Source organism: Tinamus guttatus, unplaced genomic scaffold (genome assembly GCF_059628265.1).
Source record: "Tinamus guttatus ecotype Peru unplaced genomic scaffold, ASM5962826v1 Tinamus_guttatus_pri_ptg000314l, whole genome shotgun sequence".
NCBI lineage: Eukaryota > Metazoa > Chordata > Aves > Tinamiformes > Tinamidae > Tinamus > Tinamus guttatus.
Genome location: NW_028288848.1, coordinates 5,896,580 through 6,171,886, shown reverse-complemented (window position 1 = coordinate 6,171,886; position 275,307 = coordinate 5,896,580). Strand labels below are relative to the sequence as shown.

General features: G+C 53.2%; 12 protein-coding genes across 16 annotated transcripts in view; 5 read left to right on the top strand and 7 right to left on the bottom strand.

Annotated features, from left to right (window-relative positions):
* The window catches only part of SFXN3 (sideroflexin 3), a 3,299-nt gene extending 665 nt beyond the window's left edge, over nucleotides 1-2,634 (bottom strand). The window contains exons 1-7 of the mRNA XM_088528879.1: nucleotides 2,574-2,634; nucleotides 1,543-1,709; nucleotides 1,118-1,288; nucleotides 884-982; nucleotides 629-704; nucleotides 353-438; nucleotides 1-59 (exon numbers count right to left, since the gene is read on the bottom strand). The exon at nucleotides 1-59 is cut by the window's left edge and continues 69 nt beyond it. Coding sequence (XP_088385005.1) covers nucleotides 1-59; nucleotides 353-438; nucleotides 629-704; nucleotides 884-982; nucleotides 1,118-1,288; nucleotides 1,543-1,706 — 655 coding nt within the window. The 5' untranslated portion in view covers nucleotides 1,707-1,709; nucleotides 2,574-2,634. The remainder of the gene's footprint in view (nucleotides 60-352; nucleotides 439-628; nucleotides 705-883; nucleotides 983-1,117; nucleotides 1,289-1,542; nucleotides 1,710-2,573) is intronic.
* A 1,306-nt stretch (nucleotides 2,635-3,940) lies between these two features.
* PDZD7 (PDZ domain containing 7) lies at nucleotides 3,941-10,072 on the top strand. The gene is made up of 16 exons (XM_088528850.1): nucleotides 3,941-4,191; nucleotides 4,363-4,503; nucleotides 4,882-5,056; nucleotides 5,341-5,517; nucleotides 5,614-5,761; nucleotides 5,977-6,037; nucleotides 6,351-6,773; nucleotides 7,091-7,294; nucleotides 7,481-7,522; nucleotides 7,738-7,895; nucleotides 7,977-8,068; nucleotides 8,171-8,262; nucleotides 8,357-8,428; nucleotides 9,019-9,435; nucleotides 9,698-9,798; nucleotides 9,923-10,072. Exons 1-16 carry the CDS (start codon nucleotides 3,987-3,989, stop codon nucleotides 10,070-10,072), a joined length of 2,658 nt encoding a protein of 885 aa, XP_088384976.1. The 5' UTR covers nucleotides 3,941-3,986.
* A 1,006-nt stretch (nucleotides 10,073-11,078) lies between these two features.
* On the bottom strand, nucleotides 11,079-13,559 carry LZTS2 (leucine zipper tumor suppressor 2). Its single transcript, XM_088528849.1, has 4 exons — nucleotides 13,233-13,559; nucleotides 12,513-13,040; nucleotides 11,796-12,065; nucleotides 11,079-11,720 (listed from the first exon to the last, which is right to left on the bottom strand). The coding sequence occupies exons 1-4, from the start codon at nucleotides 13,557-13,559 to the stop codon at nucleotides 11,079-11,081; spliced, it is 1,767 nt and encodes a 588-aa protein (XP_088384975.1).
* A 4,288-nt stretch (nucleotides 13,560-17,847) lies between these two features.
* TWNK (twinkle mtDNA helicase) lies at nucleotides 17,848-20,506 on the bottom strand. The gene is made up of 5 exons (XM_088528672.1): nucleotides 19,270-20,506; nucleotides 18,824-19,064; nucleotides 18,573-18,680; nucleotides 18,340-18,481; nucleotides 17,848-18,147 (listed from the first exon to the last, which is right to left on the bottom strand). The coding sequence occupies exons 1-5, from the start codon at nucleotides 20,489-20,491 to the stop codon at nucleotides 17,890-17,892; spliced, it is 1,971 nt and encodes a 656-aa protein (XP_088384798.1). The 5' UTR covers nucleotides 20,492-20,506; the 3' UTR covers nucleotides 17,848-17,889.
* Nucleotides 20,507-20,659: 153 nt separating this feature from the next.
* MRPL43 (mitochondrial ribosomal protein L43) lies at nucleotides 20,660-22,524 on the top strand. Its single transcript, XM_088528673.1, has 3 exons — nucleotides 20,660-20,790; nucleotides 22,036-22,142; nucleotides 22,302-22,524. Exons 1-3 carry the CDS (start codon nucleotides 20,660-20,662, stop codon nucleotides 22,517-22,519), a joined length of 456 nt encoding a protein of 151 aa, XP_088384799.1. The 3' UTR covers nucleotides 22,520-22,524.
* Nucleotides 22,525-23,602: 1,078 nt separating this feature from the next.
* Nucleotides 23,603-30,385, bottom strand: SEMA4G (semaphorin 4G). The gene is made up of 14 exons (XM_088528671.1): nucleotides 30,265-30,385; nucleotides 28,068-28,216; nucleotides 27,796-27,858; nucleotides 27,618-27,716; nucleotides 26,904-26,997; nucleotides 26,609-26,722; nucleotides 26,320-26,486; nucleotides 25,899-26,068; nucleotides 25,650-25,794; nucleotides 25,339-25,561; nucleotides 25,149-25,264; nucleotides 24,864-25,015; nucleotides 24,724-24,785; nucleotides 23,603-24,646 (listed from the first exon to the last, which is right to left on the bottom strand). Exons 1-14 carry the CDS (start codon nucleotides 30,383-30,385, stop codon nucleotides 23,808-23,810), a joined length of 2,514 nt encoding a protein of 837 aa, XP_088384797.1. The 3' UTR covers nucleotides 23,603-23,807.
* A 21,712-nt stretch (nucleotides 30,386-52,097) lies between these two features.
* SLF2 (SMC5/6 complex localization factor 2) lies at nucleotides 52,098-78,322 on the bottom strand. The gene is made up of 20 exons (XM_088528668.1): nucleotides 78,192-78,322; nucleotides 73,468-73,511; nucleotides 72,289-73,001; nucleotides 70,631-70,688; nucleotides 68,860-70,025; nucleotides 66,303-66,385; nucleotides 65,271-65,387; nucleotides 64,817-64,984; nucleotides 63,397-63,499; nucleotides 61,929-62,004; nucleotides 60,082-60,223; nucleotides 59,531-59,639; nucleotides 58,373-58,549; nucleotides 57,655-57,752; nucleotides 56,907-56,994; nucleotides 56,198-56,323; nucleotides 55,313-55,390; nucleotides 54,316-54,402; nucleotides 52,941-53,009; nucleotides 52,098-52,420 (listed from the first exon to the last, which is right to left on the bottom strand). The coding sequence occupies exons 1-20, from the start codon at nucleotides 78,299-78,301 to the stop codon at nucleotides 52,385-52,387; spliced, it is 3,648 nt and encodes a 1,215-aa protein (XP_088384794.1). The 5' UTR covers nucleotides 78,302-78,322; the 3' UTR covers nucleotides 52,098-52,384.
* Nucleotides 78,323-103,172: 24,850 nt separating this feature from the next.
* On the bottom strand, nucleotides 103,173-103,900 carry CUNH10orf95 (chromosome unknown C10orf95 homolog). The gene has a single exon (XM_010228304.2). The coding sequence runs from the start codon at nucleotides 103,898-103,900 to the stop codon at nucleotides 103,232-103,234; it is 669 nt and encodes a 222-aa protein (XP_010226606.2). The 3' UTR covers nucleotides 103,173-103,231.
* Nucleotides 103,901-120,669: 16,769 nt separating this feature from the next.
* SLC68A1 (solute carrier family 68 member 1) lies at nucleotides 120,670-126,941 on the top strand. Its single transcript, XM_010228303.2, has 8 exons — nucleotides 120,670-120,843; nucleotides 121,301-121,380; nucleotides 122,179-122,628; nucleotides 123,513-123,630; nucleotides 124,264-124,360; nucleotides 125,091-125,262; nucleotides 125,987-126,180; nucleotides 126,667-126,941. The coding sequence occupies exons 1-8, from the start codon at nucleotides 120,685-120,687 to the stop codon at nucleotides 126,918-126,920; spliced, it is 1,524 nt and encodes a 507-aa protein (XP_010226605.2). The 5' UTR covers nucleotides 120,670-120,684; the 3' UTR covers nucleotides 126,921-126,941.
* Nucleotides 126,942-131,528: 4,587 nt separating this feature from the next.
* Nucleotides 131,529-145,050, bottom strand: ACTR1A (actin related protein 1A). Its single transcript, XM_088528666.1, has 11 exons — nucleotides 144,941-145,050; nucleotides 140,070-140,134; nucleotides 139,207-139,282; nucleotides 138,319-138,444; nucleotides 137,365-137,489; nucleotides 136,848-137,064; nucleotides 134,782-134,874; nucleotides 133,881-134,055; nucleotides 133,291-133,352; nucleotides 132,909-132,949; nucleotides 131,529-132,378 (listed from the first exon to the last, which is right to left on the bottom strand). The coding sequence occupies exons 1-11, from the start codon at nucleotides 144,986-144,988 to the stop codon at nucleotides 132,276-132,278; spliced, it is 1,131 nt and encodes a 376-aa protein (XP_088384792.1). The 5' UTR covers nucleotides 144,989-145,050; the 3' UTR covers nucleotides 131,529-132,275.
* A 2,694-nt stretch (nucleotides 145,051-147,744) lies between these two features.
* On the top strand, nucleotides 147,745-232,974 carry SUFU (SUFU negative regulator of hedgehog signaling). 5 transcript variants are annotated; one of them, XM_088528664.1, is made up of 12 exons: nucleotides 147,745-147,929; nucleotides 154,890-155,024; nucleotides 173,097-173,233; nucleotides 193,421-193,563; nucleotides 195,737-195,822; nucleotides 197,951-198,023; nucleotides 202,651-202,804; nucleotides 204,279-204,390; nucleotides 215,287-215,421; nucleotides 216,651-216,789; nucleotides 229,327-229,395; nucleotides 232,481-232,974. In XM_088528664.1, exons 1-12 carry the CDS (start codon nucleotides 147,745-147,747, stop codon nucleotides 232,568-232,570), a joined length of 1,458 nt encoding a protein of 485 aa, XP_088384790.1. In that variant the 3' UTR covers nucleotides 232,571-232,974. The 5 variants fall into 5 exon arrangements, with proteins under 5 accessions (XP_088384790.1, XP_088384789.1, XP_088384791.1 ...); XM_088528663.1 differs by having other exon boundaries at nucleotides 202,648-202,804; XM_088528665.1 differs by having other exon boundaries at nucleotides 195,713-195,822; nucleotides 202,648-202,804.
* An 8,920-nt stretch (nucleotides 232,975-241,894) lies between these two features.
* On the top strand, nucleotides 241,895-268,197 carry TRIM8 (tripartite motif containing 8). The gene is made up of 6 exons (XM_088528660.1): nucleotides 241,895-242,502; nucleotides 265,265-265,360; nucleotides 265,764-265,997; nucleotides 266,719-266,750; nucleotides 267,198-267,313; nucleotides 267,587-268,197. The coding sequence occupies exons 1-6, from the start codon at nucleotides 241,933-241,935 to the stop codon at nucleotides 268,192-268,194; spliced, it is 1,656 nt and encodes a 551-aa protein (XP_088384786.1). The 5' UTR covers nucleotides 241,895-241,932; the 3' UTR covers nucleotides 268,195-268,197.
* The last annotated feature ends 7,110 nt before the right edge of the window (nucleotides 268,198-275,307 follow it).

Genomic DNA, 275,307 nt, shown 5'->3' with positions numbered 1-275,307 from the left:
TGGACTCGCCCAAGCGGTTGCCGTTCTCGTCCGTGACGGGGATGCCCAGCTTCAGCTCCCTGCATGGACGGAGAGGAGCCCGGAGCGACCACTTGGATGGTGACACCAAGGGATGGGGCAGGGCCCCAGCGCCCCTCACCAAGGAAGGGTAATAGACTGGAGATCACGTCCACCCTTTGCGGGGGATCTCAGGGCTGGATGATGACGGGAGGTATCAGCCAGGTATTTGGAACCTCTAAACCAAACCACCCCCAGGCTTTGTGGAGGGGGAAGCCGATGCATGAGGAAGGAGCCCCCCTGCAAAGCCCAGCACACCAAGGAGCCCCGAGTACCCCACGCCTCTGGGACTCACCTTTGCCTCATCAGCGGGATGTTGATGCAGTTGGCGGCAGCCACGGCTGCGAAGGGCACATAGCGGCTGATGATGGCCGGCAAGTGCTGGGCGAGAAGAGGGGCACGTCACGGAGATCCTTTGGGGTCAGGGCTGGCTGTTCCCAGCTTTGCCACCGGCTCCTGTAGGAGCCCGGGGTGTTCTTCCCCTCAGCTCCCAGCCCGGAGGGAGTTGGACCCCAGCAATGGTCTTAGCAGGGCCATGAGCCAACGATGGCCAAAGGTGCAGCGGCCTTACCTTGGTGAGAGACTTGAGCCCCAAGGCCGTGACAACTGCGCCCGTGGTTGCGCTCACATAGGCTGTTCCCAGCTGGCTGCAAGGGCAGGAGATGACAGCGGTGAGCTCGGTCCCCACGCGCCAGCCCTGCTCCCGTGCCTGCCAGCACGGCTCATGGCCGGCCACCACCCAAGAAGCTCCTTGTGAGGCATGAAGGGCTCCACCAAGTCCCCCAGCATTTTGGGGGTGCTGGGGCCAACGCAGAGGGGTGCTCACCTGGGGGTGATGGGTGCGTCCCCACTGCGGTTGGTGTAGTTGACGATGGCGTTGAAGGACTGGTTCACCCACTGCCAGAACAGCACAGCCGGTGTGGTCCTGCCAGGGACACGGCATCACCGAGGTCTCCCACCACCATGGGGCACATACGATACGGGCTGCCCCCCAGGTGTGGGGCACGTCCACCCTTCTGCACCCCAGGGGCACTGAGGGGGCCGGGTGGGAAGGAGGTACCTGTAGAAGGTCAGCATGCAGCCGGTGATGGTCATGTTCATGGGCACCTGGGCTGACATGCGCCCAATGAGGAGCATCTTCTCGCCCGTGTCGGGGTGGAAGGCCGAGTCGTAGACGTACTTTGCCCGCCAGAGCTGGTCCTCCGTGAGCCCGGGGGGCACCGTGCCCGCCCTGTGGGGCACAGAAACAGTCAGACCCCCAGCTGCCCACCCCATGGGGGGCAACTCCGCACCCCAATGCCATGGGGCACACCAGCAGCTAGCTTTAGCCCAGAGGGGCAAAGGGCTGGTGCTGGGTCCATGGGCATGGGGTGCAGGTCCTGGTACCCATGAAGACAGGGACAGATCCAGGCCCCCACTCCGTGCCATCGCTGCCCCCCTTCCCTGCTTGGGGCCAGTGCCTTGGCCCCCCATTTCCCTGCACACCGGTAGCTCTCCACCACACGTCGGGCCTCCTCCAGCGTGGCCCCGGAGAGCAGCAGGTTCCGCGGGTCTGTCACCATGAAGAAGTGCTTGGCCCGGCCCTGGAAGGTGCTCTGGTCCCAGCGGGGCTCCCGGATGTTGATGGTGGCAGGCAGGGATGGCGCCATCCTCTGGGGACACAGCGAGAAAGCAGTGGGTGGCCCCTAGTCGTCGTGTGTGTGTGCCCCCCCCCTCCTGCTTTCTGGGGGGTCAGATTTAGCCCAGCCCACCCCCAGGGGGTCCAGAGGAGCTGAGGAGATCCTGCTTTGCAGTTATGCTGAGTAGGGACCCCAAGGATCAGGAAGACCACAGAGTTTAACATTAAACACCCCACACATATCAGCTAGGAGCCCCAAACCTGTCTGGCACCAGAGGACATCCCAGCAGCCCAGCCCAGACGGCTGGGCTCCCAGTGAGGACGGGGAGGAGGATAACAAGGGAATCCGGGTGTGGGGGGACCCCAAGAGGGACTGCAGGTGGGTGGGAAGGGCACCCAAAAGAAGGATCTGGCCTCGGGGCACCAATATCACAGCCCCTTCCGCAGCCGCCGCCGCTTCCCGCAGCCGCCGCTTCCTCCCCGGCGCTTCCCGCGCTGCCCTCAGCCCCAGCCGTGGCCAGGGGGGTTAATCCGCCCGGGCCTGACCCCCCCGCCAGCAGTGATCCTGCCCCCCACCAGCCCTGCGCTGCCAGTGCCCTCACTGGGGTGTCAGGCGGGTGGTGGGGGGCAATCCCCCTTCTTGACCCCCTGGGGGGGTGAAACCTGTGCCAGGGGGTCAGTGCCCCCCCCCCCCCCATGCCCCCAACACGTTCGACCCCCCCCGCCTTTCCCCGAAAACGCCCCGGGCGCGCGAACACGGGCGTCCCCACCCGTCGCTCCGTGACATTCCCGCGGGGTGAGTCACCCGCCGTGACGCCCCCCACACCGCCCGCCCCACGGCGCGAGGCCGAGCCGGGGGCCGCGAGCGGGGCCCCCCCGCCGCCCCACGGGCACTCACGGCTTCCCGGGGCGCTGCGCGGCGGCTCGGGGCGCTCGCACCGACAGCGCCCGCCCTGCCCGCCCCGGCCCGTGACGTCCCGGCCTCGTCACGGGCCCGCGGGCGGCCCGGGCGGACGCAGCGGCCGGGCCGGGCCGGGCCGAGCGGAGCGGAGGGCTTAGCGGGAACCGGGCCGGCCGTGGGGGGGTGACGGCTACGTGCCGGGCGGCACGGCGCGCGTGGGAGCAGGAGCAGCCCCTGCGCGCGCGGTCGTGCCCACGGGCGGCTCCGCGCGGGCCGTGCACGCGCGCAAGCTCACGAGCAACGCGGGGGCGGAGTGGGGACACGGGGAGGTTGCATCAAGGCGCGTGCACTGAGTGCCCGCTCGCTCGTGCACACGCGTGTGCCCGCGCCGCCCGCCCCGTGCCTCAGTTTCCCCCCTGTTCGGCGCCGGTGCCGCTGCGAGTGTCAGAGCGAGGCGGGCGGGGGGGGCCGGCTGCCGCCCCCCCTCCCCCGTGCGGGTACCCGATACGGCCGGTCCCGCATCACCTGAAACCGCCGCCGCGCGCGGGTGTCGGGTTCGCGCTGCCGGCGCCGCTGCGAGGTCACGGCGAGCGCGCGGCCGGGGGGCAGCGGCGCCCCGGGCGGGGGGACAACCCTCGAGTCACCCCACGGGGCGTGGGGGGGGACCCCCCTCGCTGCCCCCCCCCCGTGCCTCAGTTTCCCCGGTGCGATGGGGCCCTTCGGCAGCCCCCGCGCTGGGGGTGGCGGTGGGGGGGGCAGCGTTTACACCCCTGAGGGGGGGAATCCCCCCCTGCCCGCCCCCCCGCAGCCGCGCGGGCGGGGGGGACACGCACGGGACAGTGCCACCCCCGCCGCGGGGCAAGGCCAGCCCCGGCCGGCCCTGACTGACACCTGCAGCGCCCTATGGCAGCGCCGGCCGCGCGGGGGCGGCCAATGGCGGCGGGGGGGCGGGAGCGTCCCCCCCTCGCGGGCACCGTCCCCCCCGCGCCGCGGCGGCGGCTCCGCGGGCGGCACCGCGCGCGCAGGTGAGGAGGGCGCGGGGGGGACGCGGCGCCCCGGGGGGCGGCCGGGCCGGGCCGGGGCTGCCGCGCCCGGCGGGTTTTCCCTGCGCCCGGGAACCCCCGTGGGAACCCCCATGGGAACCACCCCCCCCGCCGCCCCGTCCGCCGCGCAGTGGGGCCGGACCCCCAACTCCTGCAATGGGCCCGACCCCCCCGCGGCGGCGCCGTGTGGCGGGCAGGGGGTTCACGGCGCCGCTGTCGCTTGTCGCCACCGCAGGTCGGCTGCGTGGGAGCGGGGCCCCGGCCCGGGCATGTGCTGCTGGGTCCCTCCATGTCCCCCCCCGGCCGGCGGGCACCCCCGGCCCCGTGAGGACCCTGCTGCCCGGACGCCGGGGCCCCCGGCGCCGCCATGGCGCAGGGCTCGCCCCCGGGGCCGTGGGAGATGCCCGTGGCGGGCAGCCGGTCGCGGAGCTCCAGCAGCGAGGCCAGCCTGGCCGCCCACTGCCTCCTGAGCAAGCAGAGCCGGCTGCTCAACGGGGCCGCGCGCGTCGGGGCCGGTGCCCGCGCCGCCTCGCCCATGGGCCGTGTCATCCTCATCAACTCGCCCATCGAAGGTGCGTGCGGCACGGGGCACCTCGTGGGGGCTGCGCGCACGGCCTCGCTGTCCCCGTGCGGAGCTGCTGTGGGACGGGTGTCCCCGTCACCTGCGAGCAGCCGTGCGTCCCGCTCCTCATCCCCTGCCCGGGGCCAGGCCGGGTGACATGTCCCGGCCCCCATGCCCGCAGCCAGCAGCAACGAGAGCGACAGCATCAGCGCCATCACGGTGGAGAAGAGCGCCGACGGCAAGCTGGGCTTCAGCGTCCGCGGCGGCTCCGAGCACGGGCTCGGCATCTTTGTGAGCAAAGTGCAGGAGGGCAGCGCCGCCGGTAAGGGCCATGGGGCACCCGTGGGGACAGATGTGCTGCATGGGGAGCTCTTCGAGACGTGAGCACCATGTGGGGCATCGTCCTGCTGCCTGTTCCGTCCTCTTCATCCTCTGGCTGCAGCTGGTTCAGGCTGCCCTCGCAAAGGGCCCCGTGTGTTGGCCCTGAGCTCCAGTCAGGCCATCCCCAGGTCACATGAGGTGACAGCTCTCCCATTCCTGCTATGGCCTCAATAGTGACCTACATCCCCATGGGGATCACTCCCCTAGCCTGGGTGCTCTGCGGACTGGGGCTTCCCTGATGTTCCCAGCATCCCCACCGCGGTGGGATGGACGTGCCCATGTGCATGGGATGCCACGCTGAGCCACATGTGCCCCGCAGAGCAGGCCGGGCTGTGCGTGGGTGACAAGATCACGGAGGTGAACAGCGTGAGCCTGGAGAACATCACCATGAGCAGCGCCGTGAAGGTGCTCACCGGGAACAACCGCCTCCGCATGGTGGTCCGGCGGATGGGCCGCGTGCCAGGCATCAAGTTCTCCAAGGAGAAGACGGCCTGGTGAGCGGGACACCCGCCGCGTTGGGACCCCCGAGGCCCGGCCCCATGGAGGGGACACAGCGGGATGCTCTGAGGGAGCCGAGCGCACGGCTGGGCGGCAGGGAGGGCGCAGGATGGCTGCAGCAGTCTGTGGGCTGGGAAGGACTGGAGCGGGAAGGGTGGATGTGACTGGATACATCCCTGTCCCCAAAGCCCCCTGCCCGTCGCTGTGCTTGCCTGGGCGGTCCCAATGGCCTCGTCCCGCTGGAGGACGAGAGCCAGAGGCTGCAGCTCCCTGCACGCAGGGTGGACGTGGTGAACCGGCGCCTGGTGGTGGAGAAGAGCGGCTCGACGCCGTCCGAGAGCGGCTCCGAGGACGGCCTGCGCCGCATCGTCCACCTCTACACGACCTCCGACGACTACTGCCTGGGCTTCAACATCCGCGGCGGCCGCGAGTTTGGCCTCGGCATCTACGTCTCCAAGTACGGCCGTGCCGCGTGCCCAGAGCTGGGGACAGGGGGCTGCTGGGTGCACGTGTGGGGCGGGCTCGGCCCCATCCTGCCCCCCTGCCGCCCTAGGGTGGACCCGGGCGGGCTGGCGGAGCAGAACGGCATTCGGGTAGGAGACCAAGTCCTTGCAGCCAACGGAGTCAAGTTCGAAGACATAAGCCATAGCAAGGCAGTGGAGGTGCTCAAGGGGCAGACCCACATCATGCTGACCATCAAGGTACCCGCGCGGGGCGGCGCAGGGGGTCGGTGCCCCCCGTGCTGGGGCTGCCCCAGCTCGGCGCGGCGCCCGGCCCGGGGATGGCGCCGCCGCGCGGGGCCGCTTGGGTTTCAGGCCGGTGGGAGGGGGATGCATTATTCATGGCGCAGCGGGATCGGGTTCGCGCGGGGCGGCCGGCGCGCGCTGACCCCCGCGTCTTCTCCCTCTGTGCCTAGGAGACCGGCCGCTTCCCCGCCTACAAGGAGCTGGTGGCCGAGTACTGCTGGCTCAGCCACTGTAAGGGGGCAGCGCCGCGCGGGCACCAGCCCCCGCGCCAGGGCCGCCGGGTGCCCCCGCGCTGGGGCTGTCACAGGGGCGCCCGGGGGGAATGTGGAGGCAGAGGGTCCACGTGCCACATGCAGCTCCCCAGCCCAGCACCTGGGAGGTCCCCATAGAGCTGTGGGCTCCTGTGTGTCCCCTGGTCCTTTTAGGGGACACAGCGGTCCCCATGCCACGACCAGCAGGCTGGTGGTCCTCGTGTGTCTGTACCCTCGGAGGGGCTCCCTGTGCCCGTCGGGGTGTCACCCCAGTCCCTGCTGTGCCTCCGCAGTGACCAACGGGCAGCTGCAGCAGCTCTCACAGGCCTCGGAGACCAGCTCCTCCATCTCGTCGTACTCGTCGGCGCCGGGGGCGGTGAACGGGCTGGGCGCGATGGCGCCGGGCGCCCCGGCCCGCACCGTGGACGTGGCCATCTCCACGGAGGACGGGCCGCGGGGCGGCCGCGGCTGGGAGCGCGCCGAGCGCGCCATGCAGACGGAGCCGGCGGCCGAGGCGCTGCCGGAGACGCGGCGCACGGTGCGGCCCCCCGAGCTGCTGCGCGACACGGCCATCCGGGGCGGCCAGGGCGGCCGCGAGCCCCCCGGGCCCCTCGCGCGCCGCCCCTTCGCCCACTCGCCCAAGACGGCGCTGCTGCTGGCGCTGAGCCGGCCCCGGCAGCCCATCACGCGCTCCCAGAGCGACCTCACTGTCGCCGGTAGGCACCGACCCCCTGCCCCACACCTGCAGCCCCCCAAGGCCTTATACCCCGGCCCTGGGCTCCCCCGGGGTCCTGGGCACCGCATAGCCCCCCCCCAGGGACCCTGCACCCTCCTTGCCGCCACCTGGAGCTGCCCCAAGACCAACTCTGCCCCCATGGCTTGTCCTTCCCCCCCATAGCCCAGGCCCTCCAGCTGGGGTCCCCCCACATTGTGCCCCGTGCCCACGGCTGTGCCCCTTCCCCACAAGCCATGTGGGGTGAGTGCCCCGCTGTGCCCCATCCCTCCCGAGCCCGACACCCCCCTCTCTGCCCAGAGGAGAAGCGGAAGAAGGAGAAGCCAGAGGGGCAGAGGGTGCGGGGGGCGCCCCCCGGCCTGCACCGCTCCAAGACCCTCGTCAACCTCTTCTTCAAGGGCAGCCGTGCCACCAGCCAGAGCTGGGCCCCCCCCGGCCAGGAGCCCCCCGCGCCCGACCGCCAGGCGCGCGCCAAGTCCCCGGGGCGCCCCGACGGGGACAGAGGTACCAGCTGGGGGACGGGGCCAAGCGGGGCGCCCGTGTGGGGCAGGTTCCCCCCAACGCAGTCACCATTGTGGGCACTGCAGCCCCTCCAGCCCCTGGCTGGGGGTGCATGGGGCAGGCTTGTCCCCAGGGCTGGTGCTGCCTGTGCCCCCCGTGGGCTCTCACCCCTCTCCGTGTCCCTTGCAGTCGGTGCAGTGCAGAAGTGTGTCATCCGGAGCCTCAAGCGGGGTAACGGGGGTGCCCGTGTGGATGCACAGCCTGCATGGGGGGTGTCCTTGCACGCTGCGCCCCACGGCGAGGGGGCGGCCACCGTGGTGCCATGTGTGTGGCCTTGGCATGGACTGAGCCCGCGGGCACTGGGATCGTGCCCCGCTGTGTTGCATGGAGTGTGCAGGGGAGTCTTGTCCTGCTGGCCACCGCCTTGCCCTGTCCCCTCTCCGCAGAGAAGAGCCGCCGTGCCAGCATCCTGGGCCCCGCGGGCCTGGCCGCGCCGCAGCCCAACGGCAGCGAGCCCGAGGGCCGCCTGCCGCTCATCCAGGACACGGCCGCGCGGCTGCTCAGCGCCGACGAGGTGACGGCCGTGCTGCGCCACTGCACGCGGGTACGGCGCGGCGGCCCTGCCGGGGGGTAAACCGGGGCACGGGACAAGGGGACGACGCTGCTGACCTGTCCTGTGCTGCAGTACCTGCACGAGGGCAGCGTGGAGGACTTGGTGAGGCCGCTGTTGGCCATCCTGGACCGGCCCGAGAAGGTGCTGCTGCTGCGTGACGTGAGGTGGGTGCCGGCGCGTGGGGACCGCGGGTTCGCGGCCTGCAGGGCTCCGGCCTGGCCGGGCAGCAGCCAGGGCAGCTGCCAGCCGGCCCGCGCGCCCCGCAGGAGCGTGGTGGCACCCACGGACCTGGGCCGGTTCGACAGCATGGTGATGCCCCTGGAGCTGGAGGCCTACGACGCCCTCAAGAGCCGCTCGGGTAGAGCCCGGCCCTGGGGGGCACCGCGGGGCTGCAATGGGGCACGGGGGGGACTGCGGGGTATGGGCTGACCCGCTGCTCTCCCTGCCCGCAGTGCGATCGCCCGCCCTCCGCCCGGCCCATCACGATGTCCCCCCCAAGAGACACCTCATCACACCAGTGCCTGGTGGGTGCCCCACGGCAAACGGTGCCCTCTGCCCGAGGGTCAGGAAAGGGGTCTCTGGATGCTGGGGATGTTCCCGGGTGCCAAGGATGTTCCTGGGTGCCATGGGTCCCCAGGGATGAGAGGAAAGTGAAGTCTGGTGTTCCTGGGTGCTGGGGTGTTCCTGGGTGCCACGAGCCCTTAAGGATGGGTGGGAAGAGCGAGGGTTGATGAGCATGTTCCTGGATGCTGAGAATCTTCCTGGGTACCAGAGTTTTCCTGGGTGCCGTGGATCCTTAGGGGTGGAGGGAGCGTGTGTGTGGTGTTCCTGAGTGCTGGGATGTTCCTGGGTGCCATGGATCCTTAGGGATGGAGGGAACGTGTGTGTGGTGTTCCCGAGTGCTGGGATGTTCCTGGGTGCCATGGATCCTTAGGGATGGGGAGAGCGTGTGTGTGGTGTTCCCGAGTGCTGGGATGTTCCTGGGTGCCATGGATCCTTCGGGCCGGCTGGGAAGGAGGGGTCCTGGAGCTGCTGGGATCCCAGGGAAGGCAGCAGGCGGAGGCCTGGAGGAGCGCGGGCTCCCCGCGTGCCAGCCGAGCCTCCCTCCGTGCAGACTACCGGGGCGGATTCCTGCTGAAGCCGGCGGGAGCCCCGGAGCCGGAGGAAGCGGGGGCGCCGCGCGCCGCCGCCAGCCCCCGGCGCTCGCAGCCGCGCTCCTACACGCCGCTCCCCGACGTGCCCGTGGACGCGTTCGCCGGCGCCGGCGGCCCCCCGCCCGCCGCAGGCCCCGCGCCCCTCAACTGGCTGCTCACGGAGCCCCCGGGCGAGGGCAGCGGGCGCTCGCGCAGCCCCCGGCGCCCGGAGCCCCACGGCGCCGGCACGACGCCCCGGCGGGCACGGCGGCTCCGCGCGGCGCAGGGCGGCGGGGCGGCCGCCAACGGCCCCACGACCGACAAGGAGGATGAGGAGGAGGCGGCAGGGGAGTCCCGGCTGCTCACCGTGACACTCTCCAAGCTGAAGCACTCACTGGGTGCGTGGCACCAAGCGGGGTCGGGGGGCTTCCATTCCGGGGGAGGGAATGTGGCTTGGGGACCCCCGTCCCTGCGCCCCATGTTGGCAGGGGGTACGTGCGAGGGGGACGCGGGCTTGGGCACTGCCGGGTCGCGCTCCTCGGGGAGCCCAGAGCTCTGGGAGAGGAGCTGCCCTCCCGCCTTACCCGGGCAGGTCCTACCAGAACCGGCTGCAGCCCGGGGGGTCGGGACCAGGGCTGGGGCATCGCCGCTGTCTTGCAGGGATCAGCATCTCGGGCGGCATCGAGTCCCGGGCGCAGCCCATGGTGAAGATCGAGAAGATCTTCCCCGGGGGAGCCGCCTTCCTCAGCGGCGTCCTCAAGGTACGGGGAGGCCGCGGCCCCGCGCGCTGCCCCCGTGGCGCAGAGAGGGGGACAGTACGGACAGGAGCGGGGACCGGGCCCCCGGCTCCATGCCCCGGTGCCGCGCGGCGCCGCTCCGTTGCAGGCCGGGCACGAGCTGGTGTCGGTGGACGGCGAGAGCCTGGAGCACGTGACGCACCAGCGGGCCGTGGACACCATCCGCCAGGCCTACCGCAACAAGGCCAAGGAGCCCATGGAGCTCGTGGTGCGCGTGCCCGCGCCGCCGCCGCCGTGACGCGGGGCCGCCGGCCCCAGGAGCCCTCCCGGCGCCCGCAGAGCCGCCCTCGGCGCGGCACGAATGGGGAGCCCCAGCCGGGCCGGCCCCGCGGAGCCGGCGCAGCAGGAGGCACCGGGGACGCGACGGAGACGCGCAAAGGGGGCAGGCGGCACCGGCCCCGCTCTGGACACACAGCCGTGACGCCGCCCTGGAAAAATAACACAGCCAGGAGCTCGTTTTTAATCCACACGGCCGGGTGGTACAAGGGCAGGCCGGGCTCTGGCTCCGGGACACAACGGAAACAGTAATAAAGTACAAAAATCCCCCCCAGGAGCCGGGGGCGACCAAGCCAGCGCTGGGCAGTGCCGCAGGCTCCTCCTTTGGTTCAGGGCAGCCGCCTCGGGCCTGGCCGGGGGGCAGCCCCACAGCCCCCACGCGCCCCTCGGCCCACGGCTGGGGCATCACCGGGGCTGGCTGCCGGTGGAAGGGGGCCGGGGGGACGAGGACGTGGGGAAGGCACTGAGGACAACGCGCCCCACGGCAGGGGTGCCGCGGGCAGGGCGTGAGCCGGGGCGGGCAGTGCGGTTTGGTGGGTCCTATAAAAATAGAGTTATTTAAAATGGCACAGAAACGAATCCCCTGACAAACACACGGGCTGGGGGGAGGCAGGGACAGGGCACGCGGTGCCCTCGGCCGGGTGGCAGTGCCAGCAGGGAGGAGAGGGGGGAGGACGGCCCCGCGCAGCCGCTCCGCAAGGTGACCCCGGCTGCAGCCAGCGCGGATAATCCCTGCGGACGCTAAGAGGATCGGCGGGAAGCGGCTCCGGGCAGCCCCGGAGCGGGCGCAGCGCCCGCCGGGCACCCCGCGCCACCGCGGCCTCCCCGCGCAGAGCAGGGGGCACCACCTGAGGGCCCTCCCGTCCCCTGCCCGCGCCAATAGTCTCTGCGTAGCAGGGCCAGACAGCGATCCCCAAGCTCCCAAAGTCCAGGGCCCCGCGGCGCTCGGGCGCGGGGCCGGCGGCGTCTCAGATCTCGGTGGCCGTGATCTCCTCGAAGGGCGGCTCGGGGCTGGCGGCGCCGCCGGGCTCGGCCGGGGGCTCCTCGCCGCGCAGCCGCAGCCGCTGCAGCCGCTGCTCGAGGCGCCGGTTGCGGCGGTACATGTGGATGTAGTTGCACTGCAGCTGCTTCTGGTAGCGGATGACGCGCTCCTTCTCGCCCTGCCACGTGCCGCGCTCGCGCTCGAAGGCGTCGCGCTGCTCGCGGCCCCGCTGCCGCTCCTGCGCCACCTCGGCCCGCAGCCGCTCCAGCTGCCGCCGCAGCCCCGCGGCCTCGGCGCCCGCCTCGGCGCCCGGCTCGGCGCAGCGCCCGCGCGCCGCCTCCCGCAGCGCCGCCACCTCCTGCTCGAGCCGGCCCGCCTTGGCGCGGAACAGGTCGGCCTCGCTCTTGCGCCGCTGCAGTTCGTTGGCGCAGACCTCCAGCTCGAGCGCCTTGAGCCGCGCGGCCTCGCGCAGCCCCCGCGCCTGCTGCTCGCCCGCCTGCAGCTCGGCGCGCGCCTCCCGCAGCTGCGCCCGCAGCGCCAGCAGCTCCGCGCCGCGCTGCGCCAGCTCCGCCTGCGACTCCTTCAGCTGCTGCTTCAGCAGGGAGATCTCCCCCGACTTCTGGCACACCTGCGGCAGGGCGGCGCGTCAGGGAGACCCCGCGTGCGCCGGAGACGCGGCGCCGCAGCGACGAGGGCGGCTCACCTCCCACTTGGTCTCCTCGAGCCGGGGTCCCAGCTCCGTGTGCTCCCGCTGGAAGGACGCGCAGCGGCGCTCGAGCAGCTCCCGCTCCTGCAGCAGCTGCGCGAAGTCCTCCTGCAGCTGCTTCTTCTCCTGCTGCAGCTGCAGCACCTGGAGCTGCAGGAGCTGCTGCCCGCGCTGCGCCTGCTGGGCGGCCTGGCGCACGTGGGCGGCGCAGCGCTGCCGCAGCCCCTGCAGCTCCTGCTCGCAGCGCCGCTGCTTCTCCTCGTACACCTGCGCGGGGCGCACGCTGCCAAACGCCTCCGCGGCCGCCCCATGGGCCCCCTGCTCCGCCGTGGGGCTCCCCTCATCCCCAGGCCACCGCCGGCGGGGAGGGCGCCCCATTCCCAGGCCCGCGCAGGACGGGATGCCATGAGCTCCATGCCGATCCAAGCAGGATCCCCACAGACCATGTGAAGGTCCCCAAGGGACTGTATAGGCCTTTCCCGCCGCAAGCTCCACACCAATCCAAGGAGAATCCCCACAGATCACATGAAGGTTCCCAAGGGACTGCCCAGGGCTTCCTCAGCTCCATGATAGAGAGCCCCCATTCCCAAGCCCACGGAGAAGCGGGATCCCTCAGCCGCACACAGGGACGGCCCCTGCCTCCCCAGCCCCGCTGCAAGCGGAGAGACCCCCCGTCCCCGGCGCAGGGACCCCGCGCGCGCCCCCGGGGCCCACCTGGCAGATGGCCACCTCGCTCTCGTCCAGGCTGTCGCGCAGCTGCTGCAGCTCGGCCTCCCTCTCGCGCAGCTTGTCCTCCAGCTCGCGCACCAGCAGCGCCTCGTCGCCGGGCAGCGGCGAGCGCCCGCACGAGCCGCTCTCGGGCGAGCGGCGCCCGCGGCCGCCCAGCGAGCCCGAGCTCTTGCTGGAGGACGAGCGCCCGCTGTCCGAGGCGGAGGGGCCGGCGGGCGGCGCGCGGCAGCCGCCCTGCGCGTCGCCGTGGCCGTGCGGGGAGGCCGCGCGGGCGCCCGGCTCGGCGGGCTGGCTGCAGCCCGTGCTGCACGTGGGCAGGCTGGACAGCGAGTTGCGCCCCGAGTCCGAGAGGGTCCCCGCGCGGCTGCTGGCGCGGCAGCCCGCGGCCCCGGCCGTGAGGCTCAGCTGGCTCTCCGAGAGCGCCGGCCGCGGGCACGGCCCCACCGCGGCGCTCCTCGCCTTGGGCACCACCGGCTTGAAGGCCATGGGGCGGATCAGGGTCTTCTCCACGTTCTGCGGGGGACGGAGGTGACAGCGCGGGGCTCAGCGCAGGGATGCCCAGAGCAGAGCCCATCGTCTCCCCCCGGGGAAGCAGCGGGGGCGACACGTCCGTGCGGCCGCCACGCGCCGCGCCAGGACCGCACGGGCGCGGGGACGCGTCCCCGGGGACGCCAGCCCGGCCCGGCAGCCACTCGGTCCCCCTACCTCCTCCAGCTTCCCGGAGACGGGCACCAGCTTGGGCGGAGGCCCCCGGATGCTGCCGCCCGGCGCCCGCTCGTCGCGGGCCTCGTCCGAGTCGCTGCCGGCGCTGGCGGGAGAGGCGCCGTCCCGCCGCTCGAAGCCCTCGTGCGCCGCGGCCGCTGCCGGTGTCGCCCGCAGGGGCCCGTCCGCGGCGGCCGCCGCCTCGGGGGGCTTCCCGTGGCCGGGCCGGCCCGCGAGGAGGCTGCCCACGCTGCCCATGGCGGCGCGCGGCGGCGCGGCGCCCTCAGCGCCCGCCTCGATGCGCACGGGCAGCGGCTGCGCGATGGCCATGGCGGCAGCGCCGCGGGCGGGCGGGCGCGCGGGGGGAGCCTGCCGGGACACACACGGCCGTGAGGCCCCCCAGGCCCGTCCCAGCCCCACAGCTCCCGACAGGGATCCCGGCTGCCGCCCCACAGCCCCGACGGCGTCACCCATGGGGACGGCCCGGGAGAGCCCTGCAGCGACCCAGGATAACAGCGGGATCGGCCGGGGGCGGCACAGGACGGGCCGGGGCCTCTCCTGCGCCAACGGATGTGGCACTGGGAAGAGGACGGAGGGGCCCAGCTGTAGAGGGGCCCCCAGGGCAGCAAGGTGCCCCCAACCCCATAAGTTGTGGGGCCGGCAAGGTGCCCCCTACCCCACACATTGTGGGGCCAGAGCGACACTCGGAGGCCACGGGCACCCGGATCCCGCATCCCCATGGATGCAGCAGCTCTCGCAGCTGCCCCACAGAACGCCCCACAGCCCCGTCCCTCCTGCGCACGAGACCCCCAGGCCGGGCCGTGCCCCCCGCAGGGCAGCACCCGTGGGGCCCCGCGTGGCACCGTGGGGCAGCGGCGACACAGCCTGTGCCCTGGCGCGACCCCACGCCGGGAAACCCGCCAGGGCCACAGGCAAATCCCGGGAGGCCCCGGAGCGCCGGCTCCTGCGCACGTCTGCCCCCCAGCACCCGCCAGCGCCGCCCCACAGATCGCGGGGCAGCCCCACACACCGACACTGCCGCCTGCCCCATGGCGCCTCCACTCTGCCCACAAACCCTGTGCAGCTCCGTATCCCCACCACGCTGCTGCGGCCGGTCCACCGCCCCCCACACTGCCCCACGCCGCAATCCTGCCCCACAGCATCGGACACTGCCTGCTCCCTGCCCCACAGCACCCACAGCCCCACAGCCCTATGCCCCAACCTCTGCCCCACAACACTCAGAGCCCCACGCACCTGTGACCCCGCACTCGCTGCCCCACAGCACCCCAATACCCCGCACTCGCTGCCCCACAGCACCCCTGCCCCACAGCTCTGTACTCCCCAGCACTCGCTCCCCCCCAACCGTGCACCCCAATAGCACCCGCTACCCCCCACCGCTGCCCCACAGCACCCGGCACCGCCGGGGCCCCCGAGCCGGCAGGCGGGCCCGGGCCGAACCGGGCCGCGACCCACCTGGGCCGGGGCGCCCCATGATGCGCCCGGGCTCGCTCGTCCGCGCCGCTCGCTCCGCCCGCCGGGCCGGTACCGCCCCCGGTGCCGCCCCCACGGGGCAGGGAGCAGCGCGGCCGGGCCCGGCGCTGCCCCGCGCGCCCCGCGCCCCACGGCTGCCCCAGCGCGCGGAGCAGCCGCCCCACGGCGCCCCTCACCTCGGCCCATGCGCGGGTCCCGCCGGCGGCTCGGACACGGCCCTGCCACGGGAAGGGGCGGGCGTCAGGGGCCGTCCTGCCCCCCATGCCGAGCGCCCAGCTCCGGGCACGGCCCTGCGCCCGCTGCCCCACGTCCTGCGGGACGGGGCTGCCACACGCGGTGGTGGCGCCGGGGAAGCTCCCGGCCAGCGGGGCCTCGCCGGCAGCCCGGGCTGCGCTCCGGGGGGCAGGCCATGGGGAGCTGCCCCTGGGCACTGCCTCCCGCTCCCCGTCATCCCCCCTGGAGAATCCTTCCTTGCCCCCCTCTCCGGATCCACCTCCTGGAGGGTCACATCCCTGAGGATGGAAAACTTCCCACCAGGGAATCGTCACCCCACCAAGGGCAGCTGGACCCTCCCCTGGGCCACCAGAGACTTTGGGCCCTCAGCATCTCCCCACAGTTGGGGGGCTAGCAGGGGGGACCCTACAGACATAAGGTGGCCTCTTCATACCTGTCATGGGGTCCCCCACCTGGACCCACACAACTGGGTTCCTGGGTCTCTGGCGCCCCACAACAATCCCCAAATGCTCCCAAACAGCCCCAAAGTGCCCCCATGACACCCCAAAGTGCCCCAGGGAGCCGCTAGGCCTCTGCCACCCCGCAACACCCCCAAAGAGCCCACGCAGGACCCCTAGGCCTCTGCTGCTCGCCCCACACACCCCACAGCGCCCCATAGCCCCCTAAAGTGCCCCAGAGAGCTCTTGGGCCTCTGCTGCTCCCCAACAGCAACCGAGCACCCCCAAAGTGCCCCAGAGAGCTCCCAGGCCTCTGTCCCCCCCCATAAGTCCCCCTAACATGTCCCACAACATCCCCAAGTGCCCCAAGTTGTTTCTGGGCCTCTGCTGCCCCATAGCTCCCCCCCAAGTGCCCCACCAGGCGCTGGAAGTGCCCCCACAACACCCCGAAGTGCGTCAAGCCGTTCCCGGGCCTCTGCCACCCCACAACAACCCCGAAGTGCCCCAAAACAGCCCCAAAGTGCAGCACGGGGCTCCCGATTCGCTGCTGCCCCATAGCTCCCCCCAAGCGCCCCACAACACGCCCGAAGTGCCGCCACATCCCCTCCAAAGTGCCCCACGGAGCCCCGGGGCCTCTGCTGCCCCCAAAAACAACAACAACAACAACTCCCCCCCACCCCCGCACGCTCCCCCAAAAGTGCCCCGCGGGGCGCCGGGGCCTCTGCCGCCCCACGGCTCCCCCCAAGCGCCCCACGGAGCCCCCACGGCAGCCCAGAGCGCCCCACGGCGCGGCCCGGCCCCGCCGCCCGCCCGACACTCACGCGCCGCCGCCGCCGCCGCCGGCCCGGCCCGCGCCAGGCCCCGCCCGCCGCCCCCAGCCCGGCCCGGCCCGGCCCGGCCCGGCTCGGCCCGGGAGCCCGGCAGGGGGGCGCCCTACGGCCGGGCCGCGGGGCAGCGACGGGGCCGGGCCGGGGGGGCCATGGGGCTGCGCAATGGGGGCCGGGGGGCTCCGAAATGGGGGCGATGGGGCTGGGGCGTTGTGAAATGCGGCTGTGCAGGGGGCTGTGGGGCTGTGCAAGGGGGCACTGCGTGGGGGCTGTGAGTACTATTGCGCAGTGGGGAGGACAGCGCGGGGGCTGTGGGGCCGGGGTGCTGCAGCCGGGGCTGTGGGGCCGGGCTCCGAGGGCTGTGCAGTGTGGGGGGCGCGGCGTGAGGCCGTGGGGCTGGGCTCGGGGCGCGGGGGGCAGCGCTGCCCCCAGCCCCACAGCCCCGCTCGGCGCAGCCCCGGCGGGACGGGCCCTGCCCCACGGCGCCGCTGCCCCACGGCGCCGCCCCGGGGGTCTCGTCCTGCCCCTTCCCGGGAGCTGCCCCATGGCCTCAGCCCGGGCTCGGCCGCCGCCTCCCGTGGACGCTGCTGTCCCGCGTGGCGGCCCCACGCGGCGGGCGGATGGGCAGGGCAGGGCGGCCTCCCCCGCAGCCACGCGGGGCTCCCGGCGCCCACGCGGGAACGCGGCGCCGCAGGAAGCGGCTCCAGGCGGGTCCCAGCCCCGGGCGCCGCCCACGGCGCAGACCCACGGCCCGGCCCCCTCGGGACACGGGGTCCCCGCGGGGGTCCCACTGCGTGACACCGTCCCCAAAGCAAAGGGAAGAACACTCGATTTCTGCTTTAATAAAACTACAAAGGGAAAAAAAAAAGGATTGGACCAAAATCCAACCGCGGGCTCTTCCTGCCACAGCCAGGATCAGCCAGGTCACAGTGTTCACCATGGATCACCCTGGAGGAGGGTCCCCCGGGACGGGCAGGGAGGTCCCCGGAGGGGCAGCGCGGCCGGCGCCGCGGGTCGCTCCGGGCGGCTGCTCCACGCGTTGCTGCTGGTGCCACCCGCGCTGGGGCCGTGGGGACGGGGAGCGCAGGGCCCCGGGCACCCCGGTCCCTCCCAGGGCTCCCGCGGACCCGTCCCAGCCCCGGGCACCGCGCAGGGCCACGCGCAGCGTCCCCGCTGCCACGCGCTGCCCCGGAGCAAGCGGAGCGCGCCCGGATCCCCATCCACGGCGGGGGGATCCGCAGTCCGGCGCCCATGGAGGCAGCCCAGGGTTTTGGCTGCACCTGAACACCCCGTTCCGGGCGCAGAGCCGGAGCGGCAGGTTCTGCCCGCTGCCCACACGGCCCCCTCGCGCGGCGCCCACATCGAGTGACCCAAACGGGCACAGACAGCCCCTGCCTGCAGCAGCAGCAGCTCCGCGGGCACCGGCAGCCCCAGCTCTCTGTCCCGGCGCGGCTGGGGAGGCAGCGCAGGAACGAGGCCGCTCTGCTCCAGCGGGGGCCCCTTCCCTCTCCCAGCGCGGCCTCCACAGCTCTCCCGGAGGCCGCGAGGCCTCTCCGTGCCCGAGGAACGAGGACAAGGAGCAGCGCGTGACGGCTGTTCCCGGCGGACAGCCCCTGCTCCCAGCACCAGCCCCAGTTCCTCCCAGCAGAGCCCAGAAGGGCCCAGCTGGACTCAAGGCTTCTTGGAAGCCCCCGTGCCTCCCGCTGGAGGCTTCTTGGCTGGAGGCGCCTTCTCCTCTTTCATTTTCTTCAGCTTGACCTTGGTTTTGCCAGAGGGGGAGAAGGTGAGTGAGGCCTTGCTGAACTCCAGGGGGAAGACGCCTACGTCCCCGTCGAAACGGTTCTTGGATACCTGCAGGGACCGCTTCCCGGGCCCCGTCATGAGCTTCCGATCCTGCAGGATGAGGACGTTGTCTGCCTCCTGGCTGGCCTGCGGGAAGGAAAAGGGCTCCAGGAGGGTCCTTAGGGCCCAGGGACCCCCACGGGATGCTCCCCAGTGGAGCAGGGGGCTGGCGGGAGCTCCACATCACCGCCCGGTGCAAAGCTCCTGGAAACACATCCCAGCCCGTCCCGGGAACCGGCTGTGCCCGAGGGACGGACAGCGCCGCCCCGGCGCCCTCACCTTGGCGGAGCCGAAGATGGAGGCTGTTTGCAGCTCCTTCTCGTCATCCTCCTTGCGGGGGTGGATGACCAGCGTGATGTGGCAGTTGTTGTCCGTGGCGAACTTGCGGAAGGCCCCGACGATGTAGTCCTGCACGGCGAGCCTGCGGCGGCAGCGCGGGCACCGTGAGGCCCGGGCCCTGCCGGGAGGCCGCGGGACGTTCCCGGGCTCCCGCGGCAGCCGGACGCCGTTACCTGTCGGCAGAGAGCTGCTCGTGCCCCATCATGAACTGCAGGTTGTCGATGACCACGTGGGTGATGTCGTACACGTACACGGCGTGCTGCATCGTGTCCACCACCGTCCTGGCACGGGGGACACGCGGGTGAGACGCGCGCGGCCGCAGGGAGAGGGCAGGAGCCCCAGGGGCCCCGCAGCACCCGCCACAAGGGACAAACATCGCGCGGGCCAGTGCTGCAGCACCCGGGGGGCAGGTTCGGGACCCTACTTGATGTTCTGGTGCCCGTGGAAGGTCATGAAGTAGAGCGGGAGGTCCTCGAAGCGGTCGGCCCACTCGTCGTACTGCTCCAGCTGCTCCTCCAGGCGCTGCGTCGCGAACTGCGTCAGCATGATCTTGGCCAGGCGGATGTTGCTGATCTCGAAGCTGCCCCACAGCGTGCACACCCCCTGCATGCACAGGTCCAGCGCGTACTCGCTGATGAACGTCGTCTTCCCGCTGCCCGTCGGGCCTGGCGCCGAGGAGACGGCGGGAGAATCAGCCGCGGGAGACGACCCGACCCGACCCGCGCCGGGGGGCAGGACAGGGACCCCCCGCTCCGCATTCACCTGCCCAAACCCCCGCAACGGGCTCGGAAGGAGCCTCCCGCCCTCGGGAGCTGCCACATGGGGCGCCCGGGGAGGAGAGGCCCCCGCGAGCCCGGGGCAGCCGCTCACCTGTGAAGATGGTGAGCTCCCCGCGGCGGTGCCCTTTGAGCAGCCTGTTGAGCTCGGGGAAGCGGGCCCACTTGACGCCCGCCACCTGCTCCGCGTTGACCAGCTCCCCGAAAACCTCCTCGCGCAGCTGGCGGAAGGAGACGATGGATTTGTGGCCGGCGGGCAGGGCGCCGCGCAGGATCTTGGTGAGGTTGAGGCCGCGGTTCAGCGCGTCCAGGGGCCGGGGCAGCTGCTCGCCGGGCCGCACCAGGGAGCAGCGCTTGACGTTCAGCTTGCGGGCGAAGAGCTTGGCGGCCTCCCAGGCGCGCAGGTCGTCGCCCAGCCACAGCGTGATGCGCTTGAACTGCTCCAGGTAGGGCAGCAGCGGCGGCGGCAGGCACGCGGGCCCGCGCGGCAGCGACAGGCAGGGCACCCCCGTGGCCTGGTGCAGGGCCACGGCGTCCAGCTCCCGGCCCGTGAGCACCACCTCGGCGTCGCGGCGCCCGATGAGGGGCAGCCCGAACAGGTTGCGGTAGGAGCCCGGCCGCGGGAGCGTCTGCTCCGCGTAGACGGTCGCGTCGTCCCGGCGCTCCACGGCCACGAGCTTCACGCCGCGCACGGAGCCGTCGCGGGGGCTCAGCCAGGGGAACACCAGGGACTTGGCGGCGCGCAGGTACCGCACGCCGAAGCGCTTCAGGGTGGCGTCCGCCAGCAGCGAGATGCCGAACGCGGCCTTGGTGAGCTGCGTCTCCTCCGCGTCCAGGAGCTCCCCGAGCGGCAGCGCGCGCTCCCAGAGGCGGCGGGCGTCCTCGCGGGCCCGCGCCGCGTCCTCCTCGGGCTCCGCCGCGCCGGGCAGGGCGCCGCCATCGCGGTGCCGCAGCTCCACGCTGGCCTGCAAGTCCTGCCACGTGCCCTCGGCCAGCGTGGCCGTGCACAAGAAGCTGCCCGTGGTCTTGTCGATGAAGAGGGTGTACGGGGCGCCGGGCGCCGGCCGCTCGCCCGCGAAGGGGCTCGGCGTGTGCAGGCAGCTGTAGCCGTCGTGGAAGGGGATGCCCTGGGCGCGCAGGTACTGCCGGATCTCCGTGACGGACACGGCGGGCGCGGGCCCCTCCGGGCAGGGCAGCACGTCCTTCTTGTAGCGCCGCTGCGCCAGGCGCCCGGCGCCCGCGCGGCTCCGCGCCCCGCACAGCAGCGCCACGAGCCGCGCGCCGCCCCGCCACGGCCGCAGCGGCGCCAGCGCCATCCCCGGGGGGCCGCCCCCGCTACCGCCGCCCCCGCGCTCCCGCCATGGCCCCGCTCACGGCGCCCCCCCCACGTGCGGCTCCGCGGGCGCCGCCATCGCCGCGGCCCCGCCGCCCCGCGGCGCGTCACTTCCGGCGCGGCCGGAGGAGGAGGAGGAGGCGCGGCCGCCATGACGGGCCGCGGGACGCCCAGCCGCTTCCTGGCGGCCGTGCTGCACAACGGCGTGGGCCGCTACGTGCGGCAGCTGCAGCGCCTGCAGGTCGTGTTCAGCCCCAGCGCGCCCGACGCCCGCGGCGCCAGGTACCGCCGCGGCACCGCGCGGCGCGGCCGTTGGTGACCTCTGACCCGGGGGGGGGGGCGGCCGTTGGTGACCTCTGACCCGGGGGGGGGCGTTGGTGACCTCTGACTGCGGCCGGCGGGGGAGGGCGCTGCTGACCCCGACCTCCCCTATCCCGCTCCCTCACCCCCATCCCACCCGGATCCCCCATCCCATCCCCTATCCTGCTCCCTCACCGCTATCCCACGTGGATCTCCCATCTCGCCTGCATCCCCCATCCCACCCCCTGTCCTGCTGCCTCACTCCCATCCCACCCCTTATCCTGCTCCCACACTCCCATCCCACCTGGATCCCCCATCCTGCTCCCTCACCCCTATCCCATTGGGATCCCCTATCCCGCTTCCTGTCCTCCCTCACTCCCGTCCCATCCCATCCCATTCCACTGGGATCCCCCATCCCGTCCCTTATCCTGTTCCCTCACCCCTATCCCACTGGAATCCCCCATCCCGTCCCTTACCCTATTCCCTCACCCCTATCCCACTGGGATCCCCCATCCCGTCCCTTACCCTCTTCCCTCACCCCTGTCCCACTGGGATCCCCCATCCCGTCCCTTACCCTATTCCCTCACCCCTGTCCCACCGGGATCCCCCATCCCGTCCCTTACCCTCTTCCCTCACCCCTGTCCCACCGGGATCCCCCATCCCGTCCCTTACCCTATTCCCTCACCCCTATCCCACCGGGATCCCCCATCCCGTCCCTTACCCTATTCCCTCACCCCCCATCCCACCGGGATCCCCCATCCCGTCCCTTACCCTGTTCCCTCACCCCTATCCCACCGGGATCCCCCATCCCGTCCCTTACCCTGTTCCCTCACCCCTGTCCCACCGGGATCCCCCATCCCGTCCCTTACCCTATTCCCTCACCCCCCATCCCACCGGGATCCCCCATCCCGTCCCTTACCCTGTTCCCTCACCCCTATCCCACCGGGATCCCCCATCCCGTCCCTTACCCTGTTCCCTCACCCCTGTCCCACCGGGATCCCCCATCCCGTCCCTTACCCTATTCCCTCACCCCTGTCCCACCGGGATCCCCCATCCCGTCCCTTACCCTGTTCCCTCACCCCTATCCCACCGGGATCCCCCATCCCGTCCCTTACCCTATTCCCTCACCCCTATCCCACCGGGATCCCCCATCCCACCCCTTATCGCGCTCCCTCACCCCTCCATCCCACCCGGATCCCCCATCCCGCCCCCCATTCCACCCCGCAGGCAGTTCGTGGAGGAGGCGGCCGTGGACTTCGCCCGCCGCCACCCCGGGGTCGTGCTCTACGTGAGCCCCCGCTCCTGCCCGGCGCCGCTGCTGCTCGCCGAGTACCGTGAGTGCCCACAGGGATGGGAACGGGGACAGGGATGGGGACGAGGGTCACTCCCACCGCGGGGCAGGGGGGGCGTGAGGTCCCCACGGGGCCCTCCACGGCCCCGTACGGGGGCCGTGGAGGGCCCCGTGGGGACCTCACGCCCCCCCTGCCCCGCAGTGAACGGCACCGTGCGCGAGGAGCTCGTGAACAGCCGCAGCTGCGAGGAGATCGCCCGCATCGCCACCCGCCTGGCCAACCAGTCGGGGCTGGACATCGTGCGCATCCGCAAGCCCTTCTACACGGCCAACCCCAGCGTGCAGGGGCAGTGGCACCCGTTCACCAACAAGCCGCCCGCCCTCACGGCCCGCGGCCCCCGGCGCCCGCCGCCGCAATAAACGCGCGTGGATACCGCTCCGCGCGGCCTCACGGAGCCACGTTTTTATTGCCCGGGGTTGGGGGCTCTGCGCCCTGGTGCTGAGGAGCCAGCGAGGAACAAGGTGGGGGATGTGGGTATCCCGAGTCATCCGGCCTCTCCCTGGCACTGGGAGCAGCGCTGGGCAGGGGGAACTGGGGACAGTGGCTCCCCTGAGATGTGCCCCAGGGAGCCAGACGCCCACGGTGGGAGCCAGGCCCTTCCCAGGGCTCTCGGGGGACACATGGGGACTGCCCCTTCCAGCACATTGCACCCAGGCTGGGACAAGGCTCTGCTTGACGCTTCCCAAATCTTCCCGGCATGGGCAGGAGCGGGACAGTGTTGGGGGACACGCGTGCGCCGGCCCCTCTCTGCACGGGGACCCGCAGCCAGAGGTGCTCCCTGCCGTCACCGCGCGGGTGACGGTGACTTGCTGCCCGCGGCGCCGTCCCAGTCGCTCCCCTGCAGCCGGCAGCGTCCTGCAGAGACGGGGCAGAGCTGGCACAGGAGGCGCCCGGCCGGCGCCGCGCTCCCCAGCGGGGCTGCCCCACGTCTCACCTGCGGCCGCTGCGCCCTCCTCGTCGCGGCGCTCGCTGTGCGGGGCCCTGCTGAGCAAGCAGGGACACGGGCACCTCCTGCTGCCCCGGCTTCATCCCTCGCGGATCCGTCCTCTCTGGGCGAGGAGACCCTGGAGCGGGGCACGTGGGTGAGCGGGACACGTGGGTGAGCGGGACACATGAGTGAGCGGGCACACACAGGCCCGGCCCTTCCCTCCCGCCAGCCACCGGCGCTGGTGGCCCTGGCCTGCCCTGTGTCCCCGCTGCTCGCCCACCTCTCGGCATCCATCCAACTCGGGCGCTCGCGCTCCTGGGACGCCTGGAGGGACAGGCTGAGTCTGTGCGGGGCGACGGGGTCTCTCACCTGGACAGGCAGATGGACAGAAACCCTCCCTCCCTCCCTCCCGCCGTCAGCCAGGCTCTGGCTCCTGCCTCCAGCTCGTGGCCACCATCCGTGGGGTTTTATACATAAATAGAGCTCCCAAATTTAAATAAGATTCTTCTCTTTTTTTTTCCTGTCTTTTCAGTTCTTTTGTACAGAGTCTCAAAAGTGAGTGAAAAGCCAAAGGAAGCGCCGAGCCCAGCGCGGCGCCTCGCTTCGGGAGGTAGTTGTGCCTGAGTCTGTAACACTGCTGGCAAAGGGGCGGAGAAGGGAGCAGGGTGAGGGCTGGGGGCGCCCGGGGGGCCCGGGGATGCCAGGGCCCCCCCCGGCCCCTACACGGAGCTCTCGTCCAGCTTCTCCACGAGCTGCGTGTGCTTGCGCTTCTCCAGCATCCTGCTGAGCTCCTCGGCGAAGGAGGCGCTGCCGAGCGGCGAGGCGAGCGGCTCCTCGTGCTGCTGCAGCAGCATGTAGCTGTTGCCGTTCATCTTGCGCAGCACGTTGGGCAGGGCGCCCACGCCGTTCGTCAGCTCCGAGGGCAGCGGCGGTGGCGGCGGCGGCGACGCCGTGGCCGGCGGCTCCTTGCCTGGGGAGGCCGTGGCCGTGGGCGCCTCGCCGGGGATGATCTGCAAGCAGCCGTCGCCGTAGGCCAGCCCGTCCTCGTCCTTGCCGTGGCCCTTGCGCAGGCAGTTGGCCGAGACCGTCTGGAGCTCCACGCTGGAGGGCCGGGGCTCCCCCAGCACGTACTTGCCCCTGCGCTTCTGCAGGCAGGACACGTGGAGGAGCACGGCGCTGAGCACCACGCACAGCCCCACCAGCACCGTGATGGCCGCGACATAGGCCACGGTGGCGTCGCCGGCGGCCAGCGCGGCGGCGTGGGGCCGCGGCGGCAGCGTGGCGGCGCGCAGCAGCTCGGGCAGCACGGCCAGGCGGTAGGCGGCCAGCAGCGTGCGCAGCCCGTGCTCCTCGCCGTAGCAGCGGTACTCGCCGCTGTGCTCGGGCTGCGTGTCCGTGACGAGCAGCCCGTCGACGCCGACGCGCAGGTGCTGCCGCGCGCCGGGCGCCTCGGAGCCGTTGAGCAGCCACACGGCGCGCGCCAGGTTGGAGCGCTGCTCGCAGGGCAGCAGCACGTCGTCGCCGCGCAGCACCGTGCGGTTCCTCGGCGGCGGCAGCGCTGCGGGCAGAGCGCGGTGGTTGCAGCGCGCTGCCCGCCCCGCACGCCCCGGCCCCGCGCGCGGCCCCCCGACTCACCGCGTGCGCTGCCGCTCCGGCAGCCCTCCTGGCCGCGCTGCACGTCCTGCACGAGCACCGCGCTGCTGCTGCGGGGCGGTGCGGGTGTCAGCGGCCACCCAGCCTGCGCCCCGCACGCGGCCCTGCGCCCCGGCGCCTACCTGTGCCCCGCGGCCACAGCCTGGCACGCCTGGCCGTCCCAGGCGCAGTAGGGGTCACGGGCCAGCACGCAGTCGTAGCACGAGCCGTAGCGCGCGCAGGAGGCCAACGGCACCTGCAGGATCCCGCTGGCCGCCCCCACGTAGAGGCTCCGCTGTGGAAGGGGCGAAGGGGCTCTGGGCATTGCCCTCCATCCCGGTGCAAAGGGAGAGGACCCCCATGTGCCACCGCTGTGTAGGGCTCTTTGCCCCACGCACCCCCAGACGTGTCCCCAGGGCTGCCCTTACCTGTGCGCGCGAGATCACCAGGGTCTCCACGGGCTGGGGCTCCCGGAACACTTGGAGCTCCTCAATGATGTGGACGCCCGAGTCCAGCACCACGGCCTTGTGGATCCAGCCGTCGCCTGCGGAGCGGAGCAGCGTGAGGAGGGCGCACGGCCTCCCACCCCACGCCAGCCCCACGCACGCCCACGCTCACCCGTCCCCATGAAGAGCACGTCGTAGGAGCGCCCGTCCAGCGCCTGCACCCTGTCCACCGCCAGCTGGCTGTAGGCCACGTTCTTCTTGACCAGCAGCGGCCCCGCGCCCGCCGGCTTCACCTCGTCGAACATGAGCGGGTGCAGCTTCACGAAGTCCAGCACGCTGTTGGGCAGGTCCTGCGAGGAGTTGTAGCCCTTCCTGCGGGAATGGTCCGTGATGCACTGCCCGGTGGGGGGAGACACGCGTCAGGGCGGGAGGCCGGCGCTGCCGCGCGCCCTCGCCCTCCTGCCCCACGTGTCCGGCACTCACGGAGCCGGGCCGCGGCTCGGGCACGCTGCCCTCGTAGCGGGACCACTTGCGCGCCGAGTCCTGGTACTCCATGTAGGGCCCCTCGAAGGCGCGCTGCACCTCGGAGATGCTGTAGCGGCACACGGCCGAGGCCTCCATGGTCCTCCTGGGGGGCAGAGCGCGCCGTGGGGCACACGGCGGCACCTCCCTGCGGCGCGGGCCGCGTCCCGCGCGCCCGTGCCCAGCGTTGCCCGCCCCAGCCCTGCTCACCACTGCGCCGAGAGGGTGAAGGCGGCGTAGAAGACGGTGCTGGGCCAGGCGCCGCCGTCCAGGCTGCAGACGCTGCGCAGCACCTCGTAGTAGGGGATGTAGCAGACCAGGCGCGCTTTCATGAAGGATGTCCACTTGCGCTGCAGGATCTTCTTCCCGCCCAGGTCACTCTGCAAGGGCCAAGAGGGGATGCCGGCCCATGGCCGGAGCTGGTCCCCCTTCTCCTTCCCACCACCATGTCCCGTACACATGGCCCCAGAGAAGCTGAGGCAAGAGCTGGAGCCCGAGTTTAACCGGAGCAGGGGGGATGAAACGAGCCAAGCTCTGGTTTCCCCTTTGGGCACGTGTCCCTGCTCAGCCTCTGCCTCAATGACCCTCGAGGTGCAAACATGGAGCCCCTGGCACTTCACTGTGTCATTACCTTGCACACACGGGCCACGCGGGCCACGCGGGCCGCCTGGCTCTTGTCGAAGAAGGACGTGGTCTCCTCGCCAGCCCGCTCCGTGAAGAAATAGTAAATCTTGTCATCGTCACCCACGGGGCTGTCCTGGCTCTCGCGGACCAGCACAGAGGCCACAAACTCAGCATCTAGGGAGCCAAGATGGAGGTTGGAGAGCTGCGGTGGGGCCTGTGCCCTGGTCCCTCTCAAGGTGACAGAACGTGTCCCACCACCCAGGCAGGACTCACGACGCCAGGCCTGGTTCACCCACCGTTCAGCCAGTGCAGCGGGGACTCCTCCGTCTTCAGGGGCCGCTGGTGCAGGTTCCTCCTGATGTCGGGGAGGCTCCGAAACTCGTAGCGCGTGGCCGTGTACAGGCCGCCATCTGGGCAGGGCAGAGCCATGAGCACAGCCCTGGCCCATGGGGACGGCATGGACCACCCGAAAGCAGCAGCACCCACGTGCGCAGGAGGGGGAGAGAGCAGGCCCGGCTTTGCTACGGGGACGGGGACAGGGGCAGTCACATCCCAGGTGTCACCGGTGGCCCTGGGCAAGGCGCTGCTTACCCACGATGAGGCCGGTGTAGCCGCGGGAGGGGTCGTACGGGCACTTCTCCTTCCCTTCCTCAAAGTGGGATGGCAACGTGAACCTGTCGGCATCCTGGGGGGACAGGGGACCGCGTTAGCCAGGAGGGGGCGGCTTGGCCAGGAGGGGAGGAGGTAGCCAGGAGAGGGAGGGCTGTGCAGGAGGAGGCGGGTTAGCGGGATGGGTCCCACGGCCGCCCCACGCCCCGTGAGCTGGCAGCCCTGCGCCCGGCACCTGCCCGGCTTCGCGAGGGACGTGCGCCACAGGCGGCTGCGTCACCGCGCGGTGGAGGGAGCCGCCACACGGGGGTTAAAGTCTCCCCGCTGATGGGACACGGTGTCCCTGCCACCCTGGCAGGCCCAGGAAATTCCAGGGGAGGGCCGGCCACGGCGGGGCTACACGCGTCGCGGAGGACGCGGCTGCCGCTCCGCGTCCCAGCGCGGCCCCGTGCCCGGCCCAGCCGCCGCGGCGGGTCAGAGTCCGCGACACGCTCCCAGGGCCGCGCCGGGCCGCCCCCGCGTCCCTCTGCGTCACGGCGGCAGCGCCCGGACACCGCTGCGCCCTGCCTCATCCGGCGCCTGCCTCCCTGCTCCGTCCCTGCTCTCCTGCCTCTTCCCAGGGCGGAAACGATCTGGAGGGATGTGGTTTGGGGACAGCAGGAGCGCGCGAGGGGCTCGGTGGCCCAGGGGACTCACGATGGCGGCGCAGAGCGGGTGGAAGGCGTAGGTGCCGCACGCGTAGAGGTGCGTGCCGTTGAGCCGCTGCAGGAAGCGCACGTGGTTGAAGCACTCGGTCTGCGGAGCGGGAGGAGGGCGAGCGTGAGCGCCGGGCGCTGCCGCCAGCCCCTCCTCGGCCCCGTGCCCCGCGCTCCACCTGGTTGTTCTTGCCCTTCTGCAGGCAGTCCAGCCGCTTCTCCGGAGATGCTTCCCAGTGGATCTGCAAGGGGAACAGGGGCTGAGACCTGACCGAGGGCCAGGCTGCCAGCCCAGGGCAATGAACCCAAAGCCATCGGCCCCTTTCCTGCATTTACCAACCCTTTCCCTGGATTGCAACCGGCTTCCCAACCCGTCACGACCCACATGGCATCGCGGAGCCCCTCAACGCCCTGGGTCCCCTGGCCGTGGGGCTGGTGGGGACCCGCTCACCGTGCGGTGCGAGCCGTCCGCCACGTCGCTGGCGTTGAGGGCGAAGATGGCCCCGCGGGCGCCCACGTAGAGGAGGCCGCGCGCGTCCTCCAGCAGCAGCGTGGTGTAGTTGAGGTTGCGGGTGCTGAAGCGCCGCACGCCGGAGAGCTCTGCATGGGAAAGGGAGAGGACGGATCAGCACAGACGGGATGGGACGGGGCAGGAGGACGCTCAGCAAAGCCGGGCGCAAAATCCCACACGAAGCTCTTGGAAAAAGCCCAGCAGCGGCAGCAGGAACCGGGAGCCAGGGCTGGCAGCCTGCCCTGAGCCGCTCTGCCCAGCGCCCGTCTCTGCCTTCGCCGGCCCCGCGACGGCGCCGTGGGCCCGGGAACAGAGAGCTCTTCTGGGGGGAAAGGTTCAAAGCGGTTTTCTCTGCAAAGCCTCCAGCAGCAGACCCCATTTCCTTCCTGTTTTCTCTCCAAACACGTCTGTTCTCCTCCCCAAACCTCTACCAAGAGCCCTGGCTGAGGGTTAGCAAACACTTCACGCTCTGAGGTCTGCGCAAAAGGGAAACAGCAGTGCAGCAAAACTGAACCTGTAAAATACCCGAAGTCTGGACTTCCCCTTGTTCCCACCAGAAATAAGACCTCTTCCATTGGGGTCCAGGAGCTCTCACCCCAGGTCCCCACCTGAACCAGGAAGACCAAGACCTGCTCGCAGGGCACTGGGAGGTGCGTGCCAGGCGTTATCGGGCAGGCGGTGCTGGGTGCCGGCAACCGTGCCAGGAGCAAAGAAAGGTTTGGGAGCAGGTGAAAGGCACTAGCTGCTCTGGGGCTCATGGTGGGAAATTCACCCGGTTAATTAAAGCCACAGTGCAGACTTGGGAGCCGCGAGCATCCACGTCCAGCAAGGAGCTGCCACGCGGCTCAGCAAACTGCTGGAGGAAGCAAAAGGCACCTGCAGGGACCCTGTGGGCAGAGCGAGGTCCCAACGAGCCCAACAGGATGCAAAAACCTGAACCAAAACTGCCGTGAGACGGGGTGGCTCGTCGCAGAGGACCTGAAAGCTCTGCCCGAGCGGCACCCACACGTACTATGTCCCCTGCAGACACAGGGTCCTCCACCCCATCGTGCTCCCTGCCCTGGGGATCAACAGCAAAACTCACCAGCAACCAAACCTCTCCCTCTGCCTTCACCCACATCCAGCCACAGGGGCTGCCCAGGGCTGCCGTCACGCTTGCACCTTCTCTCTGAGCCAAAGTCACTCCAAATCTCCCTGTTGGAGCACACGAGCCTCCGGGCAGACCTCCTCTCTGCAACGGGGCAGCACGGAGGGGCACCGAGGGGCTGGACCCCCAGCTCTGCTGAGGCAGCGGCGTGGGGAAACGGGGCTGAAGGAGCCACTTGGCCACCTGGGGCACAGCCACGCCACGGGACTTGCTGCTGCAGGAGACGCTGGAGACCAACAACCCAGCCAGAGATCCTGGGAGAAACCTCACTGAGGACTCCCAAGGCCCTGATGGATGGATGCCCAAGTGCAACGCCCAGCTCAGGAAGTCCTTAGCCAGCTGGTGGAGATGTGCTGGGGGGAGCCCAGGCGCTCCCCGTGCAAGCCCTTGTCCTCGGGCCTTGCTCGTCCTCGCTGTGGGAGAGACGCCGCAGGGCGGCAGGGCCATTCCCCACCCGCGGGGCTCGGGGCACATCGACTCCAGGCCCTCGACACGGGGCAGCCTGACGGGCTCCAGCGGCTGCAGCTTGAGGGGCTGGAGGCCGCCCCGTAGCCTCTCCACCGTGCTCAGTCCCTCACCCCGTCCTGCAGGCAACACTGTGGCTGGCGAAGGCTAAACACAGCCAGGATGCACCAAAGACCTTGCAGGAAGACCCCATGTTTCACTTGCCACTGCCAGACTCATGCCACCCCGCCAAGCCTGTCACCTGGCCCCACGTACCCCAAGTGCAGCAGCAATCGGAGGCTTGGCCAGGAAAACTCGGAGATTGCCAGCACCTACCGTCCCTGGTGGAGCAACTCTGCCCCAGGGGAGAAGCTGAGGGTTTCCCCTGCAAGCAGGAGGCACCTCAGGAGATCTCATGTCCTGCTCGAAGCTGGGGCAGCACAGAGCCAGTGAGATGTTGGAAACCTTCAAGGATGGAGATGCCACCACGTCCCCCACGCCAGGCCTCACCGGGACACGGAGAGGCCGCCCCGGGCGCGTTCTTACCCTCAAAGGTGACCGTGGTCCTGGGGGTGGCGTCCAGATCAGTGGCCGAGCGCTGGGACGGGTAGCCCATGACGGCTGCGGCGAGGAGGGCGGCCAGCAGCGGGGCCGGGCCCCTGCTCATCCTGCCGGCCGCGCCGGCACCTCCCGGCCACGGGCTCCGCGGCTCCCCGGCACCGCAGCGGCCGCTGAGCGCTCCTGCAACGCAGAGCACCGCATGGTCAGAACCCTGGCACTGCCGAGCGCTCCTGCAACGCAGAGCATCGCGTTGGTCAGAGCCCCAGCACTGCCGAGCGCTCCTGCAACGCAGAGCACCGCGTGGTCAGAGCCCCAGCACTGCCGAGCGCTCCTGCAACGCAGAGCACCGCATGGTCAGAGCCCCGGCACTGCTGAGCGCTCCTGCAACGCAGAGCACCGCATGGTCAGAGCCCCGGCACCGCCGAGCGCTCCTGCAACGCAGAGCACGGCATGGTCAGAACCCCAGCACCGCCGAGCGCTCCTGCAACGCAGAGCACGGCATGGTCAGAGCCCCGGCACTGCTGAGCGCTCCTGCAATGCAGAGCACCGCGTGGTCAGAGCCCCAGCACTGCCGAGCGCTCCTGCAACGCAGAGCACGGCATGGTCAGAGCCCCGGCACCGCCAAGCGCTCCTGCAACGCAGAGCACCGCATGGTCAGAGCCCCGGCACCGCCAAGCGCTCCTGCAACGCAGAGCACGGCATGGTCAGAGCCCCAGCACCACTGAGCGCTCCTGCAACGCAGAGCACCGCGTGGTCAGAGCCCCGGCACCGCTGAGCGCTCCTGCAATGCAGAGCACCGCGTGGTCAGAGCCCCGGCACCGCCGGACCGCGCTCTCCGTCCGCCTACACAGCGTCCGTCACGCATGCGGCATCTGGGCAGGGGCATCTTCAGGAGGTGACATGAATAACACCCCAGGGCCAGCACTGAGGGGGAAGAGGCTCTGCGGTCTGCTCCAGCCTCCTCCTTGCCTTGCTCCGGGCCATCTATTTGCCTGGCTCATCCCGTCCGAAGGATTTGCGTAAGCAGACACAACAGAGCCCCGAAAGCACCACGGGTCAGGGGACGCAGAGGGAGAAGAAAGGAGCTGTTCTCCAGAGGCTGCCCAAGGCTTTTCCACTGCATCTCACCCGAAAAGGACGGGAAGGAAAGAGAGCTCGATTCTGCTGGGGAGCCGGCTCGGGAATCCCGCTGCCTCTCCGTGCCGGCTGCGGGAAGGGGCAGGAGTTCCTGGGAGCCAAGGGCTCCTTCCCCGAAAGCACCGGCCGGGATTTATGCACGTCCTCCTCCCAGCACGACGCGCGCCTCGCGCCCCGCTGCGAAGCCCTCGTCCCGGAGCGCCTGGGCTGCTGGGACACGACACGTTTCCCCCAACCCAAAATCAGGAGCCCCCTGAAGACAGAGTCCCAGGGGCAGGAATGAAGCCCAAGAGGAAAAGCAGGTGGCAGAAGGCAAAGGCAAACTGATATAGGAGCCATTTGGCATCTTTATCAAGCCCTCTCCAGAGACTGTGCTCCCCCCCACAGTGTTTTTCCACTCAATTTCAGTTTCTCTTTCATCAGAGCTGCCTGGAAGTTCAGCATCTACCTTGGCTCCAGTTCCAGCCAGGAAGAAACTCCATCCAAAACCACCGAGCAGCCTCCGATCCGCTCCGCTCCTGCAAACGCCACGAGCCCCAGCTTCAGCAGGAGCCCAAAACCTCCGCGCCCGGAGCCCACCAAGCACCACGGCCGCTCGGTGCGGGCGGCTATCGCTGCTCCCCATCACCCAACACGTAGACCTATTGTTTTTAGCAGCACCCCGGTTCCCCAAGCGACAGCGTCTCAGCGCTGCGGCCCTTGGCTCGTGGGCCCGGCCCGGCGCCTGCGCAGGCAGCGGCACGTCCCGGCGCGACCCGCGCTCGGCGCGGAGCCGACAGCGTCTCGCGGGCCGAGCACGCGAGGGCCCCGCCGCTCGGCACCGCACGGGCGGCCCGGCCACTCTGGGCCGCGTCCGAGGCCGGCACAGCGACACCAGCAAAAGGCAATGGTTAATCCTGAAAGCCTCAATGAGGGATGAGGCTGTTGGGAAACTGCCTATGAGACCAGTAAAGCAACCAGCACCGCAATGATTGCTTGGTGTTTTTATGCGTGTATATGTGAGCAGAATCCCCAACCCTTTGGAAAAGCTGTTCCAACACGCTCGCTGCAGACGCCTTCCCTAAAGCGAATACCTCCGCAGGCCTCCGCCGCGGAGGAGCTCGCGCCAGCACCACGAGCAGACTGCGAGGGCTCGCGCAGCGACGGCGCCAGGGCCTGCGCTGGCCGTGAAGCCTCCGCCGCCAGGAAGAGCAACGGTTCATCCCGTGGCATTCCTGCGGCACTCGTGCTCCTGGCTTTGCCCACGGGGAAGCCGAGGCGCGGAGAAGGAGCCGGCCCTGGGCTTCGCTTGCTGCCCATGGCCGGGACGACACGGCAGCCCTGGGCTAAGGTTTAACCAGCGCAAGGGAAAATAAAGAAATAAACAAAACTAAAGGCCTGCGAGGCCGGCGCAGGCCGGCGGGGAGGGCAGGGGCTGCGGAGCCGCCCTGTGCGCGGGTGCCCCCCGCCGGGATCGCGATCCTGGCCGGCAGGGCCGGCTCCCCTCCTCTCCCGGCCGCCGCAACACCCCTTCATGAGAGCTCCTTTCGCCCGAGATCAGATGCAACTTTGTCCTAGAGAACAGCTAATCAGTGAGCTGCCAGAGCGGGTTAATGTTTCACTCACAGAGAAGGGCTGCTCCCAGTTTTGTTTTTTTTTCTTCCTTCTTTCCTGTTTTTAACCCCGGGAGGCAGAGCGGGAGCAGGGGCGCTGCTTTCCCGGCCGGAGACGCGGGTCCCCGCGCTCCCGCGGGGCTGCTCCTCGCCCAGACCCGTCAGCAGGGACCTGGCCACATCGGCAGCCGTTTCCGCCCCCGGCAAACCCACGGACACAGGAGAAGGGGGAAGCGAAGCCGCCGGGACGGCGAGGGTTAATGGCAGCCTGCCCTGGGCACCAGGTGCTGCTGCGATGCTCCAGTTGCTGCGGGAGCCTTCACCTTTCCTCTGAGCAGAAAGATAAGAGATCAGGAAAAAAAATAATTAAATAAGTGAAACGGAGCTCGGTTCACGCTCTGGCGAGGCGCTGGCAGCAGTTCATGGCTCGCGGGGCCGTAAACCTGTGTGCAGGCTTGGAGCCGTTCCCGGCGGCGCCGCAGCCCCGCTCCGCGCTGCGGGCAGCCTCTCCTGCAAACCCAGAGGGAAACCGAGGCTCGGGACGGCCCTCGTGCTCCTGCTGCTCCCCTGCCTGCCCTTCTGGGAAGCAGCCTTAGCTCTCTCATTGCAAGGGAAGGCAGAACAGAGCGAGACGCTGGGCAACATCCTCCCTTTTCTGGGTTGCACTGAGCATCCGTCCCGGCTCATCCTTATCCACGGCACAAGCAGAACACTTCTAAAATAAAAATAAACCCAGGACGCCACAGGAACACCACTCTGGGGCTCCTGAGCAGAGCCCACGTGTGCTGGGAACGGCGAGGAAAACCAGAACCTTGAGGAATTGCTCAAAGGACCCCGGACCACTTGCCCACAGCAATCCCATTGCTGAGCTGAGCTTCCCCACACGGAGCCCCGGCCCCCGGCAAAGGCTCCCCCGGCCTCTGGGTGCTTCTGCCCCCACGTTGCAGACTGTGCATCATCCTCCCCTTCTGCTTTGTCACCCCCAAGCGAAACGCAGCCCCCAGCAGGCTTGGGAGCACACGTTTCCCCTCCTCTGCAGCTAAGGATTTCCTCCGGGCTGCCCTTGGACTGCACGCTGGCAGCAGGTTCCTCCACAAATGGCTCATTTACAGAGCAACCACGGTGGGAAAAAAATCTTTTTTTTTAAAAAAAAAAAAAAAAGAAAGCCAAGCCCAGAGACAGCCCGGGATGCCCAAAGCATCTGCTCCAGGATGGAGAAGATCCCCAGGTGCCCTTGGGGAATCCAGCACCACCAGCAGTCTGTAAAACACCCATCAACAGCCTGGGAAAGACGCGTTTCTCAGGTGCCGGCTGCATTTTCACCGCCCGGCTGCAGGTGTGAGGGAAGACGGGCCGGAACCGAGCGCCCCATCTGCACCTGGGCTTCGCTTTCCCCCACGGAGCAGCAGACCCAGGCTGGAGAACGGCTGCGAAAGCCGGTGAGATGCTGCAGGGGACCCAAATGGAGGCCACCGCGCAGCTTTGATCCAGGCTCTTCCCAACTTCCAAGACTTCTTTGCCCTGGAACCCAATGAGCAGATCACAAACCAGCTGCGGGTCTCTCTGCAGCACTCAGCAAAACCAGGGTGCAGCAGGGACAGGGGCTCTGCCCGCGGGGCCGGGATGAGCCCCCCTTCCCGGCACGGGGAACGCGCTGTGACCTTGGCCGGGAATTCGCCCCTGGCAGGGGGACCGTGGCGGGACCGGGCTGGCTCTGCTGCACTTCACCGGATGGAGGTTGCTCAACAAACCCGGATTTTGTCAACAACGGCAAGAAAACGCTAACTTGCCAGAACTCCTTCAGGGAAAGGGGGCTTGTGATCGGTTTGGGCGATGGCGAAAGCGGAGGGAAGGGCTGCAGAAGAACGGAGTGACCTCTTGGATGCACCGCTGGAGCCATCGCAGTTTATGTCTAGCAGCTTTTTTAAAACAACAAAAACCAGCTCAGCACTGGGGCACTTCAGCTCAGCCACACGGACGATTTGGCCACCTGCAGCGCCGATATTCCTACTTTGCCTGGATTTAGGATGCATGGCAGGGGGTGGCACAGAGGGGACAACCACCCTCTGGGGTCTCCGAAAGGGTCCCAAGACGAGACAGGCGCCTCCAGCCCAGCCCCTGCCGCAGGGCCCCTCTGCCACGGGCGCAGTAAAGAGGCGCGATGTGAAATTCGCCGTCTGTCTGCCCGGCAGCAAAAAAAAAAGCAGGGAAAGCTCCCCCGAGGCCGCTACCCACGGTGGGGAGCGGAGGAGACAACTTGCTTTTAAAGCATCCAAGAGAAACCCAGGGCTTTTCTCCCTCTCTAACTGCAGGATGGCTCCATGTGCCAAGGGGAAGCCCTGGGGACGGCAGGGAGGAGACAGTGGGCGCAGGCGAGTGGAAAACGCTGCATCTCCTGCAAAACCGCAGGGCGCCCCTCGGCAGCACCCCCTCCAGCCCTTCCCAGGGAAATCCCACACGACAGGCGGCCGGGACGCGGGACGCTCTCACCCGGCACGGCAGGAACAGCCGGGAGCCCGGCAGGGATCGGCGCCCGGGGCGCGAGCCGGCAGGTCCAGGGAGGCCGAGCCCGCGGGGCCGGCGCGGGAGGGCAGCGGGGCCGGGCGCACCGTGGGAACGGGCTCCGCGCTCCCCGGCCGGGCCCTCCTCGGCAGCGCCAGCGCGTCGGCACGCCGGGAGCATCGGGAGCGTGGGGAAGAGGCCGGGCGAGGAGGCGCCACGACACAGACAGGGAAACGCGATGGATGGGAGGGGAATGGGGATCATTCGGGACCCGGGTCTTTTCAGGATGCAGCTCCCGCAGAGCCCGGCATCTCGACACTCTCACACGGATGAGCTGTTCCATGAGCCAGAAAACCAAAAACCCCCTGGTTTCCTACAGATTTGTAACTCTGCCCCTCGCAAACCCCCAGGTCTCCATCTCCACCGTCCTGCAGCACCCTTGGCCCAGCCAAAGGGCAGGAATGGGAGCATCCTTGCTGCTCCCCAGCTCCCCGTCTTCAGAGAACCAGTAACCAGTAGGTTTTGAAGCCCACCTCCAGATTTTGGATTTTGAAGGCGATCGGGCAGGATTTCAGGCTAAATTACGGCACTCTGCTTCCCCCAGATGGGCCGGGGCTGCTCCTGTCCCACCCTGGGAAACATCCCGGGACGCCGGGGCGCGCAGCATCCCGGGACGCGCAGGAAGGGGGAAGGCAGCTCCGCCGCACGCGGAGGGACGCGCGCGCGGGCGGCCCTGCTCCCCTGCGAGGGGGCGTTCGCCGCGTCCCTCCCTCGCGCGCCGCAGCGCGGGATGCGCTCTGCAACGCAGCCTTAAAAGGATGTGTGGTGGCAGAGCGCTCCTCCTGCAGCAGCAGGGAGAATAATTTGGGAATTAAACTCCCCGGAACAGCTAAAAAGAAAACAAGAAGGGAAAAAAAAAAAAAAAAAGAAAAGAGAGAAAGTTTAAAGGGACATCTCCGAGCGAGCTACGGGAGGCAGCGCTTTCCACGCTGCCGGCACATCCACGCTCCGGTTTCAGGGTGCTCTGCATGGCTCTGCCTGCCCCGGCCCACGCGGGGCCTGCGCGTTGCGCGGCTCTTTGCCCGGAGCCGGTTTGTCTTCCCGCTTCTCTCCAAAGCCGGGTTTGAGTTTCAAAGAGGCTTCTTGGCAGCGCCCCACGGTTCCCACCGCGAGTGCATCGGAGTTCCGGCAAGCAGGAAGGGTTTCTCCTCCGCGGCCCCAGCCCCGCGGGGAAAACGCGTCCCGGAACGTCCAAGGGGCTGCGGGTCACGTCGGAAGCAGCAGCAGCAGCGCCTGGAGCCAACCCAAGCGCGCCCGCTCTCAGGTCAGGGCTCTGAACCACAAGCCTGTCCCTCTCCGCTTTATTTATTCCGAGGATAAACTGTTTGCTTTTCAAAAGTCCAGCAAAGCAGATGATAGGAACATTTTTATTGGTTCCAGCTTGCACGATCTTGTTTTCTTCCGTTTGCCTCCAACTAAACATCAACTCTGGGGTCACAACTAACTCGATGCTCCTTTTCACTGAGTGCTCAAAACCGCTTGCGCTGAATCCCGAGGCCTGGCACGGTGCTCTGCCTTTTCCAAAATTATTTGTATAAACAACGCTGCAGGGAAACCAGACCCTCACCTTATTTGCATGGGCTGGGCTCTGCAACAGGAAAACTGGAGCTCTCCTCAGCTCCATAAGGTTGGGAGAAACAGGGTGGTACCTGGTAGGGAGCTTTGAAATAGTAATAACAGAAAAAAGCACAAGCTGGGACAAAACCTGCATCACGGAGCTGCTTCCCAGCCTGCGCACGGCCCGGGAGCGAAGGAGCCCGAAGGCTCCGCTCCGCACAGCTCCCATCGGAGCCGCTCGGCCGGGGAGGCTCCTGCGCGGGCGGGTTGTGCAGCGCCCTCGTCACAGCCCGGGCCCTCGTAAAGCGCAGGGAGCGGTGCCGTCACCCACCTCGGCCAGCCCCGTTTCCCTTTCGCTCCCATGCACCTGGCCGGCTCTTCCCAGCCAGAGGCGCCAGCAGACTCTACCAGCTCCGGGAATGGCCTCATTCCTGCCGGGAACGTGGGGAACGGCACAAGCGGGTGCTGCAAGGGACGTGGGGAGCAAAGCAGACGGGTGCCACGCACGGCCCTCATTCGCCACAGCCGAAACGCTTGGGGATTTTTTCCTCCCCCCTCCGCCGCCGCTGCCGGTTGCAACACGCAAACAACTCCGGAGTCAGGACACGGATCATTGCGCGCCGCTGCCCCTTGTCCCGCGGGGCAGAGCGAGCCGGGAGCCCCGCGCGACGCGGGGACGCGCAGCCCCGGGCGCAGGCGCGAGGCCGGGCCCAGCACGTCCCGGCAGGAGCCGGGATATCAGCGGCGGTGGCGGCAGAGCAGCCACACGCGAGAGCCGGCACCGCTGCTGTTAATAATCTCCCTGCCTCTGGGGGAATCTGGGCTCTCCATCCATTTTGGGCAGCCTCTTTGTCTGCCCAGACCCTGTTTCCTGGCACTGGGACATCCTTCCCAGGCTTCCTCCTCTCACACGGGGCTCCTGGGTCTGGCCCAGGCCCAAGGTACCGGCAGGGAGGGCACGGGGAGCCCCAACCCTCGGTCCTGCCCGGCAGGTCCCTCACACCGCGGCTAGAGGCGGCTCTGCCCTAGGCAGCCCCGCGTGAACCGCGAGGGGACGAGTGCCCAGGCGGCGCCCGGCTGACCCGTCTCCCTGTCCGCACGGCCCCGTGTGCCCGGGAGAGGTGCGGGAGGAAGGGAATGGCCCAGCAGCAGGTCCGGATCTGCCGGAGCCGGCTGTGCCCCCGGCCGTCCTCCCCATGCGCCGCTCGCGCTGCCCTTCCCTCCGACCCCCGATCCGCCGCATCTGCTGCTGGCGGGGGGGAGTCTCCAGCCCCCAGCCCCGGAGCTGGTGCCCTCCTTGTCCCCTCTCCTCTTTGGCACGTCCCCCTCCCTCCCCTGCCCCTGCCCCCATCCAGGCTCACTCTGCACCCCAAACCTGTCCCCAGAGCAGGGAACTGCGTCACCACCAGCCCCTGCCCGCCCCTGCCTCTGCTCCAGCCCATATCCCCAGCCGCTCGCCCCATCCCAACCCCCGGCCCCCTCTCCAAAAGCTCTGCCTCCCCATTTCCCCCTGCCTCCGGCACCTCAGCCCCACTGCCCTGCTCCCTATGTCCTCTCCAGGTGCCACGACATGTGTTCATGGCCCCCCCAAAACCCCCTTCCCTGGCACACCAGCCCCCTGGGTGCAGTGCCCCCCATCATGACCTACCCCCCAAACCATGCACCCGTTTCAGACCCAGAGCCCCAGCCCCAGCTCTCCTGGACATGGAGCACAGGGCATCAGATCCCTGCTCCTCTTTCCCTGCACCTAGTACTCGGACCCAGCACCGAGACCTAGATTCTTCACACAGCACCAAGACCGGGATTCTGGACCCAGCACCAAGACCCAGATTCTGGACCCAGCCCCTGACCCTGGACCCAGCACCAAGACCTTGATCCTGAACTCAGCACCCAGACGCTGATCCTGGAGCCAGTAACCAAAGCCTGATCCTGGATCCAGCACTCAGACCCTGTCCCTGGACCTGCCCCCAGACCCTGCCCCAGCTCCCACACGCGGCCCCGGACCCGCACGCAGACCCCGCGCCACAAGCGCTGCCCGCAGACCCCGCGCCCGCGCCCCGCGCGCCCCGCTCGCCGCTCCGCACCACTTGCCTGCGGCGCGGCGCGGCGGCCCGGCAGGTGCGAGCGCTGCGGATACGGCTCGTCCCGGTTCGGTCCCGTTCGGCTCGGCGCGGCCCAGCGCGGTCCGGTCCGGCTCGGCGCGGCCCGGTTGCGCCCGGCGCGGTGCGGTGCGGTGCGGCCGTGCGCGGCGCGGGGCCGAGTGGCGGCGGCGCAGCCGGGCTGTGCGCAGCCCCGCGCCGCCCCGCAGCGCGGCGACCCCTGCCGGCCGCGCGGCGCCTTCCCCGCGGCGCCGCCGCCCTCCCGTTGCCGCTCGCGAGGCGGCAGCGCGGGCCGAGCCGAGCCGGGCCGGGCCGAGCCGAGCCGCGCGTTTGACCCGGGCCCGCACGCGGCGCTCTCGCTGCGCAGCCTCTGGCACCCAGGAAACCCGGGGCTTTCACACCGGGACAGTTTGGGATATAGTGCACGAGGACCTGCTAACAGGGGGCCTGTGTCCAGAGGGAGTGCTGGCAACCAGCTCACGGCTCCGAAAATGCTGGTGCTGATGAACGTGCCCCGGCTCTGGACGCGTGGCGGCGGCGGCGCCGAGCTGGTTCCGCGATGCTGCTCCGCGTCTGCCGTCGCCCCCGCCGCGCCACGGCCCTCGGCCGCCCGCGGTGCAAACCGGCCCAGCTCACCGGGCTTCCCCTTTACCCTCCTATTAGCACATGCCTTTCCCTTTAGTCTGCCGTCACCCGAGGTGGAAACTTGTTTGGGAACGCGGGGCCCTGCGCTGGGCCCTTTGGTCCTGCGGCGGCTCCTCCTCGTGGGGCAGGAGCTGCCAGGTCAGGGCCTGCATTGCCTTCCTCCTCGAGCGCTGCCTTCCTCTTCGAGCTCTCCAGCCGCCCCAGCCCGGCCCGGCCGCCGGGAGCGCGACCTGGCCCGAGCCCTCCCTGCGCTCCCGTCACGCGGCAGCAGGAGTCCCAAAAGCACCAACCCCAAGCGCTGCCTTTAATCAGCAGGTCGTATCTAGGGCAATTGGAAATCAGCCGGAGCGGGAGGCGGGGAGCTGCCGTACCTGCGGATCCTGGATTATCGCTCCCGCCTCGGCGGGCCGCGCAAAGCCAGCGGTGCCGCGGGGCCTCGCTCGGCCTCGGTGGGCCGCTCCAGCCCACGCACCTGGGGGCCGGCCACATCCTGCCCCCATAGATCTGGGCAGAGCGGAGCGAGACGCAACCCACCTCATCCAGCGCGCCCCGTCCTGCCTCCCCAGATCCCTGTGTGCTTCAGTGGCTAATTAACATTTCCTCTTGTCCCTGGGCAAAACTGGAGCGTCTCCTCCTCCTCCTCCTCGCCTCTCCGCCCCACTGCTGAGTGCTGGGAAGCCAGACGCCCATGCGCCAGGGTGCTCCTCCGTGGTGCGACCCCAGCCAGACCTGGAGTGCCCGGAGCAGGGAAGCGCCCGCTGCCCCGAGGAGTGCTCGGAGAGCCCATCCAGGCTGTCTTCCTGAGGGACACGGGATTCGGGTGCTGCGAGGCGGCACCCTCCATTCCCTGCCTTTCCCTTCGCTCTCTCCAGCTCCTTCCCAGGACCTGCAGGTCTCACAGGGGGCAGCGAGCGGTTCTGGTGGCACCGGGGGCTGCGCTCGGCGCGGCCATCGCAGACGGCAGCCGCTCCGGCTCCCGCGAGGCGCTGCCGGAGCCCGGCGCGTTCGGCACGGCACGTTTGCAGGCCTCAACTTGCGAGGCTTTAATTAGGGAACGCAAGTCAGCAGTGGATGAAAACGCGCCCATTTCCAGAGCCTCCACTTGCGCTGCTGCCCCATGGGATGATCCACAGGGATGGGACGGGAGTCCCCAACTCTCCTGCTGACCCTGCTCCTACTGTGGAGAAAGAGCTTCGCCTGGGAAGGGGCTTTAATTAGGGATCACAGCAGCATAAACGCAAACAAATCAGCAGCTTAGCGGGATCAAATCACCGCCAGCACTAAACTGGAAATAAGCTGGCTGTGTAATTAGCGAGGCCCTCGACCGGCACCACGCGCGGCTGCCGGCGAGGAGGGGGACGCGCCGCGCGCAGCAGCATGGCCTGAAGCTCCAGGGTCACAGCGCCAGCAAGGAGCAGGGTCTGACCGGGAAAGCAGCGATGAGCCGCAGCCCTTGCTGGATGCTGGATGGGATGTGTGCTCGCCCGCTCTAGGTGGGAAGAGGGAGATAAGAGCCTAATCCCCGGGATTTGCTTGGCCTGCATAAGGGTTTGGTGGGGAGGGAAAGCCCTCGAGCTCGAGCTGCTCGTGCCCTGGTTTGAAAGCGAGCTGAGAGTTACAAAATAGCCCCGCTCCAGGAGCTGGGGATTTTGGAAAGCCACAAAAAGCCTTGTGAAACACTGTCCAAAGCTGTGCGGGCAGCGCCACGGGGAGCGCTGCGCGTCCGTGTCCCAGACACCGAGGGAAGACCCGGGAAGGTGAGAAGGAGAAAAGCACCCACTTCTGCAGGTCACCGCTACCTCCTCTGCTCCCCGTGCAGCCCTTGGGGCTGCCCCAGGGCGGTCTCGGGGCAGAGCATCCTGCGGACGCCCCGCCGGTGACTCGGTGGTCCCTTTGCCGGTGGGGATGGGCACCCACGAGGACCAGCTCGGCTTATTTCCCAACAGTGCCGGGGACAAGGCAAGAGTGATGCTCCTCTAATTAGCCCCGGGAAAAATATTCCAGAGGGTGGAGAGCATTAAAAGGCTCAGGATCCTCTTCCCTCCAAACTGCTGTGCAAACTCTGCAACCCCCTGTTTCTGCGGACTGAGAGCCAGCAGGGAGCATCGCAATTGTGGAATTTGTCTGAGAAAGTTGCACCGAGCTGAGAAAAGCCAAAGCTGGTGGTGGAGCCAGGCTTGGCTGTTGTGGTTCCAGCATTTCTTTGGGAAATGGGACTTTCCGCTCCGTTCCACAGAGTTACTGCCTCCATTTCCTGCAAGAGCAGGTGCCCTACATCCCTCCTCAGCCTGGCAGAGTAAATGGAGAGGTTTCACCCAGGGGGATGTGTTGGCGGAGGCTGCCGGGCGATGAGCGCACATGGAGCGCGGTGCCAGCGCGGATTTTCCCAGGAAAGCAGCCGCGGGGTCCCGGCCACAGGCACTTTGCTCCCGGGCTCCGTGCGGGGAGCCGAGGACGACGGCGTTGCGGTCGCCAGCTGCAGGCTGACGTTGGCCAAGAGGGCGCTCGGGGGAGGCCGGGGTCCGTGTCCTTGGCCGGGAAGCGCGCCGAGGGACGGAGCGCGTGTGCCGGAGGCGAGGGCAGGGCCGCGCGGCCTGGCCGGGCTGCTCGGAGCATCCGCACGGATGGAGCGCGGCCCTGATCCAGGCTCCCCGGCGGCAGCGCGGACGGCACGAGCGACCGGTTGGGGAACATCAGGAGCTCGTGGGCCAGGAAGGGAGAGAGGCGGCGGAGCGGGAGGGATGGGGGGACGGGAGCGCTCCGGCAGGAGCTGCAAGGCACACGGGGAACTCGTTCCTCCATCCCAGCTCCCCCGGGGGCAGCGGGCGGCTGTGACGGAGCAGGAAATTCCTGCCGCCCGGGACGGCGACCTCGCTCCAGCCCTGCCAGCCGGAGCGCAGGACTCGGCCTGTGCGTTCCCAGGCTCCGGCACCAAAGCGCTGCCGCTGTTTCAGAAGGAACAACACGGGAGCACCGTAAACAACCCCGCGAGCCCGTCAGGCTGCTGGCAAGCGAAGCCGAGCGCGCGCGTCGCTTTTAGCAGCTCTGACACTGCGATACGGGCGAGCGGGTGGGGGAAGCTTCCAAAATTTATGAGCTAGGTTTTAAAAATACATCCGCATCCTTCAAAAGCCAGAGATGGCGAAGGAGAGCGGCTTAAAAGCTGCCTCCGAAATGCCGGCAACCCGGGCGCCTGCCTGCGCAGAGCGGGATGCGGGAGCCCGCGCGGTCGCTGCCCCCGGGACCATTTTGCAAGGCGCAGGTATCCAGGCCGCGCGTTAACAGCCTGCTGTGAAATAAAAGGTAGGGCTAGCAAATTAAGCATTAAAATTGCTGCAGCCCTATGGTAACGTCAGCCTTAATGGAGACAGAATTTGGACTGTCGTCTCAATCTCACTGCTTTTTTTTATATTATTATTTCCCCCTTAAATCTCTCACCTCCTCCTGCTGCATGCCTTGCTCTAGCCGCCTTTGGAAACAGGCTCCTTGATGCAAAGTGAAGAGCTGCTGTGGGCAATTTTGCTAAAACGTGTCTGCTGCAGGGAGTTACACATCAAATAATAAAGCCAAATGAACACCAGGAAGAGCTGCCACGATATCGGAGTCCTTGGTCTGTGCAGATGGACTGTCCCCAGCAGGGTGCGGTGGAAAGAAGCAGCTGAAAAATGCACCAATCGCTGAGAACATTTAAAAGCAATTTAGCCTGAGTGACAACGATGCTCAAAGCAAGTATTTGCCCACGGAGACAAAATGAGCAATTTCAATCTCAGCTTTTGTTTTAATTGCCTTTAAAGTTGTTCGGATTGAAGATGCTGAGGTGGCAGCGTTCGCAGCCCGGCCGTCGCGATGCCACCCGGGCCGAGGGGACGGGGAGCTGCTCCTGCGGGTCACGGACACCTCTCTGCCGTGGGGCTGGGCCATCGAGGAAGATGCTTTTGCCATGGAAACCTCTCTCCGAACAGCAGCTCGTGTCCCTGAGCAGCCCGGCCTTCATTAAATGGCCATTTCTGCTTTGCACGGCAGAGTCGGCCTTTGGATCCTTTTTCCTGAACACCTGGGTTAACTCACTGAAAACACCGCATGTGCCCAAGGCTCCTCTGTAAGGAGATTGGGTAGGATCTCAGGTACACGTTTCCAGGTGTCCCCAACCTTGCTCGGAAGTCGGAGGCCGCTGAAGTTTCTCTGTGGCCGTTAACCATTGCTTTGCCTCTTGTGGTACCTTCTCACCATGCTTTTCTAAGCAGTGAACGTATCCAACGCTCGACTTTCCTGCCACACAACGCAATCAGATTTGGGGAGGCTGCAGCAAGAGGCTTTGCAAGGCCCTTAAACGTCTGGGTGTTTTTACACCAGGCTGCATTCACACACTGGTATTTTAGCACCTCTCCTAGTAGCAGGCTTTATAAACGGTCCTTTTAAGACTCAGCCGACTTCCTTTGATTCATGTTCCTACACATCCACCGAGTTATTTTAGCTTTATTAAAGAAAGAAAGAAAAAAGGGAAAGGAGGGAGCTATTAGGGAGGAGCGTGCCAGGCCGGGGCTCATAGCGACGCGTCACCTCCCGGCGCTGACGCGGCCTCCGCGCGGCCCCGAGGCCGAAGGCTCCTGAGCGCCTGGGCCAAGGCCGCTGCCCGGCCGCGCTCACGCGCGTCAGGGAGACCCGTGCGAACACTGATAAACCGGCCTCACGCGGTGTCCCCCGCGCCCGCTGCGGCAATGACACCGGCTGCTGCTCCGCAAGGACGCGTCCAAGGCGAGGGAGCAGGCGCGAGCGGGACGCCCGTCACCATCGTTTATTCCTGTCGGTTCTGACCCCCAAGCTAAGAAGAACGATGCAGCACTGCGGGCACGAAACAACAAGCTTTGTAGGTCGTATCGGCGTGCGAAGCACCATTAGGAACCACAGCACGAAGCTGGAATAATACTCCCTTTATTCCACCGTATACTTCAATACCCTTCAAATAAACGTAAACAGTTATTTGTGGACAGGGCTTGCGTGACACACCAACTGAGGAACACGGGACTAAAAATGGAGCAAGAGCAGTAAGTTTGTTATCTACCCTATAAACAAGCCAGAATAACCACAGCGCTGAGAGGCTTAGTGACTTGCCCCAGGGATCCCAGGCAAAAGAACAGCGGGGAAATCGCTCTAAATCTCACACTCAGACTCATGCACTATCCATTAAGCTGCAGCTGCAGAACACAAGTCCTTTCCTGCCCTGCACCTCTCCGTGAAGGACAGTAGGGTGGGAAAACATCCCAGGACTCGCAGACTGGAAAGGGACCTTCAGGAACCGATTGGATCATCTCTGAAAAGCAGCAGTCAACCTTGATAGCGTTCCCTACGTCCCTTCAGCAAATAATGACATCGATTGCCAAAAATTATCTGATAATGCAAAGGCAGTGAGAGATAGAGTGTGATTCATCATCCTGCAAGTGAATTTTACTCCCTTTTGTCTTCACAATGACAAAAGCCACACGGGGAGCCGGAGCAGCATGCGGTTGCCCCCAAGAGGCAAAGCAGATACAGCTGCTACAGAGAGAAAACACCGAGTTTTGTTCTTAAGATACAATCTAAGAAGAATTTGAAAAAAAGCCAAAACACAGTCCTCACATATCCTATTTTCACTTCTGCAACATGGATGCATGGGGGAGGGAAGAAGAAGAAATTCCTTTTTCGGTGTTGCACTGGGTTTTATTAAGTTTTACTGCAAATCCTGAAGCATATGACTGATTCCCCTTTTTTTTTTTTTTTTTCTTCTCTCTTAGGGTGTCATTACAAAGATCAAAAACGTCCTGGGTTTTCCTCAGTGACACATAGCGTTGGATCCCGTACACCTCACTAGGTTCCTCTGACCAAGGGCTCGCATGCAGCACCTTCAAGGGTAATTTTACAAATGGAGAGAGGAACACTCATGAACTCAAGGGCGAGTTTGGGAACCGTGAGGGACTGCATGACACAAAGGGCCTCAACAGCCAATTTAAAATGCAAAGGCAGCCGGCCACATCAGACCCAAAGGCCGGCACCCTGGAGGGGTTCAGCAGCAGCACAAATACATTGGGACACCTCCCCAGAATATCTGATCATCCTCCAGGATCTCCTGTTTGAAACCTTCTGTTTATGACACTACTTTGTAAACCCTGACAGATTTTCCTGCCATCAAATACTTTCTAACTCTTCAAGCTTTGCGCATCCACAGCTTCCTGGGGCAATGTCCACAGCCCCACTGCCCGCTTTTGTTTGCTTGGAGCCTTTCTGCTAATAAAGAAGCAGAGAGCCTGAAGTCAAATTGCAGAGCAGCACTGAATAACTACTCTCCATTTACTCTTTTTTAGGCCATTTGATTTTACAGCTCTCCATTTACAGCACTCCCTCGCATTACACTTAGTAGCTATTTCCGGACTGAGGAGACCTGAACTACCTGAACTACAGCGGCAATTTGCTCAACTCACACCCTACACCCGCACACAGAGGTTCCCTCCTGAAGGGATAAAACTGCATCTGCAACAGCCTGTGCTCGAACCAGGCCTCAAACAACTGTCCAGCGGGATCCAGACCGGTGCACACCCTGCTGGGATGTGGCCGGGATACTCACAGGCACCTTGGAGAAGCTCCCGGCTCCAGAAGAGCCCCGGCACGAGGAGGTGCTGTCACTTCCACACGAGCAGCGTCATCTCCGAGCGCCCCGCGTGCTCCTGCCCAGCTCCTCGAGTTTCCCAGCGCTCACATACTGTGAGGGAAGACAGAATGAGGGCAGGGCGAAAAACGGGCTATAGGAGAAACCTCTCCAGAAGAAGAGAGCCGTGCAAACCTCAGCACAACAGCGCTCGGCAGCCCGGATCCTGAAGGGACAGGTTAGCACGCAGGGAGGCGGGAAGCGCTCGGCAGATCCTGAAGGGACAGGTGAGCACACAGGGAGGCGGGAAGCGCTCGGCAGATCCTGAAGGGACAGGTGAGCACGCAGGGAGGCGGGAAGCGCTCGGCAGCCAGATCCTGAAGGGACAGGTTAGCACGCAGGGAGGCGGGAAGCGCTCGGCAGATCCTGAAGGGACAGGTGAGCGCGCAGGGAGGAGGGAAGCGCTCGGCAGATCCTGAAGGGACAGGTGAGCACACAGGGAGGCGGGAAGCGCTCGGCAGATCCTGAAGGGACAGGTGAGCGCGCAGGGAGGCGGGAAGCGCTCGGCAGCCCGATCCTGAAGGGACAGGTTAGCACGCAGGGAGGCGGGAAGCGCTCGGCAGCCCGATCCTGAAGGGACAGGTGAGCACGCAGGGAGGCAGGAAGCGCTCGGCAGCCCGATCCTGAAGGGACAGGTGAGCACGCAGGGAGGTGGGAAGCGCTCGGCAGACGCGTGGGGGCAGCGAGAGGCAGCAGCCCAGCGGCTCCCAGCTGCCAGGCCGTTCCCCGCAGCGCGGGTTGGGGCAGGATCCACAGATCCACAGTTTCCAGGCGTGCAATGTATCTGCATTGGAGCCTGCACGAGGCTACCCGGGGAGCCCACAGCTGCCCTGTGCAATTTGCAGGCAGCCGCGAGGATAAAACGGGGCCGTGGTGCCCCGCGTCCCTCCTCACCACTCGGCCTGACGACTCCGCGCTGATATTTTTATTCTAAGCGGTGTCTGGCAGCCAGGCCGGGAGGGAACCAGCCCTCCTGCTACTGCCTGAGCTGAGAGCCAGGCCTTTAATCTCTAAGTAGGATTTAAAAGGAGCCAGAGCCCGGGCTGCAGTGCCCTGGAGCCTTTAAGCCAAGCTGCAGTTCGCAGCACTCGCTACCTTCTTGCCCAGGAACACAAAAGCAGCAAATATCCATTTGCCCTGCTTTTCTCCCAAGTGAAAAAGTGACATAAGCTGAGAAGTGACATTGCCCGCCCAGACTCCAGTGGATGCTGCAGTGAACAAAAATCCAAAGGAAAAAAACCACTGGGAAGATGCTCTCCTCACTCCATACCATAGGGGTCAAACCTGCTTTGGGGAGCTCTAGGCCTCCCCCCAAGCCGACAGCAGATTCAGCAGCTCTGAGGACCATGGAGAGAACCACCCCCTCCCCTATTACTTAACATTTACATGAACCTGGGGGCAGAGTAAAGCCAAAGAAGAGGCACCACTAGCAGTTTGCTGTGAGAGGGTAGGGGAGACTTTCAGAAAGGTAAAAATGCATCCAAATCCTGCTTAAACATCGCAGGAAAACAAATTCTGAAGGGCAGCTCCAGCACACAGATGGCAAACATAAAGCGTGGGGAATAGCTGGCAGCACTCAGACCCAAACACCCAAAATGAAGACAGGGGCTCTTCGCCTCTCCCTCCCACCCAGCATTGCCTTTGACACCAGACCAAGCATTCCCTCTCCCCTTCCTCAGGGCCAGGATGAGAAAACAGTGCCCAAAAGAAGCAGAACCTGGACAAAACTAAAGAGCACATCTGTGAGAAGCCCTTCTAGAAAGGTACCTCCTCTAGCAACCTTCCTGCCGGCAGCCTGCGTTACCTCACAGCACTGAAAGCCCTTCTTGATACCAAGATAAAATTGGGTCCCATCAGTTAAGCTAGCAAAGCATCCACAAGGCAAAACACCAAGATATTTCACACCCCAGGGGAAGGTGGCAGGAAAAATGGTATTTTGAGCCTCCCGAGGAGCATTCAAGATAACACAAACCACAACGAAGGTGCTAAACCCACCGGTGACGGCCTGACCTCGGGGCAGCCGCTCCGTCCCCGCCGCGCTCAGCGAGGGCCAGGCCTCTGCCAGCGCTGAGTCAGGAGCCCACAGAGCTCCCCAGCCCTGCAGACTGCCCAAGCTCATCCAACCTGTTCTCTGCTCTCCAGACTGGCTTCTCGGCCCCAAACTCTTCTCTTTCTGAGGATACTGAGACAAACACTAATATTCCAGTGCCAACAACTGCTCCTCAGGCACTGCGGGGTGTTTTCCACTGGGAATATTTGGGGAAAAATAAGAAGTTTCTCAACAGCTCCTGCGACCATGGAAACAGCTCCCAGACAAAACAGGAGGGCACTGCTGGAGATGATCCTTTCTCACCTGTGCCCTCCCATGGAAAAGAAAGTTACACAGATGCTAAAAGCCAGTTCAAAATTACCAAGCCAGGAATACTGTACTACATACACAGCTCCCCTCCCTGGGAAAGGGGCAGGAAAACAGAGCGACGCGACCAGCGCTCGTTTTGTGGTTGGTGCTCGGTGCCGCGGCCCAGCAAAGCGTCTCCTGTGGGGCACAGCCACCCGCTGGCGTGGGCCCAGGGGACAGCGTGGGCCCAGGGGACAGCGCGGGCTCCTCCGCGCCCTGCGCCCACCCCAGCTCCCCACAGCCGGAGGTGGCAGCGGGACAGGGCTCAGCACGGGCACCACTGAGAGGCCACAGCTGGCTTGTGCTGCCGTAGTTAACACGGCTCCATCCATCCTTGTTTTTTCCCCTCACTACTTATAAAATCCCATCCTGTGGCACTTTTACCAGCACGCTTTCAGTCCCCCGCACTTCCCAATGAGATTTTCAGCTCAGCTATCAGCTTTGGGGACTTCAAAGAGCCCCTGCAAGCACTACATCAAAGCAGCATTCGTGTCCTATTGACCTAGAGCCAGGCTTACCTGCAAGCTGTGAATCACTTCTGAAAACCCCATCCATTACTCACTTCCACAGTGGCAACAGGGAGAATATGAGATGTGCAAACAGTTTTACTGGCAGGTTTCTTCAACTTAAAAAGTCATACAGAAGCTTGTCGGGGGGAAAAAAAAACAAAAAAAAAGAAAATCACAAAGACCATAAATGTGTATTAGTTAGCCTTTAATTTCTGGACTGTGATTACTGCAATAAAGTGCACCTAATTGCACATGAAACGACATAACATGGCTCTTAATACAGCTAGGATAATATCAAAAGATAAACCTCAGTGCAAAATGCTTATCTGCAGACAACCGAAGTAGTTAAGACATTTACTGTGCAATCAGCCTTTTTCAATACATGTAACTTCTAGCTGGGAGCCAGTAAATGAACCAGCAAAATACAACAGCAACAAGTTTGCTCTTTAATTTCCAGGAGTCCTGAAGCAATAGCCAGCTCAGCAGTCCCTTGTAAGACTCCACAGCAACATCTTGGGGTCATTTCTGTAAAGGTATCCATGGACTCCAGCAACATCAGGATTCAAACCTCAGCAGCTGGGGAATTCTAGTCAGCTACAAAATGGATGGAAGACACTCCAGGGCAACTGGGAGCAGGAGAGAGGGGGAAAATGCCAGAATATATACAGAGGCATTAAGCAGGAAAACATAGAACTGGCTGAGCTGGGAATTACTTCAAGACTTTCTCCATTTATAGTAAGCTGATCAGCTGGGAACCTAAGAACTACAATGACCGCAGCATGACTGAAATAGGACCTGCAGCCATTTTGTGTGAAGTGGAAGTTGATGCAGGCCCATTTTGTTCTGAGACATTTAATTACAAAAGCATGTCTGTTTTTACTTTTCATTGCTGTATTAAATAAATTTAAAAGTGGTTATTTAGTCGGGAACAAAAAAACACAGCAGCTTGTGTGCCTTGAACTTCAATACAAAAGCTGTTCATCTAAACCCCACCCCTTCCCCAAAATGTACAGGACAGTAACTTCAGCTTTACATAGTAAGAAAATGTATACACATTAGATACACTAAACATTCTGACTTTAAACTTTATACAATGTTAGTGAGAAAAATATAAACATTAATAAAATTACATACAATCTATTCACACAGTAACCAACTGCTAGCAGGGAGGAGGCTGATACACTACCAAAGACAGAGCAGAGGATGGCATTGCCATCCCCGTTCAACACCACGTCGTTTGTAGCCTAAAGCAGTTCTACTGCCAAACAAAGACCCTTTGAGGTAGATTCTTCCAATTCTTCAATGACATGTTGAGATAAAAAGGGGGTTTTGTTCCTCTTGCTGAATATTGCTATCAGCATAAGTCATGTTCTAACAAAGATGAGCTGATTTTCCTGTGAAGGGTAAGGAAATGGTGGGGTTTTGGCTAGTTCACTAATGCCTTAAATGCAAAACAAAACATTCAATATGAATTTGCAAATATGGTACCTTCCCTAAAGTCATGTGTCTATTCTATAGCAGTTCCTTTACCTATAATGTACATATTTAAATTTTGATTTTTTTTTCTTAGTTTGAGACTTATTTTACCTTCTCATTTTGAAAAGTTGTAGCGAGTATCATACAAAACAAGGTAAGGTAATCTACAAAAATTAAAAGGGAACAGTATTATAAAATGCACATGTAGTATTATTAAAAATCTCTCTTTGTAAGCAAATTCCAGTTGGTGCTTCTACCCAATACCTTAACTTATTGTTCGTATATACATATCTCCTACAGATAAAACATTGTAAGATTTAAATGATGGCATTTGCTCAGAAAGCACAAAAGGAGACCACATTTTCCTTTGATTACTCCACCAACAGCTCTTGGAGCTCTGAGCACACACAGTATATGTGACAACGCTTGGCACAAAGGATTTCAGACTTCATATGGCTTTCGGTTATTTTACATAAACAGACCAAATGCTCATCATCTCAAATCTCCCTTGGGTTGATATCTTAGTATTTTTTCCACTTAAAGAAAGTCCTGAAGCCAGATAACAAATACAAGTGAACTTGTATCACAAAGAGCCACCTATGTAACGGGATTCCATTCACAATACGGTCTTATGGAATTGCCTCCCGCATGGGCACATTCACTGCATAAATCAACTAATGCCTGAAGACGAGGATGTTAATTCATGTCTCAATGTAATAAAAAAAATGCTGTTTTGCTATCTGATAATCCACAGCCATGCAGCAAAGCATCACCCAATTAACCACGTGTTGGGGCACAGCACTGTTCCGCTCTGCTTCCTCACTCAAGCACACATGGGGAGCCGCTTGCTCGCACATCCCTGCGGCATTCCGCATTACTGAGAGGCCCGGGATGGTCAGGCCAGCTCTGCTTTGCAGACAAACACACACAGGCAACTTTATTATGCTGCCCAGTTCTGAACTGTCCTCACCTGCTCGCAACAGGAGAGACCTAATACTGTTCCAGACCTCACGTTTAATGGGGCAGTTCTCCTTCCTAGTCACGCTGAACCAAAACTTACAGGTACCAGCAGGAAGAGACCTCTGAAGACTTTGTGTATTGGTGATTAACAAAGGGAACCAAATGAAAACATTTCCCTCAGTTTTCAATATGATAAAACAAAACAAAAACACACTGGTTAATTCAGTTTGGGCTATAGAAAAGGATGATCTTTTTCCCCACTATATCCTATTCACTTTTTCCTAAGTAGTATGTTGGTAATAAATCAATTCCAATAAAATATATAGCTATGTTTTTAGCATTTTCTTGAACCAAGCTCAAGTTTTGATTCCGGCATCTGATTTCCTCTATTCCAAACGAAGTGTAGCTCCATTCATTCTATATCTTCCTCGCCTTCAGGAAAGATCCTTGTTCACTTTTTTTCTGCTATTGTCCCTGAACTAGGCAAGCTTTCACAAATCTGGCTCCCAGAAATCATGCAGTTTTCCCTAAAGAACAAAAACAAAATAGAAAATGACTCAGAAAAGCAAAAGATACCTTGAGAATAAAGCAGGCAATGTTTAGCCAGAGATCACTCTCCAGAGGTAGACAAAACCTTGGACTACAGGTAGTCTCCAAACCACACACTGCTAGACAATAGCAGGAAATGCATTACTGGATTCCTGCCACTCTTTAAATCTCTTTCCAAAGCATCTGCTAATGGCTATAATCAGAGACAGATGCTTTGATTTGATTCAGTACTAGCATTTTTAAGGGCTTATGCAGTCATTTTAAAAAAACAGCACTTTTAAAGATAAAGATGAAATTTTGTTTTTCACTTAAGTCAAAAGAATTTTACAAAAGACTCTGCTAACGTATCTGGGTGTATTCCACAGCCACACTATTTATGAAGTCAAAAAAAGAAAAAAGAAAAAACACTGTGCTATTTTTACATGCTAAGGATAGAGTCAAATGCCCTTCTGCATTATCAAAAGATTAAAAAAAGTTTCATCAGCTCCATTACAGTACCTGAGTAGGCCGAGTGTTTTGTATCATATCTTGCCATTTGCCATATATCCTAGCAACCAAGCCCTTCACCTGCAAATGTAGATCGATTACTTTAGCCACTTAGAAAGAAGGAAAGAAAAACAAACCAACACAAAGCCCAGTTCCTCCCTACACAGCCAACAATGTTTACTGTGAGGAAAGAGCTTTATAACTGGTACATAGAATACCACCACCTCAACTCCTACCAGATCCAGGAAGTTTTGGACATTTAAAAGTCACACACTTCCACACAAACACATTCCAGCCAGATTATTTCCTATGCAAGTGTTCAGAATCAGCATGCAAGCCTCTGGTCTCCAAACACCCATCTCACTTCGCAACTGGAAGAGATGTCTGCACAGCAGCTAAGGCCAGCTATGTAGCACTGTCTGTCTCAAAGCAATTCCTGATACATAAAATCATGTTTTTCATAACCAATTACAAGTTGGTGTTTTAACAGGAGTCATTCAGATCCAAGATTTGTTTCATATGCTGCATAAAAAACAGCACAGTGGTGCCTTCTGAAAGCCATTGTACTATCATGCAAATACAGCAGCAGGGAGGGGAAAAGCAGAGAACAGATTTTTCCCTTCTTGCACAAGAGTCATAGAAAAAAGGCAAGGAACCATGATGCAAAAATTTAAGGCAAGATTCAACTTGTAAAGAGGACCTATGTTCTATAAATAAATAAACAAATAAAAACCCTCCACATTCCTTCTTGAAGGAAAATCAAACATCTGCCCTTCAGCTGAAAAAGACAAGGCTTTTCAAAGTTTAGGTCTGTCACTTTATCAATGATCTGATGCGGTTTGCTACAGCAGCATGTAAAGCATGAAAGTCAGATAATTAGGATTATTACTAGTAAGCCACACACCACAGAGCAAGTGAAAGGCAATTATTCAAGCTTGATGCTACAATACATAGCATTGGCTTAAATCCACAGGTTCAACTATTTTAAAAATAGACAGACTTGTAAGAGGAGCAGACTAGTTTGAGTCCTCTTTATTCTGCCTCACATGCAGCCTCTGCTCTTAAAAGCTGAAGACTGCTTCCTTCAATGATCATCAACTACCAGAAAAAGAAAAGGAGCAATTGTATGGGTTCTAAAAGTTAAGACACTGGGACTAAAAGGAAAAAAAGCAAGTTACATTTGCCAGCGTCTCATCAGCAATGAGTATTTTCAGTACATTAGAATGGGTGCATAGATATGCAGGTGTACAGGCAAAATATAGACAGAGGAACTAGGGAAAAATAATCTGTGAGGAATTCTTAGTACTTCCAAGACTGGGAGACGGGAATGACCCAAATGAAAAACAATAAAACAAACAAAAAAACCCACTAATGAACAAGAACTTACCTTAGATCGATAAAACAGCCTCACATCTTCCCTAATATCACATTTTATGTGCTTATCTAAGGCACCACAAAGCTTCAGTAAGTGTTCCTATATAAAGAGAAAAATGCACACCTTTTAAATCTTTCATGTGAAAGGTAAAAAAAAAAAATTCTCAAATGTTATTTCAATTTTAAAACTATATGCTTCTGTTCAAAATTTTCTCCAAAGTATACACTAAGGAACAGAGGGGGAAAAAAAAAAAAAAAAACCACCACGATCAAGATCTTTTGTCAGTTGCTGATACGCACCTGGCAAACCATGTCTAAGTTAAAAAAAAAATATATATATATATACATATATATATATTTCAGTCATATCAGAATTGTATCACTAATTATACAGTTCCTCCTTGCTAACTCAGCACAAGTTTAGCCTTGTGTCCCTGAAGTTGCAAGAACAATACCATCCAAATTATTTTTAATAAAAAGTTCTGAATTTACAACGGCTAAAATAACATTTTCACCAATAATACAGTTCATTTTCATTTGCAGTTTTGTTTCATATTATACTCCATAATAATCTTTTTTTCACTTGAGGAAGAGAGGACTAGGCCCCCAAACATAGGCAACACTACTACTTTGTCTCCAAGACAACAGACATTGTCTACAGACACACTTCTTAGTAGTCAATATCAGGTTCCATAGGGCAGAAGATGTAGACAAACACAAAAGCCCATAGGATCTTTGAGCTCTTAGAATTTCTGCGTTAATCTGTATTTGCGTTCGGAGAAAGATAGGAAACTACATCTTCTGATCCAAAGCCCTATGTTTTGACAAAAGTCCGTTTTACAAAAACACAAGAGAGGTTTCTGTATTCATTTTTGCCTCTGAACAAGTTTGCCCAGTGCAGGCATCCTCTGGTGATTCTTTATTACATGATAGTTCTTAGCAAACCAGACCGAACACACATCATAATTAGACCTTTTAAACCTAAAGATCTAGTTACAAAAGTTACTTACCCTTTGATTAGAATTTACAACGTCAAAGAAACTAGCTTCACTGACTAGATGAAGCAGGATGTAGACTAGGTAGTATGTCTAAAGAGAAACCAAGAGAACTTTAGCATTCAAAACACAAACATAACCGTTCACATTTAAATACAGCATGATCCCTGCTTTCTGGAAAAATTCAACATTACATCCCTACCAGGGAACTTCAATGGCCAAGTCAATGGAAATACACATTTGCCTAAAAAACATTTAAATGCTTATAACATTTTAAAACACTATTCCACTGTTTAAAATTACTTAAATTGCATAGAAAGTTTTCTGTAGTTTTAGTAATTGAAAATTAAATTTACCAATTGGCTTTGTTCCCCTGTCATCTACACCGAATTCAAAGTATTTGCTAAGAAAGTTTTTGGTAGACTCAAACTAACATCTGATTTTCAACTGGGTGGAAATACTAAATCTTTATCAGGTTACCTTTCTAGTATGGCTTTATAAGAAATGAATCATTAAAATATCTTATTCTAAAGCCTGCAGGGTGAAAGTTAGATCTTGCATCAATCACTTGTTACATTAGAAGGGAGGAAAGAGTTCCATGATTATAGCATGCTTGGAAGACAGGACCAAAAACATCCAGGTGACTTAGCCACATGAAACATTTGACTGTCTCTGACTAACACAGCCTGGCACAGCTGCCTTGGCCATATATTGGTTCTTTTACTCCTCCATTACTATCAGCAAAAGGAATATGAGCAATATTTTTAACCTATATACAAAATACTGTAAGCCATTATATGTACAGAACTGTCTTCAAGCAATTAACATAAATTAAATGTTCTCCAATTTTTGGAAAAGGCATAAAACTACAAATGCAGAAATTTACTATTAACTAAATACCTGCTGCTCTAGATCTGAATGGAGGTGCTCTCCGCTGACATCATTCTGCTGCTCTAATCTTTCTCTTGTCATCTTTAGCAGATTAGAAGGTTTCATGCACACCAGATACTGACGCAGAAGAGACATCTAGAGACGAAATAGACATCTCAAGACACTGGACTTATCTACTGACACAGGAAAATATGATACAGACTGCCACAGCAATATTATTCATTCACTAAGACAAGCACATATATCAAAGAGACTTCTAACTAAAAAGGAGATTTTCATGCCCCAGATTCATTTTGACTATTCACAGATTCAAGTGTTTGTGTGTTGCTTTATTAATGAATCAACCCTAAGGAAAGAGAGTTATTTATGGAAAAATGCAAAGGAAAGCAGGAAGCAGCACAGAATTATTTACAGTGTCCAAAATGAATGTTTAGGCACATCCATAACACTGTACTTAAAACTGCAGAACACGTAGCTTCTACATATGCATTAAAACACTTCTGATCCTAGTCAGAACTAAAAGTTATTAATCTGATATTTTTCAGTATTATTTTATGGGAATAGATTTACAGTATTAAGACGAAAAAACATTCAATCAATTATAAATATATATATATTCTAAAATTTCTAAATTTCTAAAATTCCAAGCAGCTTTCCTCTTCTGACACACTTCAAAGTTGGGGGCAAATTATGCACACATACACCCAACACGTCATACCTGCTCATCACTGGTATCAGGTATTCTTACATGGTTTTGATTTAGAAGCTTCGAAATTATCACCAGACTAAGACGTCTTCTTACTTGCCTGAAAAATAAATTTCTTTAAGATTTTTCTTCCCCTGTCCCCAGAGAATGTCTCAAATTCACATCATTTCTACACAGCACTGTGAGGCTATACGTGGTTTCCCTAGACATAAGCTTGCCTAGAAAAATTAGTTGTGTTTTCTGAATACAGGTACTATAGAACCAGTTAAAAGGCTATCACGATGCAGGTATCTATCTCACTGCAGCTTTTCTTGTGCACAAGCAAACACTGTTAAATGCTTGCCTCCGAGCCTAAAGCTGAGGATCCAGATCATTTTCCTCTCCAAGGCACAGAATTCATAACTGAGCAACACTTAACAACCGACATGAATCACCCAACATTTAATTTATGCATCATTCAGGCAAAAGTGTCAGTAAAACCCTTCACTATAAAATTCCAGGGAGCTCCAAGTCTAGATATTACTAGGCTAAAACATAAAGGTAGCTTTGTAGATAAAATGACCCAGTAGAACTGATTATGATGACATATATGTAATTAAAACAAACAAAACCCTCCGCACACACATCTTTAAGACACGAGAACATAAATACTTTTTTCAAAGCACCACACAATACCTATTGCCTTTAACAGATTTTGGGCTTACACAAATAAACTAACTCTTAACAATATTATGCATTTCTGATGTTACAGTGTCATTACCTGCCACGTATTATCCAGCTGGGGACCAGCTGAACCAGCCACAGGAGGTTATGGTGCTGACTAGAGAGTTCATTCACTGCCAGGCAGAGCTCAGGCATCTTTAAGAGAACAAAAGCAAGAAAACCCAAAGCTAATGAAAAAAGGGCATAGTGGGCAGTTTCTTGTTTTGGCAAAAAAGTACACAGCTACTCCCCAGAAACATACCCAACATAATTATTAAAAGGAATTGGGCTAATAAGGCATGATGCACATAAAGGTGTTTCTGCACTGCACCTATAGTTAAGGCTGCCCACTACTATTTTACAGTAAGACAGTTGAGAAAAGGCTTTTTTTTCCTGACATGCAGCAAGCACAATCACTTGTTTCACTCTTTCAAAGAGCCATTCCAAACATACAGTGATTTTGCTAAATATAAGATTATTGGTTAGTTCAATGCAACAGTTCCCTTGCAGAACAGGGGAAGCAAGCACGATGGTATGGGGCAAACCCATTTTCAGTATGCCCACCCACATGCTAAGGCACACACCTTCACAGCTCCCAATTTGTTCATATGACATTTTTCAGCAGCATTTGTGATTCATTAAAAAACCCTCTCAGACCACTCTTCACTTACCCAAAAAGGTTCACTGTTATGAATGAAAACTTCAAGACAGTAATTTCTCGAAATTTAAGTTGTGATTTTATAAATCTAGGACTACAAAATTAATTGTGAAATTACCTTTGCATCCCAGTCTTTTATACTTTTCAGAAGCTTTACGAAAAGGCACTGAAAATCTATCAAGGGAATTTGCTTTAATTGTTTCTCCAAGCTTATTTTAAACAGTGATAGAAGCAGAAGCACTATTTCTTGATCAGTATATCCACCTTGACAGACTGTTATACAAAAGCCTAGAAACTTCAAAAGAAATAAAAAAGCATTAAAATACAAAATTGGCTTAGTTCCTTTAAGATAGGAACAAAACTTAGGCTTTCCATCCTCACATTAAGATGCATTCCAAATGATAAATTGTTTTTATAATGTGCTTATGTAACAAATATCTCCCCATCTCTCAAGTAATAGTTTACACCTTCTCCCCTTTTCTTATAACTACCTCTTGGAGGCTCATCTTGCAACCATTTAGAGAAATATTTTTGAAGGATGGCAATATCCCCTGAGAATAATAGGAAAGATCTTTCTCTGGCGGGATGAAAGGCTGCCAACAGACTCGCTAATTACACATGTAATACTCAAAACAACCATCAAATTGTTTCTCCCCACTCAAGTATTATCATAAGGGCTGCCCACAACACAGTATATAGGATGTGTGTGTAAATGAGATGATAAATTAATCAAGATAGATTTGTACTGTCTCTAGCAGAGATGCTCAAAGTGTTTCCTCCTGAACCTAGAGACTTTATAGTTATAAACCTCTCCAAAGAAGTATTAGGAAGACTGAAATACTCCCACAAGGAAATTTGCAACTGGCTCTTCAGACAGTATTTTTCACAAGACCTTTAAACAAGGAGGATTGGCCTGTGAAGTGGGACCAGCACTGTGGTCTCATCAGTCAGGACACGGATCTAGCTCTGCTCCTCAAACGGGATCCCGCTGCCCTGCACGAGCTCCCACCTCACTCGCCTTGTGCTGCACAGGCCCAGCTCTCATCTCTGAGAGCTCCACTAACGCACTGAAGAAGCACAAAACACACTGGCCAAGAGCAATTCCCCTTCCCACTTCTGCTGGGACACACATATGATGTGTTTCTTCTACAACAGGGAGTAAAGTGACTCAGGGGAGTCTGACAGAGTGTCACGGCAGGAGAGAAACAGAACAGTGCAGCTGGGAGTGAGGGAAAAACAAAAGCTTGCACAGCAACTGGAGTCTGAGATTTCTCACCTTGATCACATTAATTAGATTGGTTTCTGGGACAGCAGTGAAGGCTGGTCTGGTAGTGAGGAGATCTCCTCTTAGCTCTTTTTTGCTCACTGTTTCTTGCACGTGACTTCTAGTAAAAGAGATGCTAATCCGATCAGTAAATTAGTAATTAGAAAGCCCACAACAGCCTAATTGCATTAAACTGGAAAAAAAAAAGTGTTTTAAAATGCCTGCAAATCTAAAACAGCCTCAGTTACAGAGCAGAGACATCTATGTGAAAACTGCTTTTAATTCTTCCCAGTCTTCTAGGCAACTCTTCCTGAAAATCTGCACTAGAAAGCTTTAGGACAAAACAAAACAAAACAAAAAACCCCCTTTGATTTGAATCCTTACCTGGCAGAAAACGTTTAGGTTTTGGCTTATTTTACTCTTATGAAAACTGAGTTTAGAACTTAAAGAGCAGCACTGCTTGATGGAAGGGTGAGGGAGAAAAGGAGACCTTTCTGATTCTACATTCTAAGCATGAGATTTCACTGGATCTAAGCAATAAATATCAAAAGGAAAACACTTACAAAATATCACACTCGTTAAAGTTGGGCTGAAGATGCTGCAATGGAAAGAGAGATCTAAACGCAACACCCATATTGACAAAAACAGCTGACACATCAGCTAGTGAAGGGATCCAGGGCTTAGACTGTTCATCACTGATGGAAGCTACAAGTAAAAGACATGGAATGGATTAGTTTTAGGTTTAGTTTTCAGCATCAGTTCTTTTTAAGGGAAACAAATCTGCTCAGTCTGCATAGATTCTGCTAGCACTAATCTCAGAAGACTTGTTGGAGCATTGGATGATACATTATTTTCAGAATAATAGTGGGGAAAATGGCTTAATACAGCACTTCAAACTAAAGGAACTTCTTGCTTATGTAATAGATGAGTTGTTTTAAGTTTCATCTACTTCCTTCTCATAGCTCTGTCTCATCACAGGACCATAAGCAAAAAGGCAAGTTTTACAGAACACAAATTACTATTCTGCACAGGTAAGAGGGCATTATCATAATAGAATTGGAAGTAGCACTAAGTAAGATTTAGAAACAGGCAGAGTTCACAAGACAGAAGAGCTAAATAGATGGAATTTACTCATTTGACAGAAATATGCAACAATGCTCATTGCAAAAAGCTTGTTTGTATCAATTCACATCTGAATGTGTCTGCAAACTATATGAAGGATCTTAGAGGACGCTAAACTAGCAAGGTGATGTGAAACTAAATGCAGTGTTCTCTAAATAATGACAGAAGTCAGACTTCTGGATTGGGTCAATTTTGGCATCTTAAGTCTGTAAGAAAAAAAAAGAAATGTAATGAAATGCAACACTCAGAACTCTACAGGTTCAGATCTCAACGTTCAATTCAGGAAAAAAAAAGAGGGGGGGGGAATCCTCAGGCATGGGAAAGGAGTGTCTAAGAATGATTTGGAGACTCCATAAATTTTAAAGTGGTTAGACAAACTTTTCAGGAGCAACTGTAGCCTATTTGATCCTGCTGTGAGGGAGATGGAAAGGTCCAAGAACCTGCTGAGATTTCTCCCAGCCTTAATTCTTAGAGTGCTCATTGATCAACTTGGGCTGTTCACTCAGAAACAAGCCTACTGCCAGCAAAGCATAAAATGAAAGAGGCTACGTTCCCTCTCACATCAGCTCATGGTCCCACTGCACAAGATGCAAATACATGGAAGAGTTTGGATAGACCTGATCAAGCATTAGTTTACAAAGTTAACCGCAGGCTTAAACAAAGTTGGGACTTTTTATGGATCTGGATGAAGGGAAGACGTGGAGAACATAGGAAGGAATTGGTACTGGAGCAGTCTCTGAGAATACAGATGAAGGAAGGCAAAACACAGGAACACACAGCAGTGCGGGCTGAAGTAGACTGCTGAAAGTGTTTCTGTGTAGGCATGTGGTTCTTTTCACTCTTGCTGTATACACAGAAAAACTAGACAAAACTACGTGCTGTGTAAGACTATGTGAAAACCATCCTGTGGCCCTTAAGCTTTGAAATTAATGTCTGCAACTTCCAAAGTAGAAGACAGGGAGAAAAGGAGAAAAAAAATACTTTTGAGCAACCATACTGGGCTGCTCTTAAGATTATTTCTATTTGTGTAAAAACAACAGTATGTTTAAAAGGCTCTGTACCTATATATGCTTTGCATATACGTGCCAAGATCACATCCCGAGGCACAGCTTGTATATCCTCAGTGAAGACCAACTCCTGCCATATGTGCACCAAGTAACATAAGAACCCAAAATCCTTCCGGATTCACAGAACAGAGCCAGTGCCTTTTCCCTTCCCCATCATCTGTCCATACTTAAGGAAAATGCTTTCGTTTAGTCAGTCAGTTTTCTATTCTCCAAACACTCACCATTTTTTAGTATTATTTCCATCAATTTGTCTAATATCTGTGTGGAAACACAATAGTCAGAGTGAACAGACATCATCTGTCGAGAGAAAAGAAGCCACATTTTAAGCACTGAGTTACATGATAGCATTTTTTTTTAATTTGTAAAATACACCTTTTAATACAACAAAATACAACTTTTTGGTAAAAGAGAAAAAGAAACATTAACAGAAAACAAATATCAAAGCAAGGTAAGTCACAGAGAAGGGAATATGGATTGCTTCAAGCAGTGCACAAATTGCAGGAATACTTAAGAAGTAATTATTTGCAAGATCTGAATATTGGAACCCCACACTGAATTTGTGAGAGGATGAGAGGATATAGAGGAATGAGAGAATGGAGACTATAATATACCCTCCTGGAACCCATTTTCAAATTGAACATAACTCTCCCTTAACCAGAAGTGGGGGCAATTGGGAGTTGACTTCCTACTCGTGGAGAAGATGAACATAGCAATTCTAAACTGAAATAATGAATTCTTATATACACACAGACCTACAAAAACATGACCACAAAGAGTGCTTCCAGAAGCACTTCACCAGTCCCACGGAAAATCTTATTTTCCTACCCAACAGAGTTTCCTGTTCTGTAAGCCAACTGAACTAGCTATTAGTTCTTCCTTATTTGAGCAGCATCAGGACCCACACAAGGTGGCAATCTGGTCCTAGCAGGAGGGAAGGACATGGAGGAACAAAAAACTTTTCCTTCGGCAAAATCAGAAAGTCAGGCAGCAGACCTAGGCTGCAAATTCACAGGCAGCCCCGTTCTACTTTTCATTTCAGACACAGTTAGAATTAAGAAATAACGGAATAGAGACAGGAGAGGGACATTCTCATAAAGAAATGATAGAGCAATCTAAATTTCCTAGAGATTTATACTGCCACAGACATTTAGAAAGCAGAGAGTCACAGCATTTCCTCCAAGAGTGACTAAGAACTTCTCCTGAGCCATGATGCAAAACGACCTTTTCTGGACAAAAATTATCTGGTACTGCAGATACCTTTGATGATTTAGAAGATGATGTATGTAGCAATGACACTTTTGTGCACTCCAGCACATAAATTTAATTTCCTTCCAACCTAAAATAAGTAATGTTCCTGTGATTTGGCCCATGCTACTAACGTCCTGAAAGCTCTTCTATCATGCACTGTGCCCTTTCCAGATGAAGTACTATGTATGGTGATGGACAGGGACATTTTCAAAGCAAACAGGGAAGAAGAAAAACCCTATTTCTAGTGTTTTTATCAAAAGACAATCCAAGCATTTCAGACTGGAGAACAAATAAGAACCAGAAAAATTTATTGAAAAAAATGTTATTAACGCAGAACAACAGAAATCACAAAAGTGCCCTGATTAGTTCTGCTACAATCGTCTTCCAAGGCAACTATCATTTCCAAATAGATTAGAACTGTAGGACTGGTACAAGTCTTACCTGGAAAAGCCACCTCAGAATTGGTATGGGGCACACGATACGACTGTAAGCAGAACTCAGAAAGCCATGAACAGCTAAAGAGAGCTGCTGTGCAGCACCAGAACTGTCAAAGACAGAAGGGACAGAGGCAGAATCCATTAGTGGTTCAATAAGCACTTTTACAAAGTTTATGAACTTCCCCAACCCCAGATCATCACCAGCAGCAAGAGATCTGAACATTCAGATGTTGTTCTTAAGCTCTTGACTACTATAAAATACTACCGTAATGATACCTTATTCATGGCAACATCTTTAATAGATTAAATTTAGTTTCTAGAAAGACTTAACACATCATTTGGAAATATTTGTTATTATTAGAGAATAAAAGCTTCGAAAATATTGATTTACACTACTGTAGTATGAATAATTTTGCCTCACTACACAAATGGCTTCTTACACTCAGACCAATAAGTAAGCTTATTTGCTATCCACTAACATTTATCAACTTATTCAGAAAAAGAAAATATCTTGTTGGAAAATTTTAAATACTGTCTTAAATAAGGAATCTGCAGACAAAACAAAGCAGTTACAAAGGTTCGGTCTAGTTTTGCTGTCTAAAACTGAAGAGAAAAAAGCAATAGTAGAGCAGAATATCTACATTTTTTGTACTGAATTCTTCTAGTGTCAATCTCTGAAAGGTATTTCATAAGCAGCTGAATTAATACAGCAAAATTTCCCACATACTGCACTTTAACCTTTTCTGCCCTAACTATCCATTGAAATTGACACCTCCCAACTTCTCCATACACTATCCATTTGACAGAGCAACTGGTTCAAGGGCTCCTACAATGAGTCAAAACTGAGCAGTCAGTAACCCAATCTAACCAAAGTTAGAAATTGTGACTTTTTGCAACCCTCGTTAGGTGAACTCCTAAGTCCCAGGACATAGGACAAATACACATATACAAGACACACATGCAGAAGTCTTTCAGCTTTCAGATCTAAAACAGTAGTCAAGTCACAAATCAATCCATCACAAAGGTTTGTCCTCCTCAGCTGGGATAGCTAAGCTTTTGTCCATTGCAATTAATGCAGTTCTCATCTGACCAGGATTTCAACGATATCTCACCATAGCAAAAATACTGAAGAGGTCAGAACACCTGTCTTCTTCCTCATGTCTCAAATATTTAAGACCAAAAGTAATTTTTCAAGAATTCTTGAGGAAGAAAGAAGGAAGCTTTAAGTAACAATTCACTGTTCTGTAAACCTAACCTGGATAAAATAATTCTTTCAAAATGATTCCGTTTAGTCTACATAGTAAGACAAAGCTCATTTTCACGCAAAGGCATGATTTCATCTTAAAAATTGCTTAACACTGATAGTAAATAAACACAATAATGACAGTTAATAAACACAATGGCAATGCAAAGGAGGATTTTACCTAAGGAGGAGTTTTTCTATAGGATTTTGAGGTATGAAATAAAAATTCCTCAAGTCAAGGTTGTGCTGATTGAAGATTTTTCCAGACATTGCCAAGTCAAATATATCTTCTCCAGGGTGGTAGTCAGGTATGGCATGAGCTGTTATTGAAAATCTCTTTATAAACGCCCTGTAATATTCAAAATTGGTTTTATGAGTTTAAATAGAGAGAGGCTTATTTGCTGTTTAAACAGTTATTTTAAACAATGAATGTCAGACATGGGAAAGTTGAATTCTGTTAAAATAAAATTAGTTGCCAAGAAAATATACTGGACCATGATAAAAATAATTATGATAAAAATGGTTCATATTAGATGTATTAACAGCAACAGACAGAACGAGGAAAAAAACAGGAAAAAGGCTAAAAAAAAGCAAATAATAAAACTACATTTAAGTGGTTTCAGAGAAGGAAAGACCTGTGTTCTTCTGAGAGATCTCCATCAGCAAAGGTATCCTCCTCCTCATCCCCATCTGAAGAATTTGTTTCTGTTCTCTGTATGTCTTCCTGTAACTGTTTTTCTAGTTCATCTACCCTGCAATAACAACAGAACATATCATTACCATTTGGTATCTACAATAGGAAAAAAAAAAAAAAAAACAGAATTCAAAGTTCTGAATGTGAATCCAGGAGTGCAGTAGCCAACTATAAACAGCAAAAACATGCAAGACATTGCAACCATTAAAAAAAGTAGTTTTCTATTCTAAGCTATTAAGTGGCTATTTGCCAATGCCTAAATAATGTCCAAAAGCACGTTCAATTTCTAGTTTGTCAATCAACTTCTGACATTGTGTGTTTTGTTTTGTAATTGCACCTAATTTTCAAACTTCTGGATGGACTTATTTACCAATAAAATATTGATTTTTTTTTTAAACTTCACATTAATTTTATGAATGGGCATTCATTGTTTCACAGTCAGTCAGCTCATAGTCACAAGAATCAGATTCAAAAGCAGTCAACAGTACACCTACTGGCAAATGACATTAGTACATATACCACATTATGTCTTCTACTAGGAAGATCTCTTGCAAGAAAACTAATCAGTTCTGTCCACTAAACTGTTTAACTATTCATACACTGACAGACTGTCTAAACTTTAGGAATTAAAACTGAGCTACAAAAGTCTTTGAAGAAACTATTGTAGTCTATATGCAAAAATTTTTATTCCATGCCTGACCAGCAGCTGTTAGCTGCCTTAGTGACCTACAAAGGCATCAGTAATTTCAGTCCAGTTCTTAAGGGGCAGACAGATGCATCATGAGTTACTCAGTTTTGCCTGCTGGGAGAATATCAATCAGCTTTTCACACTTAAGGAGTCCTTGCATGTCCAGTCAGATACACACTAGTGACATGGCCACGCAAAGCTTAGCTTGCTGCTATCCAAACTACAGTCAGTTTGGGGAAAGCAAGGTACACCAAAGATCCCATAAAGCATCTTTATAAAACTGACCTTTTAGATTCTTCTTTCTCCTTCAAAATGTGCTCTAAGCTGTTCACATATGACACTTGGCTAACAACAGGAGGCTTAGAAAGCTGTAAATGAAATAACAAATTTAAAAATAGCATACACAAAAAATTATCAACTGATTCACTACTAGACAGTAAGCATGGTTAATATATTAACCTCTTTTTATTTTAATGATATTTTGCCTGCAGGTGAAAACGAAAAGGAGATCCTGAAAAACAGGATGAATCACAGTTTAGGTTTCTCAGTCCCTTGAGAATTATAATCCTCTCTCAGCAACTACATTTAGAAATCAACTGCCTAAGTACTTTCAAAGCCTCACCAGAAGCTGGAAAACCGCTTTTGAAAGCCGTACTTGCATCTTTGGATATTATTTGCTATTTCTTGCTCTGTAACACTACAAACAACACTCGGAGATCAGGGCTCCACTGCACTTCAGACTGGATCTGAAGAGCAAAGCAAACCACAGCTCCTCCCCTTGCTGCAGGTCTCCAGCCAACCCTCAAAAAAAACTTCTCATGCTAATGCTCTTTACAGGACAGGTTTGCTATTTTTAACCCACCGAGATCCTTGAAACCCTTATTCTTGTGCATGAAAAAGAAACTCCCCAAGTAATTCAGTACATCTTTGGTATTTTCACCATTCCCTTGGGAGCAAAGCTTACAAATCACCTTAAGAATACAATAAAACAAAGCTCTTCATCAAAGTCCTATTACAGCACCAAGTTAGAAAGTCAGTAAATACATTAAAAAAAAGTTGCAACTGCTGGCACATTTAGCTTCATTTTCGGTAGTCAGTGTTTTATTTGCCAACAAATTTATTAGCAAACAAAAGACCTAAGATCTGTTGTAGTCAAGTTTCAGTTCTTTGAACAAACAGTGACCTTCCTATATCCACCACCTTCTTTAACTGGAAACTCTTACTAGGAATAAAGGCTCATTTTATGAGCTCCCTACTGAAGGGGAATACAATTAAACATAAGCATACACTCCTACTGGGGATTTTCTGTTATCCAGAAGAAAAACACATTAGTTTAGGAAGTTAGTATCCAACTACTTAAAAAAAAAAAAAAAAGTGTTGATAGAGCATTAAGTTTTGGTATAAGGAGACATTTTTCCAATGCCACAAAATTCCTCGAAGTGCTATCCTTGCACTTAACAGGAGACACTCACCAGATGCAAACATATCCTTCAGTCTTTTTGCAAGGAGACAAGCCCCATGCTCAACTTCACATGCTGAAAGATGAAAGACCAGGTATTTTTGGTGGAGAAACCCAAAATCTACTTTTTTTCCTTCTGATTAATGTGCCTAACATGACTTTTTAACAACTGAAGAGTCAGAATTTACTCCAATTTGCATATATGCCCCTTCTTACAAAAGAAGAGGTGAATGATAGTTCAGCAAAACCAAGGTTATGGAAATTTTGGGACAGCTTTTAAATACTTTGCCATAATTATACAGAAACAGGGTAAGTCAAATGTTTGTGGTCACATACATACCCCTAAGCTACATCTAGGCTGTGCCTGTTTATCGGCCTTAACCACTAATTATATTGGTCATGCCAGTTCAGATTGGGAAATATGCACATGACCACAAAATTCTCATCTACAATATGCTTGCAAAATTAATGGTGAGGACAGATAAAGTAATTATAACAGCTCAATATCTGCCTATGGAGACACTTTCAAAAGAAATCCAGGCAACATAATGAACTATTACTGTGATTTATACAGTTATTCTGCTAACTGCAGCTTTATTTTTCACTTTGAAAGACTTTATTCAAATCCATTCACTCCTAAACCGCATCAGCTTTGTTAGCAGTACTACATTACGTTCTGGTGTAGCACTTTCAAAATTAAACCATTAATTAAACCATTAATTTACAATAAAGCTTTAAAATTGCTATTTGTTCAATAACAGCACAGCAGATAGGTTGCTAACTTTTAAAAATGCAGATTAATTCATCACCACAATTAGTTTGTAGGATTCAAATACTTACTCCATCTGTCACTTGTGAGCAGGACAAAACATTTAATTTTGAAATACCATGAAACTCAAACTTTATTAGTTGGGCCTCAAAGAAAATGCCACATTTACAGATCAAGAACTCGAATTTCTGCTAAACACAAATCACTGACCAGGACAAATAACTTCAACTCAGAAATCTTGTCTGATCATAAGGATAAAATTAATTAAATCCTACATATCCCTCCTAAATATAATCTCTCCCCATTTTGTTTAGGGGGAATATACAAAAATGAAACTCCTGACAAACACCAAAAGGAATACAGCTGACATAACTGCATGAATCATCATTCCAAGCACGAGTATAAACACTTTTTTTCCCCCGATTATACTGTACTTACTATACACTATAGGACCATTAAGTAATCCGAGTAATCAGTTCTGAAGGCAAATACTTCTGAGTTTTCATGCATTTAAATACACACCCAAACAAAGTGAAAAAGGCAAAAGCAAGCTATCAAACCAAAACATAACAAAGCTTAATGTGATGCATTTGTGTTTTTTCTTTGCCACTTACAGGAAGCTTCAGTGATGGACTCATGGTGTTTTGTGAGAGATTTTCAAGACAGTCTCCTTCAAGGGTTCCCAACTCTGGCTGGCGACTTGAAGTCAAAATTTCTTGCAGCGGCAAGAGTATTTCTTCATCTTCATCATCATCATCATCAAGATCACATTCCAAACTCTCATCCTCACTATCAATGCTGCTCTTTGATTTGCTATTCAGTTTAGATACCTCTGTACAGGTCTTTTCAACTTGCAACTTTTCCAACAGCTGTGAAGACATTTGGCTACTTTCTACACACCTTTCTTCTTTAAAAGGTAACGAACGGGGAGCACTTTTATCAATCTCTTCTGAAAGCACAAGTTTCCCAGGATCTTCCACTGAATGCAAGTTGAATTTTTCTGATGTTTTTCCTTTAGATTTTGGTAAACTGTTTCCGAGTTCAGTACTAACAGCTTTAGGAAGTACAGGTTTTTCTGGTCCTTTTCCATCTTGCTGTTTTGCAGCATCCAAAACCTGAGATAAATCAGCATTTTGAAGGTGACAATTCATGTCTTTTGTGAATACAGTGTTAGTTGGAGTTAAGTGGTGGAGAGAATGCAACACAGTACTTTTTTCCTGAGAAAGCGACTTTTCCAAGAAAAAGCCTGAGTGGGGCACTTGCAATTGATTCTCTTTGGTATCCACAACAGAAACATGCTTATTTTTATTAGGACTGTGTGCAGAATACAAAGATGACAAACCTACAAGAGAGGAGTTACTTTTTTCACGTTCATGGCTTGAGTTAAGATATTCCTCTGAAAGAGCAGAATTATGTCGGGGTAGATCAGCAACCTCTGCTAGCTGCACAACACCATTAGACAAAGACTTTAAGAGGCTGGTTTTTACAAAGCCAGACTTCCTATTTGTGCATTGTTCAGATGATCTACTAAAAAGAGAGTCATTCAAACTTGCTACCACAGACTGATTTGAGCTGTTTGCATCCAAACTGATGGCAGCGCGCTTTCTTTTCCCAGGAGAGTCTTTTTGTTTGGATGGCCTAGAAGATATCTTAGAACTAACACAGAGCGACGGAAAAGACTGGCTTTTCCACATAACAGTGTCTTTTTCAGGTGACAGTCTCAGTAGATTTGGAGAAGATGCCTCAGGCTTTGAAACATATTTTGATTGAGATGGGTCATCTATGAAAAGTGTTGAAAAATAATCAACCACTTCAATTTTTATAAAGTCAGTCAAACCTATAACAGGTTTGAGACCAAAAAATAAAAATTAAGAGAGATAAAAATAAAGATCAGTTCTCATTAAGTTTTAACCCGTTTTTCATTATAATCCCAAATTACTTTTAGTTTTGCCGAAATAACAGAAATAACCCTAACTAGACAGCAATAGATTTTTTGAGAGAGTTTAACCAAATTTATTCTTTACAAGAAGCTTGCATCAAATTCTTTTTAGAAGTATATTAAAGTTTCCATATTTTTGCCAATTACTAACCACTTTTAACTGCTGTCGCTACAGTTTGAATCTCTCGAATCCCATGAAAACTGTTCTAATCACCTGCACCATATTGCCAAAATCATCCTCTCTAGGATGTCACTTTCAACTTTATTCTCCTTGCTCATGACTGTCATAATACTCATCAAAACTGAAGAGTTCAGCTCCACACATGTAACAGCAAAATGTAACTTTACGAAAAAACATCATTATTAATCAATTCATTAACATTAAAAAAGAGACATTAAGCAATGAACCCGATGGATCAATTAATTCCTATCAGCACTGTTTCTACCTGATGCAGTCTCCCATGAAGCAGAATGGGATCTTTTTCTCAAGGGATATCCATTTCCCTAAAAATAAAAATGGAGGAGATAAGAAGTTAGTGGCATATTTTAAACATTAAAACCAGGATGTTGTTCAGTGTCAAGCGCTGCATCTGGCGCAGACTGTTCCCACCACCCCATAAATATGATGGCTACAAAGAGCTCCCCAAAAGGACTGCCCCAAACCTGGATTTTATACCTTTTCTTCAGATCTGCCCTGGCTCTAAATCTCTTCACCTTCCGTGATAATTAATGCAATTAGTTTCTTGCCTCCCCGAGTTAATCTGAGTCATGACCCAGATGTTCTCAAAAGAGGCATGAGGAACTTGGATGTCAAAAACTGGTAGCCACAGACAAGGAAATAGTGGGATGGCATGGTGCTAAGGAAACACAAACTAACCAGTCTTATTTTCTACTCATAACACATTTCTAGAGACACACAATCACTTTCTTTGCAAGTAACCAACTACCCATTAAAGCCTTTGCTTGATTGGTAAAGAAAGTATAAACAATTCAAGGTAGAATGAAATACAGCCTATTTAAACAAGACCATCACCACCTCTAGTATTGTGGTTTAAGTGTAGAACTTGAACTGCTACTAACTGCAATTTCAACTAGTGGAAAATTGTCAGGCAGGAACACTGTACCACTGCTGTTCCCTAAAATGCACTGTGAGGGAGCATGATCATTTGTAATAAAACATTTTCTCCTCAACGGTCATGCTCTCCCACCCCAGTCTGCCTGAGACAGCTACACAAGGAGTTTCTACCACTTCACTGAAGAGGAAAAAAACAAAACAAAACCTTTATCTAAGACAAAGGGAAATTAATCATTTCTTTAAGTGGATTATTTTTTTCAAATGCTTTGAATTTGAAATACCAATCTATAAAGATCAGAGTCCATTAAAATTTGTAAAAACAGATTTAACAAAATTTTTATTTGGTAAAAAATAAAATAAATAAAAACAGACAAACCAGCACATTTGTTGCCAATCAGATGCTGCCTCACTCCTCAGCTGCATGAGCAGGTGGGATTAACCTGCTATGGGGCCCTATGCAGAGAATGGCGTCAAAAGTGGCAGCTCTTGAGAAAAGCTCACTAGTAAGTTTTACACAGCTGCTGCCTATATAAGGGCATTCTGTTATATTTTATTTTTAAAAAGCTTGTCTTTTCAACAGGAACATACAGGTATCAGATAAGCAATTTCTAGCTATTTAAGTCTATTATCCTTCCAGGTAATTTACAGATTAGGTAGTGTAGGCATTTAAGTGTTGTTAAAAGAGCCACATGGATGGATGGATAGATAGGTAAGTAGAAAAGAGGCTCCTAGAAAAAAAAGCTAGACACAAAGCAAACTGTGGTAAAACAGCTGACGCTTCATTTTAATGTAAACCTAACCCAGCTTAAGTACTTCCCCTTTTTAAATGGACTTCCTTTTAAATGGACTGCTTTCAAGCTGGGTTTTCTTATTTAAAGTGGGTAATCAGCTCATCTAAGCATGACTTAAAAGTTAGAGGGAAAAGAACATAAACTTCTGTGACATCTGAAAGGGGCAGCACCAAGAATCTCACCCTACCTTAAAAAAGCTGTCACAGATTTGAAGCTTTAATGACCTTTTTAAGCATACCTGATGCGATAAACTCATTCCTGAGAATGGCTTTACTGCATGTGGCTTGGATTGTTTCTTTCTATGCTTCTTCTGCTTGCTTTCTCTGCAGAGAGCTTCCAGCGATAGCCTAAGCTGAGAATCACCTGGAGCACACTGCAATTTCACAGAATGTCCTGGATTTTGGCACAGAGATGTGTTGCTCACATGGCCATTATTTCTAGAATGAGTATTTATAGCATCAGCTTCTAATGATGAAACCCATCTGTCAGAGTCTGAACTGGTTTCTTCTAAATCCATACAGTCAGTCTTCTGTTCCCAGCTATTTCCACAAGACAGTGGTGTCCTCATTACACCCAGACACTTCTCATTTCTTCCTTGTTCTTGCTTGACCATTTTATCCTTTTGGGCCAACAAACAACTGGATGAGCCTGCAGTTACGAAGAGTTTCTGAATCACAACTTTAGGATACACTGAGGTGAATGTCCTGCACGCTCTGCTGTTCTCCAAGGAGGTTACCATGTCCCTTTTCCCCTTAACTCCTCTTCGAAAGGCATCTAGCCCAGGACTTGTGTTTGGCGTTTGGACTGGCATCTTTTTCCTCCTAACCTGCTTTGGAGAGGATACTGTCTTTACAAAACGCTCAGCACATAAAGCTGACATCCCAATTCCTCCATCTTTTACATTTCCTCTGTCTGGTGAGCACAGCACAGTTCTGTCTTTGTGGCCAAGATCTAAGAGAGAAGAAAGAATGAAAAGATTATTCACAGTCACAATACTGCAGAGAATAATTTCCCTATTAGACTGTATTACTTGATATTTCACCCTCTCTTTCATACACACAAACCAGAAGTGGATTTACTGAGGCACACACGCTATTCATGAGAAGTACACAACTTATTTCTCATGGAATAAGACTTGCATGATCTATGCCACAGTTTCAGGTGTTATAAACAATCTGTCCCAAACATATGAGAGAACATTTTAAACATTTTTACCTAATAACCATCTCCCTGTAAGGAGGTAAAAAATTAAGTTACATTTTTATATATATATAAAACCTACTGTTTATTTTTAGGTACCTGGTGATCTACATTTGTTATATTGTTGTTCCAGACTGGAATGAGATCAGACTTAACTTCTGCATTCTTATATAATGAAAACTCATATATAAGCATTAATGAAAAGACAGATATTTACCTTGTTTTAAAACTGGTTTGAAGAAATCCGTAATTGACTGGTTTCTGAAGAGAAGCAGAAAAAGAAAAAAGAAAAAAAAACTCTTAAGACAGGTAAATGCCCAGGCAGAAAATAATCAATAAAATGACAATGCTCCAGTTTCACAATTCCTACAAAAATATTCTTATGCCAAAAACTCTGGCATCTGACTTCTTATTTTTCTGATAAGAGTGATGAGAGCATCACCACCGACTTCTGCACTTCATGTTGCGAGACCAAAGAAGCCAAAGTGTCAGTTTCCTTTTTTAACCAGTTTGTTTCATCATCTCAGTAAATCTTCACAACTCTTTTAGCTTAAAATCATCTTTCTTAAATGGGATTGACCTCAGCTGTACTCAGTATCCCAGGAGGGAACTTGCCAATACCTCCTTTATAATCTCTGCATTCCCACTGCCAACACTTTTAGCTTTTAGCCAGTGAATTACCTTTTTTTTTTTTTTTTTTTTTTTAATAGTTACAATCACACTCTCTGATCTGCTATTCTATAAGCAACAGGTTAACTGCTAGTTCAACACATTATCCCCGAAATTGTTTGTCTGCTAGATTAACAAATTGTATTTGTACATGGAAAGACTTGCTCCAGCACAACAGAGGGCAAGATGGAAGATGGTGGGAACTGGATTCTCCTCGCCCATAGCCTTTGTGATCTAGTAAATCAGCTCACCATAGCACCTGAATAAAGAAACACAGCTCTTCTTACACCTGGCATGTGCATGTTTAATGTTGATTGTCTTTAAAGAACTTCCCTGTCAATTTCTTGCGAGTCTATAAAGAGGCTGGTATCAGGTGAGAGGGTTTTCCTCCATAGCCTCTCTTTAAAAAGAGAACAGAGCTTAAATTCAAGCTCTCACTCCAACACTCAGAGAAAGTAAACCCTCTAAAAATGCTAATTATGCCACTTCTACCAAAGCTGCATTAAAATTTCACCCTGAGGTAGATTTGACAGGCAAAACAACACTTTAAAGTTACAAACTAAAAAGAAAGTGTTATAATGGAAAGAGATGGCCATAACAATATCCATCAACAACCAAACTCTCTTCAACACATTATTAGCTGCAATCGAATACAGTCACACAGCTAAGTTGTAAAGTTCAGCTAATCCTGTAACTTCCCACTCGATGCCTAAAACAACTTGTGAATCACTTTTCCATGCTTTTTTTTCATCCAGTTGGTGACACACTGGAATGCAAATTCCTACCTTATCAGATTTTCAGTAGAGAGGTCCTGTTGGTCCTGTCCTATCCGTAACAGAAGACACATACCAGGGCATCTCTTTGGGCATGTGTTGTATCTTCTGGCTTCTAACACATAAATGGCATTCTAGGACCTTCTTATTTTACATACACTCAGCAAGCTAAAGAACTTTAAACCTGAGGTGGTTTCCTATCACAAATATCTTGGATGAGAGAATATGAAGGCACTTCTGTGAACTTTATTTTTGAAAATGGACAGAATGTCTGAATGATGCACGAGTTGAGTGTTAAAATACTGGTCTGTGCTTCAGAACTACGAACACACTATCTTCACCTTCCTCCACACTCCAAGGAAGTTTAGCACTAATTTCAAGGCTATACTTTCATTTGTTCTGTAATTTACTCTCTTCAAGTTTCGAAGAAGGTATTGGTGTGAGAACAGCAGAATAATACATATTAAGGCCCTTCTACATATTTTGTAATCATTCTCTGCTTTCCAAAACACAGAGCTATATGGTTATTGTCTGCATAAGCATGATTACAAAGGCTGGAACCATTTATTGAAAATCCTAAACTAGTATTTTAAAACATCTATGTGACTGTGCTTTCACAGCTTCAAAAACTACCTTTGAAGTTTGAACCAGAAAGTCCCACAGCTCGCTTATTCAAATTCAACTTGCATTTTGAATCTTTTTGCAAGCATATTGCTTTAACTGTAACTTTGCATAGCACAATTTCTACATTTTTCACACACACAAATACAGAATACAGACAACTATCAAATACTATGCTTCTGTGTACTATAACTCAAGAAAACCACAATCAGTCAGAGTCTGACTGAGTAAAACAGTGTTTTTGGCTTTCTGAAGAGAGTGGAAAAAACGCTAGTCAAAGATTTACTCTCCAACCCACCACAAACTTAATTTGATAGAGACCAAAACATCTCCCCTTTTCCAGCCTGCTGAAGCAAAAGGGTTCACAAACTCCAGTTCAACTGAACAGTCAAGAGGTTCCAAACATTTATTTGCTGTCACTGCTGTTGCTGACTGATCTGCCCTCCCATTCTGCACTGTGCTCTGCTCCAGCGCTCCTGCCTTCCCTTCTCACGGCTGCGCTCCCTGCCCCTTGCCCTTCCCAGGACATTCCCAACACTTGCTTGTGGCTGCTCTCAGGGGCAGAAGTCATTCAGTGGCAATGACTGTCTGCACTACAAATCCTCCCAGAACTCCTGTTTTCCTACCTAAGCAATTGTGCTTCTCCTTCCGGACTTACACTTTCTCTTCAATTACCTCAATTATTTAATGACAAAAGCAAAAGCTTCTGATGCCCTCTTCTTTCCCCAGCCACTCATTTCAAATGACTGCTTACCGTTCTCTGATGACCATTATCTCACTGTTATACAATATTTTATTAAAAATGAAGCTTTGAAAGAAAATTTAATTTGTTTCATATTTATATAAAGCTTTTTATAACACAACCAAGAGCCCAGAGGCATCAACTTTAGAACAGGATTTTTCCCCTCTACACTACAAGTTTAACCTGAGTGCAAAGTGATCTGTCTTAGGCTGTTTCTTTCACTATGCTTAACCATCAACATTTTCTATTTTGGATTTCCCATTCTGCTTTTCGGAAGCACAAGGGATAGGAACTGGCCAACAAGAACAGGATGCTAATTTCTCATACCGCTGAACTGAACCTCAAACAAGAAAGTGCCCTAGAAGCCTCAAATAAAAGCAAGGATGGGAGGGAAAAAAAAAAACAAGAAAAAGGAAGCACATGAGTGCAAGTAGGAACATGAGGAAGTACTGCATTATGAAAAGAACACACATTTTCCATGTGGAAAGGACCATACCTGTTCACAAGAAAATTTCCGTTATTCCTATAATAAGAGGTAAAATCAGTCCTTAAAGACTGTAGAACTGACAAAGTGATACTCTCTATTTTTCCTTCCTTTACATGACACAAAAGAAGATGATTTGTGGTTATTTAATGTATCTTTCTCAACAAAAGAAAGCCTTGGTTTTTGGTTTATGCTTTTCACCAAAGTATAAAAATCTAACAATTATCAACATTGAAAATTATTCAATCACTTTTTTGTGTGGGTGAAATTTCATTTTAAGTGAGAAACTAGACTTACCACTAAAAACACCTCGGGAAGAGGGAAAAAAAAAGGGGGGGAGGAAACCATAAAACACACAATCTCACTCGACGCATGGAAAAAAACCAAAGACAGAAGACACAGGTAGCAAACTTTTCAAAGTTAATGACACAACATCTTTAAGGAAGGAATGATTTTTTTACCCTTGTTAAGCAGATGAAACCCCCAGAAGTCTTTCAAATAACTGTTCTTTATGGCTGCATTAATCTCAATCCCTCATTGTACAATAACAGTGCATATTTTTTAAAAAAATTGTGCTGGAAACATCAACAGCTCAGAAAAAAAAAACAAAGTCAAACAAAGTCAGAATGCACTACACAATATAACTATACATATCTTTGAAAAAACAAAGTCACATAGAAACTGCTGCAGAAACTATAAAGCAAATGAGAAAGTCATACCAAAAAAACTCATAATGGGCTTTTACATTACCACAATACAAAGTCTTTTTTTTCTCCCCCTCTTAAAGATGTTCTGAGTAACTCCTGGGCAGCAATAACAAAGCCCCCATGTGACTTCAGTTTCCCAAGCAAGACACAACACAGAAAAGAAACCAAAACTTTGGCTCCTCCCTTTCACCCTAAGGTTAGCACTATCAAAGATGGATACAGAACAAAATAAGGTGCTGCTTATGGGGCAAGAACCGAAGACTTTTTTCATACCACAAACAGCAAAACTTATTTAACTCAGCAACCTACAAAAAACCTTATAAAGTCTTCAGCAGGATTTCTGGGCAGATTTATCTCATCTAAAGACTGTTACCAACCACCACTGCCTTTATTAGAGAGTGTCCCTACAGCATCATTAACAGTCCACAGCCGAAAGAGGATCAAGAGCAGAATTAAGGACAGCTGAAGCTCTCTCTTTACACCCCAGCTGCAGAGGCTCGGGTTCAAAGACAGAGCTGGTAACAAACACTGATATTTAAGACTTCTACATAAACAGGGGGACTCTGGACTCCAGCAACCCACTGAAGCTGCGGGGCTGCCTCTGGCCGGGTACGGTTCTCTTGTAGCACCTATCATGTTCCCGGGTACCAACACTTTTTGCTGCCCTCTGGGCCAGCAGAACCCAGTAAAAAAGAGGGTAAAGGAGGCCCCTGCAGCCCTCTCCACAGCCCCGCACACCCCAACGGGACCCGCCATGGCGGCGGCGGGCGCAGTGCACGCCGGGACCTGCCGCCGCCGCGCGAGCGCCCCCCGGCGGCGGGGCGGGGCCGCGGGGCACGCCGGGAGCCGCCCCGGCGGAAGGAGGGCGCCCCCGGCGGCCGGGCGCCGCGCAGCCCCCCGCCGCCCGCAGCAGCCCCTGTCCGCCCGCCCCCGCCGCGCCGGTACCTGCAGTCCCGCGCGCTCTCTCTGCCCGCGGCCGCCGGCCTAAAATGGCGTCGGGACGTGGTGACGGGTGGGCACGGCGACGGCGAGCCCGCACCCAGCGGACGGGTCATGACTGGCAGCGCCCGGCAGGCCCCACGAGGCGGCAGGAAACGGCGCGGCCGCGCGGTCCCGGCGCCGCTCCCGCGCCCATGGCAGGGGCAGGGGCAGCGCGACCCTCGCCTCCGCGGGCAGCGGCACCTGGGGCGGGGGGAGCGTTCCACCGCCGCCGCCCATTGGCTGAGCAGGCGAAGAGGTAGCGCCTCCTATTGGCCCTCTGCCCTCGGGGGGCGGGACGGGGAGATGGCGCGCCGCCGCGATTGGCTGAAGCGCGGCGGAGGGGCCCTTCCCCGCCCAGCCCAGGAAGGGCGCTTTGGCGCCTTGGCCTCGCGCCCCCCTTCCCGCCCAGTTTCCCGCTCGCTGATTGGCCCGCGCCTCACGGGCGACCCCGCCCCTTCCCACCCAGGCGAGCGGCGGCCGCCATGAGGGAACCGCCCCGGGGCGGGCGGCGCCTCAAAGCGCTGCGAAAGGGGGAAGGTTTGGGTGAAAGCTGCCCCTACAGCCCAAAAACACGGGCCGGGCGCGGCCTCGCCACTCTGGGCTTGCGGCTCCTTCCCATGAAAGCCCCCTCCTGGGGCAAGTAGCAGGGGCTTTGCCCAGGCATGCTCCGGGGAAAGCTGGACTAGGAGAGCTGAAGGACGAGGGATACAGGGCAGGCCCTGCTGCCAGAGCTTAGGGAAAGCTGCTGCTTGGTGGTGCAGCCCCAGTGAACTTGCACTGTCAAGACACTGTCAATGTCATTTACTGCAAAATTAGTTCCTACTTATATGTATTTTTAGACAGTGTCCCCCCCCCTCTTGCTGTTAGCTGCAGTGGCTAGCAGCAGGCATCTCGGAGCTACCAGCCAGTTTGTAGCCATGCCAACATGGAAGAAGCTCCTTCCTCCAAGCAGTGGCACAGAAAGTTGAGGCAGTTTATTGCAACTGTGGTGGTTCTTTTTGTTTTCTTTAGTTTAAGCACAGCGTTTCACCTGTAGGTAGACATGACTGACCAAGTCACTCATTTTTCCTGTGCTCAGAAATGCAGAGACACAGTCCACCCCGCTGCAGAGCAGCCCCAGCCTCTGCCCCTCTCTGCACCCCACCTACACCATGCTGCTGGTTAAGGGGGAGTTTGCAGGACAGAAGCAACAGTCAAGCACAAGTCATAAAATAGAAGCTTCAGTCACAGACATTAATTTACCTCAGCCTTATACTCCACCCTCCTGTCCCCTCCTTCATCCTGCTACCTCCCTCAGCCTCCCGATTTTTCAGAAAGCCTTCACCCATGTAATTTATTTTGTCTTAAACCCAAGAGAGGAAGAACAGAAATAAAATCCACCGTCACAACATCTTGCTCTCCTCTTGCCTTACCACACATTTGTCTTCAGTTTAATTGCAAGCTCTTTGTCACAGGGACCATCTCTGCCCATTGATCCGTATAAAGCTACCACAGGAGCCACCATATCCAGCACCTTCAACCCATGTTACACCTGGAGCAATTTTCTTGAGCAGCATATGAGGAACAATTGGGCTTGCTCTCACATGATCTGCTAGAATATACAATATATGTGAATTACTGTCTGAAAGAATTAAGCAATTTCATCCTCAGTGCTACTAGCCAAGAATTCCAAAAATATTTTAATATCACAGTGAAGGAGTAGGCAAAATTAAAATAGTATAAACATTTGCTTTCAGTTTAGTATTTGAATCTGGCAAACTTATAACAGTCCTGGACACATTTTGAACAAACTGTTAGAAAAGCAGGCAGAAAAGGTTATGCAGAATACAGTAGTAACTTTATAGAAAATTCAGACACCAGTGGATTTTTCCAGAAAAGGACCAGCAGAAGTGATAGAATTCAGTGGCATTGAGGATAGAAAAAGATAAAAAGTGCAGCAACTATAACTGGATCAGCTTTATTTTCCATCAGGAAGGCTGTACAACATAACATTCACCCCACTGATGCATATTGTTATAAATATATATTTATACAGTTTAAATACATGTCCTACAATAGGCCTTAATTTCAAATTGACAGGCAATAGCACTAGACTCACAAGTACAGATAACAGGAAAGAATCATAACATTCAAACTGCTTTTTTAAAACTGGAGTAAATTTTATCTTAAATATTCCCCCCCCCAAAAAAAAAAAAAAACAACCCTCATTTTCCCTACTACCTTCAGGCACTTCATTTCTTGTACTTTCCTTTCTCCAAAGGAAGAATCAGCTTAGCTGTGTCTTGCTTTAAAGTTGGAAAAAATTCATTTACTGCTTGTCCCATCCCTTTCTACTGCTACTCATTTCTATTACTTCTTCCCATAATAGAGACAATATCTCAGTTTCTGCACTTTAACCACAATAGTCAGAAACTCTGAAAAAGCATAAATCTGAAAAATAATCTGCAGTTTTACAAGTAGGCCTAGAACTACACTAGGAGTATTATGCAAGTCATTCTTTGCTGTTTGATTACAACTGTTTAATTGTCTTCCAGAATGACTCACATCTTCCCCCCAACAAACAAAACCAGGAACTATCCCAGAACACCAGTTTTCCAAGCAGTATCCATAGCAAAATGGGCTGCCTACAGTACAACTACATTGTTATGAAAAACTGAGATGGTCTCCAGCATCTGAAATGCATTAACTGCAATCATGAAATCTTTATTGGAATATTTTAATGGAAGCTTTCTAAGTGGAGCTATTAAAATCCTTCACTATGAAAGGAGAAATATGCTTTTGTCAGAGACAAAGAGAAATATTTAACTTCTAGTCTGGGAAGAAATAGTCATTAGGCTTTAGAAAACATAGTTGAACTTTGAGTTATTCAATTTTCATTTAAATACATCAATATTTTCACCAAACCATTTAGGAAAACATCCATCACTGAAATGACAACACTTTATAACCTTGGAAGTCCCAAATAATTATAAAAGCCTTAAAATAATAGCTGAATCATACAGTAAGAAAAAAGATTGTTTACTTTCAATTTCCAAAGTCACCAAGGAAAGTCTTCAATTGCATATGTAGACAAGGAAAGACCTTTTCTCCTTACAGGAAGGTCACCCAAGGGATACTGCTGAGACACCTACTCCTTTCCCATAAAGGACTTTTTTAAAAATCTAATAAGCCTTCCAACAGCAGCCTGCGCTACCTGTATTACACTGTTCTGCACCATTTCCAAGGAGCAGTCACCAAACTGGTCACACACAGCTATGAAAGAGCCTGCAGATCACTCAGGTGTTTACGTACATGGGCCTCCACGCATTCATAGTCATGGAACCACCTTCAGCCATCAGATGCTAGAACTGATACTCAGCCATTAACTCAAGCTTCCTCCTGGATGTAGCTTGCATTAGAGGATGCTGTTTTCCAATAGGCCTTTTGCAGCCCTTACCCAAAGGAAGCAAGATGTCCCGCAGGCTGCCAAGTCACAGCAGTAGCATGGGACAGGCCCTACGATGGCAACCCACATGCAGTGGCCCCCATCATCCTGCACCCACTTCACAATTTCAAATTCAAGGCTCAACAGGGAGTGTTCTACTTAATTCTGTTCTTGGAAGGTCTAGGGACCTTCCTTCTCCTCCTTTCCATCTTGTTTTAAGTCACCCAGCTTCAGCAGTGGCCCTGCAAAGGGGGAGTCATTCAGCATCACTGACCACGTGCTGCCTTAAGGGACTCAAAAGCTAGAATGTCCAAGGAGAATTTCATCTGGTAAAGCCAGTATAAACTGACTTCCTGGAATATCAGGGATTGTGCAGACAATCTGAGTGTCTGGTAGGGGAACACCTGAACTAAAGTGTGTGTGGGGTGCCACTCTGGAATACTAAGTGCCAGCAAAGCAGCAAGGCTTCAAAAAAGCCATCTGTAAGTGGGGAGTGACAAGCAAGGGCAGCAGCAACTATATATATGAAATATATGTTTATAAACACTCTCCAATTGAATTTTAAGTGCTGGAAAATGCCTTTTCCCTGATAGAGCATCAAATCAGGAAGAACAGCACATCACAAGCAATATTTAGTAGCACACCTTTTATTAAGCTATAAATACTGAAATTATTTACAACTATTCAAAAAGTATATTCAATTCTTACCTACAGACACATGCAGTTACGGTGGGGAAGCAACCACCTCCCTTGGACACAGAGGGTGATACTGACACACCAGCGGCCTCGGGGTGGATTTTCAGAAAGTCCCTCTGCTTCTGCAGGTGAAGCCACAGTCCTGTAATCCTGCCTGCGTGTAGCAGCCACAGCCTCTTGAATACAGTCCAAGTTAAACAACCTGTTGTTGACAGCAGGGCAGACTGGTGGCCTTGTGTAAGCTCAGCTGACCCTTGGCATCCCAAGTTTATCTTTTGTGGATTCAGCAGGACCTCTAGTCCCTGGAGCTTATCAGTTCCTAGGAGAAGTTACACACACTACTATTTAACATTTCATTTTTCCTCTTCAATTTGCCATTTTCTGTCAACAGTTTCTCCATCCACACGTCTGCACCTACCCACACCACCCGCTCACACAAACTCACTCCAAAGTGACACATGCTCTTCCTGCACCACAGTATTTCAGCTGAACAGCTGTAGTAAACACTTCCCCATCTTTCAAGCCTGCATAGCATTGCTTTGGACTACAGATACAGCACAAGAAGGGAGTGCAGGAAGGTGAAGACCAGGTGTTTTAGCACTCACATATCAGAAGAGATAGGCATTCAAATCTATCACCTGTTTTTCATTACTCCCTACCTGACAGGGAATGGGTAGGGAGCCCAGGGAAGTGCTTGGAACCTTTCCCTTGTTTTTCTGTGAGATATTTCATGATATCTCATCCACAAGAGCTGAAGGAGGATGTTATCTTTCGACTTACCCTGGCTTCCTCTGACACAAGTGTGTACCTGAGCATGTAGCCAGGAGCATGGCTGCAGCTCACACACGCCTGAACTAGAGCTGGATAAAGTCACTACACTCTTCCAGCATGTGCAGTCCTAACTTGCAGGCTCTGCCCACCTCTACTAGTTTGTTCTCTCCTCACCAGTTTTCTGTGTGATTGCACCATAGCCACAAGTTATAGAGTTCAAATCCAGGCATTTGGTGGTATTGTCAATGCTTTGTTTTATTCCATCTTTCTGCAGGAACCTTCACCCCACACACACTTTAGTTCAGGTGTTCCCCTACCAGACACTCAGATTGTCTGCACAATCCCTGATATTCCAGGAAGTCAGTTTATACCAGCTTTACCAGACCTGGTTCTTCCAGCATGCAGCTCAGACCAGAAAACTGCATTTTCACTTCCATGAAAAATGTAGAGCAAGTATCTGGTATTACAATTCCAGCATCAATAATAGCTTGATCAGTGGAGACTTTTCTTGTCTCAAGACTGTGAAGGCCTCTTCCAGAGCTACCTTCTCCATGGAGTTCCAACATGCCTGGCCAGAAACTCAATAAACTAGATGAGGGCTGGCACAAAAACCTAGAAAAATGGCATATATCTGTCAAGAGGACAGATATCAGTACAGAAAGTCTGCAATCATTATCCTAGCTTTGTGCACCATAATATTTCTACAACACTGCATTGCATTTTCTAAACACTACATAGTTTGAGCATAACTTTTAATGCATTAGTCATCTTCCTGACATATGTATCCCTTTCCAAAAGGGATTTTTCCTGAAAACTTGAAATCTGCCTATGCCAGTTAAAATTCCATCTAATCTGTTCCCCACCCCAATTCCCTATCTTTAATTATCCAAGTCTTTCAAAGCCATCAGTGCCAGGACTCTGGATATTTAACTTCAGAGAAGATCAATGTAACTATGTACACAAGCTTCACCTGTCATGAGCACTAAAAATATCCTGGTTTACAGCTTAAAGCAAATTACAGTAAAAGATGGAAAGTGACTTCACCTGTGGCTTCTTCAGCAGGCATCTGTCATGTTAACACCTGCCAAAGTCTTTGCAGATCCATTTCTGCTGAGAAGGTCTCTTGGAGAACAGTACTATATTCTCAACAAACACTGTTCACTGTTGACAGTTTCTACAAAGATTAATCACTTTTTTTGATGCAAAGTTCAAGCACAGCCTCAAAATAGGGAAGAAGGGCAATCTACCCCTATCAGTCAATGAAAAGCACTTTCCTTCAGCAGCTTATCAATGTTTGGGGCTTTTTCTTAGGCATGGCTCTCAGCATGATAAGCAACAGGAAATTTAGTCAGTAAATTAGATTAGCTAATCAGACAAACATTGCCAGTCCTCACGCCTTCTACTTTATGTTGGGCTGTCACCAAGCTCTTAAAGTCTGTTTTGCACAGATGGAGGGAATCCTTGCACCAGCCAAGAATTCATCTTTCCCTTGCAATCAGATCTCCCACTGAATTCAAGGAACTCAACCTAAAACAAAAATACAGAGTTAGGAAATGGTGGCTGGGATAAAGGAATAGGAATCGGTCTCCATCACAAGTAGAGACAGGACATGCAGATAAGTCATTTGATGCCTAAAGTGAGTGAACGCTAATATATTTAAAACAGGGATTTTATTGATTGCATATTTTGTTGTCTTGACACCTTTTTCATCTGTCAATTCCAGACCCCAAGGTTAACACAGAAAGCTGCCCTGACAAAAATGTTAAGTACTGGCAAGTCTTTTAAAGGATTTTTCCCCTGTAAAAGTTAGCTAAATCTACAGGACTAGCCATCTCAGGATCCCAGGACACAATTCTGTGTCCTTCTGTGAGGAAGCGGATGACATGAAAGTTCATGAGAACCAACTTCAGAAAGCCTCTGCTCATATGGAAATGACAGAGCAGAAACTGTTAGATGTTATTAGAGAGGGTCATGAGAATTAGACAATGCTCAGCGATCAAACCATTAACACTGACAAATATGATGCTGGCATCAGAAGGCCTGTGCCCCAGTAAGTCGCTACGCAGGGAACGTGGGAGCAGCAGCCCTGCGTTGTTAACAGGAGGTTGCAGTAAGGCCACACCACATCATATTCATCATTCCCTTTCCACTCCCCCAGCATGAAGGCAGGCTGTGCCCATAAGGACATTGAAAAATGCAGATTTTTCAGCAGACTATGGACAACCTCTCCTCAAGTCTATGGAGGAAGCAGTAAGATTTAGTGAAGATATTTCACTAATGCCTTTAAGCAGTCAGAAAGATAAATATCTGTGCAAAGATAGATTTTAAAAAGGACACAATATTATCAAAAGGAACAGAAGAGACACTGGCTGTCAATCCTTGTTACATTTCATACACAAGTGATCCTAGCCAAACAACCTGGACATGTGTTTTGGTACCCATTAATAGATGTCACTTGCACTCTTACTGCATATAAGAAGTGAAATAATTTAAAATAAATATCTGCCATAAAGTTTCACACTGAGTTGTTACATGCTCAGCATGTATCTTGTCTTGCTAATGCCCTGTGCGTTTTCCTCACACCTTTTCAGCCTAGCACTCTAGCAACCTTCCTCAAATTGCTGGCTCACCTCAGAGAGCCAAGATGAGTCATAAGCTTGTCTTGGATCTATCACCAAATCGCTGCCAGAAATGCAGAAAAATGGGCCACACACAGGGTTGACTAGAGCAACTTCCATCCAAGAAAGCTCCAGCAGTGCCTCAGTGCCCTGCTAATTGCTCTCCTCTGGATTCCCTCCAGCTGATTCACAGCTTTCCTGGAGCCCCAAGCCAAACCTGCACACAGTACCCCTGCTGTGGCTCTGTCAGCACTGCCTAGGGCAGAAGCATCTATTTCCATAGCTGCAGGAGAAACTGCTGCTTATACTTTAACTCTTCACACACAGTTGTGATTCACTACCCCACAGACCATGTCTTGCAGGACCTGAACAGCTCATCACCATCTGAGAGTCACCACCACTGACTGCAACTCAGCAGACTTTCTCCAATAAGGAATAGTGCAAAGGATTGCAGTTTGTTAAGACTTCAATTCCAAGCTTACCTCATCGCATTCTACCAAAATCCACAGCAACTTAAACATGCTCTGCAAACTTAATACATATCTTCTTTATACCAATATATATTTACATCACAAATAACCATGGACAGACTACTACAACTCTTGGCAATGCATTCTCTTCTGGCAAGAAACTTTTGATACCTAGTCTGAGTTTGAGTGGTCACAGAGTCAGATAGCCAGGAATTAGTGCAATTTAGATTAAAAACTCTCATTCTAGTTTTATAGACTGCATGTCAAGGCAGGCAGATATCCAAAGGTGCCAGTACCTGCTAAAATAAGCTCCCTACATATGAAGCTCCCTTCTGCAGAGCTACATTGGTGTGGATTCCTGAGGCTGCTAGTTTGAAAGTGATTTCAGGGACACTTGCACTAGTTGGAGTTGCACTTCATTATGTGTAAACATGCTCCAAGAGCAAGTCACTTAGCAATCTGGTAGCTAAATGCAAAGCCTGCTTTTGCAAGTGTTAGCTATGGGCAGGCTTATTACAAAACTAAATAATTGTTCACAAAACAATGCTCTGATAGAACATGTTTTCCAACACTTTCTGTAAGTAGCTGAAGCAATAAAGCCTCATTTCCATTATCAATGTAGTTATCACACCCAATTCCTTCATCATAGCCTTCGTTCCATCCCTTATCTCCTGTGCTTAGACTCTCATTAGACAGGAGGCAACAACTGCTGGAGCACATGCTGATATGCTAGTGCAAACATGCTGTTGTAATTGCATATTTGTGTGTGTATATATATATATGCATCTATCAGGGAACTACAGACCACTGGTAGGAGTGCTCGGAAGACTGACAAATCATGCCAGTTTTTAAATTTAAAACAAAACTATACTAGCATTCATTACCAGCACTGTTCATGCTAGTAGTAATTCTTAACCATTATTAAATATTACCACAATACAACAGGTCTTAAGCACTATCAATTATCACCATGTACTCAAAACAGTCATTAACAGCTTTACCCTAATTTAAATGAGAGCATACATTACTACTGAGATGATGCCATATGGTTAGTGCTGGGGGCTGTAGTCCTTGACAGTCCTGGTCACTGAGGTCTTCAGGCCCACGAGTTCAACAACCAAAACAATTCCTTCTTCTGTAGCCTAAACTGGACATTTTAATTCTAAGAGTTGAGTTTCTAATATCCAGCACTTGGGCTGTGCAGAATATCTGGGCAAGGGAGGTTTCATTCCCAGGATCCAGGAGGTTTCTTTATCCTGTTGCTTGCCTTTTTCTCCCCCTTTGCTAACCATCTTTTTCCTTGTTTAAAGCAAAATCAGCCTTTCCCCAGGTCTTGAGGCTGCACTTTGTCAGTAATCAGCCATCAGTAAGTTGTTATGGCTCTTCCTCACTGCTTGCATCCAGTGACCACATTTTCAAAGCCTTCAATGGTATCCCACAGCTAAACAGTTCATCTCAGCAAGGGACACCTGGTCCCAAGCTCTGGGTCATACAGACAGTTCTCATAACAAGCTGATAACACAACAACTTACAGAAAGTTTCTTGACAGGGGATAGAGCACTGGAACAGACTGCCAAGAAAGGATGTGGAATCTCCTTCTCTGGAGATATTCAAAACCCACTTAGAGTCCTGTGTAACAAGCTCTAGGTGACCCTTCATGTGCAGGGGTGTAGGACTAGATCTCCAAAGGTCCCTTCCAACCTTAATGATTCTATAACCAGCCAAACAGGCCACAACAGGAAGCTGATCCTGGCAACCACAATACTACACTTACAGTCACACCATATTAGTGTGCACATCCCCAGGTTCAAAACATAACTTTGTGCTGGAGTTTAGGACACATGCGGCAGGTCTCAACTTCAGCTGGCTGGGTGCCAGTCACACTCCACACTTCTCCCCAAGGATCTTTAAGGGTAGCATCTCAGGCAGATAAATAAAAAACATGGAGTTTTTCTTCAATTACTTATTTCTTATTCAATTCCCATTTTCAGTATCTTCAGCTTGATTATACCAAAGACAACCAATCCCCTTCCCCCCCACCTGCCCCAAATCCTTTTGTTTTAATCACCCTGGGCATTACTAATACACACACCCCACACTCCCCTTTGGTCTTATGCTTCCAACCAAGTCTGTTTCTTTGATTTCAGAGTTGTATTAAAAAGAACCTGAGACCCCCAATGATACCTTTCCTCAAAGTTTATCTGCAGCTTAATGATGAACTGTTGATTCTGCTGTCTAGCAGCCAGAGGTCAAACCCTGAGCTACAACTAACTGGTACAGAGAACCTTGGAGTGTGCAAGTGACCCTCCAAAGCAAGCATTGACATTTTATCCCTTGGAAACTCCATTTCCAGATACAACATTAGTATTTTTATCTGTCTAGTTAGTTTGATTATCTGAATGTCTGATTAAATGCTTTAGAGCTCTATGCTTTTACATTTACATTGTGGGACAAGCCCAGGTTATAAAGTTTATAATGTAAAAGGAAAGTTGCAAAAAGTCAGAGGCTTTTTAAAAAAAACTCTAAAAGGCTGCTTTCAGGTACAGGCTTTAGAAGCTCATTACTAAAGTATGATACTATATAAACATACCCAGGAAGAATTTTCCAGGTTAAAAATGCATGTCCATTGGATTGACTGCAAATAAAAGATACAATGGTTATAGCAGAGTAGATATTCTTACACTTCACTCAGCTAGGTCAAAGGAGCTCCCTTTAATTTCTTCTTGCAGAAACAAATTTAACTCAGAGATAAGACTCAAATCAATGCAATCAATTAAAAGCTCCATCTACATCTGCTACCAGCCACAGCTGTGCATGGCAGGAGTTCATCACTCCCTGCTCTCTCACCTCTTGTCCTTTTGCTGGAGATTGCCCCCACTTCAGCTCTCCTCTGCTAGCACACTGCAATTGCTCTTTCACCCATTTCCATCAAGAGGAGTTTAAAGCATTATTAAACAGACTTTTTGCTCACCCAGATTGTTTTGACTAATGTGTGCACTGGAAGCAGAGGGGCAATCAAAGGCTCAGCTTGCAGGTGCAGGGTGATGACAAGCACAAGGGCTAGCAGCCTTTTTGCCCAGCACAGCCTGATCCAGGAGAGAACAGAGCCACATTTTACAAGGGCAGGAGACTCTCCATAGCAGTTTGCACAAGGTGTGCAGGCAGCAGCCAGCACTCCACATTTCAGCCAGATCAGAGGCTAATCCTGACCATGTCCAGTGCCCAGCTAGGCTAGAAACAAAAATCTGCCCTTTGCATTTTCTAACTAACAGCTCTGCTTCATGCGTGGTTTACAGTGATCAGGCTTCCATAAGTTAATTCACCCTCCCTTAGGCTGAGATTGGCAGGAAGGACTTACCCCAAGCAGGCTCCATGCACTCCCCTGACCCAGCCCCTTCGAGGACAGACTGTGCATTGGCAGGTCCTTTTCCTCCCATCTTCCTGCCCTCTGTGAGCAGCTGTGGTCCTTCAAAGCAGAGGAACCTAAACCACCTCCTTGTCAGCCCCAGAGTGCACATACTTACTCCCCTGCACTCAAAGCCTGGTTGTTTCACTGTGGTTAATGTCTCTTAAAGTGCACTCGAGCTCAGTCACAGTGGGGCTGACAGGGTGACCCTGGGCACACAGAGTAACCTCCTGCTTGTCCTTTGGTTTGAGGGCTGGCCAAGGACCCCCCAGCAAGCAGCTTCAGTGGCAGTTTGAAGGGGGCACTGCTGTAAAAGCCACCCGCTTCCACAGCCCCCAAGCACCCTGTGCTCAGCACCTCACACAGCCCTGCAAGGAGCAGGGCCAAACTGAAAATAACCCAGAGGCAACAAGAAAGGGTTTTTTTTCCCCCCCATCAAGATCCCCAATTTAGTGCCCTGGGGAACTGCAAAGGTATGTGCATGAGGAAGGGCACAAACCAGCTGCCTGGGGCAGAGCAGGGACTTGCCTTCCCACAGCAGCAACAAGCACTAAAGCCCAGGCTTCTGGAAGACAAACTGGATGGGGGACTTCATTACCATACAGCACAGCCTGGAAAGACACCAACTACTAAAACCCACCTCAATTTAATGCTGATATAACAGGAACTAATGATTAGGACCAAAAACTAGAACAGATTGAAATGAGTCAAGAAAAAAAAAATGGACAGAAAGGTAACCAGTAGAGCAATTATCAGCAGCACTGTTTTTTCCCCCCATTTTGCAATATCTTCAGACTTGTCTTTTGGGGGGGGGGGGGGGGGGGGAAATGTGCTCTAATTTAACATAATCAGTTAACATTACAAGGAAACAAAGCAAGCAAAAAACTGGAGGTCAGTCTGGTCTCTGCTCATTTGGCAGCTCTGTGAGCTCTAGGAGAATGAAGTGATGGTGTTTTCTTTACATCTGTGCTTACACTGCTGTGCCCACAGAGCAGTGGGTGCTTGGCTCACAAGGGACCCTCCACTTCTACCACCTCACGCACACAGCAGCTAGCTCCATGTTCCAGCATGTGCCAGCCAGCACAGCAGCCAGCACCCAACCCTGCTGCTTTGCACATTCCAGGAAACAATTTCCAGTTCTCCCTCCAGCTCCATGTGAGCAATCCTGCCAGATAGAACATATCCTGGATGTCCTGCACAGCTACCCCTTTCACTGCAACACAAGCTTCACAGTTGCAGTTTTCTGTGATTTAACAATTAACAGATTAGACAAGTGTCCCTTCAATATTTGACTTTTTCTGAGGTTCCACTTAGACCAGCAACACCAAAAAAATGTTTTCCTTACCAGAAGAGACAAAATTAATTATAACTAGTATCAGTAAGAAACTCTCACAAAGTAAGACTTAACTAGCCATTTCTTGTGACCACCATGGTGGTTCCTCTGGTGTTGAGAGCAAACAGAAACCAAGTTTCCATGATTTCTATGAAGCAACCTCACAGTTCATCTACAAAACAGAAAAAGGGCATATATTCCCATCTGACACCAAACCACGCTCTGCCTTTGGCTTCCACAGGATTAGTAGCCCTGGTGGCACAGCAGACCAAGCAGCACTTTGGTAACCCCACAGAGACTGTTTGATGCTGTTGTTCCCCTTTATGCTGCAAGCTGAGCAAGCAAAGCCAGAAATTGCAACATGGAAGGGCCTGACACAACCCCCAGCAGAGCAAAAGCTGGATGAGCCAGAAAGGACCATGCAGGCCCCAGCAGTACCTAATCTGGTGGCCTTGACTCCACAGATCTAAGACAGTCCTTTCTACAGGAGTCACAATCAAGTTTTTCATCACCACCCAATTCCTGTTTGTGTATGGACTCAAAGAGGGAGGAAGGGGCTCCTAAAAGGAAAATTGCCAAAGGCAAACTCAATGCAGCTTGTTTGCGTGAGGATCAACACACCATCTTACACATCCTCTACCATTCCACCTGCATTAAGGCTGTTTAAGAAAAGCAAATCCTTCAAAACCAAACCTTGGAAACACATGGACCTTTCCACTCTGAAGACAGACCAGTTGAACATTGCTGTGAAAGCAATTCAGCTTGGTGCTTTACAAGGGCAGGAGCTCTCAAGACTTTTTCATCACCTGAGAGGAAACATTAACTTAATCCTAAGGATTCAGAGGGCAACAAGTGATTGGCCTCTTTCTCCCAGTTACCATTTGCTGAAGTGCAGATCAGAGCTTGCCATTTTCCTGGTCTGGACTGCAACTGAAAACTTCCAAAGTGGCAAGAAACACACTTCTCCCATCTCTTCCTGATGCTGCCTGGTCTCCTACATGGATATTGAAATGGATCCAATTAGTTTTTTTTTTTTTTTTTTCTCTCTCTCCTCCCCCCTCCTCTTCCCCACTCTAAACCTGTGCTGACATTACAAGCAGGAAGAAAAAAAGTTCTCTTACCACAGGAAGAAAGTCACCTGCTAATGCTGTGAAATCCATCAGGTTTGACTTGCAAAAGTTTTAATGAAGCTTGCTGCAAGACACATCAACCCACTTGTGCTGGATACATTATATTTACCTTATCTCCAAACTGAGCCATGGCTTTCTTTTCCCTTGCCTTTATGTTGTATCAATTCCTTGAGCAATATCTGCTGAAATTCCCTCCTCCTAAGGCATTCCTGCAGTTTTCCCACACTTTTTCCATTTACATCATGCTGCTGGGGATGAAACCATTGATCATCTTTCCATTCCAGCCTACCAGGTGATTACAAGGTAGGATGAGACAGGACTCAAAGCACTGCCTTCTGGCATGGTGGGATCATAGACTGACTTCAAATATTTTTTCCCATGCCGCTAAACCTTTTAGGACACAGATTTTTGCATCATTTTTTCCCCCTCTGGGATACAAACATGTGCAGAGTACATTGGTCCAGGCTGTCACTGCTCCTTGGCTGAGCTGCTTTGTACTTGAGCAGAGTCTGTGCACCTCATGATGAACCAGAGCATTTATTCACATGCCATGGGAAAAAGCATCTGTGCACTCAAATGTGCAGGCAAAGGCAAGCCTGGCTGCAGGGACTGTTTGCCATCAGCACGGTGCTCTGGCAGGTCCCAGGAGTTTGTTACAGCACAGGCACCTTCAAGCTGAGCTGGTTTATTAAGGCAAGCCAGGAAATGAAAACAGGCTAAATCCACTGCTGCTCTGGCCTGATGATGGTGGAGTGCACAAGGACAGCTGCAATATCTACCCAGATCCCACGCACTGCACCAGGCAACAACAACCCCAAGGAAAAGTATCCTGGCTTTTAACACCCTAAAGTCCTGAGCAGTCCCCATCTCTGCAATAGTAGTGTCACTCGGAGAAGCCTTCTGCCCTCCCTAAGGAAGGGACAGCCAGACACAAGGCTTGCAATGCCCTCTGCACACCTGGAAGCAGCTGTGCAAACACCAACAGGAGCTCACTGCAGGGCAGGAACAGCAGCAAGGGCAGCCAGAGAGAAGAGCCTTCCAACAGCAGGTTTTCCAAAGGCTCTGAAAACACTTCACTTCAGGAGCAGAGTTGAGATTTTCCTGAACACTTCATAGATTCATTCTTTTGCAGACAGCTGTAACAAAGCTTGCACCAACTTATCACAGAAATGAGCTCCTAATGCATAACCTGCTGGCCTGGCTGCTTACCCACACAGTGCCCATGCAGAGCATGGCATGGGGTGCATTTTTAGTGCTTGCCACACTGATGAGGGCAAGAGTGGATTCCAGATGGAGCATTTCCATCCTCCTCTGTCTGCAGGGTGCAAGAGGAAGGGGCTGGAAGGAACTCCAGTGCTCATCTAGTTAAAAGCAAACCCACCTTGCATGCCTTGAAGTGTCGTGATTTTCTGTGGTAAGAGCTGCCACATGCACACAGCTCCCCAGGCTTGGAAAAAATGTCATTTCAGGTCCCTGAGTCTAGCAGGGGGTAACTGGCCTTTCCAGAGCAGGTCCTGGTATGATGTGCAAGCGCAGGCAGCATTCCTGGGAGTGTGCAGCCCTCTAGTGCCTGCTCTCAGCCATGTCTCAGTGGGTCGGGTTGTCAACACCCACGGCCATGTCCCTGCAGGACTGTCACAGCTTTGTGCCCCATTGCCCCAGCTGGGGCATACGGCATTCCTAGAGCTGCTCTCCCAGGACAGAAAGGGATGAGCTTTGCTGGAATCTGCTCACCTGTTCCTGAACACACAGCAGCCACTGCTGGGCACTTCCACCCTGCTGGCTCAGGAATTTGGAGTTAAAACCACCAGAGGCTGGAAGGACCCAGGGTGCTGAAGTGAGAGATCCAGCTGGAGGCCACTCTCCAGGTCAGTATCTAGGGTTTCTTCTCTGCACTGAAGCCCTCTGTTCACAGCCTCCAGACTTGCTGCTGTCCCATGATCTCCAGCTGTGGTTAAGCAACCCCCAAGAGCCTTTTTCCCTAGTTATGACTTTCAGTCCACAGTTTGCTCACAGATGCTGCTCTAGCACTTCCCATTGCTTCACAGGACATGGGTCCTTCCAGCCACAGTGCTTCCTCAACATGCAGGGCCAATATCCTTCTCTTTGCTTATCAAAGGGTAACATCCCATCAGCCCTCCATGCTTTCCACATTCTCCAACTCAGCCATAAATACTGAACATTTGCCCTTCACCTGCCCCAGGTCTCCTTGGGGTACCTGCTTCAGCTTCACTATTGCTGCACTTGAAAGCTTCCCTTAGAAGCCTCAGGCTCCAACTTCTCCCATCAGCAGGAACAGTTTTTTCAACCCCAAACAGGACCAGAGCCAGGTTGGTACCAAGCTGGGCTGTACCTGGAGACACCCAGACACAGCATAGCTACAGCTCCCTGCAAGGTCAGCTCTCTGCCACCTATTCAGAGCATAGCACAGCATGGCAGCCCCACCTCTGCCTAGACCCTCAGTTGGCTTTTGGGAGGAAATCTTCTTCCCTTACATCATTTACATCCCTCCTTACCTTTAGCTTTTGCACCTGGTGACTTTCCATAGAGCACCAGCTCCACAAGAGCCACACCAGGGACCCTACAGCAAACTACCCCAGCCCCTGCAGTGACCTTTATTTGCTGACAACGGGCACCTGCAGCCCTTCCTCCCCTTCTCCCATTCGCAGATCCTAACGAGGCCCAGACTTGGTCCCCGATTCTCTCCAGCTGCTCATTGGATCCAGCGTCATCTTCCCTGCTCTGCCCCAGCCCTTGGCACAGAGGTCACTCCTCTGCACAGCTTGTTTCAAGGACACATTCGTTAACCTGAGCGATGCAGCTGGAAAATAACAGCGACATCTGTGGATGCATAAACCTTTTCTCAGACATCATTTTTTTGTAGATAACAGCAACACTTGTAGCTTGCGCTGAGACATGAGGGCTGAATGCAGCTGCCTCAGTCTCTGCCTGGCATGTGCAGGTACCTGAGACACCCGTGAGGGACAGTAGGGATAGCAGGGGTCTCTAGCAGATCCAAAACCTTCTGGAGGCCAGGTGGAGCAGACAGGGCATCTCCAAGGGCTCTGGAGCCCTGTGCTTGGGCAGCTGGGTCAAGCGCCAAGTGTCATTGCTGCCCAGCCCTTGCTAGAGCAAACTTGTGTCTGGGCAGATCTTCTCCAGCCCCTGTTCCCAGGGAAAGCATTTATCTGCATGTGACACCCTTTTCCTGCCAGCCAGGACACCTGCCTGGCAAACGGGGCAAGGAGCCACTTCCGCGGCACCTCGGGAGCTGCCGGGCTGGTCTGCAGGGAGCAGAGCGTTTGGTTCCACCATCCGCCGTTATTTGGCTTGGGCCAAATAGGTGCCCGGTCCTAGGCCGTGAGCAGTGCCGGCCGCTGCACCCTGCTCCTCCCGGCTCCCACACTGCGCCCGGAGCCGGCAGCTCTCCCCCCAGAGCAGACTTGCCCGGAGAGGGTAAAGGGTTTGGGTTTTCCCAGTTTTGCTTCCAGGCAAGATGATTCACTGCGCTCTCCCCCGTAAACAGTGGGTGGATCCCGGACGGATTTCCGGGAGCAACCTGCGGAGCCGGAGCCGGAGCCGTGGCCCTGCACCTGGCCGGCTCCATCCTCCCTGTGCCCATGTGCCGCATCCGCGCCGCCCCGCGCACCTGCCCACGCTCGCAAGCCCCGGGCTCTAATAGAGGCATCTGCTCCCCTTCCCTAAAACCCCAGCGCTCCCCAGGCCCCTCTGCCAGGTGCTCGGGGAGCTCTCGGGTCCCCCCAGCCCCGGAGGAGCAGCGGGCGCTGGGATCCCCCCGGCCTCGCTGGCACACGGGGCCCAGGACCGGGGTTTAGCTCCTGGAGGGAGACGCGGGAGCCCGGCCGGGCTGGGTGGCGCGCGCGGCCCCGGCACCGCTGCAGCGTCCTGCGCGGTGCCGAGCGGCAGGGCACGCGCTGAGGTGCAGGTGCAGAACGAGCCCTGGCGGCAGCGATCCCCCGCGGCAGGAAAGCTGCTGCTGCTGCCCGCGCCGAGCAGACGGAGCGGCTTCTCGCCCAACGTCGCTGGTGGTTGCAGCAGCGGCCGAGCTCCCTCTGCAGCTTTGCGGGTGCTCAGCTGCAAGGCAGCGCTCGGATCGCAGGCGTCCCTGGCGCCGGCATCCCCGGGCTGCTGGGCTCCCGCACGGCTGTGAAAGCCGCAGGACGGCCCCTTCCACGCTGACAGTGGCCGCGGGCTGTGCTAGGGCTGTATGTGCCCCAGCAGGACTCACATCTCCACAGTATTGCTGGCCACGGGCATTCAGAAACCATCCACCAGCCCCACTTGCTGCTACTTGCAATAGCTGCAAGGTCTATTCCAAGCCTTTAGGTTCCCCTTGTTCCTGCTGTCCAGCTTTCTCTAGTCACAGGGGCCGGATTTTGGTCCTGGGAGCGGAGGCGCCCTCCTCCAGCCGCCGCGGAGCCTCCTCTCTGCCGAGGCCGAGCCCAGGAGGGCGAAATCCCCGCGCTCGCTTCCCGCGCGCTTCCAGGAAGCGCTCGCTTCCCCCCGATAAAGGCCGGGCCGCCGCGCTTCCGGAGGGAGTCCGGCCAGACCTCTGCATGCCCACGGCCGGGGGGAAAGGAGGGGGAATCTGGAGAAACGCAGCCCGGGAAAAGGAGTCAGGTCTCGGCTGCTCTAATGTCAGTTGAGCCCCAGCTCTGCCCAAGGGACCGACAAAAAACAGGAGCCTCGTGATGGAGCCGACCCCAAGCACCCTCCCTCCTCCCCGTCCTCCTCCTCCTCTTCCTTCCAGGACCTGCATCCCCTTGGGCAGCCCCAGGCGTGCGCCCCACTCCTTCCTCCCCACCACGCCGGCACCTGTCCCGCTCCCTGCCCATCCCCGTGGTGTCAGGCCTGGAGCTGCCACCCAGCCTGTTTGCCCCACTCGTGCCCCTCTCGTGTCCCCTCTCCTGCTTTTCCCGGCTCCGGCGCATGCTGGAAACCTGCCCCCCGGCACTGCCAAGAGCCTGTGGCAGCCGCTGGGCCGGGAAAGCCCCCAGGGAGCCCCGGCTTCCCGGGAAAGCGGCCCCCCCGCTGCGCCCTGCTCCCCGCCGCGGCGCAGGGGCTGCTCCCCCGCGTGCTGGTAGTGACGGTGCCCTGGCGCGGGGATGCCGGTCTCTCCCTCCCACGGCTTCCTCTTTTCTCAGAAAGCCTGGAAACCAAAGGTGAAAGAAGTGGGTGGAAACCACGCGTCGCCGTCCAGGAAGAGAAGTGAGTAAGGAAGGCGGCTGCAATATTTAACAGCGCCGGGGCCGGCGGCTCGCAGCGTCCACGGCAGCCGGAGCGGGGCGGTAAGTGCCGGGGTGGGCTGCGAGGTCGGTGCCGGGGCTGCCGGGGCTGCCGCGCTCCGGAGCAGCCCAAGCCGCGTGCTGCAGAGCGCGGTGTCCCCATCCGGCAGGATGGGATCTGCGTCGGCCAGCGCGGGATGGGGAGGAGGAGGTGACAGACCCCGCCGGGCACAAGGGTCGCTTACAGGGTCCCTTTATTTGCAAAACAAGGCACCTTCCACGAAGCCCTTATATTTTAATGGGGCGGGAGAGGGCACCTGAACTACTTGAGCTGGCTTCCTTGTGGGGAAAGGAAAAGTGGAGCAGTTTGGATTAACGCCGCAGCCCCGTATGAGGGATGCCGCGGTCGCTGCGTGCCCCCTGTGCCATCCTGCTGCTCAGCCCCCCTTGTCCTGCCTCGCCAGCATCTCCTTTGCTAATGAGGGCGCTGATTTGATTTTATTTTAATTTTTAGCCAAATAAAGCAATGCCTTTAAGTGCCAAGCAGCGGCGCGTGGGTGCTCCCGGCCAGGCCACTTGTCACCCACAGCAGCACCCAGGGCCACCGCGGCTGCTCGCCTCTGCTGCAATTGCTGCTCTGGCCAGGAGGGATCCTTGTCCCCAGCCTTTTCTCCTCCTGGCGCAGCAGGGTGCAGAGTGGCTCATCCCGGGGCGACAGATGCAACATGTGGGACCTTTCCTAGTTAAACGGGATGTCGTTGCCAGTTGTGCTTCAGAAATCCCATCGAGAGACACTCCTGGGTCACTGTGCCCCTGGGCTGGGGGCAGCCTGTTTGCTTTCCTGGCCGTGGCCTGAGCAGGCTCTGCCGAGGGCAGCGCGTGTCCCAGCGCAGGGACCCCGGGTGCTCCCATCCATCCCGCTTGGCTCCGCACAGGTCAGGGCTGACGGAGGCTGAGCCCATGTGCGGCGCTGCCGGAGCGGGTCCCTAGCGCTGTTCATCCGGCTGGAGCTTTGTGCTGCTGCTTCGGCTGGCTCTGCCCGCCCTGGCATCCCTGCATTGCTCCAGGGCAAACCTGGAAGGTTGGGAAGAAGAGGACCTGGGCGAAGAGGACAGGCTGGGAAGCAGGGGGCTGTGTGACACCCCCCCTTTGCTCCCATGAGCTGTTGAGGACCGGGAGAGCATCCCCACGGGAGAGCATCGCCACCGGAGCAAGGCAAAGGGACCAAGAGGGGCTGCTGTGACCCTGGGGAGGACTGGGGGACACCTGCACCACGAGCCACCCTGTGTGGCCCCTGTTGCTGCACCTGGGGGCTCCAGGTCCCCATCAGTGATTGCGGGGCCGGAACAGTCATTCCCACTCTGCCACCGGAGCGGGATCCTGCGCAGCCGGGCCGGGCTCCGGCATCTCCGGAAGGATCCCTTCCTGCCCCGCTTCCTAACGCAGCACCATCGTCAGCACCGCTTCCTCGGTGCAGCAGCCGGCGTGTGGAGCAGGGAGGAGAGAGAGGAAGAGGAGGAGGAGGAGGAGGAGGAGGGGCGCTCACGCCACTTTCCTGAGCTCCACGGGGCTCGTGGCTCTGGAAACCCTCCGCCTTGGCGGTCTGCGAAACAGCCGGGTCCCCGGGCGCCTCTCCCGCCCAGCGCTCCTGCACGGATGTGCCCAACAACCTGTCACAGGATGAGGGGTCCCTGGGACGTGCCGGGGACTGGGCCGGGGGTTTTGTTCCCCAGCACTCGGCCTTCCCATGTGTTTTGGTCACCAGCTGAGTCTCTTGTTTGGCTGCCAACAAACCCGACAAGGTTCAGTCTACGTTGGTCCTGCCTGGGGCGTCACACGAGGAGCCCGGCCCAAAGCTGGCGCTGGGGGCAGCGGGAGCGAGGAGATCCCTGCGGGAGGTGCTGGGGCACCCGCGCGGCCCCGCTCGCTCCTGGAGGAGCCTCCGTCCACGCAGGGCACCGTGCACAGGCGCCTCTGGAAGACGCTGCTTCCCTTGCAGCCCCAGCAGCTCCGCACAGCTCAGGCTGCACTGAGACTTTCCAGTGGCTCCGAACGATGGGACGACGTGTGGAAAAAAACAAAATAGCAGCCAGCTTGAGCAAAGTTTCCAAATAAAGACACGGCTGCGTGCGCTGCATCTGGGGCAGAGCGCGAGGTGCCAGAGCCCTCTCCTCGCAGCAGTTCCCAGTCACAAAATCTGTGTCAGCTCTGCCTCCGTTGTGTCATCCCCGTAATTAGCTCCTTCTATTTTTTCCCCCTTGCAGATGGAGACACAGCCGGCCGGGGCCATGGGAAGCCAACTCGTGCTGGCTGCTTGGCTTTGAGAACTGAATTCCATAGGCGTTAAAGCATCCAGAAATGCCCTATGGATTCAGTTCTGCAGTTGGGCAGCAAATAAGCTTCGAAGCTTCAAGACGAGAGAGCAGCTGGGAGCAGGTCCTGTGGGGAGAGGGCAGCTCCTTACTCCAGCACTGGAAAGGTCGGCATGGAGGTGAGTTACGGCCACCCCAGGAAACCTGGTGCCCAAAGGCCACTTGTTTCAGGCTTTCCCTCAAGCACCTGTGGCTGGAGAAAGCGGTGGGAGGGGGCAGCCCGACTGCAAATGCTTCTTCTCTCTGGAAATGGAGTGGCACTCCAGAAAATAAACATCTTGCTGTCTGCTGATTTATTGTACGTGACTGTAAACCCGTGCTAAAAATAGGCATGGCCAGAACAACGGCCTGGGTGTGCCCAGAAACCTCCCGTGCAGAGTCCGGGCAGCGAAACCAAACAGAACTTTGGAGAAGATAAACAGAAGAGGCCCAGGAAAGCTACAGGCTGTGCCCACTCCCTCCCTGCCATCCCAGGAGATATCCCCCGGAGAAGGTTGTGGGTGCAGAAAGCGAGGAATCAGCAAACACCCGCGGCAGGTATTTGGGCTGCTCAGCAGCGTTCCTGCACGCAAAGCTTTAGCGGCCACAACTGGCTTTTTTTCCAGGAATCCTCTGGGGGACCTTGGCCGGCTGCCTCGAGTTTCAGTGTTTTCCATTACAGCGCAGAGCCATCCCCAGGCGCTTACGGGCTGCAAGGGTGATGCTGGGACGAGCTGTCCTGCAGGTCTGGGTAGTAGGTGCAGCCCGTGGCCAGCAGACACCCAGCACAGGACACCCAGAGCAGCCAGGGAAGGGTGAGAAATTGTGACAGAAATTGCTGATTTTTGTCCTGTCCTGGCAAGGGAGGGCAGAGCTGCTCAGCTGCCAGCCGTGAGGGGAGGTCTGTTTGGTGCAATTTGCTGCTGTTTGTAACATGGCCAAGAAATAGCAGCTCAGCCTCAGGTTTCTGCAGCAGTCTGGCCGCTTCAGGCCCATTACTGCTTTATCTAGGCACAGTATTTAGCCGTTTCCAAGAAGCCTTTTGGGGAACGGGAAATCCAGATCATTGCCGAAGCATTCTGGCAGTTGCTTAAGTGAACAAATGCAAAATAATTGCTGCATGAATTAAAAAAATAAATCCGCTTATTTGGCCTTCATAGAAATTCAGAGTCCCCAAGGGCTCCCAAGCCCCTCCTCACAGACCGGACTCCTCCACCAAACCAGGAGCCCCGTTGCCTCCCGTATTAAAAAGCTTCTCTCCCCCCGGCCAGCGTGAGGAGGGCTGCAGGGGGGCAGAGCGGGCCCGTTTCCCCTGGCTGTTCAGAAAGTCCTTGCCGGCCCATAAAGAGGAAGCTGCCGGGCAGCAGCCGCGCTGAGGCAAGACAGGGCGGCGCGGGGCGGCCCGGCAGAACCGGCAGCAGCCCCGAAACAGCCAGCGGGACTCGCTGGGGAAACCACCTGCAGCGAGAGGACGAGGAACAGGCCTCAGAGGAAAGTGGATTTGCACAGACTGTGGCAGAGACTCTTTGAGCATCATAGCTCTGACCAGAAGGGTCAGAGGACTCGTGGTCACATCTTGCAACAAAATCCCCTGCCCGAGCTACGCTGTCCCACCGAGGGGAAAGGGCTTCTACAGCTCTGTTAGCCAGCACGCCCTGCCTGTGGCTAAAGCATCAGCTGTGGAGGTCCCAGTTATGCTGGAAGTCACAGTCCGAAAAGAAATTTACAGCTCAGGAACAGCCCAGGAAGCTCCGGAGCTAGTAAGATGCCGGGTTAAAGATGCCACAGGGAGCAGGAAGGCAGCAGGCCGGAGCGGGAGGCCGAGCCGCCCCTCAGCTCCGCGTGCCACCAGCAAGGGCTGCAGCGATGCTCCTTCCCAGCGCCCTTTCCCCCGCCGCAGGCTCTCCGGGGCACGGGCTGGACTTTCCCGGGAAGCCCACGGCATCGCGCGATGCAAGACAGCAGCGAGGCCTCGCTCCAGCCGGCACGGGGCACGCGGAAGGGGAAGCAGCAAAGAAAAAACTCCCCGTGGCCCTGCAGGGTCTGCTAAGGGCTGCTCAGGGAAGCTGAATCCTGCTGCAGTTTTTCCACAGAAGTTGTTTTTAGTAAGTTAAAAACTTCCTCCTCTACAGCATTCCCAAGAATAGAGAAAGGGAAGGGGGGGAAGGAAAAAAAAAAGTGGGGGGGAGGGGGAAGAAGAAAAGCAGCCTTAGTTATTGCACAGAGTTGCTCTAGTTCCTCGGCTGCTTTCGGGGACCACATACGGGTTTTGATGCCTGAAACGAGTGTCTCCCACCAAACTGTTGTGCTAGTGCACTGGCTGTGTTATCTGAGGGCCCAGAGCTTTAAACTGCACAGAGGCAGCCGGCTCCAAGGGGCAGGGCTTTGCTCTGAATCGGCCTGCAGTGCTCGAAGCCTTTTCCTGCCCTTCATGAGAGCCGCTGAACTCCCACAGCTCAAGGGATAGAATTCCAGCTGCACCCTGAATAAAGCCAATGCACAGGGGATGAGTGTCAGGATGACATTTCCATGGGATCTTGCCGTAAGGACTGTGCTCAGTTACAAACAACAGCAAAGACAGAAACACCTACCTAAAGGAAGAGAGCGAGCCACACATCATGTTCCCAACTTGGATTGGCTACTTTTTGAAAGGTACCCACGGAAAAGACTGCAGTCAGGCAGCTAAAAAACTACAAGGATGGCTATTTGCATTTTTTTATTATTGTTTACTAATAATGATTTAAAAGATACAGAAGTTTGCAAGCAAGTCCCTCAAACCCCTCCAGGTTTCCACAACTCCCTGAAGTCCACCCTTCCAAGAGACCAACCCGTAGAAGTGCTGTGGTTCACACAACTCCAGGAACTTGGCAGGGGATTCAGCACCTCCAGGCACAGCCAGGTCAGGCTCTAAGTGGGGCCTTGAGCAACAATTTGAACATGGACACATTGCCCGGAGAACCAAGCACCAGATTACCAAGTGTAAAGGGACAGGGACACCAAGATCTTCTGTCAGCATGTAGGGAAGTGCTGTGTACAAGCCTCACGTGGTGATTAAGCACAACAGCATGGTCATAAAACAACAGTGACAAGGTATACAGGCAATCACCCTTGTTACAGTGCTTAAGAGCTTTCCCCTCTGGGACCTGCACTGCTTCCAACTTGGAGGAAATTCAGCTTTGGTCTCCTTATGGGACTGCCAGGAAGGGGGCCGGCTGCCAGGAGCTTCCCTTGGGCAGTGAAGAGGCCCAGCTTCTACCAAGGGCGGCTGCCTGGAAATCCTCCCCACCGGACTGTGCTCACTCCATAGATGCTGTGGAAAACAAACACTCATTTCAAGCCAGAACCGAAGGGCTGATCCCCGAGAGAGTACAATGCCACACGCTTCCTCAGCAGGATGGGCATTGTGCACCGCGCGTTACACCAGGGAAAGCTGCCATAAGCTTGTGGAGGACGGGGAGCAGCTAAAAAGCCACCAGCAGTGGTGGTGCCCTTGGTGCACCAAGAGCAGCTGCCAATGGGCTCCCATGAGGGCTCTGGAGCATCTGCCCAGGAGGTGACATCAGTGTCTCAATTTCTTCTTCTTCTTCCGATTCCGGTCCTCGCTGCTGTCATCTGCCTCGCTGGCACTGGGCGTCAAAGCCCGCTGGATGACTTTTTTTTCCACTGTGTATTCCTGCTCTCCTACCTTGGGGTCTCCTTTGACCAAGAACTCCCCATTCCTATAAGTTATGGAGACGCTGGTCTGTGGGTAGGTGCCATAAACCCTTCGGAGATCATCCTTCACAAATTCTGGGAGCTCTTTCCTTGGTCCAAACACCTTGCTGAGCTTCCCCCATTGAAGCTCCCCTCTCATCGTGAAGCCTTCTGGCCAAGCGTCTCGATGCTGCTCTGGCCTTTGGTAGGTGGTGTAGGGATTATAGGTTGCATAGGGATTGTACAGAGGAATGGGGACCACAGGGGGAAAGTGCCAGGTGTAGTACGGATGCAAGTAGGGATTAGAGGCACTGTAGACGTGATGATACTCCACCTGATTCCCCACATAGTCAGGGTAGCTGTTCCTGTCCACCACGAAGGTGACGGGGCGGCTGTAGAGGTTGTGCACGTGGATGGGAGGGAACATGACGGGGCTGGCTGTGTCATCCACCCTCCCGGCTCGCAGCGGCAGGTAGGCAGAGGGGGGGATCACGGCTGGGTAATACTCCCGGGGCACAAACCCAGACTGGTACATGGTACAGGAGCCAGAGTTACACAGGGGACATTTCTCCAGAGCAGCTGCTGGGTCTCACAAGCTGTGAAAAGAGGAGAACAAAGACCATAAACAATTTTAAACAGTTACCAAACTGGATTTAAATAAATTAGTATCCCCAGCACTGTAAATTTAGCAGCTACTTAACCAAAGGAGCTCCCCACATCTGCAGCTTGCAGGGGTTGTAGCATACAAGAGACCAGCAATGCCAGAAACCTCCCCTTAGCTGCTCTGCAAGACTCATCACTTAACCCACCAGGCTCCCTGGGATACAAAGAATGGGAATAAACTGTCCTAAAACCACTGAGGGCAGAAGAGATGACCTCCTTGCCATGACACAGCTTTGCACAGTTGGGAGGTAGCAAGAATGACTGCAAGAAGCCAAGGCATCCCTGAGCAGGCAAAAGAATAGGGAATGCAGGCACAAAAGGAAACATCCTGAAAATAAAGCAAAGAGGAGGAAGAGGGGACACAGGCTGGCCCTGCTGACCCATGACACATTCGTTTCACCTCCACTGCCACCCTGTCTGGACAAGCAGCTCTTTTAAACTATCCTCAGGTCCCTCTTTTCCTCCAGCCATACCCAGCCTGGAGCTGGTAGCGAGTCACACATCTCAAAGTTCCACTTTCTGCTTCATCTGGGAAGCGAGAGAGGCATTTGACATCTGTCTCAAGGAAGGGAAAAAATATTATATATATCTCCAAGGACCATGAGCACTTCCTCTGCAAGCTTTCATATTAGGGCATCTTATTTTGATCTCAATTTTCCCCAGAGCAGCCCTTATTTCAGGGTGCAACTAGCTGCCCCACAGCTGCACCCTGCTCCTCGTCTGTCACTGCTGGACAACCCAAGCGCCCTTCAGAGCATTAAGCAACGTCCTCTCTGAGTCACTGTCCTGTCCCCAAGGGCAGGAAGGGAAGTTATGCATCGCACAAGCTTTGTCCTTTGCTATCAAAAAGCTTCTTAGCAGAGGCAGGAAAGGGCCACGCGCAGAGCTGAAGGAGGTGAGGTTTCCCCACAGCACACACTGACCCTGCAGGTATTTATTTTCTAAGATCACCTCAGAGTTGCCTGTCACAAGGATGCTGACCAAAAAGGGAAGATGAGACTCATCCCCAAATTCAGCATTTTCCACCAGCCTAACAGGAAATTCGGCGTCCGCAGATTGAGGAACAGCTGCCACCAGCAGTGCCGGGCGCTGCACAACGAGGGCTCTTCTGAACGGCACAAGTTGTTCCCGTCACTCGAGCTTAGTAAACAAGCCCAGCTCCAGCCCGACTGCCACAGGTGCAGAGCTCCTGGACACAGGCGAACGGCACTGAATTATTGATTTAGGCAAGAGCAGGCTGTACCTTTGGGCAGAGGCACAGGTTGGAAGGCAGAGCACACTGTGTGCTGCCCGCCCACAGAGGAGGGGAGAAATAAAAGGTGAAGAGCTCTGCTAGAGCCTATACAAAGGCATTAAACAGCTTCAGACAACATAAAGCTCCAATAGCATTGACTGAAGCCCACCCAGCTCAGGGGCAGGATGGTTCCCGCATTTACCCCAGCCCAAAGGCTGCAGCTGACACATGTGGGGTCCCCTGGGGCCATCCTGCATTTTGCCCAACAGCCTCAAGGCTCCAGGGCCTTCTCTGCAGCCAGGGCAGAGCAAGGAGCCTCTGCGCCGACTTTGGGTGCAAGGAACACCCTGGCCTCCCTGCAGAAGCTGCCAGGAGCCACCTGAAGCCCTGGGTTTCAGTGCCCCAAGCACCGTTGCTGGTTGCTTTGGCTTTGCACTAAAGAGGGTAACGGGGCTATTGCCCTAACAAAGACTCATCTTCACAGGCCCCAAGTCCTGACTTGGCAAGAACGGGCTCTGTTCCTATTACTTGTGTAGCAATAGGGTTTTGGGACACAGAGGCACGAGGCTCCTGCCCCTCCAGAGCAGTTTCCTCCAAGGTGGTGCCAACTGAAGCCCCCTAGAAGTCCAGCCTTCCCCCCACCCCTGCCCACAACATTTGAGGAAAGGGTCCAGCCCGGATCTCCCTTCCCTTCCTCACCTGCCTCTACCCCTCACGGCTCCCTTGCCAGCAGCCAGAGGCTGCCCTGGCTCTGCCTGCAGCCGGGCTGCACGCCTGCCCCTTGGCCACCAAACTCCTCCTGGCACCACCACGTCGCCCCTCCGGCTTCTCCCCGACCCAGCGCTGCTCCCTGTCCAGGGGGCAGCTCTCTGCTCCCACCACCTGGCCCCAGCCAAGGGGAGAGCCTGGCTCGTCCCCAGCACCACGCGCGCAGGGTTGGCAGGGGGCACGACAAGATGGGCAAGCCGAGGGGCTCCAAGGCAGCCCAGGGCTCATTGCTGAAGAAACGGGTCAGTGGCAGAGCAGCACGGACATCTCATGTCCCAGACACCCTGCCCCAAGGGTGTAATGAGCACTACAAGTGGGAACTCGCCATGCAACATCGACAGTTTGCCCCTTCCTCATTGGAAGAGGAATTTACGCTCTACCTGACTCTACTTTCAAGTGCAGGAGAGAAACTGCCCAAGTCTTCCCTGCGAGGGGAATTTCAGCGAGGCAAACGGCCTTCAGGAACAACTGTATGACCCAAGCATGGAGAGAAGCCTGGCTGACCCGTCATTTCAAGCTACCACCCCCTCTTCCTTTTCAGCAGTTTCAAGCTCTGCTGTGTCTTGGGGAAAGGGATGGGGGGAAGTCACCACATCCATTGCCTAGTTCCTGGATGTCCTCAACAAAAAAGGGCAAGAGAACCCTTAAAGCTCGAGGTGTGCCCTGCTCAGGGCCAGCTCCCTGGTGGCACGGCCCGTGGAGACGGGCAGGCTCTGGAAGCCAAGTCCCCGCAGCCAGGGAGCAACAAGAAGCCAACCCAACAAGGAAGGCCACGGGGACAGACAAAGCAGCTTCTCCCTTCAAACCTTTCGGCAATTTTGGCCTTGCTGGAAAAGCTCCACGTGGCTGGAGCCAAATGAGAGGCACAAAAGCAGAGAGCAGTGAGTTCCCAGCAAGGTCAGAGCCAGCTGAAACGCCAGCACCATCTCTGGTGAGAGATACTTCAAACTCTTCCCCGCGCTCGCCAGAGCCAACGCCAGCAATTCCCTCAGCCACCACTCAGCCATTTGGCAGAGCCTTTCCCACCTCGCACCTTTTTGGAAGCGATGAGGTCAGGCTCCTTGCACCAAAATATTTCATCTGCTGAGCAAGGCTCCTTCGGCTCCGGCTGGCCGAGCTGCTATGGAACAACCAAGTGACATCTGCCAGAGAGTGCACTGGCTAGTTCAGCTGTATGGAAGAGTTTCCCTACTCTGTTCTGTGGTTATTTACTGCAGGTGGATTTATCACTACTAATATGTATTCAGTCACTAGCCTTGGGCACTTCTATATCTCCAGAAGAGTGCACTTCCCAGCGTTATAGAGAGGGTGGTTTTGATGAACGCATCTCAAGGCAGAGAAGTGCCACTGTCAGCTAAGGAAAGCTGTAAGTCCAGGGGACATGTCTGGCAGTTGTGGAGCAGCTTGAGCTCATCTCCACCCAGAAACACAGGTAAATATTCACCCCCATGCCCAGTCCCTAGGAGGGGAATTAAAACAAGCCCGACTAGTGTGGACACAGATCAATATACAAGGAGAGGAGCTTTATAATAAAATCTTCAATATCTGGAGACAGATGGTGACTGTCCAGATAGTCACAATTTCTTTTTCCAGTCTGACATTCCAGTGAGAGCCAGCACGGATACGTTTTTTGCCCGTTCGGAGCACTAAGCAAACTGTGCTGTGCCCCGTGCCCTCCGGTCATGCAGGAGGCTGCCCAGATCCCAGCAGCCTCCTCGGAGCATCCTGCAAGGCAGTGCCACTGCAGGGGTATTTGCCCATGGGAAGGGACACAGCCATCTATTTTACTCCAAGGACTGATCATGACTGTTCTCAGCTCATTCCACTGTCCTGTGATTCATTCCCAGGAGGGGAGAATAAGTAGATTCAATTTGGATACTCTTCCCCACTCCCTTCTTCCAGCACCCAAACTCTTAAGGCTGTTTCTGGCTTTGTTCCATTCCTGTTCTTTCCCCTGCCCCACAAAAACCACAGGCCAGTTGGCATCGCTCTGTAGCAGCTCCCAAGGGCACAGGGACACTTGAACACTAAGATCAACATTTTCCCTGATCGAGATGATGAAGAATTCATGAGCTGTTTCCAGTTAATCTCCCTTTGAGTGGACTCTGCAGAATAGTTGCCATCTGGCAAAGCCTTTGGCAAGGCCTCCCTTAGAGGAAGAAAACTTCAAAGGCTGGAAGCAAGAGGTTAAAACCAGATCCGTCAGACAAGCAGGGTCTGTCTGCACATTCCCATGCGCTCCCAGCCAGCAAGGCCATCTCGCTGCACATTAAGGCCTGCTGAGAGCTTGAGTCATATCAGTCCATGCACTTAAAGCTGCCCCTTTGCTTTTTGCCCGAAATGGCTCTCGGGCAGCAGAGGCTCTGCAGGCAGCAGAACAAGTCCCCACCTCCCTTGCACACCTCAAGCAGCGGGTCTAGCCTGCCCATTCCCAGCAGAACATTATGGATTTGCTCTTCCATCACCAGTATGGATTCATGGGGCATTGCCTGCTTTCCTTAAGGAGATGCTCCTGCTCAGTTTCACACCCCAGCAGCAACACAGGAATGAGAGTACAGCACACACTATCCCAGCCAAGGAGTCCAAGGAGCAGTAAATATAATAACCCTGTTGTGGAAGTATCAGGCCTGGTACAGCAAGGTGCCCCAGGGAGGCCACTGATTAACAGAAGTGCAAATTATGACTCCTCTTTGCCCAAAGCACAGATATTTGATCTCTTCCTTTGTAGTGCCTAGCAGAAACATCCAAACTAAAAGACTTGAACTGAAAGCAGCCTCCAAGAGGGCTTTGCACTGAAGTGCAGGTACTTTGAACACAAGCTTGGCAGTTCTCAGGAGTGTTGGTGAAGCTAGGAGGAGGAAGGGGTTTGAGATCAGCAGTGCTATGCAGTATTACCACTAGAAACAGGAGAGAGGCAGTCCAGAACCAGTTTGCTAGATTTAGGCTAAAAGAAGCTTATTCTGAACAGCTCAGCAGGACCACAGAAAGCAGCAGCACAGGAGGTAGATGAGGGCAGCAAGGTGGCCTCCAGCCCACCAGGACCCAGAGCTGGACCACAGCAGCCAAGATGATTCACCCTGCCTGGCAGGACGAGCAGCGAGCCCAGCTCCGGTTCTGGTTGCTCCAGTGACCCATTGGAAGGGGGCTACAAGAGCTCCTGGAGAGCATCCTTGTCTCCTTCCCACCCCACTTCACTCGCACACAGCAAGAAGCTCTCCTAGAAGTGTCCACAGTCCAGCTCTTGCCCTCCACACACACTTCCACCATCACCCACCAAAGGCAGGGAAACCTTTCCAGCAGGAACTGTTTCACTTTGTCCAAATTACTATAGATGCTAGAGCCAACTCAAAAAATAAACAAATAGAAAAACCCACCCCACAACACAGTTATTTTAGGATGACAAGACCTTGGATGCTACCTCACTTTGCAGGTGGGAATGAGAAGCCATCATGCCCAAGAAGACATTCACACAAAACCTACTGCTTTCAAGTCATCAATGCTTCCCTCCAAGGGAAGGATTAGAACCATCCCCAGCTCTCCCTCCCAGACCTTGTGCCATAACCAATCCCGTAGGAAGAAAGCAAGGAGACTGCTTCTGAAGCCAGGAGATTGCAGCCCTCACCCAGCTCCCTGAGGGCTTGGTAGTGGTACACAGCCAGAACAAGCTCCAACTGGCACATCAGTAGCCACAGGAAGAGTTATTATTAAGACATATTAGTCACGTCTCACACAAGCCCTTTGAAGGGGGAGTAGATTTTTTTGACTATTCAAAGCAGCATTCCCAGAAAGCACTGAAATCTAGCATGGGTCAGGCATTTATCCGAACCCTGGGGAAAGTCCAGGCTATGAGGAAGCCAAGAAAAGCCTTCATCAGCACAGAGCAAGTCTTCACTTGTCTCTGATAACACAGCCCCTTGCAGAGCTCCGCTCACGCAGCAGTCAGCAGCAAGTTCCACTCAGAGCAAGAGAAGTTCAGAGCTGCCCCCACTCCCACAGCAGCGGCTGGATAGGGCAGCCCTGGAAGAGCTGCCCTCCTGGGAATAACACACAGCACTTCCACAGGGTCCCTGCGGCACCAGGCAGGGCCCCAGTACCTGCCCCTGCCTGTTCCAAAGTCCACACATTTGGTCACCTCTCCCATTTCTTGCTAGATTGTTTTCTTGACACGTCCTCCTCTTTCCGCACTACTAGAGCTCTCCCCTCACCACCAGCACCACAACTGGTCATACCTTCCTAGCAACCAGCACAGCCACTTTTGCTTAAGGACAGTCTTCCTCCTGCGAGGTCCAAGCATCTCCGCCCCATGTCTCAGGATCCTCAGGCTCCCCTTAACACCTTTCCTGGTCTACAGCTCTTTCCCAGGAACACTGCACTTTCTTTAATCAAGCATAATCATTTTTCCCCTGCATACAGTTCTTCCAACCCAGCCTGTTTATTTAGCAGACTTACTGCAGCACGGTACTAGCGCCTCATTCTGGGGCATTTGCAAGTTATTCCATAAGCTTTTTTTAAAGCACTGCTCTTTGCTTCATAAGCCTTTGGCTAGATCAAACAAAGCCCCTACAGTGCTGAGCTTTTCTTTCTCCCAAGCCCTGGGATCTCCTGAATATTTCAGCACAGCCAGTACTAACACATTCTCCTTGCCCAAGGAGTAATCCGATACTCTCCTTCATCCACCACCATCCACCTCCCTTTAGCCAAAACATCTCCATATCACTTAGCTGATGCTTCCAAGCTGGGAGAGCCTGGAAGAATCCCTAATTGCTACTTCAGGACTCAGCTCTTCCCCTTCAGACTGCATCCTTGAGACACAACTGCTTCAAAAGAGTAACTTTTAATGATTAACCAAACACACTACTAAAAAGTGATCAATAATCTAATTAACCAACTATTAATTTATGCTTACAATCATTTTCCATACAATTATAAAACTAAATCTTATGAATCACACACTACCACCCCTGAATTACAGATATATCACCCTTCCCTCCAGCACCACTCAACATTAGGGTAAAAGTCTATGCAATCTTTGCAAAATCTTTTGTCCACCCCTCTTTTTCCCCTGAGAACCACTTTGCTTTACAACCCCACACTCACTGAGTCTAGCAAACCTAGATCTGATGAAGAATCCAGGTTTTCCAGGGAACATCGCTCCAGCATCCCAATGGGTTTGGGACCACAGGTCAGCTTTGCTGCCATCCACAGGTGCCCACAATGTGACCACCAGCCAATTTTACCCTCCTTTTTTCTCACCTTACTCTTCATTTCCTGACCCCCTCTTTTGCTGGGCTTGCACCTCCCTTCCTCTGTCCAGTCTCCTCCCAACTGAACTCCCCATCCCTAATTATTTTCCCCTGTTGGTCTCAGTTTTGCTACATCCATATCTATGTTTAGCATTTCTGATATCACTACCTAGGCAACCTCAGCCTTACATGGCATTGCTGATAAGGGACAGGTGGCCTTGCAAGCTTCTGCCTTTAGAAAAAAGGCTTCAGACTCCCATATAGTTATCCGGCTCCTATTGGTTATAAGTTGTTTTCTTTACACACCCTAAGACAATTTATTCTACTTTAACCTTGATTTGTCTGCCTAGTTCTGTTTAATGCACTTTCCCATCTCACACGCAGATAGCTCCCATGCTGGAACAGCCTGTTTTGGACACAACTTTTGTGCTTTCACAGCATCCTGCTCTCTCAGCTGCTGGATTACAAGTCTTTGCCCCTGAAGCATACAGGAAACTAGGAGATTATCCCATGCAAAGACGCTAACTAGTTAGGCACCCTGGTTTTCCAGGTGGACTTCTCACTTACAGTGAGTTTCCTCCAACTATTGAGGCACACTAACATCCAATGATAATCCAAGACCATTTGTATTTTAATTACTAATTTTAGAACATCCTGGTGGCATACCACTACTGCAATACCTTAAGATAGCATTAGCATTATTTTAGTGCCATAACTGGTAAAACATTGCAGACTAAACAAGTCTTTGCCCATAAGTACAAAACTAGAAACAAACATTTGCACAACATATAGGTACTCACTTCTGGAATAAAAACTGCCAAGGCGGTATCTTTACTTGGATCTCAAAAGACAAGGAGACATAATCCAGACTCTGCTGCCCCTTCTCACAGATTGATGGACCTTAATAAGGCAGATATGCTTAAAAATATGTATAGACTACTACATCACTTCTTACAAGAAGCATTTCTTTAGTAATCACGGCTTTAAAAACCTGTCTAAACATGTCCAGGTAACTAAGGAAAACAGATCAGGAAGCTCATTGCTTCATTGTGTTACATATTCAGTGAACTTTAAACAAACCTGGTTGACTAGGGGCAAAACCACTAAGCTGATGCAAGATGGAAACACTTTTAACTACTGAAGCACCTTACTGAAAAACGGCCCTCAGGCACAAACCCTGAGGCATAGCCAGGGCATGGGCAAAGGGAACTGAAGTCAATACAATCCGGTCAGCCCCACAACAGCAAAAACACACAAGTACCCTCACCTAAAACTCAGGGTCTTCCTAAAAGCAGAGAAACTATTTAAACCACTGCTAGCAGCTACCAAATGAAGACAACACTTAAAGCACAACCCACCCCTGGCTACTTTGGGGACAAAAACCCACTCATGGCTTCCAGGCTCCCAAGCACCTTCACTTGGGGTGCCCAGCTACCATTTGTACTTCAAGGAGCCATGGGAATGCTCCCACCGAGGGTATTGCAAGCACCTGTGCTGCCAGGGGCTTCCACAGATATAAACCCCCGTCTGGGCTCATAAAGAGTCTGGCAGGTCTCTGGGTGGTCCCTAGGAGCAACTGGTACTGCATAAGGCACACCTTAAGGACAGCTACTGCTGGATTATTTTTCAGGTGATCTCTTGAGATCACCTACTGGTCACTCTTTGTTTATAAAACTTGTTGACTACAGTCAATTACTGGGCTTTTGCATGTTTAGAAGATGGCCTGTTTAAGCAGCTTCACATTATTCTACATGGCTCCAAAATGCTAGTAAGAAATGATACTTCTTTAAAGCTGTCAGTTAGCCTTTTTGCTTTCTTGTGGGAAGTTTTGGTCACTTTTGCTCTGGGAGTTAATGTTGGTTTGTAGACAGAAATTAGAATGGTGCTTGTAGCTGCTGCTGTAAAAGAAAGCACCTCAAAGCGAACATGAATTAACACAGCTTCTTATCCCCTTAGGTGGTTGGGGCACCGTAACGTAACACGGGTCTCCACAGGCGCTCTAGGCAGCCAGGGGCCATGGCCGCGCTGTATTTTCCGAATCACGAGCACTGCTCACCGAGGGAACGGCCTGTTGCCGTGGCGACAGGAGGCCCGGCGCCCAACGAGTCATAGAGTACCAGCCCTCCCCCGGCTAGAAGGGCTAGGGAGAGCCCTTCCGCCCCGCCCCGCCCCGCCCCGGGGAGGGGTGCCGCTAATGCGGCTTCCCAGCGGGCTGCCCTCACACAAGATGGCTGCCGGCAGGTGCGCTTCCCTTGCCACGACCCAAGATGGCCTCTGCCCGGGGCGGGGCTGGAGTGGCCGGCGCGCATGCGCGGTGCGGCGGCGGCGCGGCGGGGGCAGCGCCGGTAGCGGACGCAGGTAGGAGGCGCTGAGGGGCGGCTGCGACGGGTCCCGGTGCCGCTCCGGTTCCGACTCGTGCGTGGTCCTGGCTGCGGTGGTACCTCCCGTTGGGGGTGTCCCTGTCCCTGCAGAGAGACAAGGGGGGCATGACCCCCCCAGCCCCGCAGTGGTCCAGCCCGGGGGTCCAGCCTCCCCCCGATAGTCCGGGCCGTACCACCTGGCCCCGGTGGGGGGCCCTTCCCTGCCATGGCCGCAGCATCCTGGCAGTGCCTGGGTCAGGGGACCCTCCACCCGCGCATCGCCGCAGGCCCCATTCCCTGCGGAGATGGGGAGGGAGAGGTGCCCTCGGCCTTCCCGCTGCCAGGGGGCGGCTGGTGCGGGCAGCCCTTCCTCCCTGCGTGAGGAGGCCGGCGGCGGCCGCGCTGCCCCATCTCGTGGCAAAATCCCAAATCGTCCCCGCGCCAGCGCTGCGGAGGAGCCTCATCCAGGCGGCATCGCCCCTGCCCGTGCCCTCCACCGGCTCCCGGCGCTGCCGGTGCTCTCCGAGCGGCCTGGCTGCGGGACCCGAGGCAGTGGCACTGCTGCCTTTCTGGGTACCCGTCAGCATCCGCACTTTGGGGTATCACCCCCTTCGCACCCTCCTTTCCTGCGGACAAAACCGGCCGCGTGGACCCGGGCTAAGCTGCAGGGCGATGCAGGGTGGCGTTTGTCACAGCTCGGCACCACGGGGCTCTCCAGCGACCTCAGTGTTAGCGAGGGGAGCAGCCCCAACCTTGAGGGCCTGAGCAGTGAAAGGTCTCCCTGAAGCGAGTCCCCTGGAGAGAGAAAATCCAGACACTGCAGAGGAAAATCCCAGTAGCTCCCGCTCGGCCCCAGCATCCCTGAGCACTTCCCACTTGTGGTGTGCCTGGAAATGGGATTTAGCAAGAACAGCAACTGTTGGTGCGGTAACCTCTTCTTTTAGCTTCGCTGATTCAGCTCCTGTGGGTTGTTTTTGATAATGGTTTCATATTTACTTCCAAATGTGCAGTTTGATGCCAGTGACATCACTGGCATCATCACTTGGTGACAGTGGAAGTCCACTACCGGATTAACATCTACGCTAGTGCAGCTTCTTGGGGACCCGCTTAATCCATCTAACACTTTTCCCGTGTATTATAAAGCAAAGAATTGTTCAGAAAAGGGATGCCCTGTGCTACCAAGTTCAGTGTCTTTCTGAATTCCAAGACTGGGAGATCTACCAAGCTACCGTTATCAACAAGCCTCGTGATCCCATTCGAGATGCGATCTGACTCGACAAGATTGCTCTCCGTGAACACAGGAAAAGGCTCCACAGAAAATATCAGCTATTTCTAAATGTTAATTATTTTCTCTGTAGCTTTTCTATTTGCATGTGTGCTCCAGTGCACTTTGAAGGACTGACAGAAGCATCCGGTGACAGCACATGATTGCTGGGAATGAGAAGGGTGTTGTCTAGTTTCTCGTGATGCTGAGATATTTATGATTGTTGAACTGGTAAATGCAACTGAGACACAGCCTCCAAGCTTTTCCAAAGCTACATTTCCTTGCCTGACCCAGCTGTTACCAGGTTATTGAGGCCTCCGTTGCTTTGCTTTTCAGACACTAGGCTGCTGGAATCTGCTGTCCAGGAATTCATTAATGTTTCTCTTGGGATAAAGTTTGATGTTTCATCGAGACTGTCTTTTGGCAAGTGGATTCTTTAAGGGAATGTTGAGTTGCATTCATGAGATGGGAGTAGGATTCCAAAAATCTTTTTGAAAGAAAGTCTTTTGAATCACAAGTAGTGGAAAAAGTTTTATGCAGGGGTCTCCATTCTTTCTGAACAGAACCTCTCAGAATCCGAGTAGCTTCATGGGGTGAGGACCTGCAAAGGTTTCAGTGCTGTGAGGTTTCCTAGGGTACCCGTGCGGGAGGGAAGGAGCGTGCAGAGCCTGTGCCTGGCTCCCAAAATGGGCTCTTTGCTGAGCGATGCGCGTCCGTGGTCGTGGGCCCTCGGCGTCCGTGGTCGTGGGCCCTCTGACTAACGCCGTCCGGAGGGACAGCGGTTGTGTCTGAGATTGAAATTAGGATCTCTGGCCCCAGCCCTGAGACGGTGGGTTTGTGAATGCAGCTGGTTTTCAGACACATGTTCACCTGCAAAGAGAGGATTTGAATGTATTTATAGGTTTTTTAAGCTTGGCTGGTGTAACTGCAGAGAAAGAGTGACTGAGCTCTGACTGTTCTGAGGTGACTTCTATTTTTGTGAAAGCTCAGGAATAAAACTGCTCTTGCTGCATGCAGGCTGGTTCTTACTGGAATGAGGCTGCTTTTATTTAGAGTGGCTTTCCCACCAGGCTGGAACGCTTCTCGGAGCAGCAGCTCCAGCCGCGTTTCGCGGGAACAGGGCTGGACAGGCAGCAGCCCCGTCCTGTCTGGGCACAAGGAATGTCTAGAAACATCGTCCCCAGCTTGTCCTGCTGGTGGATTCGTCGTGCTGTGAACACAGCCACATGGAGCTAGTGTATTTGTCTGCTCCTCTCCGTGAGCCAGTAAACCTCCCAAAATGCAGAATACACCGCAGAGACCCTCTAGTGACTGCTGGAGCCAGCTTAGATATCTCCTGGAGTGTTATTTGGGATATTCCAGGCTGCGTTACCCACCTGGAGAGTCATCCTTGTGCAGTGGTCAGCTCTGCAGATGACTGTTCCAGGTCCCTGAGGGACAACTTCACCGTGCAGGAATTATCTGGCCCTGCTTGAAAGACTGAGCGGGGCCAGGATTCCTGCACCGGGCCCCGTTGCCAAGCCGGTGCGAGAGGCTCCGGCCTCCCGCAGCTGGAGGGACCGTGGGACTCGGCGCTGCTGAATCCAGCTGTGTCCTGGCCAGGAAGCCGGGACAGCTGCAGGAGCCCTTGCGTGCCGTGTATTCCCAGTGTATTCCCAGCTGCCGTCTGCCAGCTCCCGAACAAAGGCAGCGCTTTCCTGGTAGCCAGCGTTCCAGCCGCCTTCTCAAGAAGATAAGATCTGCAGACGTCACCGGCAGGAGCAAAGCCAGATGTCAAATGCAGATGTGGGAGTTTCTGCAGCTAAGGCTAGTTGCTTTCTAATTTACGAGCTTGTCTCTTGATGACTGCTTTAGAAGTTCAGGGTAACGAGTGATAGCTATTCCCTCTTGGAGCTCTTTCTCCCTTATTTCTTAACGCTTAATGTTGAAAAGTTCTGACATACACTGTGAGTAATGCTCTATCCAAAGGAAAAGGTTATGAAAATACCACTATGTCAGACTCAAACAACTCAGGGCTTTGGCAATAGAAGCAGAATCTCCTTTTTTTTTTAACGGACACTTATAATTTGATTCTTTTCATGTGCACATTTGCAGATGGAGGAGATGACCTAACGCCGTCGCAGCCAAGGCAGCGGCTAGAGGCTGCAGCCGGCTCGCGGGCCGCGCGGCGGTGACGGGCAGGGGCCTGCGCCTTGCCGAGCGGCACCGAGGTGGCACACGGGGTGTCCCGGGGAGCCCGCGGGGTTGTGCCTTGCCGAGCGGCACCGAGGTGGCACACGGGGTGTCCCGGGGAGCCCGCGGGGTTGTGCCTTGCCGAGCGGCACCGAGGTGGCACACGGGGTGTCCCGGGGAGCCCGCGGGGTTGTGCCTTGCCGAGCGGCACCGAGGTGGCACGCGGGGTGTCCCCGGGGAGCCCGCGGGGTTGTGCCTTGCCGAGCGGCACCGAGGTGGCACACGGGGTGTCCCGGGGAGCCCGCGGGGTTGCGCCTTGCCGAGCGGCACCGAGGTGGCACACGGGGTGTCCCGGGGAGCCCGCGGGGTTGCGCCTTGCCGAGCGGCACCGAGGTGGCACACGGAGTGTCCCCAAGGAGCCCGCGGGGTTGTGCCTTGCCGAGCGGCACCGAGGTGGCACACGGGGTGTCCCCGAGGAGCCCGCGGGGTTGTGCTCCGTGGGCCCAGGGGCACCGCTCGTGTGGGTGCCCGCGTGCGCAGCTGCCTCCCAAGCGCGGAGCGGCCTCAGGGACACGTGAGCCCAGGCAAAACGTGCGCCGTGCTGGAGGCTTTCACACTGTTCGTCACCTACCCGGGATGCCTGTCCCTTCCCAGTCCACTCCAGAGGGAGTCAGAGGAGGAAGGCTGCCACGCGGGTCAGGAATGCGGGCTGGGAATGTGGACCTGGAGCTGCCCTGCATCCTCCCATGTACAACCACATGTCACCTGTCTAAAATAACCTCCTCCTGCCAAGCCAGCCGAGTTCACCAGCACGGTGGGTTTGTGTGACGTGCTGGTCACGCTGGAGAGCCTCACCCCCAGCACCCCCTCTTCTCCGTAGCAGTTCCCCTTCGGTGCTGCCCTTCCTCTCGCCTGGGGCGGGCGGCTCAGGGTGCTGCTTAGGCAGCTGCAAACACCGGGGAGGAGCCCCCTTCTCGCGGCTCCTCGCAGGCCCGCGGGGACCTGCTCTGCTCCTCTGCCCCGGCCTGTGCAAGCAGGGCCCTGGCGCGGCTGCCGGCGGCTCCGTCCTGCCCGTGTCCTGCCCCAGCGCCGCGGCAGGAGACGCTCTTGAGAGGGGTGTTCGTGAGCCTGGGCGCCTTGCGCCCATCCCTCCCAGCAGCCGTAGCCCCTGGATTAGGGATGTTAGAGGCGATTTCCCTGCCTGGGCCCCTTCAGTAGCTCTCTGAGGACCTCTTGCCTGTGAATTTCTCTAGTCCTTTGAACCCACCATCCACGTTTGCAACCTCCTTCCGTGGCAAATTTCAGGTAATGCCGGGTAAATGAGTATATATTTGTTTTTGTCTGTGTTAAATTGATTTCTATGTTAAATTCCAAGTTGCACTGAGTAACTTGTTCCTAGTTCTTTTGTCTTGGTGCCTGGCGAGTAACAGTCCCGCATTCCACCTCATCTCCTGTTCCTGGGGTCTGGTAAACCTCCATCACGTCCCCCTTCAGCCCGTCCTCTTGGCTGCAGAGTCCCGGCTGGTCAGTCCTCCTTCACCATGTAGCTGTCTCTGGCCCTTGGTCATTCTGGTTGCCCTTCTTTGATCTTCCCTCATCTCTGTGTCTCAGCAAGTTTGTCTTGGGGTTAGACATACACATAGTGATAAAAATCGGGATACACTGGGGCTTTGTGTGGTGCCAAACGACAGTGTTTGCTCTGCTCCTCGTCCCGCTCATGAGGCACCCACCACTGTCATGGCTTCATCTGCCCTCAGACCGATCCTCAGCTCTCGGTGGGAGACACGGGACTCGTCAGTGGGTTGGAGGGCTCAGCTCTCCATTTCCTTCCAAGCCTTTATCTCTCTTCTTTTCCAAGCCTCTATCTTAACACATTACAAATCTTTGATTTCTTTTCAGTTCATGACCGTAGTCAATGCGATTTCCCCTGGAAGCTCGTCAGCATGGCTGGCTTTAATTACACCTACAAACGCTCATTGTCTGGCTGAATTCCCCTCCAAGCCCTGTGCTCCTTTCCAGTGCGCTGGGTTTTGGCGTGCTGGGGATGCAGCACGGCGGCTCAGCTCCGCGAGGGCTCTGCGCTTGGATCCGCCGGGCTCCGAGGCCATGTGCAGTTGCAGTCGAGTGATGTCATTTATTGGAACAAACGCTGTTCCTGCTCCTGCTGATCGAGTTGCGAGGAACTCCTCAGGCTGGGCAGAACACATGGTTATTTTTGCTTTTCTGGTCTTGCCTAGAAGTGGTCGGACTCACGGCTTCTGGGAAATGCTGAGTGGGACTGGAATTCCGTCAAGTTTTACAGCCAACCGTTTATTCTTCCCCTTGATCTGCTTCCTGCGCTGGGGCTTGCGGCAGCCGCTGTCGCAAGCGCCGGGAGGCTGCGTGCGGGGCTGCTTCCTGCCCCGACGCGCTCTTCCCGCCGGGAAGCTGTCCCGGAGCGCGCCGGAGCTGGGGGCTGCGCGCTCCGGAGCGCTGAGACCGGAGCGGATTTCAGTCACTTTCCCACTTTTGTTGCAATCCTGCCTTACGAACCAGCACCTTGTGGCTTCTAGGCAGCTTCAGCCCTGCTCACGTGGATGCAAGAACCTTCAAACCTCACCAGATACAGAGGCTGCAGCACGGAGGTGCCTTAGGCTTTGCTTCTGGTCTGTAGCATCCTGGACCTTGGTGTGGAAAGCAGGAGCAGGTGTCATGGGAGGAAGATACTGGGACTTCTTGACCTTCAGCTCGTGTCAGCGCTGGCGTGAGGAGCCCTCCCTCCGCTCCCCTTCCACCCGCACTCCTCAGTGTACAGCGACCTGCTCCACTGTGGGGCTGCTGTTTCCACTTTTTTTTCCCCATATATTTTGCTCCCCAGCAAAAGCATCTTTATTTCAGGCAGCAATCCTAAAATGCAGGCTGCCCAAAGACAGGCTGGACGGCTGCTAGGCGCCCTTTGGCTGCCTTTGTCACACGAAGCAGTGTCTGCCGCAGAGCTTTGGCCCTGTCACGAGGCAGTGACGTTGCTGTGAATAACTGCTGTCTGCTGCTGCGACGGCCTGGGGAGAGCAGGGTGCACGTGGGGGATTGCATCACCACCGTCATCATTTCTGTTCGGCTAAATATTTGTACCGATACCTAAAAATGTCAGGGACTACTTCTGTTTTCTACAAACTGCTTTTTTTGTTTGTTTGCACCTATCTAACTTGCTTCCTCCTGTAACCTTGCCCTTAAAAAGGTAGAAAAGGTTAACTGGCTGTTTGCCAGGTAGCAGAAAGACCTTAGGGCATAAAGGACTGGACAGCCTGCTCGTGAGGAGACAGTTGTGCTCCCGAGGGCCTACAGCTTTCTGCTTAAGGAAAGGGCTTCTGTGCAGCAGGCAGCTACCAGCCTCGCTGCTCCCCTCCAAATCACTTTTGAACAACCCCTAGAGCAGTTTGAACCCCGATCTCTTACCAATTATCAGTTAATTTGGTCCAACTTCTAGTTTACTTAAGAAATCGAACCTGAGATGTCTGCTTCCTTCCTGCAGGAGCAGCAATGGCCTGGCCCCGGCAAGGACCTCGCAGGAGCTGGGAGGACACGTCCCATCTGCAATGGAGGTGACCGGGGGCGCCCGACGCTGCCTGCGCCGCCATGGGGCTGCTGCCCTGCCTTGCTCGGCTGCCCACCGCCGTGGTCTACGGCTCCCTGTCGCTGTTCGTTTCCATTCTGCACAACGTGTTCCTCCTGTACTACGTGGACACCTTTGTCTCTGTTTACAAGATTGATAAACTGTCCTTCTGGGTAGGAGAGGTTAGTCTTGTCCATGAAACATTCTGAAGCAAGACTGCTCCTTGCTAAAAGTGGAAAGACTGGTTTGTAATTAGCTGTATTTCCTCTTTGGGAAAGGAGTGAGGGAGTCCTCAGAGTGCTAACTTGGGGGCTCTATTTTTCCTTACATCAACAGAGAACAAGCAGAGATAGAAATCCCAGAAACTTTGTTCTTAAGACAGCCTTTCCTTACAGCTGGTGGGGTGCAGGGCATTTCACAGGCCTGGAAATCCACTGGCCTCCCTGTTTTTATTCTGTCAGCTATAGCTGACATTTATAGACAGGAGAGTTGTAGAGCAGCGACAGAGTGGGAGGGTGTGTGGAAAAGGCTTGTGCTGCTGTTTGCTGTGCCAGCTGAGCACTGGTTGCTTCCAAAACAAGACCAGGTCTCTGCAGGAGCTCACTGCAGCTTGCTTCACTGCTCTGTCTTCTTCCCTAGACTGTGTTTCTGATCTGGAACAGCCTCAATGACCCTCTCTTTGGCTGGCTGAGTGACCGAGTCTTCCTTAGCACGCAGCAGTAAGTTAAGTTCCATTTTCAGCAGAGGCAGTGAAGCTCTTCCCTCTCTGGGGGAGATAATGCACAAGCGACAGCTTTGAAGTGGTGTGGGAATGTGTTGGAGCATGGGACTCATAATTAACACCTTTTCTTGGTGCCTTAGGACTTCAGTGCTCTTCACGTTTTATTTCAATACCTGTCTGTATAGAGGAAGTCACACATCTGCAGGGTAAATGTGAGCCTAACTTTGAAATTACGTGAGTGGTTCTGAACCTACAATATAGGCATCTAAAATGTGAAGCTTTTGCTACATGAGCCAGCCTCTTACCAGGGCATTGGGTAATACATGCATGTGGTTTGGGAGACAAAGTGGGCAGAGAGGGCAATGTTTCCCATCTGGAATGCCTCAAATCACTTGTTCCCAGACTCTTTGATTCATGGATCGCTGTTGGCCATTAGCGTTTTGCATGTTTTTCCTTAAAGCTTTTAATGAACCTTGTGGCAAGGCTCCTTGTGCTATTTACTGCAGCGTAGGGATCACTTTTTAAGTGCTGATTGAAGCAGACAATGCAAACCTATCACAAGGAAAAATCACATTCCTTCATGATTTTTCATCTTGAGACCAATTTGTCTGTATATTAGGTGAGAAGGTATCTGACATGGGTGCTTGTTACCTTAGCAAGTGCCGTATTTGTGTCCAGACTGCTTATGTAACTTGCAGGAGGAGGGACGTACGTGTGGCTTGGGCTCCCATTTGGTCATGTGTGCTTTGTCCAGGGGTCTAGAAGTGGGCTTTTTGTTTGTTTTCTTCTCTTGCAGGCCAGGAGCAGAGATCTCCTCCCCAGAAGTAGTTCTGAAGAGACTCAAGGCACTAAGCCACAATGGGCCCCTCTTTGCCATCTCCTTCCTGGCGTTCTGGGTCGCCTGGGCCCATCCTGGCGTGCAGTTCCTCCTCTGCCTTTGCCTCTACGACAGCTTCCTCACCATGGTGGACCTCCATCACAACGCCCTGCTTGCAGACCTGGCTGTTTCAGCAAAGGACAGGACTAGCCTCAACTTCTACTGTGCCCTTTTCAGTGCCATAGGCTCGCTGTCTGTCTTCATGTCCTATGCTGTGTGGAACAAAGAAGACTTCTTTTCCTTTCGCATATTTTGCGTGGTGCTGGCGCTCTGCTCCATAGCTGGCTTTACCCTGTCAACGCAGCTGCTCCGCCAGCGGTTTGAGGCTGGTGAAAAAGCGAGATGGGACCAGGAATCAACACTGAAGGAGTAAGTGTCACCAAGCCTGGGGAAATTCCTGGCATATCTCTGTAGAGTCCTATTTTGCTTTACAGCACGCTGATGTGTGGTAAGATCCAGGACAAGGCAATTTTTTGTTAATCATCTATGGTTCTTGTCTGTTGATACAGTTTTCAGAATCCCTTCTGCCACACTGACTCCTAAGGCCCTCTGAAAATAGGACAAAACTATCTCGTGACACTTCTGGCCCAAACTGGAGGCAGAGCCCTGACCTGCTGTATGGCCCAACCAGTGTTTGGAACAAGAAATGCTAATAACTAGAGCACCCAGGCCTGTGAGTGGCAAAATGTCAGAAGAACCTTATGAAAATATTCCCGCTTGAGCATGAGGCCACCTTGCTGCCCATTTCCTATGGAACAGGACAGGCGAATGTCTCTTGCCCCTTTGCTCGCTTTAGCTGCCTGGTAGTGTCTGGGCTGTTGGTGGGCCATGATGCAGCTGGTTCCTCTGTTCAGCTCCTGGCTGTCCCCTCGGGCTGCCTCCTGGTGTGTGGTAGAAGCTGCCAGCGTTAGCTATACTAACCAGCAGGTCCTGCTGAGCTCTGCCAGGAGGGCTAACTGCAGCAACGGGGGTAGAAGCATGTGGGTAGAATGGCTGATGAGAGAAGAATGTTTATGTGGACAAAGGTCCCAGTTTCACATTCAGAGAATAAGTGCCCTTTGGGAGGTGAGTTGCCTGTCCTTGCTAGCAATAAGCACACGTTGTTGCAGACTCTGCTGTTCTGCTTTGGTGCAGGAAAAGAAAAGGTCGGGGTGGGAGCTGAGGAGGGAGAGATCTGCACTGGGACACAGGGGGCTGGGGACTCTCCCCTGCTTGCATGGAGGACTCACTGGTAGCTTTGCTTCTCCCTTTAGGCTGTACATCGAGAAACACTCAGTCCCCCAGGAGCAGAGGATCACCCTGGCCGAGTATCTCCAGCAGCTCTCCCGGCACCGCAACTTCCTCTGGTTTGTCTGCATGAACCTGGTCCAGGTAGGTGCAGCAGCAACGCGCTCGGATTTCCAGTGTGAGCCGCTGGCTGCGGCTGCCTCGGGTGGGGACCCGGCAGGTGCCAGTCCCCCGGGGAGGCAGGGGTGTTGCCAGCACCCGCGTGCTCCCGGAGCCTCCTGCACACACTCGGCCGAGCCAGCAGCTCGGAGCTGCTCTCCCTGCCTGCAGCTCTGCTCTGCGCAGCCCGCGTGGGGTGCAGAAACACACAGAGGGATCCCCCCATTCCCCTCGGGCCAGCTCTGGACGCACATCTATCTGCATCTTTGTATTTGAGGGTCATCCTCCTCCCACACTGCCACTGCCTCCTGCGAAACCCGTGTCCCGCAGCGCCGTGTGCCGGGCACATCCCGCACGGCACCAGCAGGGAATGCTCCCTGGGGCAGCAGCGCTGACCCTGCGCGCGGAGCGGGCGGCTGCTGGGGTTGCAGCTCTGCAGTCTCCGAGTTTGCAGTGTTGTAACCCGCACAGCCAAGCACCCACTTTGCCAAGTACTCTAGGCACATCCTGCGCGATCCCTTGGCACGGGGCACCAAAGGGAACAGAACAGTTGGCTTTTCCTGTTTTCTTCTTACTGCTCTTCCTGCTGATCAGGTCCTCTGCATGCTGCTTTCGCAGGTTTTTCACTGCCACTTTAACAGCAACTTCTTCCCCCTGTTTCTGGAGCACCTGCTGTCAGATCAGATCTCTGTCTCTACTGGATCCTTCCTGCTAGGTGAGTCTCAGATGGGGCTGGAGGGAGCAGCCAGGTTAGGATCCTGCCCGACTCCAGATTCTCCCCTCACAAAGTCGGGTCGGGAAGATGTGCTCACGGGTCTCTGTGCTGTGAGATTTCCCCACAAATACACACATCTCACCTGCTTCCTGGGACCTCCTGTATCTCCAACCTTGCTTCCTTCCTGAGCACAAGAAGAAATAACTTGAAGCCTTTTCTGATGGTGAAGAGCACAGTGTTGGGCTCTGGTCTAGACTCCACAGCTCCATACAGCTTCAAATAGTGTGTGAAATACAGCTCCAGGACAGGAATTGGGTGCAGCAGGAGAAGCAGCCCTTAATTTAATCCCTCTTTAACACGTTGACCATTTCCAGATGGCTCCAGATCTGTGGCCCCTGCTCCTAGTAGGCTACAGTTACCTGGGAGGGTTCTGTGCAGGCCAGGTCTGCTCGTGCTGTCCCCTCCCTCTCATTCCTGCTTCAGGGCTAAGTCCCAGCCCCTGTGTGACACTAGGTAGGTCTGTTCTTTCCTCCTGCCCCTGTGCAGAAAGAGCGTGTGCTCTGCTGCAAACCGAGCAGATCTGCTGCAGGTGTTACCTCTTACCCTGTGTGTGGGGTGTTCAGTTCTCCTGCACCCCCGCAGAGTTCAGCCTCATCCTGTCTCTCACTGTCGGTCCTCGGAGGAGGTGGATAATGAAGCTCCTTCAAGGTGTGTGTATGTCTCTGCTCAGGTGTTTCCTATATCGCCCCTCACCTCAACAACCTCTACTTCCTGTCGCTGTGCCGCCGCTGGGGCGTGTACGCCGTGGTGCGAGGGCTCTTCTTGCTCAAGCTGGCCCTCAGCGTTGCCATGTTCCTCGCGGGACCCGATCAGGTGCATCTGCTCTGCATCTTCATTGCCAGGTACGGCAGCAGCATCCCTTTGCCTGCTTTCCACCAGCCGGGAAGGGAAATGACTTGTTGCCATTTTACAGGAGGAATCAGGGACAAGGAGGAGAAGCTGGGGTTGCTCAGAAGCTGAGGGGCTGCCACTCTGATGCTTCCCGGTTCTAACAGCCCCCTGGGCTGGGAACAGGTCCCTGCAGGATCTGCTGGCTGTGCCCGCAGCAGAGCGGAGCACGCAGCCGTGGCGGGAGGCAGGGACATGGCCGGGCAGGTGGCAGCATCTCCCAGCTGCCAGGCCGAGCTGCTCTCCTGCTCCGCAGCCCTCCTGGGGAAGCGGCTCTTGGAAGTGCAGCAGTTGCCCATTAGCTGCTTGCCTGGCTGCTGTAGCTTCTGTTGGCCTGAAGCTGCCTGGGGATTCTTCCTAGTGGAGCTGTGTCCTGCCAGGCATGCACGTGTCTTGCCCACATCTCACAGGCAGGAGCTGGGATGCTGGGGAGATGCTGTAGGCATCCTCCTGTCCCCAAGGCTGTCTGTGCCTTGATTGGCACTAACTCAGGGCATCGCTGCAGGACACACATGGCTTGTGAACATGTTGCTTCCATCGGGTAGCGAGGGCTTCTGATATCTTCATTTAAGATGCTGGGGAACCTTTCTCTTCTTCTCTCTCTCTTTTCTCTGATCCCTCATCTACTCCTGGCATTTCTTGGTAGCCCTGTTCAGTGCTTTGCCTGTTGTCCTGCAGCAACCGGGTGTTCACAGAAGGGACCTGTAAACTGCTGAACCTGGTGGTCACCGACTTGGTGGACGAGGATCTCGTGCTGAACCGCCGGAAGCAGGCGGCCTCCGCGCTGCTCTTCGGGATGGTCGCTCTGGTCACCAAGCCGGGCCAGACCTTCGCCCCTCTCATCGGCACGTGGCTGCTCTGCGCGTACACAGGTAGGAGCGCAGGGCCCGTTGGGACAGGGCCCGCTGGCGAGGTCACCTGCAGGATGCGCTGGCGCTGCGGGAGGACAGCAGCAGCCTGGCACGCTTGGCACACGCGTCCCCCAGAGCTTGGGCTCGCGCAAGCCCGGCCCAGCTCGCAGGTGACTCCCTATTTCACTGGTGTCTGGCCCTGCGCTGGCCTTGGTCATTCCTCAGCTGAGGACAAGGTCAGCACTGCCCAGGGTGTGCAAGCTCAGGAGCTGAATCCATGCTGTTTAGGTTGGTTTTAGTTGCCCTGCCCTTTCCAAGCCCTGTGAGCTGGGTGTCCTCCACGGTGCTTTTTATCCGGGGTCAGGGGGACAATAAGAGGGAGGGACACAGAGCTCCTTCAGTTACCGAGCGGTGACTGGTCTCTGCATCTCCAAGCCCTGTCACTCAGCAAGGGAAGGGACAAGGGTCCCACTGTCCCCACTCTCACAAACTCTCCCCTGGCACCAGGCTACGACATCTTCCAGCGTGACCCCTTGAGCAACGTGGTGAGCGCCCGGCCGAAGCTGGCGGCTGACGCAGCCTGGGAGCCAACCCTTCGCCAGGGATGTTTTTACCTCCTCGTCTTCGTACCCATCACGTGCGCGTTGCTGCAGCTCCTCAGCTGGTCTCAGTTCAGCTTGCACGGGAAGCGGCTGCAGATGGTGAAGGCTCAACGCCAAAGCCTGACTCAAGGCCGAGCTCCAGAGGTCAAAATGATCTAGGGATGGGTGAACTCGTGGGGGAGTCCCATTCTCTGGCTCCAGGATGGCAGACTGGGCTGAGCAATGGCTGAGAAAGCCCCGTGTTTACGATTCAACTGTGCAGTGCCGCAGTGCCAGCGTTTACTCATTCCAGCAACAGGGAAGGGGGCTGTGCCCCCAGGAGCATGAGTGTCTTCTCCCAGCCCGGCTCCGGCTCCCCGGGAGCAGAGCTGTCCGTCCCAGCTCCCCGGGAGCAGAGCTGTCCCTCCTGGCTCCAGCTCCCCGGGAGCAGAGCTGGCTGTTGCAGGGCGGGAGGCAGCAGGCTGCAGCGGGTGACACGGAGCCCCAGCCGGGGAGCTGCAGCCTGGCTGAGCAGGAGGGCACTGCCCTGGGAGTCCTTCCTTGCTCGAGCCCTGCAGTGTCAGGGAGTGGAGTAGGAGGCTCCAGAGGAACCAGGTGACCAAGGGGTGAGGAGCAGGGATGGGAGCGCCCTGAAGGCTTTTCCCAGGAGCTGCTACAACCCCTCCCACCTCATGCTGCACTTCTTGGACCAAACTTGCTCTGAGGCTTTTCTTCCCAGGACAGCATCCTGCACAGCCAGGGTCCTGTGGCTGTTCTTGTGCTGAGGCTTCCTCTTAAGGGGCCTCACAGAGAGTGGTCACTGTGCTGGGAAAGGTGGTGGGCTCGACCTGGGCTCCGAGCCTCGAGCTGCCTCAACCCATCACTGGCAGAACCTGGTCAGAGCTGCCCTGGAGCAGGCTGGGCCTGGGCCTGCAGCTGTGTGCCCTGTGCCCTCCGGCACGAAGGGAGGCCAGGGCAGTGCTCGGAGGCCATGGACACCCACTGCCCCGCTCCGCCACCGCCCCAGCTCCTCTGCGGAGTCACAGCCACAACCCTGCCATCTTGCCTCAGGACCCAACTGCCTTCTGCCTTGGACCAAGATGTCATTGTTCCTGCTGCAAGGCTGCTGTAGCCCATTCTGGTTAAGTCATTTGTGTGACTTTTAACACCAAGGTTTGAGAGTAATTCATTTCATAAATTAAAGATGATCTTTTCTGTATTGCTCTGGTCCCCTTTGAATTTTCAGCCCTCTCTCCAGCCCTCCCTGGGCTCACCTCCAGCTAGGGCAGCTGCTCTTCCCCTGGCCACGTAGGGCAGAAAGTTGTCTCCAGGGGGTGACCTGAGCTGGGTGGGTCTCGCTGTGCTCCTGAGCCCAGCAGGATCCTGCGGCTCTCTCCAGGCAAGCAGTAGGATGCAGCTCCCCAACACCAGGGGAGCAGGAGCTTGACCTCTGGCATCCCAGCAGAGCGGGGCAAGTGGGCAGGTCACCCGCCTTCGGGATAGAGTAAATCCCTCATCCCTCTGCCCCTCGCAGGCCCTGCCTCGCCAGCACAGACCTGCCCAGGCGCGACCCAGCCACGCTGCCTCCTTCACACAGGCACAGGGGGACATGAGGCCACGACGCTCCTGTTTGTATATGAACAACTTTATTTAAGTATGCTGGGCACCACCAGGCAACATGGTTTGGACAGTGTGCGAGGGTACGGTCAGGCAGATCGAACGAATGCAAGATTGGAGACGGCCCCTTCTGTCCTGTGGCGGTAGTTTACAAAATGGAGCACTGCTGCGTCTGCAAGGGCGACGGGGGGGACGGGGACAGAGCCCAGGGCGCTGCCTGCGCTGCCTGCGGCATGCGGTGCGGGAGCAGAGGGGGTGCGCGTCCTCCTCTCGCAGCAAACCAGCACCTCGTGTTTTTCCAACAGAACAGGGCTGAGCATCGACAGCTTTTCTTTACACGACGGGTTCTTGCTTAAAAACACACTCTGAGCTGATGGGAGCAGGTGAACAAGCAACCTGGCTGCGGCGGGCAGGGCTTCCCCGTTAGCACGCACCACCAACACGGCACCAAAGTGGGGCCCAGGCTGCTCTGCCACAAGAGCATCAGCCAGCGCCAGGAGAAGCCCCTTTGCCAAAGCTGCTGCAGCTCTTACCCCAACTCAGCTGTTGAGCGAGGCCCCAATGCGACATGGAAACGCACAGAAAGGAAGGGAACAGGGAAGAACTTCCACCAAGCAGCTCTGAGCCTGCTGGTGCCAGGCAGCGCGGCACAGAGCTGCAGCGCCTGCGCTAGCGGCCAGGCAGCTCCACCTCTCAGCTGGGGCTGGGGTTTTTCTCCCCACTTGTGGCTCTGGCAGACAGCAGGGGCACCCGGAGGCTCCGGGACGAGCGTCAGGGCTCGGCCTTGCAGCCAGGGCAAGGCCAATGCACCAGGATGTGGCACAAGCGGCTGCACCAACTGACCCCACGCACAGGGAGACTACGGACATTCATGGTCAAATGCAGAAGAGCTAACAAATACGCCCTGCCCCAGAACAGCTGGGCTATGGCTAGAGGCAGTGGATTTACAAAGCTGTGAATCTATGCAGATAACGTGAAATCTCCATGCTTGCCTTCAAGTCAGTTTACACTCTACCTGGGGAGGGAGACAACCACCCCAGTCCCGCAGGCATCCTGCCTTTCTAGGACACTCTTCTAGGAGCTACCCAGCCTCTCTGCCTAGCAGACAGCTCCCCGGCTGGCAAGGACACTCACACACGATCCCACCACCTTCCCTGGCTTCAGGGGCACCGCCTGCTTGTAGAGTAACGCGTGGCCAGAGAAGCCCCTTAGGAAACATGAGCAGCAGTTCCAGGAGCTAGACAAGCTCACGGGCTGCTCCATGGGGAAGCAGCTCCTGTTCCCCAGCAAAACATCCGGCATGGCTGGAGCTGCCCCACTGAGGAGGACCGGCAGCTCTTGGCCTCCTCCTTTTCCAATGTGCAGGATTAGCTTGGGAAGAGAAGCCACTGCGTCTGCCAGGGCTTTGAACAGCTGAGGCCTGAGCTGGGAAGGAGTGTGCAGCTCCTCTCCTGGTGACCAGCAGAGCACCGGCTCTCCTGCACAGAGCACGCTGCTCCCCCCTTGGAGATGGGGGCTGTAAGCTGGCCTGCAGCGCACGCAGAGCTTAGCAGGGGCAACCAGCACCTAAACAACTGCTCTAAGTCAGTCACTTCTCAGCACGATGGGGATGGACTCGTTGCCTCTCGTGTCAACCTCCCCCAGGATACACTCACTGCTCACTCCACACGTGCCATCACCGAACCACTCCACACTACACAGGGGCCCTCGGAAGCACCAGCGAGGTCTGCGGGTCTGCAGGCCGCTCTCCACGGAGCCCTGCTGCTGCCTCCAGCTGCGCCGCGGCCAGCGCCCGACGGGCAGCCCGGAGCAGCGCTGCGGACAGCAGCCCCACCAGCCGCCCCAGCCCTCTCGAACACACCGAGCGGGGCTACGCACACGTGCAAGATCTCTGCATGCTTCATTTTACCATCAGGCTCTGCTTTCCACAGGTGCAGACTATAATTTTCTCTCCCTCCCCCTGCCGCCCACTTTTTAATAACAAGCACAAGCTCTGCCTCCGTGTCTTTGATGGAGGCAGATGGCTTCTATATGGAGGAATGAGAACCACTAACGTGTTCCAGCTCTGAAGGGGGAGTCTCAGAATATCCCTGAAGGATCAAAACTAAAAGCAGGTGGCTGGAAAGAAAAAAAAAAAAAAAAAAAAAACGCACACACAACCCAAAACCTTACGTAGCTCCAAATCTCAAACACACCTGTGCCCCTCTGGTTACAACGTTCACAGAAGTGGAAAATGCTCTGGGTCTCCCTGCCTGATGAATAACTCTCCCCCACTGGAGTTGCCATTACACCAGTTTGGCTGTCTGGAGGTATAAAACGTATTAGACTGACCCCATGTGCTGCTGCCTCGATGTTTAACAGTCAAGGGGCTAAGAGGCTGGAGATTTGGTTCTCAGTAGCAGTTATAAAAGAAAACAATTCAACACTGGGAAAAAAAAAGAGCACCAAGTAATGCATAAAAAAATAAGAAAAGCATAGAATGAGAATGGTGACACTCCAACACAAGCAGGTCTGTAGGCCTTATAATCTCTGGAGTAGCAGAAAAAAAGCAGCTAAGAGGTGAGTGGAAAGGCATGAGCAGCACAAAGTACAGCAAGTCGCAGCCACCACCACAGCTGGCTGCTCACAAAGCTGCTGGAAACCAACACACCAATACAATTTATTGTCCACTCGGTCAGTGCACTCTTAGAGACTCCCTAAGAAGAGTTACCCCCAAGTGCTACATGGCTGAGCAGTTATTTTGCTAAGCATGTGCGCTACAAATATTAGTGTTAGCATCAAACAGTGGCCAGCCTGGTAATAGGTGTGCAGAGAAGACCCAAAGCATGGTTCCCAGGTGCTGTGGTCAGTATTTGAGATATCCTCAGACATTTAAATAAATAACAACTCTAACATTACAATGCACCTTTCCGATTATTATTTTGCCCCAGAATGGATAGAACACGAGAGTCATGCCTAGCTGAAAACGGATGGTCCTTTTGCCCTGATGTGGCAGGAAGGAAGGAAAAACAGCCTCAACTCTGATAGAGTGTGAGAACTCAGCGCTGTAAACCTTGGTGGATTGAGGGGAAACACTCGAGTGCCTTGTCCCCACTTTGGGGCCCTTTGCTTCCAGAGGAGAGCCGGGATTTAACACAAGGTACGAGAAAATAACCGTCTGGTACGATGAGAGCTGATGAGAGATTGCTTTGTCCTACTCCATGCAATACAAACTAAGTCCTACCACCAACTTCTCCAGCCGTGGTCCAGACCCACGTGTCAAGCTAAGAAGTTACTTACACGCACGCACACACTCATCCTTACACACCAAAAACAGTGGGCAAAGGGGCTGAACTGCTCAGAATGTGCTTTCTCTTAATAAAAAATATATATTAAAAACAACTTAAAAAAAATCCAATGACGGTGAAGACACTGATGAAGAAGTAAGTAGCTACAGGACCTCGGCAACATATTTCCAGACAATCCACCCACTGGATCCAGGCTAACTAAAGCCTGTGTGAGCAGCTTGCAGTGGTTGGCTCCCTTCTTGCTTGCTAGGCGGCTTCTAAGCTGTTCCCTTTTGTTGTTTTTTTTTTTTTCTTCCTTTTTCTTTTTCTCTTTTTTTTTTTTTTTAAACAGTGACAAATACAATCATAACACAGAAATTCAGGGAGTGAAATGAAAAAGGAACAAGCCATTATTGGAGAAATTCAGACTGGTATTTTCTCCTTTCCATTAAAAAAAAAAAACAACAAATAAAATTAAGAAAAGTTAGTAGTACTAATATAACCCTCCTGCTGCTGCTGTCTTGCTCAGTGACATTGGGGCATGCTGGCACGCACACACACACACACAGGCAGCTCTCAGACACTCGGACTCAGAAAAGCGAGTTTAGAACTGAAGTGAGTCTCCGGAGGAGACTGAGGACGGGTCCCAGGGCTAGAAGGTTTTTCGGTGGATGGCACGAGCTCCATCTTCTTCATATTCCTTTTTCGAAACCCACATTTTCTTAAAGGTGTCCAGTGAGGCCAGAATAGAGCCACTAGAGAGAAACAGGCAATAAGTTAGAGGTTAAGGGAAAATTCTGGGCCTGCTCTCACTGCCTCTCTGCAGTGATGCGTTGTGCCTATAGCACAGTGCTGCCAGGTTCAGTGAGGCATCTGGACTGCTGGTTCCTTACAGCAGAAATGCTCTCTGAACAACTTATGACCTTCTGGATCTGAGCTTAGCTCCCCTAGCAAAGGGGTACACAGCAGGAGAAACATGCCTAGAGCCTCTGCCCTGGCAAATTTACCACCTATGAGGCTGTTCTACCTCAGGTTGGATATTCAGACTAGCCACAAAACAAGGAAAATTAACAGGTCCAGCAGGAACCTTAAGAAGGGTGCAAGAGGTGAAAGGGTTATGGTATAGAGAGAGGCTCATGAACAAAGCTGCACGGAGCAACATTGTGCCCGGGTCGCAAACCCTCGCGCAAGCAGCCGGCCCAGAAGGAACAACACTGCGACAGCCAACAGGCTCCAGCTCCCAGCTGTCATCCCACTGCAAGACACGTCACTGCATGGTACGTACCCAATCCACGTGGAATATAATCTCTCCTGAGGAGCCGATATCTGGGGGAAGGAGAGCTTCAGTTAGTATTTTTCCAAGATCTAGCAGGCTCCTCCCGGGAAGCTGCCCCACTGCACTGCACCTGACAGCCAACAAAATGGGTGCGAGCTGTTCCACCGGCAGATACCAGTGGGACACCTCCAGAATGACCCTTTTTGGCCCAGGGTTCAGGCTTCTCTGACAGTAGGACCACGACAGCAGATACTGTTGGGCTGTCCAGGAAAAGCATGAGTGGTTTGAAGCATGGAGCAGCTGCGCTCTCAGCATGGTTCCTTTAGGAGTGCCAGAGCTGCAAACTACATGCAAAACTATCTGTGAAAAGCAACCAAGAAACTGCTCTTACCCTTATTTTGACGTCCTTAGGGGCTAGTTTCTTCACTTCGCTCAAGAGCCTGTCACCAAAACCTACACAAGACAGAAAATGCTCAGTCTGAACCCCTCAGCTAAGTTCGAGTTACATCTACCAATAATGTGACAATGTCCCATTCAGTCCTATTCAGCTGTCCCTCTACAAGTCTTACACACAGCCTAGTCTGGGGAGACACAAAACACAGCCACAGACACGGCGGACAGCCTGACTTTGTCTCATCTCACTCAGTCCTCTGAACATTGGCATAACAGGCTCTCTCAGCAGCATTTGGAGATGAGCAAACAAGTTTCTTATAGCTAGGACACTGGTGTGCCAGGTCCCTCTTCCTTCCCTCCACGTTCCTCCCACATACTAGCCTATGGATCAAGTGGGGAGACCAGTAGGTATCTGGAGATATTCACCTGTGGAGACATCCATTCCTGGCGGCAATTAGACATTTGGAGTTTGATTTCTTAGCACGGAAATCTCTGGTCCTCAGAATTTGTCCTCTTTCCCCACATTCCTCAGCTCTCCCGCCCTGAGAAAGACGGATCCCACCCTACTGAAAGAGGAGGGGCAGGAACCTTTGAAAAGCGTGGAGCCTCCAGAGAGCACGATGTTGGAGAACAGTGTTCGCCTCAGGTCCATGTCTGATTTCTGAATGGCAAAAACCAGCACCTCATGGAGTCCTTCACATTCCTCCCCAATCAGGTCTGGCCGGAAGAGAAGCTCCGGGGCTCGGAAACGGGCAGGACCGATCTGCAAGAAAAGGAATTACCAGAGTGAGAGAGAGAAAAGCATGGTTCAGTTCACTGCCTATAGACTCAAGTTTGGGCCTTTCTTTCTCAGCTGAAACTTAAACGTAACAAATTTCTCAGACATTCATACTATATCATTAGCTCCCAAGGGATTACCAGTTTTGCTGACTGCCCAAATAACTAAGGCACGGTTTCCATTTTGCAGGTGAAACAGAGGAAGAAACTTGCTCAACTCCACAGAACAGGTCAACATGAGAGAAGGGAGCAGATCCACAGCTGGTGCTGGAGGTAAAGCCTGTATATCTTCTCCTTCAACCCAGCCCTTCTAGAGTATTCCTATGCCACTCTTCAAAGCAACTTTCCAGACCTCTAGACAAAATAAAACACATACAAAACTGCTGCTGAACTTGCAGCAAGCTGATACAAACCCACAGTCTGTAGCCCATCTGTGTGAAGAGTTGCTAGATCAAAGCCTGAACTCTTACAGCTCTGGGTCCTCATGGTCTTCTCCTCACTCAGAAACCAGCAGAAGTAGTAAGTTCTCTAAAAATATTGGCATCCCCCTAGAAATTCTAGCGCCCTGGTCAGCAGTTTGGGATAAGTTCTGGCCTTTTAAGACACTTGTCTCCACCGAGTACCCTACTGCAATTCCCACCACTAGGCAGAGGGCTACGCTGGAACACCCGTGCTTCCTGTTACGAATATCCCGACATGCATCCTTACAAACCTCAATGGTGCTGCCATCGGGCAGGTAATACTGAGCCTTCTCAGTCTCCAGAGTCTCATCCTTCTGGGGGTTTATTGACAGGTAACAGGCACGCTAGGGAGGAAAGAGGAAAAGGGAGATGAGAAAGGCAATCCCAAACACTTCCAATAAAATACCTTCCTCACTACAAAAAGTTCTTTAAAAGACAAGGCCAAGCGTCCTAAAGGGGAGACTAATTTCAACATCTTTTTTGCTGGAAAGAAAACCTCCTATTTTGGGTTCACATCAGGAAAAATACCTTTATCTTCCCACCATGCTACAGGCCCATGTGAGGAATAGGGACACCAGGCTGTTCACATGCCCTCTCACAGCTGCTCCCCTCATGTCTCCAGCTTTCCTTTACTAATTAAGAGGTTACCTCCCTCCGGCACAGATGGGGTCTCTCTCCTGTGAACACTTCTAATCTGTTCTGGCACAGAGTAAAACAATCACTTAAAACACCTTTAATGGCATTAACCACATATAGATGTGCTTTTAGGTAACTCTGCAATGGATTAACAGCATGAACAAAATGTATTGCTGCACTTCAAAGAAGGATAATTAATAGGCAACAGCTAAAATCTCCTAATGTAATCTAAGACGATCACTTCCCACTGTCCAGCTACATTTTAAGTTAGCAAGAAACAAAATATGTTTAGACTTTCCACATTCCGTCATCATCCAGTATTGTTTCTTCAGCAGAAAGCTCTGCTATTCCAAATTGCTATCATTTGTGGATAAAAAAGAAATACTTTGTATCGAAGTAGGTATTAAGAGTTTCCCTTTGTACAGTAATTTCTATTTTAGACTTTTTAATATCACCCAATTTCTTTCCTGGCTTTTTTCTGTTAAAAAAAAAAAAAAAAAAACCAACAACAAAACATGGAGTCAGACCCCTATAGATCACAGCTGACTTTTAGGACCCAGAAATGCCTGTGCCCAGGGTCTCAGATTTGTGCTTGCTAGAGCGTGTTCAGACCCCTTCCACAAGCTTTCCAGAAGCAAGACGACTGCCAGCAATAAAAGTGAGGTTCCTCCCTTCAGATTTGCAATGAAGGCCCAAGTGGGTACCAGCTCTAGGCTCTGATATCCTAGCCATCTACAGCACTTTCCCCAGATAAAATTAATGCTAAAACAAGCAAAAGGTGCAGGTTGGAAAGGGAACATCAAGTTGTTTGCTCTCGTCCCCAGCACACTCACTGGTGAGCAGAGCAGGTTGCAAGGCAGGATCTGGCTCTCTTTACCCTGCTCTTTCTTGCCCAACTGTAAAGCTCACTCAAAAGATCACACCTGAGCAGGATGTTGTGCTCAGCCATTGGCACAAGCTCTTTTAAAAGTTTCATTCCCTAAGATATGAAGGGACTTCTGGCTATTTGCAGGCTTATTTCCAAAGAGCACAAGCTTCTTGTTTGTCCTATGCAGCCCTTTACACTGCAGGGGCTGCTTTGTACAGAACAGGCTTCTTCTGAAGCCAAGAGCTCCCCAGCCTCTTTGCACTAGATCTTCTGGCCCACAGATGTTGCAATACCTGCACATATCAATTTTCCTCTCTTTCAGCAATCAGCACTTGCAGAACAGGCAGAAACCTCCAACCCCATGAGCTGTAGGGCTCCAGGCCCCAGGCAGAAGCCATTCCACTGTACCACAACGTGGAGCACAGGCACTGCTCCCTCAGCACAGCCAACCAAACTACAGCCTTGCAGAACAAGTGTTTCCATTAGGGTCCTTGGCCAGCGCTCCCAGCCTGCTGACTCAGGCCAGAGTTATCCGCAGCAGCCACAGCATGTGATGAGGCTGAGAGCAGGGCAGCGACTGCCAGGCCTCAGCACGCAGCAATCACAGCCAGGACTCGTCTGAGAAGCAATCTCAGGTACCAGAGGCACAGACACATCAACAGCACCCAGGCACAGCAGGTCTAGCCGAAACCAGGCAGCAACCTGCCTGTCCGAAGACTGTGACGCAGCAAAGCCGCCGCGAGCGGTTGCCATCTCGGGGCTACCGTTCACTGTCCCACCTGAGTAAGGTACAGAAAGAGGCAGGTAAATCACCTCCTTGATGGTCTTGACGATCTCGAACTCGGAGGAGGTGTGGAAGTCGTAGCCCTCTTTCCGGAGATAGAGGCGCAGGAAGCGGGAGACATCGCGGCCAGCGATGTCAATGCGCATGATGGAGTGGGGCATGGCAAAGCCTTCGTAGATGGGGACGGCGTGGGTGACGCCATCCCCGGAGTCCAGCACCACTCCTGTAGTCCTCCCAGTAGCATAACTGGCAAAGAGGAAAACCACCCAGTCAGGACAAGCAGTTCAAAATGAGCCCCAAGATTGTGGCATGCCCAGGTACAGCTCAGAAAGCTGAGAATTCACTAAACGGGGCAAAAATCCCTGGTTCTCAACATAATTCAGCCAATTCTTGTAAATTCTTTATTACAGAAATTAAAATTTAAGTTCAGTTCTTGCTTGAAAAGTGCATGGGCTTGTGTGGATTTTCATGGGAATTTTGTTTCATGAGAAAATGGATTTCAAAGCAACATTTCACATGGACAAATCAAAGAGGAAAAACACTTACAGGCTGAGCACAGCTTGCATGGAGATGAAGAGCGCTGGCACATTGAAGGTCTCAAAAAACACCTCAGCAGCACGTTCTCTGTTCTTGCGTGGGTTTAGGGGTGCTTCTGTCAGCAGCACAGGATGCTGTTAAAAAAGAAAGGAGCCGTGCTGCAAAACAACCAGGAGGCACCTAGGTGTCTGTTCCTGAACAATTTCTGCTTATTCATTCACTTCAGGAGCTACTGGTGCAAGATGACAGATAGAGGGAATAATTTCAGCTAGTAAGCTGCATTAGACTATGAATCTCTGATAAACTGGAGAATGAGTAGGGCTCTAGTCCAGCTATGAAGGGCTCTAGCCCAGTTATATTTCTTAGATTTTCTAAGAAATCTCATCTGTAGCAATCCTGTTCCCGAAATATGGACAAGATGACTCTCAGTACCAAGAGCCCGGCCAAATGGCCGCAAAAGCAACAACTCTAGAAAATGAGTGATGCCATATGCTCCTTGCAAGAGCAGCCAAAAATATTCCTTTTCCACTGTAGGTCACCCATCATTCTTACTTATTTCATCACCTCTTGGCTATTTTATTTATTTCTCACCAAACCACATGACCATGGTTTTCTCTTTCCACACTTCAAAGGACATCACCATTGAGCAGACACCTGATACACAGGCAGAAGAGGAAAGGTGCTTCACAGAGTGGGATCATCAAAAAGAGTGTTAATAATACATCTGGAAAGTTTTTTTTTTTAGCTGGACCAGATTGTTAGACCTGGGGAGGAACATTGCCTAGACACTTCTTCTACAACATCTTCTGGGAGGTGAAAAAGAATAATTTCAACAACACATCCACTTAGAAATTCTGCAGAACTGCACAGGAAAGGTCACAACTCTTTCCCGGAGTTCAGAGACTCCTGGGGTTACACGCACAGATGAAGAGCCTGTGGCTGTTACCTAATGAGACACCTCACCTCCTCTGAGAACGTCTGAAGCTGGTCTTTCGAATAGACGTACTGCCAAATACGCTCCATGTCATTCCAGTCCTTCACTATGCCATGTTCCATGGGGTATCGGATTGAGAGGAGACCTCTGTGCTCCTGAGCAAACAGAAATATCAACACAGCATAGTCATCAGAGACACTCAACCAATCTCATTCCTGAATGTTACAAATATAATTTCATTTCTGGCAGACTCACACATTTCCAATTCCATGACGTGCTTGTAGTGCACAGGACAAAGTCCGAACTTTAATCACAAACCTTTCCCAGAGAAGTATTTGCAGAGGTTAAACAAGGCCTTTTTATACTGAGTAGGAAGGCCTCGTGTTTGTAGAGCACATTCCATCCCAACAGTTTTCAAGCATTACACAGACACCCATCAAATGGTATCTTTGTTCTACAGCTTAGCTGTAACAATGTTGTTGGCGAATGTAGTTCAGGGGATTCATGGGAAATATGGGATACACAATTGTGCTGAGAAGAACAGGACTGTGGAAAGCAGCTTCTCACCCAGATCAGGAGAGAAAAGGCAACCAAGTTCCAATTCTGAAGTCCCTAGTTGAGAAGATGGGGATCTAACCTACACAGACTGTGAAGTAGCTGAGAGAGAGAAGCAGATTTACTTGAGAAAATAAAAATGAGGGAAATGAGAGAAAAGGTCCCTGATCAACAGCTTGGGATGGGAATTTTACAGAGCTTCTTGCTGCAGCTTGAACACACGTAAAAATGAGATCTATTCTGCTGTTCATATCTATAACAATGTCAAAGAACAACATCCCCTTTACGTGCAACTGCTACAGCTCTTTACTTAGAGCAACATAGTGAGATAATATGATACACACAGGAAACAGGTTTCTTACCTCTGCTTTTGGACCAATGAAAATGTCCCCTTCTAAAGCACCAGCCATAACACGAACATGTTTTGGTCTGCCCACACTGGAAGAGAGACAAGAGTATTAATGCTCCTTGATGGAGAGGTTGGATGCACCCAAAGATACAGAGAGATCCAGGTTTGCTCTGCAGGAATTAACCCCTGAATCAGCAGGTCCAGCCCAGTGTAGCCACAATTGCCCTGATGATTCAGGCTTTACTTGTTCCAGCTGTGTCTGGAGTGAACCCGGGTAAACTGGGCAAAGGCCTGAGCTGGTAGATCCCCGTGGTGTTGTTTGACTTCAGATGGACTTCTCAGATTAGACATTTATAGCACCATACTCCACCTTACCAATAAGCCCGCATTGCTCACAACACAAATACACTCAAGAAACACCCTACTGAACTAAAAGCCAGTGTCTAGTCAGAGTTCCTGATCCACCAATCCTTCTTCCAGTAAAATTCCCAGAAAACTTTCACAGAGTTTGGAAGGGATCAAGACAATGGACCACACATTGAAGAACCACAGAGGGCTTCATACCTCCCACCTCAAAACCAACTTTGTTTTGCCTTTTTTTCCTTGTCCATCTAAAGTCTCAAGGCTAAAGGATCCTAAAGCTCTGGTGAGGTTCGGAGCCTGATAAAACATGATGCATAATTTTTCATAATTTCTTTTCTTCTGAAAATTTCAATGCACTTAATGATCTATTCTCCCTGACGCCTCTATGTAGCAGGAAGAACCAGTTTACCTCATTTCTCCAGTTACAACCATGGGACCATTCTTTCCCACTAAGTGTCAAAGAACTGGCACACAGCATTACCAACAACTCACCAAGGCCAGTGGGGTACTTACTAGTTTGGAAAGCAGTATTTTGGTATCTGATCACCTGCAAAGCCTGCTTTAATCACACCCGAGCCCTGTGGGAAGAACAGATAATGTTGGAGCTTACTGTCCATTTAGTCATCGTCACAAGTTTTAAAAGAGTAGCAAAATACATCAGAATTGCCAGACCCTCTCCCTTTTACCAGGTATTAAGCTTCCTGTTGACCTCCAAGCCAAGCTGGGGATGGGAAAGTGCCAATTTGTCAGCTTGGCCACTAGAGGGGAGCAACCAGCCCTGCCATCACCATCAGCAAGACCACCCAAGGGTGCCGGATACTGCTCTGTGCCCACCAAAGGGCTGCTCCCAATACACAAACATTTTATTACCTTCTGCTGCTACTTACAGGGAGTGCTAGGGACCCAGGGAGCCCACCAGCTCTGCAGTCCTGACTCCTTAAATGCCCTCTGAGAAGCAAAGTTTATTTCATTAAGTCTAGCAGCAGCTACATGGCTCCAGGGGCTACTACTAAGAAGGGGAAGGCAAAGGTTACAGGTTTCTCAGAAGTGAATTTGGAGAGGATGGAGAGAAGGTGGATAAAGTCAGAGAAGGGAGTGGGAAAGGGCTGTGTGAAACAGGTTGGAGTTGAGACTAAGCAAATTCAGGTGGTGGGTGAGCCAGGTAAAGTTAACGAGGCAGGTCAGGGAAATCTTATCAAACAAGGATTCTAGAAACTAGACCTGAATGGGGTCTGGAAGCAGCAAAGGTCCCAGTCAGGCTGTGCGAGGAAGGGCTGGAGGCAGGAAAGGCAGCTGACAGGATATGGCTGTTTGTTCAAAAGGGAGCAGGAAGGAGAGACTGGGAGGCAAATTGTGCAGCAGGGCAGGGAGACTGGAGTTCCTGGGACTTCCAAAGCAGCGTAAGCCCCAAACGCAGAGTGGGTAAAACCAGCATGAGAAATCAGCTAAGTGTGGAGCTCCTTCCCCCACAGCTTCCACACCTGTCGGGATCATCCCAAGGCACCCATGGAAGCCAGTAAGCAACATGAATCTGTGCAGACTCCTTCCCCTCCGCTTCCTCGCCTTGTACAGACAAATAACACCTTGAAACCACGAGCAGCGCACAGGAACCCGCGAGTTTCACTAAGGAGTGGATGTTCATGAGACCTGCTCATTTGGGCCATTTCACTGATCACCCCCAACTACCGCAGCACCGAGCCCTTGGGCAGGAAGGGGAACAGTTCATCTTTGTCCTCTACTCGGAGCAGAGCGTGTGAGTTTGCACTGAAGGCAGCGACTAAAGAGGTGCTCGTTCCCTCTCGATGATTCAGCAGCAGGACTGCTCTGGTTACAGCACCAGAAAGACGTTTTGGCTGCTCCTGCACGGCTCTCCCCTCCATGCCGCCTCCGTGCCGGTCGGCATCCCTGCTTTCACCCGCAGCAGGAACGACCTGCTCCGAGCCCTGCCAGAGGGCGAGAGCTGCCAGAGCTTGTCTGCAGGTACGAGATGGAAATAGGCTGAAATCCTGTCCCCAAGAACTGTCTGTGGCCACGTGGGCTCCGAGGGCACCCCCGGGCTGGCACCGGGCAGGGCTGCTCCCTCAGGGCCAGGAGGGCTCAATTCGGCTCCAGCTTCCTCTCCCAAGGCCTGCGCCAGCAAGCGCAGATGTGACAAAGCAGCCTACAAAGCGTTGAGACATCCTTTTGGACAAGCTGTCTTTTGGCTATTCACCTCCAAGCAGAGGCTCAAGAAAACAAAAATACTGCTCTGAGTTTCCTTACCACTGTGTGTAAACAATCCTTATACCTGAGGAAGAGGAACAAAATAAAAAATTAAATCACCCTTCCCTAGGCCTAGCAGCAAAGCACTGAACTGAGCGCAGCGACGCAACCCATCAAAATATTGTGCTTATTCCATAGCTCACTCCAGAGCATGACTGATCTTGCTGCCAGCGCTGCCTGCTGCTGGGAAGCGGTTTCAGGAAAACAAGGATGCTCCTATTTTAACAGGGCAACCAAAACCAACTTGTGACAGGCCAAAAGTGTCCTGGTGAGGTTTCTGGCAAGTTAAGTATTCTTGAATTTACATACTGAAGTTCAAAGCTATCCGAATGTGTCCGGAGTTCAGAACTCTTAGTGGAGCTAAAGGGGAATGGCTTCTTTTGAACAGGCCAGTAGGACAGAACTCAAACACAGCAGCGCTTCCAAGTGCCTGGGAATAACCTGGCACAGCTGTTGCTATCTCCACACTACAAAGACCTGATGGAGTTTTCTGACCTATTCAGTTTTGCCTGAAAACATTTTACTACTTTGAAGATGTATGTGTACTGAGTAAAGCTATTTATTATTGCCCAGTGTGAGATTCCTATACAATGAGAAGAAAAGGTTTAAGTGTTGAAATGACCCTGGCTGACTGAGAAAGATTAAAATAAAGATCTATTTTTATTTTTTATTTTGTTTCAAGTAACCAAATACCATGCATCCTCCCTTTGGCTGGAAGCTCTGTTTTATCAAAACTTAAAAGAATCTCCAAATTAACATCCTTCCATCAGAATGCATCCTGGTTGGGCTTTCATCCTGTGGGATTTTTGTTGTTGTTTTTGCATCTGAGCAACAGAATAAAAGGAGAGAGGAATTACATATCAAAGTTTAAGGAGAAGGGAGATAATCTCATTGAAAATTCTCAGGAGCATCTTAAAGTACTTGAACCCGCTCCTCCCGCTAGTTCTGTTGCTGACTCAGTTATTAATTCACTCATCTTGATGAGTTTAGGACACAAATTTAAATGGAAATCACTGATATCTAAAAGTCTGCTGCATAGCACTTCCAAGGGGGCAAATACATTTCATATTCTTATAACACTATTTTACTAGATGCTCACTTCATAAGAGCAAGAGCAAATGAAAGACAACAGTCTGTAGTGGCAGCTCAGCTGTTTAAAATGATACCACTTAGATGACCAAGCCAAATTTTATCCTGTTTCATGTAAATGGACACGACTCCATAGAGATGAAGGAATCTGCACCTGCCTGAACCACTGTCCCTTAACATGTGCCTTAAACTCATCAGGGCTCTTGGGCCAGTTGTTTTAGCAAGAGTGTTTTAGATGGAAACACAAGTCTTTAAAAGAAATGACTTACTGAGAAGGGAAGAGTACTAAGGATGCATAGCAGGAAAGCTCCAAGTTCTTCCCGTACATTTCAAAGCTCTTCCTATTGGAAATACGAAGCTGAGCATGCTTGCTGGCATGAGAAAGTCTGATTCTGCTTTTAGCCACATTCCTTAATGCCCCTTTGGAATACACAGGGACACTGGAGCAGGGCCGGGGCTGAGCAGTTGGCTTGTTTACAAGCACAGTCCTCGTTTCCCCCTTCCCACTCTCCCATACACACACAAGACGGGATCAGCCTTGAAGAGCTGCTCTCCGAGGAAAAGCACCCATGCGGCAGCAGCAGTAGCAGCACTTTCTCCGTGCAGCTTCCACTTCCCGTCTCGCCTCAGCTCGTGAGAGTACCAAAAATGCAACGTCACCGCGAGGCGCCGCGGCCGAGAGCCTGCCAGCGGCGGAGACACACAGACCCACGGCAACCGCGTCTCTCGCGCGCGTGGGAGGAGGGAAGTCATTCAGCAGAGAGGCAAGGAGAATTAGCAGGTTTTACAAGACCAGCTGATAAAAATGAGAAGAGAATCAGACTAAAGCGCAGGCACACGAGCCCTTCTTCGGGGCGGATGCAGGGGCAGGAATCATAGCACAAAGCAGCGCAGACTGCGATTACACACGGGCTGTTGTTACAAGGCTTCTTGCAACAAACCCACGCGCACAAGAACGTTATGCCAGCAGAGCACTCACACCAGCTAAGCTACTCACTCAGCACGACATTAGGGTGGATATTAGCCCACCCCTTTCCAAGGGCATCAGCCTAACCCATTCTTTCATCTCCAGTAAAGGAGAGGCCATATTTTTCTCCTTCTATTCTACTGCTTAATCTTTTCCACCATTAGACAATTTTCTTTGATGTCTATGCTGAATCTGTCTGCTGCAATAACAAAGACAGAAAATCCAGATGTATCAGAGAGCTCGAGTTGTGGAGAGGCAATGGGGATCAACAATGCAGAGAGATCAAGAGAATAATCAGGCTTGATCCTAGAAGTCCTACATTCACTTGGCACTTGAAAAAAACATGGCTCAAGGCTGGCTTGTCCCCAAGTCACACGGCAAAGGAGTAAATAAGGATGGGGAAAGCACGGAGCACAAGCGCCGACCCTCCGAGCCGATGACTGCAGGCAGCAGTGGCCAGGAGGGAGGAGCGAGACCGGGTGACTCAGACCCCAGAGGAGGCGGCGGCTCCTCCGGGCTGCTCCAGGCCTCCCGCTCCCCCGGCGCTGCCTCCATCCTCCTCCTCCTCCTCTCGACGGTGCCGCGGTGCCCGCGCACAGACAGCCCGGCCGGGCCCCATTGTCCCGCGGGCACAAAGAGGGGCGGGGCGGGGCGGCGCTGCTGACGGACGGCCCGAGCGGCCAATGGGTACGGGCTGCTCGGGCGGGGCGGGCCGCGCCCCGCTGAAGCAGGTACCAGCGGGCTGCCCCCCCACCCGTGATTGACATCCGCACCGGCCAATCGCGCGGCCCCTGCCGCTCCGCGCAGCGCGCACCTCGGCGGCGACACCGACCGCTCCCAGGGCCAGCGGCCGTCCGGCGCGTGACGGGCAGGCCCCCCAGCCAATCGCGGCGCGGGTAGGGCCGGAGGCCCCGCCCACCGGCGCGGCGCATCGCTCGGCCCGGTGCCGGGCGGGGGCCGAAACGGGGGGGGGGAGGGGGAACCGGCGGGGCGGCGCCCCGATGACAAAGGGATCGAGGCCCGCGGGTCCTCGCCGCCCGCCCTACCCGCGGGGCCGCGCACTCACGTTGTCTATCACGACGGGCTGGTTCGCTATCACATCGTAGGACTCCATGGCGAGGACGCGCCGCAGCCACCAGCCAGGGAGCGACAGCCCGGGCCGCGCAGGCGCACAAGGGCGGCGCGCAGCCGCCTGGGAGATGTATTCCTGGCGGCGCGGGGCGTGCTGGGAGCTGTAGTCCGCGCGCGCCCCGCGGCCTCGCGGGAGGCCCCACCGCGCGCGGGGGCTGCTGGGAGGCGTAGTGCCGGGGCGGGCAACCAGCCCCAAGAGGGAAAACGGAGCGAAACACCCCAAAATCAACCAGCAAAACCGCGGGGCGCCCCTGCGCACCGGAACGGCAGCCGGGAAGCCCCGGGGTTTGTTTTGTCCCTCCTCTGGGCATCGTTGTGGGAAAAGCGCAGCTGCGCCAACAGCACCTAGGGCTGCAGCAAGCACAGGAGGAGTCTCGCTCCCAAAAATAAAACATAAACGGCATTCTGGCATTAAATAACATGCTCCCTGCTGTTTTTTTTTTTTTTTCGTTCATCTTTCACACATTCTAAACGCATTTTAGATGGCTTGATCGTGACACTAACACGTTTCGAATTGAACTCTGAGCAAAAGCACCGGGTTTGAAGTTAGCTAAAACGCACTTCAAGGCCAGTAAATTCATCTGAAGGCTAACTCAGAACCACACCATCTTGCCCTGTATCTCCCATGAGGACGCTAAGACTTTTCTTCTGTGATTTTTTGCCTTGAATCCAGATAGCCGCATCTCAGATACCTTTTTTTAGTGATGTTTATCCTTCATCTAGGGCAAAAGCCCTTTATTTGATATGAGAGGATGGAAGATTTTAAATTACTTCAAGGATGGCATTGTATCACCTCAGTAAATGCCAAGAGAGACTAATTGTGTGCTTCAAGCCAACAGAGTATTCCACACATGACTCTGTTTATCATGTTTATCTCCTCAGTTGACTGTAAGTGACTTCTCAGGTAGATGTCACAAACAGCCGTATCACAGTAACAGGGCAAGTGAAATACTGTTTATTGCAGGGAGCAATGATTCATGGAAACACCAGCTGCTCACCTCCCTTCCTGGCATAATCATCTGTCTCTCCGCCAGCTTCTTGACTACACGTGATCCCCTAAAAGGTACGCTGCGAATATTGGTTTTAGAGTAAAGCCTACTTAAAGGAGAGACACAACAAGCAGGAGCACTCGCTCTCAGCGCAGTATAGCTCAGTTTTTCCTCTATTGATCGAAAAGCTCTACTGGAGCTCGAGTGCATGCACATCCTCACACACATGTGTAGGAGGGCCCTGTGGGAGCTCAGGAGTGGAACCAACCTCAGTGCACGGGGCAAAACCCTCTGTCCGACACCCCCGACACTGCGTGGCTCCGCAACGGCCTCGGAGGCACCTGCAAATAAATACATAAAAGTGGTGTGTGTAGGGGCAGGTGCTGTAAGGATTGGCGACATTAGAGGCCCTCCTTGCTATGGGGCTGCCCCACAGCAGAGTCCACAGCCTCCCTATCCTGCCCTGCCTGCCACAGCTCCCCACAGCTCCCTCCACAGCCACCATGGGACACAGCACTCCCCACAGAGCAGCTTCCTACCCCATCCCCTCCAGGACCCATTTCTCCCTATAGGGCCTCATAGAGCCCCACACAACAGCTCTGTCCTTCGCTTTCCTCCCCCTGCCCGGGGCCTGCATCATCCCACCCTGCCTCACAGCTCCCCATATGGCAGCTCTGCACCTCACTGCCTGCCCTGACCCTATAGCTTCCCCCCAAGGCCCTATAGCTCCCCACAAGCAGCTCTATACTCCTATAGCTCCACACAGGGCCCTAGAGCTCCCCACATAGCAGTTCTGAACCTCTCCAGCCCTACAGCTTTTCCCCCGGGCCCCACAGCTCCCCACAAGCCGCTCTGTACCCGCACAGCTCCCCACAGAGCAGTTCTGAACCTCCCCAGTCCTACAGCTTCTTCCAGGACCCTACAGCTCCACACACCGCAGTTCTGAACCTCCCCAGCCCTATAGCTCCCCACAGGCCCCACAGCTCCCCATAGAGCAGTTCTGAACCTCCCCAGCCCTACGGCTTCTCCCAGGACCCTACAGCTCCACACATCGCAGTTCTAAACCTCCCCAGCCCTACAGCTTTTCCCCTGGGCCCCACAGCTCCCCACAAGCAGCTCTATACCCGCACAGCTCCCCACAGAGCAGTTCTGAACCTCCCCAGCCCTACAGCTTCTCTCAGGACCCTATAGCTTCCCATACCGCAGTTCTGAACCTCCCCAGCCCTACAGCTTTTCCCCCGGGCCCCACAGCTCCCCACAAGACGCTCTGTACCCGCACAGCTCCCCACAGAGCAGTTCTGAACCTCCCCAGCCCTACAGCTTCTCCCAGGAGCCTATAGCTCCCCACAGAGCAGTTCTGAACCTCCCCAGCCCTACAGTTTTTCCCCCGGACCCCACAGCTCCCCACAAGCCGCTCTGTACCCCCACAGCTCCCCACAGCAGCCCCCACACCCCCAGGGCACCCCCCGCCCCGGCCGGCAGCGCCGCGGCCGCTAGAGGGCGCGCACGCCCCCCCATCCCCGGCGCGGCGGGGCGGGGCGCGGACGGGGAAGAGGCGGGGCCGCCCCGCCCCGCGCCGCGCCGCCATTGGCTGAGCCGGCCGCCAGTCGCGCCGTCCGCGGCAGCGGGGCCGCCCCGCCCCTCGTCCCGCAGCGCCGCGGGGGCCGCCGGGGCCGCGCCGGGCGGGAGGCGACGCGGGGCCGCGCGCGGGGTCCGCCGCGAGCAGCCGCCGTCCCGGGGCCCTGCCCGCATGGAGGGCGCGCGGCCCGGCGGGGGCGTCCCCGCGGCCGGCGGGCCGGGCTCGGCGTCCGCCCCGGCCGCGGGCTCCTTCCCGTCGCTCTTCCCGCCGGGGCTGCACGGCATCTACGGCGAGTGCCGCCGCCTGTACCCCGAGCAGCCCAACCCGCTGCAGGTCACCGCCATCCTCAAGTACTGGTGAGGCCGGGGGGAGCGCGTGGCCCTGGGGCGGCGGGGGGCTTTGTGTGGGGCTGGGGGCCGCGCGTGGGCCTGGAGGTCTGTGGGGGCCTTGGTTGGGGCCTACGGAGGTCCTGGAGGTCTGTGGAGGCCTTGGTTGGGGCCTACGGAGGTCCTGGAGGTCTGTGGAGGCCTTGGTTGGGGCCTACGGAGGTCCTGGAGGTCTGTGGGGGCCTTGGTTGGCGCTGGGGTGGCCCTGGGAGGTCCTGAGTGCAGCTGGGGGGCAGCGGCCGGTCTCGTGTGGGGCTGAGGGGCTTGGGGTTGTGGGGAGCAGCAGGGCTCGGTTCCCATGTGAGGTTATAGAAGCTCTGGGGCACCTTGCGGCTGTGGGGCACTGCGTGGGGTTGGGAGAGTTTGGGCAAGCAGGGGGGTTTGGGGATGGCTCCAGTGAGGCTGGCAAGGAGGGAGGCCCTGGAGAGCAGGGATGGAGTGGGATGGGAATGGGTGATATAATTAAGGGGTTTGGGGTAATGTGGAGCTTCCCGGACTGGGGAGGAGGGTCCTGGTGGGGGCAGCCCCCCCAGGAGAAGCCTCTGCGCCTGGGGAGCTCCTGGGGTTGTTCCTGCTGTATGAGCTCCGCTCTGCCCTGGAGCTTGGGACACGAACAAGGGGTTGAGCAGAGCGAACCTGTGCGCCGGCCTCCGACCAAACGCATGTGGTGCAGCCCGTGACCCCCCTCCTCGGAGAGAACCGGCCGCGTCTCCCGCGCAGAGCCGCTGCCCGAGGATCTGCTGCTTCCCATCACTGCTGCCACAGTGTCTGACACCACTAACGGCAGTTGTTTATGTGAGAGAGCAGCACGGAGGAGTGCTTGGGTGTTTAGCTATCGAGATAAGTGTCTAGCCCTGTGGGAAGAGGAGGCCCTCGTGCTTTTCACTGCGGCTCTGCTGTTCAGCCCCCTCTTCTGGACCTAAGGAACATGATCAGGTCCCTGCTGGCTGTCGCTGGCCCTGGCATTGACCAGTGTCGCTTGGAAAAAGTTTAGCAAAAGTTTAACTTCTTTGTTTACAGTAAGCTTTAACCTGTGTGTGTCTTCCCAGTTGGCTCCTGAGCAGCAACAGGATAATCTCCACCCTATGAGTTGCTGTGCAAGGCAAGGTCTTGCTGGTATCTTCCAAATACGGGTTGCCCTTTGAGGTTCCAAACAAGAAGTACAGCTGCTGGTCCACAGTGCTCAGGTTTTCCTCTTTGCTGTTGTTGTTAATTACTTAAACTGGGCTGTTAATTACTTAAGATGGAGTGAGACCAGGAGATCGTGAAAATCTGTGGCTTTGGACACCAGTACTGTGGTATTTCAGTGATGGTCTGCTCAGTTTGTTTAGGTGCCTGTAATATCTTAGATATTCAAGTGTCATGAGCTTCCAGTCATTGTGGTTTAGGAGTCAACAGCTTAATATGCTACTGGTGAGAGTGATGATGATGTGTGTGGGATGGAGATTTGGGTCTGTAAGGAGGATTGGCAGAGACCCCTCTTTGGGAAGAATCCTGGCTTCCTGTTTGCTTAAAGGGGTTGATTAGCCCCTTGCTGCAGTTTGGAGCTCACACACTCGAAAAAACTGCTATTGGCAGTGATGATAGATTGCATGTGAGTAGTAACATGAAGGCCTGTTTGTGTTTTGTGCTTAATGGACTGTTATCTCAGTATTTTTCTCATGTAGTTGGCAAACCTGGAAAAACTTGGAGGTTGGATTTGCTGAAGGCTTCTGCCACTGCCTGCCCTCAGCTCGTCTGCCCTCCTTTGCCTGAGCTGTGAGCTAGTTAGTGGCTTAGTCTGAAAGAGGAAATTGCTGAACAAATTTTCCTGCCTTAGGAATATTCTGAAGCAAATCAGCTTTTAATAATACGTATCAGTTTCCCTATGGTGAGCAACAAGTTTGTGTTCGGGGAGTTGGAATTATATTCTTGAGCTGGCACGGTGCGGTGTATGCCTTACTGCACAGAGCTGGGGGATCCAGAATCACATGCCTGCTAAATGAAGGGACTGGCCTTACAAATTATTTCATGAAACTAGCAGCTTTTCTTTTCTTTTTCTTTTTAAACACCATTCGCATATCTTGGGAGAGAGAGAGAGTTCTTGATTGCAACCGGAGCTTGTAGGAAAAGCTCCTCATTGTATTTGTGAGAGGTTATGCCTTGAAGGAGTTAGTCTCTGTTGCCATCCACTACCTGTCGTTATTTTTTTTAAATGAAGCTGAATCCTTCTGAAGTGGAACACCTTGATGCACAGAGCTGCAAGGGAAAGTAAATTCATACTTTTATTGCTTTGTGATTGGTTTTGAAATATGTAGAATTTGGGCTGGACTGTTTTTTCATCCCGTGTCTTGCTCTGATCTGTGGTCTGTGATGGCTGGGGGGGTCTCGGAGCACCCCTGAAGGGCTGACAAAAGGCAGCTCAGGAAAGCAGACCTGTTATCAGCTGCTGGAAATTATTGTAGAGGATCCCCTGGAGACTTTTCAGGGTGTAAACAGACTGGGGATTTCCCAGTGTTTTTCTCATTGTGGAGTTGTTTCCCCTCTGCCCACTTGGGCTTCTCCTTTGACAGAGACTTTAGAGTGCTCTTAACATCAGTCAAAAGACAGTTCTTCATGGGGATGCAAATCCCGTTTTCCCCTGAGGCTGCCCTTCTTGCTCCTAAATAAGCTCCATGAATAGAGAATGGAACAAATTTGTACCGTACCTGCAGCTTTGAAGTTTTGGTCTCGCTAATAAAATCCTCCAACGCTCGCAGCGCTTTGGGTGAACCTGTGCACTGATATGTAGATTGTGGTCCCAGGTCGGAGCGGTGCCGCAGTGACTGTGGGCGGGAGCGCTGAGGAGGCAGCGCAGCAGTCGAACCTGCCCCTGAAACTGGTTCCTATCTGTGTTAACTGGCCCTGGCTGAGCGGTGTCAGCGCAGCTGTATGTCACAGTTGTGTGTTTTTCCAAGTACGTTACTGTTACGAGCTTTTTGCTTTATTTAAATCGCTTCCAAGTCTGCCAGACCTCCTAGGGAATAAGCGCGGTCCGCCTGGGTTGCTGTGTAGCGTGTGGACTGGCACGTAGCTGACCAACCAGGCCTGCTCCGTGCGGAGCGGGGCTCAGTGCCGCAGAGCTGCCTGGTGCGGTGTCCTCGCACACGGGTTTTTTGCTAGTTTGGTGCTGCTGATCCTGGGAGAGGCTTGGTGTTTTTGGAAATTGCTCGCAGGAGGGAGGAGGGCAGTTTAGCCTAGCGGAGCCTCAGCAGGGTTTGCTCATGGGTGCCTCTGCTCCAGGGAATGCCATGGGAGCCGCCCTGGGGAAGAGCGGGCTTGTGGAGAGGCCCCTGCCCTGGAGAGGGGACAGTTAAGGGCTTGTTTGTGGTGCTTGTCATCAGAGTGTCAAAATGCCTTGTGTCAGCAGGCAGTGTGAATCATCTGGCATGCAGGGTGTTATTAAACCCGGGTTGGGAGCAGGTTTCATGCATGCAGGAGAGGGTTGGTGCTTAGCAGGTGGAGGTGTTTTCCCCTTGTTGCAAATCCCATTCACCTGCTCTGGCTCCTTGCTAACCCCCTATATGTTCTGCTGCTTGCTCTCCTGCTTTGGATCTTCCCAGTCAGGTTAACTTTGGCAAACTGTTTCTGCCTATGGGGAATTCGGGTGTTTGCATTGCTCCTTTTCTGTCCTGCACAGAAAGGAGCTCTAAAGCCAGAGGCAGGGGCAAATAAACTGATAACAGTTTCCTGTACAGTTTTCCTTCAGCAAATACTATGTAGGGAGATGTCCTGGAGGCCCTCAGTCCTTTGGAGGGAAAGGAGCACTCTGTGTGCGTGCAAGGTATAGGGCAGCTCTACACAGCCCCTGTGCCTGGCTGGAATCACTTCCATCTGGCCCTATCCCCATTCTTGTGCTGGAAGTTATTGCCATGTGGAGTCTGAGAGCTGGCCAGTCAGTGCCACCACTCTGAATGCAACCACCTGGCCACACATTTTCTGCAGAGATCTTAGTCTCTGGTGCAACCTGGTGATGGGGGAGGAGTGAAATGCAGGTGGAAATAGAGAGCATCAGATGGGACTATGCTTTCTTTTCCTAAGTGTTTCAAGAAATGACTGAGGAGAAAGGGTTTTTTGCAGGTTGCTACAGCGATTGAACTCTCTTCCATCCCAGGGCCCAAACTGTGCCCTCTGTGCTTGTTTTCCAGTTTACATTTTACACAGCAAGATTGCTCTTGTTTTATGGGAACCTAAAGGTTATATATATTTGCATGCCTACACCTTAATCCTTGTCTAGGTGAACTGTCTTTACTGCTCAGGATGCTTCTGTTCTCCCTCCTGCTGGGGTATCCTCAGCTACATCTTGACTGAGCAGCTGGAAAACCAGAGCTGGCTTAGAGCCCTGTGAAGGTCTTATATGACTAAGGGAACGGAAGCTGCTTTAAGGAATGTCACTCATTTTGAATAACTCTACTGCTTTTTGTTGTTGTTTTTGTTTTCCCCTACAGTAATAAAAGGGAGGCAGTGCACTCGCTGAGAGTGCCTGCAGGCTTTCCAAGCTGATCTGCTGTTATTGTTTCATAAAACCCTTTTAATATAAAAAGCTGGTATATTATTTTGTAGATTTTTAGAAACAGTTGGGAATTTATGTTGTTTTTGTTGTTCTGTGGTTTTGTCATTTCTCTTGTGAATTGTCTCTACTAATTGGAGGTGGTTTGGTAAAAGTAATATAAAAGTAATATATTGATCATGTCATTGGAAAATGTCCATCTTGCATTTTATAGGCAGCCTTAGATCCTTTTAGATTAATTACTTGACCAGTTTGGTTGTGTTTCTTCTTGCTGGTGTAGACCCTAAACACGTTCCTTGCTCTGTTAGCCTCCTTAGGCTTTGGGTAGGAATACGCTGTGCTCAGTTGTGCTCTTTTTCCTCTTGTCCCTCTCAAGATGCTGCACAGAAGATAAGTGCCCTGACTGTAAAATAATCCTTATTAAGATCTCCTTCCTGTTCCAGCTTCCTAAATATAAACTCCATGGTGGTTCTGCAGCTATTCATGAGACAGATGAACTTTATTTTGCTGAATAAGAGACTTCAGAGGGGTGGTGAAGAGTAGATAGAGGATTTTGTATAGTGTAACACTCTGAGTAGGAAACTGCTTAATAGTTTCTCAGCCCTTTTTGGAAAGAAGAGGAAACCTTGTGATGAAGATGTTTAGGCACTGCAGCTCCGCTGAGGCCTGTGCAGAACTGGAAGAGCAGCCTGGCTGCCTCTGCCCTGCATTGCTGACATCCCAGCTCTGTCTCTGCAAATGAGCCTCACGATTGCTGTGCTCAGTGCATCTGATCTAGAAATAAGTGTGCAAGGTGAGGGGTAAATCTCTTCTGTGTTGACTACCTCTTTTTCTGAAGCTCATGGTGCAACTCTAGCTGTGCCACCAGCAGCCAGGTTACAGACTGAGGGCTGAAAGCCTTGTCAGGGATCCTGTCTTGCCGAGTGGGACTTTATGAAGGGTGCTGACTTGGAGAGGGACTGTAGCTACGTTTTACTGGTTGATTGCCCCAAGCTTCCTTGCTAAGGCAAGATCTAAACCCAATTGCAGAGCACAAACATTCCCCTGAGACCTGGAGCAAGGCAGCCTGACAAGGGACTGAATGCTTGCAAGCTTCTTCCCAAACCTCCTACTGTCATATACGAGGCCAATGGTACTTTAATTGTGGAGAAAAAGAATAAGGCACTTTGCTGTCTTTGTGGAGCAGTTTCGGAGCATGGAATGATGTTGCACCGAGCCCCGGGGCCAGTGTGGGAAGTGGAGGTGTGTCCTGAAACCTGCGAGTGATGGGGCCAGGGTCCAAGCAGCTGATGCTGATGAGGGGAGCTAATGTATAATAAGTGGCTTGAATGAAGGAGGGTCATACTAGCTTGGATTCTCCTTTTTGGGGGCATTTGGAAGTATTTTACGTGATTGAAAAAAATGAGTTGCAGACAGGAAACAGTTAAACAGCTGCTCATGCTATTCCGTAAACACTTGTGGTACGTGGTTTGGTGTCTTGTCTCTCCTTGCTTGTTTCTATCCTGTTTATTTTATGATTGACAGGGCAAACAGTAAGCAAAACAGTGTGTAGTGTCTCCATTCAGAGGGGAATTTACCTGCCTCTGCACAGCCAGATGTGGCTCCAAGGAGTTGCAGAATGAGTGTTTTTGCACTATCTCCATTAGTGCCACCGAGTTTCACCTTGTCCTGTAATGAGATGAATTTCTGATAATTTGGGTGATTTAATCTAGTCTGCTGACTGTGCTGCATTGACTTTTAAGTGATATTCTTTTGTGTAGCCATTTTAATATTGAAGCAGAGGTGGCAATTACATGTCTTACTTGTTCTTGATTGATGCAGCTAGTGTATTTTACAAGTTTTGCCGCTAACTTTTTCTGAATTGATACTTTCTCCTCCACTGTTTTAACCGCTGAGCTTATATTCAGAAGTACAGATTACTCTATCAAAGCTTATCTACTCCAGATTTTGCTTTAAGGAGTAACAGGGTTTTGTTTTGTGTGCTTTTGTGTTGTTGTGTTTTTTTTTTGTTTTGTTTTTGTTTTTGTTTTTTTTTCCATTAAGTTGAGGTATATTCTTGTGGCCTGAATTAAGCTTGCAGTGCAGATACAGCTATCACTCTTCACTGGTACAATTTTCCTTGTTTTGTGAAAACTTTAATATGATTTTCCAGAGGTTTTTTCATGCTTTACTATTAAAAACATCTTGGTATGTTGCACATATGTACTTTGCTTTCCTATTCTTGAAGCTCTCTGGACTTAACCCAACCTTTCTCTTCATTTTTTTTAAAGATAACTTGAATGTGCCCATTTCATTTCTGTCACTGGCTATGATTTAAAGCAGGTCTTTGTACAGCCCATTGTGGCGTCTGTGGTTGCTTCTTCTAGCTAACTTATGTAAAACTTTTTCTTCTTTTGGTGCAGGCTGGGAGGACCTGATCCTCTGGACTACGTGAGCATGTACAGGAACCTGGGGAACCCCGCGCTGAATGTTCCTGAGCACTGGCACTATGTCAGCTTTGGGTTAAGTGACTTGTATGGAGACAACAGAGTACATGAGTAAGTTTCTCATGAGAGTTTGGTGTGTGCTGTTTTTTCATTGAATTTAGGCTTTTAGGTAAAACTCTGTTCTGCTGTTGTTGTTGTTTGATCCGTTGCCTCTCTGCTCTGAATACTGTAGTCCTGGTCTTGCTATAGGATGGTGTGTGCTTTTTGCATGCAGAAGAATTACTCTGTCCTCCCCTTCAGAGGTAGGGTCTGCTTTCAATGCAGTACATTGCCTTTCCTCTCCCTGCTCCTGTTAGTCTGTTATGGTTATATGATTAAATCCTGACCCCTCCTTGTGCATGTTAATGCCTTTCTGTGGGAAACTGCTGTACAGGCACTTCTGCTGCTGGCACAGCAATGTCAGTGAGGGGGCTGCCGTCTCAGTGGCTGCTGTGTAAGATGCCAGTCTATAGTACAAGAGCAGAAAATAATTGGTTGCCTCTGTTCTCTCCAGTGATTAAGTGATAATCTTAGCTTGGTAGTATGGGCAGTTTTTAGCAGGTGTTTCGTATCACATCAGGCAAGCAGTATGGGCTGATCTTACTCTTGTATGTCCTCTACTGACCTTGCCCCTTAACTTTATGTTAAGTGAGCTGCAGTAGCCAAGCTGTCATGATCTTGGGGCTGCGAGCACAGCCTTTTAACTAGGGAGAAATTGAAAAAGTTTCCAGTTTTGCTGTTCTTTAGCTCTTAACTTAGTGAAACTGTCCTGCACTGTTGCACAGTTGTAGGATAAATATCTCTGATGAATGGAATCCCCCAATTTCTTCATCTGAGCTCTCCCCCTTTTGTTTGTCTTGGTTAAATTTCAGCCAGCAGTTTTTCATCTGCATGCTTTTCTCACAGCAGCAATGGTCAGGAAGCTTTTATAACCTTACCTGTGTCTTTAAGACAGCTGCTCCTGTCTGTGGGTACAGAACTGTTTTTTTAGAAGAATATCCATTTTGAGAGTCTTTACAGAACCCTAGTGTTGCTGAGATCCGTGTTGAGGGTTTGACCAACAAATCTTGTTCACTAATTGCTGGAGCCCAAGACAAAGGTAAGAGAGAGAGGTAAACGAAAAGAGAGGTCAACGAAAAATTAATTTAAAGGCTTCCTTCCCTTGTCTGTACAAGAGACCCAGTCCTGGACGCACAGGTCTTCACACATGATGTCTCTGTTTTCCATGAATCAGAGCTTTCATCTTTGCCACCTAAAATCAGAAGCTGACAGGATTGGGTCATCTGTGTTTGGCTGCTTTATTTTGCTGGGAGTGGGTTTTGTGGTGAGAAAGCATTCTGCTGACCTTCCCTTTTTGGAGGTTTATCAGGCTGAGACTCTCAAGATGAGGCTTTTTTTGCTTGGTCTCTGGTGATTTTGGGAAAGAATACGGAGTGGGCATGGGGGTCTTCTGAAGACACCAAGGGTAGGGGGGAACTTTATACATTTTTATGAGTGAAGAAGTAAACAGGTAAGGACGTAGCCTCTTTGTCCCTGATTGCTGCACAGACTCTGGCTTCTTAAACTCAGTCTGCTCTTTTCAAATACTGCTTTGATTCTGTAGCAGAAAGCTGGAGAAGGGGTGAAAATATCACATGGATGGAGTATCACAGTCTGGAAAAATCTTCCTGGGATGAGACCCATCTTTGTACAGTTAAATGCTTCAGTCTGGTAATTCATAATCAGCAGCCCTTTGCTGGTTACAATTCACAGGAGTTAAACAAAAGCTCCAGCCACAGGCAGCTTCCTAGGCCTGCAGAAGGAAGGGGCGGCCAAGCCCTCTCCAGACGCCGGGAGGTCCGGAGGGCCCTGAGCACCCTGCCTGCTCCTCGCCAGGCCTCGGCCGTGGATGCACCGCGCTGCAGCGGGCGCTCGTGGGGGCAGTGAGCCGGGTGCTGCGTGTCTCTGCAGGCTTGGCAGAAACCTGTTGAGCACAGGGCTGCTCGGAGCTGTCAGAGTGATTTCTGTGCCCCGTTTGTGTGTGCATGTCTGTTCTCTGTGTGGGCTGGAACATTGTTCCTGGGCTCCAGAGCAGGGAGTCCCTGTGTCACTTGCCCTGCGAAGTTCAGCTGTCTGCGCCCTGCATTGTCTTTATTTTAGCTTTGTCCTCGCGGCTACAAAATATAATATTACATGTGCTGTTGAGAAAGCTGGAGCTGGCTTTCTTTACTGTGAATAGCCTTACTATGCATATGGTAAGGCTGTCAAAGCCTACACCTCTCCTAAGCATTGAACCTGCAATTCTCATTCACTACGTGAGCACTAGCAGCAGACCCAGGAGAGAGATGGAAGGACCCCAGCACCTACCAGTGCTTCGTGTTTTCAAAACGTTCCTTTCTGTGAACTGCACATGGCCAGGTTGGCCCTGTGCGTGCAGTGAGCAAATGCAGTGCTTATTCTGCGCTTTCAGAAGCTCTTGTTCTCTGACAGGCACTTTAATAAAACCTCTGATTAAGAATTAGCTATCAATCTATGCCTCTTGAAGGACTTGGGGATTCTGCCCTCACAGGTAACACATGCCATGAGATGGCTGGCAGGAGCATGGGGTGACAGCAAAGTTGTCTGAATCTCTGGAAACTTTCCTCTAAAACCACAGTCTCATTGAACTGGCATCTGGGGTTGTATCTTTTTCCTCTCAAAAAAGGACTGTGAGTGCAGACTGCAAACAGTGCCAAGCTGGACCTGCTCGTGGCAGTCTGCAAGGTTTGTACAATGGGGATGTGTCTCCATAACCCTGCCAGCTTTTGTTTTTTTAGGAAAGGAAAAGTAGTGTATTGCCAAAGGCCTTTGAAATCTCCCTAGTTGACTTTGGGAAATGCGTAACTTATCTCTCTCAGGCCTCTTCTGGTGCCACAGTGTAATTTGGGCCAATTATAAGGCAGTGTGAAATGAAAAGGACTTTTTGAGGGGTTTTTGAGTTGACCAAAGCTGAATAGGGGGCCCTTATATTTTTATTTATAATGGAATAGCAAACAGATGTAGCAAGTAATGTCAAAAAGTTGATTTTAATTTATATTTTTAATAAGAACCTGAAAAGTCTGAAGTGGAGCTCTCCCTGTGCCTCCTTGTTGACAGATTTATTTTCAGTTAAAACAGCACTATTTCCTGCTCTGCTTAAATATCAGCTATGCTCTGCTTACAAAACAGGTCTGTTTTTTAAGAGTCTACAGAATAGCATGGAAGAAATCTAAGGATTTCAAACGGGGAAACCTTTTTCATTTAGAAGCACTCAGTGTTTCATGGTATAATGGCAACCGTGACACCAGCTGTGCTGGGCTGAGTGCTCTAAAAATCCTAAATCTTGACGTCATGACAGCGCGGGGGAGCCGCAGGCTCTTGGTGGGGTTTCGTGCCAGGCTGCCTGCATGGCAGTACGTCCCTCCAGTCGAGTGTGCTGCACAACTGGAGTGGCAGCAGAAATCCTGCCACACTTGCAAGTTTTTCTCATTCACTTTTAACTTTTTAACTCTCTGAAAGCAGACGGCAGGGTCAGGCTATGACTGTCCTCAGCTGGCAACTGCAGCTTCGTGCTCAGATGCCCGAGTGCCTTTTGCAGAGTCAAGGTGAAGGCACCTGATCCTGCTGTTTCCAAGCCTGGTGGCACCTCCGGACTCCGCATCCCAGGGAAGCAGCCTCTGCAATTGTAGCTGAACTCGGGGAAACTCCAAGTGCAGCTTCAGCTCTCGCAGTGCCACAACGTGCTCTGGCCCCGGCCCCGTGCTGGCACGGGGCTCGCAGGGCTGTCCAGGCAGCTCAAGTGATACGTTGTCCACCAGGTTGGCTGCTAGCTCTGGTTCGCAGCGAGGCCAAGGCCGGATCTCCGGTTAATTATTCCTGTAGTTCAACAAGTTCTTGCCCTTCTTGTCAACAATTTTAAAAGTACCTGGAAAATGAGCCCCATGAAACCAAAATCTCTCAGAACCTTGAATAGATTTATTTGTATCAAAATTGCAAGGCAGTAATTCAGAGTTAGCATAGAAAACGAAATCTAAATTACTTCTAGTTTAAAGTAAGATTTTCCTCTGAGACCTTTCCTCATCCTGAGAAGAAGAAATCCTCCAAATATGTTTTGATGTTTAGCTTTTCATGTAAATGCCAGTAATGGGGTTTCACAAACCTCCTATCGATGAGGGTTTTCCTGGCAGCTTGCTGAGAGCCCAAGTGCAGCATCACTTGCATGGAGCTGAGCAGTTTGGAGCCGTCTCTGTGTGGATGCAGGGAGCCCCGTGGAGAGGCAGCAGTCCCAGCCTGCTGTGGCCCTGTTGATTTGGGCTCCTTTCCGTTTGGATGGAATGGGCACGCTGCGTGCCGGGATAACGTGCTCTCCCTGGGTGGTGCCTCCCTATTAAGGGTGAGGGTGGCACGAGCCTTTGGAGATCCCCAGTCCAGCTTGCCTTCTGCCTGCCTGCATGGATCCCCTCAAAGACCAGACTTGTAAAGGGACAAGGATGCTCGTTAGAGCGGGAGGAAGAAAAAGGAGCACAAAACTGGATCAGGTAACAAATGCGAGGCTGGCAGAGGGGTTCATGTTTTCTGGAAGGCTTTTTCTGATCGTGAAAGGAGGTTGAAAAGAGTATTTGGAAAACAGCCTGGAAGTTGGAGCGGGTGCTCTGTCCTTCGGGGTGCGTGCTGGCTTTGCTTTTGAGCCTGTGTGCATGCAGGATGGAGTGGTGCTGACAGCTGTCATTTTAGTGCTCTCCTAGTTTTGTACCTTTTCATAAATGTTGAAGCGCACTGCCCTCCTTGCCAGATTTTAGCCTTGCATTTTGATATTTAACAAGTCTCTAAGTGCATCATAAATGACATGCCTAAAGCACTGCTGAAATATTACACCAGCTCCAAGGTGACAGAGACCCCTTCTAAAATGGTGGGCATAGACTCTGCCCTTCTGTCATCTTGAAAATGCAATAAAGCGAAGGACCTTTAAGAAGAGGCCAAATCACAAAGGGGTAGTGGTGGTTGTGGGCTGATATTTTGGGTGAGATTTTGAAGCAGCCTTTACAGAGTGAAGTATATCCTTGTAGAGATGAAAGATCAGCCGGGTTAGTTTGGGAATTGAGTCTAAAATTCCAGGAAAATTATGAAAATCCCAAGGTGGCTTTTCCAGCTTTCGTGGCTTCCACGTTTCCTCCAAATGTGAGATTTAAGAGTATTGCAAGCAGACAAGCCCAAGGACTTTCTTAAACAGAGGCTTAGAGGTGCAAACCCTCTCCTCATCCTCAGCTTGTCTCACTGGGCAATTAGCTCTGAGAACAAACAGCCATTGTCATGTCAGGGCTGGCTACTGGTAACAAGTGGACTAGGGAAGGGAGGTCGAGTTTTGGGGTCGAGTCTTCAAGTTGAGCAAGAGTGATTCCACGTGGGTCAGGCTTTGGTGAGCTGTGACTGCAGTGGGGAGCAGCTGTGAGAGCCAAGTCTGGGCTCTTGGCATTGCTCCGAGCAGCTTCTCCCCATTCTCCAGGGCTTCACATAGGAGCTGGGCTTCGACCAGCGCGCTGAAGGAGATGCCTCTGCTGGGCTGCCTTGCTGGAGGTGCAGGATCTGCTCCGGCAGAAGGAAGTGCTGTGACAAGGCGTCTTGCAAACACGAGCGTAGAGAGGAGCTAGAAGGGCTGAGGCTGCAGGCAGGAGGGTCCAAGCTGGGTGCTAAGCTCTGAACTTCCTTTCTTCACAGTTCTCCTTTCCAGCTATCGCAGATCAGCCCAAGGGTAATGCTTATTTTTCCAGATAGTCTTTTCTTTTTTTCCTGAGACAGAGTGGAAGGGAGAGGCTGCAGGACTAGGGTGCACTCTGATCAATGAGAAGTATTTCCTTTCAGTGATGGCTTATTTGGGAATCCCTCCATTTGAGATGGCTAGTATCAGTTGCAAGGGCTCATCGAGTCTGGTTTCATACAAGCTAATGTCTTGTGGCTGGGTGTTTTGGTGTCCAAAGATGCCGGCTGGACTGAGCATTTTCTAAGAACTCATAATGGCTCTCCGCTGTGTGGGTTCTCAGGTGTCTAGAAATAGTTGTGCTTCTACTGAAACTTACTTAGTGGAAGCACTTGTAGTTCTGCCGTTCTATCCAGCCTCTTGTCTCTGCCTGGTTTGCAGGGCTGTGATGTGTTGGGGACCACTCTCTTTGAAAGATTTGGTTGTTTGAAACAACCGCTTGAAAATTCTGGGGGCATTTTAAAGAAGCCCATGCACGACTGTGATCCTGGGTGCTTTGTTTACCAGTTAAAGCGAGTGTCTTGCCTGTTTGCGCGCCCCGTTGAGAGCGTCATTCAGATCGCTGAGGTGATGTGGCAGGGCCGGCTGGGGCCTGTGTTTCTCGCTGGGCTCAGACCTCCCGTGAAGCTCTGGTCACCATGGGGGAACCTTCCCTCCCGGCCCCTCTCACGGAGCACACATGGCTTCCAGCACCATTTGTTGGAGCTGGTTAGTGCCATTAATAACACGGAAGACGTGGCCACCTACGGAGAGCTCCTCTTTGTGCCGGCGTGTATCTGTGCGGGCTGTGGGACCAAGGCGTGCTCAAACCCTGTGAGGGATTTTTTGCAGTGTTGAAGGAAATTCATGTAAGTTTTACAGCACAGTAGTTGAATTTACAAGAAGGGCTGTTTTCAATACAAAGAAGGTTGGAAGTGAGTTTGCTACCGAAGGCAGAACCAACCCCCTGTTCAGCAGCGCATCCGTACGCGCATCCTGGTACAACGAGCCCGATGGTGCCGTGCCGGGAAGGGGCACAGTGCCGGTGCGGGGTGCTCCCTGATCGGCGGCAGCTGCCGTGCGCGGGAGCTCGACGTGGGACAAGGGAGCTGCCCTGCGCCAGGGCTTCCCCCCTCTCGCCCGGCTCGCGCTGAGGGACGCGGCCTTGTGCACGTCCGGGAGCTGCTGCTGCGGGGACCGAGCCTGGGTCTTCTAGCAAGAGAGCCTGCCGCTTCCTGCAGATTTGTTCAGGATGTTCCAAAAAGCAGTAATTAATTTATATATATATATATATATATATATATATATATATATAAAAGATATATATATATATATATATATCTTTTCAATAGGACTTGAAGGTAAAAGCTTTTTTGAGCTCTGTAGCCACTCCAGCTGTGAGATCAAGGCGGAGTGGTTGATTTTTTTTTTCTTTTTAAACACCCTTTTGGTTGCTGGAATAATGATGCTAACAAAACGAATGTTTGAAGAGATGCATCTGAATGCTCTTATTCAGGCCTAATCCCCTTTTTTTTTCCTCAGTGCAGACTCAGCAGTGGGAAAAGGCCTTGCTGACTAACACAGTGCCAGGAGAGCCTCTTCGTTCCCTGACGGGGCAGTGGCAGCCAATTCCAGGTTTTATCTGCAAATACAGCCTGCCAGCGTATCCCTCTGTGGAACAGCCAAGCCTACGGGTACTCGCTGAGCTGGCCGGTGCCTCCACTGCCACCTCGAGCCCCAATCATTGGAGGCCGCAGTGACACCAGGCTGACAAAAGGAGGCTGTAAATCTTTGGTGGTCTCCCTTTCACACGGCGTTCCTGTCCCTGGACAAAGGGGTGGCGGCTGCTTCCTGGCGCCTCTGCCTCCAGGGACAGCGAACAGGGAAGGGATTGTCTTGCGGGAGGCGGTTTTCCGAGGAGGAGCTGACAAAGCTGCTGGGGTGGACGGCTCCCACCTGACAAAGAGAGCCGAGGTTTAGTGAAAGATCCCCTTGGAGCCCTTGAGAACAAAAAGGGAAGAAAGAAACCCACGGCTCCCCCCCTCAATTACCCCTAAGCGAACACAAAACAAGAAACCCGAGCACCAACCCGCCTGTTTTTGCAGGGGGTAAACGGTGGGAGGAGGTGGAGGGGGACGCTGCTCCTCTTGGGGACCTCTCTGAGCACCGAGGGCAGGACGGGCGCACAGATGGCTCTTTGTTTTGTCTCCCTCCGTTCTCGCCCTGCCGAAGCCAGGGGCGATTGTTTTGAAATCCCTCTTGGCCAAGGGAACTATTTGCTTTGTGGGCTGTGGCTCATCCCAGAAGATGCAAGCTGGAAACCTGTTTAACACCAGTTGGTTTTGAAGGGTCTGGGCTCTCTCCGGGGTACCCAGGGCAATTGGGCTGTGAAGGAGCAACGGGAAGAGCTCGTGCTGGGGAAATGTGCCAGGTGGGAGCACAAGGATGCACACGGAGGTGCTGAAGCAGAGCACTGCCCTGCTGAGGGGACTGCCACACACCCGAGGATGTGGCATAAACCTGGCACATACCTTGCCTGCAAAGACAACTGATGTGCTCTGTAGATTTTTTACGGTCCTCTTTTGTGTGTGTTTGACCAAAAGCTACACTATTACAGAGAACTCCTCTGCTATTTCTCTCCTGTTATTCTTCATCCTGCTTTATTTGCCCTGGTAGAGCGCCTTCCCCCTCCTCCCCTGGGAATTGTTGTGGCCTTTCTGGAGCAGGGGCCTTTTTTGGCATAGTCGACAAAAATAACCCATAAATGCGGCTGTTGTTATGAATAAGGCTCAACAGGGGATTTTTTTACCAGTAGAGCTGCAGCAATATAATTATACTGGTAGACTAGTTGCAATAAATTTCCCCATGAAGACAAATCCTGAGTTGACATTTCCTAGCTAAGTTGAATCCATATGTATAACTTTATTACGCAAAAATAATACGTCTCTGGGCCCTGGCTTCTTTTTTACCCAGAAGAGTAACTTCTTTGCTTTGAGAAAGCTTTGAGAAAGCAAAGAAGTCGGTGTTTGCTGATGTACGGGGAGCTCCGGCAGCAGGGCGCTCGCGGCGAGTTGTGCGCTCAGGTCTCTGGTTCACGGGCTTGGTCGTTCCTCCTTCGGTGATCGTGAGGCCGAGAGGAGCGTGCTGGTGCTTAGCTGCATTAGAAAGAGAGAGGTACTGAAACGTGCTCTAAGTCGACATCTCACTGCTCCTCTGAGAGGAACCGGCCCATGTTGTGGTCTCCCTGTGTGTAGCTGAAGTGGCTTGGCCAAGAGACAAAGCTTTTCTGACTTTATTAAAACCTATAGGGCTAATCCTGGAGCCACTGAAATGGGAGAAGGAAGTGATGGTTTCATTCCTCCTTTGTTTGATTTCAAGAGGCTTGAGCTTTTTGTACTTTTTTTTTTTTTTAAATCTTCCCATAGGGTGGAGGGCAGGTAACCTTCACAGGCCAGGTGTTTATTTCCAGCAATCAGAAAATCACCCTGCGATTCCTGCCTCTGAAAGCTTCTAACCCTTCAAAGGATAGATAAACTTCTCCTGAAAAGTAATCACCTAAAGGCAGATAAAAATGAAGTTGACTTTTCCATGCAGCTGTTTTGTGTTGCCCACTGGGAGTCTTTCAGCAGTGATCTAAGGGTTTCTTTTCCCTTGCTAGGCTTATGGCTCGGACTTCAAGGGCTTTTCCTTCCCTGCCTAATAGGTTAAGATTTCTTGTGGAGCTCCTGAGTGTGTTTTTGAGTGTACCCTTTGTAATGAAGTGAGACCTGCTAGTGGCTCAGCAGGTAAGGAAGTGTTCCCTTGATTTCCACAGCTAATGAAGTAAAAGATCAGGGATTAATGTCCAGATCATGTAGGTATCGATACGTGGGTGCACAAACTCCGTTGAAATCTGTTGGAGTTTGGTCTCCTAAATAACTTTTGTGTCTCAAGCTTGTTTATGGCACAGCACTGCTGAGAGCATAATTGCATCAGAGTCCCAAACATGTTTTCCTGTGTGGTATATTTTACTTATGTTCTTTAGCTAGCAGGTAAGTAGTAGAAAATACCACTGTTAATGCACTACATAGCCTGTTGGAACCCTGATCCTCACCTGAGTGTAGCTTCTTGCTTTGGGTTTTTCTCTCATTCTTCTTGCCCTCCCATACTGACTTTTAAAGCCACTTCTGTGGCTGGGTTCCTCCTAGCAGCTGCACAACTTGGCACAACGTGAGCTAGGAAGGAGGCAGCAGACACTGCCGGGAAAGTCGGTGCTCCTTCTGCATGCTCCCATGTTACTGAACATGGTAGCGTGGTCCTTCTCCATCAGGCAGGCCCTTCGCTTCGCCTCTCTCATGCAGTGGTTTGGTGAGATTGCTGCCAAGCCCTTTGCGCTTTCCAGGTGAAGTGGGATTCCTTGTAGTCTATGCAGAGATCACAGTATCACAACTGGGGATGCAGTCCTGGGGTGAAATGGGATCCACATGGATGGGAAAAGCTGTCTTTCCTGGTGTAGTTATTGCAGGCTGTGCTGCAGGATCACCTGCAGCTCAGATCAAGTGAAAGCCTTGCAGAAATAAGTATAAATAGCTCTCAAATGTAGCATGAATAGTTTAAACAATTAATAAACTACAAGAGCTTCCTTTTTGGTGGTTCCCTCATCCCTTTATCCTCTCACTGCAAGTGTGCACCAGTGTGCATCCTTACTCTAGTCCTAGCGATTCCTTCCAGGTCTTTATAGTGATGTGAAAATGATGCAACCCTTCACTGCAGCCTCCCCAGGCTGTTGCAATGTGGCTGATTGCGCTTTGCCAAGTGCTCTCAGAGGAAGGACCTTGCTCAGGCTGATAACTGCGTTTGCCACGTGCTGGCAGGAGCTATTTGAGAGCCTGCTCCGGGGGACACCTCAGCTGGAGCATCCGGGTTGGGGGTGGCTTCTACTGGCTGTTGTGAGGACATGTTTTTGCAAGGTAAGGGGTGACACACATCATGCAGTCTCCTGTTTCATATTTTGGTGTTTTAGTCATATCCCCTCTTTGGTATTTGTCCATGCTGTGCAGAATGTGGAATTAATTTTCCAGTTTTTCTGACGCATTTATAGCATGAGCAAAGAAGCATTTCCTATGTGATAAGTTCTTTCATGGAATGGACAGATGAGCCTCAAATGAAACAACCTGTGAATTGCCTTGATTTCCAGCCCAGCACATTGAAGTGACCTGAAAATGATGGTGAATAGTGATTTACTGTAATGTTTTGGGCTGGATACAGCAAGGTTCAGGACCTGTTTTATTATGGGAGTGAGCAGGAACCTGAGTTCAGGAAAAACTTGTGTAAAATGGGTTTGCTGATATGTTCACGAATTATCTGCTGTGGGTCTTGTCAGTTCCGTTTTCGACACAGTGCCTGTGTTGACAACTAGGATGGCACTAAAAGTTTACATATGATGCTTCCTGGGTTTGCTTCACTTGGAAGAGACATCTCAAAGTCTCCAGATCAGGGCCAATTTCCACAGTCTCGCAGGATCCTTTTCCAATATTAGGTTTAGGGAAAAAAAATGTTTCATGTGATGTATCAACATTCTATATTCAGGCTAACTGTTTTAACACAACAAAAACATAACAGGCTAAATAGTAGCTCAGTGAGGTAAAGTTCTATTCTCTTGTTGTCTATCAGCAAAATATTCATAAATTTTACTCTGACCTCCTTAAGTGCATCCTATGGAGCAGATAAGAATACTGAGAACCCTGCCTCCAGACCGCTGTGGAACAAGTACCTCTGCATGTGTTTGGTTTCAGATGTTGGAATAAATCTCTAAAACAATTTAAGTGCCTCTTTTTCTAAAGGTTTTCTATTTGTCTGATTGCAAACACATTTCATATGACATACTGCAAGAGAAATCTTTAAGCAAGTTGTAAGCATAGCCATAGATGGATGACTAAAACATTGTTTGTCACTTGCTTCTGACACCAATTTCACATTAACAGAAATTTTTGAGCGTGTATTTTTGCACTTTTGTTTTTGCTATTTATATGTGAAACTTCCCCTTAATTCAAGATACAAACAGCTCCAGTAAAGCTTCCTTTCTGAGCTCAGGTTCAGGGTTGTGAGAACCCATGGAATTTCCTGCCGAGGGTTCTGATGTGAGAACCATCTGATGTCCAGATAACCCTCATGTGGTTTTGTCAGATGTTTCCAAGTGTTTTTCTTTAAAATTGATGTTTTGGTCAATACCAGGAGGCAATCTGTGAGAACACATGAGTAAGCAGGTGCTTTTTGACTGCAATAACTTTTCTGTTTTCTTCCTAAGCTTTTCAGGGATGTTCTTCCTGTGAAGAATTTTCGTGAAAATAGGCACATCTTGGCATGTCACCACAGTTCTCAAAGGAGACTTTTGTACTGAGAGGTGCATTCAAGCAACCTTTCCCTGGTAGGCAAGATGCTGGAAGGACTGGTGTGTAGGTGGTGGTGGTGAAGGGGGGTTTGTTCTTGTTCTTCTGGAATGTGACTGGCCTGTATTAGTAAGAGTGTTTAGTGCCTCTCTGGAACATGTCTACAGAAGTCTGGCTCTGTAAAAACTTGGTTTTTTGAGCTAATCAGCTCTTATCCAATGTTCTTCCCAGGAGCTGGAGACCCAAAGATGTTGAACTTGGTGGCTGCAGCAAACTACTAGAGGTTTTTTGTCGGTTTTGGATAAGAGAGCATCCTGTTACTTGTTTCTAGCCAGCTGTGAGTGGTTGAAAGGGAAGTGACATTGATTTTCCCTCTCTCTGTGAGGACCTATGATGCCCGACAAGGCAGCATCACTCATCTAAGTGCTAAGTGTAAAAGCTGGTGCCTTTTTTTTTTTTTTTTTTTTTTTTTAACATCCATCCTCTGTTACCAATATTAAACAGCATCGTCACTAGCTAGAAGAAACTCTCTCTGAAGATTTTAACTATGTAATCTTAAAACATCACTAAAACTAGAGCCCTGAAATACTTTGGTCTTGACAAGCAGAACTGCGAATCCTGCTTGTCAACTTTGGTGGACGATAACCAATGTCTTCAACTTCTAAAATGTCCTGACAAGTTGTACTTACAGCCATGGATTAATTATTCCTGGTATGTTTTTTTTTTTTTTTTTTAAACAGAATTGAGGCTGCTTTATGATGGAGCTCATGGTACATCGTGCTGGTGTCAGTTAGCCGTGCAGGGATGCTGTATTTTTGATGGCCTTCAAAACAATATTGCAATGGCTCGAAACAGCAGGAAGACTTTCTTCCTGTAGAAGATGCAGGAAAGTGCAACTAGAGAGGATGCAAAGGGCTTAAGTGGCTTCCCAAAAGCAGTAGTAACAGAGCTGCAATCTGAAGGTGGGACAAGTCAGTCCAGTAGACGCTTAGGCTGCTCTTCTCAGGAAAGACACATTTCATCATGTAGTAGCTGTTGTACAGCTCGGAGCTGTGACTGCTGTGAGTCAAGTTCTAACTATTCTAAAAGGGCTTCTCTGCTCGTTGTCTGGCTGAAGAAAAGGTAGCAAAGCATTCCCTGTATAAACTCCCGTTTTCAGGGATTGGTGCAACAAATATATTTTATGTACACATACTCTTAAGCTCTTGAAACCAAACACCTAACACACTCTGCTCGTAGTCCAGCTCTGTAACGTTTGGAAGTAGCATTTCAGAAATGCTGCCTTCTTGAATGAAATGAAGCAGAGCTGTCTTGCAAAAAGGAGAATGGAAATGCTTTTCAAACTGAGAAGGCTATGGGTTTTCGAAGCTGCTTTTAAAGCAGAGGGCCAGTTTGGCTTTTGAGCCTCTTAAGCTGGGTTATTTGCTGTGAAAATGCCCCGGGAACGCTGCTGCCGAGGGGAGCAGCTCTTCAGTTCTCCGTGTGTGGCTTCAGGAGAGGCCTGGCGGAGAGCGGGGTGGTGGGGGGCTCGAGGAAGCTGCCGGCGCTGCTCTGTAAATAGAGAGGCCTCTCTCTCTTTGGATTCCTTTGCTGGAACTAAATATCAGCGAAACCTCGTTAAAGGACCATGCCAGACTTGTGCAGCGCTGTGGTGTGGTCTGCGCTGCCGAGCTGCTTTACTGAAGCCATCAAGAGAATGCTAAAGCAGAGAATGGCATGTGCAATGCACGACCTTGGCTTTCAAGAGGTTTATTTTTGTTCATGTGACAAAATAAGGTTTTAATATTAAATATAGGGTTGGATTTGACTTGGCAGATAGCAGAGCCTCCCATTACTGCTGTAGTCATAATATAAAGCTGCATGATGTGTGCCAGCGGGCATGGAGCAAGCCAAGAACTTCCCTGCTGCTGTTTGCTTTGTGAAACCTTAGCTGCCTGCTTTGGACCTGGAATAGTGCAAAGGTGATGCACCTTCCTGCTGCTGCGGGGGCCAAGCAATGACAGGTATAACACAGCCCTTGGTCTTTCTTATTAGCAAGTATCTTCAGAATACAGATATATATATATATATATATATATATATTTCCTTTTAAACATGTTTTCTCTCCTGCGTTATGTGTGTGTGTGGGGGGCGGAATTCAAAAGTGTAGAGTTCAGCAGAAACAAGACATAAATTAAACTATGTGAAATATTCGGCTCTCTTAGTAGAGAAATTTAATGCTGTGTTGAAGCTCACAGCTTGTGAACCTGGGGCCACGCGTAGCTGCAGGTCTCTCTGAGGTTTTCCTGTTGCCCATGCTCCATCTCGCGTGTTGGCCAGTTTGGCACTGCGGCTCTATAAATCTGAGCAGCTTCCAGACTGTTGTCCTGTAGCTATTTGCTGTATAAAGGACACGTAAAGGGGGCTTCACATGCTGTGATGGTGACCTGAGGTCCTCTGCGTTTCTGAGAAACCAAGTGCCTGAGGCACATGGTCAGATTGTAGATTTAACTTCTGAAGCCCAAGTCTGCCTTCACCCTCACTACAGCCCCAACCTAAACAAGTGGAAGCCCCGCTCGGGGACTGCTCTTGTTGGAGGGACCAACCATGCAAGGCTGGAGTGTGTCCTGCCGCTCGCAGCGTGCCCGTCCTGGGGACGGGGACATCCCCATGGATGACGAGTGCCAGGATGAAGCAGCTGATGTCTGGTTTTCATTGAGACCTTTTAGGATAGCTGCTGAAGCCGTATTAGACAGGCTTTAGGATACAAATGTAAGGACTTTAGGGGGAAGAACAAAAGCTTTGGCAAAAAAAAGGTAGCGGAGTAGGATTATTTTTCCTCGTCGCATTTTGAGACTAAAACTCTCACAGAAAGGAGCAACAAATATTTATATCTGTTAAATTGTACTTTAACATTACAAGGTCTTAAAAGTTGCAGATATCACCGTTACTTTAAAATAAATTACTGATCTCGAATTAGGCAGGCTCAGATCAGTAATTTGCCTTATGGATCTTTGAAGAGAGGTGCAATACAGGTGAAGCACATGTATTTCATATTTCACTGTGGTCGAGCAGTGTCTTTTTAGTAGTCTGATCCTTAACTGTTCTAAAACCAACATTTTGACCCTTTTTTAAAAAATAAATTTCCTACATGCAAATAAAGATTTTTCTAGGAATTTATTGTAAACTTGGGCTATTCAGAATGAAGTGCTGGATGCTCCTGGATTTTTAAGTGTTTTGAAGAATCGAAAGCTGCATCTACTTAAAATATATATATATATATATATATATTTTTTTTCATCCTCACCTTAGAAGAGACATAACTTATAGAATAAAAGATGGGTAAAGGAGTAGTGTGTTTCCTAGGAATTGTCTGTTTTAGGGGCTTGCTAGATAGCCCTACCAAAAATAATCAAGCAGTAACATTGCACACCAGTTCCACTACTTAGTGACCACTGGTGTGTTGCTGGCCAGCAGTGGTCTCTTAAATTTCATCTTGGTTTAGATTTGGTGGATATTCACACTGCACTTCTGCTGTCACTGAGTTAACTTGCTCATGGATCAGTGCAGACCACATGTGCTGTGTGTTACACAGTTATTGCTGGGTGCCAGGGCAATCTGTGGAGCTCTTTAAAAATAAATAATTCTCTAGCTGAGTGCATATCAAAAGTAAAAGCATGTTGTTTCAGAACTTGCCTCAGAAGGAGGTAATTCAATAGGGAGTCTTTTTGCTTTCCAAAAATTATAGCTCTGTAAAATCAGCTTGAAGGCTTTGGGTTAACTTTGATTCCTTTTAAAAGTGCCCATAAAGCACTTCAGCCCCCAATACCTGCCTTTTTTCCTGCAATCAATCCTTGGAAACTGCAAAATCTGAATCGTTCCTGTTTCTGCCTTTTATGAAATGCTTCTGTTTTTTCTTCGTGAAGTGAAATGTGAAAACATTGAAACGTATAACACTAAAGAGGTGCTAAATGTACAAAGCTCATGCTGGTATTTATGAGGCTACAGCCGACGTGCGCGTGTGCGAAGCTTTTTGGCGTGCGCGGCTGCAGGGCGCTGGCTGCCCCGCGTCCAGGCTGCCCGCCCTGAGCCTTGGCGCTCTGGTTCATTGTATTTTGTTCTCAAACAAAGCAAGGGCCTACTAATTATTTGGCTTGTTGCTTAAAGGTACGTTTGTGCCCTAAAAAAAAATTTATGTTTGCTAGTTGGTATTATTGAGTATGTGGTATCCGTTCTGTTTTTAGTAAACTCACTTCTATGGTACATTATCAGCAAAGAATTTGCAAGTTGTATCAAGGGGAAAGAAAGGGATTTGCTTGTGTGTTTTTATACTAATAAACAAAAAAGAAATTAAGACTGTTTTATTCCCCTCTCACTGCCCATTTTAAATGACTGTAGCCTGTTTCAGTCCCTGCCTGAAGAAATAAGCTGTTCTATAGTTCAGTTCCTGTCTTTGAGTGGATTTTCCCCTACTTTTGCTACATATAATTTTGACATATCCTTACATACTGCTTTTGTTAGGCTTTGTTTTGTCACAAGCCTGTCTTGAAACTTTTTTCCCCCCACTTAAAGAAGGCCAAATGGCATCAGGAAGCGGTTGCCTTAACGCTCAGGTTTGGTCTCGTTTAGCATTGCTGTTATGCTGGGCTGCTACGAAGCATTTCTGTTTTCCTGCCACAGAGGCCTATGCAGCTCTTGGAAGCGCTCGTTGCGCTGCGAGTGCTCCGCGTTTTCCAGCTCGCATCGCTTTGACTGCCCTGCTCTGTTGGGCTGCTTTTTGAGCTACTTTTAGGAGACGACCAGTGTCAACCCTCAGTGCGTTATACAAATTGCGGAGGTCAGCGAGGTGTCTGCATCCAAGGCATTTGCAAAGCTTCTCTGGAGGAATTTGCCACTGACTGGAGGAATTGCGGGAGACTGAAATCTGCAGGATGATAGTGCCTTGTGAAGGCTTCAGTGAGATGTCTTAAATCTTTTTTTTTTAATGTCTGCCTTGTGGAATGGCACTGACAAGTGAGGGGTGTGATGACAGTAGCAGAAAAGAAGCTGATGCCCCAAACTGTTTTCCAAGTTTGTGAGCTTACAGATTTGTACGTGAGACCCCATGTTTCCATGGGTGAATTGTGGCATTATTAGCTCTTGGGGCCTTGGAGCAGGATCTTCTCATGTAGAAGTGTAAATTACAGGATTCTCTGGGTGCAGCTTTGCTAAAGCGAAAAGAAATCACAGAATTGGGGAATGGTTGGGGTTGGAAAGGACCTCTGGAGATCAGCTGCTCCAACCCTCCTAAAGAATAGAGCGCCATAGCTTTTATTTGCTTCTCTTTGTTACCCTTTGTTTCTGATTTAACTACTCTGTGACAACAAACCACATAAATTGGCACTCGTCAAATGAGCAAGCAGCTGTATATTCTGCCTGACCTGCAGTAGCTGCTATATCTGATGCTTTTTCATCGCCATCCTCCTAGATATGCCAAGAGTTGGGCAAACTGTAGACAGGCACCACAATGTTTGTGACACACATGGTAGCGACTGAAGGATTAATGAATTGTGTGGGAGGTTATTAACTTTGTCTGCATCCTCTGACCTTTCTTGTTGACCATTCACAAAACACTCAACTGTTTAACCCTGCTTCATACTGTCCCGTCCTTAAAGCTGTGTCCTGCTTACAGTATGGAAAACGGTTTGTTCTTGTACATTTTTTGGGTGTTCCCATTGAAAAAGATGTAATTAGGGCAGCTCGCAGTACAACACTTAAAAATTTGTTTTAAAAACAAATTCAGGCTGCTGGAAATTCCACTGCTCTCAGCAAAAACTATTGTGCATCCAAGACTGAGCTATTCTGTCTGAAAACAGTTATACTGGTTATCTTGGAAATGGTCTTACATTAGCTAACCTGACATTGCTGTGCCATTCAAACTCTGAAATTAACTCTGAAACTGAAATAAGAAAATTTCTAAACTGACCTTCCTATGACAAGACCACTTAGCCTTTTTTGATCATGCTCTTGAAGCCTGTTCTGGTTACGAGTAGTGTGTTGTGACTTGTCCTTTTTCGTTTCCCCCAGGTTTACGGGAACAGACGGACCAAGTGGTTTCGGATTTGAATTGACGTTTCGGCTGAAGAGAGAAACGGGGGAGTCGGCACCACCCACGTGGCCAGCAGAGCTGATGCAAGGCTTGGCCAGATACGTCTTCCAGTCAGGTACCGCAGCCTTCAATTCGCTGCCTTGGTTTTTTGCTGCTTTCATCTGAAAGGCCCCATTTGTCCCCGGGTGCTATATGTGATTTGCATGAACGTTCAGTCGCATCTTGAGAATTGTTTGTGTGAGAACAAATGTTGGCCAAAAGGAGTGGGCTCCTTCCGCCAGTCTGGCTTGCTACAAGACAGAGCTCAAGTGCTGTGAAGGTAACTCCCATTGCTGAGTTATTGACAAACTGAAGAGACCAGAACAGTTACTGACTGAAGGAGGCCTGCCCAGGGGCTCTTTGTAGCTTTGCCACTCTGTTGGTATCATCCCCTCTGGGTAGGAGGGAGAAATGGGAGAGCAGAGTCCTTGGAAAGTCCCCAGCTCTCTGCACTGCTCTTCCTTGGTTTTGTTCCTAGCAGCAGATTGAGCACTGGTTTGTTTTGTGGGCATGTGAGGCTCTCTGGAATGGCTGAAAGGTGCCCTTTAGTGCCACTAAGTCGAATGAAAATAGTGGAAGAAAATTTTTAACCTAGTTTGAGGTCCTTTGCAGGTAAAGTACCTTTCCAAATCAATGGTTATGGAATTTCTAATATGTGGTACCTGCTCTGCTGGTTAATAAATTACTCAGTAACTTCTGAGTCTTGCTGGTTTTAAGTCAGTTGGCTGACTCCCAAATGGAAAGGTCCAAATAAAGACAGGATTGCTTTGGTAACTTTTGTCACCAGTCACTGGGGCAGCAGCAACTCTCATGTGGGCGTTTCCTCTAAACAGTGGTGGAGACCAGTGCAAGCATAGATTATTGTTTGTGTTCATTTTGGGAATATCTCTTGATGCAGTCTGAACTGCAATGGGCATCTCTTCTAACCTTTGCTGTGCAGCAACATCTCTGCCATCTAAATTTAGACTGTCTTGCTTCCCTGAAGCATCTCAATCTACATGACTGGTAGTTTTTGCTGTTACTCAAGTCTCATCCTGCCTAAATTGTACTGTACAGTAATTCTTCAATACTGGCCACCCAGTGATAGACTTATGTGTATTATTTTGTGTGTACTGACTGCAGGATGTGAGGAAAGCATCTGATTTAATAGCTTCTCTCTTAGGTACAATGCAACGTATGATATTTTTGTTAAAATGTACTACATACAAGGTTTCTTTTGGAGCCTTTCAAATGCCTAGCCTTGCATAGGCTCTTGTAACATTCTTTTTACCACATTAAATTCAGTGCCTTCTATTACACATTAGGCAACCTATCTATTGCTGCAGCTTTTTGGTTTCACCCTTTCTATGGGAAAGAAGGAAGAGGCAGAGGGAAATGGGGTTTTGAAGGGTTCTTGAGGGAAGAACTTCCCAGTAACTAAGCTAGGCTGGCACTCAGGGCAGAGAACATCCCTATTCATAAAGCAGCCTGGGAACAACCCTTCTGCTAGATTAGGTGGTACTTTTTCCTTCACAGTATTAGCTGACTGTTTGCATGCAAGGGATGGATTGTTCTACTGGAAGGTTTCTCAAGCTTCCTGCCACTAGCACAACCTCATCTTTCTGACCTTGAAGCAAACGGACTGGTTTTCAGCCTACATTGAAATGGGATTTTTGCCTACGCATGTCACAGTCCCTATGACATGATTTTCCAGGGGCCTTCAGTATTATCCTCTGCTTGTCCATGCTCATTTTGACTTTCGTGGCTTGTTTAAGGCATTGCTCAAATATGCTTTAATAGATTCTAGCCCCTGGGTGTTTAGCTCTCAATTTGTGTTATTAAAAAAAAGCCTCAGTGTGTGAATCATAAATTGACTTCTTTGAGTGTGAAATTAAATATAAGCCAACAATGTGCTCATCATGCAATAGGCAAACCACATACTGTGTTACGTTAGGAAGAGCGTGACCAGCAGATCAAGAGCAGTTATTACCTCTTCTGCTTGGCACTAGATGAGACCTTGCTTGAAGTCCTGTGTCCAGTTTTGGACCCCACACTTTTAAAGAGATGCTGAGAAACTGGAGAGCATCCAGCGGAGGCTGCCAAGGTGGTTGGAGGCCTAGAGCATGTGCGAGGAGACGGGGTGGAGAGAGCAGGGCTGGCTTAGGCTGTAAGGAGAAGCTAAACAAATCTATAGCTGTCCTGATTTAGTATTGCTGACAGTCCTTCAAAGAGGAGGCTGGGCAAGAGAGCCCCAAGGTCCTCTTAAACCAACTTCTCTGTGACTGTTTCCCATATTCCTGCCCTGCAGCTTGCAGCTGTGTGCTGTGACCAAGCATTACAAACTGTTCCTTCCCTTCTGTGATCAGAAACTGAATGGTGATGCAGTGGGTGATCCAAGGTGTAGTTTAGTTTTAGTACAAACTTTGCTATCACTTGTCTCTTGGATTTGCTTAGGCTAAATTCTTCTGGCCTTGTCATCGCTAGTCATAGACTGTGCGTTAATCCAGCCAAGATGAGGCATTCTGAAGCAAGGCTTGGCTTGGGGGTGGGCTCCATGGCGTGTTTCTCCGTGGTTTCTCGGGGCAGGGCTAGCAGACCACAGCCAGGTGCAGTCATTTTCAGGGTAACTCCATTGCTCTAGCAAGTCCCCAGTGCTCCTGCTATATCTGACATGGTCCAGCTTTGGGTAGCTTTGCTTGACTCCTGCTCCCAGCCTCCTCTCAGACCACAAAGCCTTCAGGGCAATTCCCATGTTCTCCTTTGCATCCCTTCTGGGGATAGGGCAGTGTGATTTGTTCAGCAAAATGGGATTTTCCCTAGTCCAACATGATCATTTTACAAAGCTGAGATAGGTTTTTTGCTGGCTCCTTCTCTTCTTGGTCTTTCACAGAGCTTCTCTTGGTAGATGCCAGCCCATTAAAACAACGGAGCACTTAAAGGGGGGGGTTTCTCTTGAACCCATTCTGCACAGGGCAGTGTGTGGCACTATAGCAGTGTTTTACTTGATGGAATCTCTCTCTTTTACTCTAGTTATTCTCTGCTGTTTGGGACATTGTCAAATGGGAAAGTGATAAATGTACTTTTAGGACTGTAGTGTATGTACCTTACTCTTGTGCTACTGAGTTGTTTAAAACTCTGTTGAGTCTGTAATACTTCAAAATACCCTTTAAAACATTTGAATCAAGCCAACATGAGTAATGCTTATTAATCCACCCTGAACAAGAAGCAAGAGAAAAAATAAAACTGGCAGAGTATTTGTGGATAGGCTCCAAGCAGTTTGGCATGGCAAAGGATTATTTACTTTTAAAACTATGCTAAGAGCTAAATTCATATCTCTTAAATAATAAGCCAACTTCTTGGTTATCGTGGATGTGCTTTGTTGGGTCCAACTGAAGCAGCGGGAGAGTGAGATGCAGTTATGCCCCTGCCGTGTCTGAGCACTTTCAGATGGTGATGATTAAGTTGAAAATTCTTCTAATAGCTACTGCTGTCCTAAGTGTTGTTATTGTGTTTTGCAGTGGTAAAATAGCTCTTATTGCAGGTGATGTATTTTCATAACAAGCATTTTTAGGCAAATGAATGTTGTGTTTCTTTGTTTCCATCTCTCCTGCAGTGTGGCTGTAGTTTAGAAAAACAGCAGTCTTCTGCACTGAATTTCAGAGCTCTCAGAGCCCCTGCTTTCCTGTTCCCTGTAACAAACACTTGATGCTTTGTGCTTTTGATTAAATGGTACTATTTCTCCTCCTTCAACAAAATGAAGTTTGCAATTCTCAAAGTTCTGCTTGTGGCTTTATCTGTTCTGAATTTTATCACTGTCTGACCATGACCACAAATTCCAGCTCTGTTATTTTTAGTTTTTTAAAAAACTAAAAAAGAACCTTGAAAATGAAATTCAGTGACCTTAACTTGTCATGGTTCGTGGGTGCACTGGGAATATCTCATGGTAGAATAAACTTATACTTTAACTCAAACTAAGAAAAAGACATGCTCTTCCTATGGAAAGCATATTTAGGGATTGTTGCAATGGTTAACTCTTTAGAAACTGTGTTATTAGAATGCTTTAAATGTAGAAAGATTGTGGGTTGCATTTTCCTAGAAATGAAATTTGCATTTTTACTTGTTTCAACTTGTTTCAGTTTAAGGGTCTGACTCACTTGCATAATGAGGCAATGTATTAATGTAGCATGGAAGTAAATGTGTCTGAGTTCTTGCCTCTTCCCTGCTTCTTGTCCTGAAAGAGAACAGATAGTGCTTTAGGTACCACTCTGGAGAATAGTCAGGAAAACCATGTTACATTAGAGCTTAAAGGTAAAGGTAAGGAACATGTCATGGCTGCTTTCTCCACAATGGAATTGTAGTGGGGAACTAACTAGAGAAACTAAGGATCAGCATGGGTAAGGTAGATGTTTCCAAGCTGGCTGGGCCCGATGACATTTCCTTCCAGCAGCCCCTGTGAGCCCCTCTGGTTACATCTGGGAACGTCTGGGCACAGGTGGAATTCCTGGAGGTTGGAAAATGGCCAGTACTGCTGTGCTTGATTTAAAAAGTAATAAAAAAAAAAATCAGGTTTGTAGTCATTTGGCCATACTTCAGCTCCTAAGAAACTTCTAGGAAAACCAAACCATCTAGTTGACATCAAGGGAATAATGGAGGTTTCAACATTGATCATGCCGAGAATAAATCAGAGCAAACTAATTTAATTCTGTGACAAAGTAACAGGCACTGTAGGAAGTGGTGAATATTGGTTACTTTGACACTAGTGAGACTTTTGACATTATCTCACATAACAGATCCTTGAGCAAGCTAAAGAAATATGGTTTTAATAAAGCTAAGAGGGGTGCAGTACTGCTCGCATTTCTAGTCTGCGAGTACTTGTCAGTGTGTTGTTATCAACCGTGAGCGATGTGCGGAGTTGGGATTCCTCTGGAAGCTGTCCTAGGGCTGACGCAACGGACACTGACCGGCGAGATGAAATACAGAGTTTCCTAATGAAACTTCCAGACACAGCAGAGATGTGGGTTGTCTGCAAGCACTGTGGCAGGTAGGACTAGAGCTCAGAGCAGCCCTTGCTAATGGAGCAAATGCCCTGTAATAACCGTGTGTCATTCAGTAAGGTGCAACACATGCAAGTTTCTGCGTTTATGCAGGAAAAATCTCATCCACAGTTACTAGCTGGGGAACAACTGGCAAAGGCAGGAGTCCTGAAAGGAAAAGACTGGGAGTTACTATTGATAGTGAACTATATGTAAACCAATGCTTACTTCTCTGAGAGAGAAAAAAGCAAGTGCATCCCAATGCATAAATGAAAGTGCTCTGTGTTAAAGGTGAAACAGTCCTTAAGCGTTCTGGCAATGCTTTGAAGGTTAAGAGGAGAGCACTGAGTCTAGTATGGGGCATGAAACTTCAAGTCAGGTTTATTCCAGTGGGAGAAGTCTTCAGGAGAGCAATAAGAATGACCCAAAGGTTTAGAAATTATGTCCTGTGGAGGAAAGCTTGAGGGATTATTTTTTGTTTAGTCTAGGGAAGAGAAGGTAGAAGGAAGATGAGAACAATCTTCAAATATGCAGAAGGTTGCTGTAAGGAATAAAAATATATTTTTTTTTTCTGCATGTCTGCTGGGTATATGAGAGGCCTTTTCCTACTCAAATTCTGTAAGGTAGGCTTATGTTTGTCATTCAAAAAACTTTTTGATGGTAAATATAGTGAAGCACTGGAGTAGTTTTGGATTTCCCAGTGCTGGAGACCTTTGAGAACAAGTTAAACTATTCTTAGATATTTGCCTGGAAGAGCCGATCTTCCTGTTTGGTGGGGGTGGAATAGGAACCTCTTGAGTTTCCTTTGTAACTTATCCTGTGATGTTATCTTCAAATCTTTTTGCTGGTTCCATGAATACATAAGTTACCTTTTTCTATAATTTTCTGGTTGCCAGTGTGCTGAAAGATGTGTAAATGTGAGTATTGAAATTTCAGCTAATTTAAGTTACATTTTAATATTTAAGCTTTAACAAGTCTACAGTAGGAGGTTATAGGAGAAGGTGGGTTTGTGTTGGGGGACTGAATCGTAAAAATCTACAAGCAAAGGAAGCAAGCATAGGAGGTACAGTTTCTGTGTACTGCTTTAATGTACTTTTCACATGATTGCTTCAAGAGAAAATTGGAGGAGAAAGTTACTTATGTATAGCAGAGAACTTAGATTTTTGGATAACCTTGATGATGTTATTCTTCAGCAAAACTTAATACACTTTTGTATCATACAGAACTAATTCCAGCAGATACATGATGAGTTATCCAAGCTGACAGCAGTGTGTCAACACAGTGATCAAAATAGCATTAGCTGAGATTCTGCCCACAAAACCCTTTTTTCCTGGTATGTCTGCCTCCTCTGCACTATGGTTGTGTTGTGGGGGGTTCCCCTTTCTCAAAAGGAGATAAGAAATGGTTTTGCTTATTCCCCTCTCTCTCCCTGAGCTTATGTAGGGAATGCTTTGTGAATTCCGAGTAGCTCTAGACAATAGATTAAAAAAAAAAATCCTGGGATCAGGAAGGGGCTGTTTGGCTTTGATGAGACATTACCCTGCTTGCAGGAATGGGCTCCATCCTGGCATAGCGGAGAACTCTACTTCCATGCATGGGAGACTGTGGGTCTGTGGTTTGGACTGTGGTGGGTATGTGGGTATCGAGTAGAGGTCTGGAGGGTCGAGTGTGTGTGTGTGTGTGTGTTAAATACCACAACTTCTGGGAGAGGTGACAGCAGCTGCCGCCCTCATATAAAGAAGAGCTTTATGGGCAGATCAAGTAGTAAAATCTGTTTTCCTGTAGGTTTCCCCCAGGCTGAGCTTCCTGCAGGGATTATTCTCCCATGTCCAATAACATGGGAGCTGCTGTTCTCGGCTTTTCTCGCATAGCGCTAAGGGTCTCGCTCCTTTAGCTCCCTTAGTGAACCCCAGTGAAGTCTCCATGAGCCTCTCTCCCTCTCTGTCATGATTCACATGTGCTGGAGATGATGAAATGGAGCAAGACGAGGGGTGCTGGGATGAGGCGGGGCACTGGGATGAGGCGGGTCGCTGAGGTGGCGCATGGGGCCGTCAAGCCTCAGAACTCCTTGATGCCGATGCCTTCGCCTCGCGGCTAGGCCTCACCCCAGGTCCTGCGGGCCTAGGAGGCCTCGGGGCCTCTCTCCTTGCCGATGTCTTGTCAAACACTCCTGACACAGGCACATTTCTCCTTGCAAGAAGGCGAGGAAACAAACAAACCAAAAAAAAAAAAACCCAACAAAAAAACCCACCCTCCCTGCTTCCTTGAGTATAAATTAGCCTCGTCTGGCCCGTTTGTAAAATGGTGTTTATTCCTTCCCAGTGGGGTGACTAAAGTCAAATAGAATCTCCTAGTAATTCCTATATATTTTTCTCTTGACTGTGCCTTTATTTTTCTTTTTAATACCGGGCTGATTTAGTGTTCTGTTATGGTTGCTATGACTCTGTAGAAAAAAAAATATATTTTTTTCTATCATCTGTTTGTAATACTGACCAGTTTCCAGTGTAGAGCTGGCCCTGGCTCCTCTGCAGTATTCCAGGATTTTAGATTAAAAATGGGGGGATTAGCTGTGTGTTTAGCTCTACAAAGCAGAATAAATCAATATAAATTTCATTTCAGCAGAACCTGCTATGTAGTGAACTCTGCTGCACAAACATTGGAGCTATGGTGCGGCGAAGTTTGGTAAAATAAACTCCTGGCCCATCGTTTGCCTTAGGTGAATAGGATTCGACCAAGTGAGTGGCCTGTGTGCCTTGAGTCTGTAAAGGGGGTATGGAAAAATTAAGTCACTGGTTTCAATTTAACCCAAGTTTGTCACGGCCAAAAGCTCTCATCATCTGATAGTTATTCAGTGGTCCAGGAGAAATTGTTTGGGGTTTAGCCTAATTCCTCTGCAAACGTTTCCCATTTGAAGAAAAAAAAAGGGGGGGGGGGCAAGCTGATGGGGAGCAGCAGAGCAGATGAAGCCTGGTCCTTTCTGTGTTTGTCTCCTAGCCCCTCCATATCCTGTATCCCTGCAATAAATCCACCGCTCCCGGTCTCCGAAGGCAGCCATGTCACGGCACCTCGCTCCCGGCTGGGAAGCACGTGGAGTTTGGCTGGTGCTGAGCTCGTGCTCGCTGACAAAACAGGCTGGTTCCCTGTGCACGGAGCGGGCGGCTGCTGTGTCCGGCTCAGCACAGGCTCCCAAGCTCCCTTTGGGGCTCTAACCTGGCACTGCTGTTTCACAGCGCTGGCTGCAGCCTTAGAAGTCACTGGTGGCAAAAGGCTGTTGCCAAGTGCATCAGTGACCGTGGCTGGAGCTTGCAGTAACATCCTGGTTGCAGATGCACCCAGCCCTTTTCCACCCTGTAGATGACAAGCAGAGCTTTATGCAGCACTACCAGTAGTCCAGAAAGGAGCATCTGTCTCCAGAGCTGTTGAGCAGCCAGACAATGCTGAAGAGACCTCAGGAAAAATAGTTATCTACAGAAAGGATCTCTGAGAGGAGGCATTTTGTATGGGATATAAAAGCACATTCTCTTCAAATGCTGCCCCAGAGCTGCACACAGAAAATGCTGAAGCTGTAATCACATTTGTTCTTGTGATTGCTGTTAATCTTCAGGATACTCGAGGCTTGAAATGCATCCCCTGGCACTGTTTGCTTTGCCCTGCCTCGATCTGCCTCCCAGCCAGTCGAACACCCATGTTACAGATCCCTCCAGGTGGATGTGTCCTGCTCTATCAGCTCTGCTGGTGCTTGGGAGCTGTGTGGTTTCTGCCCATTAGCCAACACACAAGATGGGGCTGCTTGCAGTAAGGTTTGACTTATGCAGCTAAAACTCATCAGCTTGTGTCACGTTAGCCTCAGTCAAGGGCTGGGGGCAGTTGCTGCGGCCTAGCTAGGACAGTGTTTTTAAGCCATAATAACTCGATTGTGCACCTGAGATCTCTGAGGGGAAAAAAGTTAGTGTTCTGCTCTTGCTTTACATGTTTTGCTCTGAGTGCACCCAAAGCAAAGGCAGCTGAACACGTAGCTGCTTTCCTGATAGAGCATCTCTCATGCAAGTCTCAAGAAGCCTTGACTTCAAGTGTTTTTCTCTAATCTGTTTTGATTCTTCTGTGATCTGGCATTGGTCCAGCAGAGCTCATGCTATAGCTCTTTTCCCCCATCATTTCTGAGAGTCTCATGCTAATGCTTTTAATATTGCATGTGAGGCAGGTAAATACAATAAGCTCCATTTATGTAGCTGGGATTGAGGCACAAAGAAAGTCAAGAGACTTGCCCATCGTGGTAGGTCAGGCCGTCGGCCGAGGCTTCTGGGGCTGTGAGTAGCCCCTGTCTGTGTGAGTCCTGCTGAGGTCAGAGATGCTCAGGTCTCGGCGGTAATCTAGCTGAGGGAATCACAGGACAGAAATATAGTGTGAATGCAGCCTGCTGTTGTTAACTCACCACACATATGGCACAGCCGTGCAATAGGCCTGTTCTCATTCTTCCTAGAAGCATAAAAGGAATTGTATATAACCTTAGATTATGGCTGATTGAATTAACTTGAGTTTTCTTTCTGTTCAGAACAGGCAGATGCTGCCCCTTTGCAAACCTGGAGGCAGCCAAGTGCCGCAATCCGTCCTGCCAAACGTCTTGGAGCAGTGTCATTTCTTAAATGACCAGTGGGAGAAAATGACAGCTCAGTTCAACTCTTGCCACTTTTGGCAGGTAGCATCTCCCTGTTCTCTGGAAATTGCTAGGATATTGTGCTGTACCAGGTAGCTGGAATCGCTTCTCTGCCAAACTTCTACTTTCTGTTGCAGAAAAGCCCTTTAGCTCTCTAGCCAGGTCTAAAAGGTACCTGCCCCTTTCTCAGAAGCCCGTGGGGAGGACTGTAACACCCACTGCCTTGTGACATTACCTGCTGCTTTGTCAGCCCCGGTGGTATGACATGAACCTGAACTAAGCATTGCGCTTGTCCAGCTTTGTCCCATGCTGCCAGGAGCAAGGCTGGGAACCCCGGGATACCCTCACTCTCAAGCAGCTTGTGGGAGGGGGAAAAAAAAAAAGCTTGTGATTTATGTTGGCAATCAACAAGCTGTGTAGCATGAGTAACAGGAGCCTTTTCTCCTCTACCTCCTAAGCCTGGTATTTGGGCATTTTTCTCTCATTTGTCCAGCCTTGCAGATCAAGCTGGATGGTTCCTGAGACTTTTTGTGGAAGTTACTGTTGTCACTAATATCTAGCACTCAGCAAAGAAAAGTTCTCTGACCTTCCCTGTCCCCAAAGGCTAGGTTGGCATAAAAGTATGGAGTGCCAGGAGCAGAGGCACAGAAAGTCCATGTTCCTTATCAAAGACAGCTTAAATAGAAAGAAGGGAAGCTGCTTTTCTGTACTGCTCTACCGATTACACAATAAGCAAGGAATCTTGAGTATTTCTTCAAAGAGGAGTCTTGGTTTTAGCCAGGTATTTAGATCCCCAGGTTGAACTGGGTAGATTTCAGCTGTTGTCCCATTTTACTCTGTCAGCCCGTGTCCGGCGCTGCCTGGGAGCTGAATTCAGCTCGTTGCTTTTCTGGCGTTTCCTGCCCGGAGCAGGGAGGCGCTCGGCTCCCTGCAGCAGCCCTTTGTCCATCCCAGCTTTGCCGGCCGCCAGTAAGCAGGGAGGCAGCAGACCCTGGTGAGAGCAGGCAGCATCTCTGGCCGCAGGGCGAGGAGGTGGGGGAAGCTGCCCATGGCCAGCGCGGCCTGGGACAAAGGCCCTGTCCCCTGTGCTGAAGCAGGAATGCAAGACAAAGGGGGACCGCAGAAAACTCCCCCTCCTGCTGCTGTGAGGTCCTCTGGCGTCTTATATCCGAGGTCTTTGTCCCATCTGGCTTTTTCTGGGAAACGGAAGCAGCCGCTCTAATAGCTAAAGGCTTCTGCATAGAATAGCATTGCCTCCTCCTATCAAGGGGTTGAAAGCCACAAAATGGAGGGATTGTTCTGCAATCCCGGGAGCATCTTCCCTTTCTGCCTGCGTGCAGTTGTTTTGGATGCAAGAGTTGGAAGGCTGCATGTACTGAGCAGCCTTGAGAAAAGGACCAGCGTCTCCTTTGAGAGCTGCCAGCCTGTCAGTTGAAGCTGCAGAGAGGAGTGGACCGAGCTGGAGGTTGGGCTGAACATTTCACGGGCATCTTTTCATGCTTTGTCGTGAAGCCGAGTGCAGCAAGTGGTGCTCAGGCTGCGCCTGCAGCGGGCCAGGCCGTGCGCTGGGCTCCCTACACGCCGCCCCGGGCAGCCTCGCGTGCAAAGCTCCTTTGCAGCAGCCTGCTCAGCCAGGAGGCAGCAAATGGGCACAGCGGGGGAAGCGTTTTGTTCCTGGCGGGGAGGAGACGCTGGGAGAGTGTTCAGAGGCTGCCGGCAGCACAGAGCCATGGGAGAAGTGGGCTCTCCCGCTTCTTTTTAAGCGAGGCTATAAAGGAATCATCTCGGTCTGCTGGGATAGAATTTGAAAAGGTATTTGATCAACAGGCCGATCATTTTGCATTTCAATCACAAATACAGTTCTTGGACTAACACTGGGCATTTCTCTTGTGCTTCTGTAATGGGTTGGTAGGGTTCAAGGTATAACTTACAATTTTTACATGAACGTATGTGAATATAAAATTCCTCTGCTTCCCGCCTTTGTCTCCTGCTTTGCCAAAAGCAAAACAAAAGTTCAGCCCGTGCAAGCTTTAAATTTCTGAAAATTTAAGAGAAAATAGTCAACCGCTGAAGGGTGTAAAAATGCTGCAGCGCTCTTTCTTCTCAGAGACCCCTCCATTCCATTTACGTTATAAACTACAGAACTTATGTCAGGGCAACTTAGTAACTTCTCTTCAGAGGTTATGATGAGATAACTCCACAGATGGTTTCTTACCCATGCTGTCTTCCCCTTTTTTGTCCTTTCTGTTGAGTAACTTGCTCTGAGAGTGATGTTCCTTCTTGCATGCACCTTCTTGGGGTCTGTCGCGCTTGAGACCCCCGTGCTGCAGAGGCCGCTGAGGAAGGCGCGTGCGCTTCATGCCCTTCGCAGGAGGATAGTGCCTTAGTTTCCTCTTCAAGCTCCCTATAATCTCTTCAGCAGAAGCATCTCAAAGGTAGATATCATGGGGTGATGACAAGTGACTAGAGGCTGTCGTGGTGCTCCTGTATCCATCTGTAGGTACATGCCCTTGTTCAGGGAGTTGCATGTGTGCAAAGATGCAGGAAGTTCAAGATGTGTTTTTTTCCTTTCCTGTGGCATTTCTCTTTCCTGATTAAGGATACCCACAAGGTTGTTAAATGCTGCGAGTCCAAGTCTTTGCTGTAGCTGCAGCAGGCTTTGAAATGTTTAAATAACTATAAAGCACTCTGGCTTTCGTGTGTCAGGACACAGGCTAGTATTTTTAAATAAAAAGCAAGTATTGCGTCAATTTGGCCATATGAAGCTGCTCTGAATTGAGTCATATCCAACAGAAGATCCTTCTGTGTAACATCCTTTCTTGCTCCAGGTCTTCCACCCCATCCTGAGGCTATTCCGTTACTGAAGCCTCCAAGGTGGAAATAACCTGCTTTGAGAGAGCGCCGTGAAGCACTTTTGCTCTCTGAAAGGTGGCAGACGCCGAGAGCTGGTGGCAGCACAGCTGGATGGGGGTGGTAGGTGGGAGAGAGGCTCTGCTTTGGGAGCCCCTTGCCCTGGTGCCTCTTGGCTGCTCTCGCTGCCACGCAGCTGGCAAGAGCCGTGGCTCTGGAAACGCCTCCAGGCAGAGAAATTAATGTGACCTGGGAACGGAGATACTATCAGTGGGCTCAGACTCCGATGCCAGCCCAAATCTCTGGATTTGGCAAGCGCGTTGCTCCCGCTCTCTTGCGGTCATTCGCATGAGGGGTGAAGGGGATGGAGACCGTCCCGCTTGCCTGTTGGAGAAAAGGCAAGCAGACCAGCCCTGCAGCACCAGGGAACATGGTCCAGAGTGGCCAGGTGCGGAAGAGCGAGAGTTTGGAGTGAGAGGTCTTGGTGGCACCTCGAAGAGTCACATCCGAGCTCAGTTTCTCCCCCTCCGCGCGCAGCGGTGCCAGGTGAGCCTTCTCTTGCTGCCTCCCTCCAGGGTTCCCTCCCTGTGAGCGGATGCTTATACAGATAAATGGGTAGGTGGGTGAAAAAAGAGTTACTGCAAAAGCAGCCCAAGAGCTGCTGCCTGCCCCAGGCAGGGCCTTCGTGGGGCAGATGCCACCCAGCCTGCTGAATGTGTCCGCTCCCCTCTCGGCTGAGCAGGAGGCTGAGGATGGCAAGAGGACGAGGAAGGCTCTCGGGAGCAGGGATCGCAGGCACGGAGCCTGGGGAGGTGTTTGGTGGAGGAGGCTGCAGGGAGTCAGCGAGAGGACAGGGGACCGCAGCGGGCGGGAACGTGCCCTGGGCGCAGGAGTCGCTCCCTGGGAGGCTGCGTGTGAAATTCTCGGAGGCTGCAGTCATGGAAATGGTAGAGATTTCCATGTCTCCACACGCAGGGATGAGCAGGGAGAAAGAGCAAGAGCAAAACCCAAATGTGTAAGGGTGGGAAACGTCCTGGAAAACAGAAGAGGTGCTTTTATGATAGCATTTTAGCATTCAGTTTTCTACTAAAATATTACAAGACCGACCTTCAATATCACGTAAGGCACCCAGGTGCCCAGGATCTGCTTCATGATATGAAAGCTGGTATCTGTAACTGCATCAGTGGAAGCTGCAGCACAGTGCAGCTTTTTCCACCCCTCCAGGGCCAGTGGGACTGAAGCACAATATTGAGCAGGGCACAGAGCAGCGCGGGGTCGATTCCCGCTTGTTCTGCAGTGAAAGCGCCCTGGGGAAGCGCGACGGCTTCCGCTGCAGGCCCCTTCATCTGCCTTTCAGTGCAGCAGACCTGGACGATCAAATAAGATTATATAAGCTTGCATACACTGATGGACTCCTTGGGTCAAATCGTTAAAATTTGACTTGCAACCTGGAGCTGTGCCGTAATGAACTTTTTTGAGGGTGAAAATACAGTCTGCATCGCACTTCTGGTTTTAGGGAGTTCCTCTTGAAAACACAGAGGTTCAGCAGTTCTTACAGTGCTGATAATCTGTGGATTTTTTCTTTTTTTTTTTTTTTTTTTTTTGTTGCTCAATGTTTTGTCGGGCCCCCCACTTCTAAAAGCCCAATTTGAATCCCTGCAGCGGAGCTATTGTTTAATTGTACTCCAGGGATTTATTTCTTCCTAAGGCATCTTGTCTATGCTGCATGTCTGCAACAGGCAGTCGCACCCTGGGATGCCCTCTGGAAATTTGCTGCTCTTTAGAAAAGCCTGAGCTAGGTCGAGTCCTGTTTCCCAGACAGGAGATACGGGGCTGCAAAAACGAACTGCATAAGAAAAACATGAAGGAAATGCATTTTTAATGTCATGCAAATATATTATCGTGGCTTGGCTTCTAATTCCTGGTGCATGTTGTTCTTAAAACACGTTCAGCTCAAGCTGAGAATGAAATTCTAAATTAACAGTGCCAGCAGGCTCCACAGATTATGTCACCATTTTACCAGTGCATCTGCACAGTTCTCTGCAGGGTAGGCAACGGGGTAGACGCACTGATTTTAGTGTTAACTTGATTATTCCTAGATTATCTTAATTTAATATGGCTGGCCAATGAGTTTAAGTGAGGTCTTATTCTTTATACCACACTTTTAAAAATTTGGACCTGCATAATGGCTTGCAGTAATATTATCAGAGATATTTGGCCAAAATGTTAATGTTCAGCTTCTCTATTAGTTTTTTAAAGCTACATCATTGCGAGAACTGCTATAGCTATCATTAAGTTAGCTAGAAATATATTAAGTAATTCTGGAGAAAAATTTAGCTAATACATTTCAGTGTTGAGCTCTGCATCTGCCCTTAGTGTGTATCAATTCTGGCTGTTCTGACTGTAAAATGCTACTGAAACATAGCAATAAATCTAACTTGTGTCAGGCTGCCACATTCCCTTTTGATTAAAAAAAAAAAAAAAAAAAAGGGCAGACTGAATGTTAAAACTACATTGGAGCAGATGCAGTTATTATCATACACCCTGAGCATGGGTTAATAGCAATGCAATCAAGTGTGTTATTTCTGCAACTCTCTGATACGCTGCATTCAGTTTAAATGCCAGGCTGCAGCACCGTGGGGCTCACTGGGGACCTTTTTAATGCTTGTGCACGTGTAAGTTTTGGTGCCAGACTCCGTCGTTGCTTTGCCCTTAAATACGGAGGTTCTGAGCTGCGCTGGCCGGAGCCGGTGACTTTCTGCCTGTGGTTTAGGAGCGTTTCCACAGCGGGCTCCGGCGTTCCGGCCGGTGCTCCTTGGAGCAGCGGTGTTTTGGGAGGCCTGGACCGTGGGAGGGATGTGCTCGTCTTGTTTCCCTGCCAGCATCCTCAGGGCCACGTGTTCTTGCAGGTTTATTAGGAATAAATATTTTTGGAGCAGGTCAGGAGAAAAGCACCGAGCTGGCACTAGTGTTGCTGAGCCACTCTGCTTCTTGCAAGGCCATGATCCAGCCTGTCCCTCTTGGCAGAGGGAGCCAAGCAGAACTGTCTCGACTGTCTCTTTCAGCAGCGTCGTGCGCGTGTCCTGGAGTAAAGTAACCGTGGAATGATGGCCTGGCTCGCCAACACCTTTGGAGCATGGGTTGTATGTGTTAGATGGTTTATAAAACATCCTGAGGCCAAGAATATAGCTCGGGTTTGTTTCTTGAAGCATTAGCTATATTTAGTCAAGTGAAGCTGGGAGGAGCACGGTCTTAAGAAAATACATGAGCAGCACTACACAAATAAAATTTACTGGCCCACAGTGCAGTGATTCCCTCTGAGTTATTTCCTCAGCTCTCATTATAGAGCAATTGGATAGTAAAGTTAGGAGAGATTGTGCAGCTGAATTATGACCATTGCTGCATGAAGGCCCCTCACCCGCTTTATGGGGGCTGTAAAAGAAAATGGATAATGACATTTTAAAGATCTCCAAAGATGGGAAGCTTAACAGAGTAGCCTGGTATAACTGTCTTATAGATGCTGCTTTTGCATAATAGGCTGGTGCAAGAGCTGGTGTATGGAAAATTTAGAGACTGTGCTGTAGGGTTACAGAGAAGCTTCAGGATTGCTGTTATAAATTATGAAACCAAATAATAAGTTTGAAATTAAATGTTTTTTATGACTTCCCTGATGAATTTTTATGAAATCAATACCTCTCTGTAAGATAATTTCATGGAATCAGCGTTCCCCAACTGGAGAAAAAAAATAGCTTTTGTTAAAACCTGAACTTGAAGAAGAACCAGTTTGGGTTTCTGGAACACCTTGCCGTGCTGGGCTCGAGTCCTGTTAATGCATTTGCCCTGTAAGGGGCAAAGTGCAACTGTGACTGCAGTTGTGTGCTGGAAATACGAGTTCTAGTTTCCTCCTGACTACTTGATGATTTCATATATTTTCTGAGTAGAGAGATCTCTCTTAAAAGCAGAACAGGCTTCAAGGTTCCTATTCCCCTAAAGTTGATCAAGCAGCTCTTTACTGGTTTGAGAGGCCTCAAGAACTCTCTCTCGTTCTCTCCCCTCCCATAAGGGTGTCTCCTCTTCCATAACCTTTTCCCTCCTGTAGCCCAGACATCCTCTCCAAGTTTACCCTGAGAGTGGGAACACACTAACTGGCCATCAGTTACGAGACTTGCTGTTACTACAAGAATATATCAGACTCATCCTATATAATGTGACTTCCTTGAACATGTCACAGCTCTTGTTGTCCTTGCTGTGCAGTTGTAGTTATTACCAAAGTCCAAAGAGGCAAGACTCAGTTCACCTTAGTCCTGTTGTTTGTGCTCGTTCGTAGTAGCTCTTGTACCGATTCCACAGGTGTTTGTTCATTAACAGCTTATGGTTTTTCACAGTAATTGCTAAGAGCCCCCCCTCACCTTTGAATAGATTCTGGACCCAAATATATTTTGTCTCATTAGGAGGTAAGATGCAAAAGTGAAGCACTGTTGTGCTTCATCTTTTCATATAGGGGCTTAAATGCCTCCTCCAAACCAGGAAAAAAGATTTTCCACATAGTTCTAAACCCCACAGCATTTCAACAGGTTAAAAAGGTTGTTTTGGCAGAGCTTGTAAGAGTGAAAGGTGTTTGGTCAAAGGTTGCTGTAAATGGGTTGTCCACAACTCTACAAGGACTTGAAACAGCATCAACACTGTGATGGATCCTTGCAGAACCAGCTTTGTTGCTGAGAGCATAAAATTCCAAGTTTCCTAACCAAGATAATTTGCCGAAGAATGTCCGTGCTTATCTGAAAGAGAAGTGTTTTGGCCTAAAACTAGGAATCACTTTGGGATGCAGGTGACCTTGTAGGGTGAGTCCTGTCACGCTCTATTGCTTGTTTTTATGGGAATGTATGTGAAAACACTAGTGCACGGTAATATTTGTGGATGAAAGGAAGGTTTTGAGAATATTGCAAATGATGGAGAAGGGGCAAAAACCACAGGAGACTTCTCCTGTCAATGAGAATAGCAATGACTTTGAGGATTTATCTGGATGTTGCATGTTCTGATCGAACATTTATGAAAGCCTCAACTTTAGTTATTATATTTCTTTGTGGGAATAACTTAAGAAGACTTTGGGATTCTCAGATTAAAAAATACTGCTTTAGGTTTAAAAACTTAGATTTTGTTTGCCTTTATTTGAAAATATGAAAGGTAGGAAGGGAGGGTGCTCACCACTTTTTTCAGCATGAGGCAGCTCGAAGTCATTATCTGGTCCTCCTTTGTTCCTGTAATTTCTTAGTTTCTGTGATTACTGCAACTCCTGCAATTCAAGTTGTCCTCAATAGTGCAGCTACCTCTATACAAGAGCTAGGCTTATATTCTATATGGGTTACAATGCAGCAAGCTGAGTTTTAGACCTTCTGAATTTCCTGCACCCTTACGGGTTTTAATTGGGCTTCATGTTACTTGCACAATGTTTTTTTGTGATTTAATTGAGCAGTCAGTGTGAATTTTGTGGTGTCCGTGTGCATGCGAGAGAGGGGGAGATTTTCTAAGTGTTCAGTGTTCACAGAGACATAAACAGGTGGGTTTCCAGCAGAGAGATTTGCATTTGAAAACCTGCTCTAAACGGGCTGGGATTTCCCAGGAGAAGCAGCACCAGCAGTGAAATGTAGCGATCGATCAGCATAGAATTGTGTGAGCATTTGATGGGCAAAATGTTGTGGTATAAAGACAGGACCCAAGAATAAGCTCTTTGTGGCTTTGTTTCTTTCTTGAGAACTGTGACTGAGAAGCTTTAATTTTTTTTTATGATAAAACAGCCACATTTTGGTTAACCTGCAAAATACCAGCAAGATCTCTTGCAAAGTTGTTAAGTGTTTATTTCTTTAATTCATTTTTGATGTACAGAAACTTTTACATTGAGTTTTTCATTTATTCCTGGCTATATGTCCAAATTTAAAAGTAGAGCGTGCAGGAACTATGTGCTGAACCACCCCTTTCAGTCCCAGAGCCGAAAGCGTGTAATTCATTGTACATAACGCTAAACTCTTGATCTAAGCAGCTTGCATTTGCTGATTTCTTTCTTCCTTAGTTGTAACTAAGGAAAACATTCCCTTCCTTATCACAACACTTCTACTCCACGCCTTGTTCTTCAGGCCAAATTGCTCAGAGTTTATTTTAATTCTTACTTTATCAAACGAGCTCTCCAAGAAATACATCTGCAAAAATATGGATAGATGTTCATATAAATACCAATGGGGACACCTGGTGGAGAAACTGCGAGTTGCCCACGACACCCTGATTTAAGCTAATGAACACGTAGCCAGGAATTAGCTATCGCTGTGATCATCCTTGAGTGCTTCTACCCGCAGCAGCTGCAGGAGCTGACGCCGCTGGCTCCCTCGCAGTGTCCTGCACGTGCTGCTGGCCAAGAGTTCGTGCACGGGGTCATCACGGTGCTGGGGCGCCAGCTCCTGCGTCCCGCTCCCCGTTGCTGCTTGACCTGATGGGGGATATGGGTGCAATTGCTGGCAAATGTCAATTCTCTTTGGCTGCTGCAGGAGCTGCCATGCCCAGTTGCAGGATTTGCAGATAAGCCCTACGGATGCTTACCTGAGAGATGTCCAGCTCACAGATGTGTTGGGAAGGTTAGGTGAAAAGCCAAGAGGTGCTTGCTCGTAGCTGGGGGGCAGAGGAGCAGTGGAGAGCACCCTGGCTTTGCATGGTTCCTGCCCCACGTCATGTGAAATGCCCTAGTCTCGTGTACCCAGCTCATCCTGGGGGCAGAATTTGGTTTCTAGGTTGTGTGTGCTATAAAAGTCTCTCTTCGGATTAGGACAAGCGCAAGACCAAGTGGGAGGCAGCTGAACAAGCAGCGTGTTTGTCCATGGGCTCTTGGCACTGTGTGCAAATGGACCCTGCTTTAACTGGAGAAATAAGTGCCCATGGTTGATTGTTTCCCTTTTAGCTTATTCAGAAAACAAGCGTTACCCTTCCTTGCAACAAGGCAGCAGCGTGCGGACGGTTCTGGTGGGCCTTCTGGCAGGCGCGAGCTGCAGCATGTGGGACTGTTTTCTTTGTCTTTCTAAGCAGGAGAGGAGAAGAAGAAAAATTTGTATGGTCACGGGGAAGGAAGAGCAGTTTTTGCCTGTTTGTTTTCATGCAGTCCAGTCTGACGTAGTGAGATTTAGATGGCCTACTGTTTTTCTCATTGTTTGGGGAAGAAGGAATATATTAGAATTCTGTAGCAGAGCTGCCAGACAATTACAAGAGAAAGTGGCTTTTTCGCAAGTTGGGTGGCAAACTGTGGGTTTTGAATAGATAGAGTATTACATGTTTAATTTACATTTCAGAGTCTTTTCTCTGTGGCAAACCAGAGTCACAAATGAAGTATGAACTGCTGTTCCATCAGCATCCAGTATGGCCAGCTACTGTCTCTACCACCCGTGCAAAAAAAGAATAATAATAAATGAGAGACTAATTTTATTTGTATTCCTGTGTGGGGGTTAATATCACACCAGGTTGCTTCTTTTCCCTACAAGACTGTGACTTGAGATAAGGCAGTTTTATGTGGTGCTTGAATTCAGATGCCTCAAGAAGGTGCCCTTCCTGCTGCAGCATTGGGTGCTGCAGCTGCTTGAGGGGCAGCAGAGCTGACTGTGGCCAGGAGCAGATGCTCAGGACTCAGTCTTCTGTAAGCAAGTCTCTGGTTTATCCTGCCAGCTTCTGGCAGATTTTAAACACTAAATATTTCTCATTTTGCTCCTTGCAGAAAACACCTTCTGCAGCGGTGACCATGTATCGTGGCACAGCCCTTTGGACAACAGTGAATCGAGAATCCAGCACATGCTGCTGACCGAAGACCCGCAGATGCAGCCAGTGCAAACTCCTTTTGGAGTTGTTACTTTCCTACAGGTACGGCTGGTGGTCACCTCTTGGGTAGGGAATTGGGCTGTAATTACATTTTTAGTCTTGATGTACAACGTGCTCTTCCAGGATTTGCTGTCAAATGCTTATTCCCCTGTTTTCTACTTTTCCTCCTGCTTTTCTTACAGTGGATCTCATCCTTGGGTCATTCCTTTGGTGCTCAGTATGGATTTTGCTGGTAATGAGCCATAGCACATACAGCTCTATGGTACAGGCCTGTCTGCTGGAGAGAAGCTTGACACCCTGAGACAGACCAGAGCTGAATGTTGCATATTCCTGCTGTGCAATTTCAAAGACCAACATTGTGAAAGACGCAGAAAAACACTTTCTAGAACATTATGTGGAGCTAAATTCAAAGTAATGCTGTGGCAGCATTAATAATGATCCTCTGGTTTGAGATCCAGGAAGAGATGCTTGGAGTAGGACTCAGACTTGCTTTCATATCATTTAATGGCTGAACTAAAGCCTGTAGCATTCACAAAGGGGTTCTTTAGAGGCCAAGTGAATATGCCTGTATTGATCTTCTCTTGAAGAAAGACTCAGGTTTGCTTTGCAGAAAAAATATTAAAAAAAAAAAAAAAAAACCTTGGCTGTTAACCCCACCTCACATCTGGAGCTGTTTAGGCCAACTGTTGATTCTCCCTGCCCCATGAAAAAGCTTCTTTGATGTGAGAAGATGCAAGTATCTGTATTTTACAGTTTAAGCTTCAGGTTGCTCCCATTTGTCCCTGGCTCAGGTTGCACCAAATGGCTATGAGCTGGAGTAAGGGGGAGCTCTGTTATTGCAGACCTGCATGAGGCAACTGCCGAGCTGAGGCGAAGGGTTTCCTGAATCTTCTGGTGTGTCCCAAACCCTGTGTTTTATCAACAGGAAAGAGAGATGTGGGTTAATCAGTAAAAGGTGAGTGTAGGGTCTGGAAACAGAGAGGGAAAGCAAATCCAAGCAGAGCAATTCCTGGCTGGCCCACAGTGGTTGCCACCCCAGTCCCCATCCCTTTTTTAGTGCCCAGGTGTTCCCAACTGAAGGACACTCAACTTGCTGCATCCTTCAGCTCGTGGCCTCTCATCATCTTCACAGCACGTATGGTTGACTTCTTTTTTCCCCTTTGTTTGATGCCCATTGTTATGGATTTATTTTGGCCCACAAGGATTGCAAAAAGAAAGGAATGGACACAAAATAACCTCCTGTTTCGAGTCTTGCTGTTTTGTGCGATCGGAGAGGCGCAGGGAGGGCTGTGCTGGCGGGGAGCTGCCTCTCCAGGAAGCCAGGCAGAGGGGTGGGAATGAAGGGCTGTTCGCAGGGCTGCCTCCTGTGGGGAGGTGCCCTGCAAGGGGCAGTGCTGCTGCAAAAGGCTGAGGCCTTCGAGGGAGAAAATAAAAATAATTTCTCTTCCCAAGGGCTTGCCCCAAGGCAGGAGCTGGCAGTTGGTGGATCAGGAAGAAACTGCCTTTCTCTGTCAACTAAAGAGCGTTTCACCCCTCATCTGAGGTGGCTGCCCTCAGCAGCTGTGAGGGGGACATCTGGCATTCTCAACATGGCAGTTCCCACCCCGAAAGGCAAACACATCCTGCCTTGTGCAGGAAGGGAGAGCTCTGCAACTGCCCGCAGTGACGAGCAGGTTATGTGATGTGTAAGCAGCTCTGTGGTGCCGGGTAAGATTTAACCAGTCAGCAAACTGAGTTGGTCAAGGATTTGTGAGCACCAAAGCATTCCTTTGTGGCAGCAGGTCTTTTGCCTAATTGCAACTGCTGATGTAGTGTTGCATTTGCTCCTAGCAATCGGCTGACAGAGCGTGTGCTCAGCCCCTGGCACGCTCTGCCTTGGTCTCCCTTGTGTTGGTGAAACTGAAGTGCAGAACAGGCTAGTGGATCTCCAGGGAACTCGGACTTTTCTCACCAGGCCCTTCCCACAGTCCAGTTCTCACACTGCACCCAAGGTCTGAATGCTGCATGTCTAAGGCACCTTACATGGTATGGGCGGAGGGCGTGAGGAGCTGCAGAGAATCTCTCTGTTGTCTCCAATTCCGTTCTCATATAGTTAGTTAAAAACAGTGGTGTTTCCCTGTATCTCCAGCTTCATCTAGAAACATATGGCACATTATTTTTCAGTTTCTTGCACTGTTCCCATACTATTTAGTATCTTTGTTTTCCTTTATTCCAGATCGTTGGGGTTTGCACTGAGGAGCTGCATGCTGCTCAGCAGTGGAACGGTCAAGGGATCCTGGAACTGCTTCGGACTGTGCCTGTGTAAGTGTCCATTAGCACCTACAGCCCCATAGAGAAGGGTGTTTTTTCTGAAAGCTTTTACAGCCCTATATGGAAGTGCATTCTGAAATAACAATTAGGTTGTTTTTATTAACAACGCGTAACTTGCTGATGAAACTTATTTAATCTTGTGCGGTAGCAGGATATGGGAATTCATTGCAAGTCTCTTCTCATGTGCAGACACTTAGATGGCAAATTAATGCATGTGAAAGTCAATGTGTTCCAGGTAAAACAGAATGATCTCTTGAAAGCTTAATTTCCTTCCTCTTGCACATGCAGCATGTTTTCATGGGTTCTTCCTGGAAGAACCAGGATAGCTGTTAGTGATTGTCCTCTCCATGTAGTCCATGATAACAAAGGTAGAAGGTCTGGCTTACAAAGCTAAGCTCTGGTAGAGCTTAGATATTCTCTGAAAGTGAGAAAATTATAGCAAACTCAATGAGAGGAGTGTTCATACTAGTGAAGTCCATTCTGTTATTTCTGTTAATGTTGCATAAAGGAGGAAGTAGATTTTAAAAGTTACATGATATGGTTGGTGCCTTTTTTTCCTGCCAGCTTGCAGGGTTTGGGGTTTTTTTGTTTGTTTGCAGGTGTTTTGTTTAAATATTTTCTCTTCCTATTTATTTTATTATTTTTATATTATATATTATATTACATTAAATATTGTATTATTTATTATTATTTATATTATTTATTTTATTCTCTTCCTATTTCTCTTCCTATTGCAGTATGATAGTAGTGCGAAAGATTTTAAATAAAATGGTTTTTAGTATGTGCTTCCGGGCACCATAGCGTGCTGTCTAGTCACACCATAGATGTTGCTTACAGCTTTCCTGTGCTTCCCAAGTTTCTTCTGAATTTCCCCTCCAAGGCACAAATGAAGATAGCTCATGAGGTTACCTTAGAGAAAAGAGAATCTGTCCTGCTGCAAACTTTGTTTCAGAGACTTCAAGGCAATAAGCACTGCCTGCAGCCTCCCTGGTTCCTCTTGAGTCTGTGCAGATACATTAGCCTCCCTACTCTGTCCTATTTTGGGGAGAATGCTGTTCTTGTGCTGTGATACAAGCACCTTTTCAAGGGCAAAATGAAACCCAAAGATGCTGCGAACTACTGAGCTGCTGATGTGGTGTCAGGGTGAAAGTCTCCTGCTTCTCAGGTGAGGAAGTGAAGCAGGTGGCACCTTTGCAGTTAACAATTAACAGCTTCCAAAGCCATGTGGGGAGGAAAAAAAAAGAATAGCTGTCAATGCATTGAGGAGCTATAAAATATTAACTTTTAGTGCTTTGACTGTAAGTGCTTTAAGAGACTATAATAAAGACAAGGCCGGAGGGGGGCTTTGGACTGCAGTAACCAAGTATCTAATGTAAAAGTGAAATTTTTATGGCACTTCCAGGAGACTTCAATCAGTTTTCATTTCAAATGAAAACTGTCCTCTATAAACTGATTTCTGCATTGTAACCTAAAGTCTTAAGATAGTTTATCTTCTTAGTAATGTTTTCTGACACCTTTGTTAGGAAACATCTTGACCCTTCCAAATTTTATTGCTAATGAAAACAGATTTTCCTGAACCATCTGAGTACACAGCCATTAAGTAGCAACCAGGCAAATAGTCTGTTGTGAGGATATTAATCAAAGCAATAAGCTTTTCATGGTACTGAACATGACTGCTGATCTCAGCAAAAACCAACGCTCTGCTAGGACTGCTGCATCTTTAGATGTGTAATCTTGGTAAATCTTGGCCCCAGACCTTGCTTGTCTATCCTAGGCCCAGTTTGTGCTGGGCTTCTCCATCCCATTCAGAGTTACCAATAAGAATAAAATGCAGATCAGTCTTGTATGAGTAAGAAGGTCCATGGAGGGGATAGCCTGAGTCAGTACTGGACTATGTTGCAGGACTTCGTGGTCCCAGACACTAGACAGATAGGAGTAAAGGATAAATCGGTGCTAGGGGATATACATGCAACATGGAGGGGCTGATAGGCATTTTAAAAAATATTTTTATTGTTTTTTTAGCTGTCTTATGCCTTCTCCAAGTACAGATCCACCCTGGGGACTCAGCATGGGGACTACTCACTAAAGTCCTTGTTTGGTTCTCTTCCTTCCTTTGTAGAGCTGGCGGCCCCTGGTTAATCACAGATATGCGAAGAGGAGAGACGATATTTGAGATCGACCCACATCTGCAAGTATGTCTTTAGTTAATAAAATATCATGTCTTCTGTAGGAGCCAGGAGAAATTGATTTAATGGCATTGACAGAGTTCTATTATTTTCTGTAAACGTACCGTGATATTCTCAACATTTGCAGTTATCTCAGAGCTGTTTTAAGACTCATTTTGCACTCTTAGGGTGGTTCTAATGTTCAGGCGTGCACATATCCAGGCCAAGATGCATGGCAGCTCTAGGAAATAAAAATAGAGAAGGGGAGGCCAGGAGAGCAATTTCATACATGAGACTAATTAGTAAGATTTGGGTTGCTTGTTTTGGAGAGTGGAGGTGAGAAGATACAAGCATACATGGTTATCAGATCAGAAACTTCCCTCATCATTTTAGATGCAACTGTAAGGAGATATGACCTGCAGAAAATTCAAAACCTACTAAAGTAATATTTTTTCACTGATATGACAGTGTGACTTACTCCTCCAAGAAGTCACTTCAGTCCAAGCAGTTAGTTTAATCTGAGAAAAGAATGGGAAACCAAGAGCATCTCATACAGTTATCTTTAATAATGCATTCAGGGAGATATATTAAACCCTCTGCTTCAGAGTTCAAATTAATTTCTAAAGTTAAAAGATAAGAAAAGGACCTGTATGGGAGCAGAGGAAGGTTGCTGTCCCATGGCCCATGGGTGATTTATGTATTTCACAGAGTTATGCATCCCTTCAGCAGAGAAATGATACTGAAGTAGATGGGTCCCAAGCAAATCCCATGTCATGCTGACCTTGTTTCAGGGAATTGGTGAGGATTTTCCTTTAACAGAGTGCTTATGGCTGAGCCCGGTAGGGCATGTGCATATGTGCACATTTTGTACAAGCTGTTGCATTTTCTTGTGGCTCATATGCCTGTAACTGATTAGCCTTAGTTGCCTCACAACACTTTTTTGTTTTGAGAGCTTAAGAATAAAACCAAATTCTACTTTTACTGTCTTTAGGGATTCATTCGTTTAAAATAACTCCCCCAATTGCAGAGAGAGAAAAAAATACTCCACGAATGTCCCACAGTGTGGGTGCTAATACAACTGTCAAGTTTTAAAACTTTTCAGGCTCTTGGAAAATTTGCCCATGTGTCCTCTCCCCTCCTGGAGGGTGTTTGTCTGTTCTCTCCACACTGGTGATTCCAAACGATAACAGCGTTTTCTTCAATTTACTGTAAATGAAAAGGAGCTCGGCTTACTGGAATCTGAGTCAGCCAAGGCAAGTTGAGGCAGATAGAAAAGTGCTTCTCCCTCTGGAGTGTGTCCTGCCACTGAAGGCTGTCATGTTTGTGGTCTTTCTGTGCTTCCTCACGTTGAAAACATTCCTGTCCCTGTTCTCTCTTGCCCACGTCACAGTGCCTGTGTACAGGTATGTGCGTCCCTCCTTTCCGCAGCGCTGGCCCCAAAGGCAGCCTGCAAGGGAGCCCCAGGGCAGAAACTTCCTCAGTGGTGCCGAGTCCTGGGAAGAGGCTGGGCGAAATGCCAGGATCAGGGCTGTGCCAGCCCCTGTCCAACCCTCGTCACGGGCCTTCTGCTCGGAACTGGGGGGCAAAGGAGGAGACGGCTTTTGCTTGGTGTTTTCTTGGTGGTGTTACCTGGTCCTCGAGAGCTGAAAGGTGCTGCTAGAGGATAGGTGGTGGCGAGGGAGGGAGAAGGGAGGACAAATGGGTAACTTTCCAGGGAGCCGGCACACGCTGCCGCCTGGGAAGCGGGCTGGGTGACTTTGGAGGCTGCATTGTTTCTGGTGGGAATCGGCTGGGGCCTAAAGGCAGCGCTGGCAGCAGCGGCAGGACTTTCTGTTCGCAGGCGCTGAGAATGGGTCCCAACTAAGATGTCATCCCAGGATGTCGGCAATTAACACTGCGGCAGGGCTGGCTGCTCTCTGTTCAGCCAGGCTTCCCTGCAGGCTATTCACATTTCCCTGGCAGTGCTGTCAGGCAGTCCCTGTTGGGCCCTAGCTCTGCATTGGTTCTCAGTGCTTTGCTTGTGTCGTAGCAGATATCTCAGAAGAGAATAAAGCTGATTTGAATTTCCTGAGTTGTGGTTGCCGCTCTGCGGGTCACACTGCAGTGCTCTGGCTCTGTTAGAAAGGGATCAATGACTTAGAAGAGCCTCAGAGCATCCCTCCCACATGCTGAGAGGAAAATGGGACAGAAACATCCTTTCTTTGAGGAAGGAAAAAGCTGAACCTCCTTTGCCCTGGACTCCCCCAGCCTCCAGCTCAGGCTGCCCTTTCAGAGAGGAAGAACAGCCCCTTGGCCCAGGCACATGTTTACTGGCCAGAGATGGGGTAACACTGTGTATCACCCCAACTGAGAGCCTGTATTGGGTAGTTGTTATTTTTCCTCCTTTTGCATCAACACTTGCAAATGTTACAAAACAAGCATGCAAATTAGCCTGCCTTAGGCCAGCTCATTTCCATCGCTCCCTCTTGATCTCCAGGAGATGCCAACAGAGCAGCACTTCTTCCCCTAAGGAAGTGCTCTGCAAAGCAGCTGAGCTGCAGATGATGAGCTGCAGAGCCTCTCCCCGTGCCTTAGCTGCTGTCCTGTCCGGAGGCGCTGGCTGTGTCCGCGAGCAGGGCCCCTGGCTATGCTCCCGGAAAAGCACTTCCCAAAAGGGCCTTTGTCCAGCTGGAGGCCTCAGGGCCCTCTGGCCTCTTCCTCTACCTCCTCAAGGGCGAGTTTGGCTCTCCCGTGTGTTCCTAGTTGCTGGATGAAGAATAGCCATGCTGACAAGCCCAAGCTCCCCGTCCTCGCACCAGCTGATTTGGGTCCTCGCGGAGCGCTGCGGGAGCCCCCTGAGGGGCCACGTGGTGGAGCATCATTTGCGTATGCAGCATCGGATGTATTTTTTTTTTTCTTTTCCCAACTTCTATTTCTGGTTGGAAGAGCTCATTTTATATTTAGGACATAACAAAAGAAAATTGCTGCAGATTTGCTATTTCTCAGATTCTTCCATTGCATTTTCCCAGAAGCCGTTTTTTCTGTGACACTGGAGGAAGATGCCAGCAAGTGGTAACCCTCTTCTATGAAGAGAAGCAAAAGGAAGGCAGTTTCTTGACTGCTTAAATCTGTCTAAGCCAGGATTGTTCTGGTCCTGCCCTTAGCTGCAGGCTTCTGCATGATGCCTTGGGCCAGGGAGGCAGTTCAGGGAGGTGATCCAGCTAAAAAAAATAACAATTTGGCTCAGGGGAAGGTGTAGGAGCACATGGGGGAGGGTGGGCCTGCAGCCACTGTGAATTAGATCAGCTTCGAGTGCTCTGCAGCCGCACCCGAGTCCTTGCGCTTATCTCTGAGCAGCTCAGACCCTCTCTTGACTGGTCACAGGAACAGGCAAAGCTCTGTGCAAGGTACAGCCAGGCCGAGGAGGGAGGTTTTGTATGGAAACTGCTCCTTAGGACCCGGAGCACTGAAAGCTCCCACAGTCTCCGGACTTCCATGGCAGGACCAAACCGGAGGGTGGGAATAATGAGCGGGAGCTGCTCCTGGCACGTGCAGCATGTGGAGAACCACTCTGCTCTTCCTTCACGTCTTCAAAGTCTGCCTGGCCAAAGTTATCACTTACCTTGAGGTGGCCCAGATGTACGCGGTGAGCTGGAGACTTTGCTAGTGTCACTGCTTGGTACTAGAAATACCCCTTCTGAAGAGGGCAAAATGAGCCTGATCTATTCAGTGCCAGCCCACAGGTAATAGTGTTAAGAGCTGCCTTCCTCTTTGCAACTCAGCTCTAGGTTTGTCCAGCTCAACATTACCCTCTTGTGGGAAATAGGTGCAAATTCAGACTAATGCTGTCCTGTTAGCAGGTAGGAAGGAGTCCTGGGGAAGATTTGGCCCTTGCTGAAGACAGAGGCTTGCTGGCAGCAGATGCTTGTGCCCTTGAAAAAATGCCTGGTCTAAGAATACCCAGCTGCTGCTTGTGTGCAAACACGTTCCTAGCTCCAAACAGTGGTTACGTGCTTGGAAATCCCAACCCTCCAGGGACAGAGTTTGTATATTTGGCCAATAGAGAAAGCTGTACAAAAACTTTGACATCTGCACGCAGATCTTGTCTCCCTTGCACGCTTGTACTCAGCTGAACGTAGCAGCGTACTGAAAAGCAGGAGTTGTCCAGTCTGTTTGCAAATAATGAAGTGTTGTGAGCAGTGAGCCACTCTTTGAACTATTTTTATTCTGGGACTCTTGGTAAGCTTGGAAAAGGGTCTTGAATTTAGTTATTTGAGAGTTTATCACTGCCATAAAATCGGTAAGTTTGCCAAGCTGTGCTTCATAGAGGAGTATACACTGTAGTGCCATAAATGCTCCAAGCTGGTACGAGCTGGGGCTATCGCTGAAAAAAACGCCAGACCAATCACTTCCACCTCTGGCATTCCCTGCTTGGGGCCAGCAGTGACCACACAGTGAAACAGTGGGAGCGGGATAGGGATTCAGCTCAGAAAGAAAGGCTTGGTCCCGCTCAGCGCTCTCATATAGCTTTGTGCACAGCTGCTAATAGCGAGTGCTCGGGATGGGAACGGCTGGCGGAGCAGGGATATGGAAGGGCTGCCGAAGGCAAAGGGCTTCCAGCTTGTGCCTAAGCCGCACGCAAAAAAGTCTCGGGGTTTGGGATCTTTTCAAGCAGGAGAGAGTCGACAAAGGAATCGAGACAGATGGCTCCAACCTGAGCGGCGTGAGCGCCAAGTGTGCCTGGGACGATCTCAGCCGGCCGCCGGAGGATGACGAGGACAGCAGGAGCATCTGCATCGGGACGCAGCCGCGGCGGCTCTCCGGGAAGGGTGAGGAGGCCTCCGGTGGCGCAGGGCCATGGGCTGAGGGTCCCGCGGCACCACGGGCGGTGTGACAAACACCACATTGACGTGAGGGCTCAGTGCCTCTCGGGGCCGGGGTGGATTTGGGTATGGCATCTTCAAGGAAGATGGGAGAGGAGGTGGGGGAGAGTGAGAGAGATCGTTGCATTGTTTTGTCTGAACTTATCTTGCAGATTTTAAGCTATTCCTAATCTAAATCTCCTAAATTAAACTAAGCTCTAGTGAAACCAGGACCTTGACTCCCTGCAAGGTGGAGCAGCTGCATTTACACAGGCCATGTTTCCTCTTTAACGTTGTCACTTTCCAGGTGTCAGGATGGGCTGGTACCTCATGTCGCTGCACTGAACTCGGGTGGTACTTGCAAACACAAAACTCTGTTAAGAAGAAATAGAGTACAGCAGAGTTCCCCTTACAGTGAGAGGTCATCTTGGCTGCAGATGTCACAGCCATTGAGCACATTTGAAATTATCCATGTTAGCATTCAAGATAGTCAAGCAATGTAAAATTTAAAGGTTTGAGTTTTTAAGAAATTATTGATGGTTTCCATAGAAATGATATATTTCTTTTTGCTTATTTCATTTCATAGTTAAAGAAAAATAAGGTAGCATTCCATCTAGCTTCTGCACAAATATTTTGAATTGCAGTGGCTCTAAAAAGACTAGAACACTATTCTCCCCAAAACCCACAAACAAAAAGCCTGAGACAGGTGTACACAGTGGTATTTGCCTTTCTTCAGATGATGCTGAAACAGCTTGAGTATTTTGTTCTGCACCTGAGTCTCACGTTTCCACACCCCCCCCCCCCAAAAAAAAGGAGGAAATGTCTAAAAAAAAAAAAAAAAAAAAAAAAGTAGCGTTGTGAGTATGCTTTAAAGTATTTGGCCATTAAGCATTACAGGAAAATGGAAAAAGTAGAAAAAGGACTGCATTTGAACTGCATAATTTGCAGTTTATTTTCAAATGTCAGCTTGAGGATCAAGCTTACCCTGCATAAAATTCCTTTCTCTTGTGGATATTTTTGTAAATTAATTGACAGATTTGCAAAGCCAAGTGCAGAAACTCAGCGACCCTCTTGCACTAATTTGGTAAAGGAGCAAACTCCTGTTATGGCTACTCCCATCACGAACACCAGAAGGGTCATGGGGTTCTGCAAGAGCTGCAGAAGCAGCAGACGCCTCATTTATGAAAGGAATACAAAGCTACTCAGAATTTCCTCATCAGGAGTGCAAAGATTCCAGCTCTTTTGCCTGACATAACATAGCAGACCAAGAGAGCGGTGAAAAAACTTCCAAGCTCCAAGAAGAGCTTGGAGCTTATTTTATCCCTTGATTACTTTCTAAAGGGGAAGAGTTTGGATGAAGCACACCATAGGAAGAGGCCTTTTAGGACCTTTTTGCGTGATGTTTCGGGGTACAATAAATCTTGTTAAATTCTCTTTGCAGATACGGAGCAAATCAGGGAGACTTTGCGGAGAGGGCTCGAGATTAACAGCAAGCCTGTTCTACCTCCAATAAATGCACAAAGACAGAATGGGTTGAACCATGACCGAGCACCGTAAGTTTAATTCTGCACTCAGATCACAGCAGAAGAAAGACTATAAAGAGCTCAGAGTGAAGAACAAAGCTGGGTGGCAAAAAGACTTGGCAGGGAAGAGGAAAGATAACAGTGAATACTTGCAAAGTATAAGAATAGAGGGAAAAGAGTTGCTCAAGCTGGGTTAATAGGAGGGCATATTTTGAGATGGATGTTGGGCAAACCTTGCTAATGCAGAGTGGCTCTGACTGTATCCTGGAGGACTTGCTGCTCACAGTGTTTGAGGTCAGACTGGACTGAGCCCTGTAAAATGTGCTGGGTCAAACAGTGCCATGCTATTCAGAGAACTAAGCGGAATAGAGCAGTGTTTGATATTTTTGCCTGAGCATTTTGTTTTCTAACTCATAATGACAAACATTTTGGTTGAATTATTGTAGAGTGTTTTTTTTTTTTGTTTTGCTTTGCTTTTAGAAAAGGTGACTTTGATCTTGTCTAGATCAAGCTGGCAAGTGCTGGCACTAATCATATGGCGATACCCCCCTGGTATCTTTTTGTCCACAGGCTGTAAGTGAAGTGAGACTAGGTGTCCCTGTAGATATTTCCCCATTTGTAATTTTTGACTTTGAATCTATATCTGAATCTATCTGTTGTGTCTGCACTTCAGTTCTGGGGATTTTTTTCTCTTCCCATCTTAGGCTATTTTTCAATTACTAGTTAAAGCTATTCCCATCGATTACATTGTTTTCACCTAAATCTGAAGAAATCTAAAAAAGATGCACATGTCTTTGCTGCATTCTTTCATCTTCATGTTTCTTTTGGTTACTTAGTCTCCTGTGAACACTTGTGCTCTCTTGTTCAAAGAGCAAAGATCATCAGGCTCTTTCCTGGAGTGCCAGGCAGGCCCAGCATCCTGCTCTGTTTCCATTCCTCTGATTCATTCTTGCTTCAAGTATTCTGTGAGAAAAAAACATTCCTGGTATTTGGTTAGGACCCTAATGTTCGTTCTTGTTCCTTTTTTGTGTGTGTAACTTCTGGTTTGGCTGACTTAGGGATATTTTTGAGTTACCAAGTCCTTTGGGGGGAAGTAGAATGTTAGTTGCTGATGCAATGTACTAGTAAATAATATGAGGTAGTGGTATTTTTCAACAACATCTCAAATGGCTTTATTATTGCTTTAAGAATAATCTTATTTTTTGCCACGTACTAATTGTATGGAGCCAGATTCTGACTGGACTCAGATTGAGTAGTATTTTTCCAACTAAAGGTTGGTCCCACTGGAAAAATTAAAATGATATTGTGTGATATGTAAGAATTACACCAAGTTTAGAAGGCTGAGGGGTATTGAACGGGGTCTCTCAGGGTTACAGGGCTCCTGCATGTATCTTCGTGCCCAGTAAAGGCTCTGTGTTCACAGCTCTTTGGGGCAGCCAGAGATATTTGAGGCACTTCTCAGGGCAGGGAGGCAGCTCCTGGGTAAGCCCTGAGGCTGGGAGGCAGTCTTTGCTCAGATAAGAAAGCTTTGCCTTACCCAGGGGAAGGTAACAGAGATACGACCAAGACACAGTGCTGAAATGTTAGCAGAGGTCAGAGATGGCAGATGCACAAATATTTACCTGGATTTTGTGGTTCTGAGAGAAGAAGGTAGGTCAAATTTGGAGCTTGGTGTTTGCGTAGTGCCCTTTGTAGCAAATCTGTCCTGCCTGTCACAGCTGTGAACCCACCTGCCCTGAAGCTTTAATGGTAGGGAGGGCAGGTTCCCCGTGTTTGCTCCTCGAAGATAAACACTTTGCTCTGTGGTTTATGGTTACCACAGTGGTAACTGATAGCCTCTCTCTCCATAATAGCAATTCAATTAAGGAAAGGGAGTTATCAGACCGCTGTGTGTCTTGCCTGCAGTCAATCTGGTGATAGTTAGCATCTGAGCAATAGGAAAGATCTCAACTTAAACAGCAGTGTTTCCTGACACTACCTTCCTCCATCCTTACTGAGTAGTCAGAGTTTGGAAAAGGTCTGTCTGTCTTTATACAGTTGCTTTTTTTCTTTTCTTTTTTTTTTCCCCCCATGATGCACACTAATGATGTCATGGAATTTGTTTAGCAGCATGGCCTTGCTGGGAGGAGTGGCCTGTGCTGGGAAGGTGTTTACTCACAACCTCTAATTAATTTGCAGTTAAATCAGGCCTGATTTGCTACCCTTGCTGTGGCTAGCACTTACCAGTCCACATTTTTTTCCAGTGTGATATACATGGTGCAAAAGAGAATGATCTTGCTAGGTCTTGGTCTTTCTTTAATGCATTGTCTGAGCAATTCGAGCAATATTGGACAACCTACTGCTTAGTACATGATCGTGGGCTTAGTACATGGACATGGGCTTGGGTTTCACATCTCCCCCTGCTATATAGAGAGAAATAACTTGGAAGTTGAGCTTTTGCATGTAGTAAATATCCACATTCCCTACAGGTACCCTTAGTGGCAAAGGCTAAGACATGAAAGGCACAAAACTTAGTATGGATGGAGTGATTTTGTAGGCCTTGTGGTTGGGTGCCAGAGATGGAGGATGACTCTGCACATAGATGTTGTGCTTTGGGCACCATCCGTGCCTGGGCCTGGTGGAGCTGGAGCTCTATTCTGTCCTTCAGTGTAAATCTTGTGCGATCTAAGGCAAGTCATTTAGCTATTGAGCCTCAGTTCTGAATCTATAAAACGGGACTAATAACAATGTCATCTTCTTGAGGCACCACAAGGATAAATATGTTAACGATTACGAGGTGCTGGCTGATGGGAGCCAGGCTTGTGTGTAATCATATCCTGCACTGTACACATCAGACCATAAAATATCAAACCCATGGTACGTTGCAAGGGCCCTGTGAATAACTGGAGCATTAGGGGCTCCTCAGGAACTTGACAGAAGTGCTCTGTCGGGGCATGGCAAGTTCTTCCAAATCTACTTTGCACGGGAAGCGCTGCAGAACCCCAGGCAGTCACATTTGCACCCAGCTGACATTAGGACGTTCAAGTCTGACGCAGGCTCTAATGGCTTCATGCAGAAGAGGAATGTGCTGTTTATTTACCATAGATTTGCAGGCACTGGCTGCTTTCCTAGTAGCTTGCTCTTTCTCTTTTATCCTAGCCCCACCAGCCACCCGCAGTAATCTGTCGGGTTTAGAGGAGACAACCTGTTCTGCTTTCAGCAGCCCAAAGTAACGCCAGAAACACTCAAACTTTCTAATATTTATTTGTATAAAATTGTGGGGATCCATACAAACTTTCCTGGTTTTGTGCAGTTAGTTTCAGCACATGCACAAAAGCCTCACATTGTCTCATTGCAGATAGGGTTTAATTCAGTATTTTGGCTCCAGCAAAGTACATACTTACATGTTAAGCATGCTTATTACCAGTTGTTCACCGTCCCAGAGTCCTAAAAAAAGTTCCTTTGAGAAAAAGCTGGTTTCTGTCAAAACCCCGTTGGGCAGCTGAGCACTTTGATTCATTAGTGTTATTACTGTAGACTGTGTAGCCCTTTTTCTCCTAAGGATATGAATAAAAGCACTCTTAATGCTTGAAACTGCATTGGACATCTGTTTCTCAAAATGAGTGTTAGCTCAGTTCATAGGCAGCCATTAAATCAGTTCATACGCATTAAACAAAAGAACATGTAAATTGATCTTTGGAAACGTGACTAATCATTTTGACCATAGGTAGCATAATACTCTTGATTACTACTTGGAAAAATGAGGCATGTATGAATACAAATGTACTTTATAGCAGCGCGTTATTTACTTTTTAGGCCCCATCAGCTTGGTAGGTGCCATGCAGACAGACAAAACCACAAGGCTCCCAGTCTCCTGAGCTGCAGATTCTGCCCATGCTGGATATCGATAGGGAAGTCTAGACGTCAGACTAAACACTGCTGCTGTTAAGATCTCAGTGGGCTGGAGGCTCCAGATGTCAAAGATCAGTGACACTTGCAGAGCTTTGCTTAGTTCCCTGTTTAATTTCTTGGTGTAATAAATTCTGAGTCTGAGTCTTTAATTGTCCCCGGCAATTAGTCCCTCTCTGTCCCGTGAGGTGAGTGAGCAGTATCTCCAACTTCGAGCTGAGGACAGAGGAGCTAATTTGCCACAGTTGCAGTGAGGGCCAGGACGGGGATCGGGGAATTCTTGACCTTTTCCCCTCCTCAAGGGTCCCCTCGATCACGCAGCGTTGCTGGAAGTGATGTTTTTCTGCCCCTTGGCTGACTCGGACAGTTCTACTGCTCCTGTCTGAGCTGTAGGAAAGAAACCTAGAGCTAGCAAACCGCATTGCTGTGTAAGTTGGGGCTAGAATTATCCATAATTGCAGCACTTGCCTGTGCCAGGACTCGAGTAATGCCCACCCACGTCCCCGGTGTCTCAGGTGACGTTTGAGTAGTGGAGAAAGATCTCCCAAGCCTGTGTTTCTTTGACAAAAGACAGTGCTTCTTCAGCTTCTCTCCGTTGTTTTTATCTTTCTCTCTCCTCAAAAAGGCTAAAGCAGTGTGGTTCAACAGGCGGCTCACGCACAGTTCCCATATTTCTGTCTGGGATTTCCCAGACACCAGCATGCATGACGGTCCCCCAGGATCGGTGGTGAGACACTCACGCGCAGTGGTCATTTGTCCGGGAACCTGGGACATGCCCAGATATCTGCGATCCCATCTGCATTCAATTTCCAAGCAGAAAAACAGGTTGAGTCCGGAGAACGCTGAACATATGGTAGCTCTGTGCCCGTGTGCTAATTCTATCCAGCCCTGAACCATTTCCAGCTGTGTGGGGAATTGTAAGCAGGTTCCTGGCAAATAGGCCAGGGAACAACCCTCCGGCAGGTGGGGCTGGCAGGGCTGTCCTGGATGTGACCTTCTGCTGCGCTGCACACCCAGCGCTCGGCCTGTTCCTCTCCCAGCATGGGGAGAAAAGCGGTGGTGTCGCTCCAGAAGCGCTCCTGGGATAACCCCAGAGCGGCATTGAGCCCATTCTAGGGCCAAGCTAGGAGCAGAGGACTAACAACGTTGCCACTTGCAGGCCTGGAGTCCACCCCAGGTACTTCCTTTTCCTTGATAAACAGGCCACGCTGATTTCTTTTTCTTTCAGTAAATGCTTTGCGTAGTGTTAGGTTAATGCAAATGAACAAGCTCCATGTGAGGAAGGTTTTTGAGGAAGCCCTTGCAGAAAGGGTGCGGGCGAGTCTGCACCTCGCTGCTCGCAGTCGCGCTGGGTTTTGATGGCTGCTTTGCTTGGGCGGAGGGAAGCTGTTGTCTGCGTAGCTGGTTTCCTGTCCTCGGTTCTTGGAGGCAAAGCATTTACTGAAAGAAAAAACTTCCACATAAAGGGGAGCGTTTCAGTGTTCTCTGAAATTGTCTAGTTCTGGCTAGACTCTGTGATTCTGCAACCACTAAGCAGTAAGTTTCCAATCCCGTCCTGCTTATTTAGGCATACTCCCTCCTCGAGACGCCGTGCAGCGGTGTCTTGCTGGAGCAAGGAATGCTGGCGGGGGGAGGCCGGGCACTTCAGGGAGTGTCTCCGGGCCTGAGGCTGAGTGCCGGGTGACAAGCCAGCGAATGGGACAGCAAATGTCTGGAAAACCGGTGTCAGAAGTGCACCGTGGTCACCGTGCTAAGCTGCACTTCTGCATAGCTTTCGCTGTCTGAGAATCCAGAAGTGCTTGGCAAACATTGACTTAATCCTTGCAACATCTCTGCGTGGAAAAATGTCTCTGCTGTACAGACAGGGAACCTGGTGCATACAGGAGTAGTTTGACTTTGCCCGTGAGTCTGCAGGGTGCCAGGGGCACAGCTTAAATCTCTCGCTCCCAATTCAGCTGTAAGTCTGGAACAGACTGGCCCCCGCAAACACTGACAGTAGTTATTATGCAGCTTTCCAAAGGGATATGTGAGCGGCAAAAAGATTGTTGCTGCTGGCATTGTCCTTGGAGCTCTTCTGTGCCAGGAAATACACGCAGTGTATTTTTGCTGTCCGGTTTAACCGGGATGATGAGCACCGAGAGCCGAATGCTCGAGCTAGCTTTGTCAGAGCAGCAGGAGCTCTGCAAAAGCATCCTCCCCATTTCTGCACTTGCCTCTGTGCGTCTGTGACGTGTCCTGCTGGTCTGCGTGCCAAGATGCCGGAGGACTCTTTCCCACAGCTGCTGGTTTGCCCTTCAGGGGAAGCTGTGGGAAAGACGCTGGGAAATTGATGGCACTTAGGTGATCTTTGGATACTCACTAAGGAATAAGCAAGTTTGAAGTAGCCAGAGGTTTTGTGGGGGGGCACAACCTCTTCCTGCAGTGTCTGACCTGAACAGCTTGCAGCAGCCTCTCCTTGGGGATTTCACTATCTGGGAGGGAATTTGGGAATGGAGAGGAGTCGTGCTCTGTGTCGGTGACAGAGCTTTGAAGGGCGTTGAGGTCTGCTTCAGTAGGACGAAGCACTCTGATCATAAAGCAAAATGCAAATTCAAGAATAAATAAGATAGGATTTCTTAATCTGATCAACCTGGTTATTCTTAAATCCCATAAAATAACTGCCATTGGGACTGCTCGAAAAGAAGAGGCTGCCGTAAACATGACTTACATGGAGAGGACATCCCAATTTTGCGCAACCCAGTGATTGCACTGGCCCTTTTCCAGGACCCCAAGGGCTGCTGCTAATTGGCATAAAATTAAGCAGGTTGCAGCCACCCTCATCCGTAATGCAAAGAGAGGGCCCCGAGGAGAGGCTGCAGGTTCCAGCGTGTGGCTGCGCCCGTAAGGAGGAGCGCAGCACACGGGGACGCGGAGGCTTCTCGGGCCCTTCCTCCCTAGTGACAGAGATTTGCGGAGCCTGCAGTCCATGTTTGGGCCCTTTGCAACAGCTTGACCACCCTTCTCTCCGAAACCCTGCTTAAAATCAAATATGGCTTTGGTTAAGTTAGGGCCTGTCACTTTTCATTTGTGAGATTTAAAACAAAACTAGCAAACATCGTGTCCTCCCTCTCCCCTCCACTCAGGAGCAGACTACTGGTAGAAACTGAAGCTGGAAAAAATAGTTGAAAGTCAGCTAAAGTCACCTTGGTAACTGCAGCAATACACTTGCCCAAAACAGGAGACATCAAACCCAACTACAAACAGCTTTAAAGAAACAAAAAGAATGTAATCATCTAAGGAATTAATCTGACAACTGCCCACGTTTACACCTCCCACAAGCTCCCAATCAGAGGGAAATGAGCTTTAATCTCCTCCAACTCCCCTCCAGTTTCAGAAAACACTAGATGTGCAGTCCTTAAACCGGGACATTTCCGGCATGCTGCTTCCATTTAAATCTACAGCTTTTCCTAATGCAGCAGCCCTGGCTTTCACAGACTTGTTTTTTCTGGACACTGAGGAAACATGAATTTTTTTGTGTGGGTTGGATGAAGCATTAAATCTGGAATAGACAAAGTTTGCAACATTTTTACATGATAGTCAGCTAGATCTTAGTCATAACAAATAAAACTCCACCAGTTTTTGCTGCTGATTTATTTGGTGATGGGGTGGAGGAAGTAAAGGCGTACGGGTAACTGACAGTCGTAAAATCAGAGATGTTAGTCTTAAAGAACAAACTTTTTCTATGTTTCCTTCTAAAGCTGAAAACTACAAGCTGTGGCTGGCAGAATGTGTTATGACAGGAGCTTTTTATTAATAACACTCCAGGAGTCCCACCGACCCTTCATCTGGCCCATTGCCCTTTGGAAGTGTCCGTGTACAAAGATTCCTATTTCCCATGAAAGAATTTTAATGGTCTCGCAGAGTCCCCGTGTCATGATACATGTTCCAGAGCCTGAAACTCAGGGCCAGTTTGTGACCTTCCTCATGCACCTTCCAAGTGAACATCTCCAAACACTTTTAAGCCTGTTATGTCTGAAAACAGCTTAGGTATGTTTTTGCTCTGTTTTATTTTCATCAATTTACTTGCCTTGGGGTATAAAAGTAGTGGGGAAAGCAGTCCTCTCAGTAGATGGACCAACTTACGGGTCCAACCATGCCCCCAAACTGGATTTGGGCATTGGGATGCTTATCACCCCCTCGCTACCTTTGCATCCCGGAGAGGGTGATTAGGAGAGGCTCGCGAAAAGCCAGGGCAGAACCTGGAGCTAGAGCAAAGTGCTGGGGGGTCCCTGCCCGGAGAGCTGGGACTGGTCACCTCGGCTCCACAGCTGCAGCTCCAGTTTCCATGAAGGCAGCAAAGTGGGTGCTACAGCATGGCTCTGAGTGGAGGGAACTGTGATCTCTTGAGATGTGTCCAACCCACAACATGCCCAGAAGGGACACTCAACTCTTCTTTTGAAAGGTGTAGCTGAGATAAGTTACTTGGTTTCTGCTGTCACAGTTTCACCCTTAACTTTATGTAGCTGAAATTGTGAGAGATCCTCCAAAGTGAAACACAGAGACTGTGACTATTTTGGGAAAGTTTTCTGGAAAGGATTAATAATTTCATGTCATTCAAAGTTTTAACTACCATTTTCCTTCACTCCTTCACCCTTTTGACAGAAGGGCTGGTTACTTATTAATGTGAAGTCATAATTATTGACAGCCTTAAAGTCATGACAGTTCCATTTGATAGTTATACATTAGTCAACATCTTCTCTTGAGCATGTAATGACAAACAGCATTTGCTGTTTTTAATAAGACGGGGAAGGCTTTGCCCCTTGCCTCCAGAATATTGTCGTCATTCCTATTATTGCATTAGCAAGGGGAGGCCGTTCCCCCTCGGCCCTGTTGTGCTAGCGGCTGTACCGCTGGTGCGGGAAAGCCCAAAACCCGCTGGCTGCTCCGAGTTTGGAGCCCAGGGGCCTGGGGAGGTGTCCTGCAACCGGCCGTCCTTCCGCAAGGAAGCTGCGGCGCGCGGGGCCGCGCTGAGCCGAGGAGGGGAGAAGGGCACAGCGTGGAACGCTGCCCTGTGCCTCTCGGTCTGCTCCAGGGTACGTAAACTCTGCAACTGCATTTAACGAGCGCGGAGCTTATGGCCTGCATGAAAATCATGCGTTGCTAATGGCTGGCCCTTTTGGTGGGGATTGATAATGAGTGATTGGAAGCGGTAGACCACAGGCTGCCTTTCCCACAGCTCGCTGTGTATATAAGATCTGATAAGGAAGTTCAAGCGAAGCTTAGCTTAAGGTCAACTGATCATTAATCAACTGCGTTTCTGAGGTAATCAGCCTGCAAAATGCTGGCCCACTGTGGCTTTCAAGGCCCCACCTACAAAGAGCTGTAAAATGTTTGCTGAGCTAGATTAAACACAGCTTTAAGTGCCACCTATAGACTACAAAGCATGATGTGTCTCTGTGCAGGGTTAACCCGCCAGACTGACACTGTGCTGACTGTCACCCCATCCCACCCCACACAGGCAGTATCCCAATCTACCATGCTGGGGCCATTATGGCTTTTATATGTTCTTAAGGCAGAACCTGGGATGTGCTCTGCACTTCATTTTGCAGGAGCTGAACACCTTGTTGGTGTTGGTTTGAGGTGTTGTGCATATGTCTGTCCTGGGTATGCTGGATATTTGCAGGAAGACATGCAAAGTGTTTAAGAAGTACCCTCATTTTAGAGTGGAGAGTTTACAAGTCCAGGGACCTGGTGACTTGGCGAAGGCTGTTCTGGTTTGGAAACCACACTGAACTCTGCTTGTATGTATGCATGTTGTGGATGGGAGTAATTTTGGGACAACACCCATGTAGAAAGTCAAGTGGAGATAAGGAAATAAATAAAAAAAAAAGTCCTTTGAGGGTCATGCTGATGCTTTACATTTTTTCCTGTATACATATTAGAGGTGGATCCCATTTTGGGTACAGGAAAGAGCCAGGCATGTTGCAACCATGTTCACAAATGGACCTTGTTTCGTTTTTGTTTGTCTGGCGAGATAAAACCACATTATAATGTAGCATCTTTTTTCTCAGCTCCTTCTTCCTTTCACTGTCTACCTCCTGTGGTGATTCAGTACTATAGAAACTGTCTTAAAATAAAGTCTTGCTTCTGTTAAATTCACATGGGTGACCAGGTCAGATAAATATAAACTGTTTGTCAGACACATCGCATTCATGGCATCCTCCAAAATGGTAAAGTTGCTGAGCAAAAGGATCTGTGTCCTTCCTTCTTTATTCTGTACCATCGAATAAGGGGTCACACTGCCGCTCTTTGAACATATAAAATGTTTATGATCAAGTATTTTGAAATATACCTGTTTAATTATCTGGAGGATTCTGTCTGGCAAAGTTCCTAATCATGTAACAATCTAACCTTTAGTCGGAGCTTCACAACATGCTGCCCTTGCGGAAATGAATAAATGAATAAGAAAGGAGGTCTGCATTGTCTTGAAGCGGCCCCATTTCCTCCACAAAGGGAGAGCAATCTGCACATGTTCTGCACGTCACACACAGATTTTGTATTGGGGCTGTTTCACTTGATGCTGGTGGAGTGGAAAGAGAAGATTTGGGAGGAATTGTAGGGATGTCTCATGACTTTAAAAACAGTTAAACAAGGACAAAAGAGGCTGGACAACTCTTCCAAGCAGATTCTTGTCTAAAAAATCCCTGAAGAGAAAACACATCTGATGATTTTTCTAAGCTATTTTATAGTGTTTCAGGATCTGAGTGAGTGTAGTTTATCTCCAGCTTTTCACAGAAATATATTTCTTTTAGTCTGTGAAGGCAAGCACCATCATTTGGTGACCCAAGCAATCAAATCGAGGTGAAGAATTGAACGCTGGGACCTGTAGTCTGGGGGGACCTGCATCTCTGTAGGGGTTGGTGACTACTCAGATATGCCTCGATAGCTGTTTGCTCCTTTCTGTTTTTGCACCACCAGTCTGAGTCGCAGCAGAAACTGGCATGTGTTTCTTTCACAGTGCTAGAATCCTAAATGTGGGCTCTCTGTCTCTTCTCTTAGAAGCCGTAAGGACAGTTTGGAAAGTGAGAGCTCAGCAGCTATCATTCCTCACGAGCTAATCCGCACCAGGCAGCTGGAGAGCGTTCACCTGAAATTCAACCAGGAGTCCGGGGCGCTGATTCCGCTCTGTCTAAGGTGAGTGAAACTCCCTTCTCCTCCTCCTCCTCCTTGGCTCTGTGCTAATGTGCTGGGTTTGCTTTGTGGCAGTGTTTCACCATACAGACATGCATGCAAAGGATCCTTAAAGGCCAGAGCTGAGATATTTGCCAAAACACATTAGGAGCAGATGATGCTTTGCATATGTGTTCATCATGGTAAAATTGTTTCTCATTCTTTTTATTTCCTCTAGTGTATTTTGAGTGCTGAAACAGGACAGGGTTTGTATAGGATTTTTTTTTATTAGTCTAATGCTGGCAACTCTGTGATAAACAAGGGGTGTGTTACCATATTTTTGTCACAGAAATCCCTTAAGTTGTTAAGTCTGGCTTGTGGACTTTAATACAAGTATTTGTACAAAGCCTAGTTCCAGTCAGTTTCTGCATGGAAGTGTGTTTTGCAGACAAACTCTGTCAGTTATATGTTGGAAGGTACGAAACATTTTGTGCACACTCTACACGTTACCTTTTGAAGGTTCAGGTTGCTCATACCACTGTAAGTGACTTTTCTAGGTTTCCACGATTTCAGTCAGTGCTATTTTAAAAAACACTCCTGACAAATGTTCTTATCCTCAACACAAAGATGAACTGTAGAGACAAAGGATTGCAGGTGATTGAGTTACTTTGGCTTAATGAGTTACATGTCTGTGGAGCCAGAGTTATCAACAGCAAGTGCACACTTGCCTGTTGAGAAATGCAGTGCGATAGTTAACATGAACACACTCTTTTCTGCATGACAAATGTATGAGCAGTCTGCCCTGGTCACTTACCACAGCTCAGCTGGCCAGAAATAATGCATCAGGCAATTGTGACTCAGTTGTTAGGCACCGTATATCCTACCTGGAGTTTTTCCAGGTATGTACTGGAAGCAATTCATGGGTGTCTCGGAGACTCTGAGCCTAAATACCAGAGTCATGATTTGCCTTGTAAAAAACATTGAATGAAAAGAAGAAAGAAAAAGAAAAAACAAAAGGATACTTTAATGGTCGTGCATGTACATCTGGGCATTTTACTGAAATGCTTAGGTAGTGCAGATTACATTTGTCAAGTGCCAGGGCAATGGACCACCAGGTGCTGTCTCAGTGTATAAGTCTGGCCCCACTGATGGGCCTGCTTGGAAATATGTTTTCATGTTCACATACATCTCCATCACTCTGTTAAATGCGGCTTGCAAGCTCTTGGTTCACACTTGCATATTTTATTCCACAGAGGAAGGCTGTTACATGGACGGCACTTTACATACAAAAGCATTACAGGGGATACAGCAATCACGTTTGTATCAACAGGAGTAGAAGGAGCCTTTGCTACAGAAGAGCACCCCTATGCAGCACATGGACCTTGGTTACAAGTGAGAGCTCCTCCATTTCTTTTTTTCCCCTTCCTCCTTTCCTCCTGAAAATGATTCCATGAAGGGTTTGCGTGGCTTAAAAGTATAACAAGCCTCTATATCCTCCTGCAGCATCTGTGATACTTCTTGCATAATATTATCAGTAGTTATATATGCAAAAAATAATGTTGAACTGTTACTATTTATATTAATGGAACTCAAAATGACAAACAGTGGCTGGAAAGTTCTGAGATTTTCTGTGAATACAAGTGTGTGTTTCCTGGAGTTGCAGAACACTTTGCAGACTGTATTTACTCTGATTTACTCCAGAAAGGAATTTGGGGAGGCAGAGTGGAATGGCCAAAACCAGAATGGAGCCAGGGCAGAAGAGCTAACAAGCTGATCTCAAGAGAAAGCTGTGGGACTTTGATCCTACAGAGTCAGGATCTCAGCTTTACATCATCCTTTAGAGGAAGCGGCACACAAAGGGCTGCCTTCTTTGCTTCTGTTGCTCTCCTATTGATTCCTTGACAAATATAGTAGTTACTTGAGGCACCCACGCAATTTCTGCATTCACAATCTTTCTGTACAATGGATTTTCCTTGGAAGCTCCTCATCTGCTTGGTGTTGAGGGTCATCTCTACTGAGGCCCAGTGATGCACTGATGGTATGAGGTCTTAGTGCTATTCCAGACTTTAATTTCTTCATGACTGTAAAGTTATGTGGAGAAACCCATATCTGAGAGTCTGTAGACATGCAATACTCTTCTGCCTTCTCTGTTGCTATGGCCTTCCTCCCTCTCCTTCTTTTCATAAGGCAAAAGTCTATCTCAGACCTGTAGATTACAGTGTGACAACTAACCTTCCAGTGACTTATTTTCAAGGTATTCCACTGCCTGTGTTCATAAGTCTGGAGGAGATCATGCCAGGAAATCTGTATGACTGGTGGAGGAGCTGATCTCGACTAGAACCATCTCGTGTGTAGGGATTTTCAAAGAACTTGTGGGCTTTGATTGTACAGTCTGGAAAGTGCAACGCTCCTGTAATGATTAACAGCAAACGGTCAGGTTTAAGGGTGGGTCATCTGCTCTTGGCTCCTGTGCTTGCCAACACATGATACACAGGATCTCGTGACTGTGTTAACTCCAAACATAAGAGTGTTTGTTTGCATTTACATCACATTTTGAAGTGTATTGATGTGTAGAGTAGTCAGGTAACCTCTAAACAGTGAAGAATGGCAATGATTAGGTCACCATTCAGACACGTAGCTAACATTAACCCTTTTGCTCCTGGTTGTTTCTGTGCCTGTTACTTGTGCACTGAGAATTAGATATGTTTTTCTAGTAAGTAGGAGGGAAAGGTGGGGAATTTTTGACTTCTGCAAGGTGGGAAGAAGCACCTTCCCCTTCATGTCTCCTGCACAAGGTTAAGATATCAGAGCTTCTCTTCTTAGGGGATGGGCTCTGCCGCTGGCTCCTGCCCTGTCCCTGTGGTGGGAGCGATGGGGACAGCCTGGCTGGGGGAGGCAGGGAGCCTAGAAGCAGCCGGGGACGAGAGGAGGAGCACGCGGTTGTGCGAGATACACGTGGGAGTGTCTGAGGCGCTTGGCTTTGCATGCGATGGGAGGCTTCATCTGGCCTCAGCAGTCCCTTGTGGTGCCGGGGGTGGAGGAGCGAGGCTCGTGTGGCTGCACTTCAGAACTAAAAGAAACTGTGGCGCACGCCATTCCGAGGAGGCGAATTCTGTTTGGTTTAGTCCCTTAGCTCTGGGCTGGCCACGTTGGCAAGCCCAGCGAAGCCTCCCGAGCGAGGCCTGGAGAGGATTCGCCTCCTCCCTTGCTTGGGACCCCGGGCACTGCCACGGGTTCCTGGGCGAGTTGGCAGCTCGGAGACGCTCACTGCGATGCAGGGCCTTGTTGCAAAGGCGGCTAAATGAAGGGGCTACGTAGAGGCAAGAAAACAGGAGGCCTCTCCTCCCGCGCACACTTCCCCATCTTGGGGAAGGAACAGGGAGCCTGAAAAATCCCGTCCGCGACTGAGCGGCCGGCAGCACCCGGCTCCTCTTGGGCCTGAGCTGCGGCGCAGCGAAAGCCCAAACCTGCAGACTAAACACAGCACCTCCTGTTTACATCTCGCGGGCCGGGCCGGAGAGGGGCCGCGCGGGCCGAGCAGCAGCCCCGGGCGCTCCGAGGGACGCGCAGCAACGACAGGAGTTTGGCAGGGCCCGGTGCCGCTCCTAGCAGACAGGTGTCCGTATCAGCGCCGCAGCTGGGACGCGGCAGGAGCCATTTTAGCAGCCTCAGCAGAAAAGGCAAGGAGTCATTAGACCGCAGAGATTATACACCCCGCTTCTATCAACAGCCTTTCCAGGTCACGTTTGAGGCATGTTAGTAGGGGAAGCCTGTCCTGCTGCTGCCCATGCTCTGGGGATGATTAGATTATTTCATTTTCCAGAGCTGTCAAATTGGCACCTTTCCCAAGTATTTGGATTTTTTTTTTCATTTAAGTAATATTTAATTAGTTCTAAGAAGCTAAATTCTATTAAAGGTCTAAGCATGTCAGGCTGGTTTATTTCTGAATTTCTTCCACTGTGTCATGTATTGTTGAATAGGGAAATTGCTTTGACTCAGGAAAGTACAAACATATTCAAGAAGTCCCCCTTGTTAACACTAGGCTCCTGTTTATATGCTAGTTACCGTGGCAAAGTCTCTGATGTGTAACACTTGCATTAACATTACACATGATCAAAGGCTTCTGCAGTTCTTTCTTCCATCCCCCCTTCCCCCAGCGCAGTGACAGCAGTGCCCTGGCACAGCCTCCGAAACGCGGCTCCCACCGCACGCGTTCCGGAGGCACCGGGAAAGGCTGCGCGGGAGGCGTCTGGCCCTGCCTTGCGGGGTTAGGGGTGCTCATGGTGCAGGCAGGCGCTGACCAAACTGCCCCACAGGGCCATTTGTAGTCGTGGGGAAGTGTCCGTGGTTTTTGGCCCAGCAGCTGGGCCGTGCCAAGCGTGCAGCTCGTCACAGATCAGTGTGTCTGTCTGTAAACCCGAAGCAAGGTGAGCGTGTGCATGTGTTCTCCCTCCCCATCTGTCTTATGTTCAGGCAGATGATAGAGACGCTCTGTTGAAATGTGTTACTGATCAAGCCCTTCCCAATAAAGTTGCCTGAGCCTTTAATACATATTAATATTATCCTGGGGTAGTTTGTGTCAAAGCCTGTCAGCATGCATCATCCTTTGGGAATTACCATCATTAAGTCTCCAGTGATGGGAGTCAGGACATGCTTCTGCAAAGCTCTTCTGCTTTTATGTGGAGCTCTGTGCTCGGCTAGCACAAAGTAGACTGTTCTCCCCTCCTACCTTGCTCACCTGGACTGCTTACTCTCCCCAGAGGGGAGAGGGAGGTTTGTTTAACACTACCTTCAGATAATTTCTGCTCCTGCTGCTTTAGGCAGTCATTGTTCTAGGGGAGATGACATTCAAGCCTTTGATCATGTGCAACATTCGTGTTGCACTTCAGATATTGCTGCAAACTCTGACATACAAGCCAATATACTGCACTAAAAACAAACCTATAGCTAAAGAGTTCTTGTTAACTGCAAAATCAAGCAGCCAGAATTTATGAAATAGCTAAAGAATAGTCTCTGCAGTTTAGACGTGACCCTGTTACACATGTGCCTTTCAATACATAATCTAACTGAATGGTGCTTTGTATTTTTCCCAAAGGATGCCTGCCTCATTCAGTTCACAGAGATGGAACATGGTTTGGGGATGAATCAGGGCTGACTCTTGCCTATAGGACTTCTACTTCATTTGTTTATCAGAATTAGAAGGTGTCTAATGAATGAGGCAGGTAATTGCATAAAAATCACAATAGTCTCACGGTGAAGTCTGTTAAATGTTGCCCTGGAGAATTGGATCCTGTCCCTCCCTCTACTCCAGTGTTCTTTCTCAATGCTATTGCACGTCCTCAAGACAGAATGTTCACAGGCGTCCACTGGGTTTGCATTCCTCAGCTTCTGGAGGGCTGACTGGAGACTCGGGGTCTGATCCCCGTTCCCAGCAGCGGTTCTGCTGCAGAAAGCCCTGTGCCCTCCAGTGCTAAGTACACTGGAAAATGGGGCCCTGCGAGTCCTGAGCTGGGCACCCGAGGAAGTGGACATTTGGACTCAACTTCCTCTTCACTTGTTTTCCTCTGTTTGTTAAGGAAACCTTCTGCTAGTCATCCTGTGAAGCTTAATGCAGTGTTTGCCGAGCACTGCGGCAGCGCAGCTGAGCCCCGGGGACAAGTCCCTCCCCACCGAGAGGGGAAGGATCGCGCGGTGGTGGGCAGTCAGCCTGGGAGCTGAACGCTCCTCTCAGCTCCCTGCCCTCTTGCATTTTTGCCCTGTGACCGTGTCAGGTCTCCTGGCTTCTGGAGGCCTCCCTCCCCGACGCGCGCCCGGGAGAGGAGCCGTCGCTGCCTCGCCGGGATGGGAGGCTCAGCGCCGGAGACGGAGCGCGCGGAGGACGCGAAGATTAGGTGCTGCGAGTGTAATCCGTGCTGGCAGCCGTCAGCTGGAGCATACTAAATGAAGGGGAAGAGAGGAGGAGGGAACGAGGAAACAACTTGAATGATAATGAAAAGAAATGATGACTAATGCTGCATTCAGCGAGCAGAGCCATCCCGAGGCCTGAGCAGGGCCGAGGTCTTGTGGGAGAGGAACTGCAGGCGATCCCGTGATTACAGATTTGCTTGGCGGCGCAGACGGATGCCGGGGCCAAATTAGCGTTGCGCAGGCGATCCCAATTCGGGCATTTCCCAAGTTTGGAATGCCTGATATTGCCAGTCACAGACGTGGAGGGTTTTTTTACAGGTAATTCACTCAGTTTCTAGACAAATCCTGTTAGGCAGATGGAGGCTATGGCTCGTTTGCAGTTTGTGCCCTCCGACTTTCACACGAGCTGCAAAGCTCAAAGCGTCAGCAGGACTTTATCCTCTGGCCCCGCCACTATTGGGGAACATTCTGCCCAGCTCCCATGCAGGCACCGTGTGGATGTGGAGACTGTGGAAACGGGCTTTGAACCCGTCTCCCTGCCCTCTGTGTCGCCTCCCACTTTGGCCTCTGATCTGCCCTCCATCCTGTTTTTCTGTGTCTTTGTCTTCCCCTCATCCTGGCCCGGCTTTGCTTTTCTCTCCTCCCCTTCATTCAAGTTGGCAAATTCCTTCTCCTCCTCCTCCACATTGCCTGACTTCCAGCAGAAATGCTGAGAGCGCTGGAGAGGTTCCCTGCCTTTAGTCCCGATGTGCCTGGTGCCATAGCAATCCCTCGTCGCTCCGAGGAATGATTGGAGGCAGAAGTGCTACTTAGCTACCTCCGCCCTGTGCTGGGGGAGAGCGGCGTTGGGCTGGGACATGCTCAGTGAAAAATAGAGTCTTCAGTGCATTTTTCCTGCTTTTCCCTGAAAGGCTAAGGACAAACAGTGACTTATAGAGGCTTCTGACTTGGCAGAGCCTTCTCATGATTGGGAAAAAGACTTTTCCTTGACCTCCAGAACATTTTTTGATAATCTTTGTAGCTCCCCACTGCAGGGGTAGTCTTCAGGCTTTGCAACAAAATGATCATATTTGTTTGTTAGCACTGTTGAAAAGTACCTTTTCTAAAAATCCCCTCGGAGATAACTTGATTTTTCTTCCCCTAAAACCTTTAAGACAACCAGAACCAAGACATCCTGCATGGAAAAATAAGTTGAGTCTTAGGACAGCAAGGTCAAACTTTTAATAGAAAATGTTAAATAAGCCCGCCTGTTGACAGGGTAGATACGTGAAGCCTCTATGAAGCATCCAACCTCAGGAGCTATCAACATGCTCTATCTGTGCTGGCAGTCTGGGGGAGATTACTGTGAGCAGGGTCATGGGGGATGATCCATTCTTTTGGTTTGGCAACCTAAGTGAAAAATCTGGGGAAGAAACTCAGACTGAGCCCGATCTTTAAATATTTTCAGTTTTTCTTGCTGAAACAAAAGCCTTAGACCAAAAGCTGAAAAAAAAGTCCTTTTGTGTTGAATGAAACCAGAAATAGAAGATTTTCTTTAATAAAAACAGTGAAGAAAAAATAAACTAGTTTTGCAGAATGGAGCCGGAGTTGTTAGAAGTTTTGCCTTCTCCAATCTGTGTTTGACGGATACAACACTCAGCCCAGGATATCAGAAACTCATGTTTTATTTTCTCCCTTTTATTTGAACCCCTGTTTCTGCTTCTTGCCTTAATGGGCGCCACAGCTATAGGGTTTTTTTTTTTTTTTTTCCTCAGCTCATCCAATTGGAGTTATTCCACATCATATAAAACATTGAATTAGTCACAGGGACAGAGAGCACAAGAGAATGACTCTATTCCGGTAGAGTTGGGACATTCCCTTGGAAATGAGCACATCTGGTTCTTCTCTCAGCTATAGCACATGTTAAACCATTTATGCATATTGGCATAATGGCAGCAGTGGCTGCTCAAAGCAGCCTTCGCAAGAGGCCCCTGATGCTCGAGATGCCCTCCTGTAAGTGGCAGGTGTGAGCTGAGCCTTCTCCTGAGCACAGGGGATTGAGTTTTGTTTTCCTCGCCTTTGAATAGACCTCCGCACCTCGCTCGGTGGGTTTAAGGACACCTCCTGAAAGCTGTGTGGTTTAAGTCACATAAAACTGCAACCTGCTCCTCCCTAAAGCAGTTTTAGGAATCTAACCCAGCAGAAGCTTTTTCTTAATCTTTTTGGTGGCTTCCTCTAAATTCTTCAGTAGGTTTAGGACTATCTAAACTCACTCTCTCAGGTTAGCTTATCTCCTTCCCTCAGTAGTCTCCAGACCTCTCCACATGTTCTTCTTTCTCTTTGTTGAATGAGACACCAGGAGAAAATTACATTAAAGGTAAAAAAAGGCCCATTAGGTCATCTTGGTGGTCCCCGGGGAATGACGCATCAACTCATCTCCAGCCTATGCTCTAGTGCTTTGCCCAGGCTAGTTTTGGATGATTCAAGTTCTTCCATCCTGTTTAAGCAGACTGATTATCCCACAGCCTAATTCCCCTCCCTTGCTACTCAGAATATGTTGGCTACTTTCTGTGGCTTTTCTTCCTCCTAAGTGGAGCATTCCCTGAAATGCCTGTTCTTCCTTAATGTTTTCACTCTGAAAAAAAATCAGTATTGCCTGATAACTTGGCTCAGCCATTCCCATCCGAGCCAAGCTCCGGGTTCCCTGGAAGCAGTTTTGCCTGCAAGGCGGATCTCACCAGGCTGGGCTATGAGGTATCCGGGTTATTGTAGCCGGTCTTGTAGTTGGGGAAGTTATGGAGAGATCTGGTGTGGTCAAAGTTCATTCAGCAGCATCATACGCTTCCCTTGCTGGGATTGTAACATCACTGTGTGAAGCAATAGAGTCCCTTAGGCATCTGAGTGGATGTTTTCCCTTTGCAAGAAGGACCATGAGTCTCCTGGAAGAGTGACGCTGGAATTTCCCATTAAAGGTGTTTGCTGCAGTGCTGGTACTTTTGAGGGGGTAATGAGAACTGTGGGGAATTCAGACAGGAAGGGGACCTCTTCAAACAGTGTCCAATCTGGGCATGGCATAAATGCAGTGAAAAGACCTCAGCCCTGAACCTCCTGCAGTCACAGCGAGGCTGTCCATAGAAGACCAAAGCAAGAGGAAAGCAGGGGGATGGCCTGTAGGGTGTCCATGATCCAAAGCATGGTTTATTAGAGGTTATTATCGGTTATGTTTAATTTCAGAGTGGAACCCAGACACAGATTAATTTCCTTTTTTTGTAGGAATTAAACTGGAGCAGTTTCAGTGCAAAGGGCTCCTACAAGTTGTAGGGTATTTGCAAAGGTAGCAGATGCCGTGTGGCTTAAGGAACAGCCGCTCCACCCAGCCCAGGCAGAGCACCTGTGTGGCTGAACACTTTCTTAGGTAGGGTGGTGAATTTACCCGGGGGTTTATTGCAGTGTGTCCCCACCTTCTGTGCTGAGCTCTGCGGCCCATCTCTGTACTAAGTCCAGAGCTAATAAAACGTGGTTTCTTTCCTGTGGCAAGCCTGTTAAAAAAGCAAGTGGCAGTGTTTAATGCAAACAAAGCACTAGGGCAAAGTGTAGGTTGTCTGGCTTGTTCCTAGATAGGCAAGAAAAATGGGTATTATTAGCAAAAGCAGCCATGCTTAATCATCCCTGGGCTAGTCGCTTGTGTCTTGCCGTGGACAAAATGCCTTCTGAAGGTGGGCAGAGCTGCAGCCAGGTTCTTAGCTCAGCTTCTTCCCTGCTCAAAGGTTTGTCAGTTGTGCCAGGCTGTCAACATCTGGGTGACCTGCAGCCCCAGCCACCCTGTCCCGAGCTGAAAATGTCGAGCCTCGGTGGTAGGATTGAACACCAGAGTGAGACACGTCCTAGGTGTGGAATATAAAGTTTTTAATATGTCACTACACATCAGTTCCTTTCAGAGGTGGATGAACTAGTCTAGAGCCCTGTGACCTTGTGGGCATTTTTAAATCTTGCCTGTTTTCATGCACTCACAGCTGTGTACCTGCAGCAAGTCACGATACGGGTTTCTCAACTATCTGCAGGTACAAAAGCGTCAGCGCAGGCTCCTTCACTTGACCTTTAGGCAAGTCCTGCAGGTAGGGAGCAGGTTTCAGCGAGCACGGGTGGGACTTGCCACGAGAGGGAGACATGATGCATGCAGCCCGCGTGTTCCCGAGCGCATCTAGCTGTGTAAGATGGCATAGCATGGTATTTTGTAGGGTGTCTGGGCACCTACAGCTTGTTGGTGAGGCAGCAAGAGCCCAAACTTTGGACCCTAGGTTGTGCAGTAGGAACCTGCACTAGAGAGATGAGGGACTTATCTCTTGGCCAGTCAGTGTCTTTCCGAAGCATCTGCAGCATGAGCAGAGCAGCAAAGCAGTGATAAAATGGAGTCTAAATCTGCTGGGAAGGGGATTGCGTGTGGCCGGGCCTCCCCGGCTCAGGTCACGGAGATCCTGGTGTGAGCGGCCTGCGCAGCGCCGGAGGAACCGCTCCAGGTACCCGCAGCCGGTCAGCGCGGCCGTTCCCTGTCCCGGCAAACAGCCGGCACAGAGCTGCGCCCTGCGGCCGACTCCGGCACGCTGGCCAGGCACCGGTGCTCGCGCGGGACTGGGAGGGCACAGCGCCGCGAGCGCCCGGCAGTGACGCCAGGAGAGCTCCCGCGCGTCCCCCGCGCTTGCCGAGAGGCCTCGCGGGAGGACAGGCCCGCTCGGAGCCGAGGCGCTGCCGGCTCCGCACCAGCAGCGGCTCTGCCGGATCGCAGGCTCTTCCCGGAGCTGCCGCACACCAGGCCTCTGTTGTTCTTTGGGGAGGGAAAAAGCTGCTTCATCATTGTGATCTCTGTGCAGTGTCCTGTTGATAAGATCAGTTAACAGCACCAGAGGAAAACTCCAGATTCAGGTCTGAAATATAAAGTGAACGGGGCCTATTTGTTTAATTTGAGCTTCTAAGGTTTAAATCCCGAAGGAAATTAAATTAGGTGCCTAGAGCAATGGCAGTCTGTCATGTTTATTTGCTGGGAATGTCACCTTTAATATCATGCATATATAACGTGTGTGTGTTAATCTAATGGGGTATCATACTGTGCGGGAGCAGGCGTGCTGCAAGAGCTGGAAACCTGAAACATTGTGAGAGAGGGAAGCTGAGGCTGGCCCGGGTTTATTCTCATCGCCCTGGGCAAGGGCAAAGCCACCCTGGGTTCTGCCGCCAGCTGGGGGGTGCCAGCCTGACCCCCGAGCTCCGGCCTTGCCGCTCCTGGGCCCTTAGCCTGGGCTGGTGCCGAGCAGGGAAATCCCACCCGGACGCGAAGCCAGGACCACAGTGCTTCAAAGGCCCCTCCAGCAGCTCCAGTGCTGGGAAACTCCTCAGGAGAGCTCGGGAGGGCCGGATCCCTGTGCTGAGCCACCAGCTCGCTCCTGCATTTGGCTGCGGCTGCACTTTGGAGGCTACCCCACGAGGGTAGCAGCCTAGGCAGGGCTTGCGGAGCGGCGCCCGCTGCGTCTCATCAACATGGCTCACGAGGCAGCTGTGCTGTGGGCTCCTGTCCCCACTCAGGGGTTTTTAGCTGGATTAACAAAATCCCCTGGCCAGCAGCGCACTCCAGATGGGCTCAGCCACCTTCATTGCATCCCTGGTCGGGGCTGTAGAGCTACAGTGCTCTGTGTTTGTCCCTAGTCTGGGAGCCTGTGCTTCAGCCGAGACGTGTCCTGTCCCTTCGCCCTCTCCAACCTGAGCTATTTACCCACTCACACCCTGGATCATTTTCCACCAGCCTCAGAGCAGCTGGTTCCCATTTCCCATTCCCCTGCCTCTGGCACCTTGGGAACGCCCAGGGGTCTTCCTGCTCAGCTCGGCTTTTAGTCCTTGCCAGGAGTGTGACTCCTTGTTCCTGCTCTCACCCATCCCAACCTCTGGCATTTTTGCTCATCCGTGGATGGCTGCATATTCATTTCCTCCTTGCCTGATTGCTGCGAATACCAATTCCTCCTCCTTTTTCCGGCTGCTCGGTAGATTTTGATGTCTGCCAAATTGTTCTCATTCCCTCACCCTCAGCTCCGCAGAATCCGATCTGCTCCGTGCAGAACCCCAGCTCCCCACCCAGCTCTTCCTTCTGAGCTCCGTGATCCGGCTGCCCTCCTGCTCCCGTCTGCGAGGCCGGCTCCCTCGCCAGCAGGAGCGAGTATCTCCCGTGCGACGGGCAGACTAGTTACAGGCTCCTGCAAGGAGACTGCAGTAGTTTGCAGCGATGCTACGTGTTTCTCAGCTTGCCAGTCTGCAGATCGGTGCCAGGTTGCGGTGTCCTGTCCAAAGCAGCAAGCTCCTGGCTCGTAGCTAAAGCCAGGTTTTTCCAGGCTCGAGGTATGATCAGAGGGACCTCGTGGAGCTGCCTGCCTCGGTGCTGAGCAGCTCAGTTATAGACCCTGGCCTGGAGCCTGCTGCAGGTTGAGCTAAGCTAAGAGGAGAACGTGGTGGAGAAGGGAGGCTGTAGTTCCCTGAGCCCCAGGGAATGTGTATGTGATGGCAGCAGCATGGCAAGGTTGAAGGGAAGAGAACTGGGGTCACCTTGGAGCTCTCAGGTCAGGATTTCAGTTTTCTGGGTCGCTTCTCTTACGAATAAGAAGAAAGGAAGATTGGTCTTCCCTTGGTTCATTAGTCCTATTGCCCAGTTCACCTCCCCAGAGCAGCGCTCCCCGCCGATGTTGCTGGCACCAAGGGGCTCGAGGGCACTGGACGTGCATCCCGCACTGCCATGGGGCAGCCTGGCTGCTCCTCTTCCAGCCTGGAGCTAGAGAAGGCAGCAGAAATGGGGGCAGTGGAGTCCCTCCATGTTCCAGCCTCCTCCCTAGGCGGGAGTGCAGAGCTCCTGCCTCAGGGGACAGGGAAGGGAGAGGTGAGAAGGGGGGACTGGAGAGCGGTGCCAGAGATAGAGAAAAGGGTGGAGCGAAGGGATGAAAGGAGGAGCAGTGGGGAGGAAGCAAACCTGGGGGTTGAAATGGCAATAATCTGCTGGACAGTGCTGCAACCTAACTCCCGGGAATGCGGCTCCGACGCCCCCTCACCGCGTGGGGATGTTTGCCTCGTCCTGCAAGTGCCTCCTCGCCTCCTGTGCCAAACCAGCTGCCCTGCGTGTAGCTCTGGCCTTCACGACTGTTGTGAAGAGAGGCAGAACGTGTTTGTTTTTAGCTAGCACACGTTTATTTAAAGAGGGTGGGAGTTTTTTCCCTTCGAATTCCTGGGGCTGGTTTCCTCCCTGGCGTCTCTGGTTTGTGTGGCGTGGGGTCCTCAGGGCCGGGACCAGCTGGGGCCCTCGCTGGGGACTCTGACCTGTCAGAAGAAGCCACTTCCCTGGGCCACTATGTGCTTGCCAGCCTGGCCTTGAGATGAGCCAGGAGCTTTCCCAGCACAGGCACGCAGGGTCAGCAAGCGAGGGACGACTCGGAGCAGGGAAAATCTGTGAGTTTGGGAAGGAGCAGAGCGGGTTTTCTGAGGCCTCTGGGTCCTACCGCGGGCACCCCCGGGTGCTCCTCCTTCCCTGAACCTTTCACTCATCCAGATGTCACGCGGCACTCCAGGCGAGTGCCCTCCATCTGCCCACGGGACCAGCTCCGTACGTGTTTCAGGCTTTCCCTGCGCTGCTGTTTCCCAATTAAACTGTGAGCTTAACTTCCATGAATCAGATGAAAGTGGCTCTGTCTCCCACTGTCTTTCTGGACGATGTTATCTTGACCCCTTTTCCTCCTTTCCCACTCTCCCTGTCTGAAGCCGAGCCTCTAATTTTAGATTGAGGAAGATAATTGAGGGTCAAAAAAGATTGCCATATAATTTTAACATTTTTTGCAGTGGTTGGGGTGGGAGGCAGAGTTATGAGCTGCCTGCCCTCAAAGCCTTTGTGTTGCGGGCAAGAAGGACACAGGGAAGGAGAAGGGAGCCGATACGCTCTGCTCTGTGAGGATCAGCCCTGCCACTTGGCACTCCGCTAGAACTGGGAGTACGAAAGCGTAAACAACTGTATTTCCTTTGCAGATCCTATTGACCGAAGAGTTTGTAGAGAGAATGCTGGAAGACCTAGAAGACCTGAATTCTCCGGAGGAAGTAAGGCCGCGTGGTTCCCATGTCGCAGCAGCGGCGCCTCGTGGGCTCGAGGCCTCGCGGGGCGGTGGCGCCTGTGGTGGGAGCTGAGGCGCTGAGCGGGCTGCACTGCCGCTCCACGAGGCAGAACCTGCGCTGGGGGCCGCCCTGGTAGCCGCGTGGGCCTCCGTGTGCTGCCAAGCTCCTCTGCAGCAGCTCAGGGCACCCCACCTACCCCGGCGCGTTTGCGCCCGAGCTGTTGCCACAGGGGCCTCTGCTCAGCCCCCGGGGAGCCCTGGGGCTTCCTCACGGGCTGCCCCAGCCTGGAAGCCGGAGCCGCGGCAAGAGGGAGCTTTGTAAAGCTTTGCTGAACTTCCCCCCGCCATGTGATCCCTTCCTGGGGAACATTTAACACCCTGTCTCCCATGCATGCCGTATAAATATTCTGCCTGACTTCAAAGAGCGGTGGCAGAAATGACATGTAATATTTTTAATCCCATTTTTTACAGCTCCCTGCAGACTCTAAAGAAACTTTCCTTGGCTGGTGGAGCAGCCCTCCCGTCCCTCACCCCGCTCCCCTCCCCCAGGAAAATCTCAGGGCTCTAATTGTTTAATCCTGAGCTGATTTAAAGCCAGGGTGTTCTTCCCTGTGTGAGCGAGGGAGCATGCTGCTGGCTGTGCGGTGACTTTCAGGCCAGCTTTTATCCAGTTAAACCTAATCCAAAGCTCATTTTTGCCGGTGACATGGACGCCCAGGAGCGCCCATAGTTAAGGCCCTGGGCGCCTCGGATGCTATCGCTCTGCGCTGAGACGCAGGGCAGCGGCTGTGGCAGCTCCTGGCAGAGCAGGCGCTGGGGTCTGAATTACCGCGACTTCACTGAATTAAAAAGTAAAAAATAAGCAAGCGCAAAGGATGGCTTCTCCAAGAGGATTGCTTTGGAAGCACTTCTGTTTATGAAAAGGAAATGCTTCAGATGAAATGTGATCTCTCCACATCCAGATTCCTCCAAGGATTTGTAAGTTAGAGGATCCCAGTTTGGGCCAATTTAGTGCGTTCCTCAGCAGCCCTGGCCGGTTGCTGCTGACGTTCATGTGATAGAAGGAAGCCCAGGCACAGAGTCTTTCCTTGGCTTTGTAACGCACCACCAGTGGAAACTGAAATTAACACCAAATTATCTGTTGAGAAGCTGTAGCATGTTTTTGCATACCCCAGGCTCTCAATTCGCCCCTCCCGGGCCTGTAGGACCACTAGATTATATGGTACAGGCTATACATGGACCTGAGGTAAAAAAACAGCCCTAAGTGAGGCTTGGACAGTTTGTGTTTCCTAGAGACTGAGAGTGGGAGTTTATGGTAGTCGTTACCCTGAACCACCAGCCCAGCACACTAAGAGCAACGGGTACCAACTGCAAAGTTGCCCTCATACCCGAGCTGCAAACAGGGTGAGTTCAGAAGCAAATTCAGAACCTGTTAGAGTGGAGCAGACAGCTGGAGGGGAACTCCTTTAGCAGGAATCTGCCACTAAGTGTATGTTAATGTCCTCCGGAAACAGGGTGCTTACCGGGAGGACAACTAATTGGATAAAGATGGATGATTCACCCGTTACTCTCCCCTTACACCAACTCTCTAATTTTCCTAGCCCCTGTGTAGCTCGCAGCACTGAGGGCTCTCTCAGGAGAGGATCTGTCTATAATCATCCTGAATTAGCTGCTGTAGTGTCGTTGCCAGTGCAGGATCCTACCTGGATACCCCTAACATCCTTTTTGGTGGTATCAGGCAATAGGCCGTGAGTGTGGCAGAGTTTTAAACACAAAGTCATTCTGCAAACTGGGGTCCAGAATCGTCCCCCCGGTGCTGGGGACCCTCCAGCCTGGCAGTGGGATTGCCTGAGCCGCTGCTCCAGCTCTCTCTGTTGTCTGTGGCTGTGGATGGGGCACGTCCAGAGTCTGGAAGGCTCTCGGTAGCCTATAAAAGCCTCAAATGCAAGCAGCAGCTTTAAATATCCAGGCTGCCATTCTGCCACGTAAGGTTTTGAAGCCTTTACTAGCTCTGCATCTAGGGTGTTTGCATTCTTTGGGCTTTTTCCACTCTTAGGCATGTCTTTGCCAGCTCAGCAATGAGAACGGGTTTGGAGTGTCGTGGACAGGGGACTTTTCCTGCGCCGGGGTGCACTTGCTGATCCCACAGCAGCCCCACCTCTCTCCTCGCATGCCCTGTGCACAAGAAGGGAAGGGAGGACGTGGCCCACGTTAACCCTTGCGGGGGTGTCGCTGCCTGTGGATGGCCCCTGTTGTTCCTCTCTGTGACGGTTCAGTCCCCCTTTTTTCCCCCACTGTCCCCACCAAAGGTGTTTCCGAGGCACCGGCAGGGAGGCACGGGCCCTGCTCAAACGCGGCTGTGACAGGGCCGTCCTGGCCCTGCCGCCTGCTCGGGGCCAGAGATGTTGGGGTGACTTCCCATCCGAGGGCAGCGTGTCCCGGGGAACGCGTGCCAGACACGGCGCTGTGTGAGCCAGCCCGGGCGCCCCTGCAGCAGCGTTTCCAGAAGGGCCCGGGCAGGAGCGCCCAGGCGAGCGCCGCGGCGGCGGCAGGGCCCGAGCGGTGCACGGGCTCTCCCGGGCCCTTTCCAAACCCTTCCGCTGCTCTCACCTCGCAGAAGCGGCCGGTGCACCCCACTGTGCAAGGGGAGAACTCTAAAGCCTCCGTAATCCCCTCTCTAAAGCAAACAGAGGGATCCTGGGGCCGGCGGGGAGCCGGAGGGAAGCGGACAGGGTGAAGTGGGAGGGGAGAGGCTTGGGAGTTGCAGATTTTCAATGAGATCAGGGAGGGGAAGTGGTGATGGGAACAGTCACCCTGCAGAATCCATCTGATGAAATAAACAATGTTGGGGCCGAAATCTCGGAGCTTTACTTTGGCAGCCGAGGCCCAGACCACATTATCTAATGTCCACTGCTGTCCAAAACATACTGATGGGGAAATGTTTTCCTAGTGGCCTCCTGTTTTAAAAAAATAATAATAGCAGAGGGCTGCCTGCCTTTGCAGCAACTTTGTTTTCCTGTGGTTTGGGTTGCAGGGATATACGTTAACTGGTTCTCCTCCTTGCCTTGCAGTTTAAACTTCCCAAGGAGTACAGCTGGCCTGAAAAGAAACTGAAAGTCTCCATCTTGCCAGATGCCGTGTTCGACAACCCGCTGCATTAGAGCTGAATTACGCCCTCCTCGCAACTGGGAGAGCCAAGTTACTGTCCATTACCCAGTGACTCACAGGATAATTAATGCAGTAAAAACTCGGCCTGCAAATGAAAGAGTTTGCTGCACAACCACTGCAAACAGAAGAGGAGCTACTCAGCACCAGCCCAGAGCGAACTGAGCCCTTTCCTTTATCCTTCCCAGGGCTGAGCTCTCTGGGAACAGCCTGCGTATGTGTGAGTGCGAGTGAGAAATATTTAACTATGAAAATTAGCAGTAAGAATCTTTTCTCTCTCCTAGCTCCAGAACTCCCCTCTGCCTCAGCCCAGGGTGTAGACGCTCTGCACGCCTGTATTTACACATGCATTCTGCCAGGTGCGAGCCTATAATCCATGGATTAAATGTTCTTTACGTGACTCTGGAGTCCTTTTGTTAGCCAAACTTTTACTGACTGCAGAACTGTTCTTCCATGTGCTTTTTTTTTATTATTTTTTTTTGCTTTTCAGAAACAGAATGGTATTTCCCCTGTTTAAAGGAGGCCAAAAGCTCACATGCTTGAAGCTGAACAGATTTAAAGATGAACTTTCTAGTTCAGTCAAGAAAAACAAACCCAGATCCTCCCTGCCCTCAAATTAGGCATGTTTTAAGCGTTGGTCTTGGTGCTATTAGCTATGGTATCGCTGCAAACAGAGGCAACTTTATTCTGGCGCATCCTGTCCTTGTGCCTGAACCCCGGGGAAGGTCGCAACCTCTGGTTTTGCACAAGCAGGAGGAAGAAAGCTACCGGGGCGGGGGAGATCTCCTGTTTACAGTCTGTTTATCTTTAAAGAGATACTGTCAAGTATTTTTTCCTTGCTATTGTACAGAATTTGAGACGCTAGAAGGACCCGTTTGTTCGCAGGGACAACCTCAGCAGCTCTGCAGGATCCAGCGGGCTGCTGAGAAGGGTGTGAAATGGAGATGTCCATGTGCGCTGCCCCGGCAGAGCGCAGAGGAGACGCAGCCTCCGCAAAGCCAACTCCCCTCCGCGTCCCCGCGGGGCTGTGCCCTCGCACAACTCCTTTTTCTCCTTCAGTCTTGCTGCATTTGCTCTTTCGTGACCGGTGTCCGTTTCCAGGCAGGTTTGGACTGCAAAGCATCCAAATTTGGTTGAGCTGCCCCTCTCCCCTCGATGGCCGTGGCGTCCTCCTGGGAGCGAGCGGGAGCGCAGAGGCCCATGTCTCCTGCGGGTGTCCTGTGTGCGGGAGCTGCCGCGGGCCCCCCGCTGCTCTGCAGCCTTGTCCTCATGCATATTCCCGAGCTGCTCCCTGCCCGTCACCTTTTGGTGGCAGCTCTTCACTCCTTGGGCAGCTTCTCTTCCCACTCATTCTACCTACAAGCTCCCTTGGCTGCTCTTTCTTCCCGGTTTATGCGCAATAGCCGTGTGATCTTAATGCAGATATAACAAAAGCTTTTAACACTTAACTCCCCTGATCAAACAGCAAAGTCCGAGAGGCCCACAGCACCCCGGGGTCGGTTTTCTGTTTGCTTTCTGATTTAATTTCTTCCTGGCGCAGCCGGCTTTGATGTTTTCTTGCATATATTTGGGGCTGGTTGGTGTTGGTCAAGAAACAGAGCTAGGAGCCACAAAGCTTTCCTTGGACTTGCAGGGTTCCTCCATGGCCTCAGGCAAGTCACTCAATGTCTCTCTGTACAGAGAGGGTGATTATTGACTAGAAGGCTGCAGGACCTACCGAAGCATGCCAGGATTTGCAGGGGAGGGCGTGCTTTGTGTACAAAGTAGTATTTGTGTTATTATAATTGTTGTTATATTATAATTTAAGGCAGGCCAAATGCAGGGTCCAACACTACTCGGCGGTACCTTCCTTTCTGCAAAGCTACAGAGGCAATTTACATGTAAATGAGTTTGTCATTTTGTCTGAACTCAGAGGATCATCTTAAAATCCTGCTGCGAAAGAGCAAACTTTGAGCTATCTGCAGCGTGCCAGCCAGAGTGATTTCTGTGCTGTGGCAGCCGGTATCCATCCATGGGATCTCTTGGCTAGTTTCCACTGCCCTGCTTAGCACTAAGCCTGTGCTGTCTCTTCCACGCTGTAGACACACATCCCAGGGCCAATACGGGCTAGAAAACACAGCAGAATTTACCAGTCCGGCTTCAAAAACGACGTGTCCAGGTGCCCCGTCGCAAGATAAGGAACACGCGGCTGTTTGTGTCCGTCAGGAAAGGGCAGCGACTAGGATCTTTACACAAAGCCATGTGCAAACAGCAGCCCGTGGACGGCTCGGCCGGGCTCGCCGGGGCTGCCTGCAGCGGGGCTGGCCTGGAGCCACCGCGCTGGCTGCGCCGCCTCCTTTCCAGATGCTCCCGCTCTCATTAACAGCAGCGCAAAACCCGCGCCTCGCTGGAGAAGGGACATGGGAAGGTCAGTGGTTGCTGCTCTGCGGAGATCAGCGCACAGAGAAGTCTGAGAGGGCCTCTCGGCCCTGACACACGTCTGGAAGGCCGGGGCGTGCGGCGCCGTGGAGCTCAGGGCCCCTCGGAGCGGGGACGCAGCGCGGGAGGCAGCTCCTCCCGCCACCCCTCTTACGTGTGTGTTTTCCTCACCGTATTTACTCTCTGCATTGGGTTTTCATTGACTTCCGAGGGAGCACATTGAACGCGTTTGCAAATCCACCCAGGATCCGTGTGCCTGTGTGTATTTTTGTTCCATGTCATGTATTTATATATAGTTCTGTGTATTTGGGTTACGAACAGGTGGCACGCCAGAAATCTCTGTTTCTGAGACCTTTTTGCGCAGATCTTTGCTGGTAGCCAGATAACAATTGGTTTGAGGGAAGGAAAGGAAATCTTCCCACTTGCCTAAGCGGGAAAATTCTAGACAAGCAAACTGCTCAAATGGGAAGCTCTGTCTTCTTATTGGACCAACTCTGGTCAAAGTCAACCTTTAAGCCCCAAGGTCATGTTGCTGCCTCCCAATGGCTGTCTAAGAACAAGAAAGTTGTATGTTCCAGTATTGCGAAGGACTCGGCACCAACAGGGCCTTCGTCCTCTGCCTCACTTCAAGTTTGCAGTCAAAGGCTTCACTTATGGCGAGTGGCATCCGGAGCGTGGATGTTTTCCTCTTGAGGCAAGGGGGCATGCCGGCATGTGGAGGAAATCAGAAAAAAACCTATATATTTTAGTGGGCAGAAGAGTTTAAAAAGGGGAAATGCACCAGAGGCTAAAACTGCCCCAGTAGTTTTCTAGCCCAAACCTGCTGAGATGGTAGCTCCACAGGGGCTAGTTTTTTTCTAGATTGTGTAGAAGGTCTGAAGCAGGATTATATGAAACCAAAACCCGTTGGCTAAAGATAGAGATCTGGATATAAATGGCAGTTTCAAAGAAGTGGGTACAGGTTTTCTCCCTCCCACAGAAGTCTCATGATGCAGATAAATGGGGAAGTTTCCAAAGACGACAAAGAGCATTTACTGCAGACCTGTGATGGCCTGAAAATCCAACATGGGACTGCAGCTCTGAAACGGGAGAAATCCCTGCAGCCAGCACTGCTTTCCCTCTCAACAGCCGGTTAAAAACAAGGGAGAAAGAACAAATTGGGGCTTCGATATTAACGTGTGACGCGAGCGGAGCAGTCAGTGCTGCAACTCGGGGTCGCCGGTGGTATTCCCAGTGCTGGGATGGCTGGTGCCTGCTGTGTGCGGTGTCATTGAGGCTGGTGGCTGGTGCCTTTGCTGCGTGCAGCTTTGCCAGCAGTGGTTTGCAGTGAGCTGGGGAAGCCCCTCTCTCCAAATATCCTGATGCTCCCGCGCGGCTTTTCAGGTGCCGCCGTCGGGTCATCAGATGCTCTTCGAAGAAGCGTGGAGGGGTCATTGCTTTTCAGCTGAGACCCGCGGAAATGGTTAGGGGCTGTAGCTTTAGCAAAAGGCAAAAACAAGAGCTGAAAGCGACGCTGCTGTGCCGCCTCTTGGCGAAGGGGGAAGAGACCCATGGACAGACCTTCTGGCCAAGGACACCTACAAGTCCTCATTTGCCCCTCGCACGGGGCCTGGCAGCCTGTGTGACAAGTCCTGGTACCCAAGGCGAGACAGGGGTCCCCGGCCAGCACCACAGAGCTCGTTCCTGTGCTTAGTGGCCCTCTGTATAGAGTATACACTGTGCCTTATTTCTCCGTCGAGGGAAGCTACGAGGGCAGATGAACCGTCGAGCACCCGGGAGTCCCTGTCTGTGCATGGGCCCCCATGGATGAAAGCGGCTTGGGCAGAGGCCGCGCTGCGTCGGAGACTCCCCATCGTGCAGCCTTGCCGGGGGGCTCGTGCCCCAGTGTCGGAAGGAGCTTCGGGGCTCTGGGACTGCTGTGGTTTTTCACTGCGCTCTTAGCTAAGCTCTGGGTATGTAGCAATGTACTATTTTTGTAAGGTTTTCTGTTGTCCACTGGCCGCTCATTCTCTTTTTGAAAGGAAAAAAAAAATCCATTCGGCACAATTCCGAAATTCCAAATGAAAATGCCGCCAAGGTGCCGGTTCCCTTCCGCGCGCCGCGAGGTTGCGGGGCCGTTCAGCCCATGCGGAGTCCCGCAAAGCCTCGGGCACGTTGATATCTTTACACTGCCCTGACGCTGCCTCCCCTCGTCGCAAAGCAAAGGGAGAGGAGGGCGAAAAGAAGGAAAAAAGCCCCCTGCTTCCTGCTGCGCGCGGTGTCGGGCAGCGCGAACACGGCCACGCTGCGAGCCGCCCGGGGCACCGTCCCCATCGCCAGCAGCGGCGGGACGCGGAGCCGCTTGGAGCAGCCGCATCCCCGGCGCCGCGGCCGCGCTCCGCTCGCTGGGGTTCGGGAACAGCCCCGGAGCAGAGCGGAGTTTCCCGGGATGCTGGAGGGGAGCAGCGTCCCCGCTGGCCCCGGGGCCTTGGCACGAGTCTGTGCAAGGGCCTGCGCCGCAGCGGCACCTCCTCCGTGGCCTTTCCCCGACCCACGCGCCTCCTTTCTTTTTAATATATATAAAAGACAGAAAAAAAGAAAAAAAAAAAGGAAAGCTAAACTAGCAGAGGTTTTTAAATATTTTATATTAGTTTCTAATGTAAATTCTTACCTGGTTATTGCAGTGCTGGGTGCGTTTCGCCTGCACATGACTTTTGTAATATTTTTGTGAATCACTAAACGTTTTTTTTCAGTTGTTGGGGTTTTTTTCCCTCCCGTGTATTCGAAGTGCATTAAACGTATTTGCAGAACTGCCCGTGTCCTCCTGTGCAGCCTTTCGGGAGGGGCGACGCTTTGGGAAGAAGCAGCCCTGCGCTGCTAAAGGTTGCAGCGATGCCCCGGTGACACACAGGGGTTTGCAGCGATCTTCTTATGCTCCTGGGTTATAAATTCCCTTGGGGCAGAGAGGGGGTGGAATATGGAGGTGGGAGGGAAAAGGAGGAAACGGGCCTGGAGCTGAAATGCGGAGTTGGGATGATTCGACTCTCGCCCCAGTTGCCCTCCTGGCACCTGGTTCATCTCCCAACGGAACCGGGATGGTGCGGGACCCCCAGGGGCATCGGAAGCCCCTCGGGGTGTCGGGTTTAGCTCCTCTTGCTGGAAAGCAGCGGCCGGGAGCCCCTCGTGGAGCTGCGGCTCCGAGCTTCATTAGGAGCGGTTTGCTGCTAATAACGCCGGCAGCTTCCCTAATTAATACCGGAAGGGCTGCGAGCAGCTGCCAAGCCCAGGGAGGGAGCGCGTTTGTTTATTTATTTTATTTTATTTTATTATTTCTTTTAGCGGTGTGGAAAGGGCAGGGCTGGGGCTGCTTTCCCAGGCAGCAGCGCGGCGGGTCCGGGGACGGGGTGACAGGTCCCTGGGATGGGGCTCCCTGCTCTCCCGCACTCGCTGTCACACGCAGAGCGGGGGCTTCCCTGGCACTTGAGCGAGTTTGGCGGCTCCCATTGCAGCAGTTTTACCCCCCAAAAAGCATGTTTGGGGTTTGCTTTTTTGTTGTTTTGTTCCTTCTTTTTCCCCAAAGGGAGAAGAATTGCTAAGGCGCTTTTCCCACCGCCCGCGTTGCCTCGGGCTTCCCAGCGCTCCGGGTGCTCCCCCTGCGCGGGGATCCCGGGCTTTGCCTTAAAAGGAGATTTCGGGGAGGCTTCGATTAGCGCCGGGTTTCTTGCGATTCCCGGTGGCGGGTTCTGCCGGTCCCCGGCGGCGCGAGGCCGTGGGCGCCCGGGGGTTTTGGGGACGGGAGGGAGCCGTGAATCATCCCCTCGCGATCCGGCCGGCGCGTTGCAGCCCCTGCGCCCAGGCCCTGGTGCTGCGGCGGCAGCGCGCGGCCGGGCGCATCCTGCCTGGCCTGCTGTCCCCCACAGCTTCCCTCGGCTGTTTGTGCTAGCAGCAAAAAAGGAAAAAAATACACACGCACACACTAAAAAAGCCAATTTATTCTTGATTCGGGTGTTTCCTGCTTCTCTGAGCACGCAGGGCTCGAGCAGGACCAGTCCCCTTCCCCTTCCCTTCCTGACACAGCGGTGCGGGTAGCAGGGCCCCATCCCGTGGCGCTGCCATGAGTTTGCCGGGCTCTGCCGCCCTTTGCCGACATCCCTCCCAGTGCCGCAGGATTTGAGGCTGAGCGGCACTTGCGGTAACACCGCCAGGCAGATCCCGTTCGTGGTCACTCCTGGCACCCCGCTCGCACAGCCCCTTTTCCCTCCACTGCCGGGTCCTGGGAGTTTATCCTGCTTTTTATTTGGCTCTTTTTATTTCTCCTCCCCGCCTTTTTTTTTGTTTTGGTTTAGAGTTTGTGGCTTTGACGCCGTTTCCCGCAAAGCCGGCCTCATCCTGCCAGGGGCCGAGCAAACGCGCCTCCCACCCGGCCCTTGGCGGCGGGGGGCTGCAGGAAGAGGGGAAGACGGGAGCGCGGAGCGGGAGGAAGGAGAAGCCCTTCTGCCAAACTGGCCCGACCGGAGCGCGACACAAGCGCAGGAAATGAGTCACCCCGGCGGTGCGGGGCCACCAGCATCGCCCTGCTGGGCCCCAGCGCCAGCACCAGCCACAGGGGCGGCCGCCCGGCCCCACATTTGGACCCTCAACCCTGCATTTGGCTGCTCAGCCCTGGGACCAAGTGGAGCTCGCCCGCCAGGCAATGCCTCGGTCAGGCCTTGTGCCCGTCCTGAGTCCTCGCTTCACCCTGGTGTGGGATGAGGAAGGGACAAGGAACAAGAGCGTTTTTCCCCCCAGAGGAGCCCCACACACGCCATAACATGCAAGGCATTTTCTTTTTCCTCCGAGGCCCTTGCTCGCTTTGTGCATCTCCGTTCTGACCGGCAGGTTTTGTTTAATGGCGGGGCTGGAGGTTTCCCCGGCCTGGGCGCTGAGGACGCGCTGAGGACGCGCAGCTCAGCACAGCAGTGACGGCGCCGCCGCCTCACGCCGGGGCGCGGCGCGCCTGACGCGCGGGGGCGGGGCTTGCGGGAGGGCGGGGCGTGCCGCCGCAGGGGGCGGGGCCTGCCGCCGCAGGGGGCGGGGCCGGCCGCGGCCGCAGCGCAGCCCCGGGCGGCCGGAGGCGGCGGCGCCCGGCGGGACCGTGTGCTCCCCCCTCCCCCATGGCGGCGCCGCGCGCCCGTCCGCCCCGGTTCGCCCCGCGGCGCCGCTGACCGCCCCCCGCCCCTTCCCCAACGGCCGAGCCGCTCCCCGCGGCGCCGCTTCCGCCCCCCCCCCCCCCCGCGCGCTCCGAGGCGACCGTTGGGGCGGCGCCGCCCCCTCCCCTCCCCCTCGCGCGGCGCGGCCGCCGGTGGGCGCCGCGGCGAGCCCGACATGGCGGGCGGCGCGGCGGGCGCGGGGTGCCCGGCGCGGCGCTGAGGCGGCGGCCCCGAGGCGGCGGCGGCCCCGCAGCCAGCGCAGCCCCCGCGCCCGGCGCCGAGCGAGCGAGCGAGCGAGCGCCGCCCCGTGACTCCCCCCACCCCCTCGTATTTATTTATTATTTTTTTTTAGCGTTTCCGACTTTTTTTTTTTTTTTTTTTTTCCTCTCTCCTCTCTCCTCACCGGGCGCAGCTCAAAATGGCTGAGGACTGAGCGGAGCCTCGCAGCAGCGCCCGGCTCCGCTCCGGGGCGGCAGCGGCGGGGGGGCTCCCGGAGCCGGCACCGGGCACCGGCCCCGGCCCCGCTCATTGTTCCCTCCTCGGCGGCTCCCGGCTGGAATGAGACGGGGCTAAATCCCTTTACCCCCTTTTTATTTTTTTAAACCCCCTCCTTTTTATTTTTATTTCCCACCGAAGAGGACCCAACCTCTCGTGAGAATTTAGAGCAGGTTGATTTTTTTTTTTTTTTTTTTTGCTTCATAGGATTGAAATTCTCTTCCTTCCCCCCCCCCACCTTCCCTCCCTCTGCGAAACCCTTTTTTTTTTTTTTTTTCATTCCTATTTATGAACGGAGGGTGAGCTTGGAAGGGCTGCTCGGAGCTGGGATTTCACCCGAGTGCCTGGCCAGCCTTCCCTCCCCGCTCTCCCATTCAAGACCTCGCAGTTTGGAAGCAGGCGGGAGGTTTTATTCTTCCCTTTTTTTTCCTTCTTTTTTTTTTTTGTTTCTTTTTCCCCCTTTCCCCCCCCCTTCCCCTCCCGCTCTGCTCTGCTGGGTTAGAAGCAGATCTTGGGGCCGCTGGGAGAATTCAGTTTTTCATCACCGTCATCGTTGCTATTATTATTACTATATATATATATATATTTTAACCTTCCTCCTTTTCCCGTTTTGGATCTTAACCCTTTGATCTGCTTCCTTTAAAAAGACTCTGAATCTGAGCTCCCGACAGGGAGAAAGGGAGGGGAGATCATCATAATAATAGTAATAAAGAGAAAACCCGAGCGAGCCTGTTCTCTCAGCTGTTAGCCAGGTTGGTGGGGGACAAAAGTCCCTTTAAAATATTGAATGTCAGTCGCAAACCTAGGGAAAAGAAACGCGGATCCGGAGCGCTAAATTTTGGGAGGTTTATATGGACTTGGACTCTGCGACTGGATTTTGTATGGATTTTTTTCAACCTTTGGTAAGTTTCGATTCACCTTCGGGGAGCGGAATAAATTGTTTTTAGGGGTTGTGAAGGCTTGGGGTTGTAAATCCTAGAATATTGTGTCTTTTTTTTTAAATCTTTTCAATTTTTCCCTTTAATGAAATGACATGGAGGTTGTGTTTTCCTTCCCGGGATTCCTAGAACGCTGCTCTGTGGTTTATTTTATTCCTAATTTTAAAATATGTTGCGGTTTTTATTTATTATTTGCGCTAAAGGGGGGAGGGGGGGAAACAGCGATTCACCCTGAGACTTCCTGTTGCAGGGAGAAAAGACCCCGGCGTCCATCTGTAGACCAAACTGAGAGATTAAACGGTTGGGGGGGTGGGAAGTCGCCAGATCCCGCCAGCAGAAATGGCCGAGAACTGGAAGAACTGCTTTGAAGAGGAGCTCATCTGCCCCATTTGCCTGCACGTCTTTGTGGAGCCCGTGCAGCTGCCGTGCAAGCACAACTTCTGCCGCGGCTGCATCGGGGAGGCCTGGGCCAAGGAGTCGGGCTTGGTGCGCTGCCCCGAGTGCAACCAGGCCTACAACCAGAAGCCCAACCTGGAGAAGAACCTCAAGCTCACCAACATCGTGGAAAAGTTCAACTCGCTCAACCTGGAGAAGCCGCCCTCCGTGTTGCACTGCGTCTTCTGCCGCCGCGGGCCCCCGCTGCCGGCGCAGAAGATCTGCCTGCGCTGCGAGGCGCCCTGCTGCCAGTCGCACGTGCAGACCCACCTGCAGCAGCCCTCCACGGCCCGGGGGCACCTCCTGGTGGAGGCGGACGACGTGCGGGCCTGGAGCTGCCCCCAGCACAATGCCTACCGCCTGTACCACTGCGAGGCCGAGCAAGTGGCCGTGTGCCAGTTCTGCTGCTACTACAGCGGGGCCCACCAGGGACACTCGGTCTGTGACGTGGAGATCCGCCGCAATGAGATCAGGGTGAGTGGATGCCCCTCGCTCCCGCTCGGCCTCCCCTCGGCGTCGCGGCTGCCGCGCCGGGTTGCGGCGCGGAGAGGCTCTGCTGCGAGGAGCAGCCGCGCTGTGGCGGGGCCGACGGGCCCTGCTGCGGGATGGGAGCCGGGCAGGAGCTGCCTCTTGGGAAATTTCCAGGCTGCTTGATGGGTCAAAAGCCCATTGAGCGCCGCAGCCCATCTCCCTGGCTCTGAGCATGGTCTGCCGCAAGACGCAGCCGGGAGGGGGTTCCAGAGGATCCCCGGCCCCCGAGCGGCCAGAGCTGCGGCAGAGCACGGCAGGTGCCCACTCTGGAGCGCGATGCGGGATACGTTTCCGCCTCCCTCAGCCGGATACGGCACTCGGTGCGGCGCCGTGTGGCTTTTGCCGGCTCTGTGCGGAGGCCGGTGCTCGTGGGGCCTGTACGACGCGCGTCCTGGCGCCGCTCCTGCCGCTCACCCTTTGACGTAGGGACCTGTTCCCCGGGCCGTGCCAGTGCCGTCGGCAGCGCCGTCTGGGGAGCAGGAAGCAGCAGACATGTTAGATTGCAGCCCCGTCACAGAGAGACGGGGAGAACCCGCATTCGCCAAACGGTGACGGAGGCAGCGGGGGTTTGTTCCCGGGAAGGTCCCCCGGGAAGGGGGTCGGCGCTGGCCGCCATCTGCAGCTGTTCAGCCGTAGGAGCCGCGTCCGCTCGCAGCGTCTCGCTGATGCGGCGAAACGGGCAAGGGAAGAGGTCCGAGCGTGGCGTAGGTGATGTCTGCAGAGCAGAGGGGATTTTGAGGAGCGTTTTCCCCTGGTTCTTGCCTGGCTGCAGCCCTGCTGTGATTGAGAGCAGGACCGGCTGATGGCTCTGGGAGAAACATGCTAAAAGCCAGCAGCAGAGAGAGCAGCTTGGCTGTGTGCTCTGCTCCAGAGCCTTTCCTTCCAAAGGCCTTGTCCTCTTCGGGAGCGAGGGGGAAGGATGGGGCTGCCTGCGCTGGAGGCTGAATCGCCCCCGAATGCGACTCGAGGCCTCTCGCTCGCAGGGGTGACAAAGCCCCGCCGCGAGGACACTGCCCCGTCCCTTGTATGGCTGGTAGACAACGCTGCTGCCTCGTCCCCCCTCCTTCCTCGCCTCTGCGAAACCTGGTGCGAGCATTCCCGTTCCTGCTGGTGAGGGCCGAGGCCGGGAGAGCCTCCCTCCAGGCAGCGATTCCAGCCAGGAAGCCGGACCTCTTGTTCGTGGGGACTCAGGCGTGGGTTTGGGCCAGATAACGGGGTTTTCTAAGGAGAGGGTGTGGGGCACGGTGCTGGCATGAGGGCAAAGCAAGGCTGTATTTTGCTTGTGGCCAGACCATCTGGCAGGCGCTTTCACCCCTGGCTCTACAGCCTGGAGTTATTGGCGGGTATTTAACCACCCTGCCGGCCTCCAGCCGTCGGAGGCCATCGCGTCCCCTCCCGGCTGCCCCAGGGCCCTCGGTCGGACCCTTCGGAAGAGGCCCGCGCTAGCCTGACGAATAAATATTTAACAATGAATTGAATGGTGATTACTGTAAAATGGGGATGATTTCCTGTGTATTTTAATGTTGCCAAAATGAGTCACCATTTAGCAATAAAAAAAAGAGTCATAAATAAAAATTGCAGGATAATTACTTTCCAATTGGATGGCCAGGCCTGGGAGGGGGGGAGGTGGCTCGGTGCAGCGAGGAGCCAGCGTGAGCTAACAGGAAGGTTATTTTCCTCTCCAGGTTTTTTGGGGGAAAACCAGAGACCTCCACGGAGGTGCCAGCAGCTCCACCACACACACTGGAAGGGGAAAGACCCAGCCAGGCTTTTTGCAAAGCACTTTTCTGCTTCTATTTATAGGGAGTCATTTTTGTCTCTCTGTGCCAGGGTGGAGAGCCACCCTGGGAGGACTGCGGGGCCGGGACAGGCCTGCCTGTGTGTGCATTTCCCGGGAGCGTTAGCCAGGGACCGAAAGTATTTTTCCAGGTCCTTTTCCAGGACACTTTGATCTCATCTTTTCCCGCTCTCCCGGCATTTTTGTTGTTGTTGTTGTTGCCGTTGTTATGGCTGGATGTTCGCCGCTCCTTGCGGATATGCGCCGCTCTCGGCCTGGCGCGTAACTGCTCCCAGCAAGGCTGAACGTTGGCCCTGGTGTGAAATTGTGGGTGACACCAAAGGTGTCGGGCTAGAGTGGAGCTGCAGCCCTCCTGGGTGACCTTGGCCAAATCCCTTAGCCCCCCCATTGCTGCTGCCTTGGCTCCCTTCTCTGCAGTAATATGCTTGTGTCTCCCCGCTGGGTGAAGGTGAGTGCTAGTGGCCAGGCTGGGTGCTGGGATAACGGTGGACGCCTTGGAGCTGGGATGCGCTGTTGCACCTGGAGGATTCCCCTGTGATTCGAGCAGTTTCTCTGTGAGCTGGCTGGAGCAGGGAAGGAAAAACCACCGCGGAGCTGCCGGCTCTCGCCTGCGCTCGCTGTGTGGCCTTGGGCAGGGCCCTGGTTAAAATCCACCCCTTGCCGCGCTGCGTGAGCCAGTCCCGGAGAGGAATGCGGCCGCGGCGGCTCCCGAATTAGGCCGCCTGCGTGTAGCGTCCTGCGCGCCCAGCCAGCGGCGGCAGGAGCCGGGATTCCTGGCCGCTTGCTCATGCGCCGCGTGCGGATGTGCCCGCTCGAGTGGCACGGGCAGCAGCCCCCATGGTGCCCGGGGCTGCGAGGAAGGCCGGCCCGCGAGGGCAGCGCGCCGGGCGCGCGCGAGCCGCGTTGCGCTTGCGAGAGCCCCAGGAGGCCCCCCGAGCAAACGGTCATGAGAGATCTGTTCCGTGTGTGTCTGCAGAGCTCGCGTTCGGGAAGCTCCTAATTGAGAAATGAGTCAAAGCCTGGGGCCCGGGAGCCTGATCCGCCGCCCGGGATGTGGCGTGGCGGCTTTGCGGGTGTTGGAGACCAGCCCCACAACAGGGGCATCCCCGGAGCCCAGGGGAGGCCTCGGAGCCTCCCAACTGCCCCTTTCTAGTCCCTGTTAAGCCAGCCCTGCTGCCAGGCCACCTCGCAGGGCATCCCACCCTCTGCTTGCAGAGCATTTTGAAGGGGCCTAGGGGCTCTGGGGGCAGAACCCCTGCTTTAGCAGCCCTGTGCTAGCGGTTTGGCCGGGAGATCTTTTTGCTGGCGCGGAGATGCTGGAAGCGGGTTGGCGTAGGAGGGAGCGGGGTGTCCGCAGAGCAGTTACCCAAAGTGGAGGCTTGTCCTGGGTTGTCTGGGGGGAGGGAGGCCTTTCAGTGGTAGGTGCTGCACAAACCCACACAGCCCTGACTCAGGGTTGGATGAACTCAAAGGTGCAACCATAGTACAAACAGTAAATAAAGTATGTGGTTAATCTTTCTTTCGTGGGCGTATAAAACGCTTACCTCCCCTTCCCCCTTGTGAGATGTTTTCTCCTTTGTTTCCTGTTTTTGTAGCGCTTAGAGGAGAGAGAGAGAGAGAGAGAGAGATGAAAAAAAAAATAAAGCCAACAACCCACCCTCTTTTTTACTTCTGGAGGCTTTATTTGTGTCAAGGTCTCAGAATGAAACGGGATTTTTTTCTTCCATCTTTGCCTTTCCTGCCAGTGACATGTGCCTCCTGCCTGCTATTCCTAGGCAGGGGAGAATCTTCTTCTAAGGTTGAAAAAGAAAGTTATTCCAACTTGAGGTTGGTATATTACTTTTTTTCATTATTTTTTTTCCGTCACCAAAGATGGGGGGGTAAGAAGACATTACTGGAAAGAGAGGGCCAGTCAGAAAGTTGCATTCAAAGATAGGCAGAAGGGGCTCACCCAGGTGTTTCCTGGATGTTCCCACCGTGTTAACCTCCTTTTTCCATTGAACACCGTTGTTTGAAGGCAGGACAAAGCTGCCCGTATGGAGCCCAGGGTGCCACTGGCAGAGGGGGTGTCAGGGGCTCTGCTTCTGCTTGGCCTTTGTTCCAAAGGACAGGGATACAGGGATCACATTCCCCCTCTTTACTGCTCTATCCTATAAGGAAGAGAGAAAAATCCTCTTTTCTGAGCATCTCCAGTATCTCTGAATGTTCAGAAGAGGGAGAAAATGTGTGAAGCAGCTGCAGGGGTGAGTCCTGGGGGAAGCATTGGGGGAGTGCTGCTGTGCAGGAGCATAGCGTGGCTCCATCCCTGGAGCAGCACCCTTGGGTGAAGCCAGGGGGACAGGGATGGGGTTTTGGGATCCATCTGGGCTTTCTTAGCAGTGCCCCAGATCCGCTCAATTCGAGTGCTTACTAAAGTAGGGGAGAATGGAGGGGCAAGCGCTGGGTAGAAGCACACAGCGCTGAGTCCCCAGTCTGTGCCTGACACTGTGGCCCTTTGCAGGCACTGGCCACCAGCCCCAGTGCAGAGGTGGCCACTGGCATTCCCTTGCTGATTTCCCTGCTGATTCCTGCTAAGTTCTGAAAGTCGAGGTCTCTAGGGGGGAAATGCTGCCCGTTTCGTTTCGGTGGATGCCTCTGATGCAAGAGAAGACACCTTGTTTGAACAAGCCCCATGTCACATCTCCCCACTGCCATGCATGTTAAGCAGAGAGCCCGGGAGCCCCAGTGCTGAGGAGCCTGGGGTCTGCTCCACCACCAGCCTCCTGCCTTGAGCTGCTGTAGGTTGTTTTACTCTGAAACAGGTTTGGTAACTTGCGACGGGCTGGATTTTTACAGGCTTACTTATTTTCCAGATGACTTGTTTATGAGAAGTGCGGCATGCGGCTCGTTGGAGGCACCGCGAGTGCGTCTGCTCAGGTTTTCTGGTGCAGTCGAGCTCTCGTGACTGCAGGTAGTGTGGGCTGCCACCTGGCACGCGTTCCCCCACGGGGCTCTCTGAACGTACCCGGCCCCTCCACTGATTCTGGCAGTAGGTCCTATGGAGCGGGGCTGGCACGGTCCAATTCCTCCTGCTCCCAGCCCTCAGATATTCCTTGATGGCCTCACCCTGGCTCCCATGGGTGAAGCGAAAGGCTGAGCCCTTCTCTCCTCCCCCATCAGCTTAGACCCAGGCTCTTCCTCCCCCAGCTTTGCTGATGCCCCTTGTTCCTGCCCAGGGGCCTCGCGGCTGCAGCGCCCGGCTGCTAAATGTGACTGATTATTGTGCCCTGGGACGCTGTCAGTTGGTCAAACTGCCTTGATGAATAATGACTTCTCAGGCCTTGGGCAGCCGCAGAAATCCCAGCACCCACCTAGCCTTGCTTTCCAGCTCCGTGCCGCTCACCGCCATCGATCTGTCAAGCTTTGCTGCTCTTTGTTGTCAGGGACAGCGGAGAATTTACGTTCAGCCCATAGCAACCTGTGCTGCCCTTGAGAGTTCTCGGGGGGCCAAGCCGCGCGGGTGCAAACGCGCCTGGGTTTGCTAGGAAAGCAGCCATGGGTGTCTTAGTGCTCCCAGATCTTCGGCTAAGCTGGAACAGGCTCCTGCCTCCCCGGGGTTTGGATTAAGGGCTTTTCCCTGCTGCTTTTCTGCTAAGCCTGGGCATTTTCCTTGCCCTTAACTCATCGAGTTGCCTGTGGTTGCTTGTTCGAAACCTGCAGCCACATTTGTTCTGCGTAGAGTCATCTGAGAAATGACAGCACAGATGGGGGGCACAGGGAGGCAACTTAATGCCTTCGGGAGGGAAGAGGCTTGGATGGAAGAGATGGAGCTGGTGAAGCAGAGGTAGGAGTCAGCACCCAGGGAGGGCAGGAGCTGAAGCAGGGACTGCCCCTTCCCGTGGTGGTGATGCCCGTGGTGAGCGATGCTGCATGGACGGGTGCTGGAGAAGAGCGAGTTGGAAGGAGGAGAGAGGTTCATCCAAGGATCTTGAGCTGTTCTCAGGGAATGGCAGCAAGTTCCAGCGCAGCAGCAGCACCACAGAGCATCTGGGTTAGCTGTGTTTTGCAGGTGAGGATGGCTAAGCCCAGCCTTGCACACCCACACGGGGCAGAACTTCCTGCCTTGACTGTGCTGGTCCCTTATGCAAGTGTCCCATAGATGCAGGTGTGGTTGCGCTGAACCTGTAATTGTGCTGGGGAGGGAGAAGTAGGAAAGACTTGACCTGCAGTGTGACACCCCCTGACTTTGCTCCTCAGCCTTTTGCCTCACCAAAGGGAGCCAGAGTGAGTCCGTGGAGGAATACCCAAGTCCTGGGGATGTTCTTCCCTTCTCCTCCATTGCTCCAGCAAAGCCCTGTCCTCGAGCCCTCCGTGCGCGTGGCCCAAGCCAGGCCTTGCCGAAAGGGGAGCCGCCTCCTCTCTGCTGCCGCCTCCCTCACCCCGCAGCTGGGCCGAGAGCAGCTGCGCACACGGAGCCGCTGCCCTTCCCGGCCGGCGAGGGGAGCGGAGGCTGCCGGAGGGGGTGGGAGGAGAAGGCCCATTTCCATGTCTCACAAAGGGCACAAGCGATCAGATTTGTGCAACTGCCCAAGAATAAAGAGGCTCTTACATTGCTGGCTGCCCTGACCTCTCTCCTCTCTGTTTGAGAGGACAGCGTGTGACCACACAGGGATTTCTTAGTTGTGCTTCTCAGGGAGGCAGTAGGTTTTCTGTCCCTAGATCTGGGCCTATACTGGCCTATTTCTTGCATGTTAGCAATCTATTTATTTTTGAAACAGCCTTTGGAAGACTTGGTGCGTGGTGGTAGTTTTTCTTCTCTTTAATTTCATGTAATTTTTTTTTTTTTTAATCTGAAGCCGAAATGGGGCTGAGAGCAGCAGTGCTTCCAGAGCAGGGACAAAAGTAACCAGGAGACACAGGGCAAGAGAGGAGGGATCGACACCGAAACAATGAAATAGCCAAGCAAGGAAAGGCTGAATGCTCAATAGCACAAGGCTTTGCAGAAATGCCTGGCTAGTGCAGCATTTTATAATCAGCTTCTGTGCTGGGCTGGCCTGCAACAGTAGTGCGATGGGGGAGGAATGCTTTGAATTAGCTGGATGCCAGAATTAATTCTGTCAGAATTCAAATGTACGTGTATGTACAGATTTATAAATAAACACTCGGAGCCAGATTCTGCTTTGCCACGCAGGCTCCGGGGCAGAATCTGGTCTGGCCTTGCTTTTCCCTTTTCAAACCAAATAAAAGACTGCAGATCTGGACTGGTCTCTGGTGACTTTGTCAACTTTCTGCGTTTATCAGCAGCCCGGAGGCTCGGGAGATGCCGGTTTGGCTGGGGCGAGGACGGGTGGCTCAGAGGAGCCGCGCGGGGGTCCCCGCTGAGCTGCATGCGGCCTCCCTCCTTGCCGGAGAAGCCGGCGCGGCTGCCGTGGGGCCGGCGCGGAGCTGGGGCGCCCCGCGGCGCCCGGGCGCAAACGCGGCGGGACGGAGCCCTCTGCAAGCGCGAGGGCCGCGGTGCACGCGAGGGGTTTTACGTGTGTCTCCTGTATGGGCTCGGGGGAGAGGTTCGGACTCCTGCAGCCGTTCCCGTAAGGACAGCGTTGGCCGCTCTCGCTAGAGGATCCTGCTCGTCCCTTTTCTGCCTTGTGATTCACTTGTGACAGTAACATGAGCAAAGTTCCCAGCTCGGAGCAGGGCCTCGTGCTCGCAGTGATCCACTTGCTGGTTTGCTGTAACAGAACTGCAAAAATAATTAAGCCTGAATTCATTTCTCTGCCTGCTCCCTGTTTTTTTCCTACCTTTTCTCGTATTTTTTCCCCTCTACCTTTTCTTCCTCAATTCCCTGTTCTGTGGCTGCTTTGGGGGCCCATCTCTGGAGCGAATTGGAAACACGCGAGCCGTGGACGGCTCCAGATGAGGCAGCTGGCAGGCAGTGACGTTCCGGATGGCTGTGTCTCTCTGAAATATGAGTAAACGTTGTCAGACCAGCCGACTGTACGAGCTGGAGGGAAGGCTGCTCTGTCCTTTCCTGCCTCCACCCGCCTCTCCGGGTTTGCTCAGCATCACCTCATCCTCCTTTCCTGTCTCGGTGACCTGGAAGCTTCCTTCCAGAACTGGAGACTTAGGGGGAGAAAAAGGGAATGAAAATCCCTTGTATCCTCATGGAGTCGGCGCTTTCCCTCGCTGTACGACAGCTTAATCCGAGCGCTCGCTGGAGCCGGTTATTGTGTGGCTTTAAAGCCCCGTCCCCTGGAAACCAGGCGCCCACCCCCTTCCCTCGCCGCCGCCCCCGATGCTCCGCGTTCAGAGGAGCCCAGCGCCAGGCCTTGCTCCTCGGCCACACGCAGACAAATATCGATCGCGCTGGGGGCCCTTTGATATTTCTGTGGCGACGGCTGGCGCTGCGGGTCGCGGCCGTCATGGGCGAAGGGGGCGGCGCGCGGCGCTTGTGCCTGCGCTAACGCGGTCGCGTCCCGCGCTCGTTATCCCCTCGCCGACTCACTGGGAAGGGGTCGCATCCCTCGCCCCGGCCCGAGGCCCCGCGCGGGCGCCGCTCTCCTCCGCGGCAGGTGAAGCCACTCTGCGCTCAGACAAAGGGATGGGGCAGCCGGTGCCTCCCTTTGTTCTCTGGTCCTGGTGCACCCGGCGCCGAGGCAGGAGCCCCTGGGGGCGGACGGATCCAGGGCAGAATTCCTGCTCTCCAGCCAGCTGCCCGGCTGCGGCAGATCAGAGGTGTTTGGTTGTGTGGGAATCGGGGAGCATAATCTGCCCTCTCCCTGAAACGGGAGCATCCGGACAGTCGATTTTCTCCTGCTTTGCTGCAAACTGAACTGCAGGGCACCCAGGTGGGGGACTGGAAATGAGTCTGCAAGGACCACCCTCTCCAAACACACATCTCCCAGTCCTGGACGTGCAGCGGATATAGCCTTGGCCCATCCTCGAGGCAAGGATTTTGTAGCTTTATCCATACAACAGGGCAAGAAAAAGGGCAGTTTCATCTTTACAGCACCCTAAAACCAGCATAGAGGAGTCGAGGCATTACCCTAAAGCCGGGATGAACTGAGGAAGGGGCTTTCCCATAGGTCACCCAGAAAGTCATTGGCCGAGCGGGAAGTGAGGGAAGCGATCCAGGGAAGCCAGGATCCTTGGTCCTATTGGGGGGGATGCAGCACCTGGCCCTAGGTCTGAAGTTTTTCACACTCGTCCCCAGATCTCGGCACGAGGATCCCCTGCGGGCTGATACTGCGTTTCCCAAAAGACGGAGGCTGAGAATTCCCATCAGCTGTGGGGGGAAGATGGAGGAAACAGGGGAGCAGTAGCCCGTGGGGCGGCAGAGCCGGGCGTCCCGAATCCCAGCGCTGCCGGCTGGCAGCTGCTCCGTATCCAGGGAACCTGCCTCCTGCTCTGCCCGGCGGAGGGAGCAGGCATTAGCATTCTGAAGGTCAAGCAGACACGGAGAGCCGGCTCGGAGGCGCTGCCGTGCGAGCGGGCAGGCAGCGGAGGAGCCACCGCAGAGCCCAGCTCGCAGCGGGGCTGCTTGGGGGGCGCAAAGGCCCGGGGCAGCAAGGAGCAGCCTGGCTGGTCACCGCGCTCCGGAAAATGGCAGCACGGGCACAGCTAGAAGTGGCCTCGCTCTTACACCCCGCTCCCTGCCACAGCCCCCTGGCCCTCGGCGCCTCCCTTAACCTTTGTGTCCCTGCTGCATCCTCTTTAAAAGAGGGTAATGAAAGCAGAAGAGGGAAGCAGCAGGCGCTGGAGGCACCTTGGGCTGCCTGACAAAGCCGCGCGGAGCTGCTGCAGACGCGAGGAGCTGCATTTTGAGTCAGGAGATCAAATGCCAGCTGGGGCTGCCGTGGCGCTTCCCCGGGGCCGCAGCAGCTCGCGCCGGGCCCCGCGCGGGGAGCCGCGCAGCGCCCGCCTGTCACCTCCTGCTCCTCAGGAGGACGGAGCCGGCTGGGTCTGAGCCGTCAAGCTCCGAGGGCAACCTGAAAGATGAATGACACATTAGGGGCCTGAGATCAATAATGTCAAAGGCTGGCCCGTAATCAGGCGAGATTAAAACCCAATGACAGGCCTCCCCCTAGGAGAAGTCCTCATGTTAAAGGCCAGCAGCAGGACTGGGTCCTTTGCTGTTATTTCGTGGTGGTGGCTGCCCCCAGAGCGCTCCCCCCAGTCCTGCCGGTAGCGATGTCCCCTCCTCAGCACCAGCCGAGCGCTGCTGCCCTCCTGTGCCCGGCCGCCCTCTCCTGTCCTGTGTACTCGTGCCGCGGGAGGAGCCCCGGAGTCGGAGAGCACAGAAATCCAGCCCCAAAGCAGCCCAGCACTGCCGTGCAAGAGCCTCGTGCAAAGCAGGGAGCAGGAGGCAGAGGAGGAGAAGGAAGGGTTGCAGCAGACCGCAGCCGTGCGGGGAGCTGCTTCCATGCTGGGCCTGTGGGCACGTCAAAGACACCCTGTTTGGAGGAGGGTTCAGAGGGGGGGATATGTGAAGTCGGAGATATGTGCTGCCGATTGCAATGGCATTTTCTCAAACATATTTTTTCACCTATATTTGTGTCCCAGCAGTGTGCCGAGAGCTTAGCCAGGTAGCACTGCCGGGTTCCGGCTCTCGCGCATGCTCCGGTAGGAAGGCAGTGAGACGGCGAAGGCAGGGCTGCGTGAGAGGCGCTGGGGAAGAGGATGTTTCCTCCCTCACTGCGCACAAGGGCGATTAGAGGAAACGGGGCCGTGCCGTCCTGGTGCCGTCCCCCCGCGCGCCAGGGGCCGGAGGTGCTGCCTGCCTTTGCCCTGGGCTCCGCTTCCCTTCCCGTGCGGGACGCCCGGCCTTTGTGTGGAGCCGGGTGCGAAGCCGTGCGGCCTGTGGCAGCCGCGAGGGGCGGCGTCGTCGTGAGGCGCCTCCTGCCTCCCGCTGCCTGCGGATTGAGCCGTGCTCGCCTCGCGGAGGCTCCCGGCTGTCGCTCCCAGGGCGAGCGGCCTGCTGACCCTCAGCGGGACCCGGGGGTCTCTCCCAGAGTCAGGAGCCTCCATGTGCTGGGAGCCAGGCCTAGGAGCGAGCGCTGTCTGCACGGCACATCATTGAGCAAGGCAGGGCGCAGCTCGGCTGCAAGGGGGTTTGCAGGGTGCGGGCACTTGCACCTCTCTTAAAACGGGGCTAATGCAGCACATGGGACTTGGCCAAGCACCTTCCAAGAAAAGGCCGCCGCTGGCGCCTTACCGTCAGCTGGGGGCTTTGCGTCCCTCTAGTCTAAGCTGTGTTTACAGGCGGGTGGTGCTGTGCAGCCGCTGAACTACAGGTCCCAGCATGCCTGTTCGTGTGTCGCCTGCCGGCCCGGCGCCACCACGAGCCTTGGGCTGTGGCACTCACGGTCTCTGCGCCGGGGCTTTGCTGCCGGCGGAGGTCTCTTCAGTTTAGCATTGCTGGGCAGAGCTCGGCTGCAAAACACAGGCTTGGTCCCTGCCCTCGGCGTTCTCGTCCTCCCGCCACCCACGGGCTGATGCAAGACGGGGTTGGCCTTTTTATCTGACCAGGCTGGGGGACAAACTCAGTCCTCTTCTTGTGCGTTCGCAGCGTAAATATTTTGATCCCAAGTGCGTTGCTGGGAGCTGGGCGGCACGTTCAGCGCTGTGATTCATTCATGCTGCTGCTGCGAGGCAGCGCTGGGACCGTCCCAACGCTCCGCTGGGATCGCGGCCGCGCGCGGCTGGCGGGGCACAACGTGGGACAACACGTATGACTAAGTTGCAGCTTGCTCCATTCCTGCAGGCCAGATGTGCCCTACCAGCGTAGTTAAGGACTTGCCACGTCCAAAGCCTGATGGGTACAAGTGACTTACGTTTCCATGAAGAGGAAGGAAGAAAGGAGGCGGGAGGAAGAGCAGGAAGCGAGCCTGAACGCAGGCTCTTGCGTGCCCCGGCCCCTGGAATGCAGATATCCTGCCTCCATCAAGGTCGCAGGGTGCGACGCCTCGTGCCTGCTCCCAGCCGGCCTGTGACATGAAGATGTAAAGCGGTGCATGCTCCAAACCTGCTGCACGTTGAGCCTCAGATGAGGCCCCTGCAGGCTTTCCCCGGTGGGATTGGTGTTGCACAAGTGTCTGGGTGTGTTTGAGATGGAAATGGGACAACCCGGGATGGGACGTGGAACGGATGGGCTCATTCCAACTGGAGAACTGCAGCGTCAGGAGCTGTCAGAGCTGGGGCTTGTGGCATCAGCCAGCATCATTGCTGCCTTGAATGCCTTTGCAGGGTGGATTTACCCCAGGCTTATAGAGGGCGGTCGATGTCCAGCCTCTCACGAGAGCTAGGCAGGGGCAGACGTCTCTCCAGTAACTTTCCCCGCGGATCGGAAGCGGGGTACCTCTCCTGCTGCTCCTCCCCATGCTCTGGGGTTTGGAAGGAGGGAGAGGAGGCAGCCAGCACCCTTCATCCCCTGCCTGCTGCCCCATCCCCTTGCCCTCGGTGGCGAGGGCGCGAGCGGAGCTCCCCGCGTCCCCCCGCGCGTCCCCGCGGCCGGCGCAGCCTCGCTCTGCTCCTGCCGCTGCCCGGGGCCAGGTGCGGGCTCCGCAGCCCCACATTCGTTCTGGCGCCCTGCGTTGGACGGGGTTGTTCATGCCGCATTTTTCTTTTTCCTGGCGTGTTTGGACACGCACTGGTACATTCACGGCACTCCAGCAGTAACGTGAGTCTCTCTGCCATTAGGAAAGGGGCCAGGATCTGGGGGGGCTGGGAGGGCGGTTTAAGCAGTAGTTTCTGAGATATTTCCTTCTGCCGCCACACCCTACATGAAAGAGCAGTATCTGCGCGGCCTCAGCTGCTCTCGCAGGCTCCGAATGTATCTCTTTTAATATAGATTGGTATCATTTTGCATTTTAAAGTAAAAACACGCTGCAAGCTGCAGACAGCTGTCGGTTGGCAGCTTTGTTTGAACATCTGGTCTTGCTGGGCTGCTGTTCAGCACGTTCTAACTATGGGATTCATAAAGATTATAATCCAGGCTTTCAGATTCAGAACAGCCGCTCTCAAAAAAACAGGGGAAAGCGAAAACCCAGGATCTTTCACGCTCGGCGACAGCAGTGGGGCCCTGTCGGCAGCGGCGCCGAGTCGCGGTGCAGGGGCAGCCTGGTGGGGATGAGGGCACTCGCCCCGGGGTTGTGCCCGGGATCAGGATCGGGATGGGGATCGGACTCGCCGTGCGCTCGTGGAAGGGCTGCTCCAGGACTGTGAAGCGCCGGCGAGCCTGGCACGGGGGAGCTGCAGAAGGGCAAAGTTCTCTCTTTCATGCTCTTTTTTCCAGTTTGAGTGCCGAATCCAGCTGAATCTCGTGTTCTTCGGGGTGGTTTCTGTGGCCGCTTAGCTGAAGCAGCAGATTCTGCTGCCTTTGGAGCGTGCGTTTGCAGCGGATATAGGCGGCAGCAGGACTGTGTTCCCTTCGCTTTAGAGATCAGTGCTGGAGCAGCCAAGGCTTTGAATAGAGATGTTGATGTGTCAAAGCCTCGTTTTGGGAGAGCTCGAATCCCCTTTTCTTCAAGGAACCAAAAGGTTGACATAGGTGCATTTGTAAGTCCATTCCTATGCGACTGAGGCACTTTCATTGACACCTCTCAGACTTAAGCAGCCTCTAAGCCCCTAACAGGTTTTATAAATCTTGTTAGTTGATCTGCATTTTTGCAAAGCTCTTTGAATCTAGCATATAGGTGCGTAAGTCACCTTGACTTTCCATAAGACTTTGACTCCCAAGTCACTTTCAGGCTCCATTTGTCAGTTGGAAGTGCACAAAAAATGCACCCCCCCCCCCGCACCCCATATCTTTATTAGAAAAACAGCTGCCTAGAGAAATCTAGCTGTGCTGCAGTTGGTGCATGCAGTGATAGGGGTGCATATAAACCCGTTCTGCCCTTGTTTGTGTTGATTTAACTTACCAGTACAAATTAAAATAGCCTTGAGCAGTTGGAAGTTTAACTAGATCGGTTGGGAGAAGAAAAAAATGGGAAAGAAATCACTGCCTTTAAGCCCAAGCGGGTGCTCGGCTTGGAGGCGCTGCCCGGGGTCTCCTCAGGAATTCCTCCTGCGTGTCCCGGTCCTCCAAGAGGCACCGTCCGCAGAGGAGGCTGCCGGGGGCAGGTAGAGCCCTGCGGTCCCCGCGTGCTGTCGTGCCGGGAGCAGCCGAGAGGAGCCGCGCAGCGAGCGCGGCTGGAAGGGGCCGGGATCCCGCCGACCCGCTGGATCGCGCATCCAAACGTTTGTTCGGAGGAGGGTGTCCCAGTTTGCAGGGGCTGCAGATGGGGGGCGGTTTGCTGCCGAGGGGTGGCAGTGGGTCGTGACTGCGTTTGGAGGCAAGGCCTCCCGCCAGCCTCGGCCCGGGAACTGCCGGCCGGCACCTCGACCTCGCAGCGCATCGGAAAGCTCTTGGGATACAGCAGTTGGAAGAGGCTGGGACAGCCGCGGAGCAAGGCAGCATTGGAGGTGCTGCCAGAGTTTGTTTGTGTTTTTGGGTGGGGTTATGGAAGGAAGAACTCGGGGCTGGCAGAGCAGCGGGGAAGGGGGCTGGTGTGGGAAGAGGATTTTGCGACTCCACGAGCCGAGTTAAAACGGCAGCAGCCGCCCGTTCTTGCCACCACCTGCCCCTCCTGGGGTCAGACCGCTTCTGAGAGCCAGTCTGGGGAGATGACCCAGCTCAAAACAGATCCCTTGGTTTTACTGGGTTCATCTCTCATTTGGGTCCATGACACTGGAGACAGAAGAGGGCAGAGGAAAAAAAAAAAAAAGGGAGTTGGGGCCACATTAGCTTAAGTGTAAATTGGTTGAAGCTTTCGAGAAACCACAAGCACCAAGTGTGCTGCAGGCGGAAAGGGCAGGACTTCTTGCATGATTTCTTACCCTCTCAGAGCGCACTGTGACACCCGGATAATCCTGCTGCCCAGCCCAGCCAGCGCTGCCCTTCTCGGAGCGGGAGCCTGGGGCCCACCACGAGGAACGGCTTTGCCTGGGGCAGCGCAGCCAGGCGGGCACCTTCCTGCAGCGCCTTCCCGAGCTCCGAGGAGCAAACTCCTCTCCCTGCCCGTGCCTGCCGCGTCCCTGTGTGCCGGAGCAGCTCGGCCTGGGCGTTTTCGGGCAGGCAGTGTCACTGCAGGGCCCAGCTTTTATTTTCCAGCAGGGAGGAGGCCCGAGGATTCGATGGCAGCGTTTGTCCGCGAAGGCCAGATGTGCCGCATGTGCTGGTGTCCGTCCAAGGCCTCAAGTGGCTGGAAACAGTTGCTCAGAGTGCTCGCGTTCAGGTCGGAGTCCCAGAACTTCCCAGGATGTTGCAACGTGCCTTCCCGTCGCGGCGCGGACGAGGTGCCCCGCACACCGGCGTGAGGCGCCGGGAGCTCCCCAGGAGTGTCCGGGCAGGAACCTGCCCCTCGCGCTGTTGGACGCGGCCCGGAGCGTCGTCCCACCGCAGCCTGCCGGGAGCGCAGTGGGCTGGGAACGCCGGGCCGAGCGCTGCCCGGCCTGGCTGGGATCCGCGCGCTCCCTGCGCCGCACAGGGAAGGAGGGACCCGGGAGCTGCTCCCGGCCCCCCGTTCCCTGCACCCGCTGTGATCCCTGTGCGCCCGCCTCGCTCCAGCTGCCTTATCCCGGGGCTTGCGGCGAGGAAATGTCCCGTGGCTCCCGTGGGAGAGGCAGGGCTGGCAGTGAGGCCAGGGGTGCCCAGGGCCGGGCTCTGGGTCCTGCTCATGCAGCGCCCAAAAGCGGCGGCAGTGACGGGGCCTCCTGCTCGCGCGGTGGCAGCTGGGGCTGGCGCTGGGGCCAGCCGGCGGCGAGGCGGGATCGCAGGGGGATTAGGGGCAGGAGGAGGCTGCTCCCTGCTAAATGTGGGTCGCAGTCTGCAGATTCCACATCGCCTGGCACGAGAGGGCATCTGCCATGGGGGCGGCTGGGATCTGCCACCACTCATTGGAGGGCCCAGGGCTGATCTCCATGAGCGTCTGTGGAGGAGGGAGCGCGGATTGTCCTTCCGTGGTGTTCGGCACGTTCCTGCCATTCCCAACATTTCCGCAGCCATCACAAACCATGCCCGCCATTGGATTTGGCTGCCCCGCACTCCGGGCTCCATGTAAATTGATTTCCTGTAGCTCAATTTGCAAATCCGTTCTCTGCTGAAACAAATAAGATGTCACCTGCTTCCCACGTTCCCTCCTGCCGCTTGGGCCGGGGCCTTAGGAAGGGCATCCCCACGGGCCATCCCTGCCACAGCCCGCGGCAGCTCTGGGCACGCAAAGAGCCGGAGGGGAAACAGAGGCCCCGAGAGGTGAACTGGCTTCCTCAAGGTCGTTCTGAAGGTCACTGGCAGACAGAGAATAGATCCTGATTTCCTGGACGCCCGAAATCCCTCCGCTGGCCCCATGCAACACAATACCCCTTATTTTCCCTTTGCTAACAAGTTCTTCCTCTCCGCTCGGTGTAAACAAGGGGAAAGGCAGCCCCTGGCTGCCGGGATCGCCGCGGGGCCTCGGCGCGCGCCGCAGCCGGGCTGTGCCGGGCTGGAGGCTCCGTGAGGAGCAGCCGGTGCGGCCGCGCTCCGGGCCCTTCTCCCGCCACGACGCTTGTTCCCCGCTCGGGCTGCCTGGGCCGCGGGTGCTGCAGCCTCCCAGATGTGCGGGTGCCACTTTGGGGAGCCCCGACCCCCGTGTGGCTGCTGTTCCCGGGGGCACTACCCCTCATGGCTCCTGTGGGGGCAAGGAAGGGGCCAAGAAGGACGGAGGGCGGCTGCCCTTGCGCAGGCCATTCCCAGCCCTCGCGCTGGCACTTGCTGAAGCGCGAGGCAGAGGCTGTTGCAGGCTCTGGCGTGGCTGGCAGGAACAGGGCACTGCTCCTGCGGATCATTCCCTTCCCAGGCGTAGCTGCCGGACGGACGCGGGACCCGGCGGAGGCCGATCCCTGGGGAAGGGTGGGTGGGTGGCGCTGGGAAGGGGAAGGCAGGAGGGGCCGTGGGACTTGGGGGTTAAGCTCAAGCTTTCTCCTTCCTGCTTGCTGGGGAAGGTCGCCCGCTCGGGCCGGGCCAGGCAGCGTTTCCCAGGGCAAGGGGGCAGCGGGAAGTTTCTCCACCCAGCCTGGCACGTGGAGGCACCCTTGCAAAGAGCATCCCGTGTCCTTGCCCGCAAGTGGGACGTTCGACCTCCAGCCCTTCCCCGTGAAGCAGCAGCTCTGCTGGCGTTTGCAGGCCCCGGGCCCCCAGCAAGTGGTCTGCGTGCCGGGAGCACGAGGAGAAAAGCGAGACCCCGACACAGCACGGGGACAAGGGGGGCGAAGCCAACCTAGCCAGGCCGAGCCTCCCCGCTGCCCGGCGGTTCCTGTAGCTCGTGCACCATGAAACCCCAGCCAGAGGCCGTTTCCTTCCTGTCTCTGCGAGCGCCTCGGCCTCCCGCAGGCAGCGCGGGCGCCCCGGGGAGGCGGGAGGTGCCGGCGCTGCCCGGCACGGGGCCGGGCGCCCCGTCTGCGCCAGCTGGGATGGACGGGCCAGAAGGGCCTCGTTCCGCTCGCTGCGTGGTGCCGGGGCAGGCGCAGGGAGGTTGGCATTGCCCGGGGGTGCCGAGCCACCGCAGCTGCTGAGCCGCAGCGTCCCTGGCCGAAACCAAGGCCTGAAAGGCTCCTCGTGCCAGCTCCTCTTGTTCCTCTCAGGACAGCTTTGCCACACTGCAGTTTGCAGCCTGTTTCGAGCCGCCCTGTGGCTGCAGCCAGGTGCGGTGCAAAAGGTCAAAACCTTCCACGTTTGAGCGATTTCTTGCACTTGGGGGGCAGCTCACGTGCTCTGCCGCTGAGCCAGCCACACCGTGACAAGAAGTGACGGAGCATTTTGCAACGCCTCGACTTTTGCTTGCAGGTGGGGGATGCTTTCAGAAGGGATCAGAATAGCTCGTAGCGTAGGTTTTTCTCAGAAAATTGGCTAGTTTATTGTAAAGCAGGGCTGAAAAGCAGGAAGTTTGCAAGTAGGAGGCAAGGGGAGGTGAAAGAAAGTTTGCACTTGCCTCGTAGGTCCAGGGTTTTGTGCATTAAAATTCAGTTGCAGTGACTTCAGTCCCATTTCCAGCTCTGTGCTGCTTCACATGGGGAGCCAGGAACCTCTTTCCCCAAGAAAGCTCTGTGTCAGGATGCTCGTCTCTCAATAAGGGTCCTTGATCCTCGTCCCTGGGCTCAGCTGCAGGTGTCTGGAGCCATTCCCAAGAAAGGCATCTGCCCTTCATGGCTTCTTTGCTCCCGTTCCACCTTCCTCCTCCTCGCCCTTCCTCCCCCTCACGCTCTGTGCTGCTCCCTCAGTTCTGTCTTTCCGGTTGTTGCAAACAAAGTCCTTATTCACTCAGTGCCTGTGATTTGGCTGCGAGGGGAAAGAGCGAGTGCAAAGGAGAAGGACGGAGGGAGGTGGAGATCCAAGCTCTGCTGCCCACGGCCAGCTTCCCGGCCGAACTTAAAGGGACTGTGTGGAGCCATCTGGGTTCCCACTCCCCCTACGCCCAGCACCCCCACAATTTGGGGTGTCAACGTTATTTATGGAAATCCCATGGCATTTGGTGGTGTGGTGCCATCCAGTGCCAGAACTGCGTGGTGAAGGTCACCACGGGCCCCGGGCTGCGTCGGGAAGCAGCCGGCGCGACGGGACGGCGCGAGTGCGGAGCTGCCGTGAGCACGGGGCCGCGGTGTGCGCACTGTGCGGGCTGCCGGGCTGGGGCTTGAGGGACGGAGAGCTCGGGATCACGCGGGTCATCCAGCCCTCCTGGAATCACGGCCGAAGCCCGGGCTCATCACTGCCCCGGTGGTGGAGGCTCTGCAGTGGCATCCTGAAAGCCGCTGTGCAGCGGCTCCCTTACTGCCCTTGCTGAGAGGATGGCCCTGAGGGGAGCACAACCCTTAGCAGACGTCAGAGAATCCGCACAGGCCTCGCTCCCACTGCAAACACTGCAGCCTTAAGCTCCTCCGGGTTTTCGCTGCTCCCCCTCTTGTGTAAAACCAAAGCAGCTCCGCAGGGTCTGGGACACCTTCCTGGCCACCAGGCTCCTTCCTAACCCCAGCGGAGTTGGAAGCCGGTGGGAAGCGCCTCCAGGGAAGGTGCTGCGGGATAATCCCACGCTCCAAGGTGCTGTGGGATAATGCCACTGAGCGAGGTGTGCGGAGCAGCACACGCTCCTGCAGACCGGGGTGCTGCCGCGGGGCTCCCGGCTTTCCTAGGGCAGGTGGGCTGGCTCCAGCTGTGCCAGCGGCGGCTCCGCGGCCACGCTCGGCTCCAGGCACCGTGCGGGATGTGGAAGCAGGGCCGAGCAGCGCTGAGCTCTGCCGCGTGGCCGGGGGGGCTGCAGCCCGGGCAGGGCTTTAATCCGCAGGCGCCACGTGCAGAGCGCCAGCCACCGGCCCCATGTCCTTGCGCAGAGGAGCGCAGAGCCCTGCGCCCGCCGGGGTCTTGCCCGTGGGTTTCCCCGGCCATAGCCCTCACACGAGGTCGTGGCGGGTCTGAGCACCTTCCCCTGCACCAGTATCCCCGTGTGTGGCCGGGAATTGCCGCTCAGGAGAGCGGGGACGGGTGCGAGCAGCAGGATGGAGGTTTGTGGTACCGCAGTCACGTAATGGCTCTCAGATGGGGAGCCCGGGTGCCCCGCACCTTCAAAGCTGTTAAACCCTTCACTGTCATCTTACTGTCTTGTGGCTTCAGGCGTTTAATCTTACAGAGTTCTGGTCTATAGCACCAGCCCTGTCCCCTACCAGACGTCCCTGCCTCACACAGATGTGAGGCTGGCGTTTCTGCAGCCCAGGCTGACACGAAATCCAGCATCAAGCCCCAAGGGCTCTTCCCGCTCCAGAGTGAGCGCCCCGGTGCCGCCGCCTCCCCGGGCGCCCGGCCGCGTGGCGGGTGCTCAGGGCCCGGCCCTGCGCCGCGCTGCCCGTCCCACGGCGCGTGGTGTGCGGGCAGCACCGAGCTTCCTTCCCGGTGGCGCCTTCCTCCCGATCAGCGCCGGGCGGATAATTATGGCAAACGAGCTGCCCCGCCAGCACAGCCCATCCTTCCTGCGCGGGCAGCCTCCGTGGCCGGGCTTTGATCCGGCCAGCGGCGCCGCTGCCCTGCGTCCCGCGGGATGAGCCGCGCGCATCCGCCTCTCCCGCTGCAGAGGCCCTGCCGGGGCCTCCCTGCCCGCGACTGGGGTTCGCAGCACCCCAGGCCAGCAGGACTCCCAGTAAGAGCACCCAGGGACTCACCCTGCTCGGGCCATGGACAGCTGGGCAAAGGCCAGTCTCAGCTAACTTCTCCTTGTCTCTTCGGCAGGCCCTCCATGGGGTCAGTGCCCGTCACGTGTTTGCAGAGGAGGGCCTGTCTAACCTCCTTCTAGGTTGCAGTTTGCCTTTTTCTTTCTTATTTTGTGCCCTGAGGGAAGGGGGAGATCACATTTAACTCCAGCGGAATAAGCCAGTGTTCAGCAAGCAACAAGAGTCTCGTTGGGGCCTCTTGGAGCAAGATGGAGCAGCCGCTTCACAGAATCACACAATGGTTGAGGTGGGAAGGGGCCTCTAGGGATCATCTCATCCAACCCCCCTGCACACGCAGGGTCACCTAGAGCACGTGGCACAGGACTGCGTCCAAGCGGGTTTGGAAGATCTCCAGAGAAGGAGACTCCACAACCTCTCTGGGCAGCCTGTTCCAATGCTCTGTCACCCTCATTGTCAAGAGATTTTTCCTTAAGTTCCTGTGGAACTTCTGGTGCTTCAGCTTGTGACCATTTCCTCTAGCTCTATCACTGGCCACCACTGAAAAGAGGCCGGCCCCATCCTCCTCCCTCCCTCCCTTGAGGTATTTGTAGACACTGATCAGGTCTCCTCTCAGCCTTCCCTTCTCCAGGCTGAACAGGCCCAGCTCCCTCAGCTGCAGATTAATTTATTAATTAATTTGTCAGATGAATTCCCATCAAGTCTCTGCTGGCTTTGGCGTGTAACATCCCTCCTTGCGCAGGGAGCGCGTTACCTCTCTGACAATAACAAGCATCCCGGGACGGGGTCTAGGCCTTCCCGGAGCCGAGGAGCCTCCTCAGGGCTCGGCCTGCACACGGGAGGCGCAGCCACTGCCTCTCCCTGGGCTTGGCGTTACCTTCCTCGCCAAAACCAGCCCTGCAGGGTCTCCGGCCACTCTCCTGGGCCGTGTCTGACTCCTGGTCCTTCATGCAGAGCGTTTCCAAACTCGTGGCAGCTCCTCAGGCCTCAGGAGGCCGGCCGAGATCACCCACTCGCTTAGAGACTGAGGACTGGAGTGAGGGAAGTATATGTGGAGAGCGCTCCAGTTATCCCAGGATCAAGGTCATGCATGAAATATGAGAAATTACCCTGAGAAATTGTGTTCCTAGAGGAGGAGTTCATGACTTCAGAAATACCAGATTTGGGAGGGGATGGCAGGGAAAGGGATATATTTTCCTTTTCAAAATACCTAAGGAATTCAGTCTGTGCTATAGAGACAATGAAATTTCTCTCCTCAGTGCCAGAAGGGGTATCTTATACCCATGTGTCTTGTTAAGGCTTTGCTTGCTGTGGGTGAAAACCCTCCCACCCCATTGCAGTCGCAGATACGTATGGTTTTTAAATCACTCTAAAATCAAGAGAGTAACTCCAATGTGAAATTAAAAAAAGAGAAAAATATACTGTGTGGCCTCTCTTCTCTCAGATTTCTAAGCCTTTGGGTTGTATTTCAGCCACTTTTCCCAGCTGCAAAGTGCTATTAATTTTATATATATATATATATATATATAAAGTATATATGCTTATGTATATATTTATAATTTTGTGTAATCATATAATCCCAGGAGCTGGAGCCTTAACAAACATGTGTAACACTGTGAGAATGTGCTTGAAGTTACCAAAGTTGGCAGCTCAGCCATGGCCACAGCAGGGTGCTGGGAAGGCCCTGGAAGGTCCCGCAGGTCCATGGCCGCTCGGTCACCCTGAGGCTCCCCCTTCCCTCGCATCCGGGGCTGCATTTGGCTGCCGGAGGGGCTGGAGGCCGGAGAGTTGCGTTCCTGCATGTGTGGAGCGTCCCGGCGCTCCCGCGGCACCGGCAGTGCCGCGTTCCCGTTGCGGGCGCCTCGTGTCCGAACGCCGTTTCGGGCCGGATTCCCCTGCTGCGGGAAGGCCGGCGGCTGGGCCAGGGGGTGGATGATCCAGGTGGTCGTAGCCGTTCGGGGGTTTTAGTGTCTCATGGGGGGGTTAGTGCGTGCCTGTGTTTTTTGTCCATCTCATGATGGAAAATGAATGGGCTGCTTTTCCAAGAAGGACATCTCGGCTTTAGAAGTATATATATATAAAAAACTGAAAGTTGATTTCCAGTGGGTTTGGGAAACCCGTCTTCTGCTCAGCAGGACAGGAGCAGAGCTGCAGACGCATCCCCATTAGGTCCATCACCAGTGAGCTTCTTCTCTTGCCTCTCTTGCAAAAGAGCCATGAAAACATCGCATGGGGACGGTGCCTTCCAGCACTCCCGGCCCTGGCCGCTTGCGGGAATCACGTTGTTATTCCCAGCCCAGTTTTGCGTCCGACGGCGAGGCCCGGGTGCAAGGAGGCCCCTCTCCTTCCCGCTGGCGCAGGGGCTCGTGGCGGGAGCAGCGAGACGACGGGACGTGGGGCGGCCGTGCTGGCGCCGGGGCGCCGAGCTGGGCACCGCCGCGGCGCTCCGTCCCGGGCGCCCGAACGCGGCGTCCGCAGCCCGCACGGCGCCCCTGCACACGCGGCCCCGGGCAGGGACGTTCCCCCGCCGCGGCTGGGAGCGGTGCAGCCCGGCACGGCTTTCAGGGGTGCGTGGGGACCCGGCAGGGAAAGCCGGGTTGTTCCTGAGGAGCCGGGCGGCGCTCGGAGCTCCCCGGCCGCGTGGCTGTGGCCGCTGCTGGCACCCACGGCTCTGACGGCTGCTCCCCTCTCTTGTCCCTGCAGAAGATGCTGATGAAGCAGCAGGACCGCCTGGAAGAGCGCGAGCAGGACATCGAGGAGCAGCTCTACAAGCTGGAGTCGGACAAGCGGCTGGTCGAGGTAGCCGATGCCTTTGGCCAGCCCTGGGGACCGTTGCTCTGTGGCACTGCAGGGCCCGGCTGCTGCCGGGGGGACGGGGTAGCGGTGACCCCGGCAACACGTGGACAAGGAGGGAGGGCAGGGAGGTGCCAGCCAACCCTGCTGTTGCCTGGGGTTTCCATTTCAGTCCTGGCAGTCCTTCTGTTTGGGACGTTTGGTGCTGCCTCACAGCCTTGCAGGTCTTGGTGGGAGTAGTGAGGCCAGGGAAGGGTCTGGAGGTGGGAGGTCACAGAGCAGGGACGTGGTGGGGAGCTGCAGGAACCCCCGGGTGCAAGGTGCGTGTTGTGCTGCGCCTCCGAGCAAGTGGGATTTGCTCCGTGCGAGCATCCCCGTGGAGGAGGCTGACCTGCTCCCGTGCCCCCAGGAGAAGGTGAGCCAGCTGAAGGACGAGGTGCGTCTGCAGTACGAGAAGATGCACCAGATCTTGGACGAGGACTTGCGGAAAACCATGGAGATCCTGGACAAGGCCCAGGCCAAGTTCTGCAACGAGAACGCGGCCCAGGTCCTCCACCTCAACGAGCGCATGCAGGAGGCCAAGAAGCTCCTCAGCTCCGTCCAGGTCATGTTCGACAAAACTGAGGACATCAACTTCATGAAGGTGAGGAGAGCTGTCCCTGCTGGGGTTGCGCAGGGGACAGGAGGTCAGGGACAGACAGGGCAGCCTGCGGGCACTGCTGGCTCCAGCAGCCCCTTGGTCTAACAGGGATTAGCTGATTGCTTTGGAGGGGCAGGAAGGTGACGAGGAGCAGGGGATGCTCCGTGCTGGCCTCCTGCAGCCTGCAGGGATCCGTGCAGGAGGGAGGGACAAGGCTGCAGCTGGACAGGGTTGGGGCAGCCTGTGCTGGAGGCAGAGGGGCTCCGCGGGCCCCTGAGCCCTGCCACCTCTCAGCCGTCCTGGCCACCCGTCCTGGAGCTGGTGCCTGCACAGGGGTGACCCCTTTGCTCTCCGAGATGGCGAGGGCAGCAGGATTCCGAGGCAGATTCACCAGCCCTCGCTGCGGGAGGGACTGGATGAGCCCTCCCGTCCCCTGATCTGCTCCAGGCCTAATCCCCTCCTCACATGCCCCACACAGCTCTGCTGCGGGCCAGGGAGGTGGCAGAGCCACCCCGAGCTCCTGGTGTGCCTGGGCCTTAGCCAGGAGGTTTTCCAGGGAGACCGGTCGCCCGGCGGCCAGGCGGGGTGACACCCTGCGGGATGGGGTCTGGGGCATCCGCAGGAGGCCAAGGCAGGGAGCTGGCACGGGGACAGGCCGGGGCAGGACGGGAGGCGCTGGCGTGGGGGTGCTCCTTACTGACCAGGGCTTCTCCTCCCCTCCCAGAACACCAAGTCTGTGAAAATCCTCATGGACAGGTGAGTGCCCGGGAGCCGCGCGCGCAGGGGCGGGGGCAGCGCCGTGACGTGCACAGGAGCAGCGGGGCCGGGGCCGCGGGGCCGCGGGGGCTCCGTGCCTCAGCTCCCCTGTGGCCCGGGAGGGTGAGACACCCTCTGCCAGGGGCTCTGAGTCAAGTCCTCCCCTTGGCCGGGGCGGGATCCATCCAGCTTTGCTGCAATCCGCCCGCGGGGCCTGCAGGGAGCAGGGTGCCCGTGCGGATGGGGTTGGGGGTGCTGAGTGCGGGGCCAGGGCTGCCGGGGTCGTGTCCGAGCGAAGCCGGACGGAGCCGCGTCCTGCCCCAGCTGCTGGGAAAGGGCCCAGGGGAGGGGGTGCAGGGGCCGGCGCGGGAGCGCGTGGGGCCGCGGGAGCCTCGGCCGAGCGCGCGCTGCCCCTCACCGGCTCCTCTCTGCCCGCGGCCCCGACAGGACCCAGAACTGCACGGGCGGCAGCCTGCCCCCCCCCAAGATTGGGCACCTCAACTCCAAGCTCTTCCTCAACGAGATCGCCAAGAAGGAGAAGCAGCTCCGGAAGTTGCTGGAAGGTGGGTGACGCCGGCGGCTGTGCGGAGCTGCCCCGTGCCGCGCGCCGGGCACGTCCTCACCCCGCGACGCTGCGGGGGCATCCGGCGGGGTCCGGGTTTCCAGCGGGTATCAGAGCTTTGGGATGGCACCGCTGGCCGGCAGCTGGAAAAGCCCATGGGAAGCCGGCCTGTGGGCAGGGATGGGGTGGTGGGACCGATGTGCTCCCTCTGCGACTGCCCGGCCGGGCCCTGCGGGGCCATCTCACATGGCTGCGCTTGTGTCACCCCACGCAGGTCCTCTGAGCACGCCGGTCCCCTTCCTGCAGAGCATCCCCATGTACCCGTGCGCTGTGAGCAACGCCGGCGCGGAGAAGCGCAAGCACTCCACCGCCTTCCCCGAGGGCAGCTTCCTGGAGCCGCCGGCCGGCACCGTGGCGAGCCAGTACATGAGCCAGGGCGCTGCTGCCGGCGAGGGGCAGTCCGCACAAGCCATGGTGCCTTGCAGCTCCACGCAGCACATTGTCGGACTTCCCAGCGGCCCGCAGCCCGTGCACTCGGGCTCCGTGTTCAACCCATCTCACTATCCCAACACCACCTCATCTCAGCAGTCCGTGCTCTCCCAGTACGGCGGGCGCAAAATCCTCGTCTGCTCAGTGGACAACTGTTACTGTTCCTCGGTGTCCAACCACAGCGGGCACCAGCCCTACCCCCGCTCGGGCCACTTCCCCTGGACAGTCTCCTCGCAGGAGTATTCGCACCCGCTGCCGCCCGCGCCCGCCGTGCCCCAGTCGCTCCCGGGACTTGCCGTGAGGGAATGGATTGACGCGTCGCAGCAGCACGGGCGGCAGGATTTCTATAGGGTCTACGGGCAGCCTTCTGCGAAACACTACGTCACCAGTTAACCACGAAACCCTCCGAGTCCTGCGCGGCGGCACGTGCGGAGATCAGAGTCTGGTTTGTTTTGGCTTTTCTTTCTTCTCAATCAAACGCAGTTTCCTTCCCACCTCGCGCCCCTCCAGGATTTTGGGGAGGGTTGTTCTCTCATCTCTCTTTTTTTTTTTTTCCTTTAAAATGAATTAATATTTTTTTTCCTTTTAATTTTTTTTTAATTTAATTTTGGAAAGTCCATCCTGCCCCTCGCTGGGAAAAGACGAGGGAGGAATTACCGGGAAGAAATCACTAGGGATTTCAGCCAGGCGTTTGCTTCAGTGTGTCACACTTTTACTCCGGCTTCGGAAAACTGCAGAAGGGACAAGAGCTCCTTCTCCGTTGCTCTGAGGTCATTGTTTTTTGGTTTGGTTCAGTTACCCCCCCCGCCCCAGCTTTCCTTTTTTAAAAAGAAAAAAAAATCTATCACTGATTCAGTATGAAACGATACTTGTAGATTTTGGGTTTGTTACTTTTTTAAAAGAGGCTGATTTTTTTTTTGTGTTAAAAGGCCACTTCTCATGCATATTGGCTTTTTTTTTTTTTCCTTCTTTCAGAGATTTGTAAATACACAATGGCAGGAAATTTAATGCACAAAAAAAAAGGGAAAAGAAACTTTAAAAAAAAGAATAAATAAAAAAAAATCTGTTTTAGTTTTCAGGAGGGGAAGCGTTGCTGAAATGCTCCCCGCCTCTGCGTATCGCTGATGCAACTTCCTGTAACAAGCACTTTGTATAAAAAAAAGTGGACTTCCTGCTATAAGGCACAGGTATTTATTCTGTAACCAATTTTAGAACACACACACACAAAAAAAAAAAAGAAAAAAAATATTCAAATAAATGTGATCACTTAGTGCAAACACTTCACTCTGCTGCAGCTCTTCCCCGCTCCGGGAACGGCGCCTCCGGCGGGAGGCTCCCGGCTCCGCGGGGCTCGGGTGCCGGCGTGGGGGCACCTGGCAGAGGGTTTCCGTGAGGCCGGGGTCGGTCCGAGCCCCCCGACGCTCCCTCCTTGGCCGGCGGGCGCGGGAGACGCCCGGCTCCTTCCTGCGAAGGCGCCGCGGACGCACCGGAGACCTCCAGGAACATCTGTGGGCGCTGCCGGCCCCGGAGCCCCCGCGGGCCCAGAGCAGCCGCCGGCCCCGCGCGGGGCTCCCACCCCGGGGCTGCAGGACAGAGGGGCCGGGGCAGAGACCGCGGGGAGCCCGGCGGGACCCTCCGTCATGGCACGTTTGGGAAGCAGCAGCTTTTGAGGGATTTAGGGATTTTCTGTCCTTTTTTTTTCCAGGAATGGGGTCCTTGGGGCATTTTTGGTGCTAAAGTAGTGTTGATTTCATTCTATTTTGGCTTCCGCACCGCTTCCCGTCTGCCCGCCGTTTCCTTGGGGGAAAGCAGGAAGGACACAGGATCACCGGGAGAGACGTGGCGGGCGCAGGGGTCTGGGGACGAGGGACCCAGGTCTGATCCCGGCGGAGGCGGCAGCGGCGCCTTGCGAAGGGGGCAGCATTTCGGAGCGGCCGTGCTCGGACACCTCAGGCAATGTCCAGCCCTGAGGGATATTCAGGGATTTGCTTCCCTGCTCCCCGCTGGTTCGGGATTTGGGCTCACAGCTGTCCTTCCTCCTCCTCCTCCTCCTCCTCCTCCGCAGCTGCCTCTGCAGCTGCCGGCCGGCATTAAGGCACCTGTTGCCCGTAGCCGGGGAGGGGACACGCACGTGCCCTGGCCCGCGGCACCGGGCAGGCGCCGCGCGGGGGCTGCAGCCGCCAGGATGATCCGGGGCGTTTGGCTGCATCCGGGGGGAACTGTTTGGGGGGTGGTGGGATCGGTCACTCCATAAACAGCTCGAGCTGGGAATGGAGAGAGGGATGAGGAGCCGGATGGAAACGTGTCCTGCGGCGCAAGGGAAAAGGAAAAATCTTTGTAGTTCCAGATGTTCTGGCCGCAGGACGCGGCGCCGCAGGGACCGGCCGTGGGCCGCAGGGAGCAGCCGGAGCGGGACGCGCTCCCCTGGCGCCGCGGGATGCCCGACGTGTCCCCGTGCGGGGCGGCAGCTCCCCCTCCGCAGGGGCAGCCGGGGGTCCCGGCGGGGCTGTCGCTGCAAACGCCGCCCGCGGCTTCGCTTTGCAGCTAAAGCGCCGTGTTGAACCGGCCCGAGCACCTGTGGGAAAGGCTGCAGCGTGATGGGAACTGCCCCACGCTCAAACCAGGGATGTCGGTCACTCCTCAGCCTCTGGAAGCCCCTCGGGAATCACAGTGGGCGTCGATGGGGGGCTGCGGCCCAAGGGCTAAACTAGATCCTGGCTGCCTGGCAGGAATCTCTCCAGTCTCCGCGGGAAGCGAGTGCCCATTTCCTGCCCATTTCCCGCCCATTTCCCACCCGTTTCCTGGGCAGCCCCGTGCCCGGCAAACGTTTCCCCGCTCCCGCCTGCCGCGGCCCCGTCCGGGCCAGGAGGTGAACGTCCCCGTTGCCGTAGAAACCGAGGGGCCGGACACGGGAAACGGACCCCGGCTCCGGGCGCGACGCGGCCGCGCGGGGCAGGGGACGGTTCCTCGGGGCGCCCGGAGCGGCGCCGGGGGTCCCGGCGGTGGCGGAGCCGGCAGCAGCGGCCGCGCGCGGGGAGCTGCCGGCTGCGGAGCTGCCATTGTTTTGCCTTCAATCAAGATGTTTCAGGCAGAATCAAAAGCCCCAACTGGGGAAATCATCATCACAAAAAATCTTGCGCCTGCAAAATAGGTCAAGTAAGACTCCAAAGAGAGCGAGCGTCTGATCTGCATCGCCAGGAAGAATAGCAACAGCTGTGAGCGCCAGTGTATACTGGGGGGTGGGGGATAAATATATATATCCATGCATATGTATAACCGCTTACAGCTGTTGGGCCGTATGTTCATTAGGGCCAACTGTTTCGGAGGCAGAGGGATCAGTGCTAATCGGGAAGGGGAGTTTGTCTTCACATTCAGAGGCAAAAGTGCCAGGAGCAACTGCGGCGCCCTCCCCTCCCCAGCCCGCACCAGCTGCGCCGGCTTCAACGCGCCTGATTCAGCAGCTCCCGCCGGCCCCAGCCCCGGCGCCGGCTCCGCGGGGCTGGCAGGGCTGCCCATCCCCATCCATATCCCCATCCGTATCCCTATCCCCATTCTCATCCCTATCCCCATCTGCACCCCCATCCATATCCTTATCCCCATCCCTCTCCCTATCTCCCTTCCCATCCCCAACCCCATCCCAGCCCACAAAGCCCCCGTGTGCCGGAGGGCACCGCGGTGCCTCCGTTTCCTGCCCTTGGCCCCCTTGCATGTCCCAGCCTGGCTCCGGCCTTGCAGGTGCCGGCTATAAAACTGAGCTCAGATTTCCCTGTGGTGCCGCCGCGGGGACGAGGGGCCGGGCTGGCCCAGCCGCCCCGCCGGGAGCCCCGAGTCCCCGTTGGGACCCGGCCGTGGGGGCTGCTCCCAGTCCCGGTCACTGCTGGGTCCCCACATGCTGGCGCTGCAGCCGGCCGGGCCCCTCACACGGGGCCTCCCCTGTGCAGCCTCCGCTCCGACCCGCGCGCGAGGGGAACGGGGCGGCGCTGCAGGAGGAACCCGCAGCCCCAAAGGCAGCGACGGGCCCGGGGCGGCAGCGTGGCCGGGAGCCGACCACGACCCGCCCGCAGGAGCCGGGTTCCTTAAAGGAAATAAAGCGGCGAACGGGAAACGCTCTGAATCCCGGAGAGCGGCGCCGGGTCGGTGCCTCGGCCAGGAGAAGGGGCCTGTGGAGAGGAGGGATCGGAGACGAATCCCAAAAATCTCCAGCTCTGTCATGTGGGAGTTTTTGGTGCTGTTTAAGGTGGTAGCAGTAGCTACGGCAGTAGAGAGGCCATAAACAGGAGGGAAATACCGGGCAAAAAGGAAGAAAAATCTCACTGTTTATTTCTCCTTCAGGCTGTGGATTATTATCATTCCTTTTCTTTTTTGCATCCAGCCCGCTCAGCTCCTCGGCCTTCCGGGAGCACTAACCTCACCACGTAAACGCAGCGGGTCCCCGCGTTCCGCGCTTGCCGCAGAACCAGTGTTCACATCCCATCCGTTAGGCAAAGCAGATGAAAAGTATTTCCTACTTTACTGAAAAGAATATATATATATCAGGACTCAGTATAAAGCGGGCCTTAAAACAAAGAGAAAAGAAATTAAGTGCGACCATCTATGATGTTTTTTCCAATGGCTCTGAGAGCCTTCCAGGCATCTTGGCCGCGTGGGGAAGGAGCCGCTGTTTCAAAGGGCTCTAACAGTTCCTCTCTTTTTGGCCTGTCCTGGTGTTGCAGGAACAGGAATGAGTCAAATTAGCTGGAGAGCAGCAAACCCAGCGTTTGCTCTGGCTCGATCCTCCCTCAAACGCAGTTTCACTGAACCAAAACCAAGTTGTTCTCTGCTTTGCTCTTGCCCACTTAACGCTGCTGCCAGACCCAGGGGGGATGTGTTTCGTGAGACGCTTCCTTTTAACCCACCAAGTAGTTTCTGAGACCATTAGAGGCCCCCAGAGTTTGTCTTCCTTGCTCTAACGGTAATCTGGGACTATTTCTGCTCCCGACAACGTCTCCTTTTCCTGGCGACGATGCAGGGAAGAAGCGGAGAGTCACGTCAGCCCAACCAACAGCTCCGCAGGCAGACGGGCTTGGAGGGGCCGCGGAAGCAAGAACCACCCCAAAACACAGCACTGGCTTTCTACTAAACTTTATTTATTTTCTGACAAAGACATCTAAATTATGACACTGAGTAACAACAGGGCCAGGCATTGCAGATGCCCCTTCCCGGCGGGCTCCGCAAGGGAACATGCAGGAGCGAGCGGCGCCGGGCACGGCCGCGAGCGGGAAGGGCAGCGCCGGCAGCAGCCCGGTGGGTGCCGCGGGACGGAGGAGCAGGGGCAGGAGCGCGTGTGGGCGCTCGTCCCGGCGGGGCTGAGGGCGAGCGCAGCCCCCGCGGCGTTCCGGAGGGGGGAAAGGGCCAGCGCCGCGCGAGGAGCGGCGGGGACGGGGGGGACAGCGGCGTGCGCCGATGGCCAGCGCAGGAATCCCCCCGGCGCGGGGTGGGAATCCCTGCGGCAGCCTCTGGAGCATCCACCTCTCCGCCGTCCTTCCCCTCCGGAGCGCACGAACGCGCAGCACAAGGCGCCTTTAATCTCGCACAAGGGCAGAAGCAGATTTCATGACGTGAAAGGGAAGCGAGACAACTTCTCCTTGGGAAGGGAATTAACCCCTGCATCAAACTTCCCAAGGCCGCGGGTGGATTCGCCTGTCGCCAAGAGCCCCTAAATCAAGGCCGGGTGTCTTCCCACCAGAGATGCTCTTAACGAACCGCAGGCCCCGCGCTGGCGCAGGCCTCGCCGGGGGGATTTCACGGGCTGTTACGCGGGAGGGCAGAAGGCAGGAGCGTCACGGGCCCTTGGGCTTTGCAGCCCTGCGAGTGGCCGCGGCGCGTGGCGCAGCCCCCTCCATCCCACCGAGCCGCGCGGCCTGGCCCCCATCCCGCTCCGAGAGGGCAGAGTGGGAGGACAAAGCGCGGGAGCCGGGCGGAAGGGCTGGGCGGGAGCCGGGATTCCCCTGGGAACGGCGGGGCTCGGCCATGGCTGTGAGGCGGCGCAGGCGCCCGGAGCCCCACGTGGAGCCGCGTCCGCGGGACAGGGAGCGTCTGCGGCCTCCGGCACCGGACGACGCGCTCGGGCCGCGGCGGCTCCCAGCTCCGGCTGCTGCCTCTGGGGCCGGCGGGCTGGATTTGCGGCAAAGCTCAGCGTGGGGAGCACGGACACGAGCAGCCAATACATGTAGCTACACACAAGCACGGGGTGAGCCAGCAAACGCCTGTGGATCCTGAGTTCAGTAAGGCAGCTTTTCTTTCCAAACTGGAGCTATAGGAAATTTATTCTAAGTCTTCTTTACACATATGTCCAAGTTTAAATAGTGTGGGCTTAAAACAAATACCAATTACTCCCCCAGATGCTTCTTGGATGCAGGAAGCTGACTGTGACACAGGTTGGGCAGCGCAGGGTGGGCTTATCCCTGGCTGGAAAAGCAGCTGGAGAGCAGCGGGGCGCCCGGCTCAGGGCCCGTGCGAGCACCGCGACGTCGCCGCGCGGCCCCGGGGCGCAGGAGCGGTCCCAGGGCGCCTCGCTGCGCTCCGGGGCTCAACGCGAGGCCCCCACGGTCAGCCGGGGCGCCCGCCACCATCACTGGCAAGGAGAGGGGCCTTTCGGACGCGCGCCCTGCGCTGCCCGGGGGCATCCGCTGCTCCCATTCCCGGCATTCCCGATGGCTCCCGCAGCTGCAGCGCTTACAGCAATCGCTCTGCGTCTCAGGACCCCTCGCTCGCTGCATGCGAAGCGGGAGCCGTGTCACTCCGTGTCGTTCCCTTCTGCTTAACAGCTCACTCGAGCCTGCTTTTTCCCCCCTCCCCTCCCAGCCTGCCGGCTCCTGGAGCGCGCCCGCGTTCCTGCACCGTGCGCGCGCTGCTCCGGCGCGGACGGTGCTGACTCACGGGCGCGTTACAGCCGCCCGGCTCAGGCAGTTGCTGCCCCAGCTGTCCCCGTGCAGGGACAGCGGAGCCGCACGCAGAGCAGCCCCGCACGCCGCGGGGCAGCCCGGTTCTCCCACGTCCTTTCCTATTTCATGGGCTGCTCCTCTGGGAGGAAAGTCAGCTCGGGGAAGGCTGGATCCCTGAGGACGCTTCCCATGTGCCGTCCTGCCTCATCCTGCCATCCCGGGCAATGTGCAACCGGCCCGGGGCGGGGGAGCCCCCGCAGCCACGCGGACGGGGGCATCTTGCGCTTTCCAAAAGGGAACCTGGGACCTGGTATCTCATTCTGGAAAGTAATCATGAACTTAATTGCGTTTTGCTGCAGAGTTGCCTCAACATCAAGGGAAAATCAACAGGGAGCGTTCGACATCAAGGCTAATCTCACGCATGGAGCTTACTGAACAGAGGATCCACGTTTTTGCTGGCTCAAGGTGAAACGCTGGGCTGAATTCTCCTTCAGCTGCGAGAAAAGCCCTAGGCACGCTCATCCTGCACTGCTCCCATTGGGAAGAGCTTCAGTTACACATGCACAGCCCTCCTCTTCCTCCT

What these genes read in the sequence shown, in the direction of transcription:
- PDZD7 (XM_088528850.1), top strand. Translation starts at nt 3,987, where the DNA reads ATGGCGCAGGGCTCGCCCCCGGGGCCGTGGGAGATGCCCGTGGCGGGC. An exon ending in GTACTGCTGGCTCAGCCACT is followed by an intron (nt 6,038 to 6,350) that starts GTAAGGGGGCAG and finishes GTGCCTCCGCAG; the next exon opens with TGACCAACGGGCAGCTGCAG. An exon ending in CCTCATCACACCAGTGCCTG is followed by an intron (nt 8,429 to 9,018) that starts GTGGGTGCCCCA and finishes CCCTCCGTGCAG; the next exon opens with ACTACCGGGGCGGATTCCTG.
- LZTS2 (XM_088528849.1), bottom strand. Translation starts at nt 13,559, where the DNA reads ATGGCCATCGCGCAGCCGCTGCCCGTGCGCATCGAGGCGGGCGCTGAG. An exon ending in TCTCCGGGAAGCTGGAGGAG is followed by an intron (nt 13,041 to 13,232) that starts GTAGGGGGACCG and finishes CGTCCCCCGCAG; the next exon opens with AACGTGGAGAAGACCCTGAT. An exon ending in TCGAGGAGACCAAGTGGGAG is followed by an intron (nt 11,721 to 11,795) that starts GTGAGCCGCCCT and finishes GCCCTGCCGCAG; the next exon opens with GTGTGCCAGAAGTCGGGGGA.
- TWNK (XM_088528672.1), bottom strand. Translation starts at nt 20,491, where the DNA reads ATGGCGCTGGCGCCGCTGCGGCCGTGGCGGGGCGGCGCGCGGCTCGTG. An exon ending in CACGGGCACCAGAACATCAA is followed by an intron (nt 18,681 to 18,823) that starts GTAGGGTCCCGA and finishes CCCCCGTGCCAG; the next exon opens with GACGGTGGTGGACACGATGC. An exon ending in GAGCAGCTCTCTGCCGACAG is followed by an intron (nt 18,482 to 18,572) that starts GTAACGGCGTCC and finishes CTGCCGCCGCAG; the next exon opens with GCTCGCCGTGCAGGACTACA.
- MRPL43 (XM_088528673.1), top strand. Translation starts at nt 20,660, where the DNA reads ATGACGGGCCGCGGGACGCCCAGCCGCTTCCTGGCGGCCGTGCTGCAC. An exon ending in CCCGACGCCCGCGGCGCCAG is followed by an intron (nt 20,791 to 22,035) that starts GTACCGCCGCGG and finishes TCCACCCCGCAG; the next exon opens with GCAGTTCGTGGAGGAGGCGG. An exon ending in GCTGCTGCTCGCCGAGTACC is followed by an intron (nt 22,143 to 22,301) that starts GTGAGTGCCCAC and finishes CCTGCCCCGCAG; the next exon opens with TGAACGGCACCGTGCGCGAG.
- SEMA4G (XM_088528671.1), bottom strand. Translation starts at nt 30,385, where the DNA reads ATGAGCAGGGGCCCGGCCCCGCTGCTGGCCGCCCTCCTCGCCGCAGCC. An exon ending in CTACACCGGCCTCATCGTGG is followed by an intron (nt 26,723 to 26,903) that starts GTAAGCAGCGCC and finishes TGCCCTGCCCAG; the next exon opens with ATGGCGGCCTGTACACGGCC. An exon ending in CCGAGCCGCGGCCCGGCTCC is followed by an intron (nt 25,562 to 25,649) that starts GTGAGTGCCGGA and finishes CCCACCGGGCAG; the next exon opens with TGCATCACGGACCATTCCCG.
- SLF2 (XM_088528668.1), bottom strand. Translation starts at nt 78,301, where the DNA reads ATGACCCGTCCGCTGGGTGCGGGCTCGCCGTCGCCGTGCCCACCCGTC. An exon ending in GGAAATAATACTAAAAAATG is followed by an intron (nt 60,224 to 61,928) that starts GTGAGTGTTTGG and finishes TTTTACTTGTAG; the next exon opens with CTTCCATCAGTGATGAACAG. An exon ending in CTGATACCAGTGATGAGCAG is followed by an intron (nt 56,324 to 56,906) that starts GTATGACGTGTT and finishes TTTCGTCTCTAG; the next exon opens with ATGTCTCTTCTGCGTCAGTA.
- CUNH10orf95 (XM_010228304.2), bottom strand. Translation starts at nt 103,900, where the DNA reads ATGTACCAGTCTGGGTTTGTGCCCCGGGAGTATTACCCAGCCGTGATC.
- SLC68A1 (XM_010228303.2), top strand. Translation starts at nt 120,685, where the DNA reads ATGGGGCTGCTGCCCTGCCTTGCTCGGCTGCCCACCGCCGTGGTCTAC. An exon ending in TACTGGATCCTTCCTGCTAG is followed by an intron (nt 124,361 to 125,090) that starts GTGAGTCTCAGA and finishes GTCTCTGCTCAG; the next exon opens with GTGTTTCCTATATCGCCCCT. An exon ending in GCTGCTCTGCGCGTACACAG is followed by an intron (nt 126,181 to 126,666) that starts GTAGGAGCGCAG and finishes CCCTGGCACCAG; the next exon opens with GCTACGACATCTTCCAGCGT.
- ACTR1A (XM_088528666.1), bottom strand. Translation starts at nt 144,988, where the DNA reads ATGGAGTCCTACGATGTGATAGCGAACCAGCCCGTCGTGATAGACAAC. An exon ending in TCATTGGTCCAAAAGCAGAG is followed by an intron (nt 138,445 to 139,206) that starts GTAAGAAACCTG and finishes CTGTTTGCTCAG; the next exon opens with GAGCACAGAGGTCTCCTCTC. An exon ending in ATGCAAGCTGTGCTCAGCCT is followed by an intron (nt 137,065 to 137,364) that starts GTAAGTGTTTTT and finishes CCTCTTTGCCAG; the next exon opens with TTATGCTACTGGGAGGACTA.
- SUFU (XM_088528665.1), top strand. Translation starts at nt 147,745, where the DNA reads ATGGAGGGCGCGCGGCCCGGCGGGGGCGTCCCCGCGGCCGGCGGGCCG. An exon ending in CAGATACGTCTTCCAGTCAG is followed by an intron (nt 173,234 to 193,420) that starts GTACCGCAGCCT and finishes TGCTCCTTGCAG; the next exon opens with AAAACACCTTCTGCAGCGGT. An exon ending in CTGCTTCGGACTGTGCCTGT is followed by an intron (nt 195,823 to 197,950) that starts GTAAGTGTCCAT and finishes CTTCCTTTGTAG; the next exon opens with AGCTGGCGGCCCCTGGTTAA.
- TRIM8 (XM_088528660.1), top strand. Translation starts at nt 241,933, where the DNA reads ATGGCCGAGAACTGGAAGAACTGCTTTGAAGAGGAGCTCATCTGCCCC. An exon ending in GTGAAAATCCTCATGGACAG is followed by an intron (nt 266,751 to 267,197) that starts GTGAGTGCCCGG and finishes CGGCCCCGACAG; the next exon opens with GACCCAGAACTGCACGGGCG. An exon ending in GCTCCGGAAGTTGCTGGAAG is followed by an intron (nt 267,314 to 267,586) that starts GTGGGTGACGCC and finishes CACCCCACGCAG; the next exon opens with GTCCTCTGAGCACGCCGGTC.